Source organism: Lithobates pipiens, unplaced genomic scaffold (genome assembly GCF_037356315.1).
Source record: "Lithobates pipiens isolate NorthernLeopardFrog02 unplaced genomic scaffold, aLitPip1_a1.2 Scaffold_25, whole genome shotgun sequence".
NCBI classification, from domain to species: Eukaryota; Metazoa; Chordata; class Amphibia; order Anura; family Ranidae; genus Lithobates; species Lithobates pipiens.
In genome coordinates this window covers 150,573,916-150,862,273 of record NW_027507787.1, presented here as the reverse complement: position 1 = coordinate 150,862,273, position 288,358 = coordinate 150,573,916, and the positions used below count along the sequence as shown (strand labels likewise).

At 45.2% G+C, this 288,358-nt stretch overlaps 2 protein-coding genes across 4 annotated transcripts; one reads left to right on the top strand and one right to left on the bottom strand.

The window, feature by feature from the left end:
* Positions 1-51,677: 51,677 nt before the first annotated feature.
* On the top strand, positions 51,678-114,114 carry HABP2 (hyaluronan binding protein 2). Of its 2 annotated transcripts, XM_077454997.1 has the most exons (13): positions 51,678-51,791; positions 71,973-72,006; positions 73,062-73,139; positions 86,042-86,149; positions 86,877-86,993; positions 88,139-88,255; positions 90,436-90,607; positions 92,446-92,540; positions 95,679-95,982; positions 102,679-102,821; positions 108,754-108,888; positions 110,010-110,149; positions 113,696-114,114. In XM_077454997.1, the coding sequence occupies exons 1-13, from the start codon at positions 51,735-51,737 to the stop codon at positions 113,858-113,860; spliced, it is 1,665 nt and encodes a 554-aa protein (XP_077311123.1). In that variant the 5' UTR covers positions 51,678-51,734; the 3' UTR covers positions 113,861-114,114. The 2 variants fall into 2 exon arrangements, with proteins under 2 accessions (XP_077311123.1, XP_077311124.1); XM_077454998.1 differs by lacking the exon at positions 73,062-73,139 and having other exon boundaries at positions 51,685-51,791.
* Positions 114,115-118,259: 4,145 nt separating this feature from the next.
* Positions 118,260-256,245, bottom strand: NRAP (nebulin related anchoring protein). Of its 2 annotated transcripts, XM_077454995.1 has the most exons (42): positions 255,999-256,245; positions 238,913-239,007; positions 233,260-233,347; positions 226,501-226,596; positions 226,306-226,392; positions 222,509-222,616; positions 220,801-220,905; positions 220,613-220,720; positions 218,111-218,206; positions 211,390-211,494; positions 207,452-207,568; positions 203,657-203,761; positions 200,557-200,664; positions 188,565-188,672; positions 185,858-185,956; positions 181,888-181,992; positions 178,722-178,829; positions 176,675-176,776; positions 176,394-176,591; positions 175,902-176,006; positions 159,777-159,875; positions 158,996-159,100; positions 158,645-158,752; positions 156,007-156,318; positions 154,351-154,455; positions 153,525-153,623; positions 151,039-151,143; positions 149,784-149,891; positions 147,098-147,211; positions 145,968-146,165; positions 143,853-143,957; positions 142,127-142,225; positions 140,933-141,037; positions 139,723-139,830; positions 138,704-139,015; positions 133,219-133,323; positions 132,124-132,222; positions 131,373-131,477; positions 127,290-127,397; positions 122,572-122,883; positions 121,232-121,366; positions 118,260-119,487 (listed from the first exon to the last, which is right to left on the bottom strand). In XM_077454995.1, exons 1-42 carry the CDS (start codon positions 256,068-256,070, stop codon positions 119,386-119,388), a joined length of 5,163 nt encoding a protein of 1,720 aa, XP_077311121.1. In that variant the 5' UTR covers positions 256,071-256,245; the 3' UTR covers positions 118,260-119,385. The 2 variants fall into 2 exon arrangements, with proteins under 2 accessions (XP_077311121.1, XP_077311122.1); XM_077454996.1 differs by lacking the exon at positions 218,111-218,206.
* Positions 256,246-288,358: the final 32,113 nt, after the last annotated feature.

The window sequence follows — 288,358 nt, the reverse complement described above, 5'->3', positions numbered from 1 at the left end:
TGGGCCTTCCATCCAGGAAGAAATTGAGGAGCCCAGTTGGAGCCAGGTATAGTATTTAACAATAATTTTCCCACAAATTTATTTTTTTAACTAGATGTTATTAGTGCTACCAAATGACTGATTTAACAAAAAGTGTTTGACATATCAATAGACAGTAGGGGCCAAAAAAGATTGTGACAAAAATTAAAAATGTTGGAGTCAGAATGATAGTCTTTTCTATTTATTAACATTCATTTTGCAAGTCATGATCTGAAAATTGTGTGTGATTGACCAAAAACTAAAACTATGTCCCTTTTTCATACACAGGAAGACCTCAGCCAGGACAAGGCTCTGGAATGTGGCACACAGGAGGAGGCAGGGGCAAGTGGCAGCCAACAGGTGGCTGGGCCCAGTCTCACCCAATCTCAGGTCCCTCCCCTCCACCTTCCACACAAAAGGCCCAGGAAGGGGAGAAACGTGGATGAGGCAGCACTTGCCCTCATTAAGGAGGCTAATGAGGCCCTGATAGCCCCACCTCAATGCTGGAGAGGCTTATGGCTACTATATAGCCTCAAATTTGCAGAAAATGGAGGAGGGTCAACGCCTCAACTGCAAAACAATTATTTTTGAGGCCATTAACAAGGGGCTGAGGGGGCAAATGACCAATGATGTCCACTTATATGCGCTTGCCCAGCCTGAAGGGAAGGCTGCAGGGAAATGTGGAGGGAAGGCTGCAGTGAAAAGAAGAAAGTGATTGGGTGATGGGTTCAGTCTGATCTTACAGAAGACGCAGGCTGTTGTAGTACCACAGCCTGGGGACATGTATGTCATCTGCTGCTGTTCATGATCTCTGGGAGTCCTGGACCAGATTATGCTCCCTTATATATGGACTTCTCCAGCTACCAAATTTTGTATCGACAGAGTTGATGTCTGCCCTGGGGGCCAAAGGCTTTGCAAATTCCAGCTGTTTCTCCAGCGTTGCCTTCCCTCTTTATTTTGTTATTATGAGTCAGAATAAATAGATTTTTTTATATGGAAATACTAGCCTATGTGTTTTTCTTCAAATAGGACAGTTTGTGAGTAGGCAGGTACATTTCAAAAATACAATGTCAAATTAACAAGGGACACCAACACCAAGCAACCTCCTTGAGATTTAGAAATACAAGTTAATAATGGTGTTGTGGAAACGTGACATACAAAAAAAAAATATATGGAGATCACAAAAAAAAAATAGAAATAAAAAACAACAGGAGATCTTGATTACAAATAAAAAATGACTATAAAAAAATTCTAAACATTATTATGGAGATCTGGCTTTAAAAACAAAAAAGATTATTCAGGAGATCACAAGAAATAATAAAGAAAATATTTTGGCAGAATATGTGTGAATATGAGCAGCAAAACAACTTCATTCTTGTAGCATTATAAAGAAGAAGAGAATGTGCTGCATTGAAAGATTTAAAAATTTGCAGTGTGACGAATGTGCTATCTCCATTACGAACAGTAGTTTTTCCATCTCGTAGTTGATTCTGGGCATGCGTGTTTTTTGCGTGTCGCAATTGCCTACACACGAACAAAACTTTTTCTGTCGGAAAAATTGAGAACATGCTCTCAATCTTTTGCTGGTGGAAATTCAGCCAGGATAAGTCCGATGGAGCATACATGCAGTCGCATTTTCGGACCAAAAGCTCAGATCGGTCTTTTATGGAAGAGTGGCTAGAAAAAAGCCATTGTTGAAAGAAAGCCATAAGAAGTCCGGTTTGCAGTTTGCGAGAAGCCATGTGAGGGACACAGCAAACATGTGGAAGAAGGTGCTCTGGTCAGATTAAACAAGAATTTAACTTTTTGGCCTAAAAGCAAAATGCTACGTGTGGCAGAAAACTAACACTGCACATCACCCTGAACACACCATCCCCACCGTGAAACATGGTGGTGGCAGCCTCATGTTGTGGGGATGCTTTTCCTCAACAGGGACAGGGAAGCTGGTCAGAGTTGACAAGAAGATGGATGGAGTCAAATACAGGACAATCTTAGAATAAAACTTGTTAGAGTCTGCAAAAGACTTGAGACTGAGGTGGAGGTTCACCTTCCAGCAGGACAACGACCCTAAACATACAGCCAGAGCTACAATGGAATGGTTTAGATCAAAGCATATTCATGTGTTAGCCCTTGTATACACGGTCGGACATTCCGACGGAAAATGTCCAATCGGACCGTGTTGTCGGATAATCCGACTGTGTGTGGGCTCCTTCAGACTGTTTCCATCAGAATATCCAACGGACAAAGTTTTAGAGCTGGGCTATAAAACTTTCCGATACAAACAAACCCAAGGATAAACTGAGGAAAACACCAAGCTTTACTTACCACCAGCCCACAGACAACCAATTAACCTGTCTAACAATATGCGTTAAAAACAGGGGTTTAGTCTGCACACATTTGCAAATGCATGCATAAGCCCTGCCAAGGCACCCTGATATCTGTGGTACCTAACACTAACTTATAAGTGTCCCCTTATAAAACTTTCCGACAACATGACCTGATCGGACTTTGTCCGATTGTGTGTAGAGAATTCCGATCGGACAAAGTGCCACGCATGCCCAGATCAAATTCCTAGACCAAAGCTATTGGCTACTAGGCTGAACGTAGTCCCGTCCTAATGAAATAACGTCATCACGTTACGTACGCTCGGATTTTCCGACAACTTTTTTCAACCGTGTGTATGCAACACAAGTTTCGGACAAAATTCGTCGGATAAAATCTGACAGATTTTGTTGTCGGAATGTCCGACCGTGTGTACAAGGGCTTAGAATGGCCCAGTCTATCATATAAAATCCCAATAAAATACATTTACATTTTTGGTTGTAACATGGCAACATTTCAAGGGGTATAAATACTTTTTTGAGGGCACTGTATATAACTATGAAATCAGTACAAAATAACTTATGACCCCCTCTTCTTATCACAATCCTGAATTGTAGTGCCATTCATTGCCATTCATTACATTCATTTTAAATGACACCCCAACACACTAAGGCAATGCAACTTTGTTGCATTGTACTGTAAAACAAATTGATGCATTGTGTTATAAAAAAGGGCAATGTGTGATTTTCGCCATGTTAGGGTGCATCGGCAGCCCATTCATTATTATATCATAGAGCAAAAATGTAAATAGAACCACATATACGAGAGCGCACTGTCATTCTATTGGCCACAAACCTTTGAAAATGTTGCTATCAGGCTAATTTTGGTCTGTTTAAACCCAACTTAATTCTACCTTAATGTTACAATTTACACAGATTATTTTTCCCTTGTATACTGTGATGTATACACAAATCTCCTAAATTTAAAATGAATCTTTAATCTGGCATTTCACCATTTTGTTATGTGACATAAACATTACACTTATCCGATATGATTTTAGTTAGAAGATTTTGTTGGTTATAATTTGAGGTCAATATCTTGGGAATTTCTGTATTGTTAGAAACATTGTGTAGGGAAAAAAATATAGGAAAATATTTTTGTTTTTGCATGGGGGAAAAATTACAAGAAAATGGTTATTTTGCTTAGGGAAAAATTACAGGATTTCTTTTTTCGCATGGGGGAAAAAAATTACAGACACATTTTTTTGATTTGTTTTTGCTTTTTTTTGCGTATGGGGGGGGGGGGGGGGGATTACAGGTTAAATGCATTTTCTGAAGAGGGGAAAATGACAGGAAAATGTTTTTTGTTTTGTTTTTGTTGTTTTTCATATGGGGGAAATTACAGGTTAAATGCGTTTTCTGAAGAGGGAAAAAAATTACAGGAATTTTTATTTTATTTTTGGTTTTATTGTGTAGGGGGGAAATTACAGGTTAAATGTGTTTTCTGAAAAGGGGAAAAATTATAGGAAATTTTTTTTTTGTTTTATTGTGTAGGGGAAAAATTACAGGTTAAATGCATTTTCTGAAAAGAGGAAAAATTACAGGAAATAGTTTTTTGGGGTTTTTTTTGTTTTTGTTTTTTTGCGTAAGGGGGAAATTACAAGTTAAATGCATTTTACGAAGAGGGGAAAATTACAGGAAAATGTTTTTTGTTTTGTTTTTTTGTTTTTTTTGCCCAGTGGGAAAATTACAGGTTTAATGTGTTTTCTGAAGAGGGGAAAGATTACAGGAAAATGTTTTTTTTGGGGGGGGGGGTTGTTTTGTTTTTTACATAGGGAGAAAATTACAGGTTAAATGTGTTTTCTGAAGAGGGGAAAAATTATTTTTTCCTGACTTAAAACCAAGGGTTTAAAAATACATGTAACCAAACCCACTACCAAACTAGAGCTATATGTGTCTTAAAAAAAAATGTACATTTGGGTAGAACAAAACCTATCGTTAATAGGTAAGTGTTCCATTGTAATGCATTATGGCATAGCACACGTTAATTTGCGCTGTGTTAAGGCAGCTCATTCTTACTTTGCCACTTGCTACAATGTTTCATTGTTGCAGTCTGATCACTGGGAGAGAGGAGACTGAGGAAATGCTTCTTTCTTCTTGCAGCAGACTGATGACATTATCCTAGCCAAAATCACTGACAAGGATGGCATTTTAATTAATAAAGGTGGAGCATGAAAAAAAAAATTACACTGTTGCTGCATATTGTATATTGTGACATTGGTATTTATTTATACAGATTTAAAAAGTTACTGAGAGATCCATTTTATCGCTAAATTACCTTTACATCAACAACACAATCCTCCAAAGTTAAATACTTCATTGCTCATTACTGCCCCCTAGAGAATCCTCACATAGTGAGCAGGTCTTCACATTAGTGCTGCTTAGCCTAAAGTTCTGCTTTACATGACTTTTGTCAGAATTGTATTGTTGGAGAGTTTGATTGGCCACGTTCCATTAAACTTACATATAGGGATAGATTTATAGAAGCAAAAACAAGTTTTACTTTAATGAAATATTAGATATATCCGCATTTTCTTTTTTCCACAAATAAACAAACTTTTTTCCTGAGTTTTACAGAAAAATAATGGCAGCTGCTGTCAAGTTGATACAGATGCAAAAGTGGATTATTAATCAATAAGCAAAAAAAAAAAATTGACTTTTTGTGAACGTGTTTGTATACTTTTTTGTTTTTACTCCCAGTGAAAACTACATCACTTTAATGTTTTACCGGTTTTCAGAGATATCCTTCATTATTAAATGTACAAGAACAAAACCGTAACTGTTGTAGGTGTGCATTAAACTTTGTTTAATTCTGCAGAGTATATTGCAAAAAACAACATATTCATCTTAACTTTGTAGCATACAGGTGTAAGATACACAGCTCATTCCCCAATGGTCGCCCGCGGTTTTGATAAATGCCCAATTCGTAAAGCTGAATTCGAGCCTCAGATGTCTGGCATCTAAGGTTTTGTGCAGAGCAGGTAAGAGAATTTGAGATTTCATGGGGTTTCTATTTCTCTGGTACAAGATTGCCCTCTAGTGGTCTAGAGATAAACCGAGCGACGGTTCCAACCAAAAAATTTTCCAACTTTTTTGGGGGGAAAATTTGAACACCAATTGTGAGCCGGGTCTTCTCATCCAAATCAGCTGCATAAGTCGCCTCCCAGGAGGCTATATCACCCTAAAACCTGATACTTTTATCCCGATGACCCAATATAGGTATGTTCACATTTTATGATTGATGATGCTATACTTTTAGTAACTTCTTTAGCAATTGTGGTATTGGGGTGCTAGGTAGGTGCTTTTCCCAATGAGTTGCACCAGTCCACAATGTATTTTAGGGCATGGTACCCCACTTCTATTGAACAAAACAGAAAGTTCACATAACATCAGTTGCCCACGCAGGGTTTTCCACCATCAACAACAGTCAACTGAAAATGCCAAACCACCTGGCTCCCCTGTCAGCAGCACTCTTCTTTTCTTATTAGTCCATCTGATTGTGTTGTTCAGCTCTTCTGGTTCACTTAGCTCACTCAGCCCTTTGTTTCAGCTCCCTGCTGGATGGTTCACTCCTAGCATCTTGATAGGGGTTCTTCTGACACCCGTATAAGAGCCCATCTGACTCCTGTAAGGAGACCTGCTGTCTCCTGGCTGCTAGCTGGGGCATCTCTGTCCCCTAACTCCTGGCTGGTGCTCCTCTAACCCCTGGTTGGGACCTTCAGTTCCCTGACTCCTGGCTGGGGCTCTTCTGGCCCCTGGTAAGCACCTCTGTCCGCATACTCCTGGCTGGGGCACCTCTGAGACCTGGTTGGGACCTTCTGTCCCCTGACTCCTGGTTGGGGCTCCTTTGACCCCTGATTGGGACCTTCTGTCCCCTGACTTCTGGCTGAGACTCCTCTGTCAGCGGGGCAAGGCAGTGTATTACTGGATCTTAAACAGTATATAAAAGTATTTTAAATGTTTTACATACTATGGCTATACCTGCAAAAGGGGCCAGCCTGAAGTGATCCAGCAGGACTTAATTTTCTGACTAAAGTTCCACTTTAAGGATGAAGGTTAGGGAAGCAAACGTGTTCAGTGCTACACTGTAAGGTCCTTTAAGGGGTTTGGCATTCCCGGGAGGTGGGGCAGGGCTTGTGACCATGTGACTGCCGTGATTGGATGTCACAGCGGTCACATGATCAGAAAACTCCAGATCGTAAAAAGAGATCGGGAGCTTTTCATGAGCCATCGGTCACTGTGTCGGGAGCACACAGGGTGCGTGCTCTTGATACAGCTTTATCGGCGTTAATGCATGCAAATATGCTGCCCCTCACTGCCAAGGCTCGGCCACTGAGAGGCTGCATATTTGCGTACGGTTGGCGCCCAGGGGTTAAATATGAATAGTGGTTACTCCCAAAGGAGCTGCTTGATGTGTTGGGTCCCCTGTTCCTGTGCACCTCTACTCTAACACACCAGGCTGAGAGAGCAATGTTTAGTGCATGTACTTGTATATACACACCGCAAAGGCTCAAGGTTCAACGACACCAGGAATGACACAGCAATTGATTAAGTAATAGCAAGAAATATATTGCAACATGGTAAACAGAGACAAAATATACTGTAATCATTAAATAATAAGAGAAACACATCGTGAAAACGAATCAATAGGAGTTATATGCTACAGAATTAATAACTGTTAGGAAACCGAACCCCTCCTGATCCCTGTACTGGGGAACCCTAACTAAGGGCAGAAATATGAATATAAACCACAATATCAGTTCAGCAGGCAGTGATGTGCTACTATATTTCTTCTGCTGGTCAGCTTGTTGGGGCCCAACTATTATGATGGAGCTCTCAAGGTAGTACTTTAATAACTGATGCAGGCACTGTGACTGTATTTCTTGCATTCAACTCTGTTCCTCTTTTATCAAGGTGTAGTACAGGGTTGGCCAGCAGCCGCTCACCACTCTGTTCACTGGCAAAGTGTACCCCAGTCAGGGTTCTCAGCGTTCGGCTCCTTAATCCTGCAGCAGGCTCAACCAGCATCCAGGACGTCCTCTGAAGTCCCAGAATGGCTGCCACTGTGTCTCTTTCACTCAGGTGCAGCGGTCCTCTTGCAGCCCTAATTTCTCCGTAGGTTATCCTTCCCTTCTCTCCCCAACCTGGAAAATTTTCAACACTCCAAACTCCTCTCCACCACGGTGCCACTGAAAGCTGGAAGATTTTCCTTTTAGGATCTAAACCCAGTTCAGTGTGTATAGAATACACCTCCCACAATCCTCCACACTGCTCTCCAGAATTATAGCAGTGCACATCCTTAGTGCACCCCCTAGTGGATTGAGGTCGGTTTTACACTGGCTGCTCTTTGTTCTGCAATAGAAGTCTCTCCTGCAACTGTGCCTGTGTAAAAGACTCATGTGCAGCACAGGTAGATTCCTTTTCATGCCAGAGCTGCAGACAGGGATGCATATGCATGAAACATGGTATGAAAGGTGCAAGTAAGAACAAAAAAATTCCTATGCTCCCCACATTGCTGCAAGACCCTGTAAAAGTGAATGACAGCCTCAGCCCAGGCTTCAGCCAAGCCACGCCCTCCCAAAACATTTTCAAAGGCAACAGGGCATGGCTTGACTGCAGTCCGGGGCTGAGGTTGTCATTCACACTTTCACAGTGTCTTGCAGCAATGTGCGGTGCATAGGACTTTTTTTTTTTGTTGTTCTTACTTGCAGTACTTTAGCAGGGGTGATCTCTGTCCTTGCCAGCCCTCCCAGTGGTGTAGCCCAGGAAAGAACCCGGCTGGAGCCTTAAGCAGCACCGATCTATTGGTTTATAGTCACCATGGTATGAAAGGTGGACTATACCTTTTAAATGGCTTCTGCCCTTCTTATTTCACATTTTAGTTTTTTCCTTTCTCTGATCTTTTAGAATATATTTTGCCAAGAGAAATATAGCAAAAATTATCCCCCTCTGTCACGTTTGGCGAGAGTACTGTCACCAAACGCAACCCATTCATGTAAATGGGTCCACGTTGCAACCATCCCACAACTGCGTGAGGCAATTACAGGGTAAAAATAGGAAATTTGTCTCCAGTCTATGGCTGTCTCCAGCTTCCAACAGCAACCTTTTGTAGCATTACACTCAATGCATGGTATTTGTGGCCTTTTGGTGATGCCAAGGGCCACACTTGAGCCCCCATGTGTCAAGAAGGTTGACCCCCACTGAATTACCACCTTCCCACCAGGCCTATAGAAAAATGACAGCCGGGTGGTGGCTTTGTCATACTGACAGTGGAAAACAACCTCCCCCCCATTTGGCTGTGCGATCAATCGATCAAACCCCCCACATCCATTGCTTGCCAAACAACCCCCGCGTTTGCTCTGCCGTCCGTCCACCAGTCCTGCAGTTACCCCATGCAGGTTATGGTGGTTTCCCCCTGTGTCTCCTCTTCTGCAGCTTCCCCCCCAGCTCTGCTCCAGGTCGGCCAATACGATTGCTTCTCCTCTCAGCCAATCAGATCTTAAGAACCACTTCCTGATTGGCCGGGAGGAAAAGAAGTAAAACAATAGCAAATAGTATTTTGCTATTGTCACACAAGTGGGTGAGTTTGGGAACGCAGTGATCTGCACCTCGAGTCCACTGTTTTTTAAGCCAACTAGAGACTCAGCCTCTAATCATGTGCTTAAAAAAAAACCCCATTGAAATCCATGCGTCCAGCCCCCTGCATGTAGATTAGGGGTCAGGTACATGGATTAGGGGGGCAGTGCCCCTGCGCCCCTAATGGATCAGCCGCCACTGGTCATATGACATCCTGTGCATCATGCCGCTTGTGTGTGCCCCTGTGCTTGCCTCATTTCAATCACAGATGTGCAAAGCTGGTAGAGACATCCCCAAAAAAGACCTGCAGCTGTAATTGCAGCAAAAGGTGGTTCTATAAAGTATTGCCTCGGATCGGCTGAATACAAATGCACGCCACACTTTTCATATATTTATTTGTAAAAAAAAAAATTGAAAACCATTTATCATTTCTCTCATCAAAAATTTTGGATTTGGATGAGAATAAGGTACATTTTTGCGAATTTTTGAATTTTTTAGTTTAGTGTCATTGAACGCCATGAACATGAGTTCTTTAAACATTAAAATGTCCCTGACAAGTCCCAAGCAGCTGTAGCTGAGTGTAGCTTATACAACTTTCTGTTGATGTCACAACAAAGTCCAAGGTAACTTTGTTGCTAACGTGTGATTTGCTTTGATGTATGTAAGGAGCAAAGGTGTCATGCAACTACTTCTGAAAGGGGACCTATATTTAGTGAAGGCCCTTTATGAGGAATTGTAAGGCCGCGTACACACGGGCGGATTGTCTGGCCAACTAAGTTCGTCAGACAATCCGACAGACAGTCCGTCCTACTTTTGAATGAACGGACTTGACCACACACGACGAACAGACAGTCCGCTGAAAGCTTGTGCGATGACGTGTACGGCACGTACGACGGGACTAGAAATTCGACGTCCAATACACTGCAATGCAACCTTCGGCCGTGTAAATCCTTTCTGAGCATGCGCCATACTTAGTCCGTCCAACTTGCCTACTCACGAGCGGACTGTCCGCTGAAACCAAGTTTGGACGGACTGTATTACGGAAATTCCGAAAGACTTAGTCCGCCAGACTGTCCGCTGAAAAAGTCCGCTGAAGCCCACACACGAGCGGATTGTCCGCTGAAACACGTTTCAGCGGACTAAGTTGGCCAGACAATCCGCCCGTGTGTAGGCGGCCTAACTGTTACCTGAAAGTCCGTTTTGATTTCACAGTTATTTGCTTGCTCTTCCGGGTTTTGACAACAGATTTGCATTGTGCTTGGTTAAGGGCTAGTTCACACTACATGCAGTCCAGTGCATCTTTTTTCTGCATCAAAAACGCATGGAAAGTAGGTTATATGGTTTCCAATGACATAGTTCACACCAGTGCGGTCAGTTCCAGGGTGTTCCAGTTCCAGAAAAAAATATAGAACATGTTGAATTTTTACTGCACTGGGCTGTACTGGAATGCAGTAAAACACATAAAAAATGCACTAGAATGCACTGGAACGCATCAAAAACGCACTGGCCCCTCGTACAGTGAAAAAAAAAACACAGGTAAAAAGCATCTGGATTGCATGCGGAAAAGCAAAAACGATATAAAATGCACTGAAACGGGTCAAAAACGTGTTAAAAACATGCATGAAGAAATGTATCCAGGAACAGATCTGGAGTGTATTTTTCTGGTGTGAACCAACACTAAAAGTCAACTTGTGCTTTGCCAATGCTTCACTGCATCTGGTCTCCCACAGTTCACAGAACATGGAAATGCAATTCTTTTAGTAAATAGAAACTGCTAAATACCTTTTCTCATCAGCAGTATATAGCAGTATTGTGATTTCTATCAGTGTCTATTTAAAGCTTGTAGGAGGAGTTTTCATTCTTCTCTGACTGTCTGGACAGTGCTGATTGGCCCTGTGCTGATCACATGCATTCTCCCAAAAAAAAAAAAGCTCTAGCAATACAAACCAAATTGAGAATGTGAAGCTTGTCCCCTCGCCTCTGCTCTATCAGCAGATAAATTGGAGAATATGGAAGAAGGGGAGGATCAGAGAAGACAGGATCAAACAACATTTTTACACAATGCAGAGGATTAACCCCTTAGATTCCACAGTGAGTATAACAAGCAAGTTGTGGGGCCCAAAGAAGCTGCCACATACTTGCCAACTATCCTGGTTTAAATTCCCTTGTTCCTTGAAGTTTAACCTGTTCTGTGTCCCAATATCTCAGTGTTAGTCTAACATCTGCCTGTTCTGCAAAGGCAAGCGAATAGGTGGGTCCAAAGATGAGCAGAGTAGGCAGGTAGAGTTAAAGGGAGTGGAGGTTGGGAGTTAGGGGAGGTTTGGGGTGCAGAGGTTAGCAGGGGTTTTATGATGCAAAGGTATACTGACGGGGGGGTAAAGATGTAGGTCGCGTGTAGGGCAGCCCATTCATTTCAATGGGCTGCTCTATGTGCTAGAAATGCGGAAGAAGGTCCCTAATCCTTTTTCTAAATAACACGGTGCCGAGGCACATGTCAGCAGATGTGCGAGAGTGTCATTAACAATTGATGGCATTACTGTGTATCTGCTAAAGGGCAGCTGCAGATTTTGCATGCATTCCTGACACACAAATGTGAATGCAGGCTAAATGTCTCAGTTACATTGGTGGTCAGTGTAAATCTTCTCATTACATTGGGGCTTGGTGTTGAATCCTTTCATTTATGCCTGATCTGATACAGTAAACTGATTTTGAGTCTAGCTGCTATTTATTGTATATCTCAGAGCAGGTGGAGAGCGAACTTGCATGGGGGGGGGGGGGGGGTGGGGGATTGGGCTTTGGTGTTGGGGGACCCATGAGAATTTTTGCCCAGAGCCCAATCAATATTAACCGATTCGCGCCCGCCCTATAGCCGTAATACGGCTACAGAGCGGATGCTAACTGCTGGGAGGCCGTTCCTGAACGGCCTCCTGTTTACTTCCACAATGCGCGCTCCCGCAAGCACGTATCTGTGCTGACCGTGTGCCTCGGACACAGCCAGTCACAGATCGCTGTAAACGGGCAATCACAGCGGCCGTTTACAGCGCGATCGGCATGTCCAATGTGAGATGATCTCATATGTAAACATATGAGATCATCTCTCAGCGCCGCTCTCCCTCCTCACACAGACAGCGTGTGAGAAGGGAGAGATCAACGGCTGCAGTGGCCGTAAGTTTAAAAAAAAAAAAATAAGGAAAAAAAAGTGCCATCCTCCGCCAGTGCCATCCTCCCCCAGTGCCATTCTCGACCCAGTGCCATCCTCCCCCCAGTGCCATCCTCCCCAGAGCCACCTGCCCCCAATGCCACCTGTTAGTGCTATCTGTTCCCAGTGCCACCTGTTAGTGCTATCTGTCCCCAGTGCCACCTGTTGTCAGTGACATTTGTCCTCAGTGCCATCTGTCATCAGTGCCACGTATAAGTGCCATCTGTCATCAGTGCCACGTGTCATCAGTGCCACATAGTGCCATCTGTCATCAGTGCCACATATTAGTGCCATCTGTCATCAGTGCCACGTATCAGTGCCATTTGTCATCAGTGCCACCTGTCAGTGTCACGTGCCATCTGTTGTCAGTGTCACGTGTCATCAATGCCACGTATTAGTGCCATCTGTCACCGGTGTCACGTATTAGTGCCATCTGTCATCAGTGCCACGTATTAGTGCCATCTGTCATCAGTGCCACGTATTAGTGCATCTGTCATCAGTGCCACGTATTAGTGCCACGTGTCATCAGCGCCATGTATAAGTGCCACCTGTCATCAGTGCCACGTATAAGTGCCATCTGTCATCAGTACCACATGTCATCAGTGCCACGTATCAGTGCCATTTGTCATTAGTGCCACGTGTCATTGTCCTGGTGCTCCAGGGCCTTCAAAAGTGTAATAGGTAGTCAACAAGTTAGATGTGTAATTTATGCTCCTAGAACATGTGATTGCGCTCCGTGCATGTTGGGCCTCTCTATGTGGCCAGGCTGTGAAAAAGTCCCACACGTGGTATTGTAATACTCAGGAGGAGTAGCAGAATTTTTTTGGGGGTGTCATTTGTGGTATACACATGCCATGTGAGAGAAATAACCTATTACAATGACAATTTTGTGGAAAAAAAAATCTTAATTTTGCAAAGAATTGTGGGACAAAATGACAACATCAAAAAGCTCACCATGCCTGTCACGGTCGTTCCACCACCCCGGTCGCCCAAGTAAGACTTACCCGCAGGTTCCCCGTACGAGGGGATCGTCGGTGCCTTCGGACGCGGGTTGGCGCTAACGAACGCACGCGAGTGCACGTAGTCCCCAACATGCCCACGCGGGTGCGCGTTGACACGAGCGGGCGCACGCGGGTGCGCGACTAGCCGAACGGGCGTACGCGGGTATGCGGGGTCACGAACGGGAGCACGGTCACCCGCGGGGGTACGCAGACGTACCGTGCGACCGTTCTTGGCGCCCAGTTGCCTACTTAAGGGACCTGCTCCTGCTCCTCTGTGCTGTTCCGTCTACAGCGTTCCCGAGACTCCTGCTATCCGTTCCTGTGTGTGTGTTCCTGATTCTGTACCCGGCCTGTTCCTGGACTTTGCCTGTTAGCCGCCTGCCTCCGACCCTTTGCCTGATTGACCACGCTTCTGCCTTCTGCTTTGTACCTCTGCTGCCCGATTGTTGCCGACCCAGCTCGTCCCTGACTACGCCTGCCAGCCTGCCTACAGTCCTACGCTGACTGCCACTTCTGCAGTTCCTGCCTGCTCACCTGTGCCAGCTGTCCAGCAGTTCCTGTCCAGCATCCAGCGCTGGTTGCACCTGCCGTTCCGGTCTACCACCTGCTCCGGTCATCTCTACCAGCTACCAGCCTGGCACTTGTGCCCTCCGGACTCCTGAATCCCTGTTCCCATCTCCAGGGGCTCTCGAGCCGGAGGCTTACGAGGCGCCGCTCCCTGCACGTTTGGGCTCTCCAACCAGGTACGTGACAGTACGGAACAGCCATGTCCGAGCCCTCGCAGGGAGCGTCTCCAATGGATGAACTGTGCCACCATCTAGCCGGCCTCACCCAGGCCGTGAAGAACCTGCAAGAGGGCTACGGTCGTCTGGAGGAACGGGTTCAAGCCCTTTCTGCCGCAGCCCCGGTTACCTCTGGACCTCCAGGCCCACCTTCAGTGGTCATGTTGCCGCCTGAACCAAGGGTCCCTACACCAGACCGTTTCTCCGGTAACAGGAATAAGTTCAGGGCCTTCCGGAATTCCTGCGAGCTCTTCTTCGCCCTTCAACCCCGGACCTTCTCTCTTGAGGCAACGAAAGTAGGGTTCGTTATCTCCCTGCTTTCCGACGAACCCCAGGCTTGGGCACATCGCCTTCTTGAACGAAAAGACCCCTCTCTGGACTCCTTAGATGTTTTCTTCCAAGCCAGGTCTCGTCTATATGAGGACCCCCAGCTTGCAGCTACCGCAGAAGCAGCTTTGCACGTACTCCAGCAAGGTCGCAGGCCAGTAGAGGACTATGTGTCTGAGTTCAGGCGCTGGAGCGCCGACACGGAGTGGAACAATTCAGCTCTCCGTTACCAGTTCCGCATGGGACTCTCGGAGGCATTGAAAGACGAACTGGCCCGTGTAGGAACCCCAGAGACTCTTGAAGCGCTCATCGATCTCTCCGTCCAGATCGATAGGCGTTTAAGAGAGCGTCGTCTGGAGCGCTCTTCTTCCACCTCTCGCCCAGTCTGGATGATGCCACGGGTCCCAAGTTCCAATCCACCGGTTCTTCCTGGTCCTTCTTCTCCGGATTTATCGGAACCTATGCAGCTGGGACTACTTCGGCCATCTCTGACCCCCGAGGAGCGCCAACGCCGAAGATCCGGTAACCTGTGCCTCTATTGTGGGGGATCTGGACATTATGTTCGCACTTGCCCCGCCAAGTCGCGTAAGTGCCTTCTTATACCTCCTGCCTCTTCTCCTACTCCGCCTAGCACCAGTACCATCTCTCACCTGGCTGTGCCTCTTCTTTTACAGTTCTCCGGAAAGACTATCAGCGTCAACGCGATTATTGACTCTGGGGCCTGTAGCGGTTTTATGGACCTATCCTTCGCCCTGAGAAACAACATTCCCCTTCGGCCCAGGGCCAAGGAACTTCCGATCTATTTGGCCGACGGTTCTTCTCTGAGATCCGGACCTGTAACCCAGGAAACATCCCCCCTTCTTGTCACCATCACGGGGGACCACCAGGAGCACCTATGTCTGGACATTATCGAGTCTCCACTCTTTCCCATTATTCTTGGCATGCCCTGGTTGAAGGCCCACAACCCCTTGATAAATTGGTTCACCGGAAAAATCGAGTTCCCATCTGCCTATTGTCATCAGTATTGCCTTCCAGCCATCAGGACGGACCCTCCTTCTCTGCTCTGCTTGGAGACAGACACTGAGATCCGACAGGCAGTGCCCGAAGTTTATCATCAATTTTTGGACGTTTTTAGTAAAAAGGGCGCAGAGACTTTACCTCCCCACAGACTATATGACTGCCCCATAGACTTGCTTCCGGGAGCAGAGATTCCCTTCGGGAGAATCTTCCCCCTGTCTGAGACCGAGCTGGGAGCCTTAAAGACCTACCTGGATGATAACTTAAAGAAGGGCTTTATTCGACCATCCACTTCTCCGGCAGGTGCAGGGATCTTCTTCGTCCAGAAGAAGGACCACTCCTTACGGCCATGTGTTGACTACCGGGCACTCAATAAGGTTACGGTAAAAAACCGCTACCCTCTACCGTTGGTGCCCGAATTGTTCCAGAGACTGGGGTCGGCTAGGGTGTTCTCCAAGCTGGATCTGCGGGGTGCCTACAACCTGGTCCGTATTCGCGAAGGCGATGAGTGGAAGACTGCCTTTCGTACCCGCTTCGGGCATTATGAATATCTTGTTATGCCCTTCGGGCTCTGTAATGCCCCTGCTACATTTCAGCATTTCGTTAATGATGTCTTTAGAGAGTACCTAGACCTGTTTGTTGTCATATACCTTGACGATATATTAATCTTCTCTTCCTCTTTAGTCGAACACCGGGAACATGTGAAGGTTGTCCTGGCTCATCTCCGTCTCCATGGCCTGTACGCCAAACCGGAGAAGTGCGTCTTCGAGCAACAGAACATTCAATTCCTGGGCTTGATTATTTCAGTAAATGGAATAGAAATGGATCCCCAGAAAATCTCAGCCATCCTAGACTGGCCCGCTCCCTCGGACCGAAAAGGGGTCCAACGGTTCGTGGGATTTGCTAATTTTTATAGAAAGTTCATCAGAGGATTTTCATCCATCATCTCTCCCATCACAGAACTGACCAAACAGGGTCAAAGATTCCTGTGGACTCCCAAGGCACAGGAGGCCTTCGAAACCTTGAAGAATCTGTTTGTTTCTGCTTCGATCCTGAGACACCCCGACGCCACGCTGCCTTATATCCTGGAGGTAGATGCTTCGGAAGTAGCCGTTGGGGCAGTATTATCCCAGAGACAGGGACCCAAGTCACTTTTGTACCCAGTGGCCTTTTTCTCCCGTAAACTCTCAGAAGCTGAGCGGAACTACGACGTCGGCGACCGGGAATTACTGGCAATCAAGGCAGCGTTGGAGGAATGGCGCTACCTCCTTGAAGGTGCTTCCCACCCGATCCTGGTTTATACGGACCACAAGAACTTGGAGTATCTTAAATCTGCCAAGCGACTGAAGCCAAGAGAGGCCCGGTGGGCACTTTTCTTTTCCAGATTCGTGTTTCATATCACGTACAGGCCCGGGTCGAAAAACGTGAAGCCCGATGCTCTCTCCCGGATGTACAATGAACCAGTGGTACCTCCTACTCCAGACACCATTCTTCCCCCAGGAAACTTTCTCCTGCTCCAGGAAGATCTCCTGTCCCGAATTAAGCAGGCCTCCAGTGATCCGGCTCTATCATCTGACACCTCCTTAACCTCCAAGGACGGTCTTCTCTGGCACCAGGACAGAATCTTTGTCCCCCAGGAGATACGTACTGCGGTCCTCAGCTCCTGCCACGACCACCCATTGGCCGGTCACTTTGGGGCATTCAAGACCACAGACTTACTTCGACGCACGTTTTGGTGGCCTCAAATGAAGAAACACTGCAGGGAATATGTAGAAGCCTGTACCACTTGCATTAGGAATAAGGGGAGTAAATCGAAGGTTTGGGGCTTGCTGAGACCACTGCCCATTCCGGATAGGTCGTGGAAGATGATATCTATGGATTTCATCGTGGAACTGCCCCCCTCTGAAGACTTTTCCTCGATTCTGGTGGTGGTAGACAGGTTTACTAAGATGGCCCACTTTTTACCCATGAAGGGGACCCCGTCGGCCACAGAGATGGCCAGGACTTTTATTAAAGAAATAGTAAGGCTCCACAGCATTCCTGCTGACATCACCTCTGACAGGGGAGTTCAATTCACATCCAGGTTTTGGAAGGCTCTCTGTGGGGCCCTGAAAATTGAGCTCCGCTTTTCTTCGGCCTATCACCCTCAAACCAACGGCCAGACCGAGAGAACCAACCAAACGCTGGAGCAGTATCTGCGTTGCTTCTCTTCCTTCTCCCAGGACGATTGGGTATCGCTTCTACCTTTAGCGGAATTCGCATATAATAATTCCATCCACTCGGCCACCAAACAGTCCCCCTTCTTTGCAAACTTCGGTTTCCACCCACTTTTCCTACCCGGTAATCTTCCTGAGTGTTCAGTACCGGCGGTCCAGGAGGACCTTAACTTCTTCAGGAATAACAACAGGATCCTCCAAGAAACTCTGGCTAAGACCCAGGAACACTATAAGGAAGTCTTCGATAAGAAGAGAAGGGGCGAACTTAACCTCCAGGTCGGGGACCAGGTCTGGCTGTCTACTTTAAACTTGAAGTTAGCTTGCCCTTCCAGGAAGCTGGGCCCGAAGTTTGTGGGTCCATTCCCCATTCTGAGGAAATTAAATGAAGTAGCCTTTGAACTGAAACTCCCGGGGTCATTCCGGATCCACCCGGTCTTTCATGTTTCATTGCTCAAGCCTGCGGTTCCGGACCCCTTTGCCGATCGGAGTACCAACCCCCCAGAACCCGTGTTGATCGATGGGGAATTGGAGTTTGAGGTTGAAGCTATCTTCGATTGCAGGAGGAGACGTAACCAGGCCCAGTTCCTGGTTAAATGGAGGGGATATGGTCCTGAGGAGAATTCGTGGGAACCGGAGTCCAACCTGCATGCTAAAAGACTAATCCATGCCTTCAAGAGGGCTCATCCGGATAAGATGGCACAGTTGGGCACCCGGAGGTTGCCCCTTGGGGGGGGGGCAATGTCACGGTCGTTCCACCACCCCGGTCGCCCAAGTAAGACTTACCCGCAGGTTCCCCGTACGAGGGGATCGTCGGTGCCTTCGGACGCGGGTTGGCGCTAACGAACGCACGCGAGTGCACGTAGTCCCCAACAGGCGCACGCGGGTGCGCGTTGACACGAGCGGGCGCACGCGGGTGCGCGACTAGCCGAACGGGCGTACGCGGGTACGCGGGGTCACGAACGGGAGCACGGTCACCCGCGGGGGTACGCAGACGTACCGTGTGACCGTTCTTGGCGCCCAGTTGCCTACTTAAGGGACCTGCTCCTGCTCCTCTGTGCTGTTCCGTCTACAGCGTTCCCGAGACTCCTGCTATCCGTTCCTGTGTGTGTGTTCCTGATTCTGTACCCGGCCTGTTCCTGGACTTTGCCTGTTAGCCGCCTGCCTCCGACCCTTTGCCTGATTGACCACGCTTCTGCCTTCTGCTTTGTACCTCTGCTGCCCGATTGTTGCCGACCCAGCTCGTCCCTGACTACGCCTGCCAGCCTGCCTACAGTCCTACGCTGACTGCCACTTCTGCAGTTCATGCCTGCTCACCTGTGCCAGCTGTCCAGCAGTTCCTGTCCAGCATCCGGCGCTGGTTGCACCTGCCGTTCCAGTCTACCACCTGCTCCGGTCATCTCTACCAGCTACCAGCCTGGCACTTGTGCCCTCCAGACTCCTGAATCCCTGTTCCCATCTCCAGGGGCTCTCGAGCCGGAGGCTTACGAGGCGCCGCTCCCTGCACGTTTGGGCTCTCCAACCAGGTACGTGACAATGCCTCTTACTAAATACCTTGGAATGTCTACTTTACAAAAAGGGGTCATTTGGGGGGTATTTGTACTTTCCTGACTTGTTCGGGTCGCAAGAAGCGAGATAGGCCACCAGTACATCAGATGTGATCAATTTTGTGCGATTCGCACCACAGCTTGTAGACTCTCTAACTTTCTCAAAGACCAAATAATATCCACTAATTTGGGTTATTTTTACCAAAGATATGTAGCAGTATAAATAGTGGCCAAAATTTATGACGAAAAATTAATAATTTGCATAATTTTGTCACAGAAACAAAGAAATATGCGTTTTTTTTCAAAATTTTCGGTCTTTTTTCATTTATAGCGAAAAAAATAAAAACGCCAGAGGTGATCAAATACCACCAAACGAAAGCTCTATTTGTGGGAAAAAAAGGACAAAAAATTCATTTGGGTACAGTGTTGCATGACTGAGTAATTGTCATTCAAAGTGTGAGAGCACCGAAAGCTGAAAATTGGTCTGGGCAGGAAGAGTGTTTAAGTGCCCAGTAGGCAAGTGGTTAAAGACGGCCCTGATAACAAGCATGCTTTACTGAATATACAGATTGATTTTACTGCTGTGGGTTTAGTCACACTTTAAGGCCTGTGATCTGTGCTCCTTTAATGGAGGGCATTAAAAAAAAAAAAAATATATATATATATATATATATATATATATATATATATATATATATATATACGTACCTACTATGTGATCCTGTACTTCCGGGTCTAGGGCATGCACACGTGCGCCGCCAGTGGCCCGCTCCCGCTGCAATTGGACAAGGCAGGTGCTTATGCTTTGGTAAACAGGGAGGATGGGAGTCTGCCTATGTAAACAGGGCAGAGTACCATTCTGTCACTACAGAAGACATGGATCCTGTGTCTCTGCTAAGCAATGGCATCAATCCATGCCTTCTCCTAGTACAGGCAACCCCCCTACCCACAGTAATAGATCACTGGTCAGACACACATTTAACCCTCTGATTGCACCTGATGTTAATCCCTTCCCTGCCAATGTCATTAGTACAGCAACAGTGCATATTTTTAGCACTGATCACTGTATTAGTGTCAAAAGTGTTAGTGTCCCGACTGTCCACTGCAATATCGCAGTCCTGCTATAAGTTGCAGATTGTCACCATTACTAGTAAAAATAATAATAATAATAGCAGTGTTAGCCTAGTGTGTAAGCTACATTTAGTAGCTGCAGTGTTAAGACGTGGGGCTTCCGGTGTCCTTCACAACCAGTTAATAGCTAGTTGTTAAAGCGGAGTTACACCCACTTTTAGAACTTTGTCTTAAAGGAAAGCCGACCCTATCCTCCACTATTTTTTGGCTAACTATTTTTTTTTTTTTATCTTTTTAACTCACCTTTTCTGAAGTACTAATGCCTTGTACACACGGTCAGACATTCCGACCACAAAATCCGTTGGATTTTTTCAGATGGATTTTGGCCGAAACTTGCATTGCATACACACGTTTGGACAAAGTTGTCTGAAAATCCAATCTTTCGGAACGCGGTGGCGTTCGTTGCGTACAACAGGACTACATAGTGACTAGTAGCCAATAGCTTTGGTCTCGTAATTTAATCTGAGCATGCATGGCACTTTGTCCAGCGGAATTCTCTACAAACGATCGTAAAAAATCTGATCGGATATTTTTGTCTGAAAATTTTAGATCCAGCTCTCAATTTCCGACGGAAAAAGTCTGACAGAGCCCCGACAACATAAACCAATCGGAATTTTTCCATTGGAATTTCCGACCGTGTGTACAAGGCATAAGTGTACTTTCGTTCCAGCCGCAGCGCAGGACGTCATGTCCTCCTGAGTGGCGAGCCCCCTCCGCTGTCTTCTGTATTTCCCAGAAGACAAGCTGGCCATTCACAAAGTGCATGTGCAGTAGGAAACCAGGAGTGAAGCCGCAAGGCTCCACTCCTGGTTTCCCTTAGTTAGAATGGCGGCGCCTGCACCCGATCTGATGGACGGATCGGCCTCGGGAGGGCCAACATTGCGGTCTCCCTGGACAAGTAAGTGTCCTTATTAAAAGTCAGCATCTGCAGTGTTTGTAGCTGCTGATTTTTTTAACCGCTTCAGCCTCGGATGATTTTACCCCCTTCCTGACCACAGCACTTTTTGCAATTCGGCACTGCGTCACTTTAACTGACAATTTCACAGTTTTGTGCTGTTGCATCCAAACAAAATTGAAGTCCTTTTTTTCCCACAAATAGAGCTTTCTTTTGGTGGAATTGATCACCTCTGCGGTTTTAATTTTTTGCGCTATAAACAAAAAAACAGCGTCAATTTTGAAAAAAAATCTAATGTTTTTTACTTTTTGCTATAATAAATATCCCCCAAAAATATCTAAGAAAAATATTTTTTTCCTCAGTTTTGGCCAATATGTCTACATATTTTTTGTAAAAAAAATCGCATTAGGCATATATTGATTGGTTTGTGCAAAAGTTATAGCGTCACAGTTTTATGGCTTTTTTTTTTACTAGTAATGGCAGCAATCTGCGATTTTTATCATGACTGCAACATTATGGAGGACACTTTGGAAAATTTTGACACATTTTTGGGACCATTGCCATTTTTACAGCGATCAGTGCTATACAAATGCATTGATTACTGTAAAAATTTCACTAGTTAACACTAGGGGGCGATCAAGGGGATAATTGTGTTCTCTATGTGTGTACTAACTATAGGGGGAGGGGACTGTGTAGGGGAGATGACAGATCGCTGTTCATACTCTGTATGAACAGATGATCTGTCACTTCTCCCTTCAGAGAACCGGAAACTGTGTGCGTCCCCCCACTGACAGCTAAATGTAATAAACAACATTGCTGGCAATGTAAAAATGTAAAAGACGAAACAGTGTGGGGGCCCCCCCCCCCAATCCATACCAGACATATGTCTATACTTACCTGCTCTGTGCAATCGTTATAAAGAAGAAGAATCCTCTTCTTCTGTGGTGCCCCACCAGCTCTCCAGGCCACTCCTCTTCATCGGGTTCCCCCACAGGAAAGACGCTTTCCATGGGGGCACCCTTGCATGCGCACTCCCAAGTCCCGCTCCCGTGTCACTGGATTTGATTGACAGCAGAAGGAGGCAATGGCTTCTGCTGCTATCAATCTGTCCAATGTGGAGAGACAGCAGCTGGAGCTTCTGCGCTTATGCTTTTCACTAGATTGGATCGGGCTCAGGTAAGAAAAAGGAGGGGGGGGTCAGGGGGAAGCTGCAGCACAATAGATAGTATCCAGTAACCCATTCCCGTCAAGCGTACGCAGATGTGCAGCCTCGGCTTTCGGGGATTATACCGGGATGATGCCCGCAGCTGCAGCCATCATCCCGGTACCGTTGTTTAGAGCGGGCAATCGGCTTTCCAGGGATAACAACTGATGCAGCTAACCCCCCTCCCGCTGCAACCCACCGATCTGAACAGGCCTTCCATCCCACTTGGGGCTCTAAGTAATTTTCTAGCAAAAAATACGGATTTTAACTTGTAAACACCCAATGTCAGAAAGAGGCTTAGTCATGAAAGGGTTAAGGTAAAAATCCATGAGACTTTACAACCCCTTTAACCACTTGCCAACCACCCTGACTGGCACGGCTGGGCGAAATGACATTATGTAACGTCGCTTCGCCCTGTGGCCACTAAGGGCACGTGCTCGCTGCTTGCCCCCGGAGCCAGTGCGAGTGCCCAGCGGTCGCGATGACCACCGGGCTCCTGCGATCGCTCTTGACATGGAGACCGGGATCTGTGTGTGTAAACACACAGTTTCCGATTCTCTGAGGGGAGAAGAGGCTGATCGTCTGTTCATTCAAAGTATGAACAGTGATCTGTCATCTGCCCTACACAGTCCCCTCCCCCCTTCAGTTAGAACACAGTGAGGGAACACAGTTAACCCCTTGATCACCCCCTAGTGTTAACCCCTTCCCTGCCAGTGATATTTTTACAGTAATCGGTCCATTTTTATAGCACTGATCGCTGTATAAATTTCAATGGTCCCAAAAATGTGTCAAAAGTGTCCGATGTGACCGTCATAATGTTGCAGTCCTGATAAACATCGCAGATCACCGCCATTACTAGTAAAAAAAAAATTAAAAAATGCTATAAATCTACCCCCTATTTTGTAGACGCAATAACTTTTGTGCAAACCAATTAATATACGCTTATTGAGATTTTTATTACCAAAAATATGTAGAAGAATACATATCGGCCTAAACTGAAAAAAAAAATGGGGATATTTATTATAGCAAAAAGTACAAATTTATTGTGTTTTTTTTTGTTTGTTTAGAGCGCTAAAAATAAAAACCGCAGAGATGATCAAATACCACATTAAAGAAACTCTATTTGCGGGGAAAAAATCTATTTTGTTTGGGTGCAACGCCGCACGACCGCGCAATTGTCAGTTAAAGCGACGCAGTGCCGTATCGCAAAAAAATGGCCAGGTCATTGAGCAGCCAAATCTTCGGGGCTGAAGCGGTTAAGGGGCAGTGGCTTCACTGTCCAAATATGTCCTCTGGCCAATGTGACTTTCCTGTTTGTGCTTCCATGTTTTTTTTGGGGGTTTTTGTGTGTACTAAGTCATATATACTGGGATAGGACACTAGAGGGGGCTGTGCATTTCACTGCCATGTCATTTAATATACTTGCTATTGAAATAAAATATCAACCATACAAGGATTGAGATTGTCTTCAGTAAGTTGGCCAGCACATAAACTTACCTCTGCTGGGTTAGCCCCCCCCATTTCAACACTTTTGAAAAAATCTTATGCAGTTTGTTAGATCTTTGTTAGATCAGGTTAGATCAACCATTGTTTGCATTAGATCTCACACAGAAGAAACAATATTAACAGTTATTTGCAAGGGGGGCTAACCCGTCATCAGGGGTTATCAAATTTTCTGGCCAAAAATCATTCAGGCTGATAGGTATTCGTTAGATCCGGTAAGATCAAGTGGTTTTAACGTTAGATCTCACATAATTAGACACTTATTAAGTGGTTAATGAGGCGGGGCTGGCCCCCCCTTATCAAATTTTGTGGCCAAAAATCATTCATAGATATTTGTTATATCCGGTAAGATCAAGTGGTTTTTAATGTTAGATCTCACATCATTTCAGAGATATTCCACATCAAAATAGAGATATTAGGTGGTATATAAGGACGGGTTGCCCCCCCCCCCCCCCATCTACAGTACCTGGCTCAAAACCAATGACACAAAGAGACATCAGTAAACCTCCAAACCCTTGCAGAGGGCCCCCCGTTGTTGCCTCCAAGCAACCCAGTGTCCTGTTTCCTTTGGCACATGCTGCCTGGTGTCAGAGAGTCAATGCACACCAGTAGGGATGAGCCGAACACCCCCCGGTTCGGTTCGCACCAGAACTTGCGAACGACCCCCGCGTTCGGTACGAACGTTAGAACCCCATTGAAGTCTATGGGACTCGAACGTTCGAATTGGAAAGTGCTAATTTTAACGGCTAATATGCAAGATAGTGTCCTAAAAAGGGTTTGGGGACCTGCCTCCTGCCTCAGGGGACATGGGTCACTGCAAAAAAAAGTTTTAAAAACTGCCGTTTTGGCGGGAGCACTGATTTTAATGACGATTAAAGTGAAAAAAAAAAGTGAAATATTCCTTTAAATATGGTGCCTGGGGGGTGTCTGTAGTATGCCTGTGAAGTGCCACGTGTTTCCCGTGTTTAGAACAGTCCCTGCACAAAATGACATTAAACGGAAATAACACCATTTAAAACTGCTTGCGGTTTTAATGTTATATCTGGTTCCTGCAATATGGTTGAAAATCATTGAGAAACATGGCATGGGTAGCCCTCCCTGCCCATTACCAGCCTATTTGGGTCTTGTACGCATATTAAGGGGAACCCCGTACCCATATTAAAAAAAGGAAATGCGTGTGGCCCCCAGGCCCTATATACTCAGAACAGCAGTATACAGGCGGTGCAAACAAGACAGGGACTGTGTAGGTTTGTTGTGTTAAGTTGAATCTGTTTGTCATTTTCAACCGGTACATTTTTAAAGTGTAGCTCCAGTCAAAAAAACTATCTTTAAGCTTTTTGGAAAACATAGGGAAGGGTTATCACCCCTGTATAATTTGTTTTGTCGTCCATCTTTTTTCATCTCACTTGCTGCTGTCTCCTTGCATTTGCAAGTAGGAGATGTTTGTAAGTTGGATGTTTGAAAGTAGGGGCCTGCCCTATATTATAGCGGTATGTACTGGTTACAGAGCACGCAGACAGCACGCACTCTCCTAACACTACTGACTGCAAGCTCTATTATTAACCACTTGTTAGCCCAATGTTTGCATAAAGTGAAAGATGAAGTTATGCTGAGTAAATAGATATCAAACATGTCACTCTTCAAAATTGCACATGCCCGTGGAATGGCGCCAAACGTCGCTACTTAAAAAATCCCCATAGGCGACGCTTTAATTTTTTTTTTACTGGTTACATGTTTTGAGTTGCAGAGGAGGTCTAGGACTAGAATTATTGCTCTCGCTCTAACATTCTCGGCGATACCTCACATGTGTGGCACATGCGAGCACATGGGGACATGGGCGCTTTAATTTTTATTTTATTTTTTTTATTGTTCATTTTACTTTATTTATGTTAGTTTGACATTTTTTTCCCCAAAAATATATTTTTGATCACTTTTATTCCTATTACAAGAAATGTAAACATCCCTTGTAATAGGAATATGGGGTGACAGGTCCTCTTTACAGTGAAATCTGGGGGGTCAATATGACCCCACATCTCACCTCTAGGCTGGGAAGCCTGAAATAAAAATAAAAAAAAAGATTCTGGCTTTGATCGTACTGGCAAGTTGGTAGAAGCACCGGAGGGCGGTGAGGGGTGGGGGGCGTCTATGGCTGGGTATTTCAGGGTATCACCGAGTATGGCTGGGTATCTCTGAGTATGGCTGGGTATGGCAATTTATGGCAGGGTATTACAGAGTATTGGCGGGGTATTGGCGGGGTACTACAGAGTAATAGCAGGGTACTGCAGAGTATTGGGGGTACTGCAGAGTAATGGCGGGTACTGCAGAGTAATGGCGGGTACTGCAGAGTATTGGGGGGTACTGCAGAGTAATGGCAGGGTACTGCACTGCAGAGTAATGGCAGGGTACTGCAGAGTATTGGGGGTACTGCAGAGTAATGGCGGGTACTGCAGAGTATTGGGGGGTACTGCAGAGTAATGGGGGTTACTGCAGAGTAATGGGGGGTACTGCAGAGTAATGGCAGGGTACTGCAGAGTATTGGGGGTACTGCAGAGTAATGGGGGTTACTGCAGAGTAATGGGGGGTACTGCAGAGTATTGGGGGGGTACTGCAGAGTAATGGGGGTTACTGCAGAGTAATGGGGGGTACTGCAGAGTAATGGCAGGGTACTGCACTGCAGAGTAATGGCAGGGTACTGCACTGCAGAGTAATGGCGGGGTACTGCAGAGTAATGGCAGGGTACTGCAGAGTATGCACTGGTATTGCAGAGTATTGGCAGGGAATTGAGGGGTTAAATTCGGTGAGCAGCGATGTGGGCACTGCAGATGCAGCCCACATCGCTGCTGACACCGATCTCTTTCCCCTCCGCTGTACCGATCGGTACAGAGAGGGGAGGGAGGAACAGGCGTCATAACATGACGCCGGTTTGTTTCCAAGTGATCACTCCGTCATTTGACGGAGCAATCACGTGGTAAACGGCCGCTATGAGCGGCCGTTTACCGTGATCCGTGATGCGACCCGGCGGTCACGGATGCTCTCGAGTGCGCACACCTCGGGGCACGCGAGAGCAGAATTCTGGGAGGCCGTTAATTAACGGCCTCTCAGAGTTAAAAAACCCCCCTGAAGCCGTTAATCGGCAATGGGCAGTTGTTAAGTGGTTAAAGCTAGATCACTAGCTATATAGGTGAGGTGAATATAGTGGTGTATACTGCAGTCAGGGCACAGACAACAACCACTACACAGCAGCAAGATAGGAAATCAGCCAAAAACGATTGGTGTGTACTGTGTTGAAGGTACACAGAACACCCACTGCTTCAGATGCTAAGTAACACACTACACGAGGCCGCCTCAAAGGCGGCCTTATATAGTGTGGGGCGTGCACTACACAGCCTGAGCTATGATTGGCCACAGGCAGGGTGCCTGTGGCCAATCATGGCTCTCCTCGCTGCCGGCGCTGCGATTGGCCAAGCATGCGGGGTCACAGTGCATGCTTGGCCAATCATGGGGCAGCAATGCACTGCGCCACCGCAGTGCATTGTGGTCCGCGCGCGCGTCACTCGAATTTTGACGCGAATGGCCGAAACGTTCGGAATTCGCAGAACGGCCGAACAGCCAATGTTCGAGTCGAACGTACGAACACGAAGCTCATCCCTACACACCAGGCTGCCAGAACTTAGTGCAAACTTAAGCCCGATCAGAATCTCCGCAGAGAGGACCGCGGATACAAACCACCAAACAGGCCAGGGTCACCACTTTCTCCATTCTCCCTGACAAGCTGGTGGGACCTTCTCATGTTGTTTACATCCAAGTAAAGGGAGTCTACACCAAGGACCTTCTGGATACTGGAGCTTAAGTGACCCTTCTCTACAGAGATTTCTATGACAGGCACCTCAAGCACCTGCCTTTGCAGAAGTTGGAATAGCTGCAGATATGGGGCATTGTGAACTTCCCCTATAATGGCTATCTACAGGTCAAGCTGACCTTCAGTCCTTCCATGGCTGGGAAAGCTGAGCATCTGTCAAGCTAAATTGGAAGCAACCAGGCCAGACAGAGAGAAGACATGGGAGTGGAGATAATTCCCAGGGTGGTTTCAACCAAAAGGTTGCAAAGAAGTCACAGGAAGATCTTGGTTAGTGTCCGTAACATAACAGCCTTGCCAGTGAAGATGCCGGCTCAGATGTTGCTGGGACAAGTGAATCTGGCCACCCCAGTCTAATTTGGTGGGGGGAGCAAAGGATGGGATCACCGTGGATGAGTTCTATGCTCCGAAGAATACTCCCCTTTTGCCTGAATAAAAAGAAAGGGCCAAGACTCAGCTCCTGAGATGGCAGGCTGCATTCTTCAAGAGTGAATTTGATGTGAATTTGTTGTGCGGCGTGCAAAAATGCCCAATACCGGATACATCTCTTCGAGTTCATAAGCCGTTCATGGAAAGAGTTTGATGGATTCCTTTAGGGGACTTGGAGGATCTGCATGAACAACTGGCAGAGTTGAAGAGGGCAGGTATCATCCGAGAGTCCCAGAGTCTATATGCTTCCCCAATAGTGGTGGTATGAAAAAAAATGGGTCACTGAGGCTGCGTATTGACTACCAGACGCTGAACCGAAGGACCATTCCCGACCAATATACCACCCCAAGGATAGAAGATGCCTTGCAGAGCCTCTCAGGAGCGAAGTGGTTCAGCATGCTGGATTTGAAGAGTGGGTATTACCAAATCCCCATGCACCCTGAGGATCAGGAGAAGACCATTTTCATTACCCCTGGGGGGACCTTTGGATTTGACTGTATGCATCACGGCCTGTCTGGGGCCACAGCCACCTTCCAAAGGCTAATGGAAAAGACCGTGGGTGACATGAAACTGATCGAGGTGTTGGTGTACTTAGACAACCTCATCCTTTTCGGCAAGACTCTGGAAGAGCACAAAGAGCGTCTGCAGAAGGTCCTGAAGAGACTCCATGATGAGGGGGGTTGAAGCTGTCCCTGGAAAAGTGCCAGTTTTATCAACCCTCAGTCAACTACCTTGGCCACATTGTGTCTGCTGATGAAATGGCCAATGACCTCCAGAAGCTGGAAGCTGTCACCTCCTGGCTGAGGCCTACCAAAGTGACTGAGCTTAGGTCATTTATTGGATTCTGCTCTTATTACAGAAGATTTGTCAAGGGATTCCCTAAGATTCTGACCCTGATCTGACGAAGCCTTACAGACCAGCTGGAGGGCCCAGAAAACCCAGAGAGTCCATTCAGGAACAATGGACTCCAAAGTGTGAAGAGGTTTTAGACATCTGAAGTGAAGCCTAACAGCCGCTCCAGTCATGGCCTATGCAGATCCAACCAAGCCATACGAGCTACACTTTGACGCCAGTTGAGATGGGTTAGGTGGGGTGCTATATCAAGAGCATGATGGCCATCTATGTTCTGTTGCCTATGTGAGTCGGAAATTGACCCCCGCCGAGAACTACCCCATGCACAAACTTGAGTTCCTGGCCTTGAAGTGGGCGGTGGTGGATAAACTGAGGGATTACCTGTATGGAGCGGAGTTTGTGATCAAGACCAACAACAATCCTCTCACCTACATCCTCACTACTAAGGATGAGCCGAACACCCCCCGGTTCGGTTCGCACCAGAACTTTCGAACGGACCCCAAATTCGTACGAACGTTAGAACCCCATTGAAGTCTATGGGACTCGAACGTTCGAAATTAAAAGTACTAATTTTAATGGCTAATATGCAAGATACTGTCCTAAAAATGGTTTGGGGACCTGGCTCCTGCCCCAGGGGACATGGGTCAATGCCTAAAATGTTTTAAAAAATGGCCGTTTTGGCGGGAGCACTGATTTTAATGACGATTTAGGTGAAAAAAAAAGTGAAATATTCCTTTAAATATCGTGCCTGGGGGTGTCTATAGTATGCCTGTGAAGTGCCACGTGTTTCCCGTGTTTAGAACAGTCCCTGCACAAAATGACTTTTAACAGAAATATCGTCATTTAAAACTGCTTGCGGTTTTAATGTTATATCTGGTTCCTGCGATATGGTTGAAAATCAATGAGAAAAATGGCATGGGTAGCCCTCCCTGCCCATTACCAGCCCCTTTGGGTCTTGTACGGATATTAAGGGGAACCCCGTACCCATATTAAAAAAAGGAAATACGTGTGGCCCCCAGGCCCTATATACTCAGAACAGCAGTATACAGGCGGTGCAAACAAGACAGGGACTGTGTAGGTTTGTTGTGTTAAGTAGAATCTGTTCGTAATTTTCAACTGGTACATTTTTAAAGTGTAGCTCCAGTCAAAAAATCTATTTTTAAGCTTTTTGGAAAACATTGGGAAGGGTTATCACCCCTGTATAATTTGTTTTGCCGTCCGTCTTTTTTCATCTCACTTGCTGTTGTCTTCTTCCATTTGCAAGTAGGAGATGTTTGTAAGTTGGATGTTTGAAAGTAGGGGCCTGCCCTATATGCTCTGCAGAAATGGCGGAACAAGGTGTTGGTTTTGCCACAACATTGTAAGCCCTCAAAGTGACTCTTGGTGGGCGTTGGAGTGCCCTGCTGTGAACGATTATATCAAGAATTGTAATTACATGCCATTGTCGAACAGTGGTAGAAAAATTGACCTTTGGTGGTTGTGGTGCTGGTGCCACAACACTATAAGTCCACACCGTTACTCTGGGTGGGCACAGGAACGGGCCCTCCTGTGAAATATTATATCAAGAATTGTAATTACATGTCCCTGTTAAACAGGGGCAGAAAAATTGGGCCTTAGGCACTGGTGCTGGTGCCACAACACTGCAACCTCTCCCATATACTCTAGTTGTAGTGCAGGAATGAGCCCTGCTGCAAAGCATTGCATCAAAAATGTGTAATTAAACGCGCCTGTTAAACAGGGGCAGAAAAATTGGGCCTTAGGCACTGGTGCTGGTGCCATGACACTGCAACCTCTCCCATATACTCTAGTTGTAGTGCAGGAATGAGTCCTGCTGCAAAGCATTGCATGAAAAATTGTAATTAAACGCCCCTGTTAAACAGGGGCAGAAAAATTGGGCTGGTGGCATCACCCAGAACCAAAAATGTTCTTCCAACATATCAGCGGAGGAGGAAGAGGATAGACAATCAACATAACAGGACAGTCACTCAGCATCAGCATAGGCAGTCTTGAAGGGATGTGATATTTCCAAAAAAATTATTCGGTTACATCAGCTTCAGGTGCTTGGTAGCTGTGGGTGATCCAAGACTGATTCATCTTGATGAAGGTAAGTCGATCAACTGAGTCGGTGGACAGGCGCATCCTGTGATCGGTAACAAAGCCCCCAGCAGCACTGAAGGTGCGTTCTGAAAGAACGCTGGATGCAGGATAGGCCAGTAGCTCAATTGCATACTGTGCAAGCTCTGGCCAGTGATCCATCCTCAAGACCCAGTAAGCCAGAGGATTTTCGGTGGGAAAGGTGTACAAGTCTGACCTTGCCCCTAGGTATTCCTGCACCATGTAAATCAGACGCTGGCGATGGTTGCTGGAACCGATCATACCTTGGGGCTGCGGACTAAAAAATTGTCTGAAAGCATCAGTCAGACGGCCACCTTCTCCACCGCTCCTTCTGACCGATGTCTCAGCAACACGTGTGTCAGGAGGAAGTCAGCAAAGCACAGGGATGGTGGGAGCCCCTCATGATAAGCAGCCCCAGGAGGAAGTCAGCATAGCACAGGGATGGTGGGAGCCCCTCATAATATGCAGCCCCAGGAGGAAGTCAGCATAGCACAGGGATGGTGGGAGCCCCTCATAATAAGCATAATGACTGATTCAAAATCCGAAATTCGTAAACAAAAATTCGTATTGTGTACAGAATTCGGACTCACGGCAATTCGTATTTTGGATCCTCCCTAACGTACGAATTTTGGGAAATTCGTGCAAATTTGAGATTCGTACGAAACGAATCGCACATGTCTACTGCTAGCAGAATGCCCGGAAGCACTTGGCTGTGACACACCTAATTCTACACCTTCATTCCTCTCAGAGCAGGTTTCAGAGAGTACTGAAGGTCTAGTGGGGTTGGAGATCCCAGCTGATGAGGAGCAAGGAGAGGTCCACTTTGTTCTTTGGTGTGGGTCTTTGAGGTAATCTTGCCAACGAGCTGCATGGCAGGTCAACATATGTCTGGTCAAGCATGTGGTGCCCAAGCAGCTGATGTTTTGGCCACGCGAGATACACTTGAGACATATGTTGCAAATAGCAGCGGTGCGATCTGATGCACTTGTCTCAAAAAAGGCCCACACCAAAGAACTTTTATGCCGCGTACACACGGGCGGACTGTATGGCCTACTTAGTCCGCCGAAACACATTTCAGCGGACAGTGCGCTCGTGTGTGGGCTTCAGCGGACTTTTTCAGCGTGCAGTCCGGCGTACTAAGTATTTCGGATTTTTCGAAATACTGTCCGTCGTACTCGCATTTCGGCGGACAATCCGCCCGTGTGTATGCCAGTCCGCCGTATTTTTGAAATGAGCGGACTTTTCCCGCCCGGAGAAAAGTCCGCTCATTTTGAGCGGGTATCCAGGTAGGCGGGGCCCGCGAAGGAGACGTCGCTGGCCCCGCCGCCTGGTATGGACTTAAAGGGGAACCCCAACGGCGAAAAAAATCGGCGTGGGGGTCCCCCCCAAGTCCACAACAGACCCTTGTCCGAGCACGCTACCCGGCCGGCCAGGAAAGGGGGGCGCTCCCCCCTCCTGAGCCGTACCAGGCCGCGTGCCCTCAACATGGGGGGGTGCCTTGGGGAAGGGGGGGCCGCGCGGCCCCCCCACCCCAAAGCACCTTGTCCCCATGTTGATGAGGATAAGGGCCTCTTCCCGACAACCCTGGCCGTTGGTTGTCGGGGTCTGCGGGCGAGGGGCTTATCGGAATCCGGGAGCCCCCTTTAATAAGGGGGCCCCCGGATACCGGCCCCCCACCCTATGTGAATGAGTATGGGGTACAATGTACCCCTACCCATTCACCTGTAAAATAAAAGTACAAAAAAAAACACAACACACGAGATAAAATACTTTATTGCACAGCTCCGGGGGTCTTCCGTCTTCGGGGGTCTTCTCGCCGGACTCCTCCGCTATCTTCTTGTAGCTCTTTTGCTAGCGGAGGAGTCCGGCTTTCTTCCTCGCCGCCGGCCTCTTCTCCCGACTTCGGGGGTCTTGTCCCCCTCTTCGGTTCTTCTGCCGGGCCACCGCGCCTTCTTATAGCTCTTTTACAGGCGGTGGCCCGGTCTTCTGTCGCCGCCGCCGCCGCCTTCCGTTCTTCTTCTTCTTCTTCTCCAGGAGATGTTGCCTCGACGATCTCTCCGGCCGGAATGCAAGGGACGCACTGCGCGGCCACTTATATCCTGGAGCATGTACCCAACACTGTGCTCAAAGAGTTCAGGAGACTCCTCAGGAGGACGTGGGGGGTCTAGGGAAGGAGTCACTGATGATGACATTGAGAGGAGGGAAGATGATGCGTTGGCAGCTGCTTTGCTAGTACCCTGAGCCTGGGTGAGAGAGGATGAGGAGGATGAAGAGGGCTTGGTCATCCACTCTACCAAGTCGTTGGCATGTTGCGGCTCAACATGTCCAGCTGCCGAAAAGAAGGACACGCGTGTCCCATGGCCACGTGCTGATGATGATGATGCACCGCGTCCACGACCAGCACTGTTGTCTCTAGACACAGAGCCTGCTTGCCCTCTTTTTTCGGCTCGCGCCTGTCTGCCTCTCCTTGCTGGCCTTCCAGACATGGTAATGGCCTGAAGGGAAATGGGAAAACCAGCAATTGGGCAGTGTATATTGTGCTGGAGGCACACACAGCATCCACTAACTCCTGCAGATGGCAGATGGCTCAATTAGAGAAGAGCTATGTAGGTGGATATAACGGTGTATACTGTGGTCAGGGCACGCAGACAGCACGCACAATCTCCTACAACTGACTGCAAGCTCTATTTAAAAAGAGCAAGATAGCTAGCTATATAGGTGGACATAGCGGTGTTGTCAGGAATCCGTCCGTTCCGTGCGATCGGGTCTCCGTTCGCGCACGCGCGTTCGTGCCGCGGGTCGTCGTGGGCACGCGTGTCTCCAGACGCGTGCGGGTGCACGCCGTTCGTATGTGCGCGCGGCACACGCACGCACGTGTGCGCGCTAGCGCGATTGGCGCCAGTGGCCCTTTTTAAAGGTACAGCTGCAGATGTTCTGTGCTGTTCGTCTGCAGCTAGTACCTGAAGCAACCCGTTATTCTGCCTGTATCCTACCTGACACCTGACCCGGCTTCCGTTTGACTCTGCTGCCTTCTCCTGCTCCGACCCCGGCTTGTTTGACCCTTCTTGGACTGATACCTGTTGCCGAACCCCTGCTTGTTACCTGATTCTTCTGCTGGCTCCTGCTTGCTGCTGTTTCTGCTGCTCTCCCACCCAGAGATCCTTCCGGGCTTGCTTCTGCCTCTCCAGACCCGTGCACTACCCGGTCTGATACCACAGCCAGTTTGCCAATCATCATCGGCTACCTTCTGCTGTAGAGAGCTCCTGCATCTGAAGATCTTCACCTTCACCAGCACCTGCTGCTGCATGAGTCGTAAGAGAGGTCTCCTTCCACCAAGTCAGACTCACCATCCGAAAAACCTAACAGTACGAACAGCCATGACTGAGTCTGCGGAAGGGGCCTCCGCCATGAAGGAGATCTGCTCGCACCTTGCGGCCCTCACTCAGGCCGTGAAATCCCTTCAGGATGGTTACACCAGGTTGGAAGAGCGTGTTCAGCATCTATCTACTTCCGGTCTATCAGTTACCGCACCTCAGCCTCCTCCTGCTCAGCCAGCCACCCATTCAGCCGTTATGATGCTTCCACCGGAACCAAGGGTTCCCATTCCGGAGAGGTTTGCAGGGGACCGCTCCAAATTCCGGGCCTTTCGCAACGCCTGCCAGTTGTATTTTGCCCTTCAGCCTAGGACCTTCTCTCTGGAGGCAACTAAAGTGGGTTTCGTTATCTCCCTTCTGCAAGGAAAACCTCAGTCCTGGGCCCATCACCTTCTGGAGAATGACAACCCCCTTACCCAGACCCTCTCTTCCTTCTTCGAAGGAATGGCTCAACTCTATGATGATCCCCAGCGATCCGCCACCGCGGAATCCGCATTAACTGCGCTCCAGCAGGGCCGTAGGGCGGCTGAGGACTATGTATCGGACTTTAGACGCTGGAGCGCAGATACCCAGTGGAACGAGTCGGCCCTAAGACATCAATTCCGCATGGGCCTGTCTGAGGGCCTAAAGGATGAATTAGCCCGTGTTGGTACCCCAGACTCTTTTGAAGACTTAATTGCCTTGGCCATTCGGATTGACCGGAGACTTCGTGAGCGTAGGGCCGAACGCTCCTCTCAACCCCAAAGACCAGCCTGGATGACCGCCAGAACCCCTTCTTCAGCACCTTTCTTCACCCCTTCCCCTCAAGGGGGGCCTGCCAGTGTTGCTCAAGCTACTGAGGAGCCCATGCAGCTCGGATTACTCCGGCCTACCCTGTCACCTGAAGAGCGAGCCTGTCGCCGACAGATGAATTTATGCCTGTATTGTGGCGGTTCCGGACATTACGTGACCAACTGTCCGGTTAAGACACATAAGTGCCTCTCTTCTGTGTCTCGCAGTTCCATAACCTTGCCTTCCAACACTTTCCATGTTGCCCTTCTACTCTCATTTCAGCTGCAGGAAAGAACAATTCACGTCAATGCTATCCTTGATTCCGGGGCCTGCGGTTGTTTCATTGACGCTGCCTTCACCAACTTGCACTCCATTCCTCTTCGGAAAAAGTCTCATGAACTTTCCATGTTCTTGGCCGATGGTTCACAAATTAAATCCGGCCGAGTCACCCAGGAGACCCTTCCACTACCAGCTACCACCTCCTGCCAACATACGGAACTGTTAACACTTGACATCATCTCATCACCACTTTTCCCTGTGATCCTAGGCATACCATGGCTGCGGGCACATAATCCCTCCATTGACTGGTCCTCCGGAGAGGTGAGGTTTCTCTCCCCTTACTGCCAGGATCACTGTGTTCCTGGGGTTCTTGTCCAGCCCAGAACGCTCCTCTGTCTGGACCCAGACCTGGACTTGTGTCAGTCAGTTCCCGAACCTTATCACGGGTTTCTGGACGTTTTCAGTAAACGGGGGGCTGATTCCCTTCCCCCGCATCGCCCTTACGATTGCCCCATTGAGCTTCTTCCTGGGGCAGAGATCCCGTTCGGACGTGTCTTTCCTTTGTCTGAGAAAGAGCAAGAGGCCCTGAAGGTCTATATCTCCGAGAACCTCAAGAAGGGGTTCATCCGCCATTCCACATCTCCTGCCGGTGCCGGAATATTCTTCGTTACAAAGAAAGATCAGACCCTTCGACCTTGTGTGGATTATCGGGAGATGAACAGAATTACGATTAAAAATTGTTATCCCCTACCTCTGATTCCGGAACTTTTTCAAAAACTGAGGTCGGCTACTGTTTTCACCAAGTTGGACTTGAGGGGAGCTTATAATCTGGTCCGTATACGAGCGGGCGACGAGTGGAAGACTGCGTTCCAAACTCGTTTTGGGCACTACGAGTACTTAGTAATGCCTTTCGGGCTTTGTAACGCCCCAGCCACTTTCCAGCATCTGATTAATGATGTTTTCCGGGACTTTCTGGACATTTTCGTCATTGTATACTTAGACGACATTCTGGTTTTCTCCGGGTCTCTAGAACAGCATCGTGGGCACGTCGGCAGAGTGCTGCTTCGGCTCCGGCAACACGGACTATACGCTAAGGCCGAAAAATGCAAATTTGAGCAGCAGAATATCCAATTTCTTGGCCTTGAAATTTCCCAAGCGGGCATCAAAATGGACCCGCAAAAGGTTTCCGCTGTTCTTGAATGGCCAGCTCCTACGGATAAAAAGGGGATCCAGCGCTTTGTGGGCTTCGCCAATTTTTATGGAAAGTTTATTAAGGGGTTCTCGGCCATTATCTCTCCCATCACCCAGCTCACTAAGCAAAATATACGTTTTCATTGGGGTCCTGAAGCACGGGCTGCCTTTGAGAAACTCAAGAACTTGTTCACCTCTGCCTCCATTCTCAGCCATCCGGATCCGTCAAGACCCTATATTCTGGAGGTAGATGCTTCTGAGGTAGCAGTAGGGGCGGTGGTTTCCCAGCGTCAAGGTAAAGATGACCTGATGCACCCCGTGGGGTTCTTTTCTCGAAAACTCTCTCCGGCAGAGAGGAACTATGATGTGGGGGACCGAGAGTTACTTGCCATCAAGTCTGCTTTGGAGGAGTGGAGATACTTACTGGAGGGGGCGGTACACCCCGTACTCATCTACACGGATCACAAGAACCTTGAGTACCTCCGTACCGCTAAACGGTTGAAACCTCGGCAGGCCCGCTGGGCTCTCTTCTTCTCTCGGTTCTGCTTTCACATTACCTATCGTCCTGGTTCAAGAAATGTGAAGCCGGATGCGCTTTCCCGCATGTTTGATAGCTCCAAGGACATCGCACCTCCAGATACCATCCTCCCTGCTAACACCTTTTTGCTCGTCCAGCCAGACCTATTGTCCCAGTTAAGAAGAGCTTCCCTCATATCCTCCTGTCCCCCAGGAATTTCATTAGTATCCAGAGAAGGGCTGCTTTGGAAGGACAATTTAATCTTCGTTCCTGAAAACGTCTGGATAAGGATCTTGGGTCTCCTTCATGATCATCCCCTCGCAGGGCACTTTGGTGTCCGCAAAACATTAGAGCTTGTACAGAGCACCTTCTGGTGGCCAGGCATGAGGGAATTCTGCAAGCAATATGTGAATTCTTGCCCCGTGTGTAGTCGGAATAAGGTTCCCAGAAACCGGGCCTGGGGTCTGCTTAAACCACTTCCCGCACCTGATCGACCCTGGCGGATGATTACTATGGATTTTATTGTAGAACTCCCTCCTTCTGAGAACTGTACAGCCATCTTTGTGGTTTGCGACCGTTTGTCTAAGATGGCCCATTTCCTACCCTTGAAGGGAACCCCCTCCGCATCTGAGACAGCTCACATCTTCATTAGGGAGATAATCAGGCTTCACGGGGTGCCCACCAATATCGTATCCGATAGGGGGGTCCAGTTCACCTCTCGTTTTTGGAGAGCCCTATGTGAGGCCTTGAAAATAGAATTGGCCTTGTCCTCCGCCTACCACCCGCAGACCAATGGGCAAACGGAACGTACCAACCAAACCCTCGAGCAGTACATTAGATGCTTTTCATCCTTTGTTCAGGACGATTGGGTTTCCCTTTTACCCTTGGCGGAATTCGCCTATAACAATGCCAGCCATGCTACCACAGGGCAATCCCCGTTTTTTGCTAACTATGGTTTTAACCTGTCCTTTCTTCCTGATATCCTTTCAGAATCCCATGTTCCAGCGGTACAGGACACAGTGTCTTTTCTCCAGCGGAATAACCGGACCCTACAGGAGGCCATAGCCAAGGCTCAGGCTGACAGCAAGAGGAACTTCGATCAAGGAAGAAGGGGAGAATTGATTCTGCAAGTCGGGGATCAGGTATGGCTTTCTACTTCTAATTTGAAATTAGCTTGTCCCTCTAAGAAGTTGGCACCCAAATTTCTGGGTCCATTTCCTGTTAAAAGAAGGATTAACGAAGTGTCATATGAACTGTCCTTACCTGATTCCATGAAAATACACCCAGTCTTCCATGTAGCTTTGCTTAAACCTGCTGTACCTGATCCCTTCCCCGGTAGAGGAACAAGACCACCTGACCCTGTGCTGATTGATGGCAATGAGGAATACGAAGTAGAGGCCATTTTGGACTTCAGAAGACGACAAGGACAAGGTCAGTTTTTGATTAAATGGAAGGGCTATGGTCCGGAGAATAATTCATGGGAACCTGCTGTTAACCTACACGCTGATAGACTAATTCAGGCCTTTTTTTCTGCACATCCGGAAAAAAGAGTCGCTAGGGGCACCCGGAGGTTGCCCCTTGTGGGGGGGCAATGTCAGGAATCCGTCCGTTCCGTGCGATCGGGTCTCCGTTCGCGCATGCGCGTTCGTGCCGCGGGTCGTCGTGGGCACGCGCGTCTCCAGACGCGCGCGGGTGCACGCCGTTTGTATGTGCACGCGGCACACGCACGCACGTGTGCGCGCTAGCGCGATTGGCGCCAGTGGCCCTTTTTAAAGGTACAGCTGCAGATGTTCTGTGCTGTTCGTCTGCAGCTAGTACCTGAAGCAACCCGTTATTCTGCCTGTATCCTACCTGACACCTGTCCCGGCTTCCGTTTGACTCTGCTGCCTTCTCCTGCTCCGACCCCGGCTTGTTTGACCCTTCTTGGACTGATACCTGTTGCCGAACCCCTGCTTGTTACCTGATTCTTCTGCTGGCTCCTGCTTGCTGCTGTTTCTGCTGCTCTCCCACCCAGAGATCCTTCCGGGCTTGCTTCTGCCTCTCCAGACCCGTGCACTACCCCGTCTGATACCACAGCCAGTTTGCCAATCATCATCGGCTGCCTTCTGCTGTAGAGAGCTCCTGCATCTGAAGATCTTCACCTTCACCAGCACCTGCTGCTGCATCTGGCCAGACGCTCCTACCCCGCTGTGCTCCTGTCCCTCTGTTCCCACTTCAGAGAGACTTGAACCAGAGTCGTAAGAGAGGTCTCCTTCCACCAAGTCAGACTCACCATCCGAAAAACCTAACAGGTGTATACTGGGTTCAGGGAACGCAGACAGCACGCACAATCTCCTACAACTGACTGCAAGCTCTATTTAAAAAGAGCAAGATAGTTAGCTATATAGGTGGATATAGCGGTGTATACTGGGTTCAGGGCACGCAGACAGCACGCACAATCTCCTACAATTGACTGCAAGCTCTATTTAAAAAGAGAAAGATAGCTAGCTATATAAGTGGATATAGCGGTGTATACTGGGTTCGGGGCATGCAGACAGCATGCACAATCTCCTAAAACTGACTGCAAGCTCTATTTAAAAAGAGCAAGATAGTTAGCTATATAGGTGGATATAGCGGTGTATACTGGGTTCAGGGCATGCAGACAGCACGCACAATCTCCTACAACTGACTGCAAGCTCTATTTAAAAAGAGCAAGATAGTTAGCTATATAGGTGGATATAGCGGTGTATACTGGGTTCAGGGCATGCAGACAGCACGCACAATCTCCTACAACTGACTGCAAGCTCTATTTAAAAAGAGCAAGATAGTTAGCTATATAGGTGGATATAGCGGTGTATACTGGGTTCAGGGCATGCAGACAGCACGCACAATCTCCTACAACTGACTGCAAGCTCTATTTAAAAAGAGCAAGATAGCTAGCTATATAGGTGGATATAGAGGTGTATACTGGGTTCAGGGCACGCAGACAGCATGCACAATCTCCTACAACTGACTGTAAGCTCTATTTAAAAAGAGCAAGAAAGCTAGCTATATAGGTGGATATAGCGGTGTATACTGGGTTCAGGGCACGCAGAATCTCCTACAACTGACTGCAAGCTCTATTTAAAAAGAGCAAGATAGTTAGCTATATAGGTGGATATAGCGGCGTATACTGGGTTCAGGGCACGCAGACAGCACGCACAATCTCCTACAACTGACTGCAAGCTCTATTTAAAAAGAGCAAGATAGCTAGCTATATAAGTGGATATAGCGGTGTATACTGGGTTCAGGGCATGCAGACAGCATGCACAATCTCCTACAACTGACTGCAAGCTCTATTTAAAAAGAGCAAGATAGTTAGCTATATAGGTGGATATAGCGGTTTATACTGGGTTCAGGGCACGCAGACAGCACGCACAATCTCCTACAACTGACTGCAAGCTCTATTTAAAAAGAGCAAGATAGCTAGCTATATAGGTGGATATAGCGGTGTATACTGGGTTCAGGGCACGCAGACAGCACGCACAATCTCCTACAACTGACTGCAAGCTCTATTTAAAAAGAGCAAGATAGCTAGCTATATAGGTGGATATAGCGGTGTATACTGGGTTCAGGGCACACAGACAGCACGCACAATCTCCTACAACTAACTGCAAGCTCTATTTAAAAAGAGCAAGATAGCTAGCTATATAGGTGGATATAGCGGTTTATACTGGGTTCAGGGGACGCAGACAGCACGCACAATCTCCTACAACTGACTGCAAGCTCTATTAAAAAAGAGAAATATAGCTAGCTATATAGGTGGATATAGCGGTGTATACTGCGGTCAGGTCACACAGACAACAACCACTACAGAAGAGCAAGAACGCAAAATCGGACGATAACGATCGGTGTATACTGTGTTGAAGGTACACAGAACACCCACTAACTCCTACAGATGCCAACACACTACACAAGCCCGCCGCGCTGGCGGCCTTATATAGTGTGGGGCGTGTACTACACAGCCTGAGCTATGATTGGCCACAGGCATCCTGCCTTTGGCCAATCATGGCTCTCCTCGCTGCCGTCACTGTGATTGGCCAAGTCACAGTGCATGCTTGGCCAATCATAGGCCAGCAATGCACTGCGATGGCGCAGTGCATTGTGGGCCGTGAGCGCCACACGAATTTGGCACGAACGGCCCATAACGTTCGGAATTCGCCGAACGGGCGAACAGCCGATGTTCGAGTCGAACGTATGTTCGACTCGAACACTAAGCTCATCCCTACTCACTACCACCAAGTCACAGATGCTTGACTGCTCTACCAGGGTTTATTTTCAGCCTGAAGTATTGACCGGGGTCAGCAAACAAGATGCGGATGCTTTGTCAAGAAGGCCCCATTGTTCCAGAGACCCTCTAGAAGAACAGGCCCAGCTGACACCTGATGGTGTACGAGCCTTATGTCAAGGAGCAGAACATCAACCTGGAGTAGGATCCAGGACCAAAGAGGTTGGAGTATCAGTCGCTGGTGTTATTGCAATGTCACCCAAGTCGGGGATGAAGGTCTGTCCAAGCTGTCAAAGGAAGATCTGCGGGGGGGGACAAGTTGGAGGACCCTCCCTATAGATTGGCATTGAAGGGCTTGGAGAGCCAACGCTCTGACTTGCTCCTCACTGACTCCCCGAAGGAAACCCATCTGCTGAACCAAGACTGGGATTTTTTTCATGTGCACAGGGGGTTGGTGTACCGAGGTGGCCCCTCTGATGATTCTGAAGAAAAATGGCAGCTATTCCTACCTGAAAAACATAGGGAGACCATATTAACTCCCCTATACGACAACCATGGACACCTAGGGTTCAAGAGGACTTTTCACCTGGTGAGGGACCGGTTCTACTGGCCCTGCATGCAGGCTGAAGTTGAGAACTATTGCCACTCCTGCATCAGATGTATCCAAAGGAAGACTTTGCCTCACCTAGCTCTCTATCTTCAGAGTCAGGGACCCATGGAGCTGGTGTGCATTGACATTCTGTGCTTGGAGCCTGATCTGTGCGGGCAGGGAAATATCCTGGTAGTGACTGACCATTTCCCTCGGTATGCCCAGGCGTTTTCCCACGAGGGACCAACGAGCATCCGCGGTGGCCAAGATCTTCATTGAGAAATTCTTTGTGTACTATGATCTGCCCCTATGCATCCACTCTGATCAAGGGAGAGATTTCAAGAGTAGTCTCATCAAGAGACTTTTAGACCTGTTGGACCTGTTAGACCTTCCATCAGGAAGTCTAAAACCACCCTATATCATCCTCAAGGAGATCCTCAACCAAAGAGATTCAACCAAACCCTCCTGGATATGCTCGGAACTCTAAATTCCGAACAAAAGCAGCACTGGAGCAGGCATATAGTGGCTATTGTACATGCTTATAACAGCACCGCCAATGATGCCACAAGTTACTCTCCCTATAGTTTGATGTTCGGACCGTAGGCCCAACTGCCAGTAGACTTGGCCTTCGGCAAATCCCTCGACCATACCTCAGTAACTTCCCGCAGAGGGTATGTGGATTGCCTGCAGAGATGTCTGAAAACCGCCTATGATAAGGCTCAAGCTGACTGCTGGAAGTCGCAGCCCTATGTGGTTTGCAAGCATCTGCCAGGACACCCAGTATATCAAATCCGGCCAGAGGGAAGCACAGGCCCGCTGAAGACTTGGCATCACAATAATCTGTTGCCTCTGTCAGAAGCAGTTCATGTGCCAATATTGCCAGATTTACAGTCCACACCCACGGCCTCTAAAGATCTTGGCCAGTGACTAGATCTCACTCTGACCCCTTGCTGAAGATGAAAACAGCGAGGATGAAGAGAAAGATTGTCTGTGGTTGTTTCAAAAGCCAGGGCCTGCCACCCCCCCCCCCTTTTTCTTCTCCTCCCAAGGTGACTGAGGTGATTCTCAGGCCAGAGGCACCTGAGTTTGTACCTCAAAGTCCACCTTTTGAAGAGTTAGAAGACCCTCAATCTTCCCTGCTGACAACAGACCCCTAAGGCTTTCCATCCTTCATTGAGGAAGCTGAAGCTGATATGCAGGAGGAAGAAGAGACCAGTGTGCCTGTAAGCCCAGAACCTAAAGAACAGCGAGAGCAAAGGGTTATTCACCCGCCCAAAAGACAAACATATGATACTTTGGGTGAAAGCTCGGAGGAGGTCGTTCTCATTGCAAAAAGGACTCTTGAAGTAACTGACCTTTCCACCTCAGATTTGGTGGTGGACAATCCCAACTCACTGTCAGGGCTTGGCTCAGCCCTTCCTTCTCTGAGCTGGCCGCTCAGCTGTAGGCTAATTGTAGGCTCCTATCTCTCCATAGGTACTCAGCTGTTGATGATATCCTGCTCTTCAGTCCTGCCTACTTAAGCCATCCAGTCCAGAGGATCTCTGCCTTTGCCTTTGCAACATCACAGAAACAATCTCCTGTGATCCTGTTCAATACATGCTTTGCTGACATCCCTTTTGGCTCCAGATCCTGCTTGCTGTTCTACTACATTGATCCCTGACTTCTGGCTTGGCTGACTATCCGTTCCGGTTACTGAACTTTGGTTGTGTTTTGACTATGTTTGTTCTTTTTACTTTTAATATTAAAGAAGTGTGATTTAACTGTACTTCTGTCTCGGCCTGATTTCTTCGTTTCTGACACTCACCCCCTGGCACATCTAGCTGGGCCATTCCAGTTAAGGTGGTCTGTGTGTCTATCAAAAGCATGTAACAGGTCATAGACTCTTTACCTCCTTTGGCAGACCAAAGGATCTTTGGTGGGGGGAAGTGTGTAGCGGGGGCTACTCTATCACCGTGGTCCCACACCTCCCGCCAGCGACCGCTGGACTGAATAGGCACTGATACAGGCACTCACTACAGGGAGAGCATGCCTGTCAGTCACTGTGGGGGATTTCTCCCCCTCCCTCTCCTTTTTCTGTGTCCCTATTGGCAGGGAGAGGGAGCCAATCAAGCAGCAGCAGAGGACCACGGGACTTGAATTCTCATCACAATACAGCCCCATTGATTTCTACAGGAGGTGGAACTACCAAGCCCATCCTGCTTTGCAAGAAGGGGGGGGGGGCTAGCTAAAGACTTAAGCTTGTTGGTCTGAGGAGAGATCACCATGAGGCAGGGAGGTGAACAGAGGTGTGAGGAGAGACTACAGGCACCCGCTGAAGAACCATCCAAAGACAGTTCCAGAGACCATCCAGAGATGGTTGAAGATTGATGTACCTTATATATCACCTAATATCTAAAGTTAAAACCACTTGATCTTACCGGATCTAACGAATATCTATAAGCCTGAATGATTTTTGGCCAGAAAATTGCATGGGGGGGGGGGCGCGCTAACCTGTCCTTATGTACCACCTAATAACTCTATTTTGATGTGGAATATCTCTGAAATCATGTGAGATCTAACGTTAAAATTACTTGATCTTACTGGATCTAATGAATATCTATTAGCCTGAATGATTTTTGGGCAGACAATTTTATAAGGGAATCCAGCCCCCCTCATTAATCACTTAATAAGTCTCTAATTATGCGAGATCTAACGTTAAAACCACTTGATCTTACCGGATCTAACGAATATCTATTAGCCTGAATGATTTTTGGCCAGAAAATTTGATAAGGGGGTCTGACAGGTTAGCCCCCCCCCCCCCCTGCAAATAACTTTTAACCACCTTCAGACCGGACCATTTTGCTGGTAAATGACCAGAGGTCTTTTTACAATTTGGCACTGCGCTGCTTTAACTGGTAATTGCGCGGTCATGCAATGTTGTACCCAAACAAAATTTGCGTCCTTTTCTTCCCACAAATAGAGCTTTCTTTTGATGGTATTTGATTGCCTCTGCGATTTTTATTTTTTGCGATATAAACGTAAAAAGACCGCAAATTTTGAAAAAAAATGATATTTTCTACTTTTTGTTATTAGAAAAATCCAATAAACTCAATTTTAGTCATACATTTAGGCCAAAATGTATTCAGCCACATGTCTTTGGTAAAAAAAAAGTCAATAATTGTATATTTATTGGTTTGCGCAAAAGTTGTCACATCTACAAACTAAGGTACGTTTTCTGGAATTTACGCAGCTTTTAGTTTACGACTGCCTATCTAATTTCTTGAGGTGCTAAAATGGCAGGGCAGTACAAAACCCCCCCAAATGACCCCATTTTGGAAAGTAGACACCCTAAGGAAATTGATAAGTGGCATGTTGAGCCCATTGAATATTTTATTTTTTTGCCTCAAGCGATTGAATAATGACAAAAAATAATTTATTTATTTTTTTTTACACAAAGTTGTCACTAAATGATATATTGCTCACACATGCTATGGGCATATGTGAAATGACACCCCAAAATAAATTCTGCTGCTTCTCCTGAGTACGGGGATACCACATATGTGGGACTTTTTGGGAGCCTAGCCGCGTACGGGGCCCCGAAAACCAAGCACCGCCTTCAGGCTTTCTAAGGGCGTAAATTTTTGATTTCACTTCTCACTACCTATTACAGTTTTGAAGGCCATAAAATGCCAAGATGGCACAAAACCCCCACAAATGACCCCATTTTAGAAAGTAGACACCCCAAGCTATTTGCTGAGAGGCATTTTGAGTCCATGGAATATTTTATATTTTGCCACAAGTTGCGGGAAAATTACAAACTTTAATTTTTTTTTAATTTTTTTTCACAAAGTTGTCACTAAATGATATATTGCTCACACATGCTATGGGCATATGTGAAATGACACCCCAAAATAAATTCTGCTGCTTCTCCTGAGTACGGGGATACCACATATGTGGGACTTTTTGGGAGCCTAGCCACGTACGGGGCCCCGAAAACCAAGAACCGCCTTCAGGTTTTCTAAGGGCGTAAATATTTGACTTCACTCCTCACTACCTATTACAGTTTTGAAGGCCATAAAATGCCAAGATGGCACAAAACCCCCACAAATGACCCCATTTTAGAAAGTAGACACCCCAAGCTATTTGCTGAGAGGCATGTTGAGTCCATGAAATATTTTATATTTTGCCACAAGTTGCGGGAAAATTACAAACTTTTTTTTTTTTTTTTTTTTTCACAAAGTTGTCACTAAATGATATATTGCTCACGCATGCCATGGGCATATGTGAAATGACACCCCAAAATAAATTCTGCTGCTTCTCCTGAGTACGGGGATACCACATATGTGGGACTTTTTGGGAGCCTAGCCGCGTACGGGGCCCCGAAAACCAAGCACCGCCTTCAGGCTTTCTAAGGGCGTTACAGTTTTGAAGGCCATAAAATGCCAAGATGGCACAAACCCCCCCCCCAAATGACCCCATTTTGGAAAGTAGACACCCCTAAATTTAGGGGTACACTAGTGAGACTAGGTAATAAATGGCGGGTGCCCTGAAACTATAAAAAAAATAACTAACCAACCAGCGTCACCTGTAACAGTTATATGGTGATTACTGGTGAAAGGGTTAACTAGGGGGCAATCAGGGGGCTTTATGCGGTAGTATATGGGGGTCCCTGGTGCTATAAAAAGCTGCGGCGAACCTAAATACCTACCTGCCTAACTAGCGTCACCTGTGACACTAATACAGCGATCAGAAAAACGATCGCTTATTAGGCTGGGTTCACACTGGAGCGATGTGGGAACGCCACGAATGCGCGGCGGGTTCCCGCATCACATGCCTCCCGGCGGCAGTTCACACTGCCCTATGCGAACTGCTGGGAGTGTCAGTGAAATGTTAATGACACCCCCAGATCAGTTTGCATATCGCAGTGCGATCTGCAAACTCGGATCGCATGGTGTGAACACCCATGCGATCCGATTCTGCTGCGGACCAAAAAAAGGGTCCCGTGCGAGTTTGCGGCGGGTGCGGCGGGTGCGACACGAATTCAGCCATACTATCTGTATGGCTGAACTCGAATCGCACAGAGATCGGATGTGATTTGCACTGCAGTGCGGTGCGAATCACATCCGTTCTCATAAACCACTGCAATGTGAACCCAGCCTTAGTGACACTGGCGACGGGGGGTGATCACGGGGTTAAACCTTTATTGGGGGGGTTAGGGGGGTACCTTAGAACTAAAGGGGGCTAACCTTAACTGCCCTAACAGTTATTACAGTCACAAATGACACCCGCCGGGTGATCAGGGGGTTAAACCTTTATTAGGTAATAAATGGCGGGTGCCCTGAAACTATAAAAAAATAACTAACCAACCAGCGTCACCTGTAACAGTTATATGGTGATCACTGGTGAAAGGGTTAACTAGGGGGAAATCAGGGGGCTTTATGCGGTAGTATATGGGGGTCCCTGGCACTATAAAAAGCTGCGGCGAACCTAAATACCTACCTGCCTAACTAGCGTCACCTGTGACACTAATACAGCGATCAGAAAAATGATCGCTTATTAGGCTGGGTTCACACTGGAGCGATGCGGGAACGCCATGAATCCGCGGCGGGTTCCCGCATCGCATGCCTCCCGGCGGCAGTTCACACTGCCCTATGCGAACTGCTGGGAGTGTCAGTGAAATGTTAATGACACCCCCAGATCAGTTCGCATATCGCAGTGCGATCTGCAAACTCGGATCGCATGGTGTGAACACCCATGCGATCCGATTCTGCTGCGGGCCAAAAAAAGGGTCCCGTGCGAATTTGCGGCGGGTGCGGCGGGTGCGGCGGGTGCGACACAAATTCAGCCATACTATCTGTATGGCTGAACTCGAATCGCACAGAGATCGAATGTGATTTGCACTGCAGTGCGGTGCGAATCACATTCGTTCTCATAAACCGCTGCAATGTGAACCCAGCCTTAGTGAGACTGGCGAGGGGGGGTGATCACGGGGTTAAACCTTTATTGGGGGGGTTAGGGGGGCACATTAGAACTAAAGGGGGCTAACCCTAACTGCCCTAACAGTTATTACAGTCAAAAATGACACCAATGCAAAAAAAAAAAAAAAAGCAATTGGTGTCACTGTGACTGGGGGGGCAGGGGTAATTGGGGGGTGATCGGGGGGTAAAGGGGGGTGTGAGTGTGCCTGGCATGTTCTACTGTGTAGTGTAGTGCTTGTGCAACTCAACGATGCTCTCTCCTCGGTGCCGGAACAAAAAATACCGACACGGAGGAGAGAATACATCACTTCCTCTCCTGTGTTTACATTACAGGAGAGGAAGTGATGTCACGGGACATTTTCATTCGTCGGGAGCGATCGCGAGGGGGTGGCCATGAATGAATGGCTGTCCCCTCGTCCGGGATCGCTCCCGAACGAATACCGACCGCCGCAGGCACCAGGCGGGGGCCCGATCGGGCCCCCGACCGGCGGGCAGGCAAGGACGTACATGTAAGCCCTTATGCCTGCCCGTGCCATTCTGTCGACGTACATCGTCGTGCGGCGGTCGGCAAGTGGTTAATATTGCTTCTTCTGTGTGAGATCTAACACAAACAACAGTCGATCTAACCTGATCTAACAAAGATCTAACAAGCTTCATAAAAAAATTTCAAAAATTTTGATATGGGGGGGGGGGCTAACCTGGCAGAGGTCATAAACTTGCATTGTGAGAAGTAGCAGTAAAGCAAAACCATTTGGTAGTGCTGCAATTCAGGAAGCAGAACCTGCAAATGTAATATATATTATAAAAGGTTCTTAGAAAAACACTGACACAATTATCTTAAAATCCTTATTTTCATCTTGTATTTCCTCTTTGTTATATCTAAGTACTGCTGATCTCCTGTAGCCTCTTTGTAGCCACTTCCTGTCTAAATGCACTCCAGCGATGGCTGCATGCTATTTCTCAGGATGGGTTTCCTGATGGGGACAACAGTGGAATACGCCGGTGTAATGTGTGATAACATGGCTGCCTCTAGCCTGAGGGTGACCACATAGGAGCACAAATGGTAGACAGACAGAGTGTTGTCATGCTATATAAGAAAATATCTGAACCCTGAACCTCATGGCAGGGTCAAGAGGGATTATAGTAATGAAAGCTGTAGATTTAACCATGCTTATACAATTAGTAACAAAATCCTGTTTTCATCTGTTTTTTCATTCATGCCGCAGAGCTGCTGGTTTCCTGCTGCCTCTTCACAGCCATTCCTTGTCTACATGCACTCCAGTAAAGTCTTCATTGCTTTTCCCAGGATGGGTTTCGCACTGGGCCATGTGTATTGTACATTAGAATGGGTGCCTGTAGCCTTACACAATGCAGGAGAAAAATTTGGAAACAAGGACAGAGTGGTGTCACCCTAAAACAGGAAGTGCTTAATCACTTGCCGGCCGTGTCACGCAGATATACTGCGGCACAATGGCTCTCCTGGGCAAAATTCTGTATGGGTACGCCCTACCTATTTTTCAGCCACCAGAGGCAGGGCCGGTGCAACCACTAGGGAAAGTAGGCATCCGCCTAGGGTGCACTGCTGCCTAGGATGTCCGGCCACTGGCTTTCCTACTCTCTTCTCTCTGCAGCAAGCAACTAAGTTTCCGAATCAGCAGGCAGCCGGCACTCCATTCGCACATAGTGTCAGAGGCACAGCGGTGGCTGTCTCCTGATTCCCGAATGAATAGAAGCAAGCAAACATTCGTCAATGGGCACTGTTAGGCTGCATCGATGGGCACTGGTAGGCTGCATTGATGGGCGCTGGTAAGCTGCATTTTATGGGAGCTTCATTAAAAAGGTGGGGTTTACATAGGCAGGGGAAAATGAGGTTTCGCCTAGGGTGTCAAAAATCCTGACCAAAGGGCGTGGGTGTGCACCTACTGCATGGCGGGTGACCTGATGTGCGTGGCCGGTGGGCACGATCACTGTCAGTCGCGCATGATTGCATGCACGAGAGCCAGTACGGGGATTTGTGTGTGTATAAACACACAAATCCCTGTGCTGTCAGAGGAGAGGAGCAATAGTGTTTCTTCCTACGAAGTAGGAAAAACGATATGGCTCCTCTCCTAGTCACTCCCATCCCCATACACTTAGAACACGCTGAGGGAACACCTTGATCGCACCCTAGTGTTAACTCTTTCCCTGGCAGCGACATTTACACAGTAATCAGTGCATTTTTATAGTACTGGTCGCTGTATAAATGCCAGTGGTCCCAAAAAAAGTGTCAAAGGTCTCCGATCTGTCCATCGCAATGTCGCAGTACCGCTAAAAATCGCAGATCACCGCCATTACTAGTAAAAAAAAACGAATAATAAAAATGCCATAAAAATGCCATAAATCTTTCCCATAGTTTGCAGACGCTATACACTTTTGCTCAAACCAATAAACCTACGTTTATTGCGGTTTTATTTACCAAAAATATGTAGAAGAATAAATATCAGCTTAAACTGAAGAAAAGTGTTTTTTTTTAAAACTTTGGAGATATTTATTATAGCAAAAAGTAAAACATATTGTTTGAGGTGATCAAATATCACCAAAAGAAATCTCTATTTATGGGGAAAAAAAAGGATGCAAATTTTGTTCTAGTACAACATCGAATGACCACGCAATTGTCAGTTAAAGCGAAGCAGTGCCAAATTGTAAAAAGCGCTCTGGTCAGGAAGGGGGTAAAATCTTCTGGGTCTGAAGCGGCTAATCAACAACCTTCATGGCAGGGTCACCTGCACATATTTTAATGAAAGCTGCAGATTAAAAATGATTGCCTTTTTTATCAGTTTTTGCATCTCCGTGCTGCTGATCACCAGCAACCACTTTGCAACCACTTCCTTGAATGCCAGGTCCTGCCTAGCGCACGTTTAGGAGATATTTACAGTACCTATAGGTATGCCTTATTATAGGCTTACATATAGGTACAACTTCCGCATTGGGGGTATACAACCACTTTAAAGCTGCTTGAGATTTTAGTAATTGAGTTCACTTACATCTGCTGTATGACTTCATGTTTTATTGCAATCAAATTTACCGAATTTGCGTTACCCTTAGTCCCTGTTCACATTGGGGCGACTTGTCATGCGATTTGACAGGTCAAATCGCATGACAAGTCGCAGCCTATTGCCAGCAATGGCACTGTTTAAAATCTCGGTGCGACGCCGACTTTGTGGTGCCGCACCGATTTGCAAAAGGAGTTCCTGCAAAACATTTGGTGATTCCAGGTGCTACTTCAATAGACATCTGTGCATGAAGCTGCACAAATGTCTTCCAAGTCACACCCAAAGTGGCACCGACATGCAGCTTTGAGATTGTGCAATTTTAGATGAAGTCAATGTAAATGAGGGCTTAATGAAATAGGTGATTATCTTCCCTAAAGAATGAACTTTCCTGAGGACAGTGTTGATTTTTTAATTACATTGCTGCAGTGCACTATTGTGAAAGCTGTTAGAAGGTAGGACAAAAATAGCAACAACATAGGACAGAGTGTAGCAAAACAGTATCAATTATTGTGCTAATTTTTCTAAAGGCCTCTCACAGCAAGGAATGGGGGATCTGCCCTGTTCTGGGACTTGTACTTACATGTTGACATTCAGGTTGGGCTGACCACCCCCTCCATTGGATCCATTGTTTACTAATGTAAAGGAGGTTGGACACAAGGGGAGTGTAAACTGTCCAGGTCAATATAGACTCTGTACTGTGTGCATTGGAGAAGAAGGACCTGACCAGCCATGAGACCCACTCAGCTCATCGGGATCCTTTCCCTTCTGACCATTGCGTCATCCTCTGTAAGTATTGGGGATCCATTGGAACTGGGGTTTGAAAAATCTGGTTGAGGGTATCACTATCCAAACTTCTTTATTGTACAATGTATATATGTTGGGGGGGTGAACAAAACCGGGTTAGAAAAACGAATCTTCACCAGGGACTATCACATTCTCATCAAATTCTCATCAGGGTCCATCAAATTCTCATCGGGGTCCATCAAATTCTCATCAGGGTCCATCAAATTCTCATCAGAAGTACTACATTTCCATTATTTTGTTCAATTCTAACTTTTTTTTTTACTTTTTCATTTTAAATAACTTACCAGCAGTACATTTCAAAGAGAAAAAAGTTTGTTGGGAATTTGTACAAAATACTACCTTCGGTGGAGAGAAAATTTAGAAAAAAATGTCTTATTTCACCAATTGTTTTGTTACTAATATCTGAAGTGGTGGCAGTTTTGGTTTTCATGGATTGCTGCTATTTTGGAAACATTTGGCTAATACAATTGGATATTTTGGATAGTTAGTATTGAACCCCCGTCCGGGTGTGAGTCTCAGCGTCACTCTAGCAAGCTCCATACGGATGGTATCCAATTGGCCTGTGTATGTGTTTCTATTACTCACCAAATGCTTTCTGATACCTATGTTTAGAAGAGTCAAGTGGCTTTGAATTTTAGTTTAAAGTGGACTTTCACTAAGCTCAGCTCTTTTAATCCCTACAAGTCTCCCACCTTCAGCAATTGGAAACAACTTTTTATTTGTATTCACTTTTTTAACCACTTTCGCCCTGGAAGAATTTGCCCCTTTAATGACCAGAGCATTTTTTGCCATACGGCACTGCGTCGCTTTAACTGACAATTGCGCAGTCGTGCAAACAAAATTGACTTTCTTTTTTTCCCATAAATAGAGCTTTCTTTTGGTGGTATTTGGTCACCTCTGCGGTTTTTATTTTTTGCGCTATAAACAAAAAAATAGCGACAATTTTGAAAATTACTTTCTGCTATAATACATATCCAAAAATAAATATAAAATAACGAATTTATTCATCAGTTTAGGTCGATATGTATTCTTCTACATATTTTTGGTAAACAAAATCACAATAGGTGTATATTGATTGGTTTGTGCAATAGTTATTGTGTCTAAAAACTACCTTTATTTTTTTATTTTTTTTTATTGTTTTTACTGGTGAGGGCGGTGATCAGTGATTGTTAGCGGGACTGCCACATTGAGGCGGACAAATCTGACCCCAAATTACACTTTTTGGGGACCAGTGACATTATTACATTGATCAGTGTTATAAAAATGCGCTGATCAATGTAAAAATGACACTGGCAGGGAAGGGGTTAACACTAGGGGGCAATCATGGGGTTAAGTGTGTTCCCTCAGTGTGTTCTAACTGTAGGGGGTGGGCTTACTGAAAAATGGCAGAGATCACTGTTCCTGATCACTGGGAGCAGTAGATCCTTGTCCTGTCATTAGGCAGAATGGGGAAATGCAATTTTTACATGCATTTCCCCATTCTGCCTCTCCCTGTCGTGATCATGGGCTGCCAGGGGACATCGAGTCCACAGGACCCGCAGGCATGCTCCCGGGGTGCGTGCCCGCTATCCTGCTTTTACAGACTGGCTTACAGGTATGTCAGTTTGTGTTGGAGAGCTATTTTGTCAATGTATATCGTCGCGAGCCGGTTGGCAAGTGGTTAATTCATTATTGTTTTAAATATTTTTTTAACATGCCCCCATTTTCACCAAGGTGTGAATGGTGTCTCCTCCACCGGCTGAATTTCAAACCATATACGGGTAGGATGCTTGTACACAAGTCAATCAGTCAATCAACTTATCCAGCCTGCCAGGGTTTTCTCAAACGATCCTTGCTGCTGATCACTGTATTCTGACGGTGGGGAAGTCTCCCCACTGTCAGAATATAATAGCTTGGCGGGAGTGATTCCCCCATCCTCGAATGTGTGGATGTAGGAATCTGATGTTTTTTTTGTTGTTAAACCCACTCGTTTTAACAAAACAAAAATGGTCAATGTATGGGCTGCCTTAGAAGCCCTGTCAATTGGCTGCATAATATTTGATTACTCTTCCTGTGGCCAAAGATAGGGCATAAAATGCCACCACCACATGACCATTCTGTGTAAACATACATGTTCACAATTACAAGTGGCTCAAAAACCTAATAGGAGCCAGTAATACCCCTCCCCAACCCCCCCATACCCATAACTCAGGCATGTCCAAAGTATGGCCCGCGAGCCAAATGCGGCCCATGTTGCAGTTTAATACGCCCCCCTTGATTATTTGTATATATATATATTATATATATATATTATATATATATATATATATATATTATATATATATATATATATATATATATATATATATATATATTTATGGTCCAGAGCCCTCTGACCGATACGGATAAAGATGACAAACAAGGTTAACATAAACTCGCTTACTTGAAATGGACCTGAAAGTGTGCCCTGGTCTGACGTACGGTATACCAAAATAAGGGGGCATACCTTAGATAGAGAAGTGGGTGATAAATGAAATGAATATGAATGGAGTGAAATGAGTACTCTCATGAGGAGTATAATGCTTGAGAAATGCCCTGAAAAAGGGGATGGGTGGGTGGGTATCGCGCACCGGAACCGACGAGGAAGATAGGCGAACGGGCTGGTTATATACTCCACCGGGCTCCTCCCATAATTTCAGGCCACCATACTGGCCTTTCTATTTATGGTCCAGAGCCCTCTGACCGATACGGATAAAGATGACAAACAAGGTTAACATAAACTCGCTTACTTGAAATGGACCTGAAAGTGTGCCCTGGTCTGACGTACGGTATACCAAAATAAGGGGGCAAAACATTCAGGTAGGGGTTGCATTTTATTGATTCAAGTTTGTTACTGGGTGAGCTCGACAAAGGCCTGGGTCATCTCCACTTGCGGATTGGGTATGTAGCGGGCGAAACAGGTGGACCTCCATCTGCCCAACTTCTTGATAATGTGAGCAGGATAGAGGTGAAGGATACCCGGGAGTATCCTGACATGTTCCATCGGGCAGCGTTCAGAGGTTTAGTGAGAAATGGCAGAAGCGGACTAGTTCCTGGTTGATCAGCCAAAAGGGTCAACAAGCGGGTGAGAATGGCGACCGGGTACCAGCGGTTGTTGGACTTATAGAAGTGTATGTCCGTACCCGAGCCAAGCTGCTGCGTCTAGGAGACTGCTAAGTGTAAGACGAAATGGTCTTCGTATCGGACCAGGTGGTGCTTGCACAGCATGCGTGCTGTGAGGCTACTACAAGTAAACTCGCTTGGCCGTAAGAAGCCGTAGAAGGCCAGGTGTATGGCTGCTTGTAAATGACACTAACGTGGAGACCGAAAAGGTGAAGTGGCCAGGATATCTGACATATTACTAAAACGTCTCTTGTGATAGGCAGTCGTTTTGGTGCCGGCCATCGGCTGGCGCTTCTGGATACAGCGCATAACAGCCCGAACGGCGTGGTAAGAAAATAGGAAGGGTACGGTAGGGTCCTGGAGGGACGTGAAATGTTGTACACCGGTCAGGTATAGCCGGATCGTATTAAAGGATAATGCCAACTGCGAGTGGCAGTAGGAAATGAAGGCTATGACTTGCTTGACACGGGACGTCTCTGTGCTGTGATACGTGATGAAGTGGTTAAAGGCCCTCCAGGCTGATTGATAGGCCTTGAGGGTATTGCGGGAAAGGGAGTGATCAAATGAGTTGGGTAGCCGCTAGGAGGTGAGGGGCTAATCCAGGGTCAGTTAAGACCAGTCCGGGAAAGCTGCTGATGTTGGACCGGCTCCGGGTACCTAATCGAAAACGAGACAAGGTTAAAGCGGGAGAGGGCGTCCGCTGCCTGATTGAATTTACCGGGGATAAAGGAACAATGGATGTTGAACTGAAACAACAACAAGAGCTGGACCAGTCGACGTAGGAAGGACATACCAACAGAGAGGACGCCTTGGCGCAGCCGGGAATTGCCAGTAACTGGGGAGGCCAGGGAGCTGCGAGCCAGAGGTGGCCAAAAAACAGCCGCAAGCCCGTGGAGGCTGCTGCGTCGGTCATCACCTGGGGAGAAAGGGAAGACACGGAGGGAATGAACAGGGAGACGCCATTCCCAGGCGATAGGAATTCCTCCCGCATAGCAAGGACTGCTATTGCCGCGGGATCCAGGCTGAGGACTTGCTCTGGACCCTGTGAGAGGGACAGTAAGACCAATAGGCGTGACACAAAGGCGCGACCCTGAGGGATGATGTGCCTAGCGAAACTCGACATGCCGTGTAGGGACTGTAGGTGTCTTTTGGATGACTAGACTGGGGAATATGCGAGGATATTATATGCCCCTAAAGATGGCCGTTGTGATGGGCGAACGTTTGCCGTTGGCTATGGGCTGATGCCTCTGGATGCCTTGTAGTGGGGAACTTGCTGTATGGGCCGAACGACAGATGGCTCTCCGTGCATTGTAAAGATAAGAAATGCTGAACGCTGGCTAGAAATAGCCTGGGCGTGCTACAGGAAGAAGCCAGTTGCGTGTGTCAACATGATCCTGGCGCGGGACGGAAGTTGAACTCAACTGTCCTATGGAAGAGACGGGTAGGCAGACAACAGTGAGTGGTTTGTAAGAAAAGCCACAGGAGACGAGTGGCCAATTAAGTGCTGCTGAAAATGACGTGTAGCCAGCTTGTGTGCCACTGAGAACGTGCTTGCCAACGAGTGATTGCAAGAAGTTATGCTAAGTCGCGAGCCTTGGCATGACCAAAGTTGTGTTAAATGTGTGCTTGCGACAATTGCCCGGGAGTTTGTCACTGGAGATGTGTACGTAGTGACTGTGAGCAATTCGTGTTACCGCATGTGCACTGTGAAGACTGCAGGAGTTGTGCTTGAATGTATGTTCGGACGCGTGCTTGCGATGATTGCAAGATGTTACCCAGGATGCGTGCTTGCTACGATTGCAAGATGTTATGCTAGGGTGCGTGCCTGTAACTAACGCAAGGAGTTATGCCAGGACTCGTGCCTGCAACGACTGCAAGGAATTACGGTAGATTACGTGGGTAGCCAGGCCGGAAAAGACAGAAGTCCATCCAGTCCCACCACAAATCAAAATAAATAAGGTATCACACAACCCGACACACCCAATTCTACGCCCGCAGCTGATCCAGAGGAAGGCAAAAAACCCCAAACAGAGCATGGCCCAATTTGCTACAGCAGGGAAAAAATTCCTTCCTGACCCCTCGAGAGGCAATCGGATTTTTCCCTGGATCAACTATACCTATAAATACAAGTACCCCGTAATACAACGTACCTTTAGGAAGGTATCCAGGCTTCCCCCAAAGCAATCTATTGAGCAGCCAGAAGTGCCTGCCAGCAATGATTGCCATAAGTTGTGCCTGGACATCTGCTTGCAACGATTGCAAGAGGTCTATGCTCAAATGCGTGCTTGCCATGATTGCAAGAGGTCTAGGCTCGAATGCGTGCTTGCAATGATCGCAAGAGGTCTATGCTCGAATGCGTGCTTGCAATGATTGCAAGAGGTCTATGCTCGAATGCGTGCTTGCAATGATTGCAAGAGGTCTATACTCGAGAGCGTGCTTGCAATGAGTGCAAGAGGTCTATGCTCGAATGCGTGCTCGCAATGATCGCCAGAGGTCTATGCTCGAATGCGTGCATGCAATGATTGCAAGAGGTCTATGCTCGAATGCGTGCTTGTAATGATCGCAAGAGGTCTATGCTCGAATGCGTGCTTGCAACGATTGCAAGAGGTCTATGCCCGAATGCGTGCTAGTAATAAGTGCAAGAGGTCTATGCTCGAATGCGTGCTTGCAATGATTGCGAAAAGTCTATGTCTGGATGCGTGCTTGCAACGATTGCAAGAAGTCTACGCTTGGATGTGTGTTTGCAACGATTGCAAGAAGTCTACGCTTGTATGTGGAGAAAACAGCGAGACACGCCTAAACGAAGCTGTGTTTTCCCTTTTGAGGCAATTTATAATGAAATGAGGCCGAGGAGCAAAGCCCCCGGCAGGCATCCAAACATTGAAGAATCAACTGGACCCAAGCCGGGAAGCGGTATGTGACAGTGAAATGAGAGAACCTGCCATGACAGAGATCCAGATCGCCATGCCACAACTTGCGACCGAGCACGAAACGGATTCTGGAGCATGTACTGAAATGAGGCCATTCCTGGGGCACGCCGAGACGAATTTGGTACACAGATGTGACTATTCGTACCGGAACGTGATAGGTGAAATGAAATGAAAAACCCATGACAAAGACAAGAATCAGAGGACGAGCCCTTGAACCAAACAGATGAATCCTGTCTTTGGAGCATGTACTGAAATGAGGCGTAACAGCTGGGCGCACCGGAACGAATCGGTGCATAAATAAATGCAACAGGATTCGAATCGGAGCGTAATAAGTGACAGAAATGATATGCCATGACAGAGACGAGATTCAACGACTGGACTGATGGTTACAACAAAAGAATCCGTCTCTGGAGCATGTACTGAAATGAGGCGTAGCAGCTGGGCACACCAGAACGAATCGGTGCATAAAAGAATGCGACAGGATTCGAATTGGATCGTAATAAGTGACAGAAATGATATGCCATGACAGAGACAAGATTCAACGACTGGACCGATGGTTACAACAAAGAATCCGTCTCTGGAGCATGTACTGAAATGAGGCGTAGCAGCTGGGCACACCAGAACGAATCGGTGCATAAAAGAATGCGACAGGATTCGAATTGGAGCGTAATAAGTGACAGAAATGATATGCCATGACAGAGACAAAATTCAAGGACTGGACTGATGGTTACAACAAAGAATCCGTCTCTGGAGCATGTACTGAAATGAGGCGTAGCAGCTGGGCACACCAGAACGAATCGGTGCATAAAAGAATGCGACAGGATTCGAATTGGAGCGTAATAAGTGACAGAAATGGTATGCCATGACAAAGACTAGAATCAAGGACCGTGCCTGAACCTGCCAGTGATTCAGTCTCTGGAGCATGTACAGAAATGAGGCCGAACCCTGGGGCACTTCGAAGCGAATCGGTGCATCAGAGATGCGACAGGATTCGCACCGGAGCGCGGTAAGTGACAGAAATGATGAAATGATTTAGAATGGTAGAAATGAATTGATCTGACATAACAGACTGAAATGATTTGAAATGAGATGAAAATGACAGACATAACTCAAACAGCATAAAATGATTGAAATGGCATGCAATCATTTGAATTTGGAACGGTCCGACCGGTTTACGGCTTGAAAACAACGTGAAATTGCCATTGTCCGGACTGCTTGATTTAACGTAACGAGCAGTCGGCTGTGATTACGAAACGATTCGATCGATTCGAATATATAGAAATGATCGGGGAGTCGTTCGGCTTAGACCTACGAAACGAAGTGCCTGATGTGGCACGATCGACATGTCCCGAAAAGGTGAAAACGACTTCTTTCGAAAGAAGGGGTAGTGACATGAGGTAACGCGTACGAGTACCACGGCTTAAAACGTTCGTGAAATGAAAGTGAGAGGTTCGTGAGTTCAGGGTATCTCGTTTACGCAACATTGTAACACGTGAAATGAAAAGGGTGCCGAAGCCCTACCTGCGACAGCCGGCCCAGACGTGTTGTACGACAACAGAAAATTAGTTGAGTATAGCGACACTCGGACGGCAAACCCACGGACGCTGACGAACGACAAGGCGACTTGACAACACGAACACGACCGGGACAACACGGGAACTCACGAACACGACTCACTACGTTTGGTCTCGAGGATAGTCGGCCCTTGATTTCTGACGTAACAGATATCGCACACCGGAACCGACGAGGAAGATAGGCGAACGGGCTGGTTATATACTCCACCGGGCTCCTCCCATAATTTCAGGCCACCATACTGGCCTTTCTATATATATCTTTTGTGGCCCCCAGGGCCACAAAAAATGTGTACTGCATTTATCAGCTCTGCCTCGGAGGGGACAGGGAGGGGGCGGGGTGAGTGCTGTCAGATTACATACAGGAGGATCTGTTGTTTACTTGGTGGCATCTATAATAGGAAGTTCCATCTCCTGGGCTGGCATTGAATGATGGTTTTGTCTATCATAGGAGGCAGAACTTTGTGTTAAAGAGGCCACCAAGTAAACAGGAGATTCTCCTGTATGTAATCTGTCGGCACTCGTCCCGCCCCCCTCCCTGTCCCCCCCAAGGCTGCAGATGGGTATTGATCAGGCTGCACTGATGGAAATGGTAGGGCTGCATTCCAGGCAATGGTGAGGCTGCATTCATGACAATGGTGAGGCTGCATTCATGACAATGGTGAGGCTGCATTCATGGCAATGGTGAGGCTGCATTCATGACAATGGTGAGGCTGCATTCATGACAATGGTGAGGCTGCATTCATGGCAATGGTAAGGCTGCATTCATGGCAATGGTAAGGCTGCATTCATGACAATAGTGAGGCTGCATTCATGGCAATGGTGAGGCTGAATTTGTGGGAATAGTGAGGCTGGATTCATGGGAATGGTGAGGCTGCATTCATGGCAATGGTGAGGGTGCATGGATTGCAAAGGTAAGGCTGCGTTCATGGCAATGGTGAGGCTGCATTCGTGACAATGGTGAGGCTGCATTCATGGCAATGGTGAGGCTGAATTCATGACAATGGTGAGGCTGCATTTAAGGCAATGGTGAGGCTGCATTCATGACAATGGTGAGGCTGCATTCATGACAATGGTGAGGCTGCATTCATGGCAATGTTGAGGCTGCATTCATGACTATGGTGAGGCTGCATTCATGGCAATGGTGAGGCTGCATTCATGACAATGGTGAGGCTGCATTCATGGCAATGGTAAGGCTGCATTCATGGCAATGGTAAGGCTGCATTCATGGCAATGGTAAGGCTGCATTCATGGCAATAGTGAGGCTGCATTCATGGCAATGGTGAGGCTGAATTTGTGGGAATAGTGAATTTGTGGCAATGGTGAGGCTGAATTTATGGAAATGGTGAGGCTGCATTCATGGCAATGGTGAGGCTGAATTTGTGGCAATGGTGAGGCTGCATTCATGGCAATGGTAAGGCAGCATTGATTGCAAAGGTAATGCTGCATTCAGGCAATGGTGAGGCTGCAGATGGGCACTGTTCAGGCTGCATTGATGGGCATTGACCCTTATTTTGCTTCACAGTTCTTTATTTAAAATTTACGTTTTTCCTGAAACTTCCCTCTTAAAGTGAAGGTGCGTGTAATACACCAATAAATACAGTATATCCAAATAACATGCCCAAGCTCATCCTTAGTCCTGAGCGGTGCAGACTAGGTCCGACGGTCTTCCTGACGGACTTTCGGCGGAGTTCTGACTGACTTTCCAAATGAGCGGCCACACACAATCACACCAAAGTCCGATGGATTCGAACGTGATGACGTACGACCGAACTAGAATAAGGACGTTCATAGCCAGTAGCCAATAGCTACCCTAGCGTCGGTTTTCGTCCGACGGACTAGCATACAGACGAGCGGATTTCTCCATAGGAACTGGGCATGGCAGAGTTCCTGTGTAAAAATTTGAAACATGTTCTATTTCTAAAGTCCATCATATTTTTGGACAGCAAAGGTTCGATGGAGCCCACACACAATCAAAGTGTCTGACGGATTTGTTCCGTCGGACCTTTGCTGTCAAAAAGTACGCGGCATTATACCAAATTTTAATGATTCAAAAAATGTCAGCCTTCACGCATGTTCACTTCATCCAATCTGGTCCTCTTTGAAAAAAGTTTGGACACCCCTGCCGTAACTGATCATTGTCTCCTGATCCAATCATGGAAGGGCAATAATCATCCTGTTTGAAAGCAAGAATTCTCAGGGCCCATTAGCCCTTAGCCAATTCATTAGGATGTGCTGACCTATGTGTGTTGGGGCATGCGTTAAGGTGCATTACATTAAGGCAGCTCTTTCATTATGTTTGGACTGCCAAGGTACAGCTATATATGAAAAAAAAATGTACATGGCCCTTTTTTTATAACACAATGCCCTACAATGCATGATATATGCATTGCGCTGTGCCATATATTGGTGCATTGTAGTGTGGACAGTTCCATTAAGTTTTCCCTGGGTTCGATTGAGGTCAATTAAATGCACTCGTTTATATTGTTACTTGCTGTGCCATTTTCGACAAAAAGTACTTGCTCATTTCAGACCAGGAGGTGCAACCAAGCGTGTGCACTTTTTGCGTGTTTCCATGCAGTCCTGCACATCCCATTTGGGACAGCCCATTAATTTCAATGGGCTGCCCTATGCGCAAGAAATTCATAAAAATGGTGCCTGCCCCATTTTCAAAATAGCACTTTCAGCAATTTCAGTTTTCAGCGCTGTCACACTTTGAATGATAATTGCGCTGTCATGCAACACTGTACCCATATAAAAAAAAATATTTATCATTTTTGATTTTTTTTTTTTTAGATAGAGCTTTCTTTTGGTGATATGTAATCACCACTGCGGTTTTTAAAGATTTTTGCTAAGCAGATATTAAAAAGGCTGGAAATCTTTAAAAAAAAAAAACATTTTTTTTTAGTTTCTGTTAAACTTTTTTGCAAATAAGTAATTTTTCTTGTTCACTGATGGGCATTGATGAGGCTGCACTGATAAGCTGCATTGATGGGCGCTGACAAGAAGGTGACACTGATAGGCACTGAAAAGGCTGTGCTGATAGGCACTGATAAGCTGCACTGATGAGGCTGCACTGATGGGCACTGACAAGGCAGAACTGATGGGTACTAATGAGGCTGCACTGATGTGCTCTGATGATGCTGCACTGATGCGGTGGCCCTGATGGGCACTAATAGGCAGTACTGGTGGGCAGGGAAGGACTTACCATTGGACTTGACTGGGCTCAAGCCCATGGGCCCCGCCCAATAGAGGGCCCCGCTGAGACACATAGCAAAGTGTTCATGGCTCCACTCCGCACAGTCACGCCCAGTCCTGGCCTATGATGGACATAACACAGGGACTGGGCATGACTGTGAGCCAAGCCAAGTACACTCGGCTACTCTTGGCTCCGCTCAGGACTGCGAGAGGACCCGAGAGCTGCTGAGAGGACCCGAGAGTCACAGAGAGCCGCCGAGATACAGAGGACTCTGTATCTCGGCGGGGCCATTTTTAAACTTCAAGGCTGCAATGACAAGGCTGCAAATGACAAGGCTACACTGACAAGGCTACAAATGACACTGACAAGGCTGCAATGACACTGGACAAGGCTGCAGATGGACACTGATAAGGCTGCATTGGTGGGCATTTAAATGTACGTTTTTTCCATAAACTTCCCTCCTAAAAGTTTTTAAAATTCCCTCCTAAACTTGGGGTGCGTGTTATACACCGATAAATATGATAATATATAGAAGGTAGGGCCCGAAAGTGACTCAAGCCCAGGGGCCTCCACCACCCTAAGTCCTGCCCTGCTGGTGGGCACTGATAAGCTGCACTGAAGGGCCTGATTTTGAGTGTAAACAATGTACTGGCAGGCTTGCCACTTATCAGCAATCCTTTCCTCACACAGACACAGCGCGTGAGGAAAAGACTACCAATAACCGGCAAGTCTGTTTACATGTGATCAGCTGTGATTGGGCACGGCTGATCACAAGGTAAAAGGGAAATTGTGATTGGCCAAAAGACATAGCAGTCACTAATGCATGCCCCAGAACTGGAAGTCTTTTGGCTATAGTGTGGGAGGGAAGCAGTTAATGGCACTACTGTCGTCTGCCAAGAGGCAGTGCATTTTTGTGCATTGCAGTAAAATGCATAATTTTGTGCGTGTTCCCACAGTGGTGTGAACAAAGCCTGAAGGCTTTATCAAATTGTTACGTGTATGGATAGCTTCAGTATGTAGCATGATCTTATTGCATTGGCTGTCAATCAGTGATACTGATTGCACTGCTTGATATACAGATATTTATATAGCGCCGACTAATGCAGGGCTTTACATACTGTGCACTGACATTAGTCCCTGCCCTCAACGAGCTTACAATCTAAGGTCCCTGACTCACATATATATATACTAAGACCAATTAAGACAGGAACCAATTAACCTACCATCATGCCTGTGGAGTGTGGAAGGAAACCAGGGTGTAGGCAGGTGTAGTTAGCTACTTTGCCATTAGGTGGCTCTGTTCCAGTATAGTGTCTAGTTACAGTAGGGGAGGTCTTCAGTAGTGATGGACGAACTTCCGACGGGACGTTTCGCGAACGCGAAACGCGAACGGGCACAAACGTTCGCGAAAACGACCGTTCGCCGCGGGCTCCATTGACTTCAATGGGAGGCGAATTTCGCAAACCTTTAGGTCGAATTTGCGGCCACGGGGTAATTATTAGGGGGTAGCACGTAGTCCCACCACCTGGACAATAGCATAATACATGTATGAGGTGAATTTGGGATCGATAACTACAAGCATTTTTTTTTTATTTGGGAAATTGTTCTGACAATTCAGGACTATGGAGCTAATGAAGGCAATGGAGGAGAGGGAAGGTCAGGGACCAGGGTAGGCAAACAAGAGGGTGCAGGAGATACAGAGCACTGACAGCAGCACCGTAATACAGAGCACTGACATCAGCACCGTGACATACAGCGCTGACAGCAGCTCCGTGACATACAGCGCTGACAGCAGCTCCGTGACATACAGCGCTGACAGCAGCTCCGTGACATACAGCGCTGACAGCAGCTCCGTGACATACAGCGCTGACAGCAGCTCCGTGACATACAGCGCTGACAGCAGCACCGTGACATACAGCGCTGACAGCAGCTCCGTGACATACAGCGCTGACAGCAGCTTGACAGCAGCTCCGTGACATACAGCGCTGACAGCAGCTCCGTGACATACAGCACTGACAGCAGCTCCGTGACATACAGCGCTGACAGCAGCTCCGTGACATACAGCGCTGACAGCAGCACCGTGACATACAGCGCTGACAGCAGCTCCGTGACATACAGCGCTGACAGCAGCTCCGTGACATACAGCGCTGACAGCAGCTCCGTGACATACAGCACTGACAGCAGCTCCGTGACATACAGCGCTGACAGCAGCTCCGTGACATACAGCGCTGACAGCAGCACCGTGACATACAGCGCTGACAGCAGCTCCGTGACATACAGCGCTGACAGCAGCTCCGTGACATACAGCGCTGACAGCAGCTCCGTGACATACAGCGCTGACAGCAGCTCCGTGACATACAGCGCTGACAGCAGCTCCGTGACATACAGCGCTGACAGCAGCTCCGTGACATACAGCGCTGACAGCAGCTCCGTGACATACAGCGCTGACAGCAGCTCCGTGACATACAGCGCTGACAGCAGCACCGTAAGCAGCCCCAGGAGGAAGTCAGCACAGCACAGGGATGGTGTGATCCCCTCATAATAAGAACCCCCAGGAGGAAGTCAGCACAGCACAGGGATGGTGGGAGCCCCTCATAATAAGAACCCCCAGGAGTAAGTCAGCACAGCACAGGGATGGTGGGAGCCCCTCATAATAAGAACACCCAGGAGGAAGTCAGCACAGCACAGGGATGGTGGGAACCCCTCATAATAAGCAGCCCCAGTAGAAATATGACACCGCTCAACCTCTTCAAAGAGGAGGGTAGGGGCATATAGTACGGTGTGCTTTTTTGGGTCAGGGAAGTGAGCCAAATGAATTAAGAAGGTCTGTGTGCTTGATTCCAAAAATTGTTTATAGACATATACATGGTCTACTGATCACATGTGTTGAATTCCTCCGAGATCCATGCCTCATTCATTTTTAGAAATGTGAGGTAGTTAACACTGTCGTGAGCTAGGCGAGTACGCTTATCGGTCACAATCCCCCCTGCTGCGCTGAACGTCCTTTCGGACAGGACACTGGATGAGGGGCAAGCCAACAGTTCGATTGCAAATTGGGCAAGCTCTGGCCAGAGGTCAAGCCTGCCCACCCAGTAGTCTAGGGGTTCATCACTCCTCAGAGCGTCCACATCGGCCGTTAACCCAATGTAGTCGGACACCTGACGGTCTAGGCGTTCCCTGATGCTGGATCCGGATGACACCTGTCGATGGGTCGGCTGAAAGAATGACCTCATATCCGAAGTCACCAACACATCTTCAAACCGGCCTCTTCTTGCAGGCGCTGTTGGATTGGTACCCGCAAATCCTTCTCTGGGAGTGGGAATTGCTCCTCTGCCAGCGCACGCAAAAGCAGAATGCAGCATTTCTCGAAGCAAGGCCTGGAAGTGCTGCATTCTGACAGCCCTCTGCGACGGCGGTAACATTTCCGCCATTTTGTGTTTGTACCGGGGATCTAAGTACGTTGCCACCCAGTACTGGTCCTTGACCCTCATGCTTTTTATACGGGGGTCCCTATTAAAACACTGGAGCATGAAGGCCCCCATTTGCACTCAAGCGGAAGGTATGTGGTGGTGGTGGTGTTGTTGGTGGTAGTGTCTTTGGGGGTGCACATAGCAGAGAGTGAAGAAGAGGGTGCAGATCGAGAGGATGAGGAGGGTGCAGAAGAATAAGGCTGAGTGAGCCACTCAACCAAGTCTGGTGCGTCCTTTAAAGTAATTGAACGCACCTTCTGCAACTTCCCACTTTGGCTCAAGGCTGTTGCTCCTGCCCTACCCCTACCACCCCTGCGGAAGGGCCTGCCTCTTCCTCTGCCTGTCATTTTTTAAATCACCCTGTGACAAAACTCTTAGTCCCTATACCGCTGAAGGACTGCTGCAGTATAGGGCAGCGGTCAGCAGTAGTGCACGTCAACCCTATGTATTGTGGACCGATAGCGGTCCTTACAGAACAGCAGACTGTACTGCACTCAGGCCTATGTACCGTAGCACCCTATACCAAGTTACCAGTCCTTATAAAAACTTTTGTGGACCAAGCAGGTTGTGTGTTAGTGATTAGCAGACTGTACGTCAGTCCCTATACCAATGAAGGACTGCTGCAGTATAGGGCAGCGGTCAGCAGTAGTGCACGGCAACCCTATGTATTGTGGACCGATAGCGGTCCTTACAGAACAGCAGACTGTACTGCACTCAGGCCTATGTACCGTAGCACCCTATACCAAGTTACCAGTCCTTATAAGAACTTTTGTGGACCAAGCAGGTTGTGTGTTAGTGATTAGCAGACTGTACGTCAGTCCCTATACCAATGAAGGACTGCTGCAGTATAGGGCAGCGGTCAGCAGTAGTGCACGTCAACCCTATGTATTGTGGACCGATAGCGGTCCTTACAGAACAGCAGACTGTACTGCACTCAGGCCTATGTACCGTAGCACCCTATACCAAGTTACCAGTCCTTATAAAAACTTTTGTGGACCAAGCAGGTTGTGTGTTAGTGATTAGCAGACTGTACGTCAGTCCCTATACCAATGAAGGACTGCTGCAGTATAGGGCAGCGGTCAGCAGTAGTGCACGGCAACCCTATGTATTGTGGACCGATAGCGGTCCTTACAGAACAGCAGACTGTAACGCACTCAGGCCTATGTACCGTAGCACCCTATACCAAGTTACCAGTCCTTATAAGAACTTTTGTGGACCAAGCAGGTTGTGTGTTAGTGATTAGCAGACTGTACGTCAGTCCCTATACCAATGAAGGACTGCTGCAGTATAGGGCAGCGGTCAGCAGTAGTGCACGGCAACCCTATGTATTGTGGACCGATAGCGGTCCTTACAGAACAGCAGACTGTAACGCACTCAGGCCTATGTACCGTAGCACCCTATACCAAGTTACCAGTCCTTATAAGAACTTTTGTGGACCAAGCAGGTTGTGTGTTAGTGTTTAGCAGACTGTGCGTCAGTCCCTATACCGCTGAAGGACTGCTGCAGTATAGGGCAGCGGTCAGCAGTAGTGCACGGCAACCCTATGTATTGTGGACCGATAGCGGTCCTTACAGAACAGCAGACTGTAACGCACTCAGGCCTATGTACCGTAGCACCCTATACCAAGTTACCAGTCCTTATAAGAACTTTTGTGGACCAAGCAGGTTGTGTGTTAGTGTTTAGCAGACTGTGCGTCAGTCCCTATACCGCTGAAGGACTGCTGCAGTATAGGGCAGCGGTCAGCAGTAGTGCACGGCAACCCTATGTATTGTGGACCGATAGCGGTCCTTACAGAACAGCAGACTGTAACGCACTCAGGCCTATGTACCGTAGCACCCTATACCAAGTTACCAGTCCTTATAAGAACTTTTGTGGACCAAGCAGGTTGTGTGTTAGTGTTTAGCAGACTGTGCGTCAGTCCCTATACCGCTGAAGGACTGCTGCAGTATAGGGCAGCGGTCAGCAGTAGTGCACGGCAACCCTATGTATTGTGGACCGATAGCGGTCCTTACAGAACAGCAGACTGTAACGCACTCAGGCCTATGTACCGTAGCACCCTATACCAAGTTACCAGTCCTTATAAGAACTTTTGTGGACCAAGCAGGTTGTGTGTTAGTGATTAGCAGACTGTACGTCAGTCCCTATACCAATGAAGGACTGCTGCAGTATAGGGCAGCGGTCAGCAGTAGTGCACGGCAACCCTATGTATTGTGGACCGATAGCGGTCCTTACAGAACAGCAGACTGTAACGCACTCAGGCCTATGTACCGTAGCACCCTATACCAAGTTACCAGTCCTTATAAGAACTTTTGTGGACCAAGCAGGTTGTGTGTTAGTGATTAGCAGACTGTACGTCAGTCCCTATACCAATGAAGGACTGCTGCAGTATAGGGCAGCGGTCAGCAGTAGTGCACGGCAACCCTATGTATTGTGGACCGATAGCGGTCCTTACAGAACAGCAGACTGTAACGCACTCAGGCCTATGTACCGTAGCACCCTATACCAAGTTACCAGTCCTTATAAGAACTTTTGTGGACCAAGCAGGTTGTGTATTAGTGTTTAGCAGACTGTGCGTCAGTCCCTATACCGCTGAAGGACTGCTGCAGTATAGGGCAGCGGTCAGCAGTAGTGCACGGCAACCCTATGTATTGTGGACCGATAGCAGTCCTTACAGAACAGCAGACTGTACTGCACTCAGGCCTATGTACCGTAGCACCCTATACCAAGTTACCAGTCCTTATAAGAACTTTTGTGGACCAAGCAGGTTGTGTGTTAGTGTTTAGCAGACTGTGCGTCAGTCCCTATACCGCTGAAGGACTGCTGCAGTATAGGGCAGCGGTCAGCAGTAGTGCACGTCAACCCTATGTATTGTGGACCGATAGCGGTCCTTACAGAACAGCAGACTGTAACGCACTCAGGCCTATGTACCGTAGCACCCTATACCAAGTTACCAGTCCTTATAAGAACTTTTGTGGACCAAGCAGGTTGTGTATTAGTGTTTAGCAGACTGTGCGTCAGTCCCTATACCGCTGAAGGACTGCTGCAGTATAGGGCAGCGGTCAGCAGTAGTGCACGGCAACCCTATCTATTGTGGACCGATAGCGGTCCTTACAGAACAGCAGACTGTACCGCACCCAAGCCTATGTACCGTAGCACCCTAGACAGACCAAGTTACCAGTCCTGATAAAGAGCTTTGTGGAACAAGTGAGTTGTGAATGATTAGCAGACTGCAGCAGAAGGGCAGCAGTCAAGTATAATATTCTTTCTATATTTGGAAGAAAGAATATTATACGTGTACAAGCCTATTACCGTACCACTGATACCAGTCCTGAAAAGAACCTTTGTGGAACTAATAGTAACAGCAAGTCTTTAAAATTATCCTCACTGCCTGACACACTGCTTCCTGCCTGTCCCTATACAAATTGGCAAAAAAGAGTAGGCTGGAACGATTAGCTGGAACAGCTCTTTTGTGGACCTGATAGTAACAGCTAATGATGATGATGATGATGATGATGAAGAAAGACTAATCTGGCTGAGCTGTCCCTAAAATAGCAGCATACAGCGCTCTGTCCCTTTATCTAAACTGACAAAAGAAACTCAGGCTGCTGACCTAACACCTATACCAGTCCTGAAAAGAACTTTTGTGTACCAAATAGCTAGCGTTTTCTCTGTCCCTACTCCACACAGGATCCTTTCCCTACAGTGACAGAAGAAAGAATGTAAAATGGCCACCGGATCGGGTGTATTTATAGGTTAGGGGGAATGTCCAAGTGTCCATGAGCTGTCATGTCTCAATTGGTTGTCCTGTAACACATGATAAACGTGTCACGAAAGGTTAAAGTTCTTGTATACATTAAACACGTAAGTCCGCCGGGGCGAACAACGGAAAAAGGCGTTCGAACCCGCGGACGGCGAAAGTCGGAAATTCGCCGCGAAACGACCGCCGGGCGAACCGTTCGGCCATCACTAGTCTTCAGGTGTTAGACCCGTTTTATGTAGAGCTATCCTGCAGTGATGTCATGGGTAAGTCAGTGCCCTGCTATAAGCCAACCAGGGAGGGGCACTCTGTCCATTGGGGCATGGGAGCCAAGCACCCCACACCTTTGATGGTCAGTACATGTAAGCCATAGACAGGACAGGAGGCTGGCTGGAGTGGACCTGTATATAGGAGGAGCCAGCTGTAGTCATTCTGTCACTTATGGAGGTGGGGGCTAGGGCGGGTTGCATAAGGCCCTTTAGGCCAGGCTGGAGATCAACATGTGAGACTGCTTCCACTGAAGGTTCCTGGGAGAGATATACCTAGCAAGGAGGTGACTACAGAGAGCACAGTCCTGTGAGTACTAATGACCCTGGTTTAGGGTGACCAATTGTCTAGGATTGCCCGGGACGGTCCTGCATTTTGCTGGTCTGTCCTGGGTCCGGTCACCTTCATTGCGGGACAATACAGTGTCCCTGAATAAAACTGACACAGCCACCCTAATGACGAGCTGACGATGGAATCTGTCACTCCCTTCTCTGGATGTTCGGCGGGTGTACGCCCTGTCAAATGCCTTGCATGCTGCACAGTGCATTCTGCACCCTAATTGGGCAAAAGCTTTCCCCAATCAGAGCGCAGTAAAAGCTGGGTTTTAAGTTGCCTTCCCCTTTGGTTCTAGTATAAATTTTAAGGGAAACCCCACACCAATTAAAAAAAGAAAGCATGGGGTCCCTCCAAAATACATACCAGACCCTTATCTGGGCATGCTGCCTGGGAGGTCAAGAAAGGGGGGGCAAGCGAGCACCCCCTTCTGAACCATGCCAGACCACAAGTCCTCAACATGGGAGGGTGAGTGCTTCAGGGTGGGGGGGGGGGCTCTGTCTGGCCATTAGTTGTGGGGGTCTTATTGGAATCTGGAAGCCCCCTTTACCAAGGGGGCCCCCAGATCCCGGCCCACCCCATGTGAATGAATAGGGGCACATAGTAAAAAGTGTCAAAGTAATAAAAACACAGAGACAGTTTTTGACAAATCCTTTTTAAAAAAAATGAAAAATACCTGCCAGACTGCATACTCGGATAAGGACCTGGTATGGACTAAAATAAAACATTTTTTTAAGCACATGATTCAAAAAAGGGTAGTCTCGGGGTGCAGAGCACTGCGGTCTGAGCCCACCCAGTTGTGTTACAATAGCGAATGAATATTCACTATTGTAACACTGAATCTCCTACCGGTCAATCAGCAAGCAGGTCAGGAGATCGGATTAGCCAGCAGGAGACGCACGGAGCACAGAGGAGAGGTGGGAGAAGACGCACACAGGGGAACTGAGCAGCAAACAAGCAGATCGGAAAGAAGCTGCCACCGCCCACCACGCTCCCCACGAGATGGGTTAAGTGCAGCAGCCGACTGACATTGAGGGGGGGATTGGGGGGCTGCCATCCTTCAACGGGGAGGGGGGTGTCGTGGGTGGATTGTTTGCTGCTCCACCCAAAAAAAAAAAAAACAGTCGCCACTGCTTCTAAGTGAGGACATTCAGCCCTTGGAGATGAGAACATCTACCGTATAGCAGGGAATGTCATGTGAAGGCCTATTGCAAAGAGCAGGGCACAAGATGGTGGAAGGTTTGGGTTCAGCAGGAGGGACAGTGTTCTTGGCAGGGCTGGAGTGGGGGTAGGGATACCACGAAGCCCCTCTCACAAAGGTACCCGTCTGAAACATACGCAAGCACAAGGAGAACATGCAAACTCTATACGAAAAGTATATAGAAAAAGTAAAATGGAAAAATTACTTCTTAGGTAATTTTTACAACCATGGCTTAAAACGGCACTCCTTAAAAATACTTTTAAACAATCACACTTTTGTTTTTTCTCTCCACAGCATTTTCCTCGAACCAGTCATCATCACCATCACGGTAAATAACCCTCTTGTATAACTCTATAGCAAGATTTCATGGCTTATTCAGTATCAGTGCCAGCATGGTGATCACATGACTTTGTTGCTAAATGAAGCCATGCCACTGACAGTGAACTGTAGAGTCTAATGAGAGCATAAGAGCAGAGATATAAGAGTCCAAATTCTTTTAATCTCTTACCAATGGCATATCACATATGTACAGCAGAAAAAGGGTGGACTTTAAAGCACGTATGTGTCGCTGTGCGTCTGATGTCAGAGACAACTCTTGGTCCACACTAATGATCAGTAGCCGGTGGTTTCAGGCTCCCAGTCATGTGACCATTGTGATAGCCAATCTGTCAGAAACCGTGAAATCAGGCCAAGACAGAGGTGCAGTTAAATCACACTTTTTTAATAATAAAAGTAAAAAAACAAAAAACAAACGTAGTCAAAACAGCCAAAGTTTAGTAACCGAGGTGGATAGTCAGACAAGCCAAACATCAGGGATCAATGTAGTGGAGCAGCAAGCAGGATCTGGAGACAGAAGGGATGTCAGCAAAGCCAGTCTTCACTGAACAGGATCACAGGAGATAATTTCTGTGATGTTGATCAAGGCAAAGGCAGAGATCCTCTGGACTGGAAGGCTTAAGTAGACAGGACTAAGGAGCAGGATACCATCAACAGCTGAGCAACTGTGGAGAGATAGGAGCTGCCAATTAGCCGACAGCTGAGTGGCCAGCTCAGAGAAGGAAGGGCTGAGCCCAGCCCTGACACAATCACAATGTCCACATGATTGCCAATTGTTTCCCCCGGGCACTCAGAACCTTTTAACCAGACACCAGGGCAGGGGTGAAGGGTTTATTAAAATTTTCCTGTAACAAGACCACATAGAACATCCAACACATTTTGGGGATTTAGACTCTCCTCCTTCATCAGGGCTTATAAATACTGTGACTGGACTCCATAGGGAGATTTTAGTATTTGTCTGCAGATAATAAAGACCTGATTTGGCCAGTATTTGTAGGTTACATACCAAAGTTTTGGTCCTGACATGTTGCTCTTTATCTTCTGCAGGTATTTTGAAAGAACTGGGGGAAAGCATTGCAGAGAATCTGTACGCCCTGAGCCAATATTACTATGATGGAATAGAGGGTACCAAATATATCCCATGATATCAGACCGATGAATATTCTGTCTTATACAATGCCAAAATATATATATTCCGGGCTGTTTTTTCTCACATGACTGTTGTATACCAGATATGAATCATTCCAACCCCCAACTTACCCCTCTTTTTCACCCATTAACTTGAGACAACACCGAGTTGGAGTAACAAAGGCCGTAGCGGCCTACTTTATTTAAATAACAAATAAATTCAATAAAATTCTGTATGAATATAAAACTTCAGTTATAAATACTATCTGGCATTGGTCTGTGCAGGCACTTTGTAAACCTCCAAAACAAATAACCAACTGGCACTGCGGTCCCTCTCCAAGTGTAATATTAGGCCTCAAGCCGACAAGCAGGCTCAGAGACAAACACTGTCCGCAGTGCCCCATAACACTTTCCGTCTAACCTTAGTTGTCCGGAAACCACCATCAGGAGCCATCCAGCGATAGTTCCTGAATTTTTCTTTTGCCATATATCCTTCCCCTGCACAGACCAACACCCGCCACAGCACGAGGGAGTAACCTACTTATTCCCGAATGCCCCGCCACACCCGGAGCGCTCTTTCTATGCCCTCCTGCAGGCCCAGAGTCCATAGGTCAATGCCCACATCATTCAGGTGTACTCCATCAGCACGCAGGTACCTCCAGGTCTCAAACTCGAGTTCCAAATGGCGGATGGCCATACCTCCTTTCCTAACCATAAAGTTGCTCACCGCTCTGTTCACCTTCTTCCTTGCCCTATTAACTCCCTCCACGGACCTGGCAAACCGCCATGACGTGCGGGCCACCATGTCCGACCAGACAATGACCGTTTCAGGAAAATCGGTCATCAACTGCCCCACATCCACTTTAATGTCCCTAGTAAGGTCACTCATGGATCGCGACCCTAGGTCATTACCCCCGGCATGAATGACTAAAACATCCGGGGGCCTATCCCTGAGCGCAAAACGGTGAACCTCTGAAACCAACCTCCCCCATAACATACCAGGAAAGCCGAACCATTTGATGCAGACCTCCCGCCGTGCAAATCCCAGCTGTCTGCCCCCCCTCCTGGCATCACCCCTCCGTGCCCCCCAGCAAACATAGGAATGGCCCATTATCCAGACCAAACCCTTCGCTGAATCTGAAAATAGAAGAAAACAGAGAAACCATGCATGACAAACCACTCCAACTCCCAAACCATTTTAGCCTTAAACCCCTTACGATCCACAAACACAAAAAACACACCAACCATACCTCGCCTCAGTGCAGCCCCATGCAACCATTAAGTAAGGACAATCCCCCTACAGTTTCCCAGCCATGTGTTTTTTTTTTGCATAACTATGCACCCTGTAGTGTGTACCAGCACCGCAACCATCCACCAAACTCCCCGAGACCACCCCACTGGCCATGACAACTTAACCCAACCCAAAAGTTTTCCATACGCCAACACAAACAGCACCCGGTAGCAGCGAACGAAACTCCAACTATCGCCTCCAATGCCCGAAAACAAACACCAACCGAAAACAAAGCGTTTGCAGTTTGATTTACGACATACCTATGTCACTCCCCCATACCACTCCCAAGGACGGGGAAATTCCCCCCCACCCCCGGTCAGCACACCTGCAGCCACCAACCCTAAGACCGTTCAACTCCCCTCCAGAGACTCACCCACACCTATCTCCCACAACCCTGCGGGGCACGGCGTGCCATGCAGATCTGCAGCTGGCGCCAACTCCCGAAATCTCTCCCACTGGAACCGTGAAAGAGCATCCGCCACCACATTCTCCACGCCCGGGAGGTGCACTGCATGAAGGAAAATATTCATTTGGAGACAACGCAACACCAAATGTCACAACAACCGCACAACCGGCGGTGACGATGCCGAGTTCCTGTTGAGAACCTGCACCACCCCCATGTTGTCTACGTGAAAACGTACCTTCAGGTCCTTAAACGTTGCACCCCACAGCTCCACCACCAGAACCACCGGGAACAGTTCCAGTAAAACCAAATTTTTGGTGTATTCCGCAGACACCCAAGAAGGGGGCCACGGGCCAGCACTCCAGCGGCCCTAAAATAAGGCACCAAAACCCGAAGCACCTGCAGCATCTGTGAAAAGCTCCAGGTCAAAATTGCTGACCGGACCTGACATCCACATAGCTCTACCATTGAAAGACTCTAGGAAGTTGTTCCACACCTTCAAGTCTTCCTTGTGTGACCGCACTAAACGCACAAAATGCGTAGGAGACCGAAAACCCGCAGTACTAGCCGCCAACCTACGGCTAAAAACTCGCCCCATCGGCAGAATACGGCAAGCAAAATTGAGCTTGCCCAACACTGATTGCAAAACCCGCAACTGAACTTTTTTCGCACCCAACAACCCAGCAATCTCCTTTTGCAAGTCCACCAGCTTACCTTCCGGCAACCGGCATTCCATGGCCTCGGAATCAAGGACAATGCCCAAGAACGTGATGACCGTGCGAGGTCCCTCCGTCTTGTCCGGGGCCAGCAGAATGCCAAACCACATGTTGTAATGTTGCCAACAAAATCGCGCATAGCTTAGAACCCGCCGGCCCTATACACAAGAAATCGTCCAGGTAGTGAATGATTGAATTCACCCCGGACACATCCCGCACCACCCATTCCACGAAGGAACTAAATTGTTCGAACAACGTGCACGAAATCCAACAACCCATCGGCAAGCATTGGTCAACGTAGAAACCGTCAGCCCAATGGCACCCCAACAAACGGAAACTGTCTGGATGAACCGGCAATAACCGAAAGGCCGATTCCACATCTGCCTTGGCCATCAGCGCCCCCTTTCCGTACTTTCGCACCCAGCGCACCGCCGCATCAAACGACGTATATGACACTGAGCACGTCTCCTGGTCGATCGCATCGTTAACCGACCCGCCCTTAGGAAAGGATAGGTGATGTATGAGCCTAAACTTATTAGGCTCTCTCTTGGGCACCACACCCAGCGGAGACACCACCAAATCCGGCCAAGGAGGGGTTGAAAAGGGGCCACTCATCCTACCCAATGCAACTTCCTTCCGCAGTTTCTCAGAAACCACCTCCGGATGTTGCAGCGCTGACTTCAGATTGGATGCCAATGGGGGAACTACTGCCAGCGAACACGGAATCCGAAAACCTTGCGCAAAACCCAATTCCAAAATCTGAGCCGCCGCCCTATCGGGATACCTACCGAGAAATGGCCGCATCCTTTCCACCATCACCGGGGTCCTCCCTCTTGTTGGTAGCTTCTCCAGGGCGGCCCTTTCCTTGTTTAAAGCATCTGGACGCCGGGTGTGATCCGCCGCATCCGGAACACTCGTGTTTGAACCTGCAGCCGCTCCCAAACTTACACACCCCGGAGTTGTATTGCCAGCACACCCCTTTTTTATTTCCGGCCGACTGTCCTGGGGACGAAGGTCCGCCGCCCCCCCCCCCCTGAAATAACTGCCCCGGGGCCCTCGCCGTCGTCATCAATCGCATCTACAAGCTAATGTCCCTGTGGTCCCACCGAAGCGCCGGTCGCACGGCATAACGAAGCCAAGCCGTTCCACCATAGACCTGGTAGGCCTCCCCTATGGCATCCTGATAACAGAAAAGCGCCGAACAATGTTCAGGGTGCTTTTCGCCTATGACACTCGCCATGATAGCGAACACCTGTAGCCAATTGGAAAACGTTTGCGGTATCAACCTGTACCTACGCTTTTCTTCATCCTCCTTCTTGGAGTCGTCCGGCTTCACCCTATCCAGGTTGAACTTCTCCAGCGGCAGAAGGGAGAATATCTCCACATACTCACCCTTCCACAACTTCTCCCGCACCTCCTGTTTCAGATGAGCCCCTAACGGCCCCTCAAAACAAACGTAGACCTCACAACTGGCTGCGTCCGCCAACCTCGTAATGTCCTGCCGACCGGGTTTTTCGGCCGCATTCACAACCTTCTCTCCAACCGGGGGCGCCGTCGCCGCCCCCACCACCCCAGTCGCCGCGCTCCCACCAGGCAAAGGTTCCACAACCGGCGGGGCCACCGTAGCACCTGTCCCGACCGCCCCCACGGACTCCGGAACCCACACAGCCACCGGCCCAGCCACAGCCCTCGCACCCTGCTCAAACCTGGTTACCAAATCCTTAATCCCTGCCAAAAACCCCAGCAAACCCACAGAGTCACCCCCAAGCCCCGCTGTACCATCACACCCAACCTCCCCACACACACATCCCCCACCCCTTGTAGCACCCGAATCACACGCAACAGACACATGTATAGGGGACTTACCAGGCTGCACAGGTGACGCCCCATCAGCCGAATGTCTGTTCTCCAGCACCGATCTCCTCCTGGAAGCGGGGGCCGGCTCGTCCACCCCCGCGAGTCATTCTCGTCCCTCAGCTCCAACTCCTCATCCTCCGAAGACGACGGCCCTCCAGGTAGCTCGGACCTGGATGCCGCTGCAGCCGCGGTCATGCGACTCCTCCTGCGCGCTGCGTGCCCCCCCCAGTGACTTGTGGACAGCTTTGCCAGATCTGGCGCATGGTGCCACGGACCTGGCTGCCTCCGCTCTGGTCTCCGCTGGTCCCATCCGTCCTCTGGCCATCCGTGGAGCATCCCCTGCCGCTGCAGCAACAAGCTCAGGGACCCCAGCTCTCTCTCTGCTGACACCCTCCACCATCGCTCTGGAATCCGTCCGGGGGGCGGGGCCTGCGCTCTGCAACTCACCCCTCCTTCTGTTCATGGCCGCCATTGCCTCCGCACCTCGCCTCCACCGCGTGGCCACCCCAGCCATCCTGGGATCAGTGATAGTAGAGCTATTAAAGTCCGTCGCTTGCCGCTTGGCCGGGGGTGCTGTCGCCCGTGCCGCAGAACCGCCGCCCGCCACCCGCCCTGCCCCCCCTCACGGGCCGGAGAAAAACGTTCGAGCGGCCGTGAGCGGCGTGTCCTAGTGCCGCTCCTCACCTCCGCGCCAAGCTCCTCAGGCATCCGCAATAGACCCTCCAAGGTGTCCTGCAACCATCCATCCCCCTGCTCCGCCGCTTGTTCCCTCAGCCGCGCCATGAGCAGCTCCACCGACGCCATGCTGTATCAACTTTTTCCCCTGACCTTCTGTTAAACTCCCATGATGCACCGGGAGTATAAATTAGCTCTGCCCCAGCCCGCCCCCCTCGGCACCTAAGCCCCTCCTCTTGCTTTCCATTCTTCCACTGTTAACCCAGTCATGCCCGCCCTGCGCCTATTCTTTTTGTCTTTTTGCTGCGGGCTCACTGAATAGGTGCAGGTATTCTCCATTCTCCATTCATAATGAGCCCTTGTCTCTGCCCCTCATCCACCTCTGAGCACTGTCCCTTGGTTCCACCCTCTGCCTACCTCCTAGTATTGCCCCTTTTAGAGAATAAAGAACCAAGTACTATTTTGTGATGCTAAGTAGTTTGTATGGAATTTGTCAATCAGTAAAATAGATTCCATGCAGACAGCAACAATAGCCCCCCATCAATAGCAGATGCACCCTAGCAGCAATAGACCCCCTCAGCAACAATAGATCCACCCCATCAACAACACCCCCCCCCCAGAAATAATATATCCACCCCATCAACAACAGACCCCCCCCCCCAGCAACAATATATCCACCCCATCAACAACAGACCCCCCCAAACAACAATATATCTACCCCATCAACAACAGACCCCCCCCCCCCAGCAACAATATATCCACCCCATCAACCATAGACCACCATAAGCAACAACACATCTCCGAGAAGCCAGCAGCAGTTGACCTCTCCCCCAACAGTAGATCCCTTCAAGCAATAATTGACCCCCCCCACAACATAAAATCCCCTTACCCAGCAATAATAGACTGCCAACATAAATAAAGTGCCTTGAAGAAGTATTCATTGCCCTTGAAATCTTCCACATTAAATGTATTTTATTTGGATTTTATGTGATAGACCAACACAAAGTGGCACATAATTTGGAAGTGGAAGGAAAATGCTAAATTGTTTTACATTTTTTTTTTACAAATAAATATGTGAAAAGCGTGGCTTGCATTTGTATGGCACCCCCCTGAGTCAATACTTTGTAGAACCACCGTTCACCGCAATTAAAGCTACAAGTCACAGCGCAGGACAGTGGTGTAGTGGTTAGCACTCTCACCTAGCAGTAAGAAGGGTCGCTGGTTTAAATCCCAACCACGACACTACCTGCCTGGAGTTTACATGATCTCCCTGTGCCTGTGTGGGTCTCCTCCGGGTACTCCGGTTTCCTCCCACACTCCAAAGACATGCAGGTAGGTTAATTGGCTTCTGTCCATAATTGACCCTAGTATATGAATGGGGACCTTGGATTGTGGGCTCCTTGAGGGTAGGGACCTAAGTGAGTGTGCTGTGTACAGGGATAGGGACAATTGTAGACACTCACTCAGGTTTAACTTGATGGACTGGTGTCTTTATTCAACCTAACTAACTATGTAACTATGTAAGTCTTTTTGGGGATGTCTCTATCAGCTTTGCACATCTAGAGAGTGACATTTTTGCCCATTCTTCTTTGCAAAATAGCTCATACTCTGTCAGATTGGATGCAGAGCGTCTGTGAACAGCAATTTTCAAGTCTTGCCACAGATTCTCAATTGGATTTAGGTCTGTACTTTGACTGGGCCATTCTAACACATGGATATGCTTTGATATAAACCATTCCATTGTAGCTCTGGCTGTATGTTTAGGGTTGTTGCCCTGTCTTTTGCAGACTAGTTTTCAGGTTTTCTGCTAAGATTGCCCTGTATTTGGCTCCATCCATCCCATCAACTCTGACCAGCTTCCCTGTCCCTGCTGAAGAAAAGCATCCCCACAACATGATGCTGCCACCACCATGTTTCATAGTGGGGATGGTGTGTTCAGGGTGATGTGCAGTGTTAGTTTTCTACCACACATAGCTTTTTGCTTTTAGGCCAAAAAGTTCAATTTTGGTCTCATCTGACCAGAGCACCTTCTTCCATATGTTTGCTGTGTCCCCCACATGGCTTCTCACAAACTGATAAACGGGGCTTCTTATGGCTTTCAACAATGGCTTTCTTCTTTCCACTCTTCCATAAAGGTCAGATTTGTGGAGCGCACAACTAATAGTTGTCCTGTGGACAGATTCTGCCACCTGAGCTGTGGATCTCTGTAGCTCCTCCAGTTACCATGGGCCTCTTGGCTGCTTCTCTGATAAATGCTCTCCTTGCCCGGCCTGTCAGTTTAGGTGGACGGCCATGTCTTGGTAGGTTTGCAGTTGTGCCATACTCTTTCCATTTTCGGATGATGGATTGAACAATGCTCCGTGAGATGTTCAAAGCTTGGGATATTTTTTTATAACCTAACCCTGCTTTAAATTTCTCCACAACTTTATCATGATGATGTTTGTTCACTAAGGTTCTCTAACAAACCTCTGAGAGCTTCACAGAACAGCTGTATTTATACTGAGAATACATTACATACAGGTGGACTCTATTTACTAATTAGGTGACTTCTGAAGGCAATTGGTTTCACTAGATTTTAGTTAGGGGTATCAGAGTAAGGCCTGGTTCACACTTGTGCGATACGAGAACCGAGAATCAACGGCGGATTTGCATCGCACCCAACTCGCATGGAAGTTCACACTGCCATATGCAAACTGCTGAGGCGTGTCATTATATGTTAACGACACCCCCATTTCAGCTCACGTATTGCACTGCGAACTGAGAGTTCGGACATGAATCGGATTGCATATGTGTGAACACACATGCAATCCAATTCTGGTCCGAACAGAAAAAAGGGTCCTGTGCGTGTTTGGACCAAATGCGGTGCGATATCAGCCATACTATCTGTATGGCTGAAATTGAACCGCACAGACATCGCATATAATGTGAACAGCAGCGCGCTGCGAATTACATGCGATGTCTGGCATCTCACAAATGTGAACTGGGCCTTAAAGAGGAAGTAAACCCTGATGAGTTTACTTCCTCTTTCATTCCCTGCAAAGGTAAAGCATAATGGACTACTATGCATGCATAGTAGTCCATTATGTGTCACTTACCTGACACAGGAGCCAGCGAAGTCACCGCTGTCCCCTGTAGTCCGGCGCATCCATCTTCTTGGTTGGTCTCGCCGCTCCACCTCTGTCATTCGGCGAAGCCGCAATGACGTCACTCCTGCGCATGCGCACGGGAGCCGCCACTCGCGGCATATTGCCGTTGACCGCATGCGCCGTAGACAGCGGTGCCTGTCTTTCGCCAAATATCTCCTAAACTGTGTAGGTTTAGGAGATATTTCTTGGACCTACAGGTAAGCCTTAATCTAGGCTTACCTGTAGGTCAAAGTTGGTTGTAAGGGTTTACAAACACTTTAAGGGGGCTGAACACAAATGCACGCCACACTTTTCAGATATTTATTTATAAAAAAATGTTGAAAACCATTTATTATTTTGCTTCCACTTCACAATTATGTGCCACTTTATTTTAGTCTATCACATAAAATCCCAATAAAATATATTTCCGTTTTGGTTGTAACATGACAAAATGTGGAACATGTCATGGGGTATGAATACTTTTTCAAGGCACTGTACATTGCTAAAAGTATTGGAATGCCTGCCTTTACACACACATGAACTTTAATGACATCCCAGTCTTTAGTTTAGGAGTGTGTCTATGGGAATGTTTGACCATTATTCCAGAAGCGCATTTGTAAAGGTCAGGCACTGATGTGGACAAGAAGGCCTGACTCGCAGTCTCTGCTCTAATTCCTCCCAAAGGTGTTCTATCGGGTTGAAGTCAGGACTGTGCAGGCCAGTCAAGTTCGTCCACCCCAAACTGGTGAGCAGTCATGTTGGAACAAGAATGGGCCATCCCCAGACTGTTCCCACAAAGTTGGGAGCATGAAATTGTCCAAAATGTCTTGGTATGCTGAAGTCTTAAGAGTTCCCTTCACTGGAACTAAGGAACCAAGCCCAACCTCTGTAAAGCAACCCCACACCGTAATCCTCTCTCCACCAAATGATTTGGACCAGTGCATAAATCAAGGTCCATAAAGACACGGATGAGCGAGTTTAGGGTGGAGGAACTTACCTGGCCTGCACAGAGTCCTGATCTCAACCCGATAGAACACCTTTGGGATGAATTAGAGCTGAGACTGCAAGCCAGACCTTCTCATCCAACATCAGTCCCTGACTTCACAAATGCGCTTCTGGAAGAATGGTCAAACTTTCCCATAGACACACACCTAAACCTTGTGGACAGCCTTCCCAGAAGAGTTGAAGCTGTTAATAGCTGCAAAGGGTGGGCCAACTCAATATTGTACCCTACAGACTAAGACTGGGATGTCATTAAAGTTCGTGTGCGTGTAAAGGCAGGTGTCCCAATACTTTTGGCAATATAGTGTAAGTTACTTCCAGCAGCAATAGATTTCCGCCAAGTAATAATAACTCCCCTCCGACAACAATAGCCCCCCTAGCAATAACAGACCCCAGCAACAATAGATCTGTTCCCATATGTTCCTGCTGAATAAAAACCCTGTATAGCTACCGATATAAAGTAAAGGGTTTCCTGTGCCTCTCTATAAACATCTAATGTATTCTAAAGAGCCAACATTTCTCCATCTTACTGTAGCACCATTGGTGGCATCTGTTCTAATCAGCCTAATGCCCCGTACACGCAGTCGGACATTCCGACCACAAAATCCGTCTGATTTTTTCCAATGGATTTTGGCCGAAACTTGTGATGCATACACATGGTCGGACAAAGTTGTCGGAAAATCCGATCGTTTGGAACCCGGTGACGTTCGGTACGTACGATGGGACTACGTAGAGGCCAGTAGCCAATAGTTTTAGTCTCGTAATTTAATCTGAGCATGCGTGGCATTTTGTCCGTCGGAATTCTCTACAAACAAACAAAAATTTTAGATCCAGCACACTCTATGTGGGCACTATATAAATACAGGTTATTTAGCATTAAGATGAATGAAGTTTTCTTAGCAACCATCGCTGAAAAAACACATACGCTGCCAAGCGCTGTCACTCTATTTGTCCTGGTGTCACCAAGTCAGAGAGTGATGAGAAATCCAAAATTATGAGGTTGTCACCAGGACTAGAATAGAGGGGAAATCTTTGCACGGGGACATACATACATATATTGTAAGCTAAAAAATGGCTTTACATTTTCTGTAAGCTGAATTTCAGATATGGCTATATTGTATAGTTACATTGATTCAGCTTGGACCAATATAACTATGGATATATACCTCTGAAAGTTGGAAATCACTGTAGTAGACACTGCTACCTCCACTAGGTTCCCATGTCAAGCGGTCGCATTGCTGATTACTGAACACAGGAGGGCGCTCACTCAGCATGATCAGCGTACACTTCTCATTTTTTCAATTAATGCAAAGCGTTCCCTGATTGGAGGAGGTAGAGAAATGGTGCGGTGATGTCACAATCTCCTCCTCATCCTTGTCAGCATGGGACCCAGAAGCCAGTGGCAATCAGTGGAGTAGTGGTATCTACCTACAGTGATTTCCAGCTTTCACGGGGAACCCATGGGTATGGCACATCCAAGCTGGATGTAACTATGGAAAAGTAGACATATCTGGAATTCATCTTTAAAGTAGCTGTAATAGATTCAAATATGTATTTTTTTTTTAATGCAGTGTATGAACCTACATTTGGCCAATTATTAGCCTCTTTCAATTCCCAAACAGCAGATCTGGTGTGTGACAGGAAAAAGGAGCAGAAGGAGGCAACCAGTTCATGCATACTGATAAGAAGAGAGATCAGAGTGATGGGATGAACTAATCACTGTGCTGCTTCTCCTTTCACTGTCCAGTCACAGGGTGGGGTGGGTCCAGGATGCCTTGGGCTCAGAGGAAGTGGTTTGAATGATGCTGGCAATAAGACTCGGGGCATCTAGTGACAGAAAAGAAGCATTGCAGGGGTGAAATATCTGAACTGAAAGTGGATATTACAACAACATTTTTTTTTTTTTTTTTTTTTTTTTGGGGGGGGGGGGGGGGGGTTTAGTTTACAGAAGAGAGAGCCAGACATTTACTTTACACATTCTTTGATATCCTCTTCGGATTTTTATTTTATTTTTTGTTGGGAAGGTTACAACATAAACTTTAAAAAGGCGTTTGCTTCAAAATCATATGTATTGTGTGTCAATGCATTAATTGTCGTCTATGTATAAGCATCCCCCCTTTTCTTTTTAAAGCAGTATTAAACTCAAAAGCAAACATTTCTTACATTGCAGATTACCAATTCTTAGATGTGATGGCTGCATTCTGCGTTTCTTTTTTAGGCTTTCTTTCCCTTATTTTCACCTGGTGATTTGGCCAGTAAGTCTATTATTTTTCAAAAGAACATGCTTCCTTGCAAATGTATCAGTCACAGGGATAAGACAAACCATTTACCACTGACAGGGGTGTTTACAATGATCAGCTTATGTAAAACCTTTATCCCAAAAGGGAAAAAAAACTGTTTACTGTAATTGCTTATAAAGTATTAATTAATGTTTGGCTTTGATGTGCATTTAAATCTTCTAGTACATCCAGCACCCCCACCTCCTAGATTAACAATGATGTGGTCCAAATTTACCCCCTGTGCTAGGTCGTCCCGGGTAGGCCAGTAGCTTGCGGCCTATCCCAGGGACATCTGGCTGTTAGGCTGCCTGAGGCCTATCCAGGAGAAGCAGCGTAGGGTTGGCATTGCAGGATTGGAGTTCATTTCGAGTTACAGAGGTTCTGCCAGACGGGGGGGGCAGTCGTGGTCGGAGATAAAGGCAAAGCTCCCTGATTTTGAGGGACTGGCCCTGATTTGAAACAATGTCCCTCTGCACTTTTTATCTTTCAAAAAGTGTTTCCCAGTGCTAAACCTTTCAACTTATTTCTAAAATTGCTGCATTTGTACATTTCAAAAGCCAATATAAAGGAATAGTAATGTTAAAAAAAAAACTTGTGGGTCTAACGCACAATTTGTTTGTATAATTCTTTAAGGGGGCAGGGCAGGGGCTGTGTCCTATGTCTACATACCTTTGAGAATAGGTGTCCCTTATTCCCATCCCAATAAGTTGGGAGGTAGGGTAAAGGGGAAGCAGTTGCCACTAAGAGACTACTGTGAGTAAGCCTGAAGAAGTACCAGAGCAGTCTCCTTACTAGCCGGGGATGGTGAAAAAGTGGGAAAGCTTCAGCAAGTGTCAACCCGGGGACCCAGCAGGTTAGCGGGGGTGACGCTTGAGAAGTTAGCTGTAGAAGAGCTCAGGGGATCCAGCGGGCGGCTGGGATCTGGTGAGAGACTGGGAGCTCAGTGATTGAAGACTTACAGTGGGAATATGTGACATAAGAGAAGAACCGTACTCTGTTGCCAAGTTCTATGTGTGAAGATCTTTGGAAACTGTTAAAAGCTTAGTTGCCATAGGAGACAGCGATTCTGCCAATACAGAGGTTGCATCGGACTGGAGGCTTTGAACTGTATAGCTATGCCTATTGTGTCTCAGAGTCTGCTAATTGTCATTGCATCTACCTAAGGGTGTCCTGGCCCTAACCCTCTCTCCCACATTTCTTGTTAAGAGACAATAAATCTCAGTTCAAAAACTGACTGGCACCCATCCTTTTATCTTGCATTATACCCACCATGCCTGGTAACCCACTCTACAAAGATGGAGGTCAGCTTTCCCTGACTCTGGAAGTCACCACCAGGCCTCTAGAGGTCCAGAAGAGAAGACCGCTACATTACATTTTTGGTTTTGGCTTTAATGCCGCTTTTACCTTATATTACCTTCTAGTAGCAGCTTGCTAACCCCACAGTGACATCTCTGCATGCAGCGTTTCCATCAAACATCAGACTGATAAATATTGTTGTAATAGAAATTCAGTGTAGAAAATCAGTATGTTGTGTCATTCAATTTTCCATAGATCCCTGCCTATCGCACCCGTGTTTTAACCATGGGACATGTGTGGCTACCGAACGGGGATACATATGCCGCTGCAACGAATTCTTCATCGGAGTAAACTGTGAGAAAGGTGAGAGAAGAATAATCAAAATTTTCAGTGACTTTACAAGATTGCATGAATATGTTCCTTGTCACAATATACAGCAATAGTATTATTTCTTAAAAAAGCCCCACCTTTTATTGTTAAGAAGCCATCCATTCGCTCCAGTCCAGTGACTTTGCCTAGGTTGAGTTAGCGAGCTTGTAGGCAGCTGCAGTCTGTTGTCTCCACTGTAGGTTCCGCTGGATCTGAATGGTACCCCAGCCTGGAGAGAAAGTGAAGGGAGGCATTGATTTTTGTATAGTTTCCTGAGTTAATGGAGTAGCATTCCGGTTGGTTAGAATGTCACCCTTACAGACAGCAAAAAAGATAACTGGTATAATACTGCTGACACTGCCAAATGGTGTTGGCCCCAGGATTATGCAGGCCCCATCATTTGGGAGCCACTCAGCCACAGCTCATGGGACCCCTAGCAACCTCTGGAGGAATTCTAGGGTTCCATGGAACCATGGTTGAGAATAAATGTTTTAGATATTGGACACCTTTTGTTTTGAAGCACTCCAAATTTATGTAACCATTTAAACTGAAAGGTGGGCTGAATTTTAATATAAATTTGTGGCTATGTAATAAATTTATTCGTATTTGTTCCTAAAAATTTCATCAATTGGGGGACCTGGTGTTACAATCTTGTTGTCCCACAGAAAATGTCTGCTCTTCATTGTGTTGAAAATTACATTTAATTTATATTTGATTGTAGTCATTCGCCCGTGTAAAAATACCACATGCCCCAATGGAGAGTGTGTCCTAAAGAAACTGGCTCCTTACTACAAGTGTCGATGCCATTACCCATACCACGGACTGTCCTGCCACCTAGGTATGAAGTGTTTATGACTTTTAAAATTGTACAAATTGTTAACCTCATGTAACATACAGTAGACAGTTCTGGGACAAGTTCCTTTGGCACCCAAAGCAAAGATGTCCAAATATGACCTTCCCCTCCCAAACTGATATTGATGGAGCTTAAAAATTTTGCACACAAAGTGTCTAAGCTTGGGAAGAGTAGAGAAATGACAGCTATTTCCTACCCACCCTAGACCCACCACCATTAGGACTAGACATGTGCGTTTTGTTTCTTTCTCCAAAAGTGGAACTTTCGCTCATTTGTTTCCTCCCCCCCTCCAGTGCCACATTTGGCACCTTTCAGGGGGGAGGGGCTCCCTCCTCCTTCGCCTGACGTTGGGCCAGTAGGGGAGCGCAGCGGTTCCTCATGCATGCGCAGTAGTGACCTGACGCAAAGCCATAATGCTTCACTATCGGGTTCCCCTACCAGCAATGGCTGCGGCAGCACCCAACAGCTGATGGAAACATCAGCTGCGGTGCCGACATTGCTGAACTCCAGGACAGGTACATGTCCTATTAAAAGTCAGCAGCTGATGTACATGATGCCAGTCGATATTGTCCAATCAGCTCATGCCATTTCTCTTGGTGGGTTAGACTAGTCTGAAAATACTAAATCTGTTATAATTGATAATATATGGAATATATACTGTAGCAATCTTCTGGAAAAACTGCAATTTTTTTTTATATCCAACCGGACCAATGAAGATACAAAACAAATTCCAAAAACGAATCAGTTCAACATAACGAATATGACAAAACAAAATTCTTCAATGAATGATTGCATCTGAAACTAAACGAAAATTTCCAGCGTGCATATGTCTAATTAGCACAACCAATACAGGATAGAGAAGGTGTTGTGGCTACCCAGTGTGATTTAGCTCATTTGTTTTTTGTTTTAGTGTAGGGCAGGGTTATGTTTGCCCTTACTATTGGTCCTGGAGACCACTAGAAAGATCCCAATGGGGACATTTGTTCCAGTGACAACTCTCTAACAGGAAATTTCCCTTCACCTTGGAAAAAATTCTTATCAACTATTGTGGAAATTCAACATATTGAAGTTATTTCTGGGATATGTGGAGTCTACCTTTTGTATGTTAAAACTCCTCTATTTTGTGTCAGTGGAAGAAGTCTGCAAGCAGAACCCGTGTAAGAACGGAGGAACCTGTGTGGCGAAGAGGCTTAACAAGTTTGCCTGTGTCTGTACGAAGAGTCACAAAGGGAAGTTTTGTGAAATAGGTGTGTATGTACTAATTATTATTATAATACAAATGGTTCTTTATTTTCATGATATTTGTATTTTTCTATCGGGTATAAAAAGGTAATGAATGTCTGGAGATTCCATGATTAAGGTGGCCATAACATGAAATGTTCATCACCTAATCTCCATTCCCATTGGTTTTCAATTTCTTATCTGTGCTGGTAGCAAATATCCCTGAACTGAACAATATTAGCAGGAAAGAAAAGCAATGAAACAGGTTAGAAAATCTTATCCAACCAACCACTACTGTTTTCTCCATGATAGTATGATGATGTGCCTTATCCCCGATTCTGTAGCATCTATCTGCTGTTATGGTGACCATAGTAAGGTTTGTGCAAATGTCAGGCAAAAAATAGCTTTTGCCAAATGAATTGTATCTTTGTATCCAACCATAAATGAAAACAACCTATTTATGATTCTTAATTTTTTCTCTTTTTTTTACGTTCAACCAACAGGTTGAACAAAAAAATGACTTAATTCCTCCATCCACTCACTTATTGTGAATGGGGGGAAATCTACTGCTAAATTATTGCATTCTGACAGTGAGGAAACTTCCCCGCCATCAGAATACACTGATCAGCACTGCCAGCAATAGCCGGAGGCGCTGATTATGTCAAAATACTCCAACAGGTTGTACAGACGTCCATCAGTACATGAATTGAAACTTGACTGGTCCTGAACCAGCTGCCGAGCCAGCCAAATTTGAATCCATGTATGGCCAGCTTAAGATCTGTAATGTTCTTTGTGGTTGATAGTGAAATTTAGAATAGATAAAATGACAGACAAAATTTGGGACACAGTCCAGTCTAGCTTTATATCTTTCACCTCAATGACTTGTCTTATCTTGTTGAAAACAATGGTGATTGTCCAGGAAATGTCAGATATAACTGACCTGGGGAGGATTGTATGGCAGTGTCCAGAGTTGGTTTAGGTACCATTTATCTTCTGGGTTAGAATAGACTAGATGTGTTTAAGGGAACTGTAAAAAGAATGGAAAAGGATTAGAAACATTTGATGAAGGTTGGTCTTTGCTTAATATGTAGCCAAGATTAGAATAGATTAGGCTTGTCTAGTAGTTATTTTGTCTAATCATTTATGACCAGGATATACATAATTTATGGCCAGGATTAGCCAATTTAAAGTATAGTTTCACCAAACTGGTGGAAATTAGGAAGAGTTTGACCCTTATTTTTTTGCTGGTATCCATGATCCTACATGGGACATCTTCAGCTGTCTTCTCACCTTGATGAGGAAGTCAAATCTTGGCTGTGAGCTAAAAACCTAGGCCCTGTCGACTATAAAGATTCTCTATAAATTCCTATAGAGCTGTAGTGCTCTTCCAGGTAGATTACTGAATAGACAAGGTAAATGTAGTTTTTTTTGGCTCCTCTATAATCAGCGTAGCAGATTCTGATTGTTTTGGACCAGTGTCTCACTTGCTGCAGGTTTGATTGCTTTTCCCTGTCTTTTGGAAAGCTCCACAACATAACAGTGGAGCGGGTCAAAAAAGCAGTCTAAATATTTATGGAGTCTCAGACAATCTCTGGGGAGGTGTGCCCAGTAGGTGGCTGTAGAGCATAAAAATAGTCTGGGTCTGGAGCAGTCCTGTTTTTGTCCAGGAGGAAAAGATCCCAGCATGAAGTGCTACTACTACCCTTCTATGCAGCCCAGCTTCTACCTGAACTCAACAAGGTCCCAGCTATGCTGTACTGTTTGGCGTTCATGGAGTATCCCACAACTCCCTATGCCCTACCCAGTCTGGGAAAGGAACCTGAGGTGAATCAGCAGCCCTTATGGGGGTAAGCACTACACAGATTTCCCCTAGTGTAATTTCTATAGAAATATAAAAAATTAACACTAGAGTTGGCAACTGGAACATTTAACTCAAGAAGACCTCTTGCTGTCACATCTGAACTAAAAGCAAGCTAAAGAACTCCCCAATAGGGTCAGAGACAACACTAACATTTCTGAAGGAATTAAACTCTTCTTAATTCTACCCGATACAAAAGACTATTGCTTGAGTTTTGCTTGAATGGTCAAGACTAGATTGGATTTGCCTGCTATTTTGGACAGGGTTATACATGGCCAAGGTGATATTCATTTAGGGAAGCATTTTATTCCTTTTATGTTTGACACAACATATCAAAATATTCTCCAGAGTCACATGACTGCTTCCGAAATAATGGATTTCGATACCGTGGCCATGTCAGTCGCACAGAGACTGGACACACCTGCCTGCCCTGGGATTCTTACCATTTGAGTAGAGAGCATATCAACGCCTTCATTCAAGACATCTGGAAGCACGGGATTGGGGAGCACAACTTTTGCCGGTAGGTTTATTCATTAATGGCTGACTGCTAACATTACTACTTCTAACACCCTAGAAATGAAAGGATCTGGTGTCCTAAAACTAATACTTCACTTTTTAGTAGATGACAGAGAGAAAAGCCACCTCGTGTTTTTTCAGGAACTCCAGTGGTGACATCTTTGTCCTTAGATTCTGGCTCTTCACACCTGTTGTGTCCATTATGAGAAGTTCCCTCCATCCTTGCTGGATTCACTTTATAATACAGAGAATGTAGTAATCGCAATGGCATCACATCATGGTGGTTGGAAACACTCTAAACTCCAAGATGCCTGGGAATTAAGCCAAGAACTATGGTGGTGATAACTTGCTACCGAGGTCTTGAAATGGTGTCCCGTAACCATTGAAGCATCTTCAAGGCAATGGGAGACAGGGCCTGTGGATGTCTTTACACCAGACTAACACCCTGACCGGGGGGATGAATAATAGTAGCGCACCAGGTCTGGGAAGCCCAAATTGTTTAGGCTTGCATAAGGTGTCCACCAATCTGTCCATAGAAACTGTACAAATTCCCATTTAACCTGCCAATTTTGTTAACATTCAGTTTTGAAATGAATGAGCTTCACCTACATACACCACCATAAACCACAAATTAAAGCCCCATGTGTCCTTAAAGACCATCAAACTTTCACTGGCTCAAAATCATTTTGACCACAATGGGGTCGTTTAGCCAGCATCTCCCAATTATTGCCCAAAAAATATAAGAAAATAAAAGTTCTTTATTTTGCTCATCCCTTGTTTGCATCCTGGGAACTTAATGATCACATTAGATTTTGTGGTATGTTAGATACATTATAGCACTGTTAGGGCCCAGATCTTTCCCTGTTTAGTGACCATTTTGAAACACATACAGGATGACATATTTTTGCTGTAAATCTGTTTTTGAAGAGGAATATGCTTCCTTGTGAAATGTATGAAGTTCACCCTTTTTTAATTGTGTTTTGGGTTAGGGTATGATTATTTTAATTTGATGAATTGTTTATAATTATTTAAATCTGACCTCCAGCCTTCCCTTTAGTCTTGCACATTATATAGGCTCCTCCCCTGTACTGAAATGGCTAACTCTAATTTCACTGCACACTGTGAGCTTCTCACAATGTGCATTAGAAGTTGCAGCAAGTCAGATACAGCCTGCCACATTTCCTGGCTGGAGGATTTGCAGGACCATCTAGCCCTTTCCTTGTCAGCCTGGCTGTCCCTCATCCACCCCTTTTGTTTACTGGATTTTAGTTCTTTCAGTCACAGAGGCTCAAAATCACACGTGAGCATTACTTAAGGTAGGTAGCCTACATACAAATACAGCCTGCCAATGAACGCCCACTCCTCCAGACTGAAATCCACCCATCAAGGTATCATAAGTCCTCCCAAGAGCCAGCCTACTGATTGCACCAGGATCAAGGGCTCCTCAGAGGTGTACTGAGGGTGAAGCATGTTTTCAGTTATTTACAGCACCCTGCCTGCATTGAATAGAAAATCGCAGAGACCCAGTGATATGTCTAAAATAAAGTATGCAAAGAAAATGGAAAGGTTTTATTAAAAAAAAAAAAATTATATGAGGGGGTGGAAGAACCAGGGAAGGCATAATATAAACAGATTCAACTTTTAGCTTTAATACATTATCTATAATTTTTTACAGTTGTCTAGTTATGTGTTGTTGTTTTTTTTGGAAGTTTGGTTTCAGTCCGAAATTATCAGGCTGTGGTGGTGCTACCCTTAGTAGCTAGCTTGTATTTATTGGGTCATGCTTAACTGGTTGATGTACTCTATGTACCTCCAAGTCTTACTTCTGTCACATCCACGCAGGAATCCTGATGCAGCGGAAAAACCATGGTGCTATTACCTGGATGAGAAGAAGAAATTGAGATGGGACGCATGCGAAGTTCCCACCTGCCCCATTGGTATGTATTGATGTTATAGCTTGCTCCCTGATTGGCTGCTTGGTTTAGGAAAACCCATTCCCTTCAAGAATATATCTAATGCTAAAGCTTTTTTTGGATAGAGTGGGCAAGGGTTAGTACTTGTGACAACTACACTCTCAGCTTTACCCTTCACAGAGATTTTTCAGCTTATTAAACAGCAATCTAAGCACCAGCACATACACAAGCCTCCACCACACATTTTAATGTACATACATATCGTTCACAGCACCCAGTGTTGTAATTCTGACCTTTTAAAAAAATTGTCTGTATTACTCACTGCCACATCCAGATAGGAATGTAACAGAGAACTTCTTCAGAGAGGCAAAAGTTCTTTCATTTCTTATTAAAGAATTCAGAAATTCAGCTTAATGATTTTTAACCGCTTAAAGAGGAAGTAAACCCTGATGAGTTTACTTCCTCTTTGATTCCCTGCAAAGGTAAAGCATAATGGACTACTATGCATCGCATAGTAGTCCATTATGTATCACTTATCTGACACAGGAGCCAGCAAAGTCAGTGCACCTGCACGCCGCTCAGTGCACCTGCACGCCGCTGTCTACAGCGCATGCGCCGTAGACAGCGGTGCCTGTCTTTTGCCAAATATCTCCTAAACCGTGTAGGTTTAGGAGATATTTCTTGGACCTACAGGTAAGCCTTAATCTAGGCTTACCTGTAGGTCAAAGTGGTTTGTAAGGGTTTACAACCACTTTAAGCCCCGGACTATTTGGCTGGTCAAAGACCAGAACACTTTTTTCAATTCGGCACTGTGTCACTTTAACTGACAATTGCGCGGTCGTGCAACGTGGCTCCCAAACAAAATCTACGTCCTTTCTTTCCCACAAATAGAGCTTTCTTTTGGTGGTATTTGATCACCTCTGCGGTTTTTATTTTTTGCGCTTTAAACAAAAAAAGAGCGACAATTTTGAAAAAAATGCTAAATTTTTTACTTTTTGCTATAATAAATATCCCCCCAAAAATAAAAAAAAATAAAAAAAAAATATATATATATATATATATATATATATATATATATATATATATAAAAATTTCCTCAGTTTAGGCAAATATATATTCTTTTACATATTTTTGGTAAAAAAAATAAGTGTTTATTGACTGTTTTTCGCAAAAGTTATAGCGTCTACAAAATAGGGGATAGTTTTATGGCATTTTTATAAAAACATTTTTTTTACTAGTTATGGCGGCGATCAGCGATTTTTATGGTGACTGCAACATTATGGCAGACAGATCGGACACTTTTGGAGCTATTTTGGGACCATTCACATTTATGCATCGATCAGTGAGATTAAAAATGCATTGATTACTGTGTAAATATGACTGGCAGTGAAGGGGTTAACCAAGAGGGGGTGCTGCAGGGGTTAAGTGTGTCCTAGGGAGTGATTCTACCTGTGGGGGGGAGGGACTACATGTGGGATGACACAGATCAGTGCTCATGATTACAAGGAGCTGTGATAAGTGTCAGTGTCATTAGGCAGAGCGGGGAAATGCTTGTTTATATCAGCATTTCCCCGTTCTTCCTCTCCGTGAGATGATCGCGGGTATCCCCGTGGACATCGAGTCTGCGGGACCTGCGATCACACTCACGGAACTCGCGCCTGCAAGCCGCTTCTTAAAGGGCAACGTACAGGTAAGTTATTATGCCTGTACGTGCCATTCTGCCACAGTATATCTGTGTGAAGCGGTCGGCAAGTGGTTAAATATTGTTTTAATTAAATGAAAAGAAGATTGCAGTTTTGTTCCCTGACATCACTGCAACTGTGAAGCCGCCTAAATCCACGACCATCCCCAGCACAGCAGCCTCACCCTACGTAGAGATTTTTCATCTCGTAAAACAACATCTAAGGCCGATTTCACACGGCGTTCCATTTGTCCATTTTTCCTCTGTCTGTTGATGGATGAAAAACAGACACCCATGCATTCCTATGGGCAAGTGGATGTTGGAGGATGATCATCCTTTGACATCTGCTGACATCTGCTAACATCTGTCTTCGTTAACATCCCTTTTTTGTAATGAAAGAAAGCCCTATTTTTCTTCCGTTAAAAAACTGGAAGCGGACCTAAATGGATGTCAATGGACAAACAGTCCTTTATTGCATCTGCTGTTAGGAGCTGGCACCCGCCGGTGTCCCAAGAACAGATGATTTATCAGCTGTCAGCGGGATTCCCTGCTGACAGCTGAATGTAAAAACAATTGCTGGCAATAAAAAATTGTTAAAAAAAAACAATCCATATCAGGCCTTCAGTTCTAGCATCGATTTTGAGGGGCCCCCTAAAATCCATACCAGACTATTATCCGCACATGCAGCCTGGTAGGTCAGGAAGGGAAGGGGGGTGAGTGAGTGAGTACCTCCCCCTTCTGGACCATACCAGGCCAAATGCCCTCAACATTGGCAGGTACTTTGGGGCAGGGGGTGCTCTGCCCCACTAAAGCACCTTGTCCCCATGTTGATAGTGACAAGGGCCTCCTCCCCACAACCCTGGCTGAGAAGTATTATCAGAATCTGGAAGCCCCCTTTAATAAGGAGGCTCCCAGATCGTGCCCCCCCCCCACGTGAAAGAGTATGGGGTACATAGTACTTACTAATTCAGTGTACAGTGTAAAAAATAAAAACACAGAGACAGTTTTTGACACTTCCTTTATTTAAAAAAATTAAAAATGTCCCCGGTATATATCCATCGCCAATCATGATGCCCACCACCGACCTGAAAAGAAGGGGGAAAAAATGCTCCGCTAGTAACTGACAGTTCTAAGTAAGAGGTGGGGCCACTCGATGACGCCCCTGGATGATGTCATCAACCAGGGACATGCTGGGTCGATGACGTCACAAGGGGCAAACCTGATGGAACACCCGTGTGAAAGGGGCCTAACCACCAGCCCACACAGTAGCCTCTACCACACTTTCAATGTAAATGCACATCATTTACCACACTTGTTGTTGCAATTCTGACCTTTAAAAAAATGTCTGTATTACTCACTGCCACATCCAGAGATGAATGTAACAGAGATAACTTTTTCACAGATTCAAAAGTTCTTTAATTTCTAATTTGAGCATTCAGAAATTCAGTTTAATGATTTTCAAATCTTGTTTTAATGAAAAGAAAAGAAGATTCCAGTTTTGCGCCCTAACATCACTGTGATCGCGAAGCTGCCTAAAACCACGACCATTCCCCACACAACAGCCAAGGTGAAGGCTTCATTCTCCACATGTGGAATAAGAGAGCTGCCTTTACACACCCGTGGTAGGATCATCGGGGGGAAGAGGACACAACCGGGAAAGCACCCTTGGTTGGCTTCGCTGCAACTAAAGGAGCCTTACGGCGAGTATCCCCCGGGCCATTTGTGCGGTGGCACTCTGATAGCCGACTGCTGGATTCTGACGGCTGCCCACTGTGTGAACCCATTGTGAGTACCAGCAACCACATTATTCTCCCTCTCTTTTGGTAGTACAGGTTAAATAAAGGCACTCCCATCCAGTTGAGTCTCAAAGCCTAAAGCTTGTTATACACTGGTAGAATTTCATCTACAATCCATATGAAAATTCCCAGTATATTTGTCTCAAATCTTCTTTTTATTTATTTCACCAGACAATATATATGTAAACATTAAACAATCTCATTTCATACTTATCAACTTACAACATCATACATATTTACATTCCTTAAAATTCTTCTAATATAGCTTCAAAAATTAAATTTCCTTTCATAACCCCTCCTAAATCGTACTATCCCTCAACCTACACATTATCACTCGCACAAAAACAAAACAAAAACCCCACTATATATATCCTCCCTCTCCTTCTTCTACCGCCCCCCCCCCCCCTCCCCCGTAAGTTTATTATTTTCAATTTAGAAATACTCTGCCATATTGCTTGAGGACCGAAACTCTTCCCATTGCTTCCATACTGCTGGCAATTGGCTACCTATATATCCCTCTTCTCTCACTTGTTTTTCCATGAAAAGCATTTCGTTCATTTCACAGATCCATTCTAGTATGGTTGGACTATTTATTTGTCTCCATTTCCGTGCTATTATTGTTCTTGCTGCTGTAGTCATATATTGTATTATCTCGGTTTTCATGCTGTCAACTGTATCTACCATAAGAGAGAATAATGCTATCTTTATATCTGGAGTTAATTCTTTTCCAGTTACTTTTTGATATATCTCAAAAATCTTAGTCCAAAATTTTCTTACTTTATCACATCCATACCAAATATGTTCTAATGTCCCTTTTTCTATCTCGCATGTCCAACATTTCTCTGTTTTTCCTTTATTAATTATTTTTAATGCCATTGGACTCCAATACCATCTCATTGCCACCTTATAATTTCTTTCTTGATATTTTATTGCCGTGGTAGCTTTATGTATTATTCTGAAAATCTTTTTCCAATCTTTTTCTATAATTACCTCTCACAGTTCTTCTTCCCATTGTTTTATTCCAGTTAGATCCCTAAAAGCTCCTATAGGTAACAGTAATTCATAAACCTTGGATAGTTTATTTTTTGAATTTCGTTCTTTCAGAATTATCTGTTCGAACTTGGTTATTGGTCTAATTACTAAATGTTTATTTAATTCCATACATGTTTCTAGTTGGTGATATTGTAGCCAACTATTTTTATATTCTATTCCAAAATCAGAAAGCTTTGGGATTTTGCCATCCTCCAGGATCTGAACCAACCTCACATTCTCCATTTTATTCCATTTTAAATATTTAGTAGTTTCTAAAGCCGGCTTAAATTCTGGATTAGACATCAATGGAGTTAGGGGTCCCATCCTGGTGGAAAGTTTTCCTTTTTTTAGCACCATATCACCCTTTAAAGTAGCTCTCACAAAAAGTGGCAACGCTTTTTTTTCTGATCTTAATTATGACTTTATCCAGGGCAAGAATTTGAGTTGTATTTCCATAATATCCTCTTCCAGCGTAACCCATTGTTTGCTTTTTATATTATGTTGCCAATCAATTATCCTAACCAATGATGCTGCTTGCATATATCTATCAAAATCGGTTAATGCTAACCCTCCATTTTCTTTTGTTCTAATTAATGTTTCTCTTTTTATTCGGGGGTTCTTTTTTGTCCATACAAAGCTACCTATGACTTTTTTTTAAATCTATCATTACCTTCCTTGAAGGAGCAATAGGTAACGTTTGGAACACATATAACAATTTTGGTAAAATCTCAATTTTTACTATATTTATTCTTCCTAACCAAGAGTGTGTTATTTTTTCGTATCTTGGCAATTGTTTTATTATATTTCTTATAACCCTATTATGATTTAATTCCTGTATCAGCTCCAAATTCTTCGGAATCAAAATTCCCAAGTAACTGATTGCTTCCCGCTGCCATTTAAACGCAAAATCTTTTTGTAAGAGTATCTTGGTTTCTTCTTTTAATGTAACATTCATAATTTCAGATTTATCGTAGTTTACTTTAAAGTTACTTAGTTCTCCAAATCGATGAAATTCTTTTATTATGTTTGGAATTGTTATAATAGGGTTTGTTATATATAATAGTAAATCGTCTGCATATACTGCCACCTTATATTCCTTATCTTTAACCTTAATCCCTTGTATATCTTTGTTTTTCCTAATTGCATTAATTAGATGTTCCATCACTATTATATATAACAATAAAGATAAGGGACAGCCCTGCCGTGTCCCATTTGATATCTTTATATATTTGAAAAGAATTCCATTTATTCTTACTTTAGCTCTTGAATTAACATACAATGCCATGATCTTCCCTAGCATTTTAGGGCCCAGTCCTATCTGTATCAATGCTTCCTCTAAGAACCGCCAACCCACCGTATCAAAGGCTTTCTCAGCATCTATAGTTAACAAACATGCTGGGATGGCGGCCCCCTGGGCATGTTCTATCAAAGTGCATGTTTTAATTATATTATCCCTGGTTTCACGCCCTTTTGTAAAACCCGTCTGGTCCAACTTTATATATTCCGGCAAAATCGGTGTTAATCTATTCGAGATAATTTTTGAGTATAATCTAATGTCTATATTTGTTAATGAGATTGGCCTGAAGTTTTTACATAATGCATGATCTTTTCCTGGTTTTGAAATTAAAATGATGTGAGCCTCCGTACTTTGTGGTACAAAAGTTTGCATTTTCGTTATAGAGTTATATGTTTTTTTAAGTATAGGTATAATTAAATCTGAAAACACTTTATAAAACCTAGCTGTATAGCCATCTGGTCCTGGGCTCTTTGCAGTATATTTGAATGTCATTTGAAAGTAGTTTGTTTGCTTTTAACATTTGATTTTTGAATGAATGGACTTTATCAAACAAAAACCATATACACTGTTAGAAATTTGTACATTTAAGAAAAATTTTCAAACCCGCTCTTTTGAATCTTTGGTCACTGCGGTCAAGAATGACCGTCAGTTTGACCCCACTTAGAACAGTAGTGGTCCACTTTCTTGATATTGGTTCTCAACTGTGGGATAATTACAGGAAGACTGCAAGCATGAGGCAAGAGATGGATAGGGACTGCAGGCATCATACTAGAAATGGCCATAGACTATGTACACAATACAAGAGTGGTCAGAAACTGCAGCCTATATATGATGTACGAGAGAGGGTCATAGACTGCTGACATGCTGCAGGAGACTGTCAGAGACTAGAAACATGATATAGGAGTTATTGGAGACCTGGATCAAGAGAATCATAGAACGGGGACAAATTACACAAGACTGGTACAGATCACTGATATAACAAGGCAATAGGGAAACACAGATTAGTGTCTATAGGAGTTCTGAGGGGCACACAAAAAATTCAGAATGCCGTCCCCTAGAGGCAGGGGATTAGAAAAATTTAATAATGTTCTTACAACAAATATGTTGAACTAAATTCTTCTAAGGTATACACAGCTTAACTATAGCCAAACTTTTTCATTTGGTTTTGGGTAGAGTGGGGGAAGTTATAGAGCTTCTGTCAGGTATTGTTGCCATCTGTGACCACCCTGTTTGGAAGATTTCCCAATCCATTAGCCCCTGCGAGAACAGGAAATCATGGTAAATTTTGCCAAAAGGGACACAGACAAAAAACACATTTCCTTGCACCAGCATGCCAGAGTATTTTGCTAATAACCTCACCATCTTCCGCTCAAATAGATTGGTTTATGGTTTATGGTTATGATACGTATTAGATTAAATTTTCCATTTCCTTGGCGCCAACATGGCAGTGTACATATGGATGGCAATTATGGTGCCATAGATTGGTGCCAGCAAAGTAAACGTAAGGTTAATAATTGCTACAATTTTCCATTTCATTAGTAGTATGGGGGAGCATTGATACAAAATGTATTAAGGTAACTATTGTTACTACTGCCCCCATACTAGCATCACTTTAACTGGGCTATTACCTCATGGCTGTCACAGTGGTCACATGATCGAGAGCCAGAGCCACTGCGCCTCCCAATCATTACCAGGTGTTGTCTATGACAGCTCGGTCACTGTGCTGGGAGCCCACTCTCAGTACAGAAACCTCGGCCATCCGACAAATATGTGCAGTGTGCGGGCATTAAAGCGCACCTTCTTTGCACAGCACATACACTATGTTACCAAAAGTATTGGAACGTCTGCCTTTACATGTACAGGAAATTTAATGGCATCCCAGTCTTAGTCCATAGGGTTCAATATTCAGTTGGCCCACCCTTTGCAGCTATAACAGCTTCAACTCTCCTGGGAATGCTGTCCACAAGGTTTGGGGGAGTGTCTATGGGAATGTTTGACCATTCTTCCAGAAGTGAATTTGTGAGGTCAGGCACTGATGTAGACGAGAAGGCCTGGGTCTTAGTCTCCGCTCTAACTCATCCCAAAGTTGTTCTATCAGGTTGAGGTTAGGACTCTGTGCAGGCCAGTCAAGTTCCTCCACCCCAAACTCGCTAATCCATGTCTAAAAACCTTGCTCTCTGCACTGGTCTGAATCATTTGGTGGAGGGGGGATTATGGTGTGGGGTTGTTTTTCAGGGGTTGGCCTTTGTCCCTTCGTTCCAGTGAAGGGAACTCTTAAGGCATCAGCATATCAAGACATTTTGGACAATTTCATGATCCCAACTTTGTAGGAACAGTTTGGGGATGGTTCCTTCCTGTTCCAACATGACTGCATACCAGTGCACAAAGCAAGGTCCATAAAGACATGGATTAGTGAGTTTGGGGTGAAGGAACTTGACTGGCCTGCACAGAGTCCTAACCTCAACCCAATAGAACACCTTTGGGATGAGTTAGTGTGGAGACTACGAGCCAGGCCTTCTCGTCCAACATCAGTGCCTCACCTCACAAATGCACTTCTGGGAGAATGGTCAAACATTCCCATAGACACACTCCTAAACCTAGTAGACAGCCTTCCCAGAAGAGTTGAAGCTGCAAAGGATGGGCCGACTCAATATTGAACCCTACTGACTAAGACTGGGATGCCATTAAAGTTCATGTGTGTGTAAAGGCAAGTGTTCCAATACTTTTGGTGATATAGTATAGGAGTTGTTGGAGACCTGGATCATGCTTCAAGAGAATGATAGACTGGGGACAAATTACACAAGACTGGTAGAGATCACTGGTATAACAAGGCAACAGAGAAACACAGATTAGTGCCTATAGGAGTTCTAATGGGCACACAAAAAGTGCCAAAGGCCCGAATGTGGTCCCCCGGCCACAGATTTGGCACTGGGGATTTGAAAAATAAATGAATGTTCTTACAACAAAAAATGCTGACTGAACTAAATTCATCTAAGGTATACCCAGCTTAATTATAGCCAAACCTTTTTATTTCATTTTGGGTAGAGTGGGGTAAGTTATAGAGCGTCTGTCAGGTCCTATTGCAATCTGTGACCCCGTTTGGGAGATTTCCCATTAGCCCCTGCGAGAACAGGAAATCATGGTAAATCTTGCCAAAAGGGACACAGACAAAAAACAAATGCACACCACCACAATGCAGTGGTGTGAACTGGGCACATAGTAGACAAGGAATTTTGCCTTGCCAATGCAATAGGACTGTGCTTGAGTAGCCAGCCAATGCAGTCCCACCTCATGTGGTGTGAACATACCCTTAAAGTGATACCAAAGTCTCATTTTTTTAAAAGTTAAAAATAATAAACCTGTCATACTTCTCTATAATGGTTTTGCACAGAGCAGCCCCGATCCTCCTCTCCTCAGGGGCCCACGCTGGGACTCCTGGCCCCTCCCTCCTGTTGAGTTCCCCCACAGCAAGCAGCTTGCTATGGGGGCACCCAAACCGAGTCACAGCTCTGTGTCCATTCACTTTCTCTCCTCTTTGGCTGCCATACTTTGATTGGCAGCAGTGGGAGCCAATGGTGCCACGCTGCTGTCTCAGCCAATGGTGCTCAGGTAATTATTAGGGGGGCAGCTGCATACAGAAGGTTTTTAATCTTGAATGCATAGAATGCATTAAGATAAATAAAAAAAATCTGCCTTTACAAATCACTTTAGGCTGGGTTCACATATGAGCCGCATCCAGGTCAAAGCAGGGGTCCAGTGCGTCCTGGTTCACCATTTCAGGTCTGATTTTAGCCCACATTTTGGGCTGGACCGGGACCAGAAGACACACAATGTTTTTGTGCAAAACGCACCAGACCTGCTGTGGAGATATGCGAACCGGCTCCATAGAGAGACGATCAAAATCTTCTGCTATTGTGAATTGGACCCAGCCAACCATAGACTGCTGAACCAGCTGAGATTAGAACCATGTATGAGCAGGCTGATTGCACCCAAGTTGATCCATAAATTGGCTTGGGTACAACCAGCATGTTGGATTTTCCATGTGATTATTTTCAGTGGCTATAGTTGCTAACAATAATCACTGTGTTCTCCCAGCAGGGACGACTCTCCGTGCCCCTCCCCGCTTAAAGAACACAATAGCTCAGCGGAAGAGATTCCTCCATTAACTCTAGCTGTGTTTATGGGGGAATTTTGAATGCAGGAAAGAAAATCACACCATCTGCGGTCAGATTTAGGCTTTCCTGGGATAGAGGAATATCACACAGTGACTTAGAAGGAAGCAATGCCTGCATATGTAATTAACCAATAAAGCTGTGCCCCCCTGTGTACAATTAGAATTATTTCTCTTTCACGCAGACCACTGCCGAGTCTCTGGAAAGTGTTCCTGGGGAAATCTGATTTAAAGAAGAATGAGAGCTCGGAGCAGGCGCTGGAGGTGGAGAAGATCATCATGCATGAAAACTTTTTAGAGGGATCCTACAGCCTGCACTACGATTTTGGTGGGTGACTCTTCTGGAGATATAATCGAGCTGTGTTTAGTTTAGGCTCTAGAATTTGGGTCTGCTTTGAAATTAAATGTAGAAATTGTGTGAGCAAGATCTTTCTGCCTGACTCTTGTTGACCCAATGAAATGTATGGAGATGACCTTTTTTAATTGTTTTGGGGTTAAGGTTTGTATGATTTTTTTAATTTGATAAATTGTTTACAATTATTCAAATCTGACCTCCAGCCTTCTCTTCTGTCTTGCACAGTTGTACAGACTCTTCTCCTGGACTGAAATGACTTACTCTGATTTCATTGCACACTGCGAGCTTCTCACCATGTGCATTAGAAGCTGCAGCAAGTCAGACAGAGCCTTTTCTTTTTAGTGGCTGGAGGACGTCCAACATCATCTAGCTTTTTCCTCTCCAGTCTAACTGTCCCTGGCCTGCTGCTTTCATTGGGTTTCAGTTCATTCATAGAGGCTCGGCATCGGATGTGGGACTTGGCTATGGTGGTCTGCATGCTTAGGAATGCCAACTCCTTTGGACTGACATCCACCCATCGAGGCATTTTTATATTTGTAATACTCCCACTGCTTGCATCAAGGCTGAGGTCTCTTGAGAGGAGTACTGAGACAGGGTTATTGTATCACGGTCACCAGGGTCGGATTAAGAACATTATTGGCCTGGTGCGGAGGAGTTTGTGGGGCTTTTTATAAAAAATTTAAAAAAATGCAAAATTCTTTGTTATAACAAATTAAATTAAACAGAGAGAGAGGGGATGAGAGAGAGAGAGGGAATGAGAGAGGGGTAAGGGAGGGAGGATGAGAGAGGGGGGGTGAGAGAGAGGATGCACATGAGCATGCGTGGGAGTGACATCAACACAGCCTGGCCAAGGCAAGTGACCGAAGGCACAGAACCCGGATGGAAGACCAGGTGACGATGGAAGTGCCCGGGACCCATCGGATTGGTCACAGCACAGCGCTGGAGGGCTCAGTCTGACAGGTACGTGTACCCTAGTCTGCTAATATGCTGTGCATACTTGTACATTATGGCATAACCTCAGGCGCTCTTGAGCACGACTATGCTTTTTCAGACTTCTAGTATCATCTGTTTGCCAAGGTTGAATGGGTTAAGGCCTGATTCTGTGTGTAGTGAGGGGGGCAGTGAGTCCAGTGAGGCTAGAAGGGAAGCATTGTACACAAAAGTGGATAGGTTGGTGCATGATAGGGGTGAGATTTTGTCATAGAGGTTGTCAGTAGCAGAGTAGAGAAGAGAAGGATTGAGATGAAATAGGTTTCTGCGGTAACTTTTAGGCAGTTGGAGGGAGAGGAGGTGGAGGAGAGGGAGAGAGTGAAACATGGAGTGCAAAGGTGAGAGAAAACAAGGTCAAGGGTATTGCCTTCAGAGTGAGTAGGAGCGTATATCCACTGCTTCAGGTCAAAGGGGGAGTTTGGAAGTGGCAGGAGTGTTAGTATTAATAGGGATGTTGAAGTCACCCAGAATGATTGTGGGGATTTCAGAAGAAAGAAAGTAGGGTAGCCAGGCAGAGAAGTCATCAAGAAAGGTTGATACTGGTCCAAGGGGCCTGTAGATCACCGCTATCCTTAGAGAAACTGGAGTGAAAAGGCAAATGCAGTGTGCTTTGAAAGAGGAGAGTGACAAAGAGGGAGGTGGTTGAAGTACCTGAAAGGTGCTATGTGGGGCTATAAGGATTCCAACATCTCCTCCCTTATGCCCACTTGATCTGGGGGAGTGAGTCCAGAGAAGACCACCATAGGAGAGGGCAGCAGAAGATGCAGTGTTGGATTCATGAAGCCATGTTTTGGTAATGGCGAGTAGATTCAATGAGTTAGCAATATAGAGGTCATGGAGAGAGGTGAGTTTGTTACAGGCAGAGTACAGGCAGAACGGGACTTCCAAAGGGCACAAGAGAAAGGGAATCTGGTCTTGGGAAGAATGGAAATGGGATGGCCCCATTTGAAATGGCCCAGCCAGAGCCCAGACCTGAATCTGATTGAAAATCTGTGGGGTGATCTGAAGAGGGCTGTGCACAGGAGATGCCCTCACAATCTGACAGATTTGTAGTATGTTTGTAAAGTAGAGTGGGCAAATAATGCCAAGTCAAGATGTGCCATGCTGATAGACTCATACCCAAAAAGACTAAGTGCTGTAATAAAATCAAAAGGCGCTTCAACAAAGTATTAGTTTAAGAGTGTGTACACTTTTAGCCCTTGTACACACGGTCGGACATTCCGACAACAAAATCCATCGGATTTTGTCCGAAACTTGTGTTGCATACACACGGTTGGACAAAGTTGTCGGAAAATCCGATCTTACGTAACGTGATGACGTTATTTCGTTACGACGGGACTATGTTCAGGCTAGTAGCCAATAGCTTTGGTCTAGGAATTTGATCTGAGCATGCGTGGCACTTTGTCCGATCGGAATTCTCTACACACAATCGGACAAAGTCTGATCGGATCATGTTGTCGGAAAGTTTTATAGCCCAGCTCTAAAACTTTGTCCATCGGATATTCCGACGGAAACAGTTCGATGGAGCCCACACACAGTCGGATTATCCGACAACATGGTTCGATCGGACATTTTCTGTCGGACTGTCCAACCGTGTGTACAAGGGCTAATGCAACCATATTATTATTTTAGTTTTACTTCCCTCCACCTAAAAGATTTCAGTTTGCTGTTCAACTGAGTTGTACAGTTTATAGGTCACATTAAAGGTGGAAAAAGTTCTGAAATTATGTATAAATATATATATATATATATATATATATATATATATATATATATATATATATATATATATATATATTCCTATAATTAATCAAAAGTAATGATAGATACAGATATGACAGATAAAGAAAATATGACGAGAATACAAGAATACTTAACCTGCCGCCCGCCATATAGCAGAATGACTGTGGCAAAGTGGTTTTAATATCCTGACCGGATGTCATATGACGTGATCAGGATATGAAGCCACTGCGCGCCCCCGGGTGTGCGCATTGCAGCGATCGTTCCTGCGGTGTGTCAGTCTGACACACCCCAACTACGATCTCGGTAAAGAGTCTCTGATGGATACTCTTTACCATGTGATCAGCCCTGTCCAATCATGGATGATCACAGTGTAAATAGGAAGAGCCAGTGATTGGCTTTTTCTCACTCTCGTCTGTCAGACATGAGTAAAGGAGAGCCGATCGGCTTGCTCTTCTGACAGGGGGGGTCTGTGCTGATCAATTATCAGCGCAGCCCCTAGAGGATGCCCACACTGAACCACCAGGGATGCCACCAGACCACCAGGGATGCCCAGCACCAGGTATGCCACCCTAGACCACCAGGGATGCCAGTCAGTGCCCACAATGGATGCCAATCAGTGCCCACAATGGATGCCAATCAGTGCCCACAATGGGCATCACTGATTGCCATACATTATTGTTTGACACTGATTGGCATCCATCCCTATAATACTGTACACTACAATGCCGCCTATCAGTGCCCATCCATGCTGCCTATCAGTGCCCATCCATGCTGCCTATCAGTGCCCATCCGTGCCGCCTATCAGTGGCCATCCATGCCGCCTATCAGTGCCCATCTGTGCCGCCTATCAGTGCCCATCCATGCCCATCCGTGCCACCTATCCATGCCCATCTGTGCCACCTATCCATGCCGCCTATCCATGCCAATCCATGCCACCTATCAGTGCCTATCTGTGTCGCATATCAGTGCCTCCTATCAGTGCTGCCTATCAGTGCCACTTCATTGGTGCCACATCATCGGTGCCCATCAGTGCCACCTTATCAGTGCCTGTCACTGCAGCCCCGTCAGTGCCCATCGGTGAAGGAGAAAACATACTTATTTACAAAGTTTTGTAACTGAAACATGTTTTTTTCAACATTTTTGTTTTTTTTTATTTGTTTAGGAGAAAATAAACGAAAGGAAACAAAAGAAAGCTCTATTTGTGGGAACAAAATGAGAAAAATTTAGTTTGGGTACAGTGTAGCATGACCGCGCAATTGTCATTCAAAGTGCGACAGTGCTGAAAGCTTAAAATTCATCTTGGCAGGAAGGTGTATAAGTGCCCGGTATTGAAGTGGTTAAAGTGATTGTAAAGTCTTGTGTTTTTTTTTTTTCTTTTCTTTTTAAATAACAAACATGTTCTACTTATCTCCTCTGTGCAGGTGGTTTTGCACAGAGCAGCCCAGATCCTCCTCTTCTCGGGTCCCTCTTATTTGCTCCTAGTCCCTCCCTCCTTTGAGTGCCCCCTCAGCCAGCAGCTTGCTACAGGGGTCACCCAAGCTGAGTCAGAGCTCCGTGTATCTATTCAGACACTGAGCCCTGACCTGGCCCTGCCCTCTCTCTCCCCTGATTGACTGACTGACTGACTTTGACAGCCACGGGAGCCAATAGCGCCGCTGCTCTGTCTCAGCCAATCAGGAGGAGTGTACTGGATGGCTGAGGGGATTGTGGACATTGCTGGAGAGAGAAGGAGCTCAGGTAGGTAATTGGGGGTGCTGGGGGAGGCTGCCACACACAGAAGGATTTTTATCTTAATGCATAGAAAACATTAAGATAAAAAAAAACCTTCTGCATTTACAGCTCCTTTAACTAAAGATGCTGTTTCGCCACAGAGTCCCCCTATAAATCGCTGGCCAGTAATCAGATCAGACGCATGCATGTTACATGATGCAGCTCTGGATATGAGACTAAATGTTCCAAGTGGTAACAGTAGTATTTAGACTTGTGTATAAGGAATAGACAACCCCCAAGCCAGCTCCCTTTGCAATATGACCCCTCAAGGACTTGATCAGTTTACAGTCACACATTGCTTTGGTATGTGTAAGCAGACTTTGGGGTTGATTAACTAAAAGTAAATCCACTTTGCACTACAAACGCACTGCAAGCGCACTTGGAAATGCAGTCATGTAGATGTGAAGGGAAGATCTGAAAGGAGGGGAAGCTCTGCTGATTTCTATTATCCAATCATGTGCAATCAAAAATGCTGTTTATTATTTTCCTTGCATGCCCCCCTCAGGTCTACAGCGACTTTACTTCCAAGTGCACTTGTAGTCCACAGTGGATTGGCCTCTATTGCCTCTAGTAAATACCCCCCCCCCCCCCCCCCCCGCCCTTAACCAAGATTTGGAGGCTCAGAATTCATTAGTGAGCCACAGTATGAGCCAACAAACACAAGGAAATATAAAATATACAATTCTCCCATCAAGGGTGCTGTGATGTTTTCAGGCTATGTACAGCACCCTGCCCGCCCCTCCCACCAGATATGATTACAATTTCACAATTTCCCTTTGGGATTAAAGTGGTTGTAAACCCACTTTTGAAAAAAAAAAAAGAAAAGAAAAAAACTAACACCTGCAAGACAAAGGTATAATGAGCTAGTATGCATAGCATACTAGCTCATTATGTAATACTCACCTCAGATCGAAGCCCTCGCTGTGGTGCCCATACACAGCACTGGCCAGTTACATCACTCCCAGGGGCTACTTCTGGGAATGGCGGCTCCGGCGCTGTCATTGGCGGAGCCGCAATGACGTCACGCATGCGCGCAGCAACCGCCGGTAATGGCTCAGTCTAACTGAAGCAACGGCAGGTACGTTGCTTCAGTTTGCTTCAGTGCGCATGTGCCGATGACATTGGCACATGCAAATACAGGAGATATCCTGGGTAGCTACAGGTAAGCCTTATTATAGGCTTACCAGTAGCAAAAAGCGGTCTGTAAGGGTTTACATCCACTTTAATAAAGTATTAAAAAAAATAAAAAATCAGCCTGCATTGCAAAGTGAGAAGCAGAGAGACCCAGTGATGACATTACTGAGTCTAAAATGAAAGCAGGTGAAGAGAACCACGGAAGGCAAAATATAAGTAGATTAAAAATTCACCTCTGATTCAATTTTTTTTTTTTTTTTAAATACAGCTCTTATGAAACTGAAGAAGGTGAACGGAAAGTGTGCCAGGGAGACGCGCTTTGTGAAGACGGCATGTCTACCAGACTGGGAATTTCCCCCTGGAAAGATGTGTGCCATCTCTGGATGGGGAAGGACAGAGAGCGGTGAGTTAACATCTCGAGTAACCAGAACAGAAAAAAGTTGCAACATTACACGGCAAACTGAATGTTTGGCTGCATTTTTTTTTTTACATTTTAAATTTGTCTTTGCTGTTTTTCCTAAAGTGGACCTGTCAGTATCTTTACTATCCTGCAGGGATAAATTCCAGCCATGTTACAATATACAGAAATGGTATAATTTCTCCTATACAATATCATTAAAAAGCCATCCTTGAACTACAATTTAGTGATATTGCCTAGGCAGAGATTATGCCATCAGTCTACTGCAGGCAGCAAGGAGCATTTCCTCAGTCTCCTCTCCCCCGGTGATCAGATTACAACATTGTAACTTTGTAGCAAGCCAAAAGGTGAGAGTCAGCAGCAGGGGCTGACCTGAATCAGGCATTTGTGAACACATCCGAGAACTGCATAGGTACCATGATTTACATGGCTGTCCAGTCTTAGTACAGGCAGTAGATGGTGACCCTGGATGATGGGAGATCAAAGATGGTGCTCTATAAGCACATGACCGTACTTAAAGTAGTTTTAAAGCTCAGATATGAAATATGAACAAAGCATATCCTCTATGGTGGCGACTTGTCTCAGTCCAGAGCACTGCCTGTCATTTCTGTCTGCTGCTTCCTTCCTCCGCTATCAGCATGAATCACTTCTGAAAAATTTTCCTGACACCAAGAGAAAAAAGGTGTCAGGGGAGAGAGTGACAGCCTCAGCTCTGTTCCTGTATGCTGTGTAAATGGGGTGTGTCCCTTTCCTCCAATCAGCTCTCAGAGCTCTACCCACTAATGTAACCTGAGCTCTCTGCCCCCCTGCTTTTCAGAGCTGAGTGGTCCTGTGTAAATTCTGCACTTTGAATAAAAGTAGGCACAATTTTTGCAGGAGGATTTGTTTTATCTCTGTGTATGACTTGAGGCCAGTCACTTCACTGGGTATATGTAAGGGTTTCCTACTTTAAGAAGGTATTTCACACAGATATTTGCTCTTCCTCATAATGGGATCTGCCAATTTGGTTGGTGGACACAAATCAGAGCCCATGGAGGCCAATACAATGGCTCATGTGTAGAAACCCAATTCCAGGATTAATATTTTCTCACTCTGTTCTGACGCAGGTTTCATCAACCACTTGCTGGAAGGCACCGTCCAGGTCATCTCTGAAGCCAACTGCACCAACCCCGCAATGTACGGGAAATTTATCGACCAGAGTATGCTGTGTGCCGGAGTACCCGAAGGGGGAGTTGACGCTTGTCAGGTCAGTCTCACTATTATTGTCTCAAGTGCCCCTTCACACGTGTTTTGTGAACAAATGCAAAACTGCGCGTTTATGAAATGCACAAAATAAAAGGGGTCACGTTTGCGGTGCCATTGATTTTCAATGTCACCCCAAACACAGGAAGCAAACGCATGTTATTCCGCACAGGAAAAAATTAACGAAGTGCGGTTAACAAATGCACAAAACTAACCACTTTAAAGTTTACATGAGCTACTTTGGTGCATTTGTTGTGTGTCGGGTATCCCAATAAAATGAATGTGCTTCCCTATGCATGTAGCATAAAACATCCATGAAAAACTATTTTCACAATTTTGCACTCATTGACAGAATGTTCAGGTGTGAATCTGGCCTTACAATGAGGTGCCCTCCCCCAAAAATGGTGGCAATTGTCTCTTTACTGAAATGAGTCTCCCCCGTCCCTACTGCATAATACAAAGAATGTACAAAATGTATTCATTGTATTATGTATTTAAAGTATTCTATAAAATCCATAGGAAGAATTGTACACTAAGCACTTGATATGTGGATTGATTTTTAGAGCAATATAAGACAAATAACAGAACCCCATATAGGCCAAAGAGTGGATAACTGAATTGCAGGTGACAGTGATTTACACTGAATGAATAAATTGCATGTTTGCGCTATAACTCAGATAATTCACATCACAGCCTCTTCCTCTTATATCACAACCCCATTCTTACATCAGTGTCCTTAGTCTCCCTTTTACTTAACATCACAGTATCCTCCTTTGCCCCCCCCTTTTACACCCCCCCCCCCCTCCGCCCTAAAGCAGTATCCTCCTCTGTCTTCCGTAACACTATCCCCCCAAAGCAGTGCCCTCCTCTGCCCCTCTTTACATCATCCCCCCATCAAAGCAGTGCCCCACTCTGTCCCCTTCACATCACCCCCCCTTTCCTCTACAGCAGTATCCTCCTCTGCCCCCCTTCACATCATTCCCTACACAGCAGTTGCCTCCTTGTCCCACTTTACATCAGTTTCCCCTCCCTCCACAGCAGTGCCCTCCTCTATCCCCCCTTCAACTTATCTCCCCAAAGCAGTTCCCTCCTCTGTCCCCCCTTCACCTCATCCCCCCTCCCCACCCCCCACAGCAGTGTCCTTCTCTGTCCCCCTTGACATCACCCCCTCTGCAGCAGTGCCCTTCTCTGTCCCCCTTCAACTCACCTCCCCAAAGCAGTGCCCTCCTCTGCCCTCCTTTCATCTCATCTCCCCCACAGCAGTGTCCTCCTCCGTCCTAAAGCAGTATCCCCCTCTGTACTCCTTAACATTACCCCCCAAAGCAGTGCCCTCCTCTGCCCCCCCCCCCCTTTACATCATCCTTTCCAAAGCAGTGCCCTCCTCTGCCCCTCTTCACATAACCCCCCCCCCGCCCCCATCAAAGCAGTGCCCCACTCTGTCCCATTCACATCACCCCCCCATTTCCTTCACAGCAGTATCCTCCTCTATCCCTCTTCACATCATCCCCCACACAGTTCCCTCCTTCACATCATCATAGTCCCAAAGCAGTGCCCTCCACTGTCCCCCCTTCACCTCATCCCCCCCCCCCCCCCCACAGAAGTGTCCTTCTCTCTCCCCCTTGACATCACCCTCTCTGCAGCAGTGCCCTGCTCTGTCCCCCTTCAACTCATCTCCCTAAAGCAGTGCCCTCCTCCGCCCTCCCTTCATGTCATCTCCCCCAAAGCAGTGCCCTCCTCTGTCCCCCATCACATCATCACCCCTTCCAGTGCCCTCCTCTGCCCCTCTTCACATCATCCTAGCCCCTTCACTCCCCAGAGGGGAGAGTGGGGGGGTATAGCAGCGGACAGGAGTTGCCAGAGTTAAATCTTCATTTTAACAGGCTGGTGATTGGCTGCTATGACCACCCATTGTCCTAACATCCAATCACCTACCGGTTAACTTGGGCAGCTCCCTCTTCCACCATGAATTACAGCAACAGAGACTGGGGAAAAGAACTGGCTCCTTAATGATGCAACCACAGCGTTTCGGATGGGGCAGTGATTTTGTCCGGATCCACCAATTAGTGAAGTCTGATTTACAGTTACTCTTGGTGATGAGCTGATCTGCCTTGGGTTTGGTTTGAGTCAGCCAAGTTCGGATGCCCTGGGTTTGAGTTAAGCTTGCACCCATCGATGTAGCTGTAAATCAGACATCACTAAATGGCGGATCCGGACCAAGTCACTGTCCCATCCGGACCACCGTGCTTGTGTCATTCAGGGGCCAGTTCTTCTTTTCTGAGTTCAAAGTTAGTCTAATCAAAGGTAATGTATCATTAATTAGTTTTAGCCAGGAGTTTAACATAGGAGTTTTCCAGGACAATAAAATTGTTTTTTTTAGTGAAGAAATAAAAAATGCATAACAATTATTTAGCATATTTAGAAATCACCAGATATTCACAGGAACCAATTTTTCAGATGCAAAATATTGGGAATGACCAATACCAATGAAATAAATGAACCAACAAGTTTGGACTACAGAGCAAGACCAAAAACAGTGTAAGAAATCCCCAGTATGCCTGCAGCCTTGCGACGAAGGCCCATTCTATGCAACTGGGAAAGGGTCAGATGAGCATGAGGAAATACTTTGAATCATTCTAACTTTGGAGGAAATCACAGGGTACTTATAAGTATCACTGAATTCAGACCAATCGGACACCTGAAAATGACCAGAGAAGACCAGTTGGCCTGAGCAATGGAAGACCTAGGATTGAATTCTACCATTAGGGCAGAATAATTTTCAGAGATAGGTTTTGTTGCTTTAGCAATTTCTCAAGAGGGGTGGTCATCAGAAAAATGTCTAGTGACCCAAAATGTATATGGAATAGCTCAATTCTGGTGGGGAGTTGCCCACATCCCTAATAAAGCATGAACACAACAGTTTCTATTCTGTTGTTTTAGTGACCCAAAATGTGTCTTTACAGCACAATGAAGCTGGTAATATTAAAACAAGTAAGTCAAAGAAAAGCCAAATTCTTCCTGTAGTTGGGGAAACGTTTTAAATCCCTGCACTGTGAAGAGATGACAAAGATACACTATATTGTCAAAAGTATCGGGACGTTTGCCCTTACACACACACATGAACTTTAATGGCATCCCAGTCTTAGTCTGTAGGTTTCAATATTGAGTTGGCCCACCCTTTCCACTTTCCAGCTATAACAGCTTCAACAACGTTTAGGAGTGTGTCTATGGGTATGTTTGACCATTCTTCTAGAAGCGCATTTGTGAGGTCAGGCACTATTGTTGGATGAAAAGGCCTGGCTCACAGTCTCTGCTCTAATTTTTATGAGGACAAGGGCCTCATCCCCCACACCAACTATGGCTCCCCAGGCACAGAAAAATAAAAGATAATATATCTAAGAGTTAATATGCTAGCGCATATTTGTACCTCTTACTGTCTGTGTAACCTGTTTGCTCACAGTGGACAACAATTGCACTTTATTTCCCAAACTCTTTAGAATACACCATTAACAATGACACACAACCATCTGACTCCCTCTTGTTTCCCCTCCAGGGTGACTCCGGTGGACCTCTTGCCTGTGAACGGAACGGAGTGGTTCAAGTCGCCGGCGTGGTTAGCTGGGGAGAAAAGTGCGGTGAGAAAGACAAGCCAGGGGTCTACTCCCATGTCTACAGATTCATTCCTTGGATCAAAGAGAACATCAAAGCAAATCCATAGAACTGCAATTATGAGTATGATACAACTTATACTAAAGCGCCACCCTTGTGGGCACACTGGGACTTTACCTGGAAGATTCATAGCCATCCGTGGACACAGGAAATAATGAAGTACTGGACAATGTCAGTTTTAGGCCCCTGAAGGGCCACATTTGTTATGTAATTTTATGTATATTGGGAAGCACCATAGAAAGGTATTGTATTCTTATCATTGTAATTGTATAAAACACAATTAAAAAACAGGAAAGACAACAATATTCTGCAATCAGCATGCAATAGCCAATCCTAAAGATACATACAAAACTTTATTTGTCACTGGTTACACACAACATACATTTTTTTAAGGGCGTAAAATAGCTAAAACTATGTAAATATGTAATTTAAAAGCCCAAATGAACTTTCAGTTTAAATTAGCTAAGCACATTCCAGGTGCTTTGAAACAAGGGTGTGCAAAGTCTAATGCAGCGTACACACGACTGGACTTTCCGGCAGACTAGGTCCAACGGTCTTCCCGACTGACTTTAGGCGGAATTCTGACGGACTTTCCGAATGAACAGACTTGGCCACACACAAGCACACCAAAGTCTGACGGATTTGAACGTGATGACGTACAACCAGACTAGAATAAGCCCTTGTACACACGGTCGGAGAATCTGTCGGAATGAGTCTTATCGGACCGTGTCGTCAGATAATCCGACTGTGTGTGGTATGCATCGGACTGATTCCGGTCGAATCTCCGTCCGACCCAATTTTCCAACATGTTGGAAATATTTCCCGACCAACTGGGCCGGACGGACCTAATTCGATCATGTGTAGAGCATTTTCATCGGACCAAGTGCCACGCATGCTCAGATCAAATTCCTACATTAAAGCTATTGGCTACTAGCCTGAATGTAGTCCCATCGTAACGAAATTACGTCATCATGTTCTGAAAGATCGGATTTTTCGCCAACTTGGCCCGACCGTGTGTATGCAACAGTTTCGGACACAATCCATCGGACTAAATCCGACGGGCAAAATCCGATGGATTTGGTTGGCAAAATCTCCGACCGTGTGTACGTGGGCTAAGGAAGTTCATAGCCAGTAGCCAATAGCTGCCCTAGCGTCGGTTTTCGTCCTACCGACTAGCATACAGACGAATGGATTTTTCGATCGGACTTGAGTCCGTTGGAAAGATTTGAAACATGTTTTAAATCTAAAGTCTGTCTGATTTTTAGACAGCAATTTGCTGTTGAAAAGTCATTTCGTGTGTACGCAGTATGAAGCCCCATACACAGTATCAGATTTTCTGCTGATTTTTGTCTTTACCAAAACCATATAATATGAGGTCAAACCTTAGGATTTTCAATGTGTATGCAATCAGGCAGGCCCTTGCACTACATGGTTTTGGTAAATCTGAAGACAAAAATCAGCAGAAAATCTGATAGTGTGTATGGGGCTTTATGGTTCATTTTCTTTAGAAAGCAGTCACAGCCTGAGTAAAAAAGCCTGTCCCCTGCCAGCATGCTTCAGAGAGAAAGAGACCCTTGCTCTTTGTGCAGAGGCAATGGTCTCTGAAGAGGTTTAACACACCCTCAAGTTGAGTCAGAGCTGGTGTTCTGCAATCTACAAATCTCGCTCTCCTGATTTGAAAGCTCTGATTCAGCAAGAAGCATGTCAGACCTCTACACAGAGACTACTGCTTCCACACAGTGAGCGAGGTTCCTTTTCTGGAGCATGCTGGAATTCTAATGCTGTGTTAAAAGCTGTGGTCTCTATGAAGCTAATGGACCTCTAACGGCCTAATGGAGCGGCCACCCCCCTGATTCATGCTCCCAGCCCCTAATCTACATGAAGGGCACTGGACACATAGATTTTAATGTTTTCTTTCTTGAAGCATATGATTAGAGCCTGAGGCTCTAATTGACTTAAAAAAAAAAGTGGGCTCAGGGCGCAGTAGCTAATCAATATTGGCTATTGTCTTCCTGCTTCTCCTCCCGGCCAATGAGAAAGCGACCAAAAGGAGAAACGACCGTATTGCCCGCCGAGGATGAGACACAGTGGGAAGCCACCGAGGATGAGGAGGAGATGCAGGGGAAGCCGCTGAAGCTGCCTGCAACTTAGATGGTGTAAGTGTAGAGCTGGTGGGCAGACATACAAACGGCCGTGCGATGGGGGGGTTTGAGAAACCGACTGAATGGGGTGGGGTGGTGGGGGGGTGTGGTTTGTTTGCCGCCAGAAAATGGAGAACCAGCTGTCACTGGGTTTAACGCACCTCGTCAAGATGGATAGGGGAATCCTTATCGCTGCACCTTCTCTGTTGGAATACACAGATCAGCACTGCAGTCACTGGCTACAACTACCTGATCTTGTGGATTTTATCTGATAGGGTGTTTGAACAGAAGTTGATGAGTAGATTGACTTGTGTTCAACCTAAATGGCCACCCATGGATAGAAATTTGTCCGGTCCCTGCTGAACCAGCCCAATTTCGATCCATCTATGGCCACCTTTATGTGTGCTCTCCTGTGACCCAGAATAAAAGCCTGCAGTTGGCTGACTTCACAGAGCCGCTTCAGTCTCTGGAAGGATCCTGACCATATTGGTGAGATCCACCCAGCAGCCTGATTGACAGCTGACTCTGACTCTCATAGCTCAGCTGCATAGGTGTGCGCAGCCTATTGCATTAGGGTGTACACCCCAAAGCTCAAACACACATGCGTGTGTGTGTATATATACTGACAGTGTCAGTAGAGCAATGAACGGTGTCAGTAGGGCAGAGATTGGTGTCAGTAAGGCAGTGGATGGTGTCCGTAGTTTTTATTTTTATTATTTTATTTCTTATTATTTTTTACAATTTTTTTTTTAATCATTTTGACTGTGTGTAGGCTCCATCGGACATTTTCCATCAGAATTTCTGACACACAAAATTTGAGATCTGGATCTCAAATTTTCCGACAACAAAATCCGTTGTCTGAAATTCCGATCGTGTGTACACAATTCCGACAAGTTCCACGCTTGCTTGGAATCAAACAGAAGAGCCACACTGGCTATTGAACTTCAATTTTCTCAGCTCGTTGTACGTCACCGTGTTCTTGACGTTTGGAATTTCCGACAACATTGTGTGACTATGTGTATGTAAGACAAGTTTGAGCCAACATCCGTCGGAAAAAATTCCACGGATTTTGTTGTCGGAATGTGCAATTGTGTATGCGGCGGAGTAGCTTCAAATATCTACAGTGTGTTTTTAAAGAGACCCCTACTAACTTCCCACCAAAGTCCCATTTTGTTACATTTATGAAGAAAGCACCAGAGTTTTCCCCCTTCTTTTTGATAGATGAGCAAGTATGTTTTTTTTTTATGCACCCTAAACTTCTCCTTGTATATTCATTTGAACTACTTATAGCATATTATGAGCATTAAAGAAAACCCTAATAGAGTCCATAAATTGCATAATTACACTAAGCTCCAATCCTTTTGGCCTCCTTTATTTTGCGGGTCACTTGATGTAGTTCGTACACCTCCACACCTCACTGTCCGTTAGTGGGGCAGAGATTTGTGTCAGCATGTGACCAAGCTCTGAGCCTTCAATGAAAGAACACATTCTCAGCATCCCTATAGAACTGCATGTGCCTCCCTTTTGCCCCCCTGGTGGTGCAGGTTTATTTGTACAATCTGCTGATCAGCTGCTTAATTCCACTCTATCAGACCTGTTTCTGGAACAGATTGCACAGCTAACATCTGTAGCACTCAGTTGCCAGAAGGCAGGAACATATACATCTACAGGGATGCTGAGGATGTGTTCTTTCATAGCGCTTGGGTTTCCAAGAGGACAACTGGAGCTTGCACAGCGAGCATAGAAAAGCTGAAGATAGAGGATGGCCTGAAAGCGTTGCCAGCCAGAATAAGGATGTAGAGGGAAATGATAGGATCAACTAGGTGTTTACTCTCTAAGAAAAACGTAATAAAAGAAATGTTGAGCACAAAGTAAGGCTTTGTTCATGTCTAAGTCAGGAGTGCATGCAATTTTGCATGCTTTCTAAGTATGCACAGAAACGCCCTACTCTTAAGAGACGTGCACCCCCATTCATTGGCAACCAAGCATTTGTTTGCATGCTACAAACCACATCATGCAGTTTGGTGCGGCACAATTTTACAAAACAGTTGGGAAGCTTCTTCCCCTATGTTTCTTCTGGGTAAGGCAGCCTAGTGAAATGTATAGGCTGCCCTGCACATGGCGCACACCCATGCATGCATAAATGTGAAACAAGGCTAAGAATAAATAATTTTAGAGCCAATGACACAAAAATGTAGAGTCTGGAATTTATACATTATGTTTTTGCCACTTAATGATGGCAAACACTGAAGTCTGTTAACCAACCGCCCGCCTCTTCATATCAACAGTCAAACAGGACAGAAACCGTCTGTATTGATCAAATTTATTCAGTACAAACAAATCAAAAAATTCTACAAATGACTTTTATCAGTTCCTTTGCTTGTAGTTCACAACTGATCCTGCCAGTCCTATGATAATGAAAAGCCAAACGGTGCACCAGGCTGGAGACGAACGCCATCATAGCAGAAAGCTAAGACTGTTTTTTAGAGGTGAACCACCTGAGATTTCATCTCAGCATAAGTGCTTTTATAGAAATAATTACCCCTTTAATACGCTTCACCCCCCCCATTTAGGTTGGGTTTATAGCACCTCTGCATACAAGTTAAAGTGAACTTGTCAACATTCCGAAGTACTAACTAAAGCGGACCTGTCATTTTATTTATATATCATGTTAAGCTAATGCACGCTAATTAATGTGTCGGTGTAACTCTTGCAGGTATTCCCGTACCAATGCCTTTTCCTTCCTTCTTCATAGCAGACTGATGACATCAGTCTAGGCAAAATCACTGCCTGGTCAGGAAGGACTTTTTAATGATAAAAGTTGGAGCTTTTCTGAAAATAAATTATATTTTTGTTGTCAAGAATTTATTAATGGAGGCTTGCAAAGTTATTGATAGGTCCACTTTAAGAGAAAAAAAACTCGATACACTTGATATGAATAATAGGAAATTGTATGCCGAGTGCCCCCTGATCCTGGAACTTGCTGTTGGAGGTCTGGATGAGGGATGATAGGGCACTTAAGGCCTCCATAGGAGAAGAAGTTGGTAGCTGGTGCATTGTGCGCTTGATGGGTATGGGTCAATGAAGAGTGTGTTACCTTCCACCCAATAAAGCAAAGTTTTACACTTAACACAGATTGTACCAGTACATTCCAACTAGATACATATTACTATCTGATTGTACAATCTCTTTTAGGTTGACCACCTATGGGGTACAAGGACTGCCTTAATAATCCATTCCATTTTTTTCCAGTTGGGGAGGCCCTGGTGGTAAATGTGAAGGAGACTGTAGGATCAGATTGTAACATCTGTGGCCAGTTCAATATAACAACCAATTCCATAGTGCAGAGAAGAGCAAGCAGGGCTAATTGCATAAGGCACAAGAGTCCACGTGATCCACATTCCAACTGTGACATGTCCGAGACGGAATCAACTTATTTCCTTATTGGTACAGCCTTCCGCCGCTTTACATGTAGGATTTCTGATGCATCAGGGTTTACACCGCCCTGCTGGGGAGACTGCAAATCCCGTTCATCCTGAAGACAATGAGAGAAATGAAAAATGAGATGCTCTGATGAATGAGTTTCTGAATTATTCTTTTTCTAATATAGCAAAGATGAATTCTGTACAGCAATACCAGTACAAAAGCCATCAGTCTTTCCCCTACCCAGAATTCCTTGGAGACCTCAATGGCATTGGCTTCTTGTAGCGGCACAAGGTCAGCCATAGAGATGAATGAGCTGCCTAGCCATCAAGTTTAACTGATAAGTTAGATAACCCACTGATCTCTATGGCTGACTCCCAAGCTGTAGTAAGACACTGGCCCCCACAGTGGCTTTGCAGGTTGTCCAGTAGAGGTCATACTTGAATTAAATATATACAGGGGTCATTATATGACACATAATGTTCTGGGGTACACCGGAGTTACCGGTGCATAACAACACACTGAGGTCACTAGATGACTGGATATTCAGGGTTGCAATGGAGTCACTAGAAGGCACAGGATGCTCTGGGGTGCACTGGAGTCACAAGTGCAGAGGGGAACACTGGGGTCAATAGATGACACTGGATACGCTGGTTTGCACTGGAGTTACAGGGGTCATTAGATGATGCAGAATACTCTGGGGTACACTGGAGTTATGGGTGCATAGCAACATACAGGAATTACTAGATGACTAGATACTCTGGGCTGGATTGGAGTCACAGGAGTAAATAGATGGCACAGGATGCTCCTCTGGAGTGCAATAGAGTCATAGGGGACCACTGGGGTCACTAGATGACACTGGGTACCCTGGGCTGCACTGAAGCCACAAGGCCCACACAGAAGTCACTGGATGACAGTATACTCGGGGCTGCACTGGAGTCATAGGATTCACTAAATGGCACAGGTTGCTCTGGGGTGCACTGGAGTCGCACGTGCATGGGGAAACATTGAGGTCACTAGATGAGGCAGGATGCTCTGGGGTGAACTGGAGTCTCAGGTGCACAGGGGCACATTGGGGTCACTAGATGACACTGGTTACTCTGGGTTGCACTGGAATCACATGGCCCACAGGAGTCATTAGATGACACAGAATGCTGTGGGGTGCCCTGGAGTCATTTATGCATAGGAGCACACTGGGGTCAAAAGATACACACTGAACACTGGATGCTCTTGGTTCCATTGAAGTCACAGGAGCCACTAAATGACACTGGATCATGCTCAGGAGTTCATCAGAGGCATGGGTTACGCTGGATATTCTGGACTGCACTGGAGTCACAGGGGTCACTAAATGACACAGAATGCACTGGGGTGCTCTGTAGTCACGGGGTTCACTAGATGGCAGGGGATACTCTGGAGTACACTTAGGGTCATGGAAGTGCACAGGAGAGAGGAGAGCACAGGAGTCACTAGATGACACTGTAGGCTCAAGAGTTGGTGGGAGGCACAACATGGCACACTATAAGACACAGGATACCCAGAGGCTGGAACAGAGGACCAAGTAGGCACAAGGACTCAGGTGAGGCTGAAGCATGGGGCTCAGCTAAAGTGTGGTGATGCATTGCCTGATCACTAAGCCATTTGTTGCATTTCAGCACCAATCAGTCTCTTGACTGGTTGCCGTGCCAGCACGTCAGTTAAAACCCAGAAGTGTCTATTTGGTTTCTCTTTGCAATTCGTCTTACTAACTCCATCATCCTGGCATAAGAAAGGTATGTATACTAACATTTTAGAAACTACCCTTCTAAACAGGTCATGATTTAGCCAAATTATCTAAAAATGTATTTTGGGTTTATTACCTCTGAAGTGAATTGTGCCTCCCCATCCTGAGCATTTGCTAATTCTGCTGCCCGACGGGCAAGTTCCACCTTGTAATACCCGGGAGGGGTCCAGCCCACACCCTTCATCCAGTTCAGGTCGGCCTTGTATTTTACCTGCAAAAAAGCAGAAAATATATAATTTATGAATCAAAAACATCCCTTTTGCTCACACAATATGCTTAATTCACAAATTTCACACGCCAAGATAAGGAGCCTTAATTTGATCTTTTCATTTGTGACTGTTAGTCTTAGCTAAAGCCAATGAGATTTCAAATTTACAGTCATGTGGCTGAAAATAAAAATCTTTATCCCTGTGTTAAAGTGAACTGAACCTAATATAATCTGTCAAAAGTCTACAGGTCTGCGGTGTCCCCAGTGTCCTAATTTAGGATAATTTTGCACCTCAAGAAGTTTTTGAAAAGTCGTCTACATCCATATTTCCCAACACACTCTTGGCTATGCTTCCATGTGCTCTTGTGGGGAGATTGAAGAAACGTGAACTGTCTGCGAGGACTGAGGACAGATTTGAGACCCGCTTAAAGTGGTTGTAAAGGCAGATTTTGTATCTTAATGCATTCTATGCATTAAGATAAAAAGCCTTCTGCACTCAGCATCCCCCTTCAGCCCCCCAATACTTACCTGAGGACCTGCATGCTGCATCTTTGGTGCACTTTCAGAAAACCCTACATAAATGTGCAACCTAACCAAACAAACTAACTAACTAAAACATCACAGCCCCCTGCCTCAACACTCCTCTCAGGATCCCACAGCGCTGATGTATGCAGTAGGCTGGCTTTTGCGAGGAGTTATCCATATGTCAAAATTCTTTAATGGTGGATATTAGTTTGGAGGAGTGGAGATCCTAGGCCAGTGATGGTGAACTTTGGCACCCCAGATGTTTTGGAAGTACATTTCCCATGATGCTCATCTACACTGCAGAGTGCATGAGCATCATAGGAAATGTAGATCCAAAACATCTGGGGTGCCAAGGTTCACCATCATTGAACTAAACCCATTCGATTTTAGTTAACTAAAATGATTTCAGTCGACTAAAATGTACTGCAGATTTAGTTGACTAAATATGACTAAAACTAAAACAATTGCAGAAGAATAAAATGGGACTAAACCTAAAATGGCCTTTTACTCAAAAGACTAAGACTAAAACTAAATCGAAATTTTCTGCCAGAATTAACATTGCCTTGAACAATTCTCTCTAAACATCTACCACCTTGATTCAGAAATATAAAAAAAAAAGACACAAAGGACAATTGTGACATTAAATAGACCCCTCATAATAAATGGCAGTTTATGGTACGTACGTCGCTCTGCAGACTGTGCGCTTGCCTGGCGTGTTTTAGCGTGAGCTGCTGCGGGTCACATGTGTACTGGTGAAGGTGCTGGCGGTAGTTGACGTTGCTGGCTTGCTGCTGGCTTCTTTTGGCCTGGATGAATCCCGGTTGGTTCAGGTGTGTGTGGACCTGCGACCTGGTTTCTTCTGAGTGCTTCTTGTACTCGCGGTCGCTCTGAAGCTTGCTGACCTTCATCACGTGCTGCGTCTTGGGGTCATCAGTAACGCTGCGGAAACCGATTTGATGTCCCCTCTCCTTGACAAAGGCTTCTTTGTAACGGAACTGCAGAGAACACAAGGATTTTAAGTCAGACATAGTATTACAAAGCAGGTGAGGTTGAAAAAAGACACAAGCCATCAAGTCCAACCTATGTGTGTGATAATATGTCAGTATTACATTGTATATCACTGTATGTTAAGGTCGTTCAGGTGCTTATCTAATAGTTTTTTGAAACTATCGATGCTCCCCGCTGAGACCACCACCTGTGGAAGGGAATTCCACATCCTTGCTGCTCTTACAGTAAAGAACCCTCTACGTAGTTTAAGGTTAAACCTCTTTTCTTCTAATTTTAATGTGTGGCCACACGTCTTATAAAACACCTTGAGGTGAAAAAGTTTTATCCCTATTGTGGGGTCACCAGTATGCTATTTCTAAATTGAAATCATATCCCCTCTCAAGCGTCTCTTCTCCAGAGAGAATAAGTTCAGTGCTAGTAACCTTTCCTCATAACTAATATCCTCCAGACCCTTTATCAATGTTGTTGTCCTTCTCTGTACTCACTCCATTTCCAGTACATCCTTCCTGAGGACTGGTGCCCAGAACTGGACATTATACTCCAGGTGAGGCCGAACCAAAGTCTTGTAGAGCGGGAGAATTATCATTTTATCTCTGGAGTTTATCCCTTTTTAATGCATGCCAATATTCTGTTTGCTTTATTAGCAGCAGCTTGGCATTGCATGCCATTGCTGAGCCTATCATCTACTAACACCCCCAGGTGCTTTTCCATCCTAGATTCCCCCAGAGGTTCTCCCCCCAGTGAGTAGATTGCATTCATATTTTTGCCACCCAAATTAATTATTTTACATTGCTCTACATTAAACCTCATGTGCCACATAGTTGCCCACCCAATTAATTTGTTCAGATCTTCTTGCAAGGTTTCCACATCCTGCGTTGAAGTTATTGCCCTGCTTAGCTTAGTATCTTCTGCAAATACAGAGATTGAGCTGTTTACCCCATCCTCCAGGTTGTTTATGAACAAATTAAGTAGGATTGGTCCCAGCACAGAACCCTGGGGGACACCACTACCCACCCAGGGGCGGATCCAGGGGGGGGGCAACGAGTCAATTGCCCCCCCCGAGAATACCGGTCCGGCAGGCTGGTTCCGCGGGTACCAGCGGGCCGGTTCCGCGGGTACCAGCGGGCCGGTTCCGCGGGTCCAATCGCGGCCGGTTCCGCGGGTACCAGCGGGCCGGTTCAGCGGGTCCAATCGCGGCCGGTTCCGCAGGTCCAATCGCGGCCGGTTCCGCGGGTACCCGCGCTGAGTGGACGGTGAGGGAGGGGCAGCTGGGTGGCTTAGGAGGGCTGCTGGCCAATCAGGAAGCCAGCAGGCAGGGGAGCAGGGAGATGACATCATCTCTCACTGCCCTGCATCCCTCCAGTTCCGCCCTCACTGTGTAGGAAGCTGTGTGCAGCAGAGAGATTGCAGAAAAGTGACACAGTAGGTGACAATCCGCAATGTGTGGCAGGCTACGTGGCAAGTGGCAATCCGCAATGTGTGACAAGTGGCAATCCACAATGTGTGGCAGACTACGTGGCAAGTGGAAATCCGCAATGTGTGGCAGGCAACGTGGCAAGTGACAATCTGCAATGTGTGGCAGGCTACGTGAGAAGTGGCAATCCGCAATGTGTGGCAGGCAACGTGGCAAGTGACAATCCGCAATGTGTGGCAGGTGACGTGGCAAGTGGCAATCCGCAATGTGTGGCAGGCTACGTGGCAAGTGGCAATCCGCAATGTGTGGCAGGCAACGTGGCAAGTGACAATCCGCAATGTGTGGCAGGTGACGTGGCAAGTGGCTATCCGCAATGTGTGGCAGGCTACGTGGCAAGTGGCAATCCGCAATGTGTGGCAGGCAACGTGGCAAGTGACAATCCGCAATGTGTGGCAGGTGACGTGGCAAGTGGCAATCCGCAATGTGTGGCAGGCTATGTGGCAAGTGGCAATCCGCAATGTGTGGCAGGCAACGTGGCAAGTGACAATCCGCAATGTGTGGCAGGTGACGTGGCAAGTGGCAATCCGCAATGTGTGGCAGGCTACGTGGCAATCCGCATCTGGTGGCAGGCGACGTGGCAAGTGACAATCTGCAATGTGTGGCAGGCAACGTGGCAAGTGACAATCCGCAATGTGTGGCAGGTGACGTTGCAAGTGGCAATCCGCAATGTGTGGCAGGTGACGTGGCAAGTGGCAATCTGCAATGTGTGGCAGGCAACGTGGCAAGTGACAATCCGCAATGTGTGGCAGGTGACGTGGCAAGTGGCAATCCGCAATGTGTGGCAGGCAACGTGGCAAGTGACAATCCGCAATGTGTGGCAGGTGACGTGGCAAGTGGCAATCCGCAATGTGTGGCAGGCTACGTGGCAATCTGCATCTGGTGGCAGGCGACGTGGCAAGTGACAATCCGCAATGTGTGGCAGGTGACGTGGCAAGTGACAATCTGCAATGTGTGGCAGGCTACGTGGCAAGTGACAATCCGCAATGTGTGGCAGGTGACGTGGCAAGTGGCAATCCGCAATGTGTGGCAGGCAACGTGGCAAGTGACAATCCGCAATGTGTGGCAGGTGACGTGGCAAGTGGCAATCCGCAATGTGTGGCAGGCTACGTGGCAATCTGCATCTGGTGGCAGGCGACGTGGCAAGTGACAATCCGCAATGTGTGGCAGGCAACGTGGCAAGTGACAATCTGCAATGTGTGGCAGGCTACGTGGCAAGTGACAATCTGCAATGTGTGGCAGGTGACGTGGCAAGTAACAATCCGCATTTGGTGACAAGTGACGTGGCAAGTGACAATCCACATTTGGTGGCAGGCGACATGGCAAGTGACATAATCAGGGTTCCCACTGATTCTGCATTATGGTGAGTTGAACCATTTAATTTTATATTACAATGTATTAATAGAAATAATGCGCTTCAATCATCCTGACACCATAACAACCATGGTGCCGTAATGATTGAAGCGCAAATACCAGCCATTTCCCATATAAATTGCCCCCAAAAAAACATATTTTATAGCAGTGCCCCTCCCGAGATTAGACTCTGGATCCGCCCCTGTACCCACCTCTGGCCATTCCGAGTACTCCCCATTTATCACCACCCTCTGAACTTGCCCTTGTAGCCAGTTTTCAATCCATGTACTCACCCTATGGTCCACATCAACGGACCTTATTTTGTACAGTAAGTGTTTATGGGGAACTGTGTCAAATGCTTTTGCAAAATCCAGATACACCATGTCTATGGCCCTTCCTTTATCTTCCTCATAGAAGGTTAATAGATTGGTTTGGCAAGAACGATTCTTCATGAATCCATGCTGATTACTGCTAATGATACCGTTCTCATTACTAAAATCTTGTATATAGTCCCTTATCAACCCCTCCAAGAGCTTACATAATATTGATGTTAGACTAACTGGTCTGTAATTCCCAGGGATGTATTTTGGGCCCTTAAATATTGGTGCTACATTGGCTTTTCTCCAATCCGCTGGTACCATTCCAGTCAGTAGACTGTCAGTAAAAATTAGGAACAATGGTCTGCCAATCACTTAACTGAATTCCCCAAGTACCCTCGGATGAAAGCCATCTGGTCCCGGTGATTTATTATTGTTAAATTTCCCAAGTCTAATTTTAATTCTGTCCTCTGTTAACCATGGAGGTGCTTCCTGTGATGTGTCATGAGGATAAACACTGCAGTTTTGGTTGCTAAAGCCCCCTGATTCCCTCATAAAGACTGAGGAGAAGAATAAATTCAATACCTTTGCTATTGCCCCATCCTTTGTAACCAGATGTCTTTCCGCATTCTTTTTGGGGCCAATATGGTCTGTCCTCTCTTTTTTACTGTTTACATACTTAAAGGAACAAAGCACATCTGTCTATAGTGTGCACTTGTCTCAATCCAGAGCACTGAGTGTCATTGCTGTCTGCTGCCTCAGCACGAGTCACTTCTATCACATTTTCCTGACTCCAAGAGGTAAAAAGGTGACAGGGAAGGGAGCTAAGCACACCGCCTGTGATTGACATCCTCCCCTATGCTCCTGTGTGCAGGGGGGTGTGTCCCTTCCCTCCAATCAGCTATTACTGTTTCATTCCTGTGTGTCATCTGAGGCCAGTCGCTTCACTGAGTATATGTGAGGGTTTACAACCACTTTAGCATGTGTTCTTATTATTTGGGGTTCCCACTACAAAGGCTTCCTCTTATTTCTTATCTTGGTGACACCAAGGCATGACATTAGGGGAAAGGTTGTCACCCACACCTTCACACAAGCATTAATAAAAACGTAACAAATGGTTCCAACCTTTCTCCATTTCATTCAAAACTAGAAAAATAGGACGCAGTTGGGCTTTTGATCTTCAGTAAGAACTCCAACTAACTAATCTCATCCATTGGAGTCAAACCTAGTTTCATCCCAAGTGTTTACTTACATCACTGGCAATCTCTCGGGAGGCTTTGGCAGTTTGGAAGGGAATGGCGTCCAGTCTTAGATCATAACCGCCTGCCCTGGACTGCTCCCACAGCGTCTTGTAGGCTTTCTATTGAATTACAGGAAAAAATCAAACCGTTAAACTATAATGAAGAATTAGAGCTGAACACTGTGCACAAAAATTAAATTTATATATATATATATATATATATATATATATATATATATATATATATATATATATATATATATATATATATATACTATAAATATATATTTATAAATATATATTTATTTACGGTATATATGGTCCTCAGTACCAAATGCCTTTCCATTGACTGTAGCAGTGACATCATCACTGTACTGTTCATTGCCTGTGCAGAGTTGTGGGAGGGGCCCAACAGGCTCCACCCACTAGAGACTGCCTGAAGAAAACTACAGAAGGGGGCGGAGACAAGACCAGTCACCCTGCACAAGGAGAGAGAGCAACAATGAGCGGTCTTTATTGCAGGAATTCTCACACTGGATTACTGCAGAGATCTGGAAAAAATACACAGAGAACACTGAAATTCAAGGAAGAATACACATGAGGAATGTATTTAAACCATTTTAATCTGTGACTCTTTTCAAGAAGTTTTACATCACTTTTTGACCCTGTGACATCTCAGTAGAAACAACAGAGGCGGTTGTCACAGGCACGGGAAGGCATGGACAGCATGGGTGGTGAAGGGTTAGAATTTGCTGCAATGTTTTTGTTTTTAAATGGGTATCACAGGGATAGGACGTCAGGAAAAAATCTTCCCAATGGAGTCACAGACAAAAATAAAAACCTAATGAAAATTGTATTTTTAACTATAAGCATACACTATATTGCCAAAAGTATTGAGATGCCTGCCTTTACACACACATGAACTTTAATGGCATCCCAGTCTTAGTCTGTAGGGTTCCGTATTGCGTTGGCTCACCCTTTGCAGCTATAACAGCTTCAACTCTTCTTGGAAGGCTGTCCACAAGGTTTAGGAGTGTGTCTATGGGAATGTTTGACCATTCTTCCAGAAGCACATTTGTGAGGTCAGGCATTGATGTTGGATGAGAAAGCCTGGCTCGTAATCTCCGCTCTAATTCAACCCAAAGGTGTTCTATTGGGTTGAGGTTAGGACTTGGTGCAGGCCAGTCAAGTTCCTCCACCCCAAACTCGCTCATCCACACTGTATTGCCAAAAGTATTGGGCCACTCCTCCAAATCATTTGGTGGAGGGGGGGTTTTGTCCCCTTAGTTACGGTGAGGGTATCAGCATACAAAGACATTTTGGACAATTTCATGCTCCCGACTTTGTGGGAACAGTTTAAGGATGGCCCCTTCCTGTTCCAACATGACTGCTCACCAGTGCCCAAAGCAAGGTCCATAAAGACATGGATGAGTGAGTTTGGGGTATAGGAACTTGACTGAGCTGCACAGAGTCCTGACCTTAAACCGATAGAACACCTTTGGAATGAATTAGATTAGAGCCTGCGAGCCAGGCCTTCTTGTCCAACATCAGTGCCTGACCTCACAAATGCTCTTCTGGAAGAATGGTCAAACATTCCCATAGACACTCCTAAACCTTGTGGACAGCCTTTGCAGAAGAGTTGAAGCTGTCATAGCAGAAAGGGTGGGCCAACTCAATATTGAACCCTACGGACTAAGACTGGGATGCTATTAAAGTTCATGTGAGTGAAAAGGCAGGTGTCCCAATACTTTTGGCAATATAGGGTAGCAGTCCTTAGCTATGTTCATCCTGTGTGGTAACATCCTGTGATCACCCACCACTACAAATTTACCATTAAAAAATGTTTATGCTAAAATATAAAAAACAATATATAATCTGCAACAGGCATATTTCAGTAACTCTGTCAAGAATTGATCAATGGTAAGACTCAATGCACTGAAATTAAAAAAGTGGACACATCTCCTCAACATGCATTGGAGTCAATGATGAAGGCTAAGTTAAGGAGGTTTCTGGTGTTTTTGTGGGTACGATGGGCTTTAATAGGTGACTACTAAGGGTTCTGAAAGCTCCTTTTCTCTTAACTCTGATTTTTTCTTGTGCCCAAATCACCCCCTTATTAGTTGGGAATGTTAGATAATGAGGAACAGAGGGACCCTCATGCAACCTTACTCAAAGGAATAAAATAATGTAAAAAAATATTTTTCTTGAATTTCTACATTTTTTTTTATTAATGAAAGTGTATATGAGTTGATTTTTTCATTAATTAAAACGTATGTGGCTTAGATTTTTATATATTTTTTATTAATTAAAGTCTATGTGAGTTGAATTATTTTTTTTTCTTCATTAATTAAAAAGTATGCGAGTTGAATTTATATATGTTTTTATTAATTGAATGTATGTGTGTTGAATTTCTTTTATTAATAAGTCTGTGCTCGTGACTTGAATTTTTTATACTTTATTAATTAATTGTATGTGAGTTGATTTTTTTTTAATTTTTTTTTATTGTTTAAAAAAAAAAATGTGACTTGAATTTTTATACATTTTTATTAATTAGTGTGTATGTGACTTGAATTCGATTTTTTTTTATTGATTAAACTGTATGTAAAGCTGAAAATGTTTTTTTTTACTGGCTTTAGATAGAGTGGGGAAGAATTAGAACCCTTGCTGAGATTTTATTGCATAGCTGTGTTACAGAGATTCCCCTCACTTCCTATCTGGATAACAATAATTTCACCAGAAAGGAAATTAGAGAAAATCTGCAACAGAGTCAGAGAAAAATAAAAATCCAATAGAGCAGTGGTCAGGGCATGCTAACAGGCCAGGTTTTATGCATTATCTTGGGGAGATGAAGACTAGAATACCGCAATCACTGAGCAGCAAATTATATCACCTGTGTTGTATTTCAATTTTCTTTCAGTTATTTTGCAAACCTGGCCTGTTAGTGGGCCCTGAGGACAGGGTTGGTGATCACTGATCTAGGGCACTAATGGCAGCAGAACTTCATGTTTGGACTGTCCAGAATGCATTCTTCATATATTCTTGAAGAATCCACTATACCAGGGACACCATCAATGTCTGTCACCATATCATGAACACATTCCAAATATTGCCACCAGGGTAGGAAGCTAGGGAATGTTAGATAAACCCAAGAGTGGACCAAACTCTTTTTGTACTCTGGCACAAATTACACTTCAACCTTTATTGTTTATTGAATACCTTTTCCTACTTTATTAAAGAAAAAAATATTATGTTTATCTGTTAAAAAAATGAATGACACAAAGTGGCGGTTATCATTGACATGGCTTTGTTTATTAACAAAGCCAGATCATCATGCCACTGGTTTGGTGATCACATGACTTTGTTAGACAAAGGAAGCCATGTAATTTTTGTAAAGCAAATTTTTGCATAACCAGTCTACCTAGTGTCTAGTAGCAGAGTCAGTTTACATTGGTAAAGTGTTTCCCCTTTTAACCCCTTTTCCTAAACATAGAACAAATATCAATTGTAAAAACACTCAAAAGGGTGCATACGCCTAGTGCATTGCCACCACCACTTTTTATTAAATATAACAGTCAAAAACATACTCATGAACAAAAATAGGAACAGGCATATCAACTCCCAACTCTAGCCATGAGGTGGTGTCATCTATCCATGTGTGCCAAAGTTGGAAGGTTGACTTGTTTCAGGGGACATACCCTCTTATTCCAAGTGGTTTAGCGCTAAAGAAGGGGGTATGTCCCCCCGAAACACGTCAACCTACCGACTTTAGCATACATAGATGACACGGCTGCAGTTGTGATTTGATTTGGGCTGAATGATGAGGGCTTAATTGGGTGAAGCATTACAAGTTGTCTGGATGTAATACAGCTTGAATGCTGAAGTTTTTGATCTTTTCTGTAAATATCAATTCTAATTTGAACCAGCTTTTAAGCGCAGAAATGGTCAAATGTATAAAGACGACATATAAAGGTTGTCTTAATATATTTACTTGTTGTTCTGTGTGTATGGTCAGCACTAGAGAGTAAGGGAGGAGACCAATCGGCATTGACTTGTAATCAGGCTACTACATGGGATCTTGGTCCCAATGGTACTTACGTCACTTATTTGTGATGCGTTGATTCGAGCCCGTATAAAGTCAGGGTGGTCTGGAGGTAGAGTGTATTGGTGCAGAGATTCCTGATCTCCAGATTTATACAATCTCTGGAAAACACAAATAGAAATTTCATGGAAATAAACATGGTAAGGCAATATCATCTGGTGCTACCAAATTGAAGCATTCAACATTTCTATTGTACAATACACAAGCAGAGGTCAGAAAAAAAGAAAATTCTGCAGGACAAAAATACGATTTTATATTTTTCATTGATGCCAAGATGCTTATATGTGGAAATTTCCATAAAGGATTAGTAATTCTGAGTTGAAATCAATTTTGTCAAAGTTACTACACTCTTCCCTACTTCTCATGATCTTTATAAATGAGCCATCTGTGGGCCATAGATTCAACAGGGTTATTGACCAATCTAGCCAAGAATCTTACGTTTAAGAACAAGATAAACCCAAGATATGCAATGCCATGACTTTTCCCCCCTGTCCTTTTTGGATGATCAAAGTTTCATGTTTAGGAAAAAGCTTTGGACCAACCTTATTGGATAGTGGTGGGGTCAAGCCTACATGTCTGGCAGTTCTCTGATGTCTGCTGCACTACTCTGTTAAAAGTTCACGTGGAATATACTGTATCATTGGCAACCCATGCATCTTTAAGTAAATAAGTTAAAAACAGGTAATCCCTTATTAACACATGTAATCTCAGTGCTTTCTTTCAACAGTAGCAGGAAGAGGGTCTTACATCACTGCATTGGAGGTAGCTGTTCTTTGCATGAAGCAATCCAGGAGAGTCGGTCACTGTGGTAAACCCTATCGAGCCAGGGCTCTGACGGTATTTGGTCTGTAAAACATGCAGTAAATCAAGTTGCCAGCATCATAACCAAAGATTTACAACCCAACCACAATCAAAACTTTCTGTTTAGGAAATAATGGGAAATCTCTTGGCAAATCTGCTGCAGAATCAAGTTTTCAGAATTTAGATGCTCATCTCTAGAAACAACAGTTGGGTAGACACCTTATCTGTGACCTGTCAGAGACAAATGTTTTTCTCTTAACTCAGCTAGACTTGCACTTTTCCATTGCAGTTTTTCTTCCCTTGTGATACTATGCATTGCAAATGCATGCTTTTATTAAAAATGGTTATACTACCTTACTGTTACGGTACACTCAGGATCCCAGGCAGGTCCTCCAGAACTTTCAGAAACTCTACCAGGACTTCCAATGATATTTGTAAATCCAAGTAAGGACTTCCAATGAAATTCACAGAATCCTGACTTCTATATTTCCTAGTAATGTTGCTGGAATTTTGAATCAATCCTTTGAAATGGGTGGTGCTGTATCTTATCACCAGCTACCTGAGAACTATAGAGCTTTATTAATTCCCTGCCAGTTGTCTGCTTGTTGCCACACCAGATTGATCTTACTACTCTCTTGCCTAGCCTGCCTGGACCTGACTATTGTCATGTACCATAGCCTCTCCATTCCAGCCACCCTGTGGTAGGGCAATCCTGAGGGCCATAACCTGATGTCAGTGTGCCGTAAAGTAAACCAGGGCCAATAGGGTTCCTGGCCCATCTCTACCATCAGGAGTTCTGGTAAAAACTAACTGATGCCTAGATTCCACGCCATGGGTAAGCTTATGTCACCTGTCAGGGGGCGCTATAACATATACAAACTACCCAACAGAAATTGTAATCAGTCACCAATCTGAATAAAAAAAAAAAAGATACAGGTGTAGTCAATGTCTAATAATCTGGAATGTTCCATATCAGGAAGTGGACAATAAACTCTATAAATACGGATGGTGTTGCGCTCTCTTTTAGCAGTTAATACAGACCTCACTGATGAGCTCTCCGGCCTTCTTGGCGCCCTCGATCTGTGGAGACCCTGACGCCTCCCAGCCGACTCCCTTCATAAAGTTTAAGTCCGATTTGTAGCGAGTCTGCAGAAGAAGAAGAATGTGATAATTAGGTTTAATAGAATCTCCCCAAAGGAACAGACATCAAACATCATTCCTTCTTTGTAAACCAGAGCCATTGAATAATAGAGAGAACAGGGCCCACTGCGCCAAGTCTGGCACGGGGGGAATAAATATTTATTGTATAATCATTACAGCTGGCTTTCACTCACATATTTATTTAACACTGGTAATGTGCGAAGAAAATAAATGAGATACTGATTTATTATTAATGTCAAAAGCCATAAGATCCCCTTTATCCAGGCAAAGTAGACATTTAAAGGGATATTCCATGTGACAGGTGGTCTCTCACTTAGTCTGTACAATTATTGATTAAATCCAACTATTCTGCACCGTTTCATGTCACTGTCGCGGGTCTAAACATAATGGGTAGGCTGCCATAATGTGAACTGTCTGTGATATAGTGAATGGGCAGACTGCATTGTTTGGATAGGCTGCGTTATCAAGTATCTGAAGAGTCTTGTAATGTCATTGGTCTTTAGTGAATGGATAAGCTGTGTTCCCATGAATCTGAAGAGTCTTGTGATGTCACTGGTCTCTATTCATATTCATTTTCATGAATATAAAGTGAATTGGTGATGTCATTGGTCACCAGTGAATGGGTAGGCTGTGTTCAGATAGATGTGAATTGTTTTGGTGATGTCACCAATAGGGATGGAGTTTGGATTCACCCCTACCATGGGTTCAAGGTGAATCCTGCATGTTCAAGATTTGTGATGCAAGCTATTGTAATTTCTGTGCAGATTCACTCAGGACAATTTTTCAAACCACGATGCACTGAGTGGCCTTCGAACTATGGTCAGTGGGTTTAGAATGGCCAATGGCTTTTGTTTAAGAAAACCCGCTCACTATAAATGTAAGGGGCAAGAAGCAGTCATTGTGTTACTGGATTGGAAGCTGTTGTAGGGGAAGCTGACATACTGTATAGAGAGAGAGAGATTAGACTCAGGTAGGCTTCTTTCAGACAGGTAGTAAAAACAGGTGGCTAAGTTGTTTTACTGTGCCCTGGCCACCCACTGGAAATGTAAAATAACAGCAGGATGGGGCTGTTCACAAGCCTTTTTTGTACAGTAATTTGCCTATTAGCCCTAAAAAAAAATGGCCAGAAAGATCTGCTCCCCTAGAGGTTACTGGTCTCTAGCCAATGGATAGGCTTCACTCTCAACTCCGAAGTGTCTTGGTGATGTCACTGGTCTCTAGGAATGGTTTGGCTGAGTTTTCATGAATATAAAGCATCGCAGTGATGACGCTGGTCTCGAGCCAAGGAAAAAAAATGTGTTCTCATGAATATGAACCATCTTGGTGATGTCACTGACTCTAGTCTCTAGCCAATGGATAGGCTGTATTCTCATGAATATGACCCATCTTGGTGATGTCACTGACTCTAGCCAATGGATAGGCTTTGTTCTCATGAATATGAACCATCTTGGTGATGTCACTGACTCTAGCCAATGGATAGGCTGTGTCCTTATGAATATGAAGCGTCTTGGTGATGTCACTGATCTTTAGTGAGCAGATAGGCTGTGTTCTTTTGAAAATGAAGTATCTCAGCGATGTCAATGGTCTCTAGTTAATGGGTAGGTTGTGTTCCCAGTGATGTTGCTGGTCTAGCCAATGGATAGGCTGCATTCTCATGAATTTGAAACGTTTCAGTGATTTTAGTGGTCTCTGAGGAATGGGCAGTTTGCATTATCATGAATATGAGGGTGTCTTAGCAATGTCCCCCCTATCTAGTAAACAGGTGCTCTTAATATACCTTCTCCAACCGTGGGAAAGCCATGAAGGAGAAATCTTGTGGTAAGTTGCAATTTCCAGCTAGATTGGAAGTGTGTGATATCCATTTTTCAGCACGATATACTTTCAATCCAAGATGATTAGAGGTATAAAGAGCGTCTTTGATCTGTATTAATAATTTAATTGGATCTTATTCATTTTCCATGCACATCAAACCTCAGAGAGTGAAGCTGTTTGCATTTGTTCACACGACACTTCGGTAAATAATAAATCATGTCTGATATGAGAGAGAGACCTCAAGTGAATTAAGCGAGCTTGTTTCTTCCCATCAAGAATTCCTTGTGTTGTATTATTTTCACAGAGCTTAATTAATAATGGGGACGCTAATCACTTCACTCCTGCGCTATGTAAAGTGTCATCTCGCTGCAATTACAGGACCTTATTCCTGCTAATAAACTCGATGCCGACAATCGCACAGTAACATAATTCAGCGGGGCGAACTTTTAGCTGTCACGCTTTGTCTGTTCCAGGGTGTAACGCGCTGAAATAGTTAGGGAACAAGTCATTAAAGTGGAGTAAAAAGTAAAAGTGTCCCACTTTCCTAACTATTGTGAAACTAAGTTCTAACAAAGTCCTTTAAGTTCAACCTGTTCTAATAAACTCACATTCTGATATTGAAGGGCAAACACAATAACGTAGTGATGTGAGTGCGAAGGATGTAATGGGATTGGTGCAGTTGTCTCAAGAAAAAGAACAGAGTTTGTAAGTAATACTTATTATTAAAAAGGGTCAGTGCATCTAAAAATAATATTTCATTGTCGAATCACCTAACAGTCTATTCTATCTTCCAGGGACTCCTTGTGCTGAGTACCTGGGTCTTCACACCTGTTGGTCCATTATGAGGGGTTATATTATGGTTCATTATGAGGGCTCCCCATTCCTACGCTGAGTTCCTGGGTCGGCACGCTTTATCTCCCCATTATGAAGGGTTACCACTTTCCCTGTGCTGATCTTCTGGTTTGCAAACCTTCTGTGCCTATTATGAGGGGATCCCATCATCCCTGCACTGCGTTTCTTGGTCTGAACACTTGCTGTGCCCATTATGAGAGGTGCCCACCATCCCTGTGTTGAGTTCCCAGGTCTGAACACCTTCTTTTCCCATTATGAGAGATTCCAAACTTTCCTGTGCCAAGTTCCCAGATCTACACACCTGCTATGCCCATTACAAGGGCCTTTAATATCCCTGCACAGTGCTCCTGCGTTTGCACGCCTGTTGTGCCCATTATGGGTATTCCCCACTATATATGCATTGAGTTCCTATGTCTGAACACCTGCTGTGTCCATTACTAGGAGCCCCAACTATTCCTGCACTTTGTTTCCAGAATCTGCACACCTGCACGTACTGTAGGAGCTCTATATAGGATGGCATTTCTGCTATGGAGGGGGTTCTTTATGGAAAGAGTAGTTGAGCTTGTGGAGAGGGTTCTAGTTATTAGAAGAGTAGTTGAGCTTTGGAAAGTTCTTTATGGGAAGGGTGGTTAATCTGTGGAAGGGGTTCTTAGGAAATGTTATGTCTTAGGAAATTGGAAGTTTAGTTGAGCTATAGAGCTTAACTAAATGATAAACGTAGTGAAGCTGTGGAGAGGGTTCTTTATGGGAAGAATAGTTAATATGTGGAGGTGGTTCTTTTTTATAATAGTGGCTACTCTCATTCATGAAGCTTGAGGGGTCGCAGGGGTTGTGTGGCCTCCTTTCCACATTGCATTGTGTCACTGAAGAAAAGCACTTGCCGTCACATTCTGCATAGGTAATTTAGTAAACTCAGAGGGCCCGGGGCCTCTGAGTTTCCAGTTTCACCTACACTGGGTGACAGGGGGCCCCAAGTCAACTTTTGAATCAGAGCCCACAATCTTCAAGCTATGCCACTGGTTGAGCTCCACTGTTGGAGCTTCTGAGAGACTTAATTTACCATAAATGTGCCTTTGTTCAACCTAGATAATGTAATTATGACCATATACAAGCATAATTCTCATGAATTCTCAGATTAGGATTTACCAGTCATCTAAATGGTGGTCATGATCCCACCTCCACCATATACTGTACACATGACACATCTTCCCTTGCTGTCAGGGCCATTTTTAATATTGATTGGACCCTGGCCCCCCCCCCCCATGCAATTTCACTCTCCACCTGCTTAGAGACATACAATAAATAGCAGCTAGACCTAAAATCAGTTTACTGCATCAGATCAAGCATCAATTGCGATTGGTTACTAGCGGTTACAACATATCATCACTGCTTACTGACTGGTTGATAGAGGCTAAAGCACACATTATGGCTCACTGATTAGTTGCTAGAGGTTACAGCAGATGATTTCTGCTTAATTGGTTGCTAGAGATTACTGAACAGTATTACTGATCACTGATGGGTTGCTAGAGGTTACAGCACATCAACTCCTCACTGCAGGGGGGCATGATCTACATATGAATGCCACCTTTATTTATATATCAATACCACTGTCCGCCGTTTATTTACATGTAAACACAGGGTATGCAGGTGAGTCATCTGTGCACAACAATAAGGCAGAGCTAGGCAGCATTAATACCAGCAGTTCACACTGACATATTGGGACACAGCACATGACTAAAGCTTCAAAGTACAAGGGAATTTAAACTGGGATAGTTGGCAAGTATGAGGCAGCTGATTTGGGCCCCACAACAATGACAGGGCCCAGGGCAGCTGCCCCTTTTGCCCTGTCTTAAAGACGGCAATGCTTGCTGTGATAACCTGCTTTAAGCTGAGCTTTCCTTGGTTAAATTGTTTATTTGCAGCTAGGCTGTAACCAGCCTGAGCTCTGTTTATGTTTTCTGTGTTTGGTTACTCCTAAACTCAGAGTTGCCGCCAATAGTTAGTGTGAGAAATAACAATGTATTGAATTATGAATATTTATCTACTGAGGGGAATAGATACATATTTGGTGTAATCTTCTAGAAGGGTACTTCCCTACCAGGCTTTTGCCTAGAGAGGATGTATTGGCCTGGGGCTTGAACCAAGGACCAAGAAATCTAAGGTGGCCTATGCTAAGGCTTGGAAGATCAAGAAGGTAATTGCTTGTTGGAGCATCTTCAGAGGCACCTACTATGCGGAATTATGTCTGGGACAATTTAGGGAAAGCAGCTACCAGATGCACATGGCATGAAGACCTCATTACTCAACTCTTTAAGGTACTTGTGACTATGCTCCTAGAGTCAGAGGACACATTCCAATAGGAGGCTGCTACTGCAGTATCTAGGGCCACCAATAGGGGTATAAAGCATCCATTGTAACTAGGAGTCTGCTACTGTTGAACCTATGGCAACCAATAATCGCTCTTTTAAAGGAAACATTTGTAACTGGGAGGTTTCGGCTGAAGGATCTAGGGTCCCCATTAACTTTGATATTTCCGGAAGGCTGCTACTAGAGAAGTTAAAGCCACCAGTCATTTTAGTTGCTGATATAATCAGGCACAGAATAGTTTGCTATTTTTGAGCATCCTGTATAAATCAACAGTTCCTGCTGGGTTGAGTGCTACCCTTTCATTTTATAAACCAGTGATTTGTGTAGTGTGTACCTCGCTCTGCAGCTGGTGAGCCCTCTTGGCCCACTGGAGCTTCATGTCCTCTGGTTCTGCTGTGTAATGGTGGAGTAGCACCTTGTAGTCCTGGTCACTGGCCAGCGCCTGGGCTCTCTTCGCATGGACCAGGTCCAGCATGTCGGAGGAGAGGTGGTACTGAGAGCGTAGGTGCTGGGAATTCAGTTTGTACTGGCGCTCGCTTTGCAACTTGGCAACACGAAGGCAATGCAGCATCTTGGGATCATCCAGAATGCTCCGAGAGCCAATAAGCTTTCCTTTCTCCGAGATGTATTCATGTTTGTATGTGTACTGTGGAGGAAGATCACAAACATCATATTACACTCATCCCAACAGAGTATCTTTATATGGCGTTCTAAGGGGAGTATCAATAAAAGTCATTCCTTTCTTTTTATTTTTTGTTGGTGTTCATTAATAGATAATCACAAAAAGGAGCATAGATTGGACTGAGCAGGGTGATGACTACATTGGCTTGCTGACACGCTTTCGCTGTCCAATCGGCAAGGTGGGGTGTGTTGATAACCATATTGTATTCTTTAAATGAGGTGGAAAAAAGTGAAGTCACCATTCTGACTATGCTGTCTGGATTACAAGTCTGGCTAAAGGAAATTACAAAAACTATGGGAAATCAAGACAATTCTCAGATACAAAATATTTCAGCTTCATATTTAGTGGTTTAAATTGAATTAAATTAATGTAAATATTATTAGGGGATTATATATTTATATGCTCACTACACAGAATGCTTCCTGCTTAGTGTTCTTACACATTGACTAAGATTTACTGATTCTCTCCAATCACTTTCTCGGATATACAGATGACCACTAAATAGGAAACTTACAAACCAGTATACATGACACAATAATGAAAACATGGAGCATTTAGAGAGAGTGACAAGCAGAAACCAGATCAAGATTTTTCCAGCTAAATGTTACAATTGTAGAGATGTACTGAACACATGCTAGATTTTTCATTCTTTTTCGCCATGTTGTACTCACATCACTAGCGATTTTACCCGAGGACTTGGCAGTTTGGAACTGGAGTGCATCCATGGTCAGCTTGTGGCCCTGAGCCCTCGCATTGAGCCAGGATTCTCGATATTTTATCTGTCAATAGAGTGTGCGAGTCATAATCAGATACAGCAGTTCAGTCATTTAGTAAACACAACTTAGCAATAATCTGGGTTTCCCTCCCATTGCCAGGCAATTTAGGTATCCTTGGGCATGGGATGAAAAAAGCAGACCACCCAGTGCTCATAGACCCCTCACACTGCCTCCACTGCTGTCAGGAAAACCTACCAAGGGAATCCATGTAAGTCAAACAAGTGTCTAAGCCCAAACATTGCATGCAACAAAGAAGGTAGTTGGTGGGGTCCAATGCATCTGACAAGTACCCCATTTTGAAGTTTATGAATGACAGGACATACAAGTCACTGGGAGAAACGCCTGTATTCCAAACACCTGGTCAATTGAATACCTTGTATTAGCCGGAGAGAAGAAAAGAGGTGGCATATAAACAACTGGAGAACCATAACTGGTTTGCCATCATTTCTGTGCTGTGTTCCCAGGTAGCACACCAGCTGCACTCATTATGAGGGTTTCCACCATCTCTATGCTGAGTTCCCAGATCTGTACACCTGCTGTGCCTATTATGAGGGATTCCTCCTTCCCTGAACTGAATTCCTAGATCTCCACACCTGCTGTGCCCATTTTAAGGGGTTCTTATCAACCCTGTGTTGAATTCCTAGATCAGTACATCTGCTGTGCCCATTATGAGGGGTTTCCTCCATTCCACCACTGAGTCCAGGGGTCTGTACTCCTGCTGAGCCCACTGTGAGGGGTTCCACATTCTTGCATTGCATTTGTGAGTCTGTACCTCTGCTGTGCCAATTAGGAGAAGCTGGATTATTTATTAATTTCATATTATGGGAGAATGTATCAGGGGATTCTAGGACACTCAAAGAAAAACCTCATGGGGGTGTAGGATACACAAAGCTGGGCAGAGACACCAAAAATTCCCAGGTGGGCAGGAGCAGATGTCATGCCACTGTGGGAGCATCCCAAGACATATAAGAAGCCAGGGGCTTAGTCAGTCCACCAATTTTCACTTGTAACTAAATATGATTTTTAGAGGGACTGACCCTTTATATCTGAATGCTCTCAATGGATGTATTATGAACTGTTATATTACAAGGATCGGCTCACTCACATCGCTGAGATTGGCAGCATTGAGTTTGGCACGGATATGCTCCGGTAATTCCAAAATGGTGGTGTAATGATGAAGAATGTCTTCGCCAGCTGCTTTATAGAGTCGCTGGAAAGGAAATAACATTGTTAGTAAATAATGTCATCTCTTACATGTAATGTAATAGGATTGGGTTCCCCTTTCCCCCCTCATCAATACACAAATCGCATACAAGAAATGTAAAAAAAAACCTTTGTGTTTTCAGACCCATTTTAGACCCATTGATATAGTCACTAATTCATTGTGCAGGCAGATTATGGCTGCTGTGAGGGGCCAGCAAGGTATTGTATATAGCAGGTAAAGGGACACTTTTTATGCCCCCTCTGGGTTGTTGGGCTATTTCTAGGTTGGCACCATGGTTTTGAGTATACTTTGGGAAGAGTCAGGGGAAATTAAGAGGGATCTACAGTGGTTGAGTTTTGGAGGTTGAGAGAATTTAAAGCATTTGGTGGAGTGAAGTGAGGATGTTAGCTTGCCCTAGTGGGATAGTGGGGGCTGCTTTGAAAGCATGTAAAGGCCTACTATGCTGTTTTTCCCTTTGGGACCATTTCCCCTAGAGTGGCTGAGCCAGCAGAGCTGGAAGCCTTAGTGGAGCAGGACTTGGTTCCAGACAAGAAAATGTTAGTGGTCTAGTTTAGGAGAGTCACCCTGTGGTGCCATGAGCCAGTAATTTAGGACCCCCATTTTACGTGGGCCCAGGTGTACTGCTGGACTCTCTCAACGACTAGATCTGAAGCCATCAGAATCAGAGGGGCCTCTCCTGTGTGTATATGGATGTTCACCAATAAGGACTGAAGGCCATGGAGTATGAACCAGAGTGGTGGTGACGTTATTGAACCCTCCATCACCTAAAATGTGCAGTAGGCCATGTGGCAGGAATTGGATTAACAACCAGCCCAATGTAAATTGGGCTGTTATTCAAAATGACTGGCAACACAGTGCAGTTATCAGGGCAATATAGAGCATGTGGTAACATATACATCTTATCCCACGTTTACCGCAATACGAAAATGTGCATCTAGCCATGCAACCTGACACAGAAGAATATTGTTTTGAAATATGCAATATACAGTATTACTAATTTTTGAAAATTAATATTATTAATAACAATGTTCTCAGAGGCCCTACGATTGGTGAGAATCTGGTGGTACCTCTTACCTCATTGGTTATCTTGTTGCTGAACTTGGCATGCAGAAGGTCCACAGAGTCAGTGATTGCTGTGTATTTCAGCTGGCAGGGCTGTTGTCGGTATTTGGTCTGCAGTCCGAGAGATAAGAATTGGAAGAGTGAAGCCTTCAGTTTAATCAGTTTAATGAAATTTAATCAGTTTATGGTTTGACTTCCCTGGTCCACCCTCCTTTCTATTCAACATGCGAATGACATTTTTAAATAAAACATTTTTTGATTTTCACTACATACTTTAAGTTAGACCCAGGGATGCCAGTAACTTTTTCTTTTTTTTTTTTTGCTGTGTGTTTTCACACGATTTTCTCTGCTGTCCTGATACACAACAGACTTTGAAGATTCCCTGTTATTTTTGTTATGGGCCTTATTGTCTGTAATAACTTTTTCATTATTTTAAGATAAGTTATTTATATTTATTTTTAGGACAAATAAGGCTTTCTCTTCTTGGCTATACTGTCTTCCAAAAAGGATTTTATTTTTTGATGCAATCCGTAGACAAAAAAGGTTAAAAAAAATAAAAAAAACAGACTTTCTTCGGTGTTAGTTAAAAACAAATGTTGTTATTACAGATTCAAAATATACACTTTACTCTATAGTCTGTCCTGTTTAAAAGTTACGTAAGATTGTTATTTTGAGATGAAGCATTTCAAAGTAATTTACAAATTAAATAAAGGGTCTTTTTTTTTAACCTTTGCAAATTTAATGACCATAAAAATGAAAACACAAAAAAAGTTGAATATTTTAAGTTAGGGGGAAAATAATAAAAAATCAGCATGAAAATAATAGTTATGAGGAGGAAGGAAAGAAGGAGTTAATTTCGTTAACAAGGACTGAATGGGGTAATGTAAGAGTTAATAAGGGGTTAAATAGGAAGACATTTTAAGTTATGTTTTTCTTTTTTTACTTGTTAGGTTACTTTAGCCCTTGTTCACACTGGTGCAATTTGTCATGCAATTTAACAGTTCCAAATCATGCAACAAGTCACACCCCATTGCTGCCAATGGAAACCTTTCAAGCAGCGCGACTCATGTCGCAGTGACTTTGAAAAAGATTCCTGCCCTACTTTTCCAATTTCATTGCGACTTGCATAGACTTCTGTTAAACAAAGTCACAAGCCGCAATGAAATCAGAGGTACAAATTGCACTGATCTGCGGCTTTGATATCGAGCTGAATTAGCACGATTTCAAAGTATCACTGGTGGGAACCAGGGTTTAACCAACATCATATGCAGATTAGAGCCCATCACTTTGATATGCAGATTCATACAACAGATATATAAAAAGATATCAGCATTACTTTGTATCTTTTTATCTCTGCCTAAACATTGTTTACAAACACTGTATCAGACAGTCATTTTTTTGAATACTGCTGTATTTACACAGCAATTCTCAGCTGTAATTTTGACAGCTGGGTAGAGCAGCATCATGGTGGAAGGACAGGGCATACTATAAATGCCCTTTGTACATTTTTGATTTTTTCTTTGACTCTTGCAGAAAACCTATTGTCTACAACTACTTAAAATTTTGGATGTTCTATCACTTTCTATTAAAGATACAGTGATCACCAGTACAAATAGAAAAGGTGAATATCCCAAGTGGACTGGGGACACAGGCAAAACTAAAATCCTCACAGCACCACATCATAAAGTACAAAACAAAAAGTTCTAGCTTTAGATATAATCACAAGTAAAATCATTACCTCGCTGATCAGGCCAGATGCCCTCTTCTTTTCCTCAATGTCCAGAGCTCCTGGGATGATGCAACCCACACCTCTCATAAAATTCAGGTCAGACCTGTACCGGTTCTGCCAACCAAAAGATCAAAAATGGAAAAACAAAATGTTACATTGTATGGTTAAAAAAGAACTTGCATTTGGAGCATTAAAAGAGAAGTATGGGTTTGGTTTTTTTTCCATATTCATACTTACGTAGGTGGATGCAGCATCGGACAATGCTACATCTGTCCCCCCGGCACCTCTGCACTGAGAACCGAGCGATCAAACACCGCGATCACTCAGTTCTGACAGCTCCCCGAGCAGAGATCCTCACTCCTGTGATCCATAGGAGAAGCCCAGCCTAAACGAGTTTTGGCTATACTTCTCCTTTAAGCTGGGCTACCAACTCATACCTAAAGGAAACCCATACTGGAGATCTCTCCAAGTGATGGACAGTTGTCACAAATATAGCTATCCCCATTGGAAGATTTCCCCTCTATTTTGGTTCTGGTGGCAACTGTAAAAGTTTGGATTTCCCCATCACATGACCAGGGTCACCAGGAGAAATAGAATGGGGATCCCAGACAGCCATAAAGCCTTAATACATAAGGAGAAGAATGCCACACCAAAGGTCAAAAAGTCATTTTTATTTATTAAATATTAGATCCAATGTGTTTTAGGGTGTCTGACTATTCCTTTTCATCAGGGTTTATGTATTATATAACCTTAGATATGGCAGCACTCAACGAGAATGTGATAATAGTGATATGTAAAAAAAAAAAAAAAACACCAGCAGTTTCGCTGCGCTGCACAGATGGCTGGTGGTGGGAAATAATTATATATACACAGCTATCATCACAATGCAGTTACGTCCAGACATTTTTGAGGCTACATAATACGTAAGCCCTGATGAAGGAAGTCTGAACTCCCGAAGCGCATTGGCTTTCTTATTCCACTATCTAATGAAAAAAAATGTTGGACCATTACTGTGATATTCTTACTGCTTCTTATATATTTGGACTTCGCTCAAGAACCCCCTCATTTTCGGAGTACTGGAACATGTCAGCATCCTAACCAAAGCTTGACCAATAAGATGGTCTCTTACAACACTGGATATTATTAATAGGAGATCCAAGGCCTCCAGCACACCATGGTCAGTTCTCCAGCTATGCTGGGAACACAGCATGTTCTCCTCCAATGATCAGACTTGTCCTGACATGCCCATGCTGCACAGTCATTCATTGGCAAACTTAGTGTGCTGCTGCTTTTCCTCCCCCACCTCTCGCTGTTTTACAAGGTGATCGTTTACAATCATTTTAATTGGGGGTAATTTGAAAGATCAATTTAAGCTTTTTGGGGTTTTTAAACCTAAACAATTTAAACATATTCATGAACAGCCTCAAAGGATATAAATTCACTTTATGTTCACCAAATGCCTTTACAAATTAAGATATTACCTTGTAAAAGTAGCAGTGACATCATCACTGTGCTGTACATAGCCTGTGCAGAGAGCAGAGCTGTGGGAGGGGCCCAACAAGTGCCACCCACTAAAAGCTGCCTGCAGAAAACTACAGGGGGGGCGGAGACAAGACCAGTCACCCTGCACAAGGAGAGAGAGCAGCAGTGATCAGTCTTTATTACAGGAAAAGTGTCACACTGGATTACTGCATATATCTGGAAGAAATACACAAAGAACATGAGATTCATGGAAGAATACACATGGCTCTTTTATGTAGAGAATATAGGCTGCAATGGCCTTTAAATGGCTCCTGTGGGTAACAGAAGCACCTTTCAACTATCCTGCACCTGTCCTTGTGCTCATTTGTCCAAGTTGTCCCAGTGTGAACCGGCACTAACAGTACTTTCTCGGAAACTTACTAAAGCCATTTCACATGGTGGCAGGGCCTTACAGTCAGGAGTGCTCCATACTCCTACTTTTTTTGAATGGTAATTTCAAATCTTGAAATTAGAGGTAAAATTCTGACAAAATTTTGGCAAATAATTTTGCTTTAAAATCAAGTCATCTGATATCTCTAGGCAGGAGGAAAAAACATTTAATATTTTACTCAATTTGTTTAATCCCAGTTGCTGTAAACATACCTCGCTCTGCAGCTCGTAGGCTCTCTTAGCAGACAGCAGCCGCAGGTCGTCAGACATCGTTGTGTAATGGTGGAGCAGGTGCCTGTAATCCTGATCGCTGATCAAAGCTTGGGCCTTCCTAGCGTGCACCATATTCACCATGTCCATTGGTAAGTGGAACTGAGAGCAGCTCTTCTCGAAGCCTTTCTTGTACTGAACCTGTGCAGAGATATGGCAATGCGGAGTCACAATTCAGAGGTTTTGGGAAGAAGCGGGGCAGCTTGACTGAGCTAAGGCACTCTTTAAGACATGGCCTTGACCAAACAGTCATTGTGACTCTCTATATCATACAGGAAGCATTCATTTTACAGACTTCATAGTTGGTACATCTTGGTATCTGAAATCAGGTTTTCAGTGGGAGTGTTCTACAAACCAATAGGTAGGAGGAGTGGAACCTTAAGCCGGCTTAGAAGAAAGCTCAGAGTGGGAATCACTAGTGTGATTATATTCACTAGTAATCAAAAGAGCAGAAAAGATTAGCTTTAATGGGAATGCACTTGAAGCTGTGGCCCCCTGGTTGCCAGTCACTGGTCCGGTTCTACCACTGCGCCCAGGGCAGCTGTCCCTCATGCCCACCCCTTGTGCCAGGTTAACAACGTGTAACTAACTTTTAATAACAGCTTCTAAATGGTGCTTTCCTTACACTAATGTGAATCTGTGCTTAACCCATTATGAGCAAGAAATAGGTTCACCTAAAAGCCAGCATGCCCAGTGCTCTGTCTGTTAGAGAAAAGGGTAATAAGCAGTACTCCTCAGTGGGGAACATGTGACTTACCCATATAATGCATCACTCAGTGACAGAGTGGCCAGTTGCCCATTGGGGGTGGGTAAAAAAATCCTTAGCCCTGCATAAGCTCTCATAAAAGTGACTCAGAACTTGCACCAATCTTCTAATCAGGGTAACAATAATGAGTAGAACCTGTTTTGCCTTGGATTTACTTTATGGTGGAGAAACAGGCACCTTGGCTGAGCTAAGGTATCTTTTAAGACTTGGCCTTGACCATGTCCCACTAGCCCTCCCCATTCTATGGGACCACCTTCTTGAATAGGCAGAATATGTTGGTAGGTGGCCAGAGAGGGGGGTAACTTACCTCACTGAGCAGAGAAGAAGCATGGACAGTGTGTGAGAGGTTCAGGTCATCCTCCAGTCTCCGAAGACTGGTCACCTTTCCTTTAGACTTTTCAAAGTCTGCCTTATATTTATACTGAAAAAACAAATCAGAACACAGACCACTAAATACATTTCTTTAAGCCCATGAAATTTAAAAATTATCATTCACCGGCACTGCAAGGGTTATATGCTTGTTTAGTCTAGGGGAGAGATTTTGCACTTTTAATTTACCTGATCCTCAGTTCCCCCAGCAGATGGCACTGCGCTGGTGGACTGTTCCTTGACGTCATGTCCAAAAAGACATGGATGAGTGAGATTGGGGTGGAGGAACTTGACTGGCCTACACAGAGTTCTGACCTCAACTCCATAGAACAACTCTTTGAGATAAATTAGAGCGGGGACTGCAAGCCAGGCCTTCTGGTCCAACATTAGTGCCTGACCACACAAATGCGTTTCTGGAAGAATGGTCAAACATTCCCATATTCACACTCCTAAACCTTGTGGACAGCCTTCCCAGAAGAGTTGAAACTGTTATAGTTGCAAAGGGTGGGCCAACTCAATATTGGACCCTACAGACTAATGCTCTGTACACATGGTTGGACTTTCCAGCAGAAAATGTGCAATCGGATCTTGTTGTTGGTAAATCTGATTGTGCGTGGGCTCCATCTGACTTTTTCCGCCGGAATTTCCAACACACAAAGTTTGAGAGCAGGATCTAAAATTTTCCAACAACAAAACTGATTGTTTAAATTCCGATCGTGTGTAGACAATTCCGATGGACAAAGTGCCACGCATGCTCCAAATAGATTACGAGACGAAAGCTATTTGCTACTGCCCTCTCTATAGTCCCCTCGTACATGTTCTACGTCACCACATTCTGAATGATCTGATTTTCTGACAACTTTGTGCGGCTGTGCATATGCAAGTCTGGGCCAAAATCCTTCAGAAAAATCAGATGGATTTTGTAGTCGGAATGTCGGACCGTGTGTACAGGGCATTAAGCCTTGTACACACAATCGGATTGGTGGCCCGCAAAACCGTGGAATTTTGTCCAAAGGGCGTTGGCCCAAACTTGTCTTGCATACACACTGCCACACAAATGTTCGCCAACAATTACAACATAGTGACGTACTAGACATACTGCATGGTTTTTAGCTTTTTAGCGCCACCCTTTGGGCTCCTTCTGCTAATTTTGTGTTAGTAGAAGTTTGGTGAGTGTTGATTCGTGCTTTTCATTTTGCTCTTTTCATTTTACTCTTTTCAGTTTGTTTCTGGACGGCTGTTCGTCAACCAGACATGTTGCGGAATTGGAGGAGATAACGTGTTTTTTTATTATTGACATTGGAGTTATTGCTTTGACATTATTTTTTTGGTTGAATAATGATTTGATTTGTTATATTTTCTATATTTTTGGATGCATAGAATGTACTTTTTGGTTAAGTTCTACTGGCAGATAACATGTCTAATTTTATTTGTTTTCTTTTTTTAATGCACAATAAAAAAATTGTGTAGAATAATACTTGGCTTGTGTTTTACTTCATATGACAGTTTGGGAGTAGGAGTTACATTTTAAAACATACAATGTAAAAGTAACAAGGGACACCAACATAGTTGTATCTTTGATCTTATAAACTACGGGATAATGGTGTTGTGGTAACTTGCCCAAATACAAAAATATAAAAAGCATAATAATATTATTCTTGATATCACTAGAAAAAAAAAGCCTTTTAAAATTAATTTGCAATAACTCCATCAGTATCACCAGCAAAGAAGCTTCATTATTATCTCATTAAAAAAGAAGAGAATGTGCGCTGCATTTCGAGATTTCATAATTTGCCACGTCACAAATGTTAATTCTCCATTAGGAACGCTAGTTTACAAGACTGACGGCTTCTGCTTCCGAGCATGCGTGTTTGATCTTTGGATTTTTGTCCGATGGAGTTGTGTCGGAAAATCCGACAACACACATTTGTTGGCGGAAAATTTGAAAACCTGCTAGCCAACATTTGTTGGTGTAAAGTCTGACAACAATTGTCCGATGGAACATACACACAGTCGGATCTACTGCCAACAGCCTGACATCCAACATTTCCCATTGGAAAGTCTGATCGTGTGTACGAGGCTTTAGACTGGGATGCCATTAAAGTTCATGTGCATGTAAAGGGAGGTGTCCCAATACTTTTGACAGTATAGTGCATATTTTATTTAACAGATGAATACAGTACGGTGTGAATATTTTTTAACTATTTAAAAATTTCCTTTGCTTGCAGTACTAAAGTCACAGACAGAAGAATTTCCTCTCAGAAGGAGCAATCAGTAATTATCCAGGACCCTCCATACTTCCCAGAATCCTCATCCCCCTGCTTTTAGAATTAACGCTTTTCATGAAGTCAGCTGTATGATTTACTGTTTTTTCATGTCTGCAGTGATGATGGGGATGTGGTGTTCCCCTATGACTGATCATATGATCATCAGATACTCAGCTTTTTAGTCTGTCTCTGCTTCTACAGAACAGAAGCAGGTGAGTGTTTTGCAGTAAATTCTTCCACAGCAGAGAGAAGACCTAGAGGGATTTTTTTCGCTTGTTTAACTTCAATGCCATACAGGGAGTCTGGAGATTGCTGATTATCTCACCCGGGGATGCATAATGTATAAAGAAAACTCACTTCACTAATTATTTCCCCAGATGCCTTTGCAGCCTGGAAGGGGATGGCATCCAGCTTCAGCTTGTATCCTCCATCCCTCTGACGGCTCCATGACTCCTTATATCGTGTCTGATGGAGAAATAAACAATTTGTTGTAATTAAATGTGAATTTACTCCACAGTCCTTCTACCGCTAAAAAGAATTAGCTGACATTAACCACTTGCTTACTAGGCACTTAAACCCCCCTCCTATCCAGACCAATTTTCAGCTTTTAGCGCTGATGCACTTTGAATGACAATTGCGCTGTCATGTTGGGGTGACTGCTGCCCCGAAGAGGGTGACCATATGAGTGGACAGTGGGCTGGATTTGAGGTCTATAATGTTAAGCAAGGGGGATCGTAGAGCCATGGAAGAATTTCAACCTAAGTAAGGTCCAGGGAAGCTGGGCAGAAGTTTGGTCCTCAACTAAAGTGTGGTGACCTCCTCCAGATGGGCTAGTAGCAGAACCATGCATCTTGAAACCAGAAAGGCTTAAAGGTTGTTTATCTGTGAAGGCTGTGAGTACTCTTTGCCCACCTTCTGGAGTCTGCCACATTCATAGGTGTCCTGTACCCTAACCTTCTATCCCAGGAGTGTCCCTCAACTAGGCCACCTGCCTAGGGGAGGGGTGCAGTTGTATGCCTGATCTTCTTAAGTTTGCTGCCCAAAGAGGGTGAGCATGTGACTGGATAGCGGGCTGGATTTGAGGCCCATAATGTTAAGCATGGGGGATCGTAGAGCCATGGAAGAACGTCAACCTAAGTAAGGTCCAGGGAAGCTGGGCAGAAGTTTGGTCCTCAACTAAAGTGTGGTGACCTCTTCCAGATGGGCTAGTAGCAGAACCATCCAATATCTTGCAGCCAGAAAGGCTTAAAGGTTCTCTATCTGTGAAGGCTGTAAGTACTCTTTGACTACCTTCTGGATTCTGCCACATTCATAGGTGTCCTTTGCCCTAACCTTCTCTCCCAGGAGTGTGTTCTGTGCCCTAACCTTCTCTTCTTGTTTGCTCAGAAAAGTTACAGACACCTGCTTGTTCACTTTGCTCCACTATGCCAAGGGCTACACTATGAGGTGAAGTTCTAGCCCAGCCTGCCTCTGAAGTTTCCCATATGCCTTTGGGGGTCAGGGTGGGCTACAAAAGGTAAAATGAAAATGATTCAAGGGCCAATCTGCCACCCCGTCATAAAATATTGCTTCCATGGCCTGTGTGCTCACCACATTAGAGTGAGATACTTGCCTCGCTAATGTTCAGTGCATTGAGTTTTGCTTGCAGGATTTCAGGCAGCTCAGCAGTGGAGGTATATCTGTGCTTGATGTTCTCCCCTTGCTCTTTGTATTTGCTCTGTGAAAATAGATACCATAAAAAACACAAATATAGCAGATTACTGGATGAGAGGAGCTGCTGGAAATGACATTAGAGGTTTCCCTCAAATTTCAATAAAAATTTGAGAAATTTTGGGGAAATGTAGTGGAATCAACACAGGAGTGTAAATAAAGATGTTTTGGTATGGGTTCAATGGGCTTTAAATAGAAATTCACTTACATGCAACATGCATTAGCCCATTACTGTGCCATTGATTTTGAATGGTATGATAACGCATTAAGGCAACGCACCTCCAACATGCATGGGTTGCAGCACATTACAACTCCTAACAGGCTTAATTGAAATTTCAAAAAATGGCGCATGTCTTTTTTTATTTATTTTTTTACATTTTGATGCATTGCCTGATTGTTCATTTGAATGGGCTACCCAAATACAAAGCACGTTATGAGCAACAACATGCACATTAACCCATATGCATTAATGCAACGCACCAAGCCAAGGTGGTCTGAATGGGCCCTAATGTTTACATATACACTATTCATCCATCCTAAACATAGAAAAGTGACCTCAGAAAAAAAACAAGTAGTCCATCGAGTCTTCCCATTTTTTGTTTTGCTTTGTTTCTGCTGTATTTTTTATTTTTTTTCTTTGTACACTTTATTGTCTGACTATCGATCTATGTTTGTCCCAAGCATGTTTGAAGCCATTTACTGTTGACTATCTCACTACCTCTGCTGGGAGTTTATTCCAATCATCAACCACCCTTTCAGTAAAATAATACTTTCTACAATAAATTTTTAATTTCCCTCCAGTTAGTTTGAGGTCATGTCCCCGTGTTCTTGACTTTGGTTTCATATTGAAAAAACTGCCCTCCTGAACTTTATTCACCCCTTGATGTATTTAAAGCTTTCAGTCATGTCTCCCCTTTCCCTTCTTTCCTCCAGACTGTACATATTAAGTTACTTATTCTATTTTATTAATATCTTTCTGTAAGAAAGGTCTCCAGAACTATATTCTAAATGAGGTCTCACTAAAGATCTATATAGGGCAGGGTCTTCAAACCTTCTAAACAAAGGCCCAGTTTACTGTCCTTCAGACTTTAGGGGGGCCGGACTGTGCCCATCGGGAGTTGAAATTTTCCTGGCATCAGTGGAGTGTATCTTTGGCATTGGAGGAGGGGTTTAGTGGGTGGAATAGTACCTCATCGCTGGTGTCAGTGCCAGAATAGTGTCCCCTCGTTGGTGTCAGTGGGAGGAATAGTGCCCCATCACTGATGTCAGTGGTAGGAATATTGTCCTATCATTAGTGTCAGTGGGAGGAATAGTGCCCAATTGTTAGTGTCAGTGGAAGGAATAGTGAATCGCTGGTGTCAGTGCCAGAATATTGTCCCAGGATGTCCAGGGGATGGAATAGTGCCCAGTTGTTGGTGTCAGCAGGAGGAATACTTCCCAATTGTTAGTGTCAGCAGGAGGAATAGTGAACCACCGTTGGTGTCAGTGCGAGAAATAGTGTCTTGGATCAGTGGGAGGAAAAGTAGCCCAAGGGCTCGATAAACGTGAACAAAGGGCCGCACCTGGTCCTCTGGCCACAGTTTGGAGACCACTGATATAGGGGAATCAGGAACTCCTTTTTCCTGCTGGTGACCCCTCTAGTGATGCATCCTAGAATTCCATTCCCTTTTCCTACTGCCTGGTCACACTGTTTGCTCATTTTGCAATCATCTGAAATAAGTACCCCCTCTTTAGTGCTGGCTAAGGCTGTCCATACATTACACAATTTTCTTCTACAACTTTCCTTTAGATTTACCAAAATCATATAATATGAGGTCACACCTAAATACTTTCTATTGTGTATTCAATCAGGCAGGCCCTCGACCAAATAGTTAAAGGTAAATCTAAAGGAAATTGGACAAGGAAATTGTATATATGTATGCCCAGCTTAACACTGTATCCCCAATGTTGTACTCTCATTGTACTCATTGAACTGTAGTCTCCACTGTTTTGACCAATCTTCCAGCAATGCCAAATCATGTTCCATGTTACAGACACCTCCAGGGATGTAAACCCTTTTACACACCTTTGTGTCATCAGCAAAAAGACCTACCTTGTCCAACAAACCTTTAGTTATATCACTTACATATATAGATAAAATAGAACAGGACCCAGAACCTGTTCTTGTCTATTCACTAGTGTCATTATTTTAGGGCCCAGTCAGACCTTATGCTTCAGTGATCCCTAAACAAGATAACCATGTGGTCTCTCTTCCCTGGAGTAGACAGCTGCCCCTGCAGCCTTCTCCTTCTCCTAGTTACAGATCTGTGAGCCATGGAATGTATACAGGTAACATTCAGAAAAGACACATGAAGATCTTCTATCTAAATGGCCAATTTCCAGACTTACATCCACGGCCTGATCGTAGCTGATCCGGGCCTGAATCATCTCTGGCGTGTCCTGGATGCTGGTGAACTTCAGAGCCGATGGTAGCTGCCTGTACGACTTCTGTGCAATGCAAGATAATGAGAAATGTAAATTACAGTTGTCACTGGGGCTCATTCACAGAAGGAAATTGTTTAAACAACCAGTAGTAGTACTATATGAAATGTTATAAGCACTGTATGTTTAATCATTTTTTATTATTATTATTTTGTTATTTTATTTATTTATTTTCAGGTACGTATATAGTGCCGTCAATTTACATAGCGCTTTACATATACATTGTACATTCACATCAGTCCCTACCTTCAAGCAGCTTACAACCTAAGGTCCCTAACCCACATTCATACATACTAGGGCCAATTTAGACAGGATCAATGATTAACCTACCAGCATGTCTTTGGAGTGTGGGAGGAAACCGGAGTACCTGGAAAAAAAACCACGCAGGCACAGGGAGAACATGCAAACTCCAGGCAGATGGTGTCGTGGTCAGGATTTGTACCAGCGACCCTTTTTGCTGCTAGTTGAGAGTGCTAACCACTACACCACTGTTTCTTTCTTGCTGTCGTTGTCCTATTGCTGTGTATACATTAACAACCACAGTGAAACTAAAACTGATTTTGCCAAAGTAGTCTTCAAGATGGTGGTCCCAGCAATGCTGATGTAGGTGACGGGGATAGTATTTGTGGTGGAACCAATACTAGTCATAGCACCAGCTGGAAAAGGTAGTAATGAAGGGAGACATTTATAGATTGCAGCAATCATAGCGGTGGAGATATTTTCAGTTTCTCACCTCACTGATGAGCTCAGATGCTTTCTTAGCCTGTAGCACATCAAGCGATCCCTCAGTAATCCAGCCAACTCCCCTCATCCATTTTAGGTCGGATTTATACTGGTTCTGCAGGGCAAATAGAAGAGACGATATGAACATTGCAGAATTCTTTTCATGTGTTTCCCAAATGCCCCTCCCAACTCTCCAACCCATAAGCCATTCGTTGGGTTTTTAATTCATTGATATACAACTCATATACACCATAGTACTGTACAAGTATGGAAAACCTCTGACATTATACACTCTTCTATGTTTTAAAAGTGACGTGCCTCGTATAGTCCCATACATACCTGGACCAGTTTGGTCAGGAGGCAAAAGACCTACCAATATGTGTTTAGGTTCTTGAAGATAACACAGGAAAAACTTCCAAGCACCAGGACTGGAGAGCCCCATTTGGAAATGAGCTTGGGAATTATAGCATAGTAGGAATGTCTTATGCCGCGTACACACGATCGAATTATCCGGCGGACTTGGTCCAAAATCTGCGGCGCTCCGCTTTAATTATAAAAGATGTAATTTTTCTGAAAATTTATATTGTTACTGTAGTGAGACATTTCAGTAATTCGTAAAGAAAAGATTAATTTGATTAATTTGGATCCTTTAGAGCCTGGACGCCACCCCCTCTCTTACGCCACCCCCCTATATGCATAATGGAAAGATTCATGCATAGCATGAATCTATCCATTGCTGCCGCAGCCACCCCCCATTCATGTGTCTGGCCCCTTATGGGGCACCGGGAACATCAATTACAGGGGCAGGGGATTTTTTTGAAGGACCTGATTAAAGCCAGAGGATCTAATAGGCTTCAAAATAGGGTGGGCTCGGGTCGCATAACATGCGACCCGGAGTCCACCCAGGTGTGGTAAAAAGAATATAAAATTAATATTCGCTGTTGAAACACTGATCCTCAATCGGCCAATCAGAAGAGGGTGTAAGACCCGTTTTCAGACTGGCCGAAAAGAGAAGACTCGCGATTGGCTGCCGAGGAGGAAGGAGGAAATGGAAGCCGCCGCCGTGGAGAGCAAGACAATCGGCTGCTGCCAATCAAATCCAGTGACACAGGTGTGGGGCCTGAGTCCTGCTGTCTGTGTCAATGGACACAGCAGCATGACTCCGGAGCTTGCACATGAGTGCCCCCATGGAAAGCGGCTCTCTGTGGGGGCAATCAAGAAGCGGAGGGGCCAGGAGTGCTGCTGGGGGACCCCAGAAAAGGAGGATTGGGGCCACTCTGTGGAAAAACCCTTGCACAGAGGTGGTAAGTATGACATGTTTGTTATTTAAAATAAAAAAAAATAAAAAATAATCCTTTAGAACCCTTTTCAGATCTAAACACTATATGGTTGGGTGATAAAGCAATGATGGCATGCAGAGACATTGGGGTTGATTTACAAAAACTGAAGTGTGAAAAATCTGGTGCAGCTGTGCGTAACCGATCAGCTTCTAACTTCAGCTTGTCCAATTAAGCTTTGGCAAAAAGCCTGGAAGCTAATTGGTTTACACGCAGAGCTGCACCAGATTTTGCACACTCCAGTATTAGTAAATCAACCAGATCTGTAGATCTGCTAGATATATAAACATGAATTAAGTGATGGATGGTTACTTGCTTTCTATACTTACATCACTCTGCAGCTTATACGCCTTCTTCGCCCACTGCACCTTCATGTCGGTCGGCAGGACACTGTAGTGGTGGAGGAATGTCCTGTAACCCTGATCAGTTGCCAGGGCCTGTGCCATGGTGGCATGTGCCATTTCTAGCATGTCCATGGACATACGGCACCGTTTATTCATCTCCTCGAAGGTACGCTTGTATTCCAGGTCACTCTGCATTTTTGTCATCTGGAGCGAGTGAGAAATTTTAGAGTCTCCATCTGCAGCCTGAACCCCAATCAGCTTCCCCTTGGTCTTCTCATATCCTTCCCTGTACTTTATCTGAAAAGAACAAATGGAATATTATTTGAGTTTTTTTCAGTCAACGATAGAAGCTGATTGGTTGCTATGGGCAGTTGAGATAGAACTTGTCTCGGATACTTTTCCCCATTTAGGTTTTCTGCTTTCCTACAGAGTGCTGAGCATCCCCTATTATAGTATATTAAAAAAAGGACAGCCAGTCAACACTGAGCACTTAGAGTGGAACTAAACTGTATCTGAGAACTTCAAACTGAAAACACTATTTAATTCATTTTTAAAATTGAAAGCAATCTCACCAATCAATCCATGTCTCCATAGTTTATTGTGATGAGAAAAACACTCCCTAGCATTTCTAGCTGCAGCCACCTTGACTAATGGCAGATGATTCATGTAGAATTTACTTCCTGGAATCCATCTGTCATTAGCTCATGCGTGCAGCAGGATGGTGTCCTCCACATGAAAGAAAAAAAAATACCCAAGACTCATGGGATGTATGATATAAATTTAACCTAACCCAGAAATCAGGAAGCAACTGAAGAAATGTAAAAAAAATGCTTAAAGCGGAGGTCCACCCTAAAGTGGACCTTCTGCTCATTGGAATCCTCCCCCCCTCCGGCGCCACAATTGGCACCTTTCAGGGGGGAGGGGGTGCAGGTACCTGTACAGTACAGGTATCTGCACCCACTTCCGGGATAGCTCTCTGCGGAAAGGGGCGTAGATTACGCCCCTTTCCGAAAGTCCCCCGCTGCCTGCTGGGAAACACACAGATCCCAGAGGCAGCGGGTCCATCCTTATTGCGCAGCGCGACTCGCGCATGCGCAGTAGGGAACTGGGAAATTAAGCCGAAAGGCTCCACTTCCTGATTCCCATACCCAAGATGGCAGCGGCAGCACCCGAGAGACGATCGAGAGATCGGCTTCGGGTGCCGACATCACGGACGCGCTGGGCGGGTAAGTGTCCTTATTTTAAAAGTCAGCAGCTGCAGTATTTGTAGCTGCTGGCTTTTAAAAAAAAAAACGGCGGAACTCCCGGCGGACTCCCGCTTTAAAATTAGTAAATGTAATATACCTTCCTAATAGTTAGTTACTAATCATACTAGCATAAAGATTAAAAATAGTTAACACTGATTGAGAGAGCTTAGCTTTGCTAGTATCTGGCTGAGCAAATTGACTTGCTAATGTTCCCACTCTTCCACGAAAGTGAAAGGTAAAAGGTTATTTGGGACTCCTCAGCAGGTCACCCCTGCATTGTAAAGAGCTATTTATAGTCACTTATAGATAAATCTTGCTCTCTGACCATTGATTAAATAAATGCCTTTATCTTTTATTTTATTTTTGTTTGTGCATATTGTTTGTTTTTTTAACTATCAAATTCAGTACAATATACCACATAAAAGACAGTACTTAATGTACTGATAAATGACAACATAAGATTAACAGTTAAATAAACATTAAAGCAAATACAGAAATTGTGTACTCTCGCAAAAATGTTTAAACCCCTATTTGGATTCCTTTTTTTTTTTTAAACTGAATATGCAACAAAATATATCAAAAAAAAAAAAAAAACGAAAATACTTTTTTTTTAATAACCAGTTTTGCCTTTTACTTTTTTGATGTATATTTTTTGTTACTTAAGATTTTTTAAACAATAAGTAAACCAACATCAAAATAAAAAAACAAAATCAAACTACATAGCATTTTTATTGCTTTTTCACTTTTTTGGGTGGAATTTACTGTTATGAGTTAAGAAACACAAAATAACAGTAACATGCACAGAAAAAAAAACAGACAGTTTATCACATTTTAAAAGTTCTATTTTCATACCTAATTGTTTTTTATCTGCCCTAGCAGTGAGCTTGCTTTAATCAGTGCAGATAAATGCAGGTCCCCCCACATGGTGCGAACAAGCCCTTAAACACCCCAAGCAAAAAGAAAAAAGACAACCAAAACAGCAAGGGAATACCAAGTTGGGGTCTGTGGGGGCTTCCTATGCAATTTTATAGAAGTCAAAAATGACCAAACAGAAGTTCCCTATTGGTTTTGATAAAATTTAAGTTCAAACTGAATTAGCTTTGTATATTTGTATATATATATATATATATATATATATATATATATATATATATATTTTTTTTTTTTTTTTTTTTGGGGTAGATTTGCTCATCTATTTCTACTGATAGGACTAGATAAGAATGGAGTATTAAGCAGGGGGCCATGGTCCCTGTATGCAAATTTTCACAGAAAAAGAGAAAGTAAGTAATTAGGACAAAAGCTTCCTCCTTGTACCACTTTTACCTCGAGATTATAACTACTCTCAGCTCTGGGGAAGCAAATAGCTTTGTACTTACATCACTGGCCAGATCTCGCTTGGCTTTGGCTGTGAGGATGGACAATGAATCCAAACGCAACTCAAATCCCCTTTCCTTCTGCTTCTCCCAACTGCTCTTATACAGCTTCTGCTCCGCACCATCCAAGAAGAAAGGAAGGGAGTTAGATATAAATAGAGAGAAGATAGATAGGTAGATAGATATGTAGATAGATAGATAGATAGATAGATAGATAGATATCCTCCCTTAGACAGTTGTCACCAGAACATGTATCCCAATTGGAAGATTTCCCTTCTGTTGCAGTTCTTGTGACAGCTGTGAAATTTTGGACATTTTGATTCTACACAACACATATATGTATGGGGGACTTACCTCACTGATATTGTTGGCATTCATTTTGGCCTGCAGGAAGATGGGCTCATCTTTGTGAATGGTGTAGTGGTGCAGGAGGTCCTCCATACTTGACTTGTAGACAATCTGTAAGACATAAGAGTCATTAGCGAATGGGTCAATTCAAATCATATGCAGCCATATTCATCTTCATCCCACCAGGCTGCCTATGTCCAAGTCTGATCCCAACAGACAGCGAGAGAGGTTGATGTGTCCAGCATTTTGTTCGCCATAATGGGCAGTAGATAGGCCCACTGGATTTGAGGGAGCAGTGCCAAGACTCAACATTTGCAAACCATGATAACATTCCTTTTTTTTTTCCTCCCTTATCTGTGGACATCTTTGGATAATTTTGGCAAATAGCCTACATGGCGAAGGAGGTACAGGGGATGCTGAGAGGAGTCAGAAGACACACTACAGTTCACAAAACATTAAGCCAGGCAGCCTATCAAGTGTCGGTGACATTAAAGACACAGCCGTGGCTCTGTAGTGTTTAAATGTTGTATGCACCAAGTGACATCTGTGGAATAAAACCCAGAAGGTACAATTACCAGTTTTGCTGCAATGGTGGGCTCTTTCCAGCCAGGCATAACACATGGGGAAATGTGCATGTATTGCAGTGATGAAATGACATATACTTTACCTGTGAAGACCAGTTTAATGCCAATGTCAATGCCTAGTAGACATGGATAACTATTTAACTGTTTTTACACCTTTAATCTGTATTATCTGTTCTGCACTCACATCATTCTGGTGTACTCACATCGCTTTGCAGCTCCTGGCTCTTTTTGGCATGCTTGATGTCTGGGGTGTCTGCAATGCTGGTAAATTTTAGGGTGTCGGCTTTCTGGCGATATTTTTTCTGAAAGAAAATGAAAACACTTAATTGGCAAAATCCTTAAAGTGATTGTAAAGTCTCGTTTTTTTTTTTTTTTATAAAAACAAACATACATACAAACTTACCTCCTCTCTGCAGTTGGTTTTGCACAGAGCAGCCCAGGTCCCCTCCTGTTGAGTGCCCCCACAGCAAGCAATTTACTATGGGGACACCCGAGAATCACAGCTCCCTGTGTCCATTCACACATGGAGCTGTGGCTTGGCTCCACCCCCTTTCTCTCCTGATTATGGGACTGACGTTGATTGACAGCAGCAGGAGCCAATTGCACCTCTGCTGTGTCACTCTCAGCCAATCAGGAGGGAGGGTCTCGGATGGCCAAGACAATCGTGGACATTGCTGGATAGAGATTGGTCTCAGGTAAGTATTAAGGAAGCTGAGGGGGGCTGCTGCACACAAAAGGCTTTTTATCCTAATGCAAATAATGCATTAAGATAAAGAAAAAACTTCTGACTTTACAACTCCTTTAACCACTTGAAGACCAGGCCTGTTCTGGAACTTTTTGTTTAAAAGTTAAAATCAGTATTTTTTTGCTAGAAAATTACTCCAAACATTTTAGCATGAACCCCAGAGAATAAAATGGCGACCGTTGCAAAACACAGACAAATTGCGCATGTCTGTGAAATAGCAACAAATTACCTTACCTAAAATTGTGGACACTTTAAAGGCCTTTTACAGGTTATCAATTTAAAGTGTAAGTCCAACCTAACACTAAAATCCCTGCATCTACAGACATCCACAATCTAAGGCCGCGTACACGCGGGCGGATTGTCTGCCCAACTTAGTCCGCTGAAACGTGTTTCAGCGGACAATCCGCTCGTGTGTGGACTTCAGCGGACTTTTTCAGCGGATAGTCTGACGGACTAAGTCTTTCGGAATTTACGTAATTTTGTCCGTCCAAACTTGGTTTCAGCGGACAGTCCGCTCGTGTGTAGGCAAGTTGGACGGACTAAGTATGGCGCATGCTCAGAAAGGATTTACACGCCGAAGGTTGCATTGCAGTGTATTGGACGTCGTATTTCTAGTCCCGTCGTACGTGCTGTACACGTCATCGCGCAAGCTTTCAGCGGACTGTCTGTTCATCGTGTGTGGTCAAGTCCGTTCATTCAAAAGTTGGACGGACTGTCTGTCGGATTGTCTGACGAACTTAGTTGGGCAGACAATCCGCCCGTGTGTACGCGGCCTAAGACTAACCTATCTATCCCTTTAAAGAAGAAATTGCTATACATACCCTTTTTGAAGCTGAACCAGTCTCCAGCAGCGGATATCTGCAGAGGACACACCTGACAATGGCTGTGAAATGAATGGGGAGTAACATTACCCATAGCGTTACTATGGGGCTTCTGTTGTCGGCTGTTTCCTCTGCACCCGGCTCCACAACAAAGCAATTTGAGTCGGATCAGCTTCAAAAAAGGTATGTATATGGATTTCTTCTTTACAGGGCTAGATAGGTTAGTGTTAAATCGTGGATGTCTGTTAGGGATGAGCTTCGTGTTCGAGTCGAACGTACATTCGACTCGAACATTGGCTGTTCGTCCGTTCGGCGAAGTCCGAACATTTTGGTCCGTTCGCGTCAAATTCGTGTGGCGCTCACGGCCCACAATGCACTGCGATGGCGCAGTGCATTGCTGGCTCATGATTGGCCAAGCATGCACTGTGACCCCGCATGCTTGGCCAATCGCAGCGCCAGCAGCGAGGAGAGCCATGATTGGCCAATCATAGCTCAGGCTGTGTAGTGCACGCCCCACACTATATAACGCCGCCATCGCGGCGGCCTCTTGTAGTGTGTTGGCGTCTGAAGCAGTGGGTGTTCTGTGTACCTTCAACACAGTACACACCGATCGTTTTCGGCCGATTTTCTATCTTGCTGTTGTGTAGTGGTTATTGTCTGCGTGCCCTGACCGCAGTATACACCGCTATATTCACCTCACCTATATAGCTAGTGATCTATCTTTAATAATAGAGCTTGCAGTCAGTAGTGTTAGGAGATAGTGCGTGCTGTCTGCGTGCTCTGTACCCAGTACATACCGCTATATCCACCTACATAGCTGTTCTCTATTTGAGCCCACTTGCCATCTGCAGGAGTTATTGGAAGTTGTGTGTGCCTCCAGCACAGCACAGTATACATCTGTATATACCCCTTTATCTCTGGTGTTCTCTGGTTATTGTCTGCGTGCTCTGACTGCAGTATACACCGCTATATTCACCTCACCTATATAGCTAGTGATCTATCTTTAATAATAGAGCTTGCAGTCAGTAGTGTTAGGAGATAGTGCGTGCTGTCTGCGTGCTCTGTACCCAGTACATACCGCTATATCCACCTACATAGCTGTTCTCTATTTGAGCCCACTTGCCATCTGCAGGAGTTATTGGAAGTTGTGTGTGCCTCCAGCACAGCACAGTATACATCTGTATATACCCCTTTATCTCTGGTGTTCTCTGGTTATTGTCTGCGTGCCCTGACCGCAGTATACACCGCTATATTCACCTCACCTATATAGCTAGTAGTAGTGATCTATCTTTTATAATAGAGCTTGCAGTCAGTAGTGTTAGGAGATAGTGCGTGCTGTCTGCGTGCTCTATACCCAGTAGTGTTAGGTGATAGTGCATGCTGTCTGCGTGCTCTGTACCCAGTACATACCGCTATATCCACCTACATAGCTGTTCTCTATTTGAGCCCACTTGCCATCTGCAGGAGTTATTGGAAGTTGTGTGTGCCTCCAGCACAGCACAGTATACATCTGTATATACCCCTTTATCTCTGGTGTTCTCTGGTTATTGTCTGCGTGCCCTGACAGCAGTATACACCGCTATATTCACCTCACCTATATAGCTAGTAGTAGTGATCTATCTTTTATAATAGAGCTTGCAGTCAGTAGTGTTAGGAGATAGTGTGTGCTGTCTGCGTGCTCTGTACCCAGTAGTGTTAGGAGATAGTGCGTGCTGTCTGCGTGCTCTGTACCCAGTACATACCGCTATATCCACCTACATAGCTGTTCTCTATTTGAGCCCACTTGCCATCTGCAGGAGTTATTGGAAGTTGTGTGTGCCTCCAGCACAGCACAGTATACATCTGTATATACCCCTTTATCTCTGGTGTTCTATAATAAAGGAATCTGCAGGAGTTAGTGGGTGTTGTGTGCCTCCAGCACAATATACACTACCCAACTGCTGTTTTACCCAACTCCCTTCAGGCCATTACCATGTCTGGAAGGCCAGCAAGGAGAGGCAGACAGGCGCGAGCCGATAAAAGAGGGCACGCAGGCTCTGTGTCTAGAGACAACAGTGCTGGTCGTGGACGCGGTGCATTGTCATCAGCACGTGGCCATGAGACATGCTTGTCCTTCTTTTCGGCAGCTGGACATGTTGAACCGCAACATGCCAACGACTTGGTAGAGTGGATGACCAAGCCCTCTTCATCCTCCTCATCCTCTCTCACCCAGTCTCAGGGTAGTAGCAAAGCAGCTGCCAACACATCGTCTTCCCTCCTCTCAATGTCATCATCAGTGACTCCTTCCCTAGACCCACCACGTCCTCCTGAGGAGTCTCCTGAACTCTTTGAGCACAGTGTTGGGTACATGCTCCAGGAGGATGCCCAGTGTTTTGTGGGCTCTGATGATGACACTCAGCTAGACGAAGGCAGTAGCATGAGCGCAGAGAGAGGGGATGCTCAAGAAGGACAGCAATCTGGCAGTCATGTTCCACAAGCTGCAGCATACTGCCAGGTTTGCTACAGCGATGAAGAGGGAGGGGATGATGAGGGCACTGACTCCACGTGGGTGCCTGGAAGAAGGGAGGAGGAGGAGGAGGCACATGTCCAACGAGGCAGGATGCCCTCCGGGGGCCAGCTTAGGGGCAGCACACCGACTGAATCACACCGCAGAGCTCCGCCTGTGCAGAGCGCTGCCTCTGCGCGTTATTCTAAAAGTTCTTTGGTGTGGGCCTTTTTTGAGACGAGTGCATCAGATCGCACCGCTGCTATTTGCAACATATGTCTCAAGTGTATCTCACGTGGCCAAAACATCAGCCGCTTGGGCACCACATGCTTGACCAGACATATGTTGACCTGCCATGCAGCTCGTTGGCAAGCGTACCTCAAAGACCCACACCAAAGAACAAAGCGGACCTCTCCTTGCTCCTCATCAGCTGGCATCTCCAACCCCACTAGACCTTCAGTCCTCTCTGAAACCTGCTCTGAGAGGAATGAAGGTGTAGAATTAGGTGTGTCACAGCCAAGTGCTTCCGAGAACTCTGCTAGCGGTACACCCACTTCCAATTATAGCAGGCAAATGTCCCTGCCCCAGCTGCTGGACCGGCGGAAGAAGTTCACTCCCAGCCATCCACATGCCCAGCGGTTGAATGCTAGCTTGGCTAAATTGCTAGCACTTCAACTGCTGCCTTTTCAGTTGGTAGACTCGGCCCCCTTCCGTGAGTTTGTACAATGTGCGGTTCCTCAGTGGCAGGTCCCCAAATGCCACTTTTTCTCACGGAAGGCGATTCCGTCTCTCTACCGGCATGTGGAAGGCAATGTCCCTGCCTCGCTGGACAGGGCAGTCAGCGGTAAGGTGCATATTACCGCTGACTCATGGTCCAGCAGGCATGGACAGGGACGTTACCTGTCTTTCACGGCCCATTGGGTCCCTCTTCTGGCTGCTGGGAAGGATGCAGGACAAGGTGCAGTAGTGTTGGAGGTTGTTCCGCCACCACGCCTCCAAAATGCTACTATTGGTTGTGACACACCTCTCTCCTCCACCCCCTCCTCTTCTTCTTCCTCCATGGCCTCTTCCAGTGCTCTGTCCTCAGAACCAGCGGTGCTCCGTAGGCGTTCCAGGGGCTACGCAAGTACGCAGGCAAAACAATGCCATGCCGTGCTTGCGCTGGTTTGTTTGGGGGACAGGAGCCACACTGGGGCGGATGTTTTGTCAGCTCTGCAGGGGCAGGCCGAGAGGTGGTTGACGGCACGCCAGCTTAAGCCAGGAATGGTGGTTTGCGACAATGGCACCAACCTCCTCTCCGCCCTCCGACAGGGACAACTGACCCATGTGCCCTGTGTAGCTCACGTCCTTAACCTGGTGGTGCAGCGGTTCTTGGGCAGGTACCCCGGCTTACAGGATGTCCTGAAGCAGACCAGGAAAGTCTGTGTGCATTTCCGCCGATCATTTAATGCCTGTGCTCGGCTGGCTGAGCTCCAAAAGGAGTTGAACCTGCCCAAGAACCGCCTTATATGTGACATGCCCACCAGATGGAACTCAACATTGGCCATGCTGCAGCGGCTGCACACACAGCAGAGGGCCATCAATGAGTACCTGTGCGACTACGGCACCAGGACAGGGTTAGGGGAGCTCGGTTTTTTCTCACCACGCCAGTGGGGCATGATCAGGGATGCATGCACTGTCCTGTCACCGTTTGAGGAGGCCACAAGGATGGTGAGCAGTGACAGTGCATGCATCAGTGACACTGTACCTCTTGTCCACCTCTTGGAGCATACGCTGCGTGGAATAATGGACAGGGCACTTGAGGCAGAACAGAGGCAGGAAGAGAAGGACTTCCTTGCCTCTCAAGGCCCCCTTTATCCAGACAGTGTTCCTGCTGTGCCACCCATCACACAGGAAGAGGATGAGGAGGAGGAAGAGGAGGAGGAGGATGATTGTGTCAGCATGGAGGTGGAGGCTGGCACTCAGCATCAGCATCAGCAGCAGCAGCAGCAGCAGTCTTGTAGGGATGATTTACAGTCCCAAGAAACACGTGGACTTGTACGTGGCTGGGAGGAGGTAGCTGCGGATCATGTTGTCCTTAGTGACCCAGAGGACTCCGGACTGAATGCCTCAGCTAGCCTACGCTGCATGGCCTCCCTGATCCTGCAAAGCCTGCGGAAGGATCCTCGTATTCTTCGGATCAAGGAGAGGGACCATTACTGGCTGGCCACTGTCCTTGATCCACGGTACAAGGGTAAGGTTGCCGACCTTATCTTGCCATCGCAGAGGGAGCAGAGGATGAGACATCTCCGGGAGGCCTTGCAGAAAGGTCTGTGCAACGCGTTCCCAGAGACTGGGAGGTTACAAACTCCTGGTCCTGGACAACGTGTTGCTGAGGCATCGGTCAGAAGGAGCGGTGGAGAAGGTGGCCGTCTGACTGATGCTTTCAGACAATTTTTTAGTCCGCAGCCCCAAGGTATGATCGGTTCCAGCACCCATCGCCAGCGTCTGATTTACATGGTGCAGGAATACCTAGGGGGCAAGGTCAGACTTGGACACCTTTCCCACCGAAAATCCTCTGGCTTACTGGGTCTTGAGGATGGATCACTGGCCAGAGCTTGCACAGTATGCAATTGAGCTACTGGCCTGTCCTGCATCCAGCGTTCTTTCGGAACGCACCTTCAGTGCTGCTGGTGGCTTTGTTACCGATCACAGGGTGCGCCTGTCCACCGAATCAGTTGATCGACTGACCTTCATCAAGATGAATCAGTCTTGGATCACCCACAGCTACCAAGCACCTGAAGCTGATGTAACCGAATAATTTTTTTTGAAATACCACATCCCTTCAAGACTGCCTATGCTGATGCTGAGTGACTGTCCTGCTATGTTGATTGTCTATCCTCTTCCTCCTCTGGTTCTGGTTGATGCCATCAGCCCAATTTTTCTGCCCCTGTTTAACAGGGGCGTTTAAGTACAATTTTTGATGCAATGCTTTGCAGCAGGGCTAATTCCTGCAATCAAACAAGAGTATATGGAAGAGGTTGCAGTGTGGTGGCACCAGCACCAGTGCCTAAGGCCCAATTTTTCTGCCCCTGTTTAACAGGGGCGTTTAATTACAATTTTTGATGCAATGCTTTGCAGCAGGGCTAATTCCTGCATTAAAACTAGAGTATATGGCAGAGGTTGCAGTGTGGTGGCACCAGCACCAGTGCCTAAGGCCCAATTTTTCTGCCCCTGTTTAACAGGGGCGTTTAAGTACAATTTTTGATGCAATGCTTTGCAGCAGGGCTAATTCCTGCAATAAAACTAGAGTATATGGAAGAGGTTGCAGTGTGGTGGCACCAGCACCAGTGCCTAAAGCCCAATTTTTCTGCCCCTGTTTAACAGGGGCGTTTAATTACAATTTTTGATGCAATGCTTTGCAGCAGGGCTAATTCCTGCAATAAAACTAGAGTATATGGGAGAGGTTGCAGTGTGGTGGCACCAGCACCAGTGCCTAAAGCCCAATTTTTCTGCCCCTGTTTAACAGGGACATGTAATTACAATTCTTGATATAATATTTCACAGGAGGGCCCCTTCCTGTGCCCACCCAGAGTAACGGTGAGGACTTAGTGTTGTGGCACCAGCACCACAACCACCAAAGGTCAATTTTTCTACCACTGTTCAACAATGGCATGTAATTACAATTCTTGATATAATCGTTCACAGCAGGGCGCTCCAGCGCCCACCAAGAGTCACTTTCAGGGCTTACAATGTTGTGGCAAAACCAACACCTTGTTCCGCCATTTCTGCAGAGCATATAGGGCAGGCCCCTACTTTCAAACATCCAACTTACAAACATCTCCTACTTGCAAACGGAAGGAGACAACAGCAAGTGAGATGAAAAAAGATGGACGAGAAAACAAATTATACAGGGGTGATAACCCTTCCCTATGTTTTCCAAAAAGCTTAAAAATAGTTTTTTTGACTGGAGCTACACTTAAAAAATGTACCAGTTGAAAATTACAAACAGATTCAACTTAACACAACAAACCTACACAGTCCCTGTCTTGTTTGCACCGCCTGTATACTGCTGTTCTGAGTATATAGGGCCTGGGGGCCACACGAATTTCCTTTTTTTAATATGGGTACAAGGTTCCCCTTAATATGCGTACAAGACCCAAATAGGCTGGTAATGGGCAGGGAGGGCTACCCATGCCATTTTTCTCAATGATTTTCAACCATATTGCAGGAACCAGATATAACATTAAAACCGCAAGCAGTTTTAAATGGTGTTATTTCCGTTTAATGTCATTTTGTGCAGGGACTGTTTTAAACACGGGAAACACGTGGCACTTCAAAGGCATACTACAGACACCCCCCAGGCACCATATTTAAAGGAATATTTCACTTTTTTTTTCACTTTAATCGTCATTAAAATCAGTGCTCCCGCCAAAACGGCCATTTTTAAAAACATTTTAGGCATTGACCCATGTCCCCTGGGGCAGGAGCCAGGTCCCCAAACCCTTTTTAGGACAGTATCTTGCATATTAGCCGTTAAAATTAGCACTTTTCATTTCAAACGTTCGAGTCCCATAGACTTCAATGGGGTTCTAACGTTCGTTCGAGTTTGGGGTCCGTTCGAAAGTTCTGGTGCGAACCGAACCGGGGGGTGTTCGGCTCATCCCTAATGTCTGTAGATGCAGGGATTTTTGTGTTAGGGTGGACTTCTACTTTAAAGCGGAGGTCCACCCTAAAGTGGACCTTCCGCTCATCGGAACCCTCCCCCCCTCCGGCGCCACAATTGGCACCTTTCAGGGGGGAGGGGGGTGCAGATACCTGTACAGTACAGGTATCTGCACCCACTTCCGGGATAGCTCTCTGCGGAAAGGGGCGTAGATTACGCCCCTTTCCGAAAGTCCCCCGCTGCCTGCTGGGAAACACACAGATCCCAGAGGTAGCAGGTCCATCCTCATTGCGCAGCGGGACTCGCGCATGCGCAGTAGGGAACCGGGAAATGAAGCCGAAAGGCTCCACTTCCTGATTCCCATACCCAAGATGGCGGCGGCAGCACCCGAGAGACGATCAAGAGATCGGCTTCGGGTGCCGACATTGCGGGCGCGCTGGACAGGTAAGTGTCACTATTTTAAAAGTCAGCAGCTGCAGTATTTGTAGCTGCTGGCTTTTAAAAAAAAACAAAAAGCGCGGAGTCCCGGCGGACTCCCGCTTTAAGTGTTACTAAACCCAGGACATGACATTCACAATTATCTGGTCTCCTACACTGCACAGAACATGAAAATGCAATTGTTTTAGTAAATATAAACTGCTTAATACCTTTTCTCATCAGCAGTATATAGCAGTCTTGTGACTTCTATCCGTTTCAAGCCAAGCATTGGTTAAAGCTTGTAGGAGGAGTTTTCATTCTCCTCTGACTGTCCTATGAGGCTGCAGGACCCCTGACCCTCTGTCTGGACAGTGCTGATTGGCCCTGTGCTGATCACATGCACCTTCCCCAACAAAAAAAAAAATTCTCTAGCAATACACAAAAACTGAGCATGTTCAGAGTGCTTCCAAGGCTCTGTACGATCAGCAAATGGGTTGGGGACAGTAAAAGAAGGGGAGGATCCGAGAAGACAGGAAACAGCCTTTTTACACAATGCAGAGGGTAAACCCCTTAGGTTCCACAGTGAGTATAAGAAGCATGCTTTACTGCATATACAGGCTGATTTTACTGTTTCGGGTTTCAATAACACTTTAACCACTTAAGGACCGCCGTATTGCCATTGTACGTCATCGCAATGGCACAGGCAGGCACAAGCACGTACATGTACGTGCCTGCCTTCCAGCGGGTGGGGGGTCCGATCGGACCCCCTCCCGCTGGATATGGCGGTCCGGTTCGCTCCAGGAGCGATCCGTAATGAGGGGATGGCCGTTGGTTTCTGGCCACCCCCTCTGGATCGCTCCTGGCCAATGAGAAGCTTCCTCCCACTGTGTATTGTTTACACAGGAAGGAGGAAGTGATGTCATTCTCCTTGGGGCGGTCTTTTTGACCGGACTACAAGGAGAAGACTAAAAGTAAGTGTGCACCAACACTACACTGACATGTAGGTACACACAGGCACACAACCCCCCCCCCCCCGATCCCCCCCGCCCCCCCTCCCCCCCCCCCAGTCACAGTGTCACTGATTGCATTGATCATTTCTTTACTGATCACTGCATTCAGTGTCAGTTGTAACAGTAAAAACTGTCAGGGCAGTTAGTGTTAGGTCCAGGGTAGCCCCCTATCCCCCCCCAATAAAGATTTAACCCCCTGATTGCCCCTAGAGTTAACCCTTTCACCCCCTTTTGCCAGTGTCACTAAGCGATCATTTTTCTGATCGCTGCATTAGTGTCGCTACTGTCGCTAGGTAGCTAGTTATTTTTTTAGGTTCACCGCCAGGTTTTTATATCGCTAGGTACCCCGATATACTACCCAATAATGGTTTTAACCCCCTGATTGCCCCTAGTTAACCCTTTCACCCCCTTTTGCCAGTGTCACTAAGCGATCATTTTTCTGATCGCTGCATTAGTGTCGCTACTGTCGCTAGGTAGCTAGTTATTTTTTTAGGTTCACCGCCTGGTTTTTATAGCGCTAGGTACCCCAATATACTACCCAATAATGGTTTTAACCCCCTGATTGCCCCTAGTTAACCCTTTCACCCCCTTTTGCCAGTGTCACTAAGCGATCATTTTTCTGATCGCTGCATTAGTGTCGCTAGTGTCGCTAGGTAGCTAGTTATTTTTTTAGGTTCACCGCCAGGTTTTTATAGCGCTAGGTACCCCGATATACTACCCAATAATGGTTTTAACCCCCTGATTGCCCCTAGTTAACCCTTTCACCCCCTTTTGCCAGTGTCACTAAGCAATCGTTTTTCTGATCGCTGCATTAGTGTCACTAGTGTCGTTAGGTAGCTAGTTATTTTTTTAGGTTCACCGCCAGGTTTTTATAGCGTTAGGTACCCCCATATACTACCCAATAATGGTTTTAACCCCCTGATTGCCCCTAGTTAACCCTTTCACCAGCGATCACAGTATACGTGTCACTGGTGACGCTGGTTAGCCAGTTAGTTATTTAGGTTCCCCGTCAGGTTTTTATATAGCGCCAGGGACCCCCATATACTACCTAATAAAAATTTTAACCCCCTGATTGCCCCTAGTTAACCCTTTCACCACTGATCACCGAATAAGTGTTACGGGTGACTCTGGTTAGTTTGCTTTTTATAGCATCAGGGCACCCACCATTTATTACCCAGTAAAGGTTTAACCCCCTGATCACCCGGCGGGTGATATCAATTAGGTTTTAGGGTCAGGGTCTGCGTCGCCCCAGGCAGCGCTAGGTTAGTGCCAGTACCGCTAACACCCACACGCAAAGCATAAACCTCCCATAGTGGTATAGAATCTGAACAGATCAATATCTGATCTGATCAGATCTATACTAGCGTCCCCAGCAGTTTAGGGTTCCAAAAAAACGCATTGTTAGCGGGATCAGCCCAGATACCTGCTAGCACCTGCGTTTTGCCCCTCTGCCCAGCCCACCCAAGTGCAGTATCGATCGTTTACTGTCACTTACAAAACACTAAACACATAACTGCAGCGATCGCAGAGTCAGGCCTGATCCCTGCGATCGCTAACAGTTTTTTTGGTAGCATTTTATATTTAAATCCGGAAGGCAGTGCTTGGTTTTCGGGGTCCTGTACGTGGCTAGGCTCCCAAAAAGTCCCCCACATGTGGTATCCCCGTACTCGGGAGAAGCAGCAGAATTTATTTTGGGGTGTAATTTGACTTATGCCCATAGCATGTGTGAGCAATATATCATTTAGTGACAATTTTGTGCAAAAAAAAGAAAGTTTGTAATATTCCCGCAACTTGTGGCAAAATATAAAATATTCCATGGACTCAACATGCCTCTCAGTAAATAGCTTGGGGTGTCTACTTTCCAAAATGGGGTCATTTTGGGGGGTTTTGTGCTATTTTGGCATTTTATGGCCTTCGAAACTGTGATAGGTAGTGAGGAGTAAAATCAAAAATTTGCACCCTTAGAAATCCTGAAGGTGGTGATTGGTTTCGGGGTGCCGTGCGCGACTAGACTCCCAAAAAGTCCCACACATGTGGTATCCCCATACTCGGGAGAAGTAGCGGAATATATTTTGGGATGCAATTCCACATATAACCATGACATGTGTGAGCAATATATCATTTAGTGACAACTTTTTGTAAAAAAAAATTTTTTTAAATTTTTTGTCATTATTCAATCCCTTGGGACAAAAAAAAAAATATTCAATGGTCTCAACATGGCCCTCAGAAAATAGCTTGGGATGTCTACTTTCCAAAATGGGGTCATTTGGGGGGGGGGTTTGTGCCATCTTGGCATTTTATGGCCTTCAAAACTGTGATAGGTAGTGAGGAGTGAAATCAAAAATTTGCACCCTTAGAAATCCTGAAGGTGGTGATTGGTTTCGGGGGGGCACGACTAGACTCCCAAAAAGTCCCACACATGTGGTATCCCCATACTCGGGAGAAGTATCGGAATATATTTTGGGGTGCAATTCCACATATAACTATGGCATGTGTGAGCAATATATCATTTAGTTTTTTTTAGTTTTTTTGTCATTATTCAATCCCTTAGGACAAAAAAAATAAATATTCAATGGGCTCAACATACCCATCAGCAATTTCCTTGGTGTGTCTACTTTCCAAAATGGGGTCAATTGGGGGGGGGGGGGGTTTGTACTGCCCTGCCATTTTAGCACCTCAAGAAATGAGATAGGCAGTCATAAATTAAAAGCTGTGTAAATTCCAGAAAATGTACTCTAGTTTGTAGACGCTATAACTTTTGCGCAAACCAAAAAATATACGCTTATTGACATTTTTTTTACTAAAGACATGTGTCTGAATACATTTTGCCCTCAATGTATGACTAAAATTTAGTTTATTCGATTTTTCTTATAACAAAAAGAAAAAATGTTTCGCTCTTTTTCCATTTATATCGCAAAAAATAAAAATCGCAGAGGCAATCAAATACCATCAAAAGAAAGCTCTATTTGTGGGAAGAAAAGGACGCAAATTTCGTTTGGGTGCAATATTGCATGACGCGCAATTACCAGTTAAAGCAGCGCAGTGCGAAATTGTAAAAAGACCTCTGGTCCTTAAGGTGTTTATTGGTCCGGGGCTGTAGTGGTTAAATATGAATGATGGCTCTAGAATTACTGCTCTCACTCTGATGTTTCTGATGATACCGCACATGTGTGGTACAATCACTGTTTACATATGCGTACTGCAGCCCTCAAAAGTGTGGGCTGCCTCGGAGGAGGGGGGGCAAGCACCGCCGGCATACGGGGTTGCAAAGGAGCCCTTCTCCCAGCGATCGCCCAGGGAAAGAGAGAGCCAACCAGATCATCACAGAGCAGGGAACATCGCTGTAACAGCTTTCATTTAAATTGCAGAGTGTTCCTTGCACTCGCAGTCACATACAGCCCAGCCTCCTGGGCTGGGTACTTTGAACACTGGTTGAATGCCGGGATGTGTGAAGTATATCAAAGTACAGGGGCCAAGAGGCGGAGCTGTATGTGACGGAGAGTGGGGGAAACACTCAGCAATTCAAATGAAAGCTGTTACAGTGATGTTCCCCGCTCTGTGATAGTCCGGCCAGCAATCCTCTTCCTCTTTTCTCTCTTCCTCTGCACAGGTGAAGCGGCATTGATTTAACAGGTGAGACTGCATTGTTGGACACAGGTGAGGATGCATTGTTGGGCACAGGTGAGGCTGCATTGATTGGCAAAGGTGAGGCTGCATTGTTGGGCACAGGTGAGGCTGCATTGTTGGGCACAGGTGAGGCTGCATTGATGAGGATATGTGAGGCTGCATTGTTGGGCACAGGTAAGGCTGCATTGATGAGGACAGGTGAAGCTGCATTGTTGAGCACAGGTGAGGCTGCTTTGTTAAACACAGGTGAGGCTGCTTGGTGGGCACAGGTGAGGCTGCATTGTTGGGCACAGGTGAGGCTGCATTGTTGGGCACAGGTGAGACTGCATTGATGGGCAAAGGGGAGGCTGCATTGATGGGCACAGGTGAGGCTGCATTGTTGGGCACAGGGGAGGTTGCGTTGATGGGCACAGGTGAGGCTACACTGATGGGCACTGATAAAGTTGTTGTTAATTTTTATTTTTGCAATGGAATTCTGCATAAAACATTTAAGCATCATTTCATGGGATAATTTATGAGGGCATGTTTAGGGGTGTGGCAGGGTAGAGGTTGGGTGGGGCAACTGGTGGCGAGTAACCCTTAGGGCCTGGCTAGTAGCTCAGGAGTTGGAATTTTGAGCCCTGTGTACGGGACCTATGCGCACAATTGCATTTACGTGTATGTGTGGGGGAGACAGGGATGACTTTATATATTTTTTCGAATATTTATTTATTTTATTTAAATTTTTTTTTTTTTTTTTTTTTTTCATTTAAATGTATTGCTGTCACAAGGGGTAAATAAGCCATATACAGTGCCTTGCGAAAGTATTCGGCCCCCTTGAACTTTTCAACCTTTTGCCACATTTCAGGCTTCAAACATAAAGATATAACTTTTTTATTTTTTGTGAAGAATCACCAACAAGTGGGACACAATTGTGAAGTGGAACGAAGTCTATTGGATTTTTGAAACTTTTTTAACTAATAAAAAAATGAAAAGTGGGGCGTGCAAAATTATTCGGCCCCCTTGTGTTAATACTTTGTAGAGCCACCTTTTGCTGCGATTACAGCTGCAAGTCGCTTGGGGTATGTCTCTATCAGTTTTGCACATTGAGAGACTGAAATTCTTGCCCATTCTTCCTTGCAAAACAGCTCGAGCTCAGTGAGGTTGGATGAGTTTTCAGCTCTTTCCACAAATTCTCGATTGGATTCAGGTCTGGACTTTGACTTGGCCATTCTAACACCTGGATACGTTTATTTGTGAACCATTCCTTTGTAGATTTTGCTGTATGTTTGGGATCATTGTCTTGTTGGAAGATAAATCTCCATCCCAGTTTCAGGTCTTTTGCGGACTCCAACAGGTTTTCATCCAGAATGGTGCTGTATTTGGCTGCATCCATCTTCCCCTCAATTTTAACCATCTTCCCTGTCCCTGCTGAAGAAAAGCAGGCCAAAACCATGATGCTGCCACCACCATGTTTGACAGTGGGGATGGTGTGTTGAGGGTGATGAGCTGTGTTGCTTTTACGCCAAACATATCATTTTGTATTGTGGGCAAAAAGTTCGATTTTGGTTTCATCTGACCAGAGCACCTTCTTCCACATGTTTGTGTGTCTCTCAGGTGGCTTGTGGCAAACATTAGACAAGACTTTTTATGGATATCTTTGAGAAATGGCTTTCTTCTTGCCACTCTTCCATAAAGGCCAGATTTGTGCAGTGTAGGACTGATTGTTGTCCTATGGACAGATTCTCCCACCTCAGCTGTAGTTCTCTGCAGTTCATCCAGAGTGATCATGGGCCTCTTGGCTGCATCTCTGATCAGTCTTCTCCTTGTCTGAGCTGAAAGTTTAGAGGGACGGCCAGGTCTTGGTAGATTTGCAGTGGTCTGATACTCCTTCCATTTCAAAATGATCGCTTGCACAGTGCTCCTTGGGATGTTTAAAGCTTGGGAAATCTTTTTGTATCCAAATCCGGCTTTAAACTTCTCCACAACAGTATTACGGACCTGCCTGGTGTGTTCCTTGGTCTTCATGATGCTCTCTGCGCTTTCAACAGAACCCTGAGACTATCACAGAGCAGGTGCATTTATACAGAGACTTGATTACACACATGTGGATTCTATTTATCACCATCAGTCATTTAGGACAACATTGGATCATTCAGAGATCCTCGCTGAACTTCTGGAGTGAGTTTGCTGCACTGAAAGTAAAGGGGCCGAATAATTTTGCACGCACCACTTTTCAGTTTTTTATTTGCTAAAAAAGTTTAAAATATCCAATAGATTTCGTTCCACTTCACAATTGTGTCCCACTTGTTGGTGATTCTTCACAAAAAATTAAAATTTTATATCTTTATGTTTGAAGCCTGAAATGTGGCAAAAGGTTGAAAAGTTCAAGGGGGCCGAATACTTTCGCAAGGCACTGTAAACATAACAGTTATTAAAAATTAAAATATTAATTAAAAAATTTAAAATATGCTAAATGTATCTTTCTGTGCGTGTTCCCTACTGTAGTAGTTATTCGTTTGGAACCATTGATACATTTTTGGATATGAGTTGCCTATCTATAACATTTCCTAGACAATACTGAGAGTGTCCAACTCACCTCACTAATGATTTCTCCAGCCTTTTTAGCCTGTTTCACGTTCAAACTTCCCTCTGTTATCCATCCGACTCCTTTCATCCACGCCAGATCAGACTTGTACTGAAGCTGCAGTGGTTCATTAATTAAATGTTATTGTTACAATAAATAATAATACTTTTTTCAAGTATATTTATTTAGAAATATTCCATATTTTATAAGAAATAAATGTAAGAATATATGACAATATATGCTCCACAAATGCAATTCAGTTATCTAGTATTTGGCCTCTTTGGGGTGTTGCTAGTTGTGTTGCTTTCAAACCCACATATCAAAGTGCTTTGTGTCGCACCTCTTATTATTGTTACATGCTGCTGCCTGGCAATTAATCTGGCAGGGCACCTTTGCAGTGCTGTGTTTTAATTACTTCAAAGTGAACACTTCATGTCATGTTTCCAATATTATGTCTCCCTCCTCTAAATTTTTGAATAGTGATTTATCAGGCACATATCTCACCTCACTTTGTAGGCCATACGCTTTCTTGGCCCATGTCACTTTCATGTCCTCAGGAAGAATGGTATATTCATGTAGCTTAGTGCGATAATCCAGTTCGCTAGCGAGTGACTGGGCCTTCTTGGCATGAGTGATGTTGACCATGTCCATCGGTAGGTGGAACTGAGCCTTACTCTCCTCAAATCCTTTCTTGTAGGCTATCTACAACATAATCATAAACAATGTATCAATGTCACAGGCCTCATATAGTGAACTTTATGTAAGAATTGAGACCATTCCGCTACCTCGCTACTCAGTTTCCCAACTTGCATGGAGTGGAGGAGTCTGGAGTCGCTGTTTGCTGCCGCTTTGCCTTTACCTTTTTCATATTCCTCTTTGTATTTGATCTGTAGAGGAGAAGAAAAAGATGGAACGCTGGGCACCACGTCTGTAACATTCTTAGCTCTTGATGAAAGATTGGGCTTTGCACACCCAGGCATTATTATCAAACCTTTAACATAGGCCAAACAACCTAGTGACCAGGGAACTGGCCACAAACTGGAATTTCCAACCTTTTTAATGCTTTACTTAAAGTGGGTATGAGTTGGGTTGTTATTTCTGACCATGTTCCTGTATGAGCCATTTCTCCTCACTTCCTGTACTTGTGTCATCTAGAGCAGTGGTCATCAACCCTGTCCTCAGGGCCCACTAACAGGCCAGGTTTTATGTATTACCTTAGGGAGATGCAGACTAGAATACTGCAATCACTGAGCAGCAAATTATATCACCTGTGATGTATTTAAGTTAACCTGGCCTGTTAGTGGGCCCTGAGGACAGGGTTGATGACCATTGATCTAGGGCACTAATGGCAGCTGCACTTCATGTTTGGCCTGTCCAGAATGCATTCTTTATATATTCTTGAAGAATCCACTATACCAGGGACACCATCAATGTCTGTCACCATATCATGAACACATTTCAGAGAGGGAACGCTACAGCTATGTTCCAAATGTCACCAGGGTAGGAAGCTAGGGAATGTTAGGTAAAGCCAAGAGTGGACCAAACTCTTTTTGTACTCTGGCACAAACTACACTTTAACCTTTATTGTTTATTGAATGTCCTAGAACACCCTTACTGGTCACACAAAAATAAGGAATAATCCCTGGACAAAGTCACGATGATGAAATGATGAAAAGCGTTGGGACGTGGCTGTACAGCAACCAGAAGTAACATACCATGTAGGACATTCTAGACGTGGCGGAGAGGCGGTTGGGTGAGAAGCCGAGATTGTTGGCCTGTCTAACTATATTCGGACACTGTAGTGGCTTTGTTATTATTAAGGCACAAAAGAAGGTTTGCTTGTAAGTAGGTTTTTAATTAAGGTGGAGAAATAAATGGTGTTTTTAATGTCATTGCACTAGTAGAGTTCCTTTCTTCTTTTTCTATAAGTGAAATATAGCTGGTTTGGCTAAGTGAATTTGGAGAATCCCAATGGTGAAGCAGAGGATTTAAATATAAAGCTTGTTATGCCCATCATGAGAATGAAAGCATTTAATCCCAGTGAGTGAGTGCCCCATGGGGAATTGGTGACACTGAGCACGTGGTGTGGTGTTGACAAGTTACAGTTATTGATAAGAACTTATATTCCATAACGACTGTGAACATTTTACTTTTTAATGTTAAATATATATATTTTTTTTTTGATACATGAGTGGACACTGTGTTTTTTTAATTTAGTTATTCTCTTTATAAGTGGTATTTAGCATAATTTAATTGTGCTTGTATATATACCTTTTTTGCTAGCACCACTGTACTTTAGTTTATTGGAAGGGATACACTAGGTACGAATAATAAGGCTTATAAAAGGTTCTCATCAGATGGCTGATGAAGATTTAAGAAACAGCCAGGGCTGGGTGGCCATTGGACTTTGGGTACCTTTGCAGCAGTATCTGTAAGGAAAATGTTTCCCTCCCTGAACCAGTCTAGCAATCCATTGGGCTTAGCAGCACTGACATGTACCAGTGAAGGTGTAATTAGGTTGGTCATGCAGATGATGCTGGGAAGATTGTCCACCATTGTCCCATACAATGACTATGACATGAGTATACTGGCTAATCGTGTATGTTTACATCCTCAGTAGTCACGGCTGGAGTAATTATTAGGTGAGAAAAATCCATTTTGAGTAACCAGTTTTCTCCCCCTCTAGGTCAATAGGCCAGAGGAGTCCAGAGAGATCATAGACATTCCGCAGATATAAGATGCTTCCCTAAATGGACTGTAATTAAATAGATCTGGGAATGATCATTTCTACAACCACCAAGAGATGCCCTGGCATCTCCAATATTTACTTACATCACTTGCAAGGTCTCCTGAAGCTTTGGCAGAGGAGATGGACAGGGAATCCATTTTCATCTCAAAGTTCTGACCTTTAGTCTTCTGCCATTCTTCCTTATACTTGTTCTACAAAAGAGTATAAAACAAGCAGAATTGGGGTCATCGCAACATTCTCAGCCACATTAACTGTCAAACATGATGGGGAAGATTTAGTAAAACTAGTGCACACAGAATCTGGTGCAGTTGTGCATTGTAACCAATCAGCTTCTAGGTTTTATTGTCAATACTTAATTGTACAAGCTGGAGTTGGAAGCTGATTGGTTACTTTGCACAGCTGCTCCAGATTCTGGGTGCTCCAGTTTTAGTAAATCTCCCCCTGTAATTTCAAGTTTGGCCCATAAACATCTGTCTGATCATCACTAGAGATGAGAAATACGTTGAGTTTTTATTTGCCAAAATATCAGCCATATCATAAATATTTGGCAACATTTTGCTGTTTTCATAAATGCAGTAGAGGCAATGAGGACACTGAAATTATGGTAGTTTATGTACAATGGTTTTTATATGACTTCCAAGGGTTACAGAAACTCATTTCACCTATCTTGGACCTGAATTCTTCAAGTACAATTAGAAAACATTACAGTGGAAGCCATCAAGACAGCCCCTAATCACCATTGATCAGTCTTGACATGGGTGATCACATGGCATTGTTAATAAACACAGCAAGGTTAGTGACACAGTTTTGTTGATAAACAAAGCCATATCACATAGCAAAAAAGCTACATTTATCCAGCATTGTCATGACTGAAAAATATGGGCTAATTTCAACAAGATTCCAAGTTTCCCAATATTGTTCATTCATCCCTATTTATTGCCAATGCAGCCATATAGGTGCCATTTTCCCCCTCTTACTTCAAGTATAAGAGACTGAAAAGACACTGTCACTGGACTATGCACCAGAAGACTGGACAGACATTTGGCTAGCAACTTACAAATCGTCTCATTATACACTATATTATCAAAAGTATTGGGGCACCTGCCTTTACACGCACATTAACTTTAATGGAATCCAAGTCTTAGTCCGTAGGGTTAAATATTGAATTGGCCCACCCTTTGCAGCTATAATGGTTTCAACTCTTCTGGGAAGGCTGTCCACAAGGTTTAGGAGTGTGTCTAAAGCCCCATACACACTATCAGATTTTCTGCTGAGTTTTTCCTTCAGAATTACCAAAACCATGTAATATGAGGTCAAACATTAGGAGTTTCAATTTGTATGCAATCAGGCAGGCCCTTCTACTACATGGTTTTGGTAAATCTGATGACAAAAATCAGCAGACAATCTGATAGTGTGTATGGGGCTTATGGGAATGTTTGACCATTGTTCCAGAAGCGCATTTGTGAGGTCAGGAACCTGTTCTATTGGATTGAGGTCAGGTGCAGCCCAGTCAAGTTCCTCCCCCCCAATCTCGCTCATCCATGTCTTTATGAACCTTGCTTTGTTTACTGATGGAAATCATTTGATGGAGGGGGATTACCGTGTGGGGTTGTTTTTCAGGGGTTGGGCTTGGCCCCCTTAGTTACAGTGAAGGGAACTCTTAAGGTGTCACCATACCAAGACATTTTGGACAATTTCACGCTCTCAAGATTGCCTTGCTAAATAATATCTCCAGGTATGACCAGGTCCCAATGTCAACTCCTCCTTCACTGCTGCCACCAAACAGACAATAGCATGGTCATGGAAAATGTCTAAGATTTGTATCCTAAACTTATCCAGGCAATGATTCAAGCCAAAATTAAAGCTACACCTCAGAATAGAATCAGAAGCTACACTAAAATTTGTCATCCCTAGGTGGAAAATGTCTTGCCCCCAAACTTCAATGGCTCTCATTTGGAGCCCTGATATGGGTGGACATTTTATCCCCCACACACTCCTTTGGAGCCGCAGCACTGACAACCCCTAAAACCTCATCCCACTCACCTCCTCCTTTCTCTTCTTTCTTCTTTCCCCTCCTTTTACTGTACATTATTTTGATTATTATTTAAATTTTTATAACCTTTAAATTATTATTTAACTCATCACAGCATAGTGTTCCCCTATAGTCTGCTCAGTAATTATTTTTTTCTTTTTCTCCTCTCAGTAAAATGGTGAGACCAACATCTAGAGTTTGGAAACATTTCCACAGTGAGATTTCTGCTGAAAGCAAAGCTGCAATTTGCAAATATTGTGAGAAGAAATATTCTTCTCCAAATGCTACAAGGATGACAAAACACATACTGGCATGCCAGAGAGGCCCTAAAGACATTCATGAATATTTTGGGATGAAATGATGAGGACCAGAATGAAAGTGCAAATAGCTTTTTCATTGTTCAGAATATTTCCATTTTTTCCTAGAAAAAACAGGGAAAAATTACTTTTTTTCCCATGGCTTCAAAATTTCCAGAATGAAAGTGCAAATAGCTTTTTCCTCATTCCAGAAACACTCTTTCTGCTGCTTCTGGATCATAACAAAGTGTTTCTTTACCAGCAGCAACTTCAACTACTCCACACTGATTTTTTTTTTTTTTTAATTGTTCAGAATATTTCAATTTTTTCCAGAACAAAACATGAAAAAATGCTTTTTTCTCCCATGGCTTCAAAATTTCCAGACATTTTACATGTGTATTTTTTTACTATGGTGGAGGAGAGACACCTAGCCCCCATGATTTAAACATAAATACTTAATGGTCTGTTATACTGGTTTGTTAGTTTCGATTTGTGATTTGACTTGAGCGCTTCTGGGAATTTTACGCCCGGGCTTTACAACTGCTACTGTCATGCTTCTACTCGAAAATGTTTGGAGATATGCTTTACCCTATGGCAATACCCTCCCAGAGGCATGTATGTCATTCCTTAAATAACATTTTTGATTGAAATGAACCATAAAAACTTTGGTAAAGTTTTTCTACTACATATTCTTATGTTGAAAATCCTCAAGTGGTTAAAGTAACATATGGACCAAAAAATATATATATACAAATGCAAAAATCACAAACTATGATTTTAAGATTTAAGGAAATAATATTTTTAGATTGTATGGTCATCTATATTAAGGGTAAAAAACAGTCTGGGTTTATTTCTATCTACTTGGGAGTTTTAGGTGTCAACACCTACCTTTCTGTATATCATATCAGTTCCAGTACCTACCTCACTGTACAGTTCAGTGTTGGCTTTTGCTTTCCTCATTTCTGGTACATCTTGAGAAAGTGTATAATGTGTTTTGGATTTTTCATACTCCGCTCTATAATTCAACTAAAAAGAAAAAAATAAATCAATAAAAAGTTAAAATTATGCTTTATTGGCACTGTAAACAAGGTTACGTTAATGTGTTTTTAATTTTTACGATTGTCTTTTTATGCAACATTTTATTTAGATTGTTGAACAAAAACATTTTATATATATATATATATATATATATATATATATATATATATATATATATATATATATATATATATATATACATATACACACACACACATATACATACATAAATACATACATACAGTATCTCACAAAAGTGAGTATACCCCTCACATTTTAGATTTTTTTCTTTTATTATATCTTTTCATGTGACAACACTGATGAAGTGAAACTTTTGCTACAATGTAAAGTAGTGAGTGTACAACTTGTATACCAATTTGCTGTTCCCTCAAAATAACTCAACACACAGCCATTAATCGTTGGCAACAAAAGTGAATACACTCCTAAGTAAAAATGTCCAAATTGGGCCCAATTAGCCATTTTCCCTCTCCGGTGTCATCTGACTCGTTAGTGTTACAAGTTCTCAGGTGTGAATGATGAGCAGGTGTGTTCAATTTGGTGTTATTGCTCTCACTCTCTCATACTGGTCACAACATTGCACCTCATGGCAAAGAACTCTCTGAGGATCTGAAAAAAAGAATTGTTGCTCTACATATAAATGGTCTAGGCTATAAGAAGATTGCCAAGACCCTGAAACTGAGCTGTAGCATGGTGGCCAAGACCATAGAGCGGTTTAACAGGACAGGGTGTCAGCCTGTCAGTGCTCAGACCATACGTCGCACACTGCATCAAATTGGTCTTCATGGCTGTTGCCTCTTCTAAAGATGATGCACAAAAAGCCCGCAAACAGTTTGCTGAAGGCAAGCAGACTAAGGATATGGATTACTGGAACCATGTCCTGTGGTCTGATGAGACCAAAATAAACTTATTTGGTTCAGATGGTGTCAAGCGTGTGTGGCAGCAATCTGGTGAGGAGTACAAATACAAGTGTGTCTTGCCTACAGTCAAGCATGGTGGTGGGAGTATCATGGTCTGAGGCTGCATGGGTGCTGCCAGTGTCTTCTCGAATACTATCCCCCGTTGGATTGTGTCTGCCCTATACTGCGCCTATACTGCGCTTACGCAGTATGGCGGACAAGGAGATGCCAAAGGTCTCCGAAGATGAACGGCACCTGCACACTGAGTCCAGGTTCAAGCCCCACCATCCAAGTGGACATAGAGTTAGAATAAAAATTTGCGAGAACATGAGGGGCCCTGTTACTATGTGCTGTTTTACATCATCTACCCTATGTCCACTTGAATGGTGGAGCTTGAACCTGGACTCAGGGAAGAAGGTACTATTAAGTGCACAGGCGCCGTTCATCTTCGGAGACTTTCGGCTTCACCTTGTCCCCTGTACTGCGAAAACGCTGCGCCTGCGCAGTACGGGGTGGACACTATCCGATGGGGGGACACTTCTTGGCAGAACACCGGCACTGGAAATCTACAGTTCATTGAGGGGACCATGAATGCCAACATTTACTGTGACATACTGAAGCAGAGCATGATCCTCTCCCTTCGGAGACTGGGCCGCAGGGCAGTATTCCAACATGATAATGACCCCAAACACCTCCAACTGCTGCCTTGCTAAAGAGGCTGAGGGTAAAGTTGATGGACTGGCCAAGCATGTCTCCAGGCATCCTCAAATGGAAGGTGGAGGAGAAAAAGGTCTTTAACATCCACCAGCTCCATGATGTCATCATGGAGGAGTGGAAGAGGACTCCAGTGGCAACCTGTGAAGCTCTGGTGAACTCCATGCCCAAAAGGGTTAAGGCAGTGCTGTAAAATAATGGTGGCCACTAAAAATATTAACACTTTGGGCCCAATTTGGACATTTTCACTTAGGGGTGTACTCTCTTTTGTTGCCAGCTGTTTAGACGTTAATGGCTGTGTGTTGAGTTATTTTGAGGGGACAGCAAATTTACACTGTTATACAAGCTGTACACTTACTACTTTACATTGTAGCAAAGTGTCATTACTTCAGTGTTATAACATGAAAAGATATAATAAAATATTTACAAAAATGTGAGTGGTGTACTTACTTTTGTGAGATACTGCATACACACACACACACACACACACCATATTGTCAAAAGCATTGACAATATGCCTGTCCTTACATGCACATTAACTTTAATACTTTAATGGCATCCCAGTCCATAGGGTTCAATATTGAGTTGGCCAACTCTTTGTAGCTATAACAGTTTCAACTCTTCTAGGAAGGCTGTCCAAAAGGTTTAGGTGTGTGTGTGTATGGGAATGTTTGACCATTCTTCCAGAAGTGCATTTGTGAGATCAGGCACTGATGTCGGACGAGAAGACGTGGCTCGCAGTCTTTACTATAATTCATCCCAAAGGTGTTCTACTGGATTGAGGTCAGGATTCTGTGCAGGCCAGTCAAGTTCCTCCACCCCAAACTGGATGGATGAGCGAGTTTGGGGTGGGCTGGCCTGCACAGAGTCCTGACCTCAACCCGATAGGATTGGAATGAATTAGAGCAGAGCCTGCGAGACAGGCCTTCTCCTCCAACATCAGTGACTGACCTTACAAATGCGCTTCTAGAAGAATGGTCAAACATTCCCATAGACACACTCCTAAACCTTGTGGACAGCCTTCCCAGAAGATTCAGAGCTGTTATAGCTGCAAAGGGTGGGCCAACTCATTATTGAGCCCTACAGACTGAGATTGGTATGCCATTAAAGTTCATGAGCATGTAAATGCAGGTGCCCCATTACTTTTGCCAATATAGTGTATATATATTTTTGCATTTATTAATGCAAAAGTGGGCATAACTTTATTCACTTAGGTTTCATATGTTGGTAGAGTATTTCTTTCTCTATAGTAACTCTTGTTCTTTTTCATTGCAGGTAAATAATGGATGCCAAGCAGAAGCAATGTGGCGTCATTGAGTTCCTGACGAAGGAGGGGTGCAATATGCCCAACATCCACAGAAGGCTACAGGAAGTTTATGGACATGACACCATTGACAAGAGTCAATAATGAACGCTATTGCTCTTGTTGATGGTGTCATGTTCGTAAACCTTCTGTAGCCTTCTGTGGATGTTGGATAGTGTGCACCCCTCCTTCGTCATGACGGCACATTGCTTCTGCTTGGAATCCATTATTTACCTGCAATGAAAAGGAAGAATTATGCCCCATACACACGGTCAGACATTCCGACCACAAAATCCTTCGGAATTTTCTGCCAGATTTTGGCCGAAACTTGTGTTGCATACATATGGTCAACAAAATTGTCAGAAAATCCAATCGTTCGGAATGAGGTGACGTACAAAACATACAACGGGACTACATAGGCCAGTAGCCAATAGCTTTCGTCCCCAATTTTTTTTTGAGCATGCGTGGCACTTTGTGCGTCGGAATTCTCTACACGTGATCTGAAAAAGTCTGATCGTATTTTGTTGTGGGAAAATTTTAGATCCAGCTCTCCGACAGAAAAAGTCCGATAGAGCCCATGCAAGATCGGATTTTCCAACAACATAATCCAATTGGACTTTTTCCGTCTGAATTTCCGTGTGTATGGGGCATAAGAGTTACTATAGAGGAAGACTCTACCAACATGTGAAATTTGAACAACCTGTGTAAGTTAATAAAAAAATATATATACATAATCGCTCTAAATGATATCACTAAAGATTTGTAAGGGGTGAGATCTACTTTGGGTAGCCCATGTCCATCGGTAACCCCTCTAGCAATTTGCGCTTGGCGTTATCAGCGCTGCGCACAGAACATAGGGGATTTTGAGTGGGGATCTGCCGCACACCTTATCAGCAGACAACACAAGCCCGCCACTTACGTCGCTCAGCTGCTGGGCATTGACCTTGGCCTGCACAATCTCCGGTGTATCCGTTACAGAGCTGTACTTCAACTTGTCGATGCTCTGACGGTAGTGTACCTGCGGGGAAAAATGGCCATTTGAACACGCAACGCTACTAAAGAGGAATTAAATTGTCTGGCGGACTTTCTAATCTAATTAAACACAACAATTTTCCTGGACGTGCGGCTCCATCTCAGCAAGCTTCGCGCTGTTAAAAAAATAATGGATTCAATTAACATTCCTGGCGTTATGGCTTGTGGGAAAAAGAAATCTCATGTCATTCTTCTGTTTCCTATATTTTATATTAATAGCAAAGTTAGATAAATTGTAACACATTATCGTCCATTTTATTTTTATTTTTTCATGAAAAGGAAACACATTTTGGCTTAATATTGTAACATTTAGCAGTCTTCTCTGTGACAAGTCTTTCACATTTTACTTGTTTGCTGTACCGTATTTTAACTAGTTCAGCCCTCTACACCCTCAATAGAGCAGAGCAATTTTACATTTCTACTGTGGGCCTTTTTAATTAGCAATAAGGCAGCATTCACACCTCAGCATAGCGTTTTTGAGCATTTTTCCGGTGTTATTTCGTGCATTTTTATACAGTGTTTTGTGGCTTTTTTTATTAGCCAATAGAGAAAACTATCATCTGTTGCATCATTCGTTGCTAGGTTTTTCTGATTTTTTAGCTCTTTCATCAGCTTTTATTTCCTTTTTTATTATTAATATTAATTTATTTTTATTATTATTATTTATTTTGTTAGGGTAAGGGGTCAGAGTTAAGGTTAGGGTCAGGATTAGGGTTTGGGTTAGGGGTTAATATTTTATTCATTGTTCTATTAATATTTATTTTTATTTTTTTAGGGTTAGGGTGTTAATACTACTACTACTACTACTACTAGTAACAATAATAATAATAAATGAATAAATAAATGTAAAAAAATAATCATAAAGAAATAAATAAATACAATAAAATAATACTATGTAATAATAAATAAATAATGAACCCCTAACCCGAACCTCTAACTTTTTAAAATAGTAAAATAATAACAAATAAACACCCTAATACTAACACAAACTAAATAAATACATAATAAGAATTATCATTATAAACAATAATAATAATAATAATAATAATAAATACATAATAATAAGTATTATTAATAATAATATTTTTTTCAGGTTTGGGGGTTTATTAATATTATTGTTGTTATTATTATTATTATTATTATTATTATTAATAATAATAATAATAATAATTTATGTAATATATATTAAGGTTAAGGTTAGGGATTAATTATTATTATTGCTTAATTATTTATTTATTTATTTATTATGCTTATTATTTATTTGTGTATTTATTTTACATTCATTTATTCACATATTATTTTAAAAAAAAATGTTTTTTTCATTTGAGTGAAAAACACATGAAAGCACACAAAAATGTGCAAATCACACATTTTCGTTAATTTCTACAAGAATAAAAATGCGACAAAAACACACAAATCTGTCCAATTTGAGTTACAAAAAAAATCTCAGGCATTTGGCTTCAGGTGATTTGGAGTGGAGATGTGAACCAACTCCATAGAGAATAATTGATTTGCCTGTACAGGTTGCAGATCCACAGTACATTGTGGAGGGCCGGTGTTCTGGCATATTCAGTCCGGCCATCGGATACTGTCCGCCCCATACTGCGCAAGCGCAGCGATTGCGCAGTACGGAGCAGAAGGATCTTCGGAAAATCTCTGAAGATGAACGGCGCCTGCGTCGTGAGTGGAGGTGGTAGCCCCACCATCCAAGTGGACATAGGGCTGCTCATATTAGAGGGTCCCTCACCACCTCGCTTCGCTCGCCACGCTTTGGGCATGGCCTCGCTGCGCTCAGCTCTTTTATATTCTAACTCTATGTCCACTTGGATGGTGGGGCTAGAACCTGGACTCACGGTGCAGGCGCCGTTCATCTTCGGCTATTTTCGGAATCTGTGTGTGCTGTGTACTGTGCATGCGCAGTCCACAGTGGTCACTATCCACTGGGGGACACAATATGATAAGACACCTGTCCTTAAGTGGTTAATCCTAATTCTCATATGGAGTATTATTACCAGTGCTCAATGTGACAGCTTCATGTTTAAGGCTCCTGGTTAAGTCGGCCATGCATGGATTAAAATTTGGCTAAATCAGCCAATCCGCTGGTTGGAACAAAAAAAAAAAAGACTCATCTATGGACAGCTTTAGGGAGCCAGTACCCACCAACATCCTAACAACCAATGACTCCCCCTTGCTGGGAATATTCAGCTGTCAGCCAGGAATTCCCAATTGACAACTGAATGTAAACAAACAACCTCTTACCTTGCAACAAAGTTACAACAATGTTGCAGTCTAATCATTGGAGAAGACTGAGGAAATGCTTCCTCCTGCCTGCAGCAGACAGATGCCATCATCTCAGCCTAGGCAAAGTCACTGGACTGGAGTTCAAGGACAGCTTTTGCATTGGTAAAAAGTGCAACTTTTCTGAAAATATAATACTGTTCCTTTATACTGCGACATGTTAAGAATTATGACTGACCGATGCCATATTTTTTTTTCTCAACAAAGGCAGTGTATGGAATTTATGACAATATTATCATGCTGGAAAGTGTCACTTATAAGGGAATCTTTAAGAGCAGATATGCGTTGGGACTTACATCCTTCAATGGCTCCAGCTTCTTGGTGGTCTGGTAAGACGGGGCGAGAGTAGCCGGGTAATAATACTCGCCATCAGTGATGTCATTCTTGTCTGACTTGTAGGACAACTGCAGGACACACATGTTACAGTCACTCATACAGCTTTCAATAGAAATGAACAGATACACGTGTAACTTGCCAATCCAGGAGTGCCATTTGTTGCATTATGATATATTGTACATAAACAGACACAAGCTGAAAATGCAGCCATACTTTCAGGCCCCTGAAGGGGGCGATAACAGAATTAATACAGACAATTAAAGAGTTGGAGCGGTCTGCTGACGGGGTGTTGAAGCTCTTTATTCTGCTCCAGCAGACACTCCCTAAATGCCAATTATCATAATTATATCTTATTTTCTGAATATTTTGGATGCCATGGTTAGTTTTATTTTTTTATAACCCACTTAGGGAGTGGCGAATGTCTGTAGTTCAGTTTCAAAGCAAAAATTCTGGAAGGTATTAAAATCATAAAAAATAAGAATCTGTTTTGATATCAGGCCTCCTCCTGTATAGCGGACGTCAGGAAATGGCAGGGACAGGCACATGTGTGTAGTGCTGTGCACATGTGAACATGCTAAGAGTTGGAGTCAGTAAAGTGATGACTTGTGTGCAGCTCTATGGTTCTAGCTGTGCTTCTGTTGTTTTAGGACCTGACCGTGTTGTCTGACAGGAGTGCCTGGATCACAAGACTCGCTTATGCCGCGTACACACGATCAAACAAGCGGGTGGAAAAGTCCGGCAAACTCAAGTCCGCCGGACAATCCCCCCGTGTGTAGCCTCCGGCATACTTTTTTGACCCGAAAGTACGGCGGACTTAGAATGCCGTGTTGCACTCCAATCTTCCCGCCGGACTCGCATTTCGGCGGACAATCCGGCCGTGTGTATGCCAGTCATTTTAAAATGAGCGGACTTTTCCCGTCCGGAGAAAAGTCCGCTCATTTCGAGCGGGTCTCCAGGTAGGCGGGGCCCGCGAAGGAGACGTCGCTGGCCCCGCCGCCTGGTGTGGACTTAAAGGGGAACCCCAACGCCGAAAAAAATCGGCGTGGGGATCCTCCCCAAGTCCACAACAGACCCTTGTCCGAGCACGCTACCCGGCCGGCCAGGAAAGGAGGGGCGAGCGAGCGCCCCCCCTCCTGAGCCGTACCAGGCCGCGTGCCCTCATGCCCTCATGTGACATAAAGCCATGTGACACCGCCCCTTGTCCCTATATAAGTGGCAGCGCAGCGCGTCCCTGGCATTGCGGCCGGAGAGATCGTCGAGTCAACATCTCCTGGAGAAGAAGAAGAAGAAGAAGAAGAAGAAGAAGAAGAAGAAGAAGAACGGAAGGCGGCGACGGCGTCAGAAGACCGGGCCACCGCCTGTAAAAGAGCTATAAGAAGGCGCGGTGGCCCGACAGAAGAACCGAAGAGGGGGACAAGACCCCCGAAGTCGGAAGAAGAGGCCGGCGGCGAGGAAGAAAGCCGGACTCCTCCGCTAGCAAAAGAGCTACAAGAAGATAGCGGAGGAGTCCGGCGAGAAGACCCCCGAAGACGGAAGACCCCCGGAGCTGTGCAATAAAGTATTTTATCTCGTGTGTTGTGTTTTTTTTGTACTTTTATTTTACAGGTGAATGTGTAGGGGTACATTGTACCCCATACTCATTCACATAGGGTGGGGGGCCGGTATCCAGGGGTCCCCTTATTAAAGGGGGCTCCCGGATTCCGATAAGCCCCCCGCCCGCAGACCCCGACAACCAACGGCCAGGGTTGTCGGGAAGAGGCCCTTGTCCTCATCAACATGGGGGAAAGGTGCTTTGGGGTGGGGGGGCCGCGCGGCCCCCCCTTCCCCAAGGCACCCCCCATGTTGAGGGCACGCGGCCTGGTACGGCTCAGGAGGGGGGGCGCTCGCTCGCCCCTCCTTTCCTGGCCGGTCGGGTAGCGTGCTCGGACAAGGGTCTGTTGTGGACTTTGGGGGGGACCCCCACGCCGATTTTTTCCGGCATTGGGGTTCCCCTTTAAGTCCATACCAGGCGGCGGGGCCAGCGACGTCTCCTTCGCGGGCCCCGCCTACCTGGAGACGCGCTCGAAATGAGCGGACTTTCCTCCGCGTGTGTGGGCGAGTCCGTTCATTTCAAAAGTAGGGTGGATAGTACGGCGGACTTAGTACGCCGTATTAGTCCGCTGAAAAAGTGCCGTGTGTGGGCAAGTAGCCCGTTCGGAAAGTCCGACGGACAGTCTGGCGGGAAGTCCGCCAGACTAAGTACGTCGGACAGACGGCTACGTGTGTACGCGGCTTTAGAGAACTTGTGAGTAGTGATGGCCGAACGGTTCGCCCGGCGGTCGTTTCGCGGCGAATTTCCGACATTCGCGGTCCGCACGTTCGAACGCCTTTTTCCGTTGTTCGCCGCGGCGGACTTACGTGTTTAATGTATACAAGAACTTTAACCTTTGGTGACACGTTTATCATGTGATACAGGACAGCCAATTGAGACATGACAGCACATGGACACTTGTACATTCCCCCTAACCTATAAATACACCCGATCCGGTGGCCATTTTACATTCTTTCTTCTGTTAAGATAGGGACAGGTTCCTGTGTGGAGTAGGGAGAGATAAACCACTAGCTATTTGGTACACAAAAGTTCTTTTCAGGACTGGTATAGGTGTTAGGTGTTGATAGGTTTGCTGTGCTGCTGATTCTTGCAGCAGCCTGAGTGTCTTTTGTTAGTTTAGAGAAAGGGAAAGGACGGTGTATGCTACAGGGACAGCCAGATTAGTCTTTCATCATCATCATCATCATCATCATCATTAGCTGTTACTATCAAGGTCCACAAAAGAGCTGTTCCAGTAACCACTAATCGTTCTCTTTTTTTGCCAATTTGTATAGGGACAGGAAGGAAGCAGTGTTGTCAGGCAGTGAGGGTAATTTTAAAGACTTGCTGTTATTATTAGTTCCACAAAGGTTCTTTTCAGGACTGGTATCAGTGGTACAGTAATAGGCTTGTACATGTATAATATTCTTTCTTCCAAATATAGAAAGGATATTATACTTGACTGCTGCCCTTCTGCTGCAGTCTGCTAAACATTCACAACTCACTTGTTCCACAAAAGTTCTTATAAGGACTGGTAACTTGGTATAGGGTGCTACGGTACATAGGCTTGAGTGCGGTACAGTCTGCTGTTCTGTAAGGACCGCTATCGGTCCACAATAGATAGGGTTGACGTGCACCACTGCTGACCGCTGCCCTATACTGCAGCAGTCCTTCAGCGGTATAGGGACTGACGTACAGTCTGCTAATCACTAACACACAACCTGCTTGTTCCACAAAAGTTCTTATAAGGACTGGTAACTTGGTATAGGGTGCTACGGTACATAGGCTTGAGTGCGGTACAGTCTGCTGTTCTGTAAGGACCGCTATCGGTCCACAATAGATAGGGTTGACGTGCACCACTGCTGACCGCTGCCCTATACTGCAGCAGTCCTTCAGCGGTATAGGGACTGACGTACAGTCTGCTAAACACTAATACACAACCTGCTTGGTCCACAAAAGTTCTTATAAGGACTGGTAACTTGGTATAGGGTGCTACGGTACATAGGCTTGAGTGCGGTACAGTCTGCTGTTCTGTAAGGACCGCTATCGGTCCACAATAGATAGGGTTGACGTGCACCACTGCTGACCGCTGCCCTATACTGCAGCAGTCCTTCAGCGGTATAGGGACTGACGTACAGTCTGCTAAACACTAATACACAACCTGCTTGTTCCACAAAAGTTCTTATAAGGACTGGTAACTTGGTATAGGGTGCTACGGTACATAGGCTTGAGTGCGGTACAGTCTGCTGTTCTGTAAGCACCGCTATCGGTCCACAATAGATAGGGTTGACGTGCACCACTGCTGACCGCTGCCCTATACTGCAGCAGTCCTTCAGCGGTATAGGGACTGACGTACAGTCTGCTAATCACTAACACACAACCTGCTTGTTCCACAAAAGTTCTTATAAGGACTGGTAACTTGGTATAGGGTGCTACGGTACATAGGCTTGAGTGCGGTACAGTCTGCTGTTCTGTAAGGACCGCTATCGGTCCACAATAGATAGGGTTGACGTGCACCACTGCTGACCGCTGCCCTATACTGCAGCAGTCCTTCAGCGGTATAGGGACTGACGTACAGTCTGCTAAACACTAATACACAACCTGCTTGGTCCACAAAAGTTCTTATAAGGACTGGTAACTTGGTATAGGGTGCTACGGTACATAGGCTTGAGTGCGGTACAGTCTGCTGTTCTGTAAGGACCGCTATCGGTCCACAATAGATAGGGTTGACGTGCACCACTGCTGACCGCTGCCCTATACTGCAGCAGTCCTTCAGCGGTATAGGGACTGACGTACAGTCTGCTAAACACTAATACACAACCTGCTTGTTCCACAAAAGTTCTTATAAGGACTGGTAACTTGGTATAGGGTGCTACGGTACATAGGCTTGAGTGCGGTACAGTCTGCTGTTCTGTAAGGACCGCTATCGGTCCACAATAGATAGGGTTGACGTGCACCACTGCTGACCGCTGCCCTATACTGCAGCAGTCCTTCAGCGGTATAGGGACTGACGTACAGTCTGCTAATCACTAACACACAACCTGCTTGTTCCACAAAAGTTCTTATAAGGACTGGTAACTTGGTATAGGGTGCTACGGTACATAGGCTTGAGTGCGGTACAGTCTGCTGTTCTGTAAGGACCGCTATCGGTCCACAATAGATAGGGTTGACGTGCACCACTGCTGACCGCTGCCCTATACTGCAGCAGTCCTTCAGCGGTATAGGGACTGACGTACAGTCTGCTAAACACTAATACACAAGCTGCTTGGTCCACAAAAGTTCTTATAAGGACTGGTAACTTGGTATAGGGTGCTACGGTACATAGGCTTGAGTGCGGTACAGTCTGCTGTTCTGTAAGGACCGCTATCGGTCCACAATAGATAGGGTTGACGTGCACCACTGCTGACCGCTGCCCTATACTGCAGCAGTCCTTCAGCGGTATAGGGACTGACGTACAGTCTGCTAAACACTAATACACAACCTGCTTGGTCCACAAAAGTTCTTATAAGGACTGGTAACTTGGTATAGGGTGCTACGGTACATAGGCTTGAGTGCGGTACAGTCTGCTGTTCTGTAAGGACCGCTATCGGTCCACAATAGATAGGGTTGACGTGCACCACTGCTGACCGCTGCCCTATACTGCAGCAGTCCTTCAGCGGTATAGGGACTGACGTACAGTCTGCTAAACACTAATACACAACCTGCTTGGTCCACAAAAGTTCTTATAAGGACTGGTAACTTGGTATAGGGTGCTACGGTACATAGGCTTGAGTGCGGTACAGTCTGCTGTTCTGTAAGGACCGCTATCGGTCCACAATAGATAGGGTTGACGTGCACCACTGCTGACCGCTCACCTATACTGCAGCAGTCCTTCAGCGGTATAGGGACTGACGTACAGTCTGCTAATCACTAACACACAACCTGCTTGTTCCACAAAAGTTCTTATAAGGACTGGTAACTTGGTATAGGGTGCTACGGTACATAGGCTTGAGTGCGGTACAGTCTGCTGTTCTGTAAGGACCGCTATCGGTCCACAATAGATAGGGTTGACGTGCACCACTGCTGACCGCTCACCTATACTGCAGCAGTCCTTCAGCGGTATAGGGACTGACGTACAGTCTGCTAATCACTAACACACAACCTGCTTGTTCCACAAAAGTTCTTATAAGGACTGGTAACTTGGTATAGGGTGCTACGGTACATAGGCTTGAGTGCGGTACAGTCTGCTGTTCTGTAAGGACCGCTATCGGTCCACAATAGATAGGGTTGACGTGCACCACTGCTGACCGCTCACCTATACTGCAGCAGTCCTTCAGCGGTATAGGGACTGACGTACAGTCTGCTAATCACTAACACACAACCTGCTTGTTCCACAAAAGTTCTTATAAGGACTGGTAACTTGGTATAGGGTGCTACGGTACATAGGCTTGAGTGCGATACAGTCTGCTGTTCTGTAAGGACCGCTATCGGTCCACAATAGATAGGGTTGACGTGCACCACTGCTGACCGCTGCCCTATACTGCAGCAGTCCTTCAGCGGTATAGGGACTGACGTACAGTCTGCTAAACACTAATACACAACCTGCTTGGTCCACAAAAGTTCTTATAAGGACTGGTAACTTGGTATAGGGTGCTACGGTACATAGGCTTGAGTGCGATACAGTCTGCTGTTCTGTAAGGACCGCTATCGGTCCACAATAGATAGGGTTGACGTGCACCACTGCTGACCGCTGCCCTATACTGCAGCAGTCCTTCAGCGGTATAGGGACTGACGTACAGTCTGCTAAACACTAATACACAACCTGCTTGGTCCACAAAAGTTCTTATAAGGACTGGTAACTTGGTATAGGGTGCTACGGTACATAGGCTTGAGTGCGATACAGTCTGCTGTTCTGTAAGGACCGCTATCGGTCCACAATAGATAGGGTTGACGTGCACCACTGCTGACCGCTGCCCTATACTGCAGCAGTCCTTCAGCGGTATAGGGACTGACGTACAGTCTGCTAAACACTAATACACAACCTGCTTGGTCCACAAAAGTTCTTATAAGGACTGGTAACTTGGTATAGGGTGCTACGGTACATAGGCTTGAGTGCGATACAGTCTGCTGTTCTGTAAGGACCGCTATCGGTCCACAATAGATAGGGTTGACGTGCACCACTGCTGACCGCTGCCCTATACTGCAGCAGTCCTTCAGCGGTATAGGGACTGACGTACAGTCTGCTAAACACTAATACACAACCTGCTTGGTCCACAAAAGTTCTTATAAGGACTGGTAACTTGGTATAGGGTGCTACGGTACATAGGCTTGAGTGCGATACAGTCTGCTGTTCTGTAAGGACCGCTATCGGTCCACAATAGATAGGGTTGACGTGCACCACTGCTGACCGCTGCCCTATACTGCAGCAGTCCTTCAGCGGTATAGGGACTGACGTACAGTCTGCTAAACACTAATACACAACCTGCTTGGTCCACAAAAGTTCTTATAAGGACTGGTAACTTGGTATAGGGTGCTACGGTACATAGGCTTGAGTGCGATACAGTCTGCTGTTCTGTAAGGACCGCTATCGGTCCACAATAGATAGGGTTGACGTGCACCACTGCTGACCGCTGCCCTATACTGCAGCAGTCCTTCAGCGGTATAGGGACTGACGTACAGTCTGCTAAACACTAATACACAACCTGCTTGGTCCACAAAAGTTCTTATAAGGACTGGTAACTTGGTATAGGGTGCTACGGTACATAGGCTTGAGTGCGATACAGTCTGCTGTTCTGTAAGGACCGCTATCGGTCCACAATAGATAGGGTTGACGTGCACCACTGCTGACCGCTCACCTATACTGCAGCAGTCCTTCAGCGGTATAGGGACTAAGAGTTTTGTCACAGGGTCATTTAAAAAATGACATGCAGAGGAAGAGGCAGGCCCTTCCGCAGGGGTGGTAGGGGTAGGGCAGGAGCAACAGGCTTGAGCCAAAGTGGGAAGTTGCAGAAGGTGCGTTCAATTACTTTAAAGGATGCACCAGACTTGGTTGAGTGGCTCGCTCAGCCTTACTCTTCTGCACCCTCCTCATCCTCTCGATCTGCACCCTCTTCTTCACTCTCTGCTATGTGCACCCCCAAAGACACTACCACCAACAACACGACCACCACCACCACCACCACATACCTTCCGCTTGAGTCACTGGAATTATTTTCCGATCCATATCAAGAGGACATTTCTGATGCGCAGCCACTCTTGGTATTGGATCAGGAAGAGGAGGTAGCAACAAGCGCTACTCAGCAGTCTGACGCCAGTACCCAGATCAGCCCAAGGAGGAGGTTGGTCTCCGGTGTTGCTGCCTACTCCGAGATCTCTACTTATAGCGGTGGGGAAGGTGACGTTGATGATGACGTGTCTAGTGATGTCACGTGGGTGCCCACAAGAGAGGAAGAGGAGGGGAGTTCAGAGGGAGATATGGACCAGCAGATAGGGAGGAGAAGCAGCAATGACTTACATTGCACAGCAGGGACAAAGCAGACTGCAAATGTATCAGGAGCGAGTCATCGACCATGTACGGTCACATCTGGCGCTCCCAGGACACCGGCACATGGCTCCGCAGTGTGGGCTTTTTTTAACGTGTCCGCTGCTGACAATAGCGTTGCCATCTGCAATCTTTGCAGTCAACGCGTTAGTCGCGGTAAGCCCAATACTCACCTAGGGACGACCGCCTTAAGAAGGCACATGAGCAGCCATCACCGAGCCCAGTGGGAGCAACGGAACACACAAAGCCACACTGCAGGCTCTCACCGTCCAGCCTCGTCTTCTACTTCTCCTTCTCCTCTCTCCTCACAATTGTCCTCCACTCCACCTTCCATCACGCCAAGCTCACATTTTTCTGCAAAAAGGCAGGCTTCCGTGGGCCTAATGTTTGAGCGTAAAAAAATGATGATGCCGGATAACCCTCTTGCCCAACGGTTGGCGGCTGGCTTGTCAGAACTCATAGCCCGCCAACTACTGCCATATAAACTGGTGGACTCGGAGGCCTTTCGCAAATTTGTGGCCATTGGAACACCACAATGGAAGGTCCCAGGAAGGAAGTATTTCTCAGAGAAGGGCATCCCAGAGCTATATGGCCATGTTCAGCGGCAAGTGAATGTATCTCTGGCACACAGTGTCGGTGCCAAGATACATCTGACCACAGACACGTGGTCTAGCAAACACGGGCAGGGAAGGTATATCAGTTTTACTGCCCACTGGGTGAACCTTCTGACGGCCGTCAAGCATGTAACCCGTGGCACCCGTGTAGATTTGGTTTTACCGCCACGGATTGCATGCAGGCCTGACTCTTCTTCTCCTCCTCCTACTCCATCCTCCTCCCTCTCCTCCTCAGCTGCCTCCTCCTTTTCCGCTGCTAGCGTCTCTTCCACTGCACCGCCCAAGCTCCCCAGAACCTATTCCACATGCCAGGTGAGACGTTGCCATGCCGTGCTGCGTCTGTTGTGCCTGGAAGCAAAGAGCCACACTGGCCCGGCACTCCTTTCAGCTTTGCGTTCACAGGCAGATGAGTGGCTAACACCGCTCAATTTGACAGTTGGTAAAGTGGTGTGTGACAACGGTGCCAATCTGCTTAGCGCATTGAAACAGGGCAAAATCACGCACGTGCCGTGCATGGCACACGTCTTAAACTTGGTCGTGCAGCGATTCCTTGTCAAATACCCTGGGGTCCAGGACATCTTGCGGCAGGCAAGGAAAATCTCGGCCCATTTCAGAAGATCTTACACGGCCATGGCTCGCCTTGCTGACATTCAGCGGCGACACCATCTGCCGGTCAGACGTCTTATTTGCGATTGCCCGACGCGATGGAACTCAACCTTCTATATGCTTGATAGGCTGCTCCAGCAGAAACGTGCAGTTAACGTCTACCTGTATGAACTCTGCGAAAGAAACGGTTCTGGGGAGCTGGGTTTTTTTTCACCGCGCCAGTGGCTGCTCATGCGCGACACATGCAGACTTCTGCGGCCATTTGAGGAGATCACCAAACTGGTCAGTCGCAGCCATGGCGCCATCAGTGACATGGTACCTTATGCCTTCTTTCTGGAGCGTGCATTGCGTCGTGTCATTGATCAGGCTGTGGAGGAGCAGGAGCGGGAAGATGAGGAAGTCGCAATGCTGGATGAATTCCCAGGGGGGGCTACTCTATCTGAGACAAGTCAACAACAGGAGTCTGATGAGGAGTCAGAGGAGGATGGTGCCGGGGCGGATGAGCAGGAGCAAGAAGAGCATGCTTTAAACCTTTCTGGGATCCCTGTTGTGCGAGGATGGGGAGAGGAGAATGAAGAGGACGACATTATCCTGGATGATGAGCAGGAGCCAGGCCACCACACCGCTTCCACTTTAGTGCAAATGGGGGCCTTCATGCTCCAGTGTTTTAATAGGGACCCCCGTATAAAAAGCATGAGGGTCAAGGACCAGTACTGGGTGGCAACGTACTTAGACCCCCGGTACAAACACAAAATGGCGGAAATGTTACCGCCGTCGCAGAGGGCTGTCAGAATGCAGCACTTCCAGGCCTTGCTTCGAGAAATGCTGCATTCTGCTTTTGCGTGCGCTGGCAGAGGAGCAATTCCCACTCCCAGAGAAGGATTTGCGGGTACCAATCCAACAGCGCCTGCAAGAAGAGGCCGGTTTGAAGATGTGTTGGTGACTTCGGATATGAGGTCATTCTTTCAGCCGACCCATCGACAGGTGTCATCCGGATCCAGCATCAGGGAACGCCTAGACCGTCAGGTGTCCGACTACATTGGGTTAACGGCCGATGTGGACGCTCTGAGGAGTGATGAACCCCTAGACTACTGGGTGGGCAGGCTTGACCTCTGGCCAGAGCTTGCCCAATTTGCAATCGAACTGTTGGCTTGCCCCTCATCCAGTGTCCTGTCCGAAAGGACGTTCAGCGCAGCAGGGGGGATTGTGACCGATAAGCGTACTCGCCTAGCTCACCACAGTGTTAACTACCTCACATTTCTAAAAATGAATGAGGCATGGATCTCGGAGGAATTCAACACATGTGACCAGTAGACCATGTATATGTCTATAAACTATTTTTTTAATCAAGCACACAGACCTTCTTAATTCATTTGGCTCACTTCCTTGACCCAAAAAAGCACACCGTACTATATGCCCCTACCCTCCTCTTTGAAGAGGTTGAGCGGTGTCATATTTCTACTGGGGCTGCTTATGATATCCCTGTGCTGTGCTGACTTCCTCCTGGGGGTTCTTATTATGAAGGGATCACACTATCCCTGTGCTGTGCTGACTTCCTCCTGGGGGTTCTTATTATGAGGGGATCACACCATCCCTGTGCTGTGCTGACTTCCTCCTGGGGCTGCTTACGGTGCTGCTGTCAGTGCTGTATGTCACGGTGCTGCTGTCAGCGCTGTATGTCACGGTGCTGCTGTCAGCGCTGTATGTCACGGTGCTGCTGTCAGCGCTGTATGTCACGGTGCTGCTGTCAGCGCTGTATGTCACGGTGCTGCTGTCAGCGCTGTATGTCACGGTGCTGCTGTCAGCGCTGTATGTCACGGTGCTGCTGTCAGCGCTGTATGTCACGGTGCTGCTGTCAGCGCTGTATGTCACGGTGCTGCTGTCAGCGCTGTATGTCACGGTGCTGCTGTCAGTGCTCTGTATTACGGTGCTGCTGTCAGATGCCTCTATCACGGTGCATGTGTCATTCCGGTATGTCACGCTGCTGGTGATCATCTCCTGCACCCTCTTCTTTGCCTACCCTGGTCCCTGACCTTCCCTCTCCTCCATTGCCTTCATTAGCTCCATAGTCCTGAATTGTTAGAACAATTTCCCAAATAAAATAAAAATGCTTGTAGTTATCGATCCCAAATTCACCTCATACATGTATTATGTCATTGTCCAGATGGTGGGACTACGTTTTACCCCCTAATAATTACCACGTGGCCGCAAATTCGACATGAAGGTTTGCAAAGTTCGCCTCCCATTGAAGTCAATGGGGCCCGCGGCGAACGGTCGGTTTCGCGAACGTTTGGGTCCGTTCGCATTTCGCGTTCGCGAAACGTCCCGTCGGAAGTTCGTCCATCACTACTTGTGAGCATGGTAGTAGGCGAGATTCCCATCCAGGCCAGAAGCAGCATCTGCCATATTCCCAGAAGTGATGCTTATCCCAAGGTAGAGCTCACCTCTGAAGCATCACCCATCCCTGTCCTGGGACCATTGATGATTTCAGGAGTCCACCTCCTGTATTGGAAAAAATGAACCAGCCATCCTAATGGCTTTCCAGCCATTTAATATGAGATTGTTGTCAGATATCTGTGTGTTCATAAAGCTGCAACATATAATAATCAGATTGACTTGTGGTTGGCAGTTAATATACTCACATTGCTGGCAAGATTCCCGGCCTTCATGGCATGCATCATGCGCCGGTCGATCCCTATGCCATCATAATGACCCTTCATCTGAGTCTGGTACTTTTCCTTATACTTCAGCTATGGGGGGGACAGGAAATATGTATAAATAAACATATATAAATAAACATAAAACTTCCAAGGAATCAAATTGAATCATCATATAATAGACCAGTGTTACATCTTAAAGTGATACTAAACCCGGCACCCTGTATGCACTATATCTGGTCTCCCACAATACACAGAACATTGAAATGTGATTATTTTAGTAAATATAAACTGCTAAATACCTTTTCTCATTATCAGTATATAGCAGTCTTGTGACTTCTATCAGTGTCTGGTTAAAGCTTGTAGGAGGAGTTTTCATTCTCCTCTGACTGCCCTATGAGGCTGCAGGACCCTTGACCCTCTGTGTGGGCAGTGCCGATTGGCCCTGTGCTGATCACATGCACCTTCCCAAGAAAAAAACAATTCTCTAGCAAAACACACCAAACTGAGCATGTGCAGAGTGACTCCAAAGGCTCTGTCTTATCAGGAGGGAGTTCGGGGACAGTGGAAAAAGGGGAGGATCAGAGAAGACAGGATCAAACAGTCTTTTTACGCAATGCAGATGATTAACTCTTTAGGCTCCACAGTGAGTATAACAAGCATGCTTTACTGCATATACAGACTGATTTTACTGTTGTGGGTTTAAAAACACTTTAAGGTAGGAGAATAATACTAATGCATTGAACTAAAAATGATCATCCTTCGAACTCTGGATTCTAATGTATTTTAATAGAGTTTTTTTTTAATATTGAGCTGATATATTTGTGTAATAAGAATATTTCAAAACAAATTTAATCCACAAAAGTTACAATGTATCTCTAGTCAAGACAATATATTTTTGGTGTTTGGATAGAGCTAGAAATGGCCTACCCAGTGAAAGATTATTATTATTATTGGTATTAATTAACAATTTAGGCATAAAATAAAAGCTGAAATGCTGGTAAAAGCCGTTTATTGTGAGCTGCGATGGGCATGAGCCCTCTATACACGTTTTTTTTTTTTTTTTTTTTTTGTCGGTGTCCAAAGCTTTTCCTTCACTTCTTATTTTAGTGACACAACAGGAAGTAAGTGAAAATCTCTCCAAAGTGAAGGAAATCCACTTGGGCATCCTTTTCAGTTGTGACTGAAACAGGTGTCCACATTTAAAGATTTCCAACCCTCTTCTTCTATCTATCCTATACTACCAAAAGTATTGGAACGTCTGCCTTTACAACTTCAATGTCATCCCAGTCTTAGTCCGTAGGGTTCAATATTGAGTTGGTCCACCCTTTGCAGCTATATCTGCTTCAACTCTTCTGGGAAGGCTGTCCACAAGGTTTAGCAGTGTGTCTATGGGAATGTTTGACCATTCTTCCAGAAGTGCATTTGTGAGGTCAGGTACTGATGTTGGAGGAGGAAGGCCTTTTTCGCAGGCTCCACTCTAATTCATTCCAAAGGTGTTCTATCGGGTTGAGGTTAGGACTCTGTGCAGGCCAGTCAAGTTCCTCCACCACAAACTTACTCATCCATCCAGTTTGGCGTGGAAGAACTTGACTGGCCTGCACAGAGTCCTGACCTCAACCCGATAGAATACCTTTGGGATGAATTAGAGAGGAGACTGTGAGTCAGGCCTTCTCGTCCAACATCAGTGCCTGACCTCACAAATGTGGTTCTGGGAGAATGGTCAAGCATTCCCATAGATACACTCCTAAACCTTGTGAACAGGCTTCCCAGAGGAGTTGAAGCTGTTATAGCTGCAAAGAGTGGGCCAACTCAATATTAAACCCTACGGATTATGACTGGGATGTTCCAATACTTTTGACAATATAGAGTATGCATATATATGAGATACACACACACACACACACATAATCACAGTATACATTATATATATATATATATATATATATATATATATATATATATATAGTATTATAGACCTAGGGACTCAGCACGGGGATAGCAGGGACCACTTATAATGGGCACATCAGGTGTGATGACCTAGAAACTCAGCACAGGGATGGTGGGAACCCGTCATAATGGGTACAGCAGGTGTGCAAACCCAGAAGCCCAATGCAGTGGGTATCTTAGGCCGCGTAGACATGACCGGTCTTTCCGTCGGTATGAACAATGACGGACTTTTCGACTGACTTTTCGACAGAGTTCTGACGGAGTTCCACTGAAACGGACTTGCCTACACACGATCACACCAAAGTCCAACTGTTTAACGTGATGACGTACGACGGAAATAGAAAAAGGAAGTTCAATAGCCAGTAGCCAATAGCTGCCCTTGCGTCGTTGTTGGTCCATCGGACCTGCATACAGACGAATGATTTTCTCGATAGGAACTGGTTCTGGCGGAAAGATTTGAAACATGTTCTATTTCTAAAGTCCGTCAGATTTTTGGACAGAATAGGTCCAATGAAGCCCACACACGATCGAATTGTCCGCGGGATTCGTTCCCCGGAACTTTGCTGTTGAAAAGTCCGGTCGTGTGTACACAGCATTAGAGATAGAGGAAACTGCCAGGGGATTTAAATCCCATCTAAAAAATAAAAATCAGAAACACTGTTCTGGGGAGGAGTGGAGTTCTACTTATACAACACCACAACAAATTGAGATGAAAATAGCCGATGAAATGGTACTCATTATAGTTGAGCGTGCAGAGAGTAAACTCCCAAATCCTCCCAGAAGAGGGAAAATCTGCAAACAAGAGCGAAAATAAAAATTTCCTCTGCGGCAGGAGAAATTCCCTCTGCGAAGAGACGGTACAGTAATTAACAAGAATTAATGGAATGACTCCCCCTTAGAAAACTCACCGGGGAGGAATTAACCCTAATTAAGTTGGTAACAGCGGATTAAACAGGTGTTTGTGGGGAAGAGGCAAAAGCCATTGTGTTTATTATAACAGCATGTTCTATATCAGGGGGTACACGGGGAGTAGGAGCCTCGAGAGCCACAGCTTATCAGCTATTGACATTTTTATTCCCTGGTTGAGATTTGTGAGGTTACGCAGATCGGAAACAGCTGGGGGGGCAAAACTTACATCACTGGTGTACTTGGAGATCTTGTTAGCATTCTGGAACTGGGGGGTCTCACAGTAGTTTATACTATGTCCTTTAGTGTGCTCCAGGTCCTTCCTGTATCCCACCTGAAAATACAGAGAAGATTTTATTAGAAGTGACCATGGACATTAGAGTGTAAGCTCCTCTGGTGCAGGGACTAATGTGACTGGCTCAGTGTTCTCTGCCTTGTGTAGTGTGTTCCGGCATGCAGGGATAGAGCAAGATAGGCAGGGACAGTGTTCTTTTCACAGGCATCTGCAGGCGTTAAAGTGGTTGTAAACCCTTAAAACCAACTTTGACCAACATATAAGCCTAGATTAAAGCGGAAGTAAACCCATCAATCTAACAGTCTGAAAAAACAGTTACATTCCTGGCATGCCGGAAATGCTAACTGTCACATTGGTTGTACTCTCAACCAAACTGTCAAACTATCCAATGGCTGGGGTCATAACTGATCACATGTGTAGCTTCATGGCAGTTAAAGATTAAATGGAGGCCAAGATGGCAGCTTCCTTGGTTGAAAACGATAGGAGGGTTTACTTCCACTTTAAGGCTTACCTGAAGGTCCAAGAAATATCTCCTAAACCTATATGGTTTAGGAGATATTCACCCGAAGACAGCCACCGCTGTCTACGGCGCATGCGCCGTAGACAGCGGCGCGCAGGCGCACTGGGGCAGGCCGCAGATCGCGGAGATATGCCGCGAGTGTCGGCTCCCGCGCGCATGCATGGGAGTGACGTCATCGCAGCTCCGGCGAATCACAGCGCCGGAGCCGCGAGACCCAGAAGTCACTCCGGGATCCATGGCAGCGGCGAAGTGGAAGACGGAGGACCGCTTCGGGGGCTTTGTTCTCAGGTTAGTTATTCATAATGAGCTAGTATGCTATGCATACTAGCTCATTATGTCTTTGTCTTGCAGGATTTACAACCACTTTAAAGTGGGTGTTGTGTGCCTCCAGCACAGTATACACATGTATCTACCCTACATTACATTAGAGTGTGTGACTTTGGGGGGACTTTAGAGCCTTAGCTCCTCCAGTGCAGAAACTGATGTGACTGGCTCAGTGGTCTTAGTACAGAATTGTAGAATATGTCCGTGCAAAATAAATGTATAGTGTATTACAAATGTAATAATAGTGTGTGACTGTGGTGGAGCTATTAGAGTGTAAGCTCCTCTAATACAGTGGGAGTGCTCTCTGTACAACACTGCAGAATATGTCAGAGCTATATAAAAATATAATAATAATTGTATATGACTGTAGTGGTGACATTAGAGTGGAAGCTCCTCTGGTGCAGAGACCGATGTAAGTGTTCTCTGTACAACACTGCGGAATATGTCAGAGCTTTATAAAAATATAATAATAATGGTGTGTGACTGTGATGGAGACATTAGAGTGTAAGCTCCTCTAATGCAGGGACTGATGTAAGTGTTCTCGATATAGCACCGTAGAATATGTCATGAATGTAAAATAGTAACAGCGTGCGACATGTGGTGGGGACATCAGAGCTCCTCTGGTACAGAAGCGGATGTGATCCCTTTTGTGTTTTCTGTACAGCACTGTGGAATATATCAAAGCTATATACACTGATAAAAATGATAAACGCAACACTTTTGTGATTGCCACTATTTATCATGTGCTGAACTTAAAGATCTACAACTTATCTCTCAAATATTCTTCACAAATCTGTCTAAATCTGTGTAATGCCTTGTACACACGGTCAGAATTTCCGACGGAAAAGGTCCGATCGGATTATATTGTCAGAAAATCCAATCGTGTGTGGGCTCTATCTGACTTTTTCCGTCCGAAATTCCAAATGAAAAAATTTGAGAGCAGGATCTCAAATTTGTCGACAAAAAAAATCCGATCAGACTTTTTCCGATCGTTTGGAGAGAGTTCCGATCGGACAAACTGCCACGCATGCTCAGATCAAATTACGAGACCAAAGCTATTGGCTACTAGCCTCAACGTAGTCTCATCGTAACAAACGAGCGTCATCACGTTCCGAACGATCAGATTTTCTGACAACTTTGTCCGACTGTGTGTATGCAACACAAGTTTCGGACAAAATCCGTCGGAAAAAATCCGACGGATTTTGTGGTTGGAATGTCTGACTGTGTGTATATTAGCCAGGCCATATATAGTCGAATTTTGAAAGAATTTTCCTTTGAAAATCAGAAAATTTGTGCATTTTGTGATCCATTTATTGCCACCATTGATTTCAAAATTCGACCAACCAAGCCTTCAATTTAACCTCCTGCTACTACAGAAAAGTGTCTGGGAATCATCTCTTCTTTCTGGGAATTTCCTTTTCATGCACATGCACATTTCTTTTTCGATGACATTTCTCACACGATTCTCCCATCATTGATTAGAAAATCGCTAGTTTTAAAAAAAAATTACAACATGTCCAATTGCTCAAATTTGATGGCCGCACGAAAATTGGCTGTTACTGGAGCCCACTAATGGTGCATATTTTAGAGTGGTCTTTCATTGTGGCCAGCCTAAGGCACACCTGTGCAATAATCATGCTGTCTGATCAGCATCTTGATATGCCACACCTGTGAAGTGCTCATTAACACAGATTCAGGCCGGGTTCACACTATACTACATGACAGTAGTATGACTTTCATCCTACTTTTCTCTGCGACATCAGTCCTACATCCAGCTGACTTTCACAAACAGGATACTACTTTGATCCGACTTTTCGAATAGTACAACTTATCCTTTGACCAATCAAAACTAACACACAATGGGAGGGGCTACAGCAGGGAGCATGAAATAACGCAATGCCTGATGCCAAAATTGCATAGTTAGGACAAGGATCCGACTTTGATCTTACTTCAATGATATTCAATGGGCTGAAGTAGGATCAAAGTCGGACCAAAGTAGTACAGGGAGCATTTTCAAAGTCAGACCGACTTGTGTCGGACCAGTTAAGATGGCTCCCATAGGGAAACACTGATTTTCACACGTCATGCGACATAAGCTCCCAATGTCGGAGCGTTTCTCTTACCAGTGTGAACCCGGCCTTAGCCCTGGTTCATACTGGAGCGCTTCGACATGTCAAATCGCCAGCAATTGCCATCAATGGCACCATTCTAATCGCTGCGACGTCGCATCTGCGGCGCTGCACCAATTTAAAAGAGACGTTTTTGTACTACTTTTTGCGATTTCGGGCTGCGATTTACATTGACATCTGTGCAGAAATCGAGACTGGCATGTGTTAATGAAAACTGAACTCTGAACTCGCACGGCTTCATTCCCGCAGCTCAGTGTGAACCTGGGCTTAGACAGATTTTGAAGAATATTTGAGAGAAATAGGCCTTTTGTGTAAAAAGTCATAAATCTTTAAGTTCAGCTCATGATAAATAGGAGCAAACACAAAAGTGTTGCATTTATAATTTTGCTCAGTGTAAATATATAATAATAATTGTGCATGACTTTAGAGGGACAATAGATCTTAAAGTGTAAGTAAATCCCCCCCCCCCTATCATTTTCAGTCAAGGAAGCTGCCATCTTTGCCTCTGTTTATTCTACAACTGCCATGATGCTGTATGTGTGATCAGTTTAGACACCAGCCATTGGATGGTTTGACAGTTTGGTTGAGAGCACAACCAATGGGAGTGTTATATTTTCAGCACAAATAAAACTGTTTTATGGATGAGTGTACTTCCGCTTTAAGCTCCTCTGGTGCTGTGAATGATGCGATTGGCTCAAAGTTCTCTGTACAGCACTGTAGAATATGTCAGAGCTATAAGAATGTATAACACTTTACCTCGCTGACCAGTTTGTTAACATTTTGCGCTTGCTTCATGGTCAGGTTGTCGTCGGTGGTCAGAGAGTGGTAGTGGGCCGCCCCTCTCATCTTGGAAAGATCCTTCTTATATTTTATCTGAGGAGGAAATCAAACTGTCAGTGATTGTCAGATATGAGCAATAAGAGAACTGCAGGGGCATCATTAGGGGGAGGAGCAGAATGTTATATATCAGATGGAAATGATACAGCAGGATGCTGGGACATGTAGTCCATTGGTGGGTTTACAGCTTACATACAGGTCAAGTCATGCATCTAAAAACTGTCTGGTTTTACAAGTCTTCAAATTTCAAGTCTTCAGACTCTGCAATGAAATTATTATGTTATGTCACATATAGCTATTTGTGTGACATACACAGTTAGGTCCATATGTATTTGGACACAGGCACAATTATCATACTTTTGGCTCTGTATGCCCCCAGAATCAAATTAAAATGAAACATTTAATTGTACGCATTAGTAATGGAACATCTGACCACAGCTATTCATAAAAACGTAGATATACAAGGGATAAAGGTCAAAGAAATAGAATACAAAATGTCAGTATATGCAGACGACTTGCTGTTGTATATAACTAATCCAGTAGTGACTATACCAAATCTTATCTAGGAATGTAACCGCTTATGAATATTGAGTCATTTTAAAGTCAATTATGACAAATCAGAAGCTCTGAATATTACATCATCAAATAAGACTTTAGACCTTCTCCAAAGAAATTTTTCTTTTAAATGGCAAAAGGTAGCCATTAAATATCTAGGAACACACATTTCTAGAGACTTAACTAAATTTGAAGAACTTAATTATCTCCCGATAATACAAAATATAATAAAGATGCTTCAAAAGTATGACAGAAGGTTTTTTTCCTGGATGGGAAGGATTAATATTGTAAAAATTAACATATTGCCAAAGGTGTTATATATATTTCAGACAATTCCACTTGTGCCCATCATATGCAGCCACTTGTGCCCATCATATGCAGTCACATGTGCCCATTATATGTAGCCACTTGTGCCCATTATATGCAGTCACTTGTGCCCATTATATGTAGCCACTTGTGCCCATTATATGCAGTCACTTGTGCCCATTATATGCAGACACTTGTGCCCATCATATGCAGCCAATTGTGCCCATCAAATGCAGCCACTTGTGCCCATCTTATGAAGCCACTTGTGCCTCATCATATGCAGCCACTTGTGCCCCATCATATGCAGCCACTTGTACCCATCATATGCCACCACTGTGACCACGCCCACCCTCTGCCCGGCACTTACACCATCCTAGTGGCTGGTCAGGCAGTGCGTGGCAGTGGCAAGCTGTAGGATGGTTCCTGTGTCCTCCATGCTTCCCCCTCCTTCCTTTTTCCATTCTGCTAGGTGTCCAATAGGGGCGCCTGTGCCTTCTGCCAATCAGGTGACGGGTTTAAGACCCACTACAGAAATGCGAGGGGGTGTTTTACAAAATTATTTCTCAGTAAAATAAAGCATGGAGAAATGGGTGGATGGAGGTGTTTGCTTTGATTATTAAAAATAAATTATATAGCATTTTTTATTGTGATCAGATGCAGTACAGTTCCAATTTAGCCCTAAGGAACCATTTAAAGCCCAATGTACCTATAACACCCAAGGAAAACAGGTGTATAGGCGCTGCAACCTTCCCACCTAAAAGCTCCACCCTTTGCTCAGACCTTGAGGCTGCTGACACCTCCAACGTACCAGAATATAGGAAAGGGATGGTCGGCACGCAGGATGACATCCAAAATGGTATTTCTTTATTAAACACATGTACAGAGCTGTAAAACAGCCTACTAGTTACGCCATGACTATGGACTAATGTCCGTAATGTTTAGGCTTCCCAAAACTCTTGTGGCAGCAACAACCAGGAGAATTAATGTAAGTTGTTGGGCTGTGGATACAGATGTTGAGTCACACTTAATATTTGTTTTTTTTCCCCAATGCCATGTACACACGGTCATGCTGCGTACACACGACCGGACTTTTCGAGGGACTAGGTCAGACGGACTTTCGGCGGAGTTCTGACAGAGTTCTGATGGACTTTCCGAATGAACGGACTTGGCCACACACAATCACACCAAAGTCCGACGGATTTGAACGTGATGACGTAGGACCGGACTAGAATAAGAAAGTTCATAGCCAGTAGCCAATAGCTGCCCTCGCATCGGTTTTTGTCCGTCGGACTAGCATACACACAAGCGGATTTCTTGGTAGGAACTGGGTCCGGCGGAGTTCCGGCGGAAAAATTTGAAACATGTTCCATTTCTAAAGTCTGTCGGATTTTTGCAAATCAAAAGTCCGCTGCAGCCCACACACGATCGAATGGTCTGCCGGAATCGTTCCATCGGACCTTTGATGTCGAAAAGTCCGGTCGTGTGTACGCGGCATCAGACTTTCCAGCAGAAAAAGTCAGACGGAATCATTTCATTGGATATTCCGATCGTGTGTTGGCTTCGGCAGACTTTTTTTTCGAAAATTCTGACGGACCTAGAAATAGAACATGTTTTAAATCTTTCCTATGGAATCAATTCCTATTAGGAAAACCGTTCGTCTGTATGCTGTTCCAACTGACCAAAAACAATGCAAGGGCAGCTATTGGCTACTGGCTATTGAACTTTCTTTTTCTAGTCCTGTCATACTGGTTGTATGTCGCCACGTTCTAAACGATCGGATTTGATGGTGTGATCGTGTGTAGGCAAGTCCATTTCAGCGGAACAGAATTTATTCTGATGGGAAAAATGGTCATGTGCACGCGGCATAACAGTCAGTAATTATTTCCACACCTAAAACATACCCAGTGGTGGCTGGTGTTTTTATTTTTTTTGGTGGGGGGGGGCAAACAATCCACCTGACACCACCCCCACCCCCAGGTGGCTGCTTCCTTGCTTCCCTTGCATCTCCTCCTTCCTCCTCCTGGCGGCCAATCTGATGGGATCTCCTTTTGGCCAATCAGGTGACGGGTCTCAGGATCCACTTCCTGATTGGCCGGAAGGAGAATCAGTGTCACAACAGTGAATATTCATTCGCTTTTTTCACACAACTGGGTGGGCTTCCACCGAGCCGAGCCCACCCTTTTTTCAAGCCTATTAGAGCCTCTGGCTCTAATCACGTTCTTAAAAAAAAAAAAAACAGATTGGAAAACATGCATCTGGTGCCCTGCATGTAGATCAGGGGGCCAGATGTATGGATGGGGGGGCAGCGCCCATGCACCCCCTATGGACGGGCTGCCACTGATCATACCAAGGAAATAATCTCATACTAAAGTCTGCCATACATGAATTGAATTTTGGCAGATTGGAATTGCCAGATTTGCAGCCATAGGTTGGCACCACCCAACTGAACAAAAGTGAAAAATTGAAGGAACCAGGTGGAAAATTGTCAGGAGAACAGTAATTACATCAAATCAGATGCAACCACTGTTTAGTTATGCAGACAGCCTATCTGAATACAATAGACAGTAGGGAAGATTTCTTCATCCACGCTGTATTTTTAGCATTATGGTGGCCTTAGGGTGCCTTTGACACCTTCAATTAACACATACTGGGAGGTGTATTTCCATTGATAGTTAAGATATGATTTTAACTTACTATTTCCACTATGTAATCTCATAATTAGATTGATTGTGTGAATAAAGCATCTCAGATCTGCCAATCGATGGGAAACAATCAATCATTCTCCATCCTGGCCGGCTGACTCAATTCAATCAAATTTGATCAAAGTAGAGTTTAAATCGATCAGAAGAAAGCTTTTTCATTGTTTTCAGATTTGTTGGTTTTGATCATATTGATATGTTGGATAATAAAATCAAAGTATGTGTGGCCACCATTAGAGTCTCAGTGAAATTTAGAGGATGGGGTAGGGTTGGCTTTCTAATGTTAAGAATACGCACATCACTGATGAACTCGTTGGCCTTTTTGGCATTGAGGTAGGCAGGGGTGATCATCGCTGGGAAACTGCCCTTTCCTCTGTACTCCTCCTGCTCCTCGTCATATTCCTGCAGGGAGAAGAACCAATCAAAATCAGAAGCCAAATCCAATCACAAGTATTACATTATATGCATGTACTGTGCACACCACAGGGGATAAGGGTCACTCTACACGCAGGATCTATATAGAAATGTTTTCACACAACTTTCATCCAGGATTCAGATTTTTCTGCTGTGAATATGACGAAGGACTCCCACCATCCCGGCCCTAAGTTCTCGGGTCTGCACACCTGCTTTGCCCATTATGGAGGGGTCCCACCATCTCTGTGGTGAGTCTCCAGGTCAGTACACCTGCTGTTTCAATTATGAGGGGTCTAAAATAAAAAAAAAGTCACATTACACCCTATTTAAAGTAATTGCGTGTGAGCATTCACCACAAGATTATGAGGGGTTACCACCATCCTTGTGCTGAGTTCTTAGGCCTCACTTGTATTTGTGCCCATAAACCGGCACTAGGTGTATTCACACTGCTCACTATGGGGGAAAAGGGTCACCAATGCCTTGGGAAACAGAAGTGCCATGCATACCACCACCAGGATATGACATCAACAGAAGGTACACCACAATCAGTACCTGCCTCAGCGTGTTTCGTCCGGATTAGATGTCCGTATCAGTATATGGACTGTCTGTGATATCAGTTTTTGTATAATTATACTTCTATTACAGTTGTGTGAAATGAAAATACTTAAGCGCTGATATGGGCTAATTGTGATGAAAGGGGGGGGGGGGGGCAGCTGCCGCTATTCAAAAGTGATCTGACACCAACTAAAAATGATGTATATAAATAATAGTACGCTAAACCCAAATATAAATGTATATAGTACATATATGATGCAACATAAATGCAAATAAATGTGTCATGTGACTTTCTCAAGGGAATCTTGGGGAGAAGTTTGCAGGATCCTGGATCAAACAGCTGGTGTTTTTTTGTTCTTTTTATGGCTGATTTTCTGGATTATTAATAAAGCGTGATTAGACCCAAGGGGGTCTTCCTTTGAGGTGAACAGACATTGCACACAGAAGCGATGGTGACTACTATCTTCCTTATCACCTGTTTTTACAAGAGTGTGTCACGGATTGTGGAGACAATTGAATTCACCTTTTTTCATCACTGAAGAATATATTTAATCTATTTTGTTTGTATGTGGACTATTATATACTGCATCATATATTGTACTATATACATTTATATTTGGTTTTAGTAGCGCACTATTATTTATATACAAAATATTACAGTTGTGTGTTTGCATTTAGTGGTCATTCATATGTGATACTCACAATTTTTTCATTATTAATTCATTTTTTTGATAGAAGGACACAGCAGCACCATTTTTTAAAATTTTTTGTGTAATGCCGCGTACACACAGTGGGATTTTCCAACGGAAAATGTTCGATGGGAATTTTTTTCGACGGAAATTCTGACCATGTGTAGGCTCCATCGGCCATTTTCCATCAGAATTTCCGACACACAAAATTTGAGATCTGGATCTCAAATTTTCCGACAACAAAATCCGTTGTTGAAAATTCCCACCGTGTGTACACAATTCCGACGCACAAAGTTCCACGCATGCTCGGAATCAAGCAGAAAAGCTGCACTGGCTATTTAACTTCAATTTTCGTACGTCACCGCGTTCTTGATGTTTGGAATTTCCGACAACATTGTGTGATCGTGTGTATGCAAGACAAGTTTTAGCCAATTTAGACTCTGGTACTGTAGGATGATGTATTTTAAATGTTTTTTTTTAATACATCACAGATGCAAAGAAGGTTATATACAAAAGGATACATATTATAATATGTTGAGTCTTTGTTTTATTTTTGTTACAAAGATAATAGAAACTTGCTCTTGATTTTGTTTATTTATTTTATTATTGTTGATTGGTAACCTGCACTCTTGCATTTAAAGCGGAGTTCCACCCAAAAGCATAACTTCTGCTTTAAGAAGTCCTAACCCCCTTACATGCCACATTTGGCATGTCATTCTTTTTGGGTGGGGGGGGGGGTGGGTACATAGTTTTGACAGGTACCCAGCTCCCACTTCAGCCTGTGCCTCCTAGGTGACTCCTCCTCTCCCCCTCACTCCCTGCAATCATCTGGGACATGTCACATTCAGGACAATGCAACGCGACTTGCGCATGCACAGTGCGCACCCAGCTGTGAAGCCGCAAGCTGTGAATGTAGCCTGCTTACCAGCTATCCGTGACTACTAAAAAGCAGTCTCACCCAGCACAGGGAAATCGGTCTTCCCAAGACCCTTAAAGATGTCTGGAACCACAGCTAGGACGATGTCAAAGAAATAACATAAAAACAAGCTCATCACCAGGGGAGAAACAACTGGATAAAAGAGGCTACACATTTGGAGCATCAGCCTATAGAAGGAGCTAATGCTTGTTTTTATATTATTTCTTTGACATCGTCCTGTCATGGATGGATATTTGTTTTTTTCTTTATTCATGGAATGCATTTTTCACTGGAACTCTGCTTTAGTTTTTCCCTTTACCTACTTTTTCACTTGCAAATTTGAAAAATTTGTCATGTTGTTCTGTTATTAGCGCTGCACTCCCCTTATATTTATACCTGTTTACTAAAAGTCAGAAGCTACACTTTTTGTAGCTGCAGAGTTTTAATAAACTGAAAAACTAGTGGAACTTTAATTTAGGTGGCTTGCTGTGGAAAGTGATTGTTTATTTTGCAAAACAAAGGCGCTGCGCTACCTCTAATAACAGTGACTAAATTATATATTGATCTCAGTGATTGAATGTCCATATAGAAATTCTATTAGATGAACCAGTGAAGCGGTAAAAGGTAAAAGAATACATATGAATCTGCAAAGAAATCAAACCACACTGTGAGTACACCTCCACCGCATGAAAAACCTGCTTACCAGATGGCAAGCTTTAGGAGCTTGCGGCTTAAACCCAAAAAGGACCTTCTCAGAGAGGAAGACCGACAACAACTTTTAGATGGATCTCACTCCAGGTGGGATGATGCCAGAATGACGTCTCACAAGGATCAGGGCCTCACCTCACCACTCAGAGGAAAGTGCCCAAAAAGAAAAACTTGCTATAGTGTAAAACCAATTTAAAGCGGAGTTCCAGCCAAAATTGGAACTTCTGCTCATTTGTCTCCTCTCCCCCTCCGGGTTCATCTAATAGAATTTCTATATGGACATTCAATCAATGAGATCATTATATAATTTAGTCACTGTTATTAGCGGTAGCGCAGGTCCTTTGTTTTGTAATTTTTGTGTATCTCACATTAGAGCAGTTGCTTACGTAATTTATCCTTTTATCTTTTTAATTGTGCAAGTGTGGTAACTTTGATTGTTTCTTTCAGGCCAGGTTCATACTTGTGCAATGACAGGCATTGTATGTGTTTCGCACCGCATTGCTGTGTAGATCACATGTGATATCTGTGCGATGCGAATTCAGCCATACAAACTGTACATACAAACCAAAATGGTGCAGAACCTTTTTTTTTTTGGTCTGCACTAAAATCGGATCTCATGGGTGTTTACACTCATGGGATCAGATTCCTACACCAATTGATAATTCGCACTGCGATCTGCTAACCGATCTGAGGGTGTCATTAACTTTCTATTGACACCTGCAGCGGTTCGCAGAGGGCAGTGTGAAATGCCTGCAAATCATATGTGATGCATGAACCAGCACAGCAATTGCGCTGGTTCCCGCAACGCATATGTGTGAACTGAGCCTTAAATAAAGTTTTACAGTATAAAGGAGAAATTATACTATTACGGTTTTCTGTAAAAAAAAAAAAAAAAGCTTGCACAATTGCCCATAGTTCTTACTAAAGTATACTTCCAGTAGCAGAAGAGTCTACCTACAAAGGAGTATCAGTATAGGATACACGCTGAAAGCACCCACAGGCGCCATCTGGTGGCTCAATTAAGAGTGACAATCAGCACATTAAACTGTATTAAAATGTAACAAAGTATATTGCAGTTTATCAGTCCTTAGATGTGATTGATGGGTTTGATGCTGACATCCTTCTAAAAAAACTCTGGATTCAGTACTTGCAGAGTCAAGTGAAAGTAAGAGGTCACAAACTGTGATCTGCATAGTAATTTTGGGTGACTGCCTCAAAGTATCAAAGCCAGTGGATTAGCATAATGGGCAGGTAACTAGCATTGTCAGAAGAAGTGGTCCACAAAAGCGGGCTCTGTGTTTCTCCAAGGAAAGGTTTCCTTTAAAGCTGTGTTCCCGTTATAGAGTTATATAATATTTCTATGTGGGTCCCCTACTCTTCCCCCTGTATAATTGATGTAACGCTCATTTAGGATGTAATGCAGAGGAATACTTTGTACGTGGTGATGGTGGCAAATTGGTGATCACATGACTAGAGGACAGAAGCAGCTATGTGGGACTGTTCATCAATACCAGTGAGGCGGAATCCTGCAGGACCATGGAACAAAAATAAATAAACTCCATGCTATGCCCTCTTTACTGAACCAGCATTAGATGCTTACTCTACAGGAGGTAAAGTTTTCAGTGCCAAGAGATAAACAGATGAAGTCCAGTGCATTTTTATTCTGCATCAAAAACGCATGAACTGTGTTTTCCTTGTATTCCAATGGCCCTAGTTCACACGAATGTAGTGTGTTCCAGTGCAATCAACAAAAGTAGAACATGCTGTATTTTTTCTGTATCGAACGCAATAAAGCACATAGGTGTGCGCACCGGGTGTGCTGGGTGTGCCTGGGCACACCCTAATCACCCCGTGCAATGCATATTTCCACTGCTGAAGGTCTCCACCCCTGTGGCAGCTGAGGCTACAGAGAAAGTGACTGAGAAAGTTTCTGTCCACAGTCCCTTTTCCTGCTATTTCCTCAAAGCCCTTCAGGGTCTTTCATGGATAGTGGGAATGCATTATAATGAGCACAGCAGGTGTACAGACTTGGAAACTCAGCACAGGAGTGGTAGGAACCCCTAATGAGGACATAGCTGTATAGGCCCAATAACTCAGAACTGGGACGGTGGGAACCCCTCATAGTGAGCACAGCAAGTGTACTGACCCAGGAACACAGCACAGAAAATAGTAGGAACTCTTCATAATGGGCACAGCAGGTGTACAGCCCTGGGAACTCAGCACAGGGGTGGTGTAAACCCCACATAATGGGCACATCAGGTGTACAGACCCAGGAAATCAACTCAGGGGTGATGGGAACCTCTCATAATGGACACATTATGAGGGGTTCCCACCAGGGGTGTGTACACCCGAATGCTCATGATAGGAATGGTGGGAACCCCTCATAATGGGTACACCAGGTCTGTAAACCCAGGAGCTTATTATAGGTATGGTGGGAACCTCTCATAATGGGTACAGTAAGTGTGTAGACCCAGGAGCTTATTATTGTATATCGATGGTGGGAACCTCTCATAATGGGTACAGCAAGTGTGTAGACCCAGGAGCTCATTATAGGGATGGTGATACCCTCTCATAATGGGTACAGAAAGTGTGTAGACCTAAAAGATCATTTATAGGTATGGTGGGAAAACCCTCATAATGGGTACAGCAGGTGTATAAACTCAGGAGCTCATTATAGGTATGGAACCTCTCATATTGGATACAGCAGGTGTGCAGACCTAGGAGCTCATTATAGGTATGATGGGAACCTCTCATAATAGGTACAGCAAGTGTAGACCCAGGAGATCATTATAGGGATGGTGGGAACCTTTCATAATGGATACAGCAAGTGTGTAGACCCAGGAGATCATTATAGGTATGGTGGGAACCCCTCATAATGGGTACAGCAGGTGAAAAAACCCAGGAGCTCATTATAGGTATGGAACCTCTCATAATGGGTACAGAAGGTGTGTAGACCTTGGAGCTCATTATAGATATGATGGGAACCTCTCATAATGGGTACAGCAAGTATGTAGACCCAGGAGATCATTATAGGGATGGTGGGAACCTCTCATAATGGGTACAGCAAGTGTGTAGACCAGGAATCTCATTATAGGGATGGTGGGAATCCCGCATAATGGGCACAGCATGTGCATGGACCCAGGAACTCATGATAGGGATGTGAGAACTCCTCATAATGGGCACAGCAGGTGTGTAGACCCGGGAACTCATTATAGGGATGTGAGAACTCACATAATGGGCAAGGCAGATGTGCACACCTGAGACCTCCTCAGTACAAAGAAAGTGTGCAGATGCACAGGGATCTCATTAATAGATCTATAAGATTCTGCTAGTTAGTTTAACTCCCCATCATCCACCAAAAAGTGGGATTGCATTTGGGGGTGGAGTGGCCAAAGGACACTTAGGACTCCCTGCAAGAAATCACAGGTGGGATTTCAGCCAACATCACCGGAGGCTTAGAAGTCAATAGAGGGAAAGGAAGAGGGTGTGGGGTGCAGGATTGGAACCATTGATGGGTGTCAGGGGAAAGCAAACCATTAGTGGATTATTTGATTTCAGGATGTGTTGCGGTGAAGGTTTGTAAGATCCTATCAAAGACGACGAATTCTGACTTTGATTCGTGTGTGATTTATGTAAAGACCGGAGGGGATTGGCGGGACGGGAGGAGGTGGGGTGACAGACAGGTGGCTGCATCCAAAGATTGACAGCTCCGCCGGTCCCGCTGGGTGTCACGTACCTGGCTCAGCTCATCTGCAGTTTGTTTAGTAAACGCCACATCTGTCGAGCTCGCTTTTCCCTTCATCTCCCTGTGATATCGCTGGTGATATTTCACCTGGCGCCGAGACAAGAGAGAATAAACGTCAGTAAAATGTAACTGCCAGGCGTCCAACATTAGATGGAACAGGAGAAAGGCTCTGTGCCACGGGACGTGACGACCTGGGGTTGAGGGCTGCGATTCCTGATCTCGGGCGATATGTATCATTTGTCCGCACGCTGTCACATTCAGGAAACATTGGCCCCTACGCTGGCAGGCCAGGATGGCGGCACGGTTGTGCCGTGGTGGGCTGCCAGCTGTCTTGCCCTAAGGGGGGACGGAGGGGGAGATTGGCGTTTGAAGGGGGCCCTGGTGAATTGCGCACGGTTGATGTGCTCAGAACTTGGCCAGCAACAAATGGAGGGCTGGATGGATCTTCCGATAGGAAATCACACAGTGACAGCGGTGGTGGCAGTTCACCGGTGCCCTCTGGAAAGTTATAAGCAAAGTTTTAAGGGGAACTCCGATAAATATTGTTTGCACCTGATGTCACCATAAAGTAATTTAAAGCTTAACTCAGGCCTTCCCTTTTTAGTCTTCCACAGTTGTACAGGCTCCTCTCCTGGGCTGAAATGACTTACTCTGGTATTACTGCACACTGTGAGCTTCTCACAATGTGCATTAGTAAGCTGCAGTATGTCAGATGGTGGTTGCTTTACTAAAACTGGAGAGTGCAAAATCTGGTGCAGCTCTGCACAGAAACCAATCAGCTTCCAGGTTTTATTGTCAAAGCTTAATTAAACAAGATGAAGTTAGAGGCAGCCATGCAGAGCTGCACCAGATCTTGCACTCAGTGCAATTCAGTTTTAATAAATCAACCCCATAGAACAGTGGTCTCCAAACTCCAGATACAGGCCTTTGCTTGCTTTTAGTTGGCCCTTGGGGCACTATTTCAATGGCAACAATGGGGCATTATTCCCCCACACTGACCCCAATGAAGGGTCACAATTCCTCCCAATGACACCAATAACGAGGAAAAGATTCCTCTCAATGACACAAATGATAGGGCACAATTCCTTCCACTGACACCAAAAATAGGGCATTGTTTTTTTCCAATGACATCAGGAGCTTGTCTACTCCCAATAGCTATAGTCCACCCCCCAAAGAAGTCTGAAGGATAGTAAACTGGCCCTTTGTTTATAAAGTTTGGGGGCCCCTGCCATAGAGTCTGCCTCATTTAATGGCTGGAGAACATCCAACATCATCTATTAGATAGACCCTTTTCTCCCCAGCCTGGCTGTCTCTGGCCCGCCACTTTCATTCATTGGATTTCAGATCTTTCAATCATGGACGCTCAGCTTCACATGTGGTCACTGCTGGGAAATATGGTCTACTCTTCCAGACTGACACCGTCCCATCAAGGCATTTTTATATTTGCATAACTCCTCCCAAGAGCCAGCCCACTGCTTGAGTACTGCGGCAGGGTGCTGTGATGTTTTCAGGAAGCTATGTACAGCCCCCTACTGGCCATGATCTGTATGCATGGCATAGGAAAGCACAGACACCCAGTTACTAAATTATCCCTTTGGTAAAAAAAAAAAAAAAAACACTGCTTACATGATCCATAGCTCCCAACTGTCCCTCATTTTGAGGGGATGTCCATCTTTCTTCCTCAATTTGGTCTGATCTATATAGTTGTATATAAAATGCACTATTTATCTTTCAGAAAGTTTTTTTCCCAGTGCTAAACCTTTAATCCTATTTCTAAATTGCTGCATTTGTAAATTCCAAAAGCCAATTTAAAGAAATACTATTGGTAAATAGAGGCACTTTTGGGTTTAAGTAATCATTTTTTTGTAATAATTCTCCTTTAAGGGGGTGTCTTCTCTACCTACATACTTTTGCTAATAGGTGTCTCTCATTCCCATCTTAAAAAGTTGGGAGGTGTGCCCTATGCCACTAATATCCCACTATGGCCACGTCTCCCATAATGCTGTACCTCTTGTGTCTGTCATGATGATAAAGTGGTGAAGGTGGGCAAAGACAGGACTCCCCTGACTCTCATTGATCCTAAAGCTCAACTCCAGGCAAACTACTAAATAAACAGTTTACCTTCCAAAGATTTTGCCATTTTCTTTTTGGCAGATTTGCAATCTTGGAACTCCTGCCAGACAGCAGAGCAAGATCAGCGACCTCGTCTTTTTAACACCACCTTTAAGTAATACAGTTTAGTCACTGATTCAGAGGAAACAGCCAACATGCACAGTTCTCCTTTATGACTAAAGCCTGTTTTGAAGATTATATATTCTGACTTTGATATCCAAAGCAAATGAAAAAAAATTTATTATGAAATATTGGCGTGTGCCAAGTCTACAGGCGAGTGGCAAACGCCAACTGGATGATTTATGGCAAAATAGACTTTTTTACATTCTGCCACTGCTGCTTAATTAACAAAACAATTGTCTAATCTAAGTTATAACTCACTTCGCTGGCTAGCTCATTGGCTTTCTTGGCAATCTGGTAGCCAGGTGTAATCATTGCTGGGAAGCTGCCTTTTCCCCGCTGCTCCTCATAGTTTTCTGGGTATTTCACCTAAAGATCCAAGACAAGGAACACAGATATAACCAAGGAAATCATTGGAGAAGAGCACCATATTATTGATTGGGACTCACATCACTCAGGTTTTGTCCACTGGCCTTGGCATGCAAAATATCTTTGGTGTCCACTACGCTGCTGTACTGAGAGATGCGTTCTTCATGACCACGCTTGTATTCCAACTGTTGCAAGAATGAAGACAGTAAGTGCACAAGAGGGATATTCTCTGTATAAACAGAACAAACCATTATAACAAAACAGTGAGCAGGGGACAAAGTCATCATGGAGAAGAGGCAATCCCCAACACAGTGTTTGGGGAAACCACCTCCAACATAGTAACTGAGGACACCACCCACAACATAGTAATTGGAGGATACTACCTCCAACATAGAGATCAGGGTGATCACATTCAACATAGAAACTAGGGAGACCTCTTTCAAAATAGTTACTAGGGAGACCACCTCTAACGTAGTGACCACCCCCAACACATTAATTGGGGATGCTACCTAAAATGTAGTGACCAGGGAAACCTCCATCAACTTAGTGATCACCCCTGAGACAGTGACTGGGGACACCGCCTTCAAAAAACACAGAGATCAGGAAGACAATCTCCAACATAGAAACTACAGAGACCACCTTCAAAATAGTTACCAGGGAGACCATCACCATCATGGTGACCAGGAAAACCTTCCCCAACTTAATGACCACCAGCAAGACAGTGATTGGGGACACTGTCTCTAACACAAAGATCAGGGAGACCACCTCCATCATAGAGATCAGGCAGACCATCTTCAATATAGAGATCAGAGAGTCCATCTCCAACTCTGGTGACCACCCTAAGACACTGATCGGGGACACTGCCTCCAAAATAGTAATCAGGGACATGTCCTCCAACACAGAGATCAGCGAGACCACCTCCAACATAGAAACTAGAGAGACCATCTTTAACATAGTTACTAGGGTGACCACCTCCAACTTAGTGACCGCCCACAACACAGTGATTGGGGATGCTACCACCAAAATAGTGACCAGGGAGATCACCTCCAACATATTGACAGGGGTGATCATCTCCAACCTAGCGACCAGGGAGACTGCCTCCAACCTAGTGACCAGGGAAACTACCTCCAACCTGGTGGCCAGAGAGACCACCTGCAACCTATTGACCAGGAAGGCTATCTGCAACATAGTAACCAGGAAGACCAACACCTACACAGTGACCATGGAGACCAGGGACATTTTCCAGAACACAGCAACCAGATAGACCACCTCTAATACAGTGACTGAGGACACCACCTTCCAACACACTGACTATGGACAACATCTCCAAAATAGTGACCAAGGAGTATGCCTCCACAGTGACAGAGGACACAACCTCCAGCTTAGAAATCAAGGAGACTACCTCCAACATAGTGACATTGGTCACCATATTTGAGACAGTATCCACCCCCAACACAGTGATTAGTTGTACCACACTCATTACAGTGTTCTGGGAGACGGCCTCCAATACAATGATCAAGAAGAACACCTACAACATAGTGACCTAAGAGACCTTTTCCAATACAGTGAACAAAGATAGTATCCTGAACACAGTAAGTAGTTAGACCACTTCCAACACTATGACCAGGTAGACCACCCCTAGCACAGTGAATGGGGAGACCACACTCCATACAGTGGTCAAGAAAACCTTAAACAGGGAAACTACCCCCAGCACAGTGACTGTGGAAACCGCCCAGCACAGTCACCAAAGAGACCACCTCTATCACTGTCTGCAATACAATAACTTACATTGCTGGCCAAGTGACCGGCCTTTCTGGCAGTCTGGTAGGCTGGAGTTATCATGGCCGGGAAGCTTCCTTTTCTTGTCTGTTGCTCAAACTCTTCTGTGTATTGTACCTGGCAGGAGAGGACACTAATGTAATTATGGGCCACTGTACGATGGTTTTGAATTATCAATGCAAGATCTGCAATCAGTGCCATAATATTACACACTAGTTTAGCATCAGACGTACAAGTGGAGAAAATACTTATTTGACCCCTGTAGATTTTCTAAGTTTGCCCACTTGCAAAAAAATGAAGGGTCTATAGTTTTTATCATAGGTGTATTTTAAATGATAGAGACAGAATATCAACCAAAAATCCAGAAAAAAACACATCATACAAATGCTATAAATTGAGTTGCAGTTCAGTCAGTAAAATAAGTAGGTGATCCCCAAGCAAAACATGACTTAGTACTTGGTGAAGAAACCCTTGTTCTCAAGCACGGAGCCAAGATGTTCTTGCAGTTGGTTACCAGGTTTGCACACATCTCAGGAGGGATATTGGCCTACTCTTCTTTACAGATCTCCTCTACATCCTTAAGGATTCTTGACTGTCTCTTGACAACTCAAAGTTTCAGCTCCCTCCATGCATTTACTTTTGGATTAAGGTTTAGAGACTGGCTAGGCCACGCAACTCAGTGCTTCTTCTTGAGCCACGCCTTTGTTAGTCTCATCTGACCACACCACTTTCTCCCAATCCCTCTCTGAATCATTTAGATGTTCATTGGTATGACTGTACATGTGTCTTCTTGAGGAGGGGGACTCGTCGTGTTTGGAGAAAGACAAATGCTGGCTATGACCCTAAGAACATCATCCCTACAGTCAAGCACGGCGGTGGAAACATTATGCTTTGTGGCTGTTTCTCTGCTAAAGGTACAAACCGACTTTGCCGCATTGAGGGGTCAATAGATGAGGCCCAGTATTGTAAAATCTTGGGTGAGAACCTTCTTTCTTCAGCCAGAACACTGAAGATGGGTAGTGGATGGGTCTCTGAGCATGACAAAGACCCAAAATACACCATCAAGGCAACAAAGAAGTGGCTCAAGAAGAAGCATATTACGTTAATGGAGTGGCCTAGCCAATCTGCAGACCTTAATCCTATAGAAAATGTATAGAGGCAGCTAAAACTTTGAGTTGCCAAGCGTCAGCCAAGAAACCTTAAGGATTTAAAGAAGATCTGTAAAGAAGAGTGGACCAAAATCCCTCCTGAGATGTGTGCAAACCTCGTAACCAACTACAAGAAATGTCTGTTCTTGCCAAAAAGGATTTCTCCACTAAGTACTATCTCATGTTTTGCTTGGGGATTAAATACTTATTTTAATCACTGAACTGCAACTTAGTTGATAGCATTTGTATCATGTGTTTTTTCTGAATTTTTGGTTGATATTCTGTCTCTATCCTTTAAAATACACCTATGATAAAAAATATAGACTCTTCATTTCTTTATAAGTGGGCAAACTTACAAAATTTGCAGGGGATCAAATAATAATTTCCCCCAAATTATGTCAGGATAAGGGAAGAGATCAGAATGGTACCTAGTGTGCATTCACCTGTGTTGGACACTATTTCCCTTGTAACAAAATAGTAGGGGTCTCATTTTAAACAAAAGAAGTCCTTGTTAAGGTCTCGACTAGAACCACATTGACAGTCAACTGTAGTCCCTACAAGCCTAGCCAGGTTCCTGTTTTGCTGTAGTGCATTCTCCCAATCTGCCACCTAATTGTCTATGTCATAAGCTTGCTGATGATAGTGGTACCAAGTACTGTACATTGCTTTCTGACACATCACCAGCAATAACTACCCCACTTGTTAACCCACTAGGGGGGTTCTGGCAAAAGGCCATCACACACACAGCAATGACTACACACACACAAGGCTACTGTTGTTCTTCTGACTATATCCCACTGTGACCCCAGTGCAAAAATACAGTCTGCATCATATATCAGTATCACTTTTATGCACTCATTGTGTCGTTAAGTAGCGGGAACACATTATAACAATTTCTTTATTTTTCCCTAATTAATAGTATTCCTTCTCTTTCCAGCCATTGACTCCACCCTCAGTTATTTAATATAGAAACATTTGACTGTCAGAAGAAACTTTCTAAAGCAGCCCTTCTCAACCAGGGTTCTGTGGTAATCCCTAGAGTTTATCCAGAGGTTGCTAATCAATATCTGCCTCTCAGATATGTAACCACTGACACCAGTAATCTTTTTAACCTACTGTAACTGGAGCAATCTTCCCAATGACCACCAAACTAAGGGGCATTCTTCCCTTTGACCACCAATGAAAGGGACATTCTTCTTAATGCCCACCAATGAAAGGAGCATTCTTCCCACTGACCACCAATGTAAGGAAAATTCTTCCCACTAACCACCAATGTAAAGAGCATTCTTCCCAATGACCACCAATGTAAAGAGCATTCTTCTCAATGACCACCGATGTAGGAGCATTCTTTCCACTGACAACCAAGGCAAGACATTTTTCTCTCACTGCCGACCAATATTGTAAGCCTTCTTCCCAAGGTCCACCAACTTAAGGAATATTCTTCCCACTGTCCACCAATGTAGAAAGTGTTCTTAATACTGATCACCAATGAAAGGTGCTTTCTTCTCACAGACCATCTATGTGTTGGGCATTCTTCCCAATGACCACCAACGTAAGAGCATTCTTCTTACTGACCACCCAGCTAATGTACTGTGAGCTGTAAATCTAGTAATTATTGGCAGATATTCCCTGAGACCTGAAAGTTATTTTAAGGGTTGCTCCATGTTAAAAAAAAGTTGAGAAAGGCTTCGAAGAAAACCTACAGGAAATTCTAGTCAAGCAAAGTAGGAAGAGATACTGAAACTGTGGTGGCTCATCCCTTGTGGTCAATGCCATCTGCAGCTTTTCCTTTTTGTCCTAACCAGAGCCTGAGCTTTATTGTAGTGTTTTGGTCTACCATTTACCTCTAAACCCAAGAGAAGCCTATGACATTCGATCCTAGTCCCTATACTCTTCACCATTGTAGAGACAAAACAATAAATAAAATCTGACTAACATATGAAATAGATTTGTTAGTTCTACCAAAAAGTGGAGAAACTGCTCAAAAGAAATTTATAATTTGGCAAAAATTGTCAAAAAATTCCCATTAAAATTCATGAAAATATTAATTTTGACATGCCTATAAGCTATGCGATTAAAAAAAACCCCCCAAAAACACATATTGCAATTATTTCTCTAATTTTGAATGAACACCATTTGCAGAGAACATGCAAAGACAGTTCAACAATTATCAAGGTGTATTAGGTGGTCATACAAACATTTAAGTTGCCTCTTGACACAGGTAACTATTGTGTGACAGAACATTGATGTGTGATGTTTTATATGGGGTCTATGGTGATCCATAGCCTGACAGATAACTCCATCCTGCTGTCTAACAATGGATCTGTTGGCCATAGACTTAATATAAAGTATCTTGTATGACAGCCTTCATTTCACACATCAGCATGCTGTCACACAATGGACCCTGTGTCAACATTGATGTGTGATGTTTTGTATGGGGTCTATGGTGATCAATAGCCTGACAGATAACTCCATCCTGCTGTCTAAAAATGGATCTGTTGGCCATAGACTTAATATAAAGTATCTTGTATGACAGCCTTCATTTCACACATCAGTATTCTGTCACACAATGGACCCTGTGTCAAGAGAGAACTTGACTGTTTGTATGACCACCCAATACACCTTGATAATCTAATGTTTGAGATGTGAGAATCTTACATTGTTTAGTGTCTTCTGAGCCTGCTCAATTTGGACCATGTTTGGGTCAATATCGGAGAACCAGGATTTTCCTTCTTCATAGGCTTTCTGTGGATAAAGAACATACAATATTGAGGATGCACACAGGATCTCCAGTAGATACAGAGATGGCTAGCAAGCCTAGGGGTCTCCCATCACTGAGTGTGCCCAACTAACCATCTTCTCCATGTTGTAGCTCTGTTCATGTGCACTGGACTTCATATCCCAGTGGAAAACCGATTTATATCGCTCGCCATCTTCCCGGTATTTAATCTGCGAAAACATTGGAAAAGTAAACATACTAACTCAGAAAGGCCTGAATATGTACAAATTAAATGAAAATAGGGTTTCAAAAACATAACGCACAATGATAATATCCTTTACATTAAAGTAATCCTGTGATTTACCCATAGAGGACAAAGCAACATTTTCCCTTAGAGCTGAACTCAAAGCAAACAATTACAATCATAATCTTCATATAGGAGAGATAAATTGCCTGCCAAGGGATTTGTATTTCTGTCCATCCAGTCCTAAGTTTTACCCAAAGCTCACCCTATCTGGCAGGGTGGGGGACTTGAGTTTTTTCTGAATCAGTAAAGTAATAAATACGGGACTTGTCCCCCACACACAGGGCTGCTAATAAGGGGGTAAAGTCAGGCCTACTGTATAGGACCCAGACCTCATCAGTTCAGCAGGGGAGCCTGGGCAGCAGATTGAAAAGGATCATGGACAGAAGGGGGTAATCATTGTGGCGGAGTCAATTACTAGAACTGATCCCATGTGTGGCTCACCCTGCAGCAGCTGAAAGGAGGCAAGAGAGGCCATCTTTCAGCTGCTGCAGGGAGAACCACACGGGGGGATCGTGCCAGTAATTTTTCCTGCCCCGCCACAGTAATCACTCCCACTTGTCCGACTCCCCCTTGTGCCCGTGCCCACCTGTGTTCCCCACTTTCCCCCACACTTTTGGCTTTCCACCCCCTCACTTCTTTCCGGCTTGTAGCTGCTGCAGGAAGGAACTACAGAGGATTGGTTCCAGTAATCCCTCTGCCTTGCTGATAAATATTGATATACAGTCTCCAGACCTTAATCCTAGGGAAATCAGACCTTAATCCTATGGAAATTGTATGGAGGGATCAGAAACTTTGAGTTGCCAAGCGTCAGCCAAGAAACCTTAAGGATTTAGAGAAGATCTGTAAAGAAGAGTGGACCAAAATCCCTCCTGAGATGTGTGCGAACCTGGTCACCAACTACAAGAAATATCTTACCTCCCGCCAACAAGGGTTTCTCCACCAAGTACTAAGTCATGTTTTGCTTGGGGATCAAATACTTACTTTACTCACTGAACTGCAACATAATTTATAGCATTTGTATCGTGTTTTTTTTAATGGATTTTTGGTTGATATTCTGTCTTTATCATTTAAAATACACCTATGATAAAAATGATAGACTCTTCATTTCTTTGAAGGCGGGCAAACTTACAAAATCTGCAGGGGATCAAATAATTCTTTTCACACATATATACAGAATATGGCTAACAAGGGCCCATTATTTTGGGTTTGTTACATGTTATCAAGTGAGTGAGCCCCTGTGCATCAACGCGTTTCACTAATCCGCTTCTTTGTGACACATAAAAAGGAAAATAGAAACAGGCCTCACTGTATAGATGGAGAAATGCATAGATATAAATCATATTTCATTACATATGTTATTACTTGCAGAAACACATATATATCATTTGTTCATCATGTACAATATATTCACCTTGCCTGGGTCTGAATATACACATGTTAGAGTCTCCCATGGTGGTCACTGGAGTATAAGGAGAGGCGTTAACATATGTAATGAAATTTGATTGATATGTATGCATTTTTCCATCTATACAGCGAGGCCTGTTTTTCTTCTATTTCCCCTTTCGTGTGCCCTGAAGAAGCAGATTAGTGAAATGCGTTGACCCACAGGGACTCACTCACTTGATATCATATATAACAAACCCAAAGTACTGGGCCCTTGTTGGCCATATTCTGTATATATGTATATACATGTTTTTATTGGCATGTTTCTATGTGTAATGTTAAAATTTTCTTGTTTATAAGTAAAATATGGATTTTATTCAAATAATGTGGTCCAATTTCCTCTAAAGTCTGTCCCCTTGGTTTTTCCTTCTTCCCAGTTTTAATTGTTTTTAATAAGTAGTGGCACTACCACATGTCTGCTAAAGAGCAGCATGTTTATGTGCATGTTGGGAAGATCTGCAATTTTGTGCGCATTCTCAACACACACAAGGTGTGCACCTAGCCTTACCTTTGCTATCCCACTACTACATTCTCTAGTAGAAAGTAGGGCAATCCCTGTGTAAGCTCTAAGTTAGAGCTTCTAAAGGACTGAGGGATCTTCCCCTTCCCATGTGACAGTGCTGGGTGCTACAGCCACCAGTTACCAATACCTAGCGCTGTCACATGGGAAGCACAGTGAGCCACATGCCCAAGTACTAGGTATTCCTCTTCTTGGTTGGACAGAGCTGCATTGAGTGAGGAGAAGGTAGGTATGCGCAGCTGGTAAGGACTGGACCATCTCTGTTCAGGCATTATCCAGAGTCACCATCGCCTTCTTGGACTGTGGTGCCAGCTAAGATATGACACAATCATGTAAATCGTGTGCACAAATGTCTGACACAGATCAGCCACTGCTGCAGCCTCTCCAACCTTGTGTCTTGCTACAATGTTCCAATCTGATCACTGGGAGACTGAGGAAATATCTCCTCCTGGCAGCAGCAGACTGATGGCATTCTCTCAGCCTAGGCAAAGTCACTGATTGGAACTCAAGGATGGCTTTTACCTGATAAAACGTGGAGCTGTCCAAAAAATGATACTGTTGTTGTATATTGTCATATGTCTGGAGAATTTCCTGCAGAATTGTAAAGTTACTGACATGTCCACTCTAAAGGGCTATATTATCCCATTTTAGCAAGCTTCAAGCTTTCATTGGAAAAAAGAGGCACTTGGCAGGTATTTTTCGAGAGGTGACATATAACGCAGCGCCTGCCCTGGTGTTGGGTGACTGGTGCCTGAAGAGTGATTGACAGGAACAGGAGCTGGAAGTGGAGAGCGGGGAAGGAAATTGCCTCCCAACATACATGATCTGTAAATAACCGCTCTCACATCTCAGCCATGAAATAAAAATAGCCGGGAATACGGGGAACATTCCAGAACACTGGCGGCCTGCAAGGGGGAGCAGGACGTACTGTGAGGACCCCCAAGCCTCATTATTATGTCTGGCCACAGCAGGCAGCTGTTGTGTAACCACCAGAGAGGACATTGTTACATGTCTGGAGGATCACCCCAGCATTCTCCTCATGACCACACACTAAATAGTTCTGCACCATTTGGGCGGATGATGCCACAAAAGATGATTCTGTGCCTCAGTCTGATGGAAAGTGCAACTGTTTTCACCAATCTGCAATGGATTTGTGTTCCCAGAGCCTAATTAATATGTACAATATGTTACCACCAGGTGGAAACAGACAGTCTACCTTATTCAATGAAAAGTTCAATTCATACTTTCTTATAATTAAAATTAAAAAAAAGTTCATAATTTCTAATTAGTTTAGTAAATGAAAACTGTTACTTTTCAATAAAGAAGAAGACCCATATATTGCCAACATCCCAATTTGAACATTATTATATATAGTCCTTTCTTCAGGGGCATTTCCTAAGAGGTAGTGTTGCTATATTGATATTTTATAATGAGACAGTCACACATCAAAAAACCCTGACCTTTGTCTCCTTATAGAATATCAAAATAGCAACACTACCTCGCAGGAAATTCCCCTGAAGAATGGACTCTACATAAGTCCAGAAATGTGTCGGGCTTAACATTGAAGAATTTGCATTCAAATTTGATATCTGATTTTGTTCTTGTCTTTTATGCAATTACTGATGGTGTTGTATGCACCACATATTTTATATTAATACATTTCTATATTTTTTTCAAAAAATCTGCTGATCAGTTGCCTTTAAAGAAAAAGTAAGCTCTCCCACTCTGATGCTTCTTTTCATTTCGTCCATTATAATAAGTCATTATCAGACTATAGCCATTGTAATCCAGCCCAAATCACATATTACTTACTGTTTAAAGAAACTTTAAAAAACTTGTTTCCAGGGGTTAGGCAGCGCCATCTTAAGTATTGTTTTTTAAGTCCACAGTGGAGTGTATTTCCGCCCTTACATTGAGCACTTCCTGTACTGTTAACCAAGCCTCCTTCTCAATCCAATGTTTCTATCGCAACCCTGCTTCCCTGTTCATAGCTTACTTGTTTATTTCATAGTATTTACTTGTGCCGATGTCTAATGTTTCCCTTTGTCAGACTTCAGCTGATAAGACTGCAGTAATGGCCAAGTTTAGACTGTATGTCATGTCACATGATCACATGGTGTGTAGGAGGAAGCTCTGAGTGATTAGCAGAGTTCAGTGTTGTGCCGTAGGAAGTCCTGATAACAGATAGATAAGACATAGGGAGTGTGCCTTAAATCAGGGGAGATCTGGGCATGCTCAGTGACTTCATTCTACAGAACAACAAGGATTATAACAATACTAAGCAAATAAGGAGATATCTACAAGCAGTGTTCATTAGGGGTTTTTATGCTGATTTACATGGGACAAAGTTGTGGGGGAGGGTTTAGAACCACTTTAAGGTCCCTTAGTATCTCCTTGGGGGGTATTCTATATATAATATAAAAACATTTTACGATCTATGTATAAAACGTTTGCTGAATGGATGTGACACACACTCACACATTGCCAAGGAAACGTGCCATATTATGTGTACTAGAACTATCTCCTATGATCATAAGTGGCATCTAGTGGCCATAATGTAGTATTTGTTTTCAAATACCGCAATCAGGGGAAAAAAAATGTTGCCCACTAGATGGTGCTAATGATCATACAAAATATTCTATAAAACATTCTACAAATAATTCTATAAAAAAAGGTATGTGGTGAGTTTCGTTGGAGCCGCACGTCGCATTTTTCAGCAAACACTACACACAGAAAACTTTGGGGGAGAACTGGAGTACTCAGAACCTGGTGAAGCTGTGCATGGTAACCAATCAGCTTCTAACTTTAGCTTGTTCAATTAACCACTTAGCGACTGCCCCCCGTAGATTTATTGCAGCAGGGGGCCACACTGCGTCAGATCACGTACCTAGTATGCTGCTGGCGACCCATGGGACACATTGATTGAACACAGCGGGGGCAAATCAGCAGGTCTGGTGGGACCCAATGATCATTTGTGTGAAAGGCAGAACAGCAGTCTGCCTATGTAAACAAGGCAGACCGCTGTTCTGTGAGAGGGTAATGATCGCCCCTGATGTTAACCCCTTCCCTGCCATTAGTACAGTGACAGTGCATATTATTTTGCAACCATAAATGTGTCTGGCTTGTACATAATAAGTAAACATTGCATGAAGGCATGATGCACAACAACAATATGCAATCAATAAGATTTATTATATACAAAATATATAGTAACATAATAGTATAGTAACATATTAGTTCATATTGTAGACATTGTAAAAACCAAACTCGTTGTGTGTCTGCACAAAATAATGAACATAGCCTATATTAATTGGTACTTTGTGTTTTGCCTCTGTTTATTGAAAGTGTCAAGGCTGGTTCACACTGGATCGCTGTATGTGTGTTTTCCCCCACCGTATGCAAACATGCAAGACACATGTGGGTGCCATGAATTGCTAACGACACACCCAACACATCTGTTTGTGGCCACCGAATCGCATGGTAGAAGTACTACATGCGCTACCCTTTTCCACCGAATAGGCCAGTGATGGCGAAAATTGGCACCCCAGATGTTTTGAAACTACATTTCCCATGATGCTCACCTACAATGCAGAGTGCATGAGCATCATGGGAAATGTAGTTCCAAAAAATCTGGGGTGCCAAGGTTCACCATCACTGGAATAGGCTGTCAAAACCTGAACAAATCGGACTGCACAGGAAGGAATACATGCATTCCAGTGTGACTACGAAACACAAGCAAAAGAGGGCGCAACAGCCCCACCAGCCTTATCCCACAATATTTATAAAGACATAATCGTCATAATTTATACTCACAACCATATCAATTAAACAGAGAACAGAGGGAATATGATCACTTATAAAAAAAGGGATAAAAAGGAATTTATAATGTTCTTTTTATCTATAAATGTTTGCATTTCCATTTTAAACTGAATAGGTTGTTTTACAAGGTGATCGTTTACAATCACTTTAATGGTTAACTTTGGCAGTAGTTCTGCCTGTTACTGTAAGCACGATATACTGTTTAATCACTTAAGGACCGGGTTTTTTTGCTAGAAAATGACCCCCAATCATTATACATTTTTTTCCTAACACCATAGAGAATAAAATGGCGGGTTGTTGCAAGACTTTCTGTCAAACCGTATTTGCACAGCGGTCTTACAAGCGCACTTTTTTTGGAAAAAATACACTTTTTTAAATTAAAAAATAAGGCAACAGTAAAGTTAGTCCATTTTTTTATATTGTGAAAGATAATGTTACGCCGAGTAAATTGATACCCAACATGTCATGCTTCAAAATTGTGCCCACTCGTGGAATGGCGACAACTTTTTACCCTTAAAAATCTTCATAGGCGACGTTTAAAGAAATTCTACAGGTTGCATGTTTTGAGTTACAGAGGAGATCTAGGGCTAGAATTATTGCTCTCGCTCTACTGATCGTGGCGATATTTCACATGTATGGTTTGAATATCGTTTTCATATGCAACTGCTGTTTAGGTGGACATTTGGGGGCAGTAGAGAAAAGTATCAACCTCTTCTCTTTACTGCCCCCTGCTGCCCATGTGAAAGAGACCAAAATGTCATCCGGTTTGGCTTTCCATTGTTGGAATATTTTTCATTCACTGACCTCACTGACGGCCTCTGATTGCTTCTTCGCATTCATGTTGACGGGGGTATCATACACACTGGTAAACGTGTTAGTCTTTGGGTTGTGCCTGGAAAGAGAAGAGAAACATTTGTATCATAAGTGGATCATTTATAATGAGACATCAATCTCCTATATCAGGGTATCATATGTCACATTTCAGATTTCCTTGTTCATTTTTCTCAGTGGAATCAAATATGTAAAGTGATAATAACTGTTTCACCCCTGTACTTATCCTTTGGAACATTTCATTTCTGCTACGAGTGTATTGAGTATACCATTGACATTACTTAAAGAGTAAATTCCACTTTTGTTGAGAAAAAAACATGCCCCTCTGGGTGAGCTATGTACATTACAAGTATTTTAACAAACTTTTTTGCAGAGTCCTACTTTTTGTTATTCTGAAGAACTCACTGTTTGTTCTTCTGTGCTAAGTGAAATTAATGGGAGTGATTTCATAATTATCAACCAGCTGCTGCACCTGTAGGGCTCTAATAAGGAAAGCTGCTGGGTCTGCATCCCTTTAGACGTGATTTCCTATTCGGAGTATCTCACCAAAAATCCAATTTTTGTTGCAGGGGGTGCCGAAAATCTGATTTATATCTTAGTGCAGACTTCTGGGAAAATCAGTGAACCAATCACACAAGCAAGAAATTATATATCCAGGGGGGTGTTCTGTATACCATCTGTGTACAAAACACCTCCAGGTTGCCATATTGCATTTTACAGAAAATTATAAGTACGCAGTTTGAAAAGAAAAAGTAATTTTTAATTATCATTAATATTGTTATTATTATTATTATTATTATAATGCAGGATTTATATAGTGCCAACAATTTGTGCAACGCCTAACAAAGTGAAGGCAGACATTATAGATACAGTATCTCACAAAAGTGAGTACATCCCTCACATTTTTGTAAATATTTCATTATATCTTTTCATGTGACAACACTGAAGAAATTACACTTTGCTAAAGTAATGTAAAGTAGTGAGTGTACAGCTTGTATAACAGGGTAAATTTGCTGTCCTCTGCAAATAACTCAACACACAGCCATTAATGTCTAAACTGCGGGCAAAAAAAGTGAGTACACCCCTAAGTGAAAATGTCCAAATTGGGCACAACGTTTTGATATTTTGTGTGACCACCATTATTTTCCAGCACTGCCTTAACCCTTTTGGGCATGGAGTTCACCAGAGTTCACAGGTTGCCACCGGAGTCCTCTTCCACTCCTCCATGATGACATCACGAAGCCGGTGGATGTTAGAGACTTTGCGCTCCTCCACCTTGAATGCTCTACACACAATCGGAAAAGGTCCGATCGGATTTTGTTGTAGGAACATTTTAGAAATTCCAACAGAAAAAGTCCGATAGAGCCTACACACGATCGGATTTTCCAACAACATAATCCGATCGGACTTTTCCCGTCAGAATTTCTGACCGTGTGTATGGGGCATAATGGTACAGAAGTGAGTGAATTGGGAATACTAGTTCCCTGTACTTCTATTATACTTTTGACATTGTGCCCCCTGACTCTTTATACTGCACCCCTCTAGATCCCATTCTGATTCAAATGTGTGTCTTCCATCATTTATGATAAATCTAAAAATTACTGCAAGGTTTATGAATTGGGTTTTCAACAATGAGTTTATTTTAATTTAATTTTTTCTTACATTTTTTAAATTTAGAACTTAATGATATTCAAAGCACCTTTATATACTGTACTTTATACACATGAACGCAAACTCGTATAATAAAAAACTCTGGTGGACCGACACAAAACCAATGTGTGGGTAGTCTGAGGCAGTCCTGGGGTTGTGTTTCCCAGAAAATACTGGAATACCGAGGATCAGATGGACTCAGCCTTCTGATCCGTAACCAGATCTGTCTGTGTATGGAATGCTGTGTGACATTCCCTCCGCCTGGTTGGTGTGACTCAGCTCAGTGTTTCATTACAGTTACAATACATTTAATTTGTCCCTTACTACTACCCCCTATAAACACCGATGGTCTCCTAGATGGCTGCCTTCTGTCCTCCAACCTTTTGGGGAACCACATTGAAGGACAGCTTGAGACATAATTATATGTGTGTTTCTAGATGTCTTATACTGTATGCTCAGCTTGTTCCAGGTCAATGACACACAAAGCAGTGATGTGAACCTCTTTGTACATCATCCCTACATTCCCTACTTCATTGCTTAGTGAAGCGAGGATGGAAATGACAGCATGCAGTCAGCAAAGTCAGTTCCATTAGAGCCCATTTACACTTTGGCATCATGGTAACTTGCACTCTACTACCACAAGGTTCAGTAACGTGTGTAATATGTTCTACAGTGTTGTGACCGCATTCAGTTTGTATCGTACCCATGGCTGTCTTTAATATTGATTGGACCCTGGGCAAAACTTTTCTTGGACCCCCCCCCCCCCCCCCATGCAGTTTTGCTGTCCACCTGCTCTGAGACACACAATAAATAGCAGCTAGACTCAAAATCCATTTACTGAATCAGATCAGGCAGCTATTGGGATTGGTTGCCAGAGTTTACAGTGTATCATTACCACTCACTGACTGGTTGCTAGAGGTTGCGGCACACATTACGGCTCACTGATTAGTTACTAGAAGTTACAGCACATGATTTCTGCTTGTTGATTGGTTGCTAGAGATTACTGTGGATATGACCTCAGGGGGCATGATATACATATCAAGTCCGCCGGCTGCCGCTATTTACATAGGAATGTCGCCATTATTTATATATGAATGACAGTAATTTACATGTAAACACGGGGTCTGCAGGTGAGTCTTCTGTACACAGCAATAGGGCAGAGCTGGGCAGCATTAGTAGCAGCATTTCACACTGAGATATTGGGACACAGCACAGGACTAAAACCTCAAGGGATGAGGGAATTTAAACCGGGATAGTTGGCAAGTATGAGGCAGCTGCTTTGCGCCCCACAACAGTGACAGGGCCCATGGCAGCTGCACCTTTTGCCCTGCCTTAAAAACGGCCCTGATCGTACCCCATTACACTGAGGAAACATATCTGCATTGCAGTGTGCCACAATGCGCGGTGGTGTGGTGGTGAATTATGTTACCTTAATAAAGGTCATGTATGATTTTCATCATGTTAGAGTGCCATTAAAGCCCATTGAACGGGTTGCCTTTAAGTGGTATTCAAAGAGAATACGGGAATCAGTTTTTTTTTAGAATCATACTTACCTAGCTGGATGCAACATCGGTCCAATGCTGCATCTGTCCCACGCAGGCTCTAAGTCTGAGATCTGAGCAATCAAACACCATGGATCGTTTGGTTCTCAGAGCTCCCTGAGCAGAGAGCTGGTGACTGTCAGCTGCTGAGAGCCTGAGATGCCCACTCCACCCACTCCACAGCTCAGAGCTCCAATGAGTGAGGAGGGAGAAGAGCAGAGAGCTGTGACTGAGTGATCGGCAGCATTCTCATGGCTCAGTTTTCAGTGCAAAGGCGGCGGGGGACAGATACAGCATCGGACTGGTGCTGCATCCACCTAGGTAAATATGATGAGGGGGGGAAAAAAGAAAACCCTACTTCTCTTTTAACCAGTTGCCAAACAGGCCAATTCTGACACTTCTCACATACATGTAAAAATCTACATTTTTTTACCTAGAAAATTACTAAGAACCCCCAAACATTACATATATTTTTTTTTTAGCAGAGACCCTACAGAATAAAATGAGTGTTGCAATTTTTTATGTCACACAGTATTTGCGCAGTGTATTTTCAGTGCAGTGTCACTAACTTAGAGTCCCAACCTGACTTGTACCACCCTAACCTACCCTGTACCACCTCAAACTGCCCTGTACCAACCTAACCTGCCCTGTACCACCCCAACCTGCCCTGTACCACCCTAACCTGCCCTGTACCACCTCAAGCTGCCCTGTACCACCCTAACCTGCCCTGTACCACCCCAACCTGCCCTACACCACCTCAACCTGCCCTGTACCACCCTAACCTGCCACATACCACCTCAACCTTCCCTATACCACCTCAACCTACCTTAGACCACACCAACCTGCCACTATACCACCCTATACTGCCCTAACCTGCCATATACCACCCGAACCTGCCCTATACCACACAAATAAACCTGCCATATACTACCAACCTACCCTAGACCACCCCAGCCTGCCACTATACCACCCTATACTGCCCTAACCTGCCACTATACCACCCAATACTATCATTTACAGGGTCCGGTTTGGGGTGCGCCCCATGACTATGTGCTGCCTGCAGGGTGCTGGGCAGCCTAGACGGGAATGGGGGGGGGGGGTGACACCATGTTATTTATATATATATATATATATATATATATATATATATATATATATATATATAAATATAAATATATAAGTATATAAAAATCCTTGCTGAGTTGCTTCTATGGGTTCACTCACAATTTTGCCTAATAACACAGCTATGAATAAAGAATGGTACAAAAACATTCCCCAAGAACAATTTTATGAGGAACAATGAATGCCTTTTCCAGCATGATGGAGTATCTTTCCATAAGGCAAAAGTGATAACTAAGTGGCTCGGAGAATAAAACATGGACATTTTGGGTCCATGGCCAGGAAACTCCCCAGACCTTAATCCCATTGAGAACTTGTGGTCAATCCTCAAGAGGCGAGTGAACAAAAAAATCCCACAAATTCTGACAAACTCCAAGCATTGATTATGCCAGAATGGGCTGCCATCAGTCAGGATGTGTCCCAGAAATTGATTGACAGCGCGCCACAGAGAATTGCAGAGGTCTTGAAAAAGAAGGGTCAACACTGCAAATATTGTCTTTTTGTATAAATGTAATGTATTTGTCAATAAAAGCCTAAGGCCGCGTACACACGCGGGGACCGTTTGCCCAACTTTGTCCGCTGAACAGTGTTTCGGCAAACAGTCCGCTCGTGTGTGGGCTTTCAGCGGACAGTTTCAGCGAACAGTCCGCTGAACAAGGTTTTTCGGAAATTCCGAAAAACTGTCCGCTGAAACCTTGTTTCAGCGAACAGTCCCCTCGTGTGTAGGCTTGTTCGTCAAACTAAGTTCCGCGCATGCTCAGAAAGGATTTACACGCCGAAAGTTATAATGCAGTGTATAGGACGTCGTATTTTTCGTCCCGTCGTACGTGCAGTTCACGTCATCGCGCACGGTTTCAGCAAACTGTTCGTCCGTCGTGTGTGGCCATGTCCGTCCATGCTAATTTTGAGCGGACTGTTTGCCGAAACTGTTTGACGGACAAAGTTGGGCGAACAGTCCCCGCGTGTGTACGCGGCCTAAGACACTGATGAAATGCTTTTAAATTTACATTAGTATATTGTACCATAGTAAAATCTGATAAAAATATCTAAAAACACTAAAGCAGCAGACTTTTTGAAAATTAACATTTGTGTCATTCTCAAAACTTTTGGCCACAGCTTTACATGCAGACAGGAAGTGTCTGCAAAGGGGCTGCAGAAGATCAGCAATGCTGAGATGTAACTTACAAGTTTATTAAAAAATAAATAAAAATTCACAGTGCGCAAACTAAATATTCCGTTAGTGCTTACATCAAATTTTAGGTTGAACACAATGGACACACAGCTACTATCGACCTAAACATGAAGCTTTGACTTACGCCTGGCAATATGGCTTCTTCTGGTGACTGACAAAGTTGTTGACGGTCAGGATCATTTTGCAGACTTCGCAGTGGAAGCACGCCTTGTGCCAGGTCTGGAAAGGAGGAAGAGATAAGGTAGTTTAGTTCAGTAACCGTTAAAACCTGAGGATCAGCTTGGCAGGCAACTGGCATTTTCAGAAGGAGATCAGTGGTGACGTCTACATTTCTCTTATGACAGATGTGCTTTGATTGTAAAAAATAAGTCTTTCTTGTCCAGAAAAAAAATCTGCAACAATGCTTCTTCTTTTGACCTAATGCTTAGATGTAGACCGGACTACATCTGACTACTGGGAGCATTGTGGGTGCTTTATGTCATTAGAGACTGCAGATGTTCTATTGTTTTCACTCAGTCTGGTCGACTTGTGGTGAAACTACACTACTTGATTTTTTGCAATTGATCCCTAACACCTGAAATTGGTAAAACTTGGTAAAAAAAAAAAAAGCAGCTCCCCCCTGAGCTTGACCCCGGACTTATAGGATAAATGGACACTGGCTTTCAGCCAAACCACAGAGCAGCCGGAGCGATTCAGCACTTTGGCCACTCTGCGTTGTCAGCTGGCTAAGGGGCAATGTGGTGCAGGATTCAGCACACTGCACCATCCCCCCCATTTTTTTATTGTCCAATCTTTATTTGAAGTATAAAAAATGCACACATTATTCAATGCAATTTCGGGCGGCGCTAAGCAATGTGCTGCCAGTATGATTCGGGCCGGTGTGCTACAATGCCTGCCTTTTATTGCAGCACCCTTGTGCTAGGTGTGTGCAGTGTGCAGTGCTTTCGAAAAAGTATTCACACCCCTTGAAATTTTCCCCATTTTGTCATGTTACAACCAAAAACGAAAATGCATTTTATTGGGATTTTATGGGATAGACAAACACAAAGTGGCACGAACTGCTTCTCTGTTGAATGCTCTCCTTCCCCGGCCAGATTCTGATAAGCCCCCCGCCCGCAGACGCCCACAGCCACCGGCCAGGGTTGTGGGGATGAGGCCCTTGTCCTCATCAACATGGGGACAAGGTGCTTTGAGGGGTCTGTGACCCCCAAGGCATCCTTCCAATGTTGAGGGCATGTGGCCTGGTATGGTTCAGGAGGGGGGCGCTCTCTCGCCCCCCCCCCCCCTGTTTTCCTGCGGCCTGCCAGGTTGCATGCTCAGATAAAGGGTCTGGTATGGATTTTTAGGGGGACCTCCACGTCATTTTTTTTTAAATTTGGCGTGGAGTTCCCCTTAAAATCCATACCAGACCTGAAGGGTCTGGTATGGATATTTAGGGTGAACCCCACGTCATTTTTTTTTCATTTGACACGGGATTCCCCTTAATATCCATACCAGACCTGAAGGGCCTGGTAATTGAATTTGGGGGAACCCCATGCTTTTTTTTTTTTTTTAATCAATGACTTTCAATGACTTCTCTGTATTATGGGTTATGGGGAGCCGACAATTCATCATAGCCACGAGTGATTTTAAATGACTTTTTTGCCTGAAGAAATTACACTTTGTGCAGGGACAGTTCTAAGCACAGGAAACATGCGCCCCTTCACAGGCATACTATAGACACCCCCCAGGTACGAAATTTAAAGGAATATTACACTTTTATTGTTTTACTTTAATCATTATTAAAATCACTGCTCCCAAAAAAACTGACGTTTTTAAAACTTTTTTTTGCATTGATACATGTCCCCTGGGGCAGGAACCAGGTCCCCAAACACTTTTTAAGACAATAACTTGCATATTAGCCTTTACAATTAGCACTTTAAATTTTGAACGTTTGAGTCCCATAGACTTTAATAGGGTTCTAAAGTTCACATGAAGTTTAGGTCTGTTTGCAGGTTCTGGTGCGAACCGAACAGGGGGGGTGTTCAGCTCATCCTTAGTGATGAATAGTCAACGTTCATGTGACAACAGAAGCAGGACAAACAGCTAACATGTTTCACAACATCCTTGTTGCTTAGTCATAGCATTGGTATTACAAGAGAGCCGACCCCCAGGTCTAATAAACGACACCAGTGTGACGCCTGCAGCTGCAGGCATCATCCCAGGACAGATGCCACCCCCCTAAAAATTGCCATCCCAGGAAAATGCCTTTATTGTCTCGCTGTAAATATTCCCCTGACTATTGCCCATTTCAACCCAGACAGTAATAAAATCAACTTTTTTCTGCACTATTCTTAATCTAAGAAAAACAAGTTTGGGCTGGAGCTGCAGTGCAGCCCCCAAAATTGTTTATTAACCCTTTCCCTACCAGCACTGTTTTTCCATTTCTTTCGCACGCGTATTTAAAGTGTTACTAAACCCAGGAGCCTGCGTTCACTATATCTGGTCTCCCACAGTACACAGAAGATGGAAATGCAATTATTTTAATAAATATAAACTGCAAAATACCTTTTCTCATCAGCAGTATATATAGCAGTCTTGTGACTTCCATCAGTGTGTGGTTAAAGCTTGTAGGAGGAGTATTCATTCTTCTTTGACTGTCCTCTGAGGCTGCAGGACCCCTGACCCTCTGTCTGGACAGTGCTGTGTTGCCCTGTGCTGATCACATGCACCTTTATTTATATCAGAGGACAAAAAGTCCCCTATGACATGCACTCTTTGTGACAGGTTCTCCTTAAAGGGGTTGTAAAGTCTAATGCTGCATACACACGACCGGACTTTCTGGCATAAAAGGTCAGACGGAATCATTTCATCAGATATTCCGATCGTGTGTGGGCTTCAGCTGACTTTTTTTTTCAAAAAGTCTGACGGACCTAGAAATAGAACATGTTTTAAATCTTCCCGACGGAATCAATTCCTATCGAGAAAACCGTTCGTCTGTATGCTATTCTGATGGACCAAAAAGGACGCAAGGGCAGCTATTGGCTACTCTCTATTGAACTTCCTTTTTCTAGTCCCGTTGTGTGACATCACGTTCGTAACAAATGGACTTTGGTGTGATTGTGTGTAGGCAAGTCCTTTCAGCGGAACTCCGTCGGAAAGATCGTCAGAGTTTATTCTGATGGAAAGTCCGGTCGTGTGTACACGGCATTAATGTTGTTTACCTTAATGCATTGTTTGCATAAGGTAAAAAATGTTTAGGTGTCTGCAGCTTTTCTCTCCCCTCACTTCCGGGTCTCACTGGCTTTTCTGGGGCACTGGAAACCATTGGCTCCCAGTGGTGTCAATCAAATCCAGTGACAAGGAAGCGGGGGGAGGGGCCCGAGTCTACAGAGGGACTCAGGTGCGAGCACACACCTATACACCTATGGACCAAAGTCATTTTTACCTTACTGCTTACTGCTGGGTCTTATCTGCTGGACATCCCTAGACTTAAAGCAGAGTTCCACCCAAAAATGGAACTTCCACTTTAAGTGATGGTAACCCCCTGACATGCCACATTTGGATTGTTATTTTTTTTTGGGGGGGGGGGGTGAATGCTCTCTTTTTAGGGGCATTCAGCTCCCACTTCCTCCCAGGGCTCTGCGGCGGCGGAAGGAAGTTCACCTGTACCCCCTTCCTCCCTGCAATCTTCTGGGACATGTCACAGGTCCCAGAAGATATCCTGACCATTCACAGCACGCAGAGCAGCTCACGCATGTGCAGTGCATGCCTGGCTGCGAAGCCACAGTCGGGCACCCACATTTAGAATGCCGACGCCGCAGGGGGGAGAGGAGCGGGGCTTCATACGCCTGCATTGCTGGACCGTGGGACAGGTGAGTGTCCGATTATTAAAAGTTAAAAATCAGCATCTACACTTTTTGTAGCTGACTTTTAAATGGGTGGAACTCCGCTTTAAGAATGTAATCCTTGCTGGGAGTTATGCAAGGATACATTTTGCCTAATTCCTGGAGTTCAGCTTTAAGATAACAAATATATATATATACATATATGTTGTTTTGTTTTTTGTTTTAAGGACAAGCAAGGCATTTTTTTGAAATTGTGTTGCAAAAAAACTATTTTGCAATAAAACATAACAAAACTAAAACATTTATTTCTGCCTTCTAATTTATTCAGTGTTAGTTAAAAAATGTTACATGGTTAGTCAGGTTGAAAAAAGACGCAAGTCCATCCAGTTCAACCATAAAATAAATAAATAAATAAATAAAATTAAATAAAATTAAATAAAAAATACAGTACAATCCAATATACCCAATTCTATACCCACAGTTGATCCAGAGGAAGGCAAAAAACCCCAGCAGAGCATGATCCAATTTGCTACAGCAGGGGAAAAAATTCCTTCCTGATCACCAAGAGGCAATCGGATTTTCCCCCAGATCAACTTTACCTATAAATGTTAGTATCCAGTTATATTATGTACATTTAGGAAGGTATCCAGGCCTTTTTTAAAGCAATCTACTGAGCTGGCCAGAACCACCTCTGGAAGGAGTCGATTCCACATTTTCACAGCTCTTACTGTGAAGAAACCTTTCCGTATTTGGAGATGAAATCTCTTTTCCTCTAGACATAAAGAGTGCCCCCGTGTCCTCTGAGATGACCGTAACGAGAATAACACAACACCAAGTTCACTATATGGGCCTCTTATATATTTGAACATGTTGATCATATCAGGGAAATATGGATGATATCAATATTAACTAAAACGTGAAGTGCATACACAAATTAATAAATATGGCACTTTCTGTAAAGTGCAATGTGCATATGAATAAAATTATAAATAAAATTACAAATATAAAAATACCAAAATATTGCCATACCACAAAATCATGCGTAAATAGTAAAGTGACAAATGTTAAATCCTGTTTCAATCAATCCTGAAAAGATCTTAAAAAGGGAATTAATAAATCTTCAAAAATAATAAAAAGTCCTCAAAAAAATAATAAAAATAAAAACATTAGAAAACACAGTCTATAAATGATGATCCGTGCAAAAGCAAACAAAAAAAGTGACTCTTCTTTGCTCCCCTCCTTCATAAACTTCCCCCTCTTGTGTTTGCACTTACCAGAGCGCCTCACCCCTGTGTTGATAACATGCACCCGCCCAAGGAAAAAAAACTCTCTAGCATTACACACCAAACTGAGCATGTGCAGCCTGACTCCAGTAACTTTGTCTTATTCCGGACATGTTTTGGAGACAATGCATAGGATCTATGCATACAGGATCAATGCAGACGATACACAAATCACAATGCAGAGGATTAACCTTAGGTTCCACAGTGAGCATAACAAGCATGCTTAACTACACATACAGACTGAATTTTACTGTTGTGGGTTTAGTAACACAGATGCTGGTAAAAAGAAAAAACATTTACAGTTTTTCTGTGTTTTTTTTTTTTTTTTAAGCAATGCTACAAAAATTTAACAAACAAAAGCAATAAAAACTAAAATAAAGTTGAAACTTACAACTGTAAATTAGAAAAAAATTAAAGATCTGGAAAAATTAGATGAGAAGGGGGAAAAGGAGTTAGTAAGATAAACTAATGATGTATAAGGGGTTAAGTGGGAACAAATTGAATAAAAAAAAAAAACTTGTGAGGTTGCTTCAACCAACATCATGTGCATATCGAAACTTATCCCTTTAAACTGCAGATGAATGATACTGAGTAAATACAAAAGTACAGTGTTACTTTCTAGTTCTCTATTTCTGGTCTGAACAATGTTTATGACGTTACTTTGTATCTCTCTATCTCATGTCCAATCAGTGTTTATAAACGCTGTGCCAGAGTGTCTGTTTTACAGCAGCAACTACCACAACTGCTGTGTTTACACGGCAACTGCTGACATTTGGGAATTGCCAGCAAGTGTAAGGCCTGGTTCACACCTATGCAGGTTGCAGTATATTCCAGGTGTATTTTTCAATACACATTTTTGATTCATTGAAGTCTATGGAGTCAATAACCAGAAAAAAGTCCCTGGTCCTTTCCAAAAAAAGGACAGATGTGAACGTGACTCATAGCAAACCATGTTAAATGAACTGTAGTGTGTTTCTGCAAATCTGAAAATGAACTAAAAAATTTATTGGTGTGACACACCTATGCATTTTTAGTGCTTTTTGCATTTTGCATATTTGCACAACAGAACGTGTTCCATAGGAAACCATGGTGAATGGACTGCAGTACAAACCTGCAAAATGCAAAAGGCACTAAAAATGCATAGGTGTGAATCCAGCCTTGGACAATGACAATGACAATAGAACAGAAAGACACAATGGGGGTTATTTACTAAAAGAAAATCCACTTTGCACTGAAAGTGCACTTGGAAGTAAAGTCGCTGTAGATCGGAGGGGGACATGCAAGGAAAATAGAAAACAGCATTTTAGCTTGCACATGACTGGATGATAAAATCAGCAGAGCTTCCCCTTAGATTTAGAGAGACTGCACTTCCAAGTGTACTTTTAGTGCAAAGTGGATTTGCCTTTCATAAATAACCCCAGTGTACTACATATGTCCTGTGTAGGGTCGCCACCTCATCCCTTTAAACCCAAACACATATTAAGTACACAGGTTCTGTGGCTGATTAAGGTGGTAATTAAACTCACTTGGTGCCTTATCTGCATTAAATTCGCCTCAGAACCTGTGTAATTCATATGCCCTGTACACATGGTCGGCATTTCCAATGGAAAATGTGTGATCGGATCATGTTGTTTGAAAATCCGATCGTGTGTGGGCTCTATGGGACTTTTTCCATCGGAATTTCCGACACACAAAGTTTGAGAGCAGGATCTAAAATTTTCCGACAACAAAATCCGATTGTTTAAATTCTGATCGTGTGTAGACAATTCCGACAGACAAAGTGCCATGCATGCTCAGAATAAATTAAGTGACCACAGCTATTGGTTACTGGCCCGTTTATAGTCCCGACGTACGTGTTGTATGTCACCTCGTTAAGAACGATCGGATTTTCTGACAACTTTGTCCAACCGTGTGTATGCAAGACAAGTTTGGCACAAAATCGGTCGGAAAAAATCTGATGGATTTTGTTGTCGGAGTGTCCGACCGTGTGTACAAGGCATAATGTGTTTGGGTTTAAAGGGATGAGGTGGCAATCCTGTGTACTTCAATTAAGCTTTTTTTTAGGGGGGGTGTGTGTAGCATGCCCAGTGTCCAAAACTGGTTAAAGCGGAGGGCCGTTTAAAAAAAAAAAAAAAGTCAGCAGCTGCAAACACTGCAGCTGCTGACTTAATCAGCCCACTTACCTGTCCAGGGCGCCCGCGATGTAGGCCGCCCGAGGCCGACCCGTCCCTCGGCTCTCGGGTCCCGGCGTCGCCATTCCTTGTAAGGGAAACAGGCAGTGGAGCCTTACGGCTTCACTGCCCGTTTCCTACTGCGCATGCGCGAGTCACGCAGCACTTTGTGAATGGGATGCGCTGTGTTCTGGAACACACAGTTCCCAGAACACAGCGCGACCCATTACCCAGAAGACGCCGCACGGAGGAGAGAAGACAGAAGATCTCCGCGGAGGAGGAAGAGGAAGATTAGGATTATGTGCCTAGCAACAGGCACTTCTGGTAAGTAAAAAAAAAATTTTTTGTAATTTTTAATATTTTTTTTTTTTTCAGGGTGGCCCTCCACTTTAAAGTATACCTAAAACCAACACTTTTAGTTTTGGATACACTAGGGAATGCTTGGAACCCCTCCAGTGAAAACTAAAGAGATCTACATAGAGGAATTTAGACCTCCTTCCTCTCTCTAGTGATAAGTAAAGATCTATTTAGAGGAATCAGAACCTCTATCCTGCTGCTAGTGACCCTTCTAGTGATAACTAATGATCCATATTGAGGATTCAAGACCTCCTTTGCTAGGAGCCCCTTAAGTTAGGGTGACCAGATGTCCCCGGTTACAGGGGACAGTCCCCGGATTGAAGACACTGTCCCCGGACCAATTCTGTCCCTGGTTTTGTCCCCGGATTTGACTTCAACAGGATCTGGGGCAATTTTCAAAACACAGTCAGTGCAGAATAAAAAAAAAATCTGAATTCCACCCCCCCACTCCTACAAGCTTAGGGGGGGGTGTGTTTTTTCCATTATCTGTGTCCCTTTTTGATGATGATGTGCTGGTTGGAGCGGATGGACTATTTCTTCAGTTACTGGTACATGCCCATTCAGCTGCGCTCACATGTTCTTCTGCTTTGGCTCAAATCCTGGCCAGCCGTCTGCCTGCTTATCGCCTTGCCTTCCCCGGCAGAGTCATTTTCCTCCGCTCCCCATCCAGTAGTAGTCGGGGCCCGGAGAGTGAGACCTGAGAGGCTGTGAGGCCGGTGGAGGCGGCACCGGGCAGAGAGAGGCAGCTGAGCTCAGCTGATGATGTCCAGCAGCAGGAATAGAGGGGAAGCAGATCCAATTGAGGAGCTGCCAGTGCCTTCAAGGCTTCAACACAGGTGAGCTTTGGGGGTGTCTGCGAATAGACTACATTACACTGTGTCTGTCTCTCTGGCATAATGGATGGTATCAGAACTCACAGGCAGCGGGGGGCACTTATTGGTCAGAAGTTAACAAAATCAGCACCCAGCAGTCATGTTATGTGATGCACTGTGACAGAGCCAGCCAGAGCCATGATAGAGTGCCCGCTGCCTGTGAGTTATCATAATACTGATGATCTTAACCAGTTTCCGATCGTCTGATAGCAGATTTACTGCTACAGGGTGGTCTCGCTGCGCAGGATCACTTATATACGTGATCCTGCATTTATGGGTATCAGAGCCAATCAGTGGATCCGGCGGACACGCCTAGTGGTCTGCCTATGTAAACAAGGCAGTTTGCCATTCTGTCAGTGTGGAAGACATTGATCCTGTGTTCCTGCAAAGCAGGTACAGGGATCTATGTGTTTGCTTAGTAAAAGCACCTCCCATACAGTCAGAAAACACTTGTTAGGCACACATTTAACCCATTGATTGCCCTAAATGTTATCCCCTTCCCAACCAGTGTCATTAGTACAGTGACAGTACATATTTTTAGCACTGATCACTGGATTAGTGTCACTGGTTCCCACAAAGTGCCAAAAGTGTCATTAATGCGTACACACGAGCGGAATGTCAGACAGAAAAAGTCAGACAGAATCTTTTCATCGGATATTCCGATCGTCTGTATGCCTCATCTGACTTTTTTTTCGAAAATTCTGACCTAGAAATAGAACATGTTCTAAATATTTCCGACTGAATCATTTCCTATCAGGAAAACCGCTCGTCTGTATGCTGTTCCAACGGACCAAAAACGTTGCATGCTCTGAAGCAAGTATGAGACGGAAGCTATTGGCTACTGGCTATTGAACTTCCTTTTTCTAGTCCCGTCGTACGTGTTTTACGTCACCGCGTTCTAGACGGTCAGACTTTGGTGTGATCGTGTGTAGGCAAGACGGTGTCAGTGGAACTCCGTCGGAAAACTGGTCATGTGTACGCGGCATTAGTGTCCGATTTGTCCACCGCAATATCGCAGTCCCGATATGAGTCGCTGATTGCTGCCATTACTAGTAAAAAAAAAAAGTATGTCCCGGATTTCATTTTAAAAATCTGGTCACCTTACCTTTAGTGATCTATATAGAGGATTAAAGACCTCCTTTTTCTCCTAGGAGCCCCTCTAGTAATAACTAATGATCTACATAGAGGAATCATGATCTCGTTCTTCTGCTAGTGACCCCTCTAGTGATAACTAAAGATCTATATTGAGAATTCAAGACCCCCTTCTTCTGCTAGGAGCCCCTCTAGTAATAACTAATGATCTATATAGAGGAATCATGATCTCCTTCCTACTGCTGGGGATCCCTCTAATAATCAATAAATATCTATACAGAGGAATCAGATCCTCCTTCCTCCCGATGGGGATGTCTCTAGTGATGCACCCCAGAAGTTCCCAAATATTGCAAAAGTTCTATGTTTCAGTGGAGTGCATGTTGCAGAGCGTCCTCTGCAGCATATCATATATCAGGTGTAGGGGGGGGCGAAGCAGCTGGAAGAAGTTGGCCAGATATACAGTGAGCCGGGACAGAAATAGACGCTCTGCGCAGATCCAGGAATCAGACTACAATTGAACTCTGCTCTTCCTGTACTACCAGCCTGGGGTTTAAAGCTGAACTCCAGTAATGACTTTTAATGCATTGGCTATTGGTCCAGCTTGGCACAGTGTAACTTTTAATATCTCATTCCTGATGGGCCGCTGAGGAAGCTAACAATCACTGTAGAAGTCAGCACTGCTAAAATGATAGCCATAATCTATGGAGCATACTTAGGCCACTTTCAGGCTTAGGCGATTTACAAGCGTTTTAGCACTAAAAATAGCACCTGTAAAGCGCCTCTCCTGTCACTCCAGTGTGAGAGCCTGAGTACTTTCACACTGGGGCGGTTTGGTGGCAGGATGCTAGAAAAAGTCCTGCAAGAAGCATCTTTGGGGCAGTGGAGGTGGGGTGTATACATCGCTCCTCTACCACCCCTGCCCATTGAAATGAATGGGCAGCGTTGCCAAAGTGCATTCAAAGGGCTTCGGCAGAGGTGCTATACAGGTGATATTAAACCCTTCTTCAGCTGCTAGTGGGGGTTAAAGGCTCCCTGCCAGCAGCCAAAAAACATCGCTAAAACAACAGTAAAGCACTGCTAAAACTAGTGTCCCTTTACCGCCCCAGTGTCAAAATAGCCTAAAGCCGCGTACACACGGGCGGACTGTATGGCCTACTTAGTCCGTCATACAATCCGACGGACAGTCCGTCATACTTTCGAATGAACGGACTTGACCACACACGGATGCACAAACAGTCCGTCGAAAGCTTGCGCGATGACGTGTACAGCACGTACGACGGGACTAGAAATAGGAAGTCCAATACACAGCAATGCACCCTTCCGCCGTGTAAATCCTTTCTGAGCATGCGCCATTCTTAGTCCGTCGAACTAGCCTACTGACGAGCGGATTGTCCGCTGAAACCAAAGTATGACGGACAGAATTTCAAAAAATCCGAAATACTTAGTACGCCAGACTGCACGCTGAAAAAGTCCGCTGAAGCCCACACACGAGCGGACTGTCCGCTGAAATGTGTTTCGACGGACTAAGTAGGCCATACAGTCCGCCCGTGTGTACGCGGCATAAGCCCTTGTACACATGGTCGGACATTCCAACAACAAAATACGTCAGATTTTGACTTAAAAAAGTATTCACCCCACCCTTGAATTTTTACCTATTTTGTTACATTACAGCCTTTAGTTCAACATTTTTTTAATCTGAATTCTATGTGATGGATCAGAGCACAATAGACTAAGTTGGTGAAGTAAAATTAGAAAAATATATACATAAAACTATTTTTCAGAAATAAAAAACTGATAATTGCCATGTGCGTATGTATTCACCCCCTTTGTTATGAAGTCCATAAAAAGCTCTGGTGCAACCAATTACCTTCAGAAGTCACATAATTAGTGACATGATGTCCACACAATCGAATGCCGCATACACATGACCAAATTAAAGGTCTGACTAAATCTTTCCGTCGGATATTACGATCGTATGTGGGCTTCATCTGACTTTTTTCTTCAAAAATTCAGACGGACCTAGAAATAGAACATGTTTCAAATCTGTTCAACGGACTCAATTTCTATTGGGAAAACCATTCGTCTGTATGCTGGTCCAACGGACCAAATACGACGCAAGGGCAGCTATTGGCTACTGGCTATTGAACTTCCTTTTCTAGTCCCGTCGTACGTCTTCACATTCAAAACTAACAGACTTTGGTTCGTTCATGTGTGGGCAAGTCCGTTCATTCCGAAGTCCATCGTAACTCCGTCCAAAGTCCGTTGGAACTCCGTCGGGAAGACCGTCTGACCTTTTCTGCCGGAAAGTCCAGTCGTGTGTACGTGGCATAAGTGTCACATGATCTGTCATTACATATACACACCTTTTTGAAAGGCCCCAGAGACTGAAACACCTAAGCAAGAGGCACCACTAACCAAACACTGCCATGAAGACCAAGGAACTCTCCAAACAAGTAAGGGACAATGTTGTTGAGAAGTACAAGTCAGGGTTAAGTTATAAAAAAATATACAAATCTTTGATGATCCCTAGGAGCACCATCAAATCTATCATAACCATATGGAAAGAACATGGAACAACAGCAAACCTGCCAAGAGACGGCCTCAGATCAAAACTCACGGACCGGGCAAGGAGGGCATTAGTTAGAGAGGCAGCACAGAGACCTAAAGTGAGACTGGAGGAGCTGCAGAGTTCCGCAGCAGAGACTGGAGTATCTGTACACATGGGCGTCTGCAGGTAGGGGCAAGGGGGGTCAAGTGCCCCCCCTGGAATCAGGGATGAGATATTAAATTCAACACAGTTCCATCGCTATCGGGGTGCGGGCAGCCCATATCCGTGTGCAACCCACCAGTGGGGTGACACCATCAAGGTTCTGCCAAGCCCCCCTATCAGTGTAGTGTGACTGAGGGCTCTTTTCCGTGCTCAGTCCAGCAGAGAACTCGGCGGAGGTGCTATCAGGTTTCCCACGGTCACCCCCCCCTTCTCCTGCCAGGGAGAAGAGACGACGGCTCTCACCAGGTTCCTCGCCCAGCTTCCTGCAGGCTCCGTTCCTTCCCTGAGGGCCAATCAAAGGAGACTAGGAGAGGAGAGAATCATGGGACATGTAGTCCCAAAGATTGGCGGCCCCATTTTCCACAGGGAGGAGGCTACAGCTCGATCAAGAGATTGAGAGATTGAGAGACTGCAGCCTGGGAAAAAAACTGAGGGAGAGAGTGCTACAGGAAAAAGAACGAGGAGTGTGCTAGGCAGAAGCCAGATAGAGAGAGAGAGCCACACTGCCCAGTGCCACCAGAGAGAGAACTACGCTGCCCCACACCACCAGGGAGAGCCATGCTGTCCAGCACCACCAGAGAGAACTACACTGCCCCACACCATCAGAGAGAGCCATGCTGCCCAGCACCACCAGAGAGAGAAAGACTGAGTCACTGCCAGGGTACAGACATGCTGCACTACTGACCAGAGTCGCCCCCGGGGCGAGTGAGTGATCGTCTAGCCGGAGGGATCACTGGCCATTATCCATTACTTATCCTAAGGATCGTACTAAGTCTGCAGTCTCTGACCATGATAATGTGATAATGACATTGTCGAAAAGGGGCAGCGCATGGGTGACCCTAAAATTATGACCCCCCTTGAAAAAAGTTCTGCGGACGCCCATGTCTGTACATATGACAACAATAAGCCGTATGCTCCATAGAGTTGGGATTTATGGCCAAGTGGCCAGAAGAAAGCCATTACTTTCAGTAAAAAACAAAATGGCACATTTTGAATTTGCGAAAAGGCATGTGGGAGACTCCCAAAGTGTAAGGAGGGTGCTCTGGTCTGATGAGACTAAAATGTAATTGTTTTTCAGCAGTCGGGACTGGGAAACTGGTCAGAGTTGAGGGAAAGATGGATGGTGCTAAATACAGGGATATTCTTGAACTAAACCTGTACCACTCTGTGTGTGATTTGAGGCTAGGGCGGAGGTTCACCTTCCAGCAGGACAATGACCCCAAACACACTGCTAAAGAAACACTTGAGTGGTTTAAGGGGAAACATGTAAATGTGTTGGAATGGCCTAGTCACAGCCCAGACCTCAATCCAATAAAAAATCTGTGGTCAGACTTAAAGATTGCTGTTCACAAGTGCAAACCATCCAACTTGAAGGAGCTGGAGCATTTTTTCAAGGAGAAATGGGCAAAAATCCCAATGGTAAGATGTGGCAAGCTCATAGAGACTTATCCAAAGTGACTTGGAGCTGTGATAGCCACAAAGGTGGCTCTACAAAGTATTGATTTTAGGGAGGTGAATAGTTATGCACATTGACTTTTTCTGTTATTTTGTCCTACAGTGTTTGTTGTTTGCTTCACAATAAAAAAAAAAAACATCTTCAAAGTTGTGGGCATGTTGTGTAAATTAAATGATGCAAACCCTCAAACAATCTATTTCCAGGTTGTGAGGCAACAAAACACGAAAAATGCCAAGGGGAGTGTTTGCAAGGCACTGTATATATACACACACTATATTGCCAAAAGTATTGTGATACCTATCTTTACACGCACATTAATTTTAATGGAATCCCAGTTTTAGTCTGCAGGTTTAAATATTGTGTTATTAGTATTATTATACAGGATTTATATAGCACCAACAGTTTGAGCAGCGCTTTACAACATGAGGGCAGACAATACACTTACAATACAAATCAATACAGGAGGGACTAGAGGGCCCTGCTCATTAGAGCTTGCAATCTAGAAGTGTTGGCACACCATTTGTAGCTACAGTATAGCAGCTATAACTCTTCTGGGAAGGCTGTCCACAAGGTTTAGGAGTATGTCTATGGGAATGTTGGACCATTCTTCCCGAAGCGCATTTGTGAAGTCAGGCACTGATGTTGGACGAGAAGGCCTGGCTTGCAGTCTCTGCTCTAATTCTTCCCAAAAGCGTTCTATTGGGTTGAGGTCAGGACTTTGCAAGCCAGTCAAGTTCCTCCAAACAAAATTTGCTCATCCCCGTCTTTATGGACCTTGCTTTGTGCACTGATCCAAATCATTTGGTGGAGGGGGGGTTATGGTGTGGGGTTGTTTTTCAGGGGTTGGGCTTGGCCCCTTAGTTCCAGTGAAGGGAACTCTTAAAGAGTCAGCATACCAAGACATTTTGGACAATTTCATGCTCCCAACTTTGTGGGAACAGTTTGGGGATGGCCCCTTCCTGTTCCAACATGACTGTATACCAGTGCATAAAGCAATGTCCATAAAGTCATGGCTGAGCGAGTTTGTGGTGGAGGAACTTAACTGCCTTGCACAGAGTCCTGACCTCCACCCGATAGAACACCTTTGGGATTAATTAGAGCAGAGACTGTAAGCCAGGCCTTCTTGTCCACATCAGTGCCTGACCTCACAAATGTGCTTCTGACTCCCAGAAAAGTTGAAGCTGTTATAGCTGCAAAGGGTGGGCCAACTTAATATTGAACCCTACGGACTACTGGGACCTGTGACGTGTCCCAGAAGATTGCAGGGAGAGAGGGGGGAGAGGTGATCTTCCAGCACCACAGAGCCAGGGAGGAAATGGGAGCTGGGTGCCTGTAAAAGCAGGGTACCCACTCCTCCCCCAAAAAAATGACATGCCACATGTGGCATGTCAGGGGGTCACCTACACTTAAAGTGTAAGTTCCACCCTCAAAAACATTATCCCTTCTCTCCACCCCTTCTACTGTCCTCTAGACCAGGGGTCTCCAAACTGTGGCCCCTTCTTTCCTAGGCGAATGATGTGCACCATGCCTCCTTTCCCTCCTGAGAAACACATATCACATATCCCAGGAGGTATAGCCTTTTATTCAGCAAAGGAGCAGGGGGCAGGCCTAGTGGCGAGTCATCAGGAGGCAATAATGTCACATCTAAACATGGTGGCTTGGAACTGAGCTCTGCCAGAAGAGAAGAGGATCTCAGCAGTACAGTGGGTGGATGAGTATCTAAAATGTGTACAACACACCACTAGATGTGCAGGGATTTTTTTGTTAAAAAGGATAGGGTAAAAATACACTTTACAGTGTATCTAAATCCAACTAAATTTTCAGTCTTTTCCCCTTTAATTTTACCTGTTGGTCCTGCCAGTAACACAGTTTCTGTCCTAGACTGACATTACTCACTCACTCTACCTATGTAGGAGCAGTGTTTTCAGCCTATGACAGGCCAGGTGTTAGAACTACAGAACACCTCCCTCACTCCTCATAGCTATAACATAGGGAGGCGGTCTTCTGTAGTCCTCAGAGATAACTAGGAGCAATGCAATGTATAACAATCAGCCCACAAAATTTATAGCTCTCTAAACTTAATGAACAGATGGTACAAAACATTTACAATTTTTGATTTATCTGACCAAATGGGAGCAAAAAAGAGAATATCCTTCTAAGGGGCTAAAATTTACTTTAAATCAATCCTTCCTTCCTTCTTTTTATTTTTTCTTGTTCCTTCCTTCCTTTTTCTTTCTTTCTTTCCCTTTCTTTCCCTCTTTCTTTGCCCTTCTTTTTTCAATTCATTCCCTCTTCCTGTCCCCTCCATCCCTTCTTTATTTTTTCCACTTCTCTTTCCCATTCTATCCCCCTTCCTTCCCTCTTTATTTCTTTCTCGCCCATCCTTTCCCCTTTCCTTTATCCTTCTTTCCTTTCCCTTTCCCTTTTCTTTATCTCTATCTTTCTTTCCCCTTCCTTTCTCCTTCCTTCCTTCCTTTCTTCCCCCTTCCTTTCCCCTTCCTTCCCTCTTTATTTCTCTTTCTTTCTTCACCCTTCATTCCTTTCCTCTTTCTTTCTTTCTTTCTTTCTTTCTTCACCCTTCCTCTCCCTTTCTTTCTTTCTTTCTTTCTTCACCCTTCCTCTCCCTTTCTTTCTTTCTTTCTTTCTTTCTTCACCCTTCACCTCCCACTTCCTTTCCCCTTCCTTCCCTCTTTCTTTCTCTTTCTTTCTTCACCCTTTCTTCCTTCCTTCCTTCCTTCCTTCCCCCTTCCTCTCCCCTTCTTGGCCCCTTCCTTCGCTCTTTCTTTCTTTCTTTCTCTTTCTTTCTTCACCATTCATCTCCCATTCTTGTCCCCTTTCTTCCCTCTTTATTTTTTTTTCTTTCTTTCTTTCTTTCTTTCTTTCTTTCTTTCTTTCTTTCTTTCTTTCTTTCTTTCTTTCTTTCTTCCCCCTTCCTTTCCCCTTCATTCCCTCTTCCTTTCTTCCCTCTTCCTTTCCCATTCCTTCCTTCTTTCTTTTTCTTTCTTTCTTTCTTTCTTTCTTTCTTTCTTTCTTTCTTTCTTTCTTTCTTTCTTTCTTTCTTTCTTTCTTTCTTTCTTTCTTTCCCCTTCATTCCCTCTTCCTTTCTTCCCTCTTCCTTTCTTCCCTCTTCCTTTCCCATTCCTTCCTTCTTTCTTTTTCTTTCTTTCTTTCTTTCTTTCTTTTTCTCCTTTCTTTCTTTCTTTCTTTCTTTCTTTCTTTCTCGTGGTGTGATTTCTTTCTAAATAATATGAACGCTAATCCATTTCTAGATAGACAAAGTTCAGATAGGGGGATACATGTGGATACAATTCTACACTTCTATACAATGTAGTCACCAATACATAGGAACATAGGAGGAAGAGACACCAGAACAGGCACTGACCTGGTCGATGCAGTTAATCTTCTCCGCTGGGTACACCCCATATCCACAGCGGGCACATGACACAACATTCATGGTGAATCTGGTGGTACGGGGAACAGAACCACAGTGGCAGGGAAAGTTGTAGGTCCAGGCAGCGTAGGGTGGCTGACAGCTGAGATCAGCTCTCGTTAATGTCCCAGTTTGTCTCTGACCTTCCTGCAGAGTCAGATGTGTCCACTTCTTAAATCTGCCAGCTATGAAGAGGTTCTATTTATGTTCTCCTGTGACGGATGCAGCTCAACGTTTTATAAGGGGTGGAGGGGGACACCTCATTAGTGACGGCTAATTCTAAAAACGAGAGTGAAGTCATCTAGATACGTAACAAGTAGACAGAGCCTTCTGTAATAATATGATTGTATCTTCCACCGTCATGTCCCCAAGAATTTGGCTTCTGTTTGCATCACTACAGAGATCACCAGCTGGAGGAAGGTGTTCTGATTCCCCTATATATTGTAGATATTTAGTTATCATTAGTAAGCAGGGCTGGACTGGGACAAAAATTTGTCCTTGGACTTCATCCACTTTAATTTTGCAAACACGCACAAAAACAGTATATAAACTATAGGCAATTGCACAAAAAACATAAGTCAAAACATTACACTGTTGGGCAAAGGACAGGGCATAACCACACCAGTGCCCATTAATGCAGCCTCACCAGTGCTCATTAATGCAGCCTGATCAGTGCCACGCAGCCACACCAGTACCCATCAGTACAGCCACATCAGTGCCCATTAATGCAGCCTGATCAGTGCCCATCAGCGCAGCCACACCAGTGCCCATCAGTACAACCACACCAGTGCCCTGTAATGCAGCCTGATCAGTGCCCATCAGCGCAGCCACACCAGTGCCCATCAGTGCACCCATACCAGTGCCCATTAACGCAGCCTGATCAGTGCCCATCAGTACAGCCACACCAGTGCCCATCATCGCAGCCACACCAGTGCCCATCAGCGCAGCCACACCAGTGCCCATTAATGTAGCCTGATCAGCGCCCATCAGCGCAGCCACACCAGTGCCCATTAATGCAACCTCACCAGTCCCATTAATGCAGCCTGATCAGTGCCCATCAGTGCATCCACACCAGTGCCCATCAGTGCAGCCACACCTGTGTTCATTAATGCAGCCATACCAGTGTCCAATAATGCATCCACACCAATTCCCATCAACGCAGCCACACCAGTGCCCATTAATGGAGCCTGATCAGTGCCCATCAGCACAGCCACACCAGTGTCCATCAATGCAGCCTGACCAGTGCCCATTAATGCAGCCACACCAGTGCCCATTAGCCCTGGACTTCATACACTTTAACTTTGCAAATACGCACAAAAACAGTATATAAACTATACGCAATTGCGCACAAAACATAAGTAAAAACATTCCACTGTTGGGTATAGGACAGGGCATAACCACACCAGTGCCCATTAATGCAGCCTCACCAGTGCAATGCAGCCTGATCAGTGCCCATCAGCACAGCCACACCAGTGCCCATCAGTGCAGCCACACCAGTGCCCATCGGTGCAGCCACACCAGTGCCCATCAGTGCAGCCACACCAGTGCCCATTAATGCAGCCACACCAGTGCCCATTAATGTAGCCTGATCAGTGCCCATCAGCGCAGCCACACCAGTGTCCATTAATGCAGCTTCACCAGTCCCATTAATGCAGCCTGATCAGTGCCCATCAGCGCAGTCACAGCAGTGCACAATAATGCAGCCATACCAGTGCCCATCAGCACAGCCACACCAGTACCCATTAATGCAGCTTAAATGATCCAAGGTCTGGTGTTACCCCAACATCACCTTCATCCCTAGCATTTACTTTATGTTGGTCCCTATACATTTATATGTATATGAAACAATGCAGGAAAATCACCTGCATCTACATACACTCTTATTATTTTTGTAATATGCATACCCAACACAGCACGAAGTTTACCTTATTCACAGGGTCTTTCTGATATATACATATACTTTTTTTTACCATCTTTACAGTTCATGATCATGGATAAGTGGAGACTTCTAGGGACACTAATATTTATATCTACCAAGGCCATGTCCCCAGTTGGGGTTACCTTTTTGCTCCATTTCCTCAGCTCCGTGCTGGATGTTTGTTACTTCCGCCACCGGTGGAATCAGTATGGGGTCCTTAGCCTGACCCCAATGATTACTCACCTCCTGCCTATTTGATGCAACGTACACTCATTCATTTGATTTACTACTTGTATTACAGATTTAGCAAAGATTTAGAAAAGCATATACCCCTGAAGAGCAAGCGTGGTCTCGTGAAACGTCATCGGGTATTACTCCTCATGCTTGCAAATTTCTTTGATGTTTGTACATTGGTATATATTGTTTTACCATGTATGTGGATTGATTCAGGTTCACATTATATGCATATTTTATCAGCCTGTAGTTATTGCTGTTTTTCAGATGCACAACCACTGTAATAAATCTACATAAGTTTACTTCTATTAATGTAGCCTGATCAGTGCCCAACAGCACAGCCACACCAGTGCCCATTAATGCATCTGCACCAGTGCGTATCAGCGCAGCCACACTAGTGCCCATTAATGCAGCCTCACCAGTGCCAATCAGTGCAGCCACACCATTGCCCAATAATGCAGCCACACCAGTGCCTATTAATGCATCCCCGCCCGTGCCCATTAATGCAGCCTGATCAATGCCCATCAGCGCAGCCTCACCAGTGCCCATCAATGTTAGTCAGTACCTGGCCTGCAGGTGGTACTTCTAGAGCTGGGAGCCCGGGACCAACTGTGCACTGCTGGCACATATGGTGCTCTCCCTTCCTCCTGGGCACCACAGAGCTGGGTAACTCGGGCTGGAGGAAATGGCCCTAAAACAGCAGGGGGACCCCCAAATTCTATACCGGACAATTCATGTCTGGTATGGATTTTAAGTGGGAATCCAGTGCAAAAAAAAAGTGTGAGGTCCCTCCCAAAACCTTGTGGTCATTGACCATGTTTGGTCAATGACATCAAGGGATACCAATGATATCATTGACCATATATGGTCATGTTCATATTGTTTATAACAGCCATCAGGAGGAAGCAGGTCCTAATTCCTATATATATATTATCACTAGGGGGGTCACCAGCAGGAAAAAGGAGGTCCTGACTCCTCCATATACAGTAGATCTTTAGTTAGACCTAATTTACAATACTGTGTTCAGTTCTGGAGAATTGCTTACAAAAAAAAGATATTGATGAAATAAAACTAGTCCATAGTAAGGTCACCATTCACTCCAATTTCCTGGGGTTTTCATTTTGAAAGGTCTGTCTGCAGGAAACAGACATACCCAGCAGTGTCCTCACCAGTAGTACATACAGTTCAATCAAATAAAGATTATTTGCAGTATTTTTTTTCCCACTTTACAGGGGACATCACTCTAAAAACTTAGAGTCAAATATTCCACACACACCACCAACCCCACACCTCATCTTGGGGCTCTAGTAATACGGTGGAGAGGGTGGGGCTTGGCCTTTGCTGAGGTGAACGGCCACATGGCGTGGAAGTGGCTTCTGAACGCAGAGGTGGGATCTTACATATGCCTTGTGTATTCCCATTAAACAAGCCATAAACAGTGAAGCAACATCCACTTTATTGGCTATCTTTTCATATATTTTTTCAGTTTGATTTTTTGTTCATATATTTATAGCTTAAATATCTTCCAGAAGTCTGTGAACAATAGTTTGAGGGTGTTTTAAAAATCGGTTTGTGATTTTGTGGGATGTGGCTTAAAATTTAGGCATTTTTTTGTGGTTAAGACTGGGCATGGCTGATAGGGTTGGGTTATCCTCAGATCTTATTTTAAATAATGACCTAACTAACTTTAGAAAGTATTCATTTACCGAATGTGTAGTTAATGCTTAGAACAGACTTCTAGTAGAGGTAATGAGTCAACCAACAGTAGGTGAGTTTAAATATGCTTGAGTTAAAATTTAGATATATAACCAGACAAAAGGTTACAAAAGCACACAAAAAAAAACTAAAAATATAGGCAGATGCAATGGAAGACTTTTGGTCTCTGAGGTCTTTTTCTGCTCTCACTCTCAACTCAAGCCAAAACTTTTTCCTAACTGTAGATGTAGTTGGAAGGTTTTTATAACTATCTGTTGCCATGGGCATCCACAGGTAGAGGCAAGGGGGGGCCAGTGCCCCCCCCCTGGAATCAAGGATCGGATCAGGAGTTCCCCACTCGGACATTATCATATGCGGATGGCCCTTCTCGCACCTGTACACAGTTTAGCAGGGCCGTTGAACAGCTGGTGCGAGGATCGGGACAGCGAAGGCCTCAAGGGTTGGGTAGGATGACATCACCCGGTCTACATAGTGCAAGCGAGCGGGCCAGGAGATGGAAGCAACAGGAAAGGAGAGCAGTAAGATGCCAGGAACAGCAGGCACAACGTCCTCGGCGCCTCCCAGAGCCTGGAACCCCTGGACTCTTTACACCTCCTCACTGCTCCCAGGCCTGGAGGACAGACTGACCGAGGGTTCAGAGAACAAGGATGGGCAGGAAATAAAATCAGTCAGGGAGCGCTCCATGTCACATCATAGATCCGATGGAAGGGACAGAGCACCACCTGTCCTCACCCAGAATGAAAAAACGGGTCTTGCCAGCTGCTTACCATCATGGACATCCTACTGGCATGCAAGGTACTGTACTGAGCATTACACACACCACTGGGACATGGGGCACTTGAGCGACTGCAGACAGGGCTAGGGGGTCCCTCTCTCTGACCCCCCATCATCCCTCTCTGTGTCAGGGGTTCAGGCCATCCAGGTGCCTCAGCCATGTCCCTGCACGCATACGCGGTGGAATGGACCTCCGGCGCATGCGCATTCGTGGTCCGGCGCTCAGGCGCACGCACAGCGCACGCCTGTGCGCATTGGCCCACGTTTAGCGCCCCCCCTGGCGGCCTATAAAAGCTGCTCTGGCGCACACATCAATTGCTGGTTTGTCTTCAGCTCCTGTTACCTGAAAACCTGTTTGTGCATCTGATTACCCATAGTGACCCGGATTGTTCTTTGACGCTGCTGCTTATCTCCTGGACTTGACCCCCGGCTTTGTTAAACGGACTTCGCTTCTCTCCAGTGTTTGACCCTCTGCCTCTTGTCTCCTGCCCTGACCCATGGCCTGTGACCCGGACTTGATTGTGTCTCCTTAAGACATCTTACCTGAGCCTGTGCCTGTATCTAGGACTGTCAGTGTTTGACTCCAAGCCAGGCGTTCCGCCCTCTACAGCTACCAGCCAGTTGCTACACAAGGTGTCCATCTCTACCAGACCTTCACGCAAGGCTTCCCCTGCCACCTGGGTTGCCTGTGCCTCTTTGTGCCATTTGCTCCCTGTATCACCTCCAGGGGGTGAACTGCGCTTAGTCGAAAGGGCGAAACGCTCTAGGCATCTCGGCCTCGGTAAGTACTTCTCTGATAGTACAAACCAGACATGTCAGAGGCCGACAGTGCGTGTTCCTCTTTAGAAATCCTCTGTCAACAAGTATCTGCTCTCACCAATGCAGTTCAGAAACTGCAAACAGGCTATACTCAAATATGACAGCCACCTCCAGCAGCTTACTGGGCCGTCCACGCCAGTTACCACAACCTCCGCTTCCATCAGTGGGGTCTCCTCTTCCGCAGCCTCTCCCAGCCCTACAGTGATCATGGCCTCTCCAGAACCCAGGGTCCCTACTCCGGAGCGGTTTTCTGGCGACCGCAAAAAATGTAGAGCCTTTAAAAATGCCTGCTCTCTGTACCTGGCTCTCCAGCCTAGAACCTTCTCCTCCGAGGTGGTAAAAGTAGGGTTCATCATCTCCCTCTTGGCTGAAGAACCACAAGCCTGTGCCCACGGTCTAATGGAACAGAGGAACCCTGTACTAAATTCTGTGTATACCTTTTTCGAAAGTATAGCACAACTGCACGATGACCCCCAAAGGGTGGCAACGGCTGAAGCCACCCTGCATAATCTGTCCCAAGGGCGGAGGTTGGTGGAAGATTATATCGTAGAATTCCGAAAGTGGTCGGCCGATACCGACTGGAATGAACCTGCCCCCAAATACCAGTTTCGTCAGGGGTTGTCGGAAGCCCTCAAGGACGATCTGGCTCGGATGGACACTCCTGCCACCCTGGAGGACTTAATACAAGCAGCCACTAAACTAGCAGGCGTATGCAAGAACGCCGTTCAGAACGCTTTCAGGCATCTCGTCCCAGCTGGATGTTGCTTAAACCAGTTCCCGTCCATCTTTCATAAACGGCTCCACCTGTCTCCACTTCTGAGGCTGAGCCCATGCAACTAGGACTAGTACGGGCTCCCCTTACCCCTGAAGAACTCCAACCTGTACCTTTACTGTGGGGGTTCAGGACATTTTCTCTGCACCTGCCCTGTGAGGCCCGGTAAGTCCTCTTCTCAGTTTATTATGAACTATCAAGTCTCTGGCTTTTTCTCAAACTTACATCACCCTCTTTGTTTCCCTACAGTTAATGGGAAAGGAAATCCGCCTGCCGGCCATAATTGATTCTGGAGTGTGCAGCTGCTTTCTGGATGCCTCACTCGCTACCAGACTACACATCCCTCTTGTCCTCAAGAACCAAAGTCTCCAGGTACACCTTGCAGATAGTCCATCCCTCGCTCTGGACTTGTTAAGCAGGAAACCAGACCCATCTTTATTTCCACAGACTCTGGCCAGCAGAAGTTCCTATGCCTTGATATTATCCCTTCTCCCATGTTCCCCATCATCTTAGGGCTCCCCTGGTTACAGGCACATGAACCACAAATCTGTTGGAAAAGTAAAGAGGTCTCCTTCCCTTCTCAGTATTGCTCCCAACACTGCTTTCGACCTCCTCCAGCTTCTTGCTCCATGTTGGCACCTATACCTGACAGTCTGAAACATGTGCCTCCTACTTACCTGGAATTCAGGGACGTCTTTGATAAACAGCAGGCTGACTGTCTACCACCCAACCGGTCCTACGACTGTCCCATTGATCTTTTGCCAGGCTCTGAAATCCCTTTTGGCTGTATTTTCCCGCTATCGGAAACAGAACTAAAAGCTCTCAAAGCATACATCGACGAAAATCTGGAGAAGGGGTTTATTTGTCCATCCTCATCACCGTCTGGAGCTGGTATTTTCTTTGTAGAAAAGAAGGACGGCTCATTAAGACTAGGGATGGCCGAACGGTTCGCCCGGCGGTCGGTCCGCGGCGAATTTCAGCTGTTCGCGGTCTGCCCGATCGGCGGACTATTACCGCTGTTCGCCCGGCGGACTTACGTGTTTACTGTGTAAAAGAACTTTGACCTATGATGACACATTCATCATGTGGTACAGGACAGTCAATTGAGACATTACAACACATGGACACTTGGACATTCCCCCTAACTTATAAATAGACCCGATCCGGCAGCCATTTTACATTCTTTCTACTGTCACTATAGGGAGAGGTTGCTGTGTGGAGCAGGGAGAGACTGCAGTGACCCAAATCGCTAGCTATTAGGTCCACAAAAGTTCTTTTAAGGACTGGTATGGTATAGGTGTAGTTCAGGATATAGGTTTGAGGCACTGCTATTCAAGTCATTGTTGCAGCAGGTTGTCTTTTGTCTGTGCTGAGAGAGGGACAGATAGGACGCTGTGTGTTGCAGAGAGGGACAGTCAGTTTAATCATTAGCTGTTACTATTAGGTCCACAAAAGTCCTTTTCAGGACTGGTATGGTGTAGTAGTACAGGATATAGTTTTGAGTGCTATTCAAGTTATTGTTGCAGCAGCCTGTGTTTTGTCAGTGTAAATAGGGACAGACAGGAAGCTGTGTGTGGCAGTGAGGGACAGTCAGTTTAATCAGTAGCTGTTACTATTAGGTCCACAAAGGTCCTTTTCAGCACTGGTATGGTAATAGGTTTGTACACGTATAATATTCTTTCTTCCAAATATAGAAAGAATATTATACTTGACTGCTGCCCTTCTGCTGCAGTAGTCCTTTATGAGTATAGGGACTGAGGTACAGTCTGCTAATCACAACCTACTAGTTGCACAAAGGTCCTTCTAAGGACTGGTAAGGTATAGCGTACTAGAGTATATAGGGTTGAGTGAGGTACAGTCTGCTAATCCTTAAGGACTGGTATAGGTCCACAATATATAGGGTTGAGGTGCACTACTGCTGACTGCTGCCCTATTCTGCAGTAGTCCTTTATGAGTATAGGGACTGAGGTACAGTCTGCTAATCACAACCTACTAGTTGCACAAAGGTCCTTCTAAGGACTGGTAAGGTATAGCGTACTAGAATATATAGGGTTGAGTGAGGTACAGTCTGCTAATCCTTAAGGACTGGTATAGGTCCACAATATATAGAGTTGAGGTGCACTACTGCTGACTGCTTCCCAATTCAATGCAGGAGCCAGGCCAGCACATTGCTTCCAGTTTAGTGCAAATGGGGGCCTTCATGCTCCAGTGTTTTAATAGGGACCCCCGTATAAAAAGCATAAGGGTCAAGGACCAGTACTGGGTGGCAACGTACTTAGACCCCCGCTACAAACACAAAATGGCGGAAATGTTACCGCCGTCACAGAGGGCTGGCAGAATGGAGCACTTCCAGGCCTTGCTTTGAGAAATGCTGCATTCTGCTTTTGCGTGCGCTGGCAAAGGAGCAATTCCCACTCCCAGAGAAGGAGTTGCGGGTACCAATCCAACAGCGCCTGCAAGAAGAGGCCGGTTTGAAGATGTGTTGGTGACTTCTGATATGAGGTCATTCTTTCAGCCGACCCATCGACAGGTGTCATCCGGATCCAGCATCAGGGAACGCCTAGACCGTCAGGTGTCCGACTACATCGGGTTAACGGCCGATGTGGACGCTCTGAGGAGTGATGAACCCCTGGACTACTGGGTGAGCAGGCTTGACTTCTGGCCAGAGCTTGCCCAATTTGCAATCGAACTGTTGGCTTGCCCCTTGTCCAGTGTCCTGTCTGAAAGGACGTTCAGCGCAGCAGGGGGGATCGTGACCGATAAGCGTACTCGCCTAGCTCACGACAGTGTTAACTACCTCACATTTCTAATAATTAATGAGGCATGGATCTCGGAGGAATTCAACACATGTGACCAGTAGACCATGTATATGTCTATAAACAATTTTTTTAATCGAGCACACAGACCTTCTTTCTTCATTTGGCTCACTTCCTTGTCCAAAAAAAAAAAACACACCATACTATATGCCTGTACCCTCCTGTTTGAAGAGGTTGAGTGGTTTCATATTTTTGGGGCCCAGCAGCAAGTTGCTGGTATCAGTGCTGCTGTTAGTGCTCTCTATCTTGGTGCTGGTGTCAGTGCACTCTATCACGGTGCAGGTGTCAGTGCTGTATATCACGGTGCTGGTGTCAGTGCTTTATGTCACGCTGCTGATGTCAGTGCTCTCTATCACGGTGCTGGTTTCAGATCACTCTATCACGGTGCAGGTGTCAGTGCTCTATATCACGGTGCTGGTGATGATTATCTCCTGCACCCTCTTCTTTGCCTACCCTGACCTTCCCTCGCCCCCATTGCCTCATGAGTCCTGAAGTTTCAGAATTTCACATATAAAAAAAGAATGCTTGTAGTGGTCACTCCCAGATTCACCTCATACATGTGTTATGTCATTGGCCATGTGGTGGGACTATGTGTGCACAGCTAGTAATTATTTTGTGGCTGCAAATATGACCTGTAGGTTTGTAAAGTTCACCATCCCTGTGCTGTGCTGACTTCCTCCTGGGGCTGCTTATTATGAGGGGCTCCCACCATCCCTGTGCTATGCTGACTTCCTCCTGGGGCTGCTTATTATGAGGGGCTCCCACCATCCCTGTGCTGTGCTGACTTCCTCCTGGAGCTGCTTACGGTGCAGGTGTCAATGTTGTATATCACGGTGCTGGTGTCAGTGCTTTTTGTCACGCTGCTGATGTCAGTGCTCTCTATCACGGTGCTGGTGTCAGATCACTCTATCACGGTGCAGGTGTCATTGCTGTATGTCACGCTGCTGATGTCAGTGCTCTCTATCACGGTGCTGGTGTCAGATCACTCTATCACGGTGCAGGTGTCATTGCTGTATATCACGCTGCTAATGTCAGTGCTCTCTATCACGGTGCTGGTGTCAGATCACTCTATCACTGTGCAGGTGTCATTGATGTATGTCACGCTGCTAATGTCAGTGCTCTCTATCACGGTGCTGGTGTCAGATCACTCTATCACGGTGCAGGTGTCATTGCTGTATGTCACGCTGCTGATGTCAGTGCTCTCTATCACGGTGCTGGTGTCAGATCACTCTATCACGGTGCAGGTGTCATTGCTGTATGTCACGCTGCTGATGTCAGTGCTCTCTATCACGGTGCTGGTGTCAGATCACTCTATCACAGTGCAGGTGTCATCGCTGTATGTCACGCTGCTGATGTCAGTGCTCTCTATCACGGTGCGGTTGATCATCTCCTGCACCCTCTTCTTTGCCTACCCTGACCTTCCCTCTCCTCCATTGCCTTCATACGCTCCACAGTCCTGAATTTTCACAATTTCACATATAAAAAAAGAATGCTTGTAGTTGTCGATCCCAGATTCACCTCATACATGTGTTATGTCATTGGCCATGTGGTGGGACTATGTGTGCACAGCTAGTGATTATTTTGTGGCTGCAAATTTGACCTGTAGGTTTGTAAAGTTCGCCTCCCATTGAAGTCAATGGGGCCCACCGCGAACGTTACGGTTCGCGAACTATCGGCCGCGTTCGCGTTTTGCGTTTGCGAAACGTCCCGTCGGAAGTTCGTCCATCACTAATTAAGACCCTGTATTGACTATAGAGAGCTGAACAAGTAAAACAGGTACCCACTTCCTCTCATCCCAGAATTGTTCCAGCGTTTCTGATCCGCCCGAATCTTTTCTAAATTAGATCTTCGTGGGGCCTACAGCCTCATCCGGATCTGGGCCAGAGACGAATGGAAAACCGCCTTCAAATCCAGATTCGGGGATTATGAGTACCTGGTGATGCCTTTCGGGCTCTGCAACGCCCCAGCAACCTTTCAGCACCCAGTAAACGAAATTTTTCTGGAATATCTTGATTCTTAGTAGTATACTTTGATGATATCCTTATCTTTTCCGCTACCTTGGAACTCCATCAAGTGCACGCTAAGCAGATTCTTGCAATCCTCAGAAAGCACAAACTTTACCTTAAAGCAGAGAAATGCGAGTTTGAAAAAACAACAGTACAATTTTTGGGGTTCATCATTTCCACCAATGGGGTCGCAATGGACCCCAAAAGGTCAAAGCCACCCAGGAATGGCCAGCTCCCGGGGACAAAAAAGGGGTCCAACGATTCATCGGTTTCTGTAATTTCAATCGGAGATTCATTGCCGGATTCTCATCTATTGTAGCTCCTATTACCCAGCTGACACGCCAGCACTGTCATTTCGACTAGACCCCGGAGGCCCAAGAAGCCTTCCTCAAGCTAAAGACCTTGTTCTCGTCTGCTCCAATCCTACTGCATCCACATCCTGCCTTGCCCTTCATACTTGAAGTGGATGCCTCTGAAACAGCCACCGGATCTATTCTTTCCCAGAGGCAGGGGCCCAAGGCTCTCTTACACCCCGTCGCTTTCGCTTCCCGGAAACGAATTCCTCCAGAGAGGAATTATGATGTGGGTGATAGGGAATAGCTAGCTATCAAATTTGCTCTTGTGGAGTGGAGGTATTTGCCGGAAGGGGAAGCCCATCCTGTCATGATCTGGATCGATCATAAGAACCTGGAATATCTTAGGACGGCCAAACGTTTGAAACCCAGGCAAGCCCGATGGGCCCTCTTATTTTCCAGATTTAATTTTCATATTTCCTATAGACCCTGTTCAAAAAACGGTAAAGTGGATGCACTCTCCTGGATGTTTAACGAGGCCGCCCAGGAGACTGAACCCAGTACCATTATATCCCCACAAAACTTCTGTCTAATTAGCCAGGCCGATCTCATGTCCACCATCAAAGCAGCCCCCAACCACCATCCCGACCTTGAAGAGACTTGATGACTTACTCTGGGCCGGAAATAAAATCGTTGTTCCATCTGAAGTAAGGCTCTTGATCCTCAGGACTTTTCATGACCATAAGTTAGCCGGTCACTTCGGGTCTCTAAAGACTGGGGAATTCGTCTCTCGCTCTTTTTGGTGGCCAGGCTGGAAGCGGGACTGTAGAGAGTATGTTTCTTCCTGTATCCCACGCCAATGCAGAAAAGGATCCAATGCCAAGTCATGGGGTCTGCTTAAACCCTTGTCTATTCCTGAAAGGCCTTGGGCAGAGGTCTCCATGGACTTTATTGTAGACTTGCCCCCATCGGAGGGATTCACTACCATCTTTGTCATCATTGACCGGCTCTCCAAGATGGTACATTTCATACCCATGGTTGGGACTCCCACTCCCTTCAACCACTGCCGATGCCTCTCTCAAAGAAATTGTTTGACTCCATGGTGTCCCCAAAAGCATCACCTCAGACAGAGGTGTTCAGTTTACTTCTAAGTTCTGGAGAGAGCTGTGCAAATCCCTGGAAATTAAAGTGTGCCTCTCTTCTGCATACCACCCACAGAGTAATGGCCAGATGGAGAAGACTAACCAAACCTTGGAGCAATATCTCCGTTGAACTTTGTTCCGAGTCCCAGGATGATTGGTCCACTCTTCTGCCATATGCTGAATTCGCATATAACAACTCAGTTCATACTGCTACTAAACACACACCCTTTTGGGCTAATTTTGGTTTCCATCCCTCGTTTCTTCCAGGATCCCTTCCTGACGCCTTCGTTCCTGCAGTGCAAGACCGCATTGCTTCTGTACAATCAAACTTTCTAAAAATACAGGAGACTATGCAAAAGGCCCAGGATGGGTACAGCAAATACTGCAATAAAGGTAGGAAGGAAAATCCAGCTTTTAAAATTGATGAAGAAGTCTGGCTGTCATCTGCTAACCTTAAATTGCCTATTCTGTCACAAAACTGGGGCCTAAATTCATTGGTCCTTTCAGAATCAAGAGGATGGTTAACCCCATAGCTTTTGAACTTGATCTACCCAAATCCTATAAAATACATGCGGTCTTTCATGCATCCCTTCTGAAACCTGTTGTGCCTAGCCCATTTCCAGACAGAGAGAAGCCACCTCCTCCACCAGTTCTTATTGATGGTGAATCCAAGTTTGAAGTAGAGAAGATCCTGAGTTGCAGGAAGGTGGGCAGACAACTCCAGTATCTGATTAAGTGGAAGGGGTATCCCACTGAGGATAACTCATGGGAACCCTCTAAGAATCTACAGGCCCCCCTACTCTGTTACCCCCCTCTCTCTCTCTGTCACTCCTCTGTCTTTTTCACCCCCTCTCTCTCTGCCACCCAGTCTCTCTCTGTCACCCCCCCGTCTCTTTTTCTGTCACCCCCCTCTGTTGCCTCCTTTCTCTCTGTCACCCCCTCTGTCTCTCTCTGTCAGCCCTGTCTCTTTCTGTCACCCCCTCTGTCACCCCCTTTCTCTCTGTCATCCCCTTATGTCTCTTTATGTCAGCCCCTCTCTCTCTGTCCCCCGTCTCTCTCTGTCACCCCCCACATGTCTGCCATGTCCACAGTCTCTTAGGCCGCGTACACACGGGTGGACTGTTCGCCCAACTTTGTTCGTCAAACAGTTTGAGCGGACAGTCCGCTCAAAATTAGCATGGACGGACTTGACCACACACGACGAACGAACAGTCCGCTGAAACTTGCGCGATGACGTGAACGGCACGTATGACGGGACGAGAAATACGACGTCCAATACACTGCAATGCAACCTTCGCCGTGTAAATCCTTTCTGAGCATGCGCGGAACTTAGTTTGACGAACAAGCCTACACACGGGCGGACTGTCCGCTCAAACCAAGTTTCAGCGGACAGTTTTACGGGATTTCCGAAAAACTTTGTTCGTCAGACTGTCCGCTGAAGCCCACACACGAGCGGACTGTCCGCTGAAACACTGTTCAGCGGACAAAGTTGGGCGAACAGTCCGCCCGTGTGTACGCGGCCTTATAGTCTATTGAGCCATGTATGCAGTTTCTGACAGTCTCTAGGGCCATGTATGCAATCTCTGGTCATCTCTTGTGCCATGTCTGCAGTCTCTTACAGTCTCTTAAGCCATGTATGCAGTCACTGACAGTCTCTTGGGCCATATCCGCAGTCTCTGACAGTCTCTTGTGCCATGTATGCAGTCTCTGACAGTCACTTGGGCCATGTACACAGTCTGACAGTCTCTTGTGCCATGTCCGCAGTCTCTGACAGTCTCTTGTACCATGTCTGCAGTCTCTGACAGTCTCTTGGGCCATGTCCACAGTCTCTGACAGTCTCTTGGGCCATGTCTGCCATCTCTGACCATCTCCTGTACTACGTCTGCAGTCTATGACCATGACAATGTGATAATGACATTGAGGAAAAGGGTCAAAGCATGGGTGACCTTAAAATGAAACCAGCCCCTCCCCCCCCAAAGAAATGTTCTGCCGACACCCATGTCTGTTGCTCCCATTTCCCTTTATTTTTGAACTTAGATTTCCCCTAATTTCCTGTCCTGGTGACAACTTATTACCAGGCAGGAAGAGAGACAACAACAACATAACAACCAGACAGCTAGCATTTCCATAAGGAGTGGTCAGTGATGGTAGTCCACTTAGTCTATCAGTACAAGTTTCTCACCACCAGCCAAATTTATTTTTCAGTAATACTTTTTGGGCAGGGAAAGAGTTTTATTCCTACAGGTATTTGTGACTACACTGAGGAAATTTTCCCTAACTTCCTGAACTTGTGACACCCGTACAAGAAATAATGCAAGCTGTTTTCACTGGAAAAATTATACATTGACATCAATAAAAATGCTTTCAGAGGTGTAACCTTTCCCACTGTACTGTATTGAAACATGCATCAATAAATTATACATTTTTTTTCTAAAAGATCACTCTTAATGGGAATTATCAATCTATAGTTGAACAAAACAATCCATCGATATGCCACACACAGGAAATTGCAGTTGGATCCACAGCTGGAAGATATGATCAAAAGTTAATGATCGTATCTCTGGTTCTTCTCTGCAACCCCATAATCCAATCAATCAAATGTATGACCGAATCATCTCGGTGCTGCCAAATGATGCAAAACAATGCATAACAAAACAATTTAATGGAATCCAATCTAAACCAAGTTTAAATTGATCAGCAGGAAAGTTATGGCTATTCAATCAGATTATTCATACGATTGTTTTGATTGAATCACAAATGTTTGGATAATAAAATAGAAGTGTGTATGAAAAACATTAGAAAGATACAAAGTAGCATTGTTTATAAATATTGTTCAGACAGAATATAGAGAGATACAAAGTACTATTGTTACTTTTGTATCTACTCAATTTTATTCATTTGCAAAAACAAGGGATGAGCTTCCACCAGCATGTGCACTGCAATAGTGGTAAAACACACCACGTATGTTTGGGTGCCATTCATATTTAACAGCACCTCAAATGTGGTGTGATTTGGAGTAATTGTCACAAAATATTCCAGCTGCAATCCTCATTGCACAAAGCTTATCGCTCAAAAAGGAGCAGGAGCTTATTTGGGACGACAAGCTTTGCATGTTGTGGTTTTCTGCGTAATTTCGTACAACAAAAGCGGCAAAACTGCACCGCTTTTGAGGTGCCCTAAATGAATGGCACCCAAACATGTGGAGTGCATTTTTCCACTATTGCAGTGCGATCTGGAATCGTCGGCAGAATCATGGTGATTCTGTCCACAATCCCATGTCGCCAGATGTGAACCTGACAACGTACATTTTTCTAACATTTATTTTTAAGCCTTATGCCGCGTACACACGATCGCATTATGCCGGACAATTCGATCATGTGTGAGCTCCAGCGGACTTTTTCATTGTAAAGTCCGGCAGACGTAGAAAGTCATTTTGACTTAAAATTTGTCCGCCGGACTTGGCTTTCAGCGGACAATCCGTTCGTCAGTGTGCTAGTCCGGCGGACTAAGAATGACGCATGCTCTGAAGCAAGTACGAGAAGGAAGCTATTGGCTACTGGCTGTTGAACTTGCTTTTTCTAGTCCCGTCGTACATGCTGTACGTCATCGTGTTAGAAATCACCGGACTTTCGGAGTGTCCGTGTGTGGCCAAGTCCATTTGTTAGAAAGTCTGGCGGATTGTTTGCCGGACTAATGCCGCGTACACACGAGCGGACTGTATGGCGTACTTAGTTCGTCATACAATCCGACGGACAGTCCGTCGTACTTTCGACTGAACGGACTTCACCACACACAGATGCACAAACAGTCCGTCGAAAGCTTGCGCGATGATGTGTACAGCACGTACGACGGGACTAGAAATAGGAAGTCCAAGACACAGCAAAGCACCCTTCCGCCGTGTAAATCCTTTCTGGGCATGCGCCATTCTTAGTCCGTCGAACTAGCATACTGACGAGCGGATTGTCCGCTGAAACCAAAGTAGGACGGACAGAATTTTGAAAAATCCGAAATTCTTAGTACGCCGGACTGCACTCTGAAAAAGTCCGCTGAAGCCCACACACGAGCGGATTGTCCGCTGAAATGTTTTTCGACGGACTAAGTACGCCATACAGTCCGCTCGTGTGTACGCGGCATTAGTCTACCGGACAATTCGATCGTGTGTACACGGCATTAGTTTACCCTAATCAGCCCTAATTAACTTCTTATCCTTCTCCCTTAAATATTATTTTCTGGATTTTTATTTATTTAATAATATTTTCTAACCAATATTAAATTTTTGCTCATTTTCTTTATTATTTATTTTAGTGTCACATCAACAAAAAATGGAAAATGGAAGGAAAAGCTTGAATGCATTTGTAAATAATGTTGCAATGCTCAGGGCTAGATGAACCACTTGCCTACTTCAGTGCTGTTGCACTGTGAATGAAAATTGCTCGGTCATGCAATACTATGCTAAAACAACATTGTTATGATTTTTTTTCTTTTGGTGGCATTTAATCACTGCTGGGTTTTCTATTTTTTGCTAAATAAACAAAAAATGATTGGACATTTAGAAAAAAATTAGATAAACGTTTTCATAGTTTGTTATAAAATTTTGGAAACAGGTCATTTTTCTCCTTCACTGATGTGCACTGATGAGTCTGTACTGATAGGCACTGATGAGGCGGCACTGGCGAGGCTGCACTAATAGGTGGCCCTGATGGACACTGATAGACGGCACTCATGGGCAGCACAGGTGGGCACTGATAGGTGGCACGAATAGACACTGATTGGCGGTACTGATAGGTTTCACTGATGGCCACTGGTAAGTGGCTCTGATGGGTGACACTGATGAGGAGGCACTGATTGGCAGCACTGATGGGCACTTATTGGCAGCACTGGTGGGCACACCTTGGCAGCACTAGTGGGCACTGGTTGGACTGCTCCGTTAATCAGGACACTGATAATCAGTGCCCTGATTATCAATGTACACGTTCCTTTTGGAGAAGCCATTCATGCTTTCAGGAAAGGAGTGCAGATAATCTCCTTTCGAGGAAAGGAGTGCAGATAATCAGATTCTATTTACATCCGTGATCGGCTGTGATTGGACACAGCTGATCACAGGGTAAAGAGCCACTAATTGGCTCTTTACCTCAATCTGTGATCAGCAGAGTCTTTCGGACACTGATCACGGAGAGCGCCACACACGCCCAGCTGTGGGTGTGATTACAGGCGGCCATCCTTCGACGGCCCCTCAGAACTAGCCATCCGTGCTGTAGCTGTCATTCGGTTATAGCATTGTCAGCAAGTGGTTAAACTTGGTTAAACTCTGTGGAGGCTCCTATGCAGTTGAAACTGCCCCAAAATAGGCCCCAAAAGGCATTTTTACATGTGTCATTCCTTTCTCACCCCCCCCCCCCCCCCCCCAGCAAATGTTACTGTCGTCTTCTCTCCAATGATCCAGGTTGGGGACAGGCCCTTGCCATCCTCCCCTACAATGATGGACCTACATGATGACAACAGGAGATTCTATCCACTGTGCAGCAAAATTAAGCTTTCTGATTACGCAGCCAGGAGGAAGCCTGCAAGAGCAAGAGATAAGATAAAAAAAACTGTTTTTTTTTTTAAGTTCTCTTAGACTAAAATGAGCCGTGTGGGTGCCCCACTACCAGGGTAACCTAATTCTTGGAGTTCAGCTTTAAGTTACACATTAAGGCCCCTTTCACACATGCGGATGATATGTCCGTATTTCATCCATCCGTTTGCAGATGAAATACGGGCATACATTCATCCCTATGGGATAGCGGGTGTCTGCGGATGAACATTGGCAGACACCCGATTTCCTCCGCCTCCACAACAGTCCGATTCTGCAGACGGAGGAAAACCCTATTTTTCTATCCGTCTGCAGAGCGGATCGGATGAACACGAACACACGGTCCGTGCTCATCCGATCCCCATAGAGGAGAGCGGAGAGCTGACAGGGCGGTCCCTGCACAGTGTGCGGAGACCGCCCTGTCCGCAGCCGGCTCAGCGGGGACAACGGAGCGATCCCCGCTGAGCGAGCGGATCATCACGGGGCAGATCATTACTGACCCGCCCCGTGTGAAAGAGGCCTAAGTCAGCATATTATTTTTGAAAGGTCAGTCAGCACACCTCAGCACATAGGAAACTGCACTCCTTTTTTAAGAACACAACACAGTGGTGCATACAGTGAGTACACCCCTCACATTTTTGTAAATATTTTATTCCATCTTTTCATGCAACAACACTGAAGAAATGACACTTTGCTACAATGTAAAGTAGTGAGTGTACAGTTTGCATAACAGTGTAAATTTGCTGTCCCCTCAAAATAACTCAACACACAGCCATTAATGTCTAAACTGCTGGCAACAAAATTGAGTACACCCCTAAGTGAAAATGTCCTAATTGGGCCCAAAGTGTCAAACCTTTGTGTGGCCACCATTATTGTTCAGCACTGCCTTAACCCTCTTGGGCATGGAGTTCACCAGAGCTTCACAGGTTGTCACTGGAGTCCTTTTCCACTCCTCCATGACGACATCACAGATCCGGTGGATGTTAGAGACCTTGCGCTCCTCCACCTTCCGTTTGAGGATGCCCCACAGATGCTCAGTAGGGTTTAGGTCTGGAGACATGCTTGGCCAGTCCATCACCTTTACCCTCAGCTTCTTTATAAAGGCAGCGGTCGTCTTGGAGGTGTGTTTGGCGTAGTTATCTTGTTGGAATACTGCCCTGCAGCCCAGTCTCTGAATGGAGAAGATCGTGCTCTGCTTCAGTATGCCACAGTACATGTTGGCATTTATGGTTCCCTCAATGAACTGTTGCTCCCCAGTGCTGGCAGCACTCATGCAGCCCCGGACCATGACACTCCCACCACCATGCTTCACTGTAACAAGACACACTTTTCTTTGTACTCCTCACCTGGTTGCTGCCACACACCCTTGACACTATCTGAACCAAATAAGTTTATCTTGGTCTCATCAGACCACAGGACATGGTTCCATTAATCCATGTCCTTAGTCTGCTTGTCTTCAGCAAACATCTTTAGAAGAGGCTTCCTTCTGGGACAACAGCCATGCAGACCAATTTGATGCAGTGTGCAGCGCATGGTCTGAGCACTGACAGGCTGACCCCCCACCCCTTCAACCTCTGCAGCAATGCTGGCAGCACTCATATGTCTAATTCCCAAAGACAACCTCTGGATATGATGCTCAGCATGTGCACTCAACTTCTTTGGTCGACCATCTTGGCCACTGTGCTGCAGCTCAGTTTCAGGGTCTTGCCAATCTTATAACCTAGGCCATCTTTATGTAGAGCAACAATTCTTTTTTTCAGATCCTCACAGAGTTCTTTGCCATGAGGTGCCATGCTGAACTTCCAGTGACCAGTATGAGAGAGTGAGAGTGATAACACCAAATTTAACACACCTGCTCCCTATTTACACCTGAGACCTTGTAAGACTAATGAGTCCCATGACACCAGGGAGGGAAAATGGCTAATTGAGCGCGATTTTGACATTTTCACTAAGGGGTGTACTCACTTTTGTTGCCAGCAATTTAGATATTAATGGCTGTGTGTATAGTTATTTTGAGGGGACAGAAAATTTACACTGTTATACAAGCTGTACACTCACTACTTTACGTTGTAGAAAAGTGTAATTTCCACAGTGTTGTCACATGAAAAGATATAATAAAATATTTCCAAAAATGTGAGGGGTGTACCTCACTTTTGTGAGATACTGTACATGGCGGCATGCTGCAACGCAGTTGGATTTGGCTGCATTGCAAGAGTCATGAAAGAGCCCAACTATTTCAAACTGGAATAGCTATCTCTGAACAGGGGTGAAGCCCTTCAACTCAATCGGTCATGCACATACTGTATAATGCCAATTTAACATTTCTAAAAATTCACCTATGCAGACTTTTTGAATCTTGACACCAAGGATGGGATGATGTAACTGGACCAGGGTGGTTCCACAACTTTCACACCTCCTGTTTTTGGACAACCAACATGTACCTTAACGCATTCCATGATGATTGGATGAAAGTGTAGGCACTAAGTATGTGGGTATTAATGTTGAGGTGTCTTCCTGACACTGATTAGAACTAAAGAAGCCGCTTGGAAAAGTTACAAAACATCTTCAACATCAATCAATATTGAACAGGAAGGGTTCTTCTGGTAGATGTTGATTGTCCAACCTGTTCGTGGACAATAAACATCTACACATTCCATGGTCATTGGATTAAGGTGTTTGTGTGCTATTTGTGTGGATATACACGTTGAGGTATCTTCCTGACACTCATTTAGAACTGAAGACATGGCTTGGATAAGCTATGGAACGTCTTCATCATTACAGAACATGTCCATTCACTAACCATTACTATTTTTTGGGTGGCATTGCCTCGCAAAGTTAGTAGTGGGGCACCTGAAGGTATTTGTTTTCCTTTTTTTTTAAAGAGTCCCTTTAATGTCATCAGAAGCTCTCCTGGAAGGTTCTTCAGGCTGAATAATGCTGGATAAAATAAGTCTTAGCTGACCCGCTGGATCAGGCTGGAGAAATGCTCAGCGTATGAAGTCACTCTGTACTTTCTGCTACAAGATGTGATTGTGTTATCACTGGCTCAGCCTGGAGCTGTGACTCGGGATGCCTTGATGTCACCGGTGAAGAATAGAGCAAGGATGGTGATCTCGGAATGTCACTTCCCAACTATCCAGTGACACAGACAGATGACACACAGAAAATATACCATGTATACATTGTGTGCCCAGGTTTCGAAATGCCATGTGAAATTCTTTCTCTGCACAAGCTATTAAAGTCTATTTCTAGCCAACTTCTTCTTTCAGTTTAGGATGGAATAAGGAAGTCACCCTTTAGATTTATTTTGGTGGTTATTGTCACCATTACAGAAAGGGAAGAAAATCCATTTTTTTTTTTACAGTAGTCACCTGAACCCATAGTTAATCATAATCAGCCCTAATAAACTCCTCTCTCCTCTTTTCCCTTTAGCTATTGTTTTTTTTTACAATTTATTTTTTATTTCTATTTTTGATTACTATCAATATTTCATTTCTTTTTTTTTTAACCTCTTCCAGGCCACCCCATAGCAGATAGAGTGGCCCTCCCATGAAGATTACGTGATACACTTCTGTCTAGCGGGCCGATCAGTGGGTGTCAGGCAATGAATCTCCGATCGGCGGGCAGAGACACAGTAAGGGGGCTCTGTTCTCGCAGGGGGGAAGTAATGGATTTTCTTTCATTGCAAAGCAGAGAATAAAATCCATTACTTCCCCTAGTAAAAGCACCTCATACAATAGAACACACAAAAAAACTGGCTAGGCACACAGTTAACCCTTTGATCGCCCTAGTAAAAAATGTAAAAAAACTAAAAAATGCACGGTCCCCCCCGCCAGGTTTTAAGGGGAACCCAATGCCAAAGTAAAAAAAAAAAAGTGGCGTTAGGCCCCCCCAAAATACATACCAGACCCTTATCCGAGCATGCAACCTGGCAGGCCACATGCCCTCAACATGGGGGTGTGGGTGCTTTGGGGCATAGTCGCCCGTTATGCTTTACCTTTGCAGGGAAATGAAGAGGAAGTAAAACCCACCAGGGTTTACCTCCTCTTTAACTTTGTACTGACATCTGTAGCACATCACAAGGATACAATGCGGCCATGGGCGTCCGCAGCAGGGGGCAAGGGGGGTCAAGTGCCCCCCTCTGGAATCCCCAAGGTGTTGCACATGCCGCCGCCATGCTGCATTTTTTTTTGCATCCTCCGCTCTCTCCTCTGGATCACAGCGCTGGATGGCTCTGTGTTCGGCGGCCTCTCTGTAACACAGTCCCGCCCCCCCAGATCGGCTCATGTGATAGTAGAGAGAATCAACGTTCCGCCTATCACATGAGCCGGTCTGGGGTGGCGGGACTTTTTTACAGAACGGCCGCCGAACATTCAGCGCTGTGATCCAGAGGAGGAGATGCCCATCCATACAGCCCGCCCTGTGTGCCACAGTGCCTGGATAGGAGGATCAAGGGGGGGGCTGCAGTGCTCTCCTCCACCACCACACTCTCCTGCCCCCCCTCTCTCCTCCACCACACTCTCCTGCCCCCCCTCCCCCAGTGCTCTCCTCCACCACCACACTCTCCTGCCCCCCCCGCTCTCCTCCACCACACTCTCCTGCCCCCCCTCCCCCAGTGCTCTCCTCCACCACCACCACACTCTCCTGCCCCCGCTCTCCTCCACCACCACACTCTCCTGCCCCCCCACTCTCCTCCACCACACTCTCCTGCCCCCCTCCCCCAGTGCTCTCCTCCACCACCACACTCTCCTGCCCCCCCTACTCTCCTCCACCACCACACTCTCCTGTCCCCCCCCACAGTGCTCTCCTCCACCACCACACTCTCCTGCCCCCCCCCCCCCAGTGCTCTCCTCCACCACCACCATCTCCTGCCCCTCCCCCTGCTCTCCTCCACCACCACACTCTCCTGCGCCCCCCCCCAGTGCTCTCCTCCACCACCACACTCTCCTGCCCCCCCAGTGCTCTCCTCCACCACCACACTCTCCTGCCCCCCCCCCCAGTGCTCTCCTCCACCACCACACTCTCCTGCCCCCCCAGTGCTCTCCTCCACCACCACACTCTCCTGCCCCCCCCCAGTGCTCTCCTCCACCACCACACTCTCCTGCCCCCCGTGCTCTCCTCCACCACCACACTCTCCTGCCCCCCCAGTTCTCTCCTCCCCTGTTCTTTTTGCCCCCCTGCTCTCCAGCTCTCCCCATCCTTCTCTAGCCACCATCCCAGTGCTCTCTACTTCCCCCGTTCACCCCCATTGCTCTCCATTCCCCCCTGCTCTCCACTCCCCCCAGTGCTCTCCACTCCCCCCAGTGCTCTCCTCCACCACACTCTCCTGCCGCACCCCACAGTTTTCTCCTCCCCTGTTCTTGCTCCCCCCTGCTCTCCAGCTCTCCCCATCCTTCTCTAGCCACCATCCCAGTGCTCTCCCCCCGTCCCCCCCAGTGCTCTCCCCCCCTGTTCTCCACTCCCCCCAGTCCTCTCCCCTCTGTGCTCTCCTCCCTCTTCTCCCCCAGTGCTTTCCCCCTGTTCTTTCCCCCCAGTGCTCTCCACTCCCCCTGTTCTTCCCCCCCCCCCAGTGCTCTCCCCCCTATTCTTTCTCCCCCCAAGTGCTCTTCAGCTCTCCCCATCACTCTCCAGCCCCCCCCCCCAGTGCTCTCTACCCTTCGTGCTCTCCACCCCTGTTCTTTTTGGCTCCCCCCAGCAATCTCCACTCCCCACCCCTGTACTCTCCACTCCCCCTGCATTTTGCCCCCACCCATGTGCTCTCCACCCCCCATAGTGCTCTCCAGTCCCCATGTGCTTTTCACTCCTGTTCTTTCTGGCCCCCACTGGTGCTCTCAAGCTCCCCCCCCATTGCTCTCCACCCCCCCTGCTCTTTGTACCCCCCCAGTACTCTCCAGCCCCCATGCTCTCTACCCCTGTTCTCTTCACCACCTCACACTCTTAGCCCCCCCCCCCAGTGCTCTCAGCCTACCATGCTTTCTACCCCTGTTCTTATTGGCCCCCCCAGTGCTCTCAAGTCCCCCCCCCCCAGCACTTTCCACTCCTCCTCGCTCTTTGCCCCTCCCCATGTGTTCTCCAACCCCGCCAGTACTCTTTGCTACCCCTTCTCTCCAACTCCCACCCAGTGCTCTCCACTTCCCGCAGACCAGAGGGCAGGCTGACTGGGGCTGGAAAATGAGGACGGCTGAAGGTGCAGGTGGCCAGGGACAACTCCATATCACAGCAAACAGATCCTCTGGCAGGAGCACCGTCCCCATCCAAAACGAGAACAGACCCTGCCTGCTGCTGGCCGTCATGGATATCCTGCTGGCATGCAAGGTACTGTACCAAGCATCAACAACACACCTTCCCACAGACAGGGACTGCAGACTGAGACATGGGGCACAGGAGGGGCTGCAATGGTGGGCACAGTGAGACTGCATTCATGACACAGTAAAGCTGCATTTGATGGGCACAGTGAGGCTACATTTGATGGACACAGTGAGGCTGCATTTGATGGGCACAGTGAGGCTGCATTTGAAGGACACAGTGAGGCTGCATTTGATGGGCACAGTGAGGTTGCATTTGGTGGGCACAGTGAGGCTGCATTTGATGGGCACTGGTGAGGCTGCATTGAGCTCTTGCATGCATTCTGCAGTCTCTGACCATTTCCTGTAGCATGTCTGCAGTCTCTGAGGGAGTCTGGAGAGGAGTCAAGAGTGGGAGCACCGCCACGATGGGGGTCATGGGAGAAGTCAGACTTGTGTGGACTGTGGACAGGAGACTATAGGATAAAACCAGAGCCACCAAGCTGGAGCTGACTGACTGAGTCCTGCACAGTGTACCTGAGAGGTGGTCAGTGAAAATGCACCGCCAGGACAGTTGGGGGGTGGTCACTGATGTAAGGGGGGAGTGAATACGATAATGTAAGGGGCACTGCTATAAAGGGTTTTCTCCTTATATTAGTAACCCACTCCCCTTACCTTAGAGTACCTTAAAATGATGCCCCCCTTGGAAAAAGTTCTGCGGACGCCCATGAATGCGGCAAGAAGCAGAGGAATGTAGCTTTCCCACACCACATTCTAGTGTGAATGACCCTAAAACTTGGAAGCAGTCCTATGCAGCCCGGGATGGCTCCCAGTGCAAAAAGAGCCTCTAATTGTAGCATAAAACAAAAAAATGTGCACAAAAAGTGATCAGCCATTAACCACTTCCGGACTGCCGCACGCCGATGTACATCCACACTTTGAGGAAGGATATCGTTGTTATGGCAACAGCTATCGGCCATAACCCCAGTATCACCTTGTTCGGTCGGCGGTCCGGTACAAGATAAAAGTGGTCTCTGCGGCGGATTCGCCACAAGATCACTTTTATCGGAGGCAGGAGAGGGCCGCCCCTCCTGTCGCGATCCGGTGCCCTCAACCGCTTACTGGAGCCATCAGTAGCGGCGGAGGCAATCGCATCCTTCCCGTGGCTGTGCATGGAGACAAGTGAGGGGTAGATGGCCTCCACCCGTCTCCATGAAACTGCAGGGTGGAAGCACCGTCATAACGTCACTTCCTTCCACAGCTCTTAAAGGGCCATTTTTTTTCTTCATTTTTTTAAATGACAATTTTTTTTTATTACTATTGCATTTTAGTGTAAATATGAGATCTGAGGACTTTTTGACCCCAGATCTCATAAGAGGTTAAGAGGTCCTGTCATGTTTTTTTTTCTATTACAAGGGATGTTTACATTCCTTGTAATAGGAATAAAAGTGACACAATTTTTTTTAAAACAGAGTAAAAATAAAAAAATAAAAGGTAAAATAAATAAGAATTATTTTTTGTTAAAATACGCCCCATCCCGTTGAACTCGCGTACAGATGCGAACACATACGTGAGTAGCGCCGGCATATGAAAATGGTGTTCACATGTGAGGTATCGCTGCGATTGATAGAGCGAGAGCAATAATTCTAGTCCTAGACCTCCTCTGTAACTCAAAACATGCAACCTGTAGAATTTTTTAACCTCCTCCCGCCCGCCCTATAGCCGAATGACGGCCTTAGAGCAGGCGGGTTCCTTCGCCTGGCCGTCCCTGGACGGCCTGGTGTTTACTTCCACAATGCGCACCGCCGGGGGCACGCATCACGGAAGTATTGTATTCGCCGTGTCTCCCGGAGACAGGCAAATACAGATCGCCGTGAACGGCCAATCAAAGTGGCCGTTCACAGCGCGATCGCAGCTGCCAATGGGAGATGATCTCATATGTAAACATATGAGATCATCTCCCATTGCCGTGTCTCTCCCTCCTCACACAGAGACAGCGTGTGAGGAGGGAGAGCGATCTGTGTGTCAGCCCCAGTGCTGTGTGTCAGCCCCAGTGCTGTGTGTCAGCCCCAGTGCCATGTGTCAGCCCCAGTGCCATGTGTCAGCCCCAGTGCCATCTGTCAGCCCAGTGCCATCTGTCAGCCCCAGTGCCAGTGCCAGTGCCATCTGTCAGCCCAGTGCCATCTGTCAGCCCCAGTGCCAGTGCCATCTGTCAGCCCAGTGCCATCTGTCAGCCCAGTGCCATCTGCCAGTAGTGCCAGTGCCATCTGCAAGTGCCACCTGCCAGCGCCAGTGCCTGCCGTCAGCCCCAGTGCCGTTAGCCCCAGTGCCGCCACCGCCAGCGCCAGCGCCACCTGCCAGTGCCACCTGCCAGTGCCACCTGCCAGCGCCAGTGCCACCTGCCAGCGCCAGTGCAACCCGTCAGCCCCAATGCCATCCGTCAGCCCCAGTGCCCTCAGTGCCCTCAGCCCCAGTGCCGCCAGTGCCGTCAGCCCCAGTGCCACCTGCCAGTGCCAGTGCCACCTGCCAGCACCAGTGCCACCTGCCAGCGCCAGTGCCATCCGTCAGCCCCAGTGCTGTCAGCCCCAGTGCCGTCAGCCCCAGTGCCGTCAGTGCCGCCAGTGCCACCTGCCAGCGCCAGTGCCACCTGCCAGCGCCAGTGCCATCCGTCAGCCCCAGTGCCAGTGCTGCCAGTGCCACCTGCCACCACCAGTGCCGCCAGTGCCAGTGCCGCCAGTGCCACCTGCCAGTGCCACCTGCCAGCGCCAGTGCCACCTGCCAGCGCCAGTGCCATCCGTCAGCCCCAGTGCCACCAGCCCCAGTGCCGCAAGCCCCAGTGCCGCCAGTGCCACGTGCCAGTGCCACCTGCCAGTGCCACCTGCCAGTGCCACCTGCCAGCGCCAGTGCCATCCGTCAGCCCCAGTGCCGTCAGCCCCAGTGCCATCAGCCCCAGTGCCGCCAGTGCCACCTGCCAGTGCCACCTGCCAGCGCCACCTGCCAGCCGCAGTGCCATCTGCCAGCCCCATTTGCCAGAGCAAATAGCCAGCACCATCTGCCAGTGCCATCTGCCAGTGCCAGCCCCAGTGCCATCTGTCAGTGACATCTGCCAGCCCCATCTGCCAGCCCCATCTGTCAGCCCCATCTGCCAGCCCCATCTGTCAGCCCCATCTGCCTCCAGTGCCATCTGCCTCCAGTGCCATCTGTCAGTGCCACGTGTCGTCAGTGCCACGTGGGGTCACTTTGTGGGCATTTCCATTGTCCTGGTGCTCCAGGGCCTTCAAAACTGTAATAGGTGGTTGAGAAATAAGATGTGTAATTTATGCTCCTAGAATGCCTGATGGTGCTATTTCAATATTGGGCCTCTGTATGTGGCCAGGCTGTGTAAAAGTCTCACACATTTGGTATCGTTATACTCAGGAGGAGTAGTAGAACGTATTTTGGGGTGTCATTTTTGCTATGTACATGCTATGTGTTGGAAATATCTTATAAATGGACAACTTTGCGTAAAAAAACTACGTTTTCATTTTTTTTCCACATTTTCCCAAAACTTCTGGAAAAAAAATGAACCATTCAAACGACTCATTGTGCCTCATAGATTATACGTTGGGGTGTTAGCTTTCCAAAATGGGGTCACTTTGTGGGCATTTCCATTGTCCTGGTGCTCCAGGGCCTTCAAAAATGTAATAGGTGGTTGAGAAATTAAATGTGTAATTTATGCTCCTAGAACGCCTGATGGTGCTATTTCAATATTGGGCCTCTGTATGTGGCCAGGCTGTGTAAAAGTCTCACACATTTGGTATCGTAATACTCAGAAGGAGTAGCAGAACGTATTTTGGGGTGTCATTTGTGGTATACACATGCCATGTGAGAGAAATAACCTATTACATTGAAAATTTTGTGAGGAAAAAAAAATAAATAAAAAATCTTCATTTTGCAAAGAATTGTGGGAAAAAGATGACAACATCAAAAACCTCACCATGCATCTTAATAAATACCTTGGAATGTCTACTTTCAAAAAAGGGGTCATTTGGGGGGTATTTGTACTTTCCTGACTTGTTCGGGTCGCAAGAAATGAGATAGGCCACCAGTACATCAGGTGTGATCAATTTTGTGCGATTCGCACCACAGCTTGTAGACTCTCTAACTTTCACAAAGACCAAATAATATCCACTAATTTGGGTTATTTTTACCAAAGATATGTAGCAGTATAAATTGTGGCCAAAATTTATGAAAAAAAAATTATAATTTGCAAAATTTTATCACAGAAACAAAGAAATATGCGTTTTTTTTCAAAACTTTCGGTCTTTTTTCATTTATAGCGCAAAAAATAAAAACCCCAGAGGTGATCAAATACCACCAAAAGAAAGCTCTATTTGTGGGAAAAAAAGGACACAAAATTCATTTGGGTACAGTGTTGCATGACTGAGTAATTGTCATTCAAAGTGTGAGAGCACCAAAAGCTGAAAATTGGTCTGGTCAGGAAGGGTGTTTAAGTGCCCAGTAAGCAAGTAAATGTTACCTATGGAGATTTTTAAGGGTAAAAATGTGTCACCATTCCACGAGCAGGCGCAATTTTGAAGCATGATATGTTAGGTATCAATTTACTCGGTGTGGTATTATCTTTCACATTATAAAAAAACATTGGGCTAACTCTACTGTTGTCTTATTTTTTTAATTAAAAAAAGTGTATTTTTTTTTTAAGTGCGCTTGTAAGACCGCTGTGCAAATTCGGTGTGTCAGAAAGTATTGCAACAACCACCATTTTATTCTCTAGGGTGTTAGAAATTTTTTTTATAATATTTGGGGGTTCTATGTAATTTTCTAGCAAAAAAAAAAAAAACTGTTTTTAACTTGTAAACAACACATCTATAAAAGTGGTTAACCAGTTCCTGCCTGGCCTATAGAAAATTGACAGCCAGGCGGGCCTCATGTGATATCCTCCCTAACTTGCTGCATATGCACGTCCCCATGGGCTGTGTTCCTCAGAGTGTGCAATCACAGCTGACCACAAGTGAACAAATGCCGGTTGTCGGCATATCCTTTCCTCAGTACTGTCACTGTGCGAGGAAAGGATAATCAGCTTTCCTGTGACAGGGGGCATTTACACTGTGATAATCAGGGCACTGATCAAATATCAGTGAAGCATATCAGTGCTGCCTTATCAGCATCCATCAGTTCAACTTATCAGACCCCATCAGTGCCCATTAGTGCAGCATATCAGTGCTGCCTTATCAGTGTCCATCAGGTCAACTTATCAGACCCCATCAGTGCCACCTCACTAGTGTCCATCAATGCAGCTTATCAGTGCACAGGGATCACAGGGCGGAATCGGGAGGAGAGCCGGCCGGATCCCACAGACATGACACCGCTTGGAGCTGAAACACTGACTGCTGTCAAACAAAGTCCCTCCTCCTTGACCGGCTCCTATGATAGACAGCACACTGCTCCAATGCTGGGAAATTGAACCAGATGAACACAGAGAAAATTATGGTTACAGGGTCCGATTAGGAGTCTAGAACTGCTGGTACTTGTAGTTCTGCATTGGCAACTTGCTGCTATCTGGACGCTTGGATTGCTGGGACTTGTAGTTCTGTATTGGCTGTGTACTGCTATCTGGACACTGTGAGGGGGATTTACTAAAACTGGAACTCTCAAAATGTGGTGCAGCTGTGCATGCTAGTCAATCAGCTTCTAACTTCAGCTTGTTCAATTATGCTTTGACAATAAAACCTGGTAGCTGATTGCTTTCTATGCAGAGTTGCACTTGAGTTTGCATGTTCTAGTTTTAGTAAATATGACTGCTAAGACATGTAATTCTATGTTGGCTTCATGCTGCTATGGAAACTGGGATTGCTGGGTCTTGTAGTCAAAGTGGCTGAGTGCTGCTAGACACTGAGACTTGTACTGTAGTTTCATAATGACTGTGTGCTGCTATCTGTACACCAGGTCTTATAGTTCAGTGTTGGCTGTGTGCTCCTATCTGAACACTGGGGCATGTAGTTCTATATGTGCTCTGTGTGTCTCTCTGGACACTGGGACTTCTAGGTTTTGTAGTCCCATGTTGGCTGTGTGCTGCTCTCTGGATACTAGGTCTGGCAGCTCTGAAGTGTCTGTATGCTGATATCTAGACACTGGGACTGCTGGTACTTGTGGTTCTGAATTGGTTGTGTGCTGCTCTCTGGAGGAGGAGCTTAGGTTTGCACATATGCGATGCGGGAACCAAAGAGATTCCAGTAGCGGTTCCCACATCGCATCTCTCCCACAGTCAGTTCACACTGCCCTCTGCGAACTGCTGCGGGTGTCAATACAATGTTAATGGTACCCCCAGATCAGTTCACAATTCGCACTGCCAACTGTGAATTTGGACAGGAGTTTGATCACATGGATGATAACATCCATGCAATTCAATTCAAGTGCGGGGGGGGGGAAGTCCCTACATCCCCCCGCCCCTTGTTTTTTTTAATTTGTATTTCCTTTTCTGTGAATCCAAAGCAAGTTTAGCCATAGAACTGCATGTCTGAACTCACATTGCACAGATATCGCATGTGATCAGCACCTGCGGTGTGAGTGCGAATCACATGCGATGTCTAAAATTGATATAACGTGAACATGGGCTGAGACTTGTAATTCTGAATTGGCTGTGTGCTGCTGTCTGGACACTGAGGTTGCTGGAACTTGTAATACCATATTGACTGTGTGCTGCTATCTGTACACTAAGCCTTATAGTTTTATATTGGCTGTGTGCTGCTATCTGGACACTGGGATCTGTACTTCCATATCTCCTCTGTGTGGCTCTCTGGACACTGGGACTGTTGAGACTTGTAGTTCCGTGTTACCTGTGTGCTGCTAATAGGCCTCTCTCTGGATACTGGGTCTGGTAGCTCTGCAGGCTACTATCTGGACACTGGGGCTGCTGGTACTTGTAGTTCTGTATTAGCTGTGTACATCTATCTGGACACTGGGACCTGTAGTTCCATATCTGCTCTGTGTGGCTCTCTGGATACTGGGACTGCTGGGACATGTAGTTCCATGTTAGCTGTGTGCTGCTAATAGGACACTGGGACCCATAGCTCTACATTGGCTGTGTGCTGCTATCTGTATACTAGGTCTGGTAGCTCTACATTGGCTGTGTGCTGCTATCTGGACACTGGGACTTATAGTTCCATATTGGCTGTACATACTCCCAACTTTTTGAGATAGGAATGAGGGACACCTATTAGCAAAAGTATGTAGGCACAGGACACACCCCCTGCCACCAAAAAATAAGATTAGTTAAACCCACAAGGGCTTATTTTTACCACTACTATTACTTTATACTGGCTTTTGAAATTTACAAATGCAGCAATTTAGAAATTGGATGGAAGATTTAGCACTGGGAGACACTTTTTTTTTGTTTTTAAAAGGTAAATAGTGCATTCTTTATACAACTATATAGATCAGACCACAATGAGGGACAAAGGAACACTGCTCCAAATCAGGGACAGTTGGGAGCTCTGGGCTGTATGTTGCTGCTGTCTGGGCACTAGAACTTATAGGTCCACGTGGGCCCTGTGCTGCTCTCTGGACACTGGGACTATTTAGACAGGTAGTTCTATATTGGCTGTTTGCTGCTCTCTGCACACTATAACTGCTGGGATTTGTAGTTCCATGTTGGCTGTGTGCTGCTAATTGGATACTGGGACTTGTAGTTCCATATTGGCTGTGTGCTGCTCTCTGCACACTATGACTGCTGGGATTTGTAGTTCCTTGTTGGCTGTGTGCTGCTATCTGCAGACTATGACCGCTGGGATTTGTAGTTCCATATTGGCTGTGTGCTGCTATCAGGACCCTGACACTGCCGGATCTTGTGGCCCCCCACGTTTGGTCCTGTCCCTCGGTCTTCTCTCTGCGCTCTTAGTTCATGTTTAATCCACTGAAAATCTTGCAGGGCTTCGCTCTGATTGGTCGCCTCTCTCCACATTCTACA

Excerpts from the sequence above, each read along its gene's own strand:
- NRAP (XM_077454995.1), bottom strand. The coding sequence starts at position 256,070 with ATGAATGTTGTGTCATGTGCCCGCTGTGGATATGGGGTGTACCCAGCG. Across the intron at positions 133,324-138,703 it reads CTCACCAGCTGCAGAGCGAG|ACTCGCTACAAATCGGACTT; the intron begins GTACACACTACA and ends CTTCTTCTGCAG. Across the intron at positions 119,488-121,231 it reads AGGCACAATTCACTTCAGAG|GATGAACGGGATTTGCAGTC; the intron begins GTAATAAACCCA and ends CATTGTCTTCAG.
- HABP2 (XM_077454997.1), top strand. The coding sequence starts at position 51,735 with ATGAGACCCACTCAGCTCATCGGGATCCTTTCCCTTCTGACCATTGCG. Across the intron at positions 108,889-110,009 it reads ATGGGGAAGGACAGAGAGCG|GTTTCATCAACCACTTGCTG; the intron begins GTGAGTTAACAT and ends GTTCTGACGCAG. Across the intron at positions 110,150-113,695 it reads GGGGAGTTGACGCTTGTCAG|GGTGACTCCGGTGGACCTCT; the intron begins GTCAGTCTCACT and ends TTTCCCCTCCAG.